Source organism: Cyclopterus lumpus, chromosome 15 (assembly GCF_009769545.1).
Source record: "Cyclopterus lumpus isolate fCycLum1 chromosome 15, fCycLum1.pri, whole genome shotgun sequence".
In the NCBI taxonomy this organism is placed as follows: domain Eukaryota; kingdom Metazoa; phylum Chordata; class Actinopteri; order Perciformes; family Cyclopteridae; genus Cyclopterus; species Cyclopterus lumpus.
In genome coordinates this window covers 9,505,163-9,793,520 of record NC_046980.1, presented here as the reverse complement: position 1 = coordinate 9,793,520, position 288,358 = coordinate 9,505,163, and the positions used below count along the sequence as shown (strand labels likewise).

At 41.1% G+C, this 288,358-nt stretch overlaps 10 protein-coding genes across 13 annotated transcripts in view; 6 read left to right on the top strand and 4 right to left on the bottom strand.

Moving 5' to 3' along the window:
* Positions 1–21,624: 21,624 nt before the first annotated feature.
* sorcs3b (sortilin related VPS10 domain containing receptor 3b) lies at positions 21,625–62,009 on the top strand. Its single transcript, XM_034552007.1, is given in 28 exon segments — positions 21,625–22,305; positions 35,762–35,829; positions 40,607–40,706; positions 40,881–41,039; positions 41,157–41,230; positions 42,044–42,108; positions 42,694–42,812; positions 44,239–44,328; positions 44,645–44,824; positions 45,505–45,651; positions 46,524–46,626; positions 46,986–47,062; positions 47,174–47,265; positions 48,314–48,421; positions 48,668–48,785; positions 48,941–49,074; positions 49,552–49,645; positions 49,647–49,666; positions 50,216–50,387; positions 51,103–51,289; positions 51,561–51,694; positions 52,037–52,160; positions 52,473–52,585; positions 52,819–52,953; positions 54,822–54,921; positions 55,819–55,924; positions 56,040–56,200; positions 61,945–62,009. Coding segments are annotated over 28 exon segments (3,726 nt in total).
* Positions 62,010–65,256: 3,247 nt separating this feature from the next.
* On the bottom strand, positions 65,257–105,525 carry LOC117743968 (VPS10 domain-containing receptor SorCS1-like). The gene is made up of 27 exons (XM_034551974.1): positions 104,577–105,525; positions 92,736–92,803; positions 91,181–91,280; positions 90,827–90,985; positions 89,365–89,438; positions 85,936–86,000; positions 85,329–85,447; positions 84,902–84,991; positions 83,910–84,089; positions 81,807–81,953; positions 80,815–80,917; positions 80,533–80,609; positions 79,926–80,017; positions 79,656–79,763; positions 78,686–78,803; positions 78,423–78,556; positions 77,325–77,438; positions 76,581–76,752; positions 76,126–76,312; positions 75,359–75,492; positions 75,152–75,275; positions 74,322–74,434; positions 73,345–73,479; positions 70,696–70,795; positions 70,107–70,215; positions 68,949–69,103; positions 65,257–67,248 (listed from the first exon to the last, which is right to left on the bottom strand). Exons 1-27 carry the CDS (start codon positions 105,285–105,287, stop codon positions 67,190–67,192), a joined length of 3,747 nt encoding a protein of 1,248 aa, XP_034407865.1. The 5' UTR covers positions 105,288–105,525; the 3' UTR covers positions 65,257–67,189.
* Positions 105,526–135,564: 30,039 nt separating this feature from the next.
* Positions 135,565–148,919, top strand: add3b (adducin 3 (gamma) b). The gene is made up of 15 exons (XM_034551878.1): positions 135,565–135,765; positions 136,554–136,791; positions 137,898–138,042; positions 138,722–138,873; positions 139,612–139,692; positions 140,318–140,467; positions 140,721–140,864; positions 141,698–141,796; positions 142,431–142,604; positions 143,841–144,101; positions 144,301–144,417; positions 145,053–145,142; positions 145,713–145,836; positions 146,988–147,083; positions 147,216–148,919. Exons 2-15 carry the CDS (start codon positions 136,591–136,593, stop codon positions 147,449–147,451), a joined length of 2,070 nt encoding a protein of 689 aa, XP_034407769.1. The 5' UTR covers positions 135,565–135,765; positions 136,554–136,590; the 3' UTR covers positions 147,452–148,919.
* A 2,276-nt stretch (positions 148,920–151,195) lies between these two features.
* On the top strand, positions 151,196–159,281 carry LOC117744006 (max-interacting protein 1-like). Its single transcript, XM_034552053.1, has 6 exons — positions 151,196–151,610; positions 152,754–152,856; positions 153,148–153,177; positions 154,787–154,901; positions 156,971–157,142; positions 157,300–159,281. Exons 1-6 carry the CDS (start codon positions 151,382–151,384, stop codon positions 157,461–157,463), a joined length of 813 nt encoding a protein of 270 aa, XP_034407944.1. The 5' UTR covers positions 151,196–151,381; the 3' UTR covers positions 157,464–159,281.
* A 198-nt stretch (positions 159,282–159,479) lies between these two features.
* Positions 159,480–163,805, bottom strand: smndc1 (survival motor neuron domain containing 1). 2 transcript variants are annotated; one of them, XM_034552697.1, is made up of 6 exons: positions 163,716–163,805; positions 163,099–163,218; positions 161,953–162,095; positions 161,225–161,386; positions 160,202–160,355; positions 159,480–160,088 (listed from the first exon to the last, which is right to left on the bottom strand). In XM_034552697.1, the coding sequence occupies exons 2-6, from the start codon at positions 163,216–163,218 to the stop codon at positions 159,951–159,953; spliced, it is 717 nt and encodes a 238-aa protein (XP_034408588.1). In that variant the 5' UTR covers positions 163,716–163,805; the 3' UTR covers positions 159,480–159,950. The 2 variants fall into 2 exon arrangements, with proteins under 2 accessions (XP_034408588.1, XP_034408587.1); XM_034552696.1 differs by having other exon boundaries at positions 163,622–163,755.
* A 1,474-nt stretch (positions 163,806–165,279) lies between these two features.
* Positions 165,280–166,452, top strand: LOC117744186 (alpha-2A adrenergic receptor-like). The gene has a single exon (XM_034552344.1). It carries the CDS (start codon positions 165,280–165,282, stop codon positions 166,450–166,452), a length of 1,173 nt encoding a protein of 390 aa, XP_034408235.1.
* A 6,919-nt stretch (positions 166,453–173,371) lies between these two features.
* bnip4 (BCL2 interacting protein 4) lies at positions 173,372–176,125 on the top strand. The gene is made up of 6 exons (XM_034551900.1): positions 173,372–173,507; positions 173,821–173,989; positions 174,069–174,126; positions 174,307–174,413; positions 174,845–174,994; positions 175,647–176,125. The coding sequence occupies exons 1-6, from the start codon at positions 173,465–173,467 to the stop codon at positions 175,687–175,689; spliced, it is 570 nt and encodes a 189-aa protein (XP_034407791.1). The 5' UTR covers positions 173,372–173,464; the 3' UTR covers positions 175,690–176,125.
* Positions 176,126–176,945: 820 nt separating this feature from the next.
* Positions 176,946–181,887, bottom strand: ppp2r2d (protein phosphatase 2, regulatory subunit B, delta). The gene is made up of 10 exons (XM_034551899.1): positions 181,703–181,887; positions 181,427–181,501; positions 180,798–180,895; positions 180,489–180,654; positions 180,250–180,362; positions 179,982–180,159; positions 179,700–179,864; positions 179,288–179,457; positions 178,062–178,153; positions 176,946–177,888 (listed from the first exon to the last, which is right to left on the bottom strand). The coding sequence occupies exons 1-10, from the start codon at positions 181,707–181,709 to the stop codon at positions 177,609–177,611; spliced, it is 1,344 nt and encodes a 447-aa protein (XP_034407790.1). The 5' UTR covers positions 181,710–181,887; the 3' UTR covers positions 176,946–177,608.
* A 12,494-nt stretch (positions 181,888–194,381) lies between these two features.
* LOC117743961 (transcription factor COE3) lies at positions 194,382–260,270 on the top strand. 2 transcript variants are annotated; one of them, XM_034551963.1, is made up of 16 exons: positions 194,382–195,054; positions 195,346–195,502; positions 195,821–195,884; positions 196,160–196,215; positions 198,097–198,170; positions 199,905–199,973; positions 234,063–234,144; positions 236,224–236,341; positions 241,019–241,152; positions 241,329–241,455; positions 252,114–252,202; positions 257,185–257,250; positions 257,479–257,650; positions 258,046–258,231; positions 258,670–258,759; positions 260,122–260,270. In XM_034551963.1, the coding sequence occupies exons 1-16, from the start codon at positions 194,924–194,926 to the stop codon at positions 260,151–260,153; spliced, it is 1,647 nt and encodes a 548-aa protein (XP_034407854.1). In that variant the 5' UTR covers positions 194,382–194,923; the 3' UTR covers positions 260,154–260,270. The 2 variants fall into 2 exon arrangements, with proteins under 2 accessions (XP_034407854.1, XP_034407853.1); XM_034551962.1 differs by having other exon boundaries at positions 258,670–258,837; positions 260,122–260,236.
* Positions 260,271–269,848: 9,578 nt separating this feature from the next.
* Positions 269,849–288,358, bottom strand: part of mgmt (O-6-methylguanine-DNA methyltransferase) — a 19,903-nt gene continuing 1,393 nt past the window's right edge. The window contains exons 2-5 of one of the 2 annotated variants that reach the window (XM_034552743.1): positions 287,193–287,341; positions 278,139–278,299; positions 273,593–273,732; positions 269,849–270,691 (exon numbers count right to left, since the gene is read on the bottom strand). In XM_034552743.1, the coding sequence (XP_034408634.1) occupies positions 270,563–270,691; positions 273,593–273,732; positions 278,139–278,299; positions 287,193–287,329 (567 nt within the window). In that variant the 5' untranslated portion in view covers positions 287,330–287,341 and the 3' untranslated portion in view covers positions 269,849–270,562. The remainder of the gene's footprint in view (positions 270,692–273,592; positions 273,733–278,138; positions 278,300–287,192; positions 287,342–288,358) is intronic. The other variant, XM_034552744.1, reaches the window with a different exon arrangement.

The window sequence follows — 288,358 nt, the reverse complement described above, 5'->3', positions numbered from 1 at the left end:
ACCACATAGGTATGCTGTTGAGCCTTTGTTGTGTCTGTGAAGTTCTGCCTTTCATGAGTACCTGGCTGTGACATTTCATCATTTTACCATAACAGTCATAACATTGGCCAACGTTGGTCAGTCTTGCATATCATCATTCTCAGGACAATGGGACTACCTACCGTACAGCATGCTAAAATCCCCACACAACAGCATGATATTGCATTTCCTCATCTGCTGCAGCAAAGCAACATACAGCATCACTGACAAAGGAACTAGAAAAAAGAAGTTCTCATTCTTCAAGGCAAGACACATTTAATTATGCAAGGTCTGAAGATGAATTACTGCAGGGTAACTATATAACTATTGTTGCTAAAGATTCTTTTCTGAAAAAACTGAGGCAGGCAGATATCAAAACAGGATAAAAGTGATCCGCACACATAACTATGATGCATTTTCTTCTTCACTTATAAAGATCAACCTCTTGGAAGACAGCCTACTTCAGGTTTCGAACAACTGTCACCTTACTGGCATGTTACAAAGCAAGGCAATCCAATTGAGGCCGAAGACCAAAATCATGTTCCCATTATTAAGAAATAATAAAGACCCTGAATGAATTGATCAGAAAAGAGTAATCGCACCTGGCATTTCTCGGATGAGGTGCGACTACTCTTCTGGAGCCCTGGTATGGAATCTTGCTGCCAAGCAACTGGTGGCAGCTGGACAGACGTGGTAAACCCTGGTAAACCCAGGTGTAGTAAGAACTGGGAACATCTGGATGAGGCCCCTGTCCATAAGGCCTTTAACTTCCACCTCCATAAGAGTTTTCCATGCATCCCAAGGAAGGCTGGGCACATGGAATCCGAATGGGGCATGTTCAAAGCCTTTATTGTGAAAGCGGCTGCTAGAAGTCGGAAGGGCATCAGTGAAGGACAGCAACCTATGAGCCCGCTGGTGGACACCAGTGCTGAAAGAGGCTGTCAAGCTGAAGAAGAAGAGCTTGGCTTGCTCAGAGCTCTCCAGAAAACAGCAGGCAGGTACCGGTTGGCCAGAAGGGAAGCATCTGCGGCGGTTACCAAAAGCAAAAGCCTGGGTGTTGCAGGAGTTCGGGGAGACTATGGAGAAGAACTTTCAGTTGGCCTCAAGGTAGTTCTGACAAACTGTTGATCTGAGGTCTTGTAAGAGTGAGGGTAAAAAGGAGTGTGAGATGGAAGGGCAGGAGAGCTTCAGCAGTGATGCAGATTAGCTTGCCATCTACAGCAATTCACCAACTGACCCTGAATATGGTCGCTATGTCACCAAACTTATACTGTAAATATTTAGCAAAGACACACAAAAAACATGGGCTGCACGGTGGTGTAGTGGCTAGCACTGTCGCCTCACAGCAACAGGGCCGTGGGTTCAATTCCCGGTCGGAGCGGTCCTTCTGTGTGGAGTTTGCATGTTCTCCCCGTGGCAGCGTGGGTTCTCTCCGGGCTCTCCGGCTTCCTCCCACAGTCCAAAGACATGCTGCAGCTTAATTGATCTCTAAATTGCCCATAGGTGTGAATGTGAGAGTGAATGGTTACATGTGCCCTCGATGGACTGGCGGCCTGTCCAGGGTGTCCCCTGCCTTCGCCCTATGTCAGCTGGGATAGGCTCCAGCGCCCCCGCGACCCTAATGAGGATAAGCGGTATTGAAAATGGATGGATGGATGGATGGACACAAAAAACATTTTGCTGAAGCGCATTCTGATGGGACCTCAATATAAATTGAAACGAATGCTTCAGAGTAGTAGTTAGTGGTAGTTAGTATGCAGCTTTCCATTTCTACCATACGTCACGAAATCTGAGATTTTAATTTTAATAATTTATTTTGGCTATATTTGTTTCAGAAAGCAGGAAATTGTGCAACATACAGTCACAGAACTTAACAGAGTGTGCATTGTTTTAAAACATTGTCTGAATGTTACATTGTAAGATTACCTTTTTGAATTTTTATAGTTTTGAAGACCGGAACACTTTTTTTTTTTTTCTTTTTTTTTTTAGACTACTGAGTGTGGTCAACATTCTCAAATGAACATGAACAACTTTTACAAAAAGGATTGTGTTGAAAAACCATAATCCCATCCTATAAGCTTTTGTTAGCCTCTATTGCATGTAATAAAGTCGGTTACAGTAGCCAGCATTTCATGGAAAAAGCATACAGTGTTTTCAGCCAGTTGTAATAATTAAAATTGTCACTGGTCCAGTTTTCCTTCCAATTGGCTGAGCATATGAACAAGATGACCAGGTTTGGTTGCAGCTACTTTTGATGAAAGGGGAGAATTCATTAATTTAACTGGTAAAGCAATTATGAAATATGTATGTGGAACACACTGCATCAGTGTGATGAAAGTCTGTCATTGTCCTGACGGCTGGTTTTAGCATTGACATTTTAATTGGTGATTTTCAGCTCTTATTCTGCACCAAAAATACACCGACGGCAGAGGAAGTTTCTAGGACATTTCAGAGAGAACGTTAGCTTCTAAGCTGGTCACATACCCAGTCATGCACACTGACACAAACACACACACTCTCACACACACACACACACACACACACACACACACCCACACATACACACACACACAGTGAAGTCATTGAAATTGAGTAGTCTGACTGAGCCTTGTGTGGGCTCAGTGACAGCGTTGATTAAACATTAAGGAAGAGATATAATGCCATTTTACCATTGTGAGTTATCCAACCTCTTTGTACTATCATTTCATCTTTGCCCTTGAACTCAAACACATTGCCGACTGACAGGATAGAAAGAATAATGCTAATGAATTATGCATAAATAAGAACTTGAATTCATCTTCATCCAACTTTGGGAAGTCGGTGCGTTTGAGTACCCCAGAGTGTTATTTGTCATGCAGCTGACAGGAAACACTGCGGTTGGTACTTGTAAAAATGGGCTCAGTGTCTGTGCCAAACAGTTTTGCTTAGCATTGTGGGCCGTGATCCTGAACCTCTTCATCTTTGGTGGGAATAAGTGGGTGAGCAATGTGAGAAAATAAACAATTTGTCTACTTGGACTTCCTTTAACCCCTTTCTTGAGTTGATGTCAGATGATATGGAAGCAAGTTGTGAACGCACTGTGTTGGATTCAGTGGTGGCAAAGTTCCTGGTCTGGTTAAATTCTGGATGTATTTTCATTTACTGGAAAACGAACAAGAAAAAAAAACTACAATGCAGGGACATATTTTTTTGTGTAGGTTATTTTAACACAGTCGGTTTTCAATCTGATACTCTAAGATGCAGTCGCGTTGAATTTCCATTTTGGCAAAACAGTAACAGCCTGTGATACCAGACAACGTGTTTACCGAGATACAGAAGTGCAGAATTACAACATCAGTGATGTCTTACTGAGAGCTGTTTTGTCTTAAGCTTGTCTGTGCCATCACGCTGTAACCATCTTTAGTAAATAGAGGTCATACATTTATTTTTCTATCCATATGAATAATGTCAAAAAGCATAAGCTTTGGACCCACTTGGACAATCAGAGGTATTGCGCCCTAACACGCTGTTTGGATGCAATATCTATATATATTCATAGCCTTGTTTCCACCTAGGTTACACACGTATCACTTTCATTTTGGCCAAGATATTGGTGTTGGGATATGTGTAATTTTCTCTGCAGGCCTTCAAATTTCCTGGATAGCTTATCATCAGCTGATGGCCTATGATATTATGAACTTTTGAGCGTTGTATGAAAGGAGGTTTTGTGCACTGTGTAATTCATAGAGTCTACAGCAGATTTGGCTTGGGATGTCTCACTACAAAATGTTTAAAGAAAATATTCACTTGTTTTTTGTGTGTGCCTGCTTCAAATGAACTGCTGAGATGTCGAATTCCCATTCCATCCACTGTTTGCAGTGTTATGGATTACATTAGGCAGAAGCTTAGCCTGAACCTGCACCATTTAATTTAAACTCCATTCAAGCATTAATTTTAGAGTGAAAATGTGCAATTATGCTGCCATACATTTTGTTTTGGAACAAAGGATGATCATTTGTTTGGATCACTTTTGTTCATACTTTCGATGATCTGAGTGTGTTTTTATTTAGGAACATGTTGAGCATCCTCATATATCTTATATAACAGGGCTACAGTATGCTTTAAAAGGTATAATAAAGACCTGAAAACGTATAACCATTATAACTTTACATGTCTTTTGATCCACTTTGCTTGACTCTGTTCTCAGCATCAGCTTCAGCCTCATCACCGTCATCACATTTTGATTTGAATATTTACAAATTGTGATGCATAGAAAGACTGAATCCAACCCACTTCAAACCAGTTTGAAGAGCAGAAACAAACACGCCTCTGTTATGTGAATAAAGCCAAACTGTTTGAACATAGGTAGAAAACTGTGTGTTTGTATTATTATTCATCGCAAGAAGCTGATTCAGAAAATCATCTTCAGGGCCTTAAATAAAAACATTACATCCATACAAATCCAGAGAGAGGTTATCGCAAAAAAAAAATAATATTCAAACAGTAGTTTTTCTCCCAAGCTGACAAAACAACAAGCAATTTCAGTGACAGTAATTAGTTATTTCTTGTGATCACATTTTTTTGTGGGACGTTTAGCTCACGTGATAATTTGACAAAATATTTGGTGGATTTTTTTAATATGAAGAGGATAATCTGAGCCGTAAAGTTAGGGACCATTTAATAGAAAAGTGTCCTTTCCTAACCTTGGGAATAATTATTCTCATAAGCGTAACCCTGCAGTGCATGACAACGTTGCATATGCAGCTATTTTAATTTACTTGTGCATAGGGAGGTCCTATGGAGCCCGGCTGTGCTTGATGAAGGTGCTATCACCCTCAATGAGAGGAACAATTATCACAACAACACATACATAAGTCCTCTATTAGATTAAGGCTTACTTTAATAGACTCCCAGCAAGAGTGGGAGTGGTGGCTTAATGTAATTGGTTACAAGACGACATGCTGAGGGAAGCATCACGAAAAATGAAGAAGATTTATGAGACCTTCTCCATCTCAGTTTTCTGAGATGGAGCAGATCCCCCCCCCCCATGTCTCCCACTGAAGCTTTATTTGACCACTCTCATCGCTCCTGTCCTGTGATCTCACAAGTGTGTCATATAAATGGATGGCGCATTCTGTTTATTTTTCCCATCCATAATACATAGGGTATCTAAATCCTGCTGGCGTGTGCAGGAAACAGAGGCGCAGAGAGAGAGAGAGAAAGAAAGAAAGGGGGAAAGAGAGGTGGCTTGCTAATGGTGTGAGGCATAAAGGCTGAGAACAAAGTGGCAGAAATACATACACATAAGCCAGGAAGAGCCGGAGAGGCCACGCACTGTGGTCTGCTGGTTGAGAAGTGGTGATTTGAGAGTTTGGAGCTCAGAAAGGCTTTAGGCAGAGTTTGATCTGCCCCTGCTCAAGCAGTATTTAGAATCAGCTGCCTAAGTATTGCCTCACGCTCACCTGACTGCAAGGTCACCTGAAATTTAAATTAATTCCTCTGGAAAGCACAAATTGCTCTCCAGTGTAACCTTTATCTTTTTTTATCCAACAGCACTGGAGTGCTATCTGTCCGGCAGAATTCTGCGGAAAGCAACATTTCCAGACTCACAGGTTAATTTGCACTGCAGATCTTCTTTTATACACATAGTATCTACTGTATGTATCACATGGAAATATACAACAGGAAGAGTATGTTGTGCTAGCTGTATTTAACTGTGATTTATAGATCGCAATCAATAAATGTGACCAGTGGTGTTGCTCATAAATTCGGGCTCTGTAAGGCTTCCCCTTTTATACCTCCTGAATAAACAAGTAAACATACACATCTGTCGCGGTTATTTGGGTAATCAATAATGAACGTATTTAAGAAGGTCTGCATGCTCTCGGGTCGGAGGGTTGATTACATACGTACAGCCAGTTACGGTTGGGGGGTTTGGGCAGGTTAATGTAATTACATATGGTATGTATTTATGGGAAACCTATGCTCCAAAAAAAGAAAGGTTTATCACAATTTCTGTCATGTTTTAAGGTAAATAACACTCCAGACATTTTAATTGTTACTTCTTTTTATTATCTTTCAAAGAACATAAAACAGCACACATTTTACATTCTTACTAATTCTTACCTACTGACAACAAATGAAAAGATGTCCTAAAAGATATGTCCTAAGAACGAAACGTATGTATTTCTCAGGCAGGTTACTAAGGTATTCTACGTATTTTCAAATAAGTCAAATAAGATAAGAACACGTTTATCCTCTTTTAACAAGATTGAATATAATTAGAGAAATATCATCAGATAATTAAACCATTTGGTTTGCAAGAAACCATCTGTCAAACTATTAAATGAGCCAACAGCAATAGTTTTCTCATAATGCTGCTAACATAAAATTAAAAAGAATTTCAGATTAAAACAAACTTTTAATTCCAGTCTTCTTTTGACCCCCCTTGGGTACCCTTATTAGTTCCTCTATTCCCCTAACTGCTCTGCCCCTCAATGTGACTAATTATTCACCAGTGCACATTATCATTATTTTTTGTATGTGTTCTGGTGGTTGCCACATTAAGTGTCAAGAGCCCGGTTGTTCTGTTGATTGCAAACACACTAGCTGCGAGCCTGTCTGACTAACTGCCCCATGGTTGACTCTTAAGCTCTTACTTCTGCACTCATATATATTCACACCTATATATATCTCTATGTATACACAACATCCAGTGAATATTTTAGCCTTGAACCCACAGCTAGACAGCATCGGGGGAACATGAATGTCATCTGTTTCAGAGAGATTATTAAAATAAATAAGAAGTTGCTATGTGCCTTCTAAATGACTCACGGCAAACACATACACATACACAATCCTATTCTATTGTTTTCTGGGCTTCTTTTGGTGAAGGATTTAAATTCTTACTTTTACATTTTGTGTCTTGCAGCAGAGCTTTATGTATAAGCTTCTGCTCAGAAAACTGGTCTCCTTCTGGTCTCCTGCTGCTATTGCAAAGCAAAGCCAGGATAAACAGGTGCCCGTTTTAAGATTATTCAGTGTAAGTGAAGTGTGTAACTGAACTGCGCACTCCTCTACCTTTCTGCAGAGTTCATGGAAAGTACAAAATATGTGTTTTTACTCAGCACACCCAATGAAAGATTGTACAATGGTATGAACCAAAAAGAAACAAGGAAACAAAAGAGTTTTGTTTTGCCTTTCTTGTCTATATCTGAGCCCAGATTTGTCCACACGCATCTGGCCTCCACCTCTGATTTGATAAAGCTGTCAAAAGTTAGATGAAAGCATGGTTAGACGATGCTAGATCAAAGGATGTCTTTCTAATATCTGTCTGTGAGTAGTGTGAGCATTTAGCTGCTCTGTTTCCTTACACTGTATGAAGGTTTCACAGACCTGGATAATTACACCAACCAAGTGTTATTCAGAAAATGTAATGCATTCCACCATTTGTTCAGCCCTCCACAACCGGCTGCATGAATGACAGCATTGCAAAAACTGTGGAAAAAATAAAAATAAGAGTGACTGAAATGGAATAGAGGTGTCGTGGAGAGAAGATGGATTCCTGTGCTCTCAGTGGAAAGCTGTCATAACAGTCCTCAGCAGCTGTTCTGGGAGCAGCTAGGAGTTGCTGGAAATATGTCACACACACCTCTAGTCCTCCATGTACAGGCCCAGGCAGGAGTCCCACCTAACTGTGTCACATTTCCATCACATTGTGGCAAAAGCTAACCAACATAGAGTGAGTGGAGTACAGCGGAACCGGGGCACAGGGGTAAGATCCTTTAATTTAGTCTCAGAGGAAAGCATTACGCCTCTATCCTTCCAGCGAGGAAGAGCACAGCGTGAAGCACTATAGTTGTATGTTGCCCTATCACATCGTTTGCTTCCATCACAGTAGCTCCATTAGACCTCCTGGGATGGCAAGTGATTTGGTATTAGATATGAACATATACCCTCTTTGTAGGCATACTTGCTCTGTAACCGTTTAACTGGTGCATTTTCTTCTCAGCACGGAGTAAAAACATGTAAAGAGTTAACAACAGTGAGTAGTCAGGGGATCCAGAGAGTAAACGTGGTGTCATTCCTTATAAGGCTCAGCCGCTGGCCCTCCAGGAGGCCGTTTAAACATTGGAAATTATGAATGCCCACCAGACTCTTATACCATGTTTTCTACGCTCAGCATTAAACACTTTACACTACCAATTATTTTTTTTGTGTGGTACATTGGTAAAACAGCAAATTAAATGTAATCTTTCATTTATTCATGATTTATGTTTTCATCTCAGCAGGCATGTTAAAGAGGCAGGCCAAGAGTATTTTAGATACAGACGGTATTTAGCATGATCCAAACACGATATAAGAACCAATTTTATTCTTTTAAAAAAGAACACTAGAATTGTCTTTGTGTCCTTCCTTTCCAGCAACATCCCCTGTTTCATCCATCCACTACTAGATGCTCTCAGACTTTCCCTCCTTTTCCCATCACCTGATTACTCCACCCATGTATGTACCTGGACAACATCAATCTGAAAACAATGAGCGCCACTGTTGCTACGGTTTCCAAGGTGAACAACAAGTTTCCTAAAAATGTTGTGCAACAAACTTCGAGGTCCAGTGATGTGCATATAAACCCCCGCCGTATATTAGAAAGGCAATGGTCACACTGGATCCAACTGCTCCACACAACAGTGTGCCCGTTGTCACTTCCCTTATCTTGCTTTGCCTTAACCGTCGACCTCACATGGGTCTCATACCCTCATCAGCCTCTCAGTGCATAGACCGGCCCAGTTCCAGTCACTCATTGTCAGTTCAAAAGGTTTTCAAAGTTCTTTTCTTGCTTTGCGTTTTCTCTTTTTAGTTTCTGCTAAGTGAATCTGAACTTTAATCTCGACTTGTACCACCCTGCCCGAAGGCACGCATACATAGCCTATACCTTCATTTTGGCAACAAGTCATTTAACTCTTCCCTTCTGAATGCATGGTCTGCGTTTTGGGTCCTATCTCACATTTGTGACAAGAATACAGCTGAATATGTCTTTTCAGTTTTTAAGTATTTCACAGGAAGATTTTATCAGCTTTTTAAACTTGCATTAATCACTTGGGGGCAGCCCAACAAGTAAACACTGATATAAGGCGTGTGAGCAAATAGTTGTTGATACAGAGCAACATTAGTATTCATTTGGAGCCATGTTTGTGTTTACCTGCAAATGTAAATTCAATATTCATTCACGTTTCCAATCAGTTTTGGCTCTTCCTCCTCCTGAGGGAAATATCTGACCCCTTAGCTGCTCGACAATGTTCACAAGTTAGTCACAGTAAGTGTACAGTATGTCTTTTAGAGCGTGTTCACAAAAACAATGCCTTGGAGGGAAAAAAAAAATAACAATGATAGATTAACCAAGATAATCCAAGTGTGTTGGGGCTATGAGCGCAACAGACCAACTTGGATTTTTCATTTTAACATTAATTCAATTAATAAAATATATTATACATAATATACATCATGAGTATAAATTGTATGCACTTTGAATGATCAAGTCCATTAGAGCCACTTGTCAGTTTTATAAATTAGAGGTAGGCTTAAATCAATCTGAAGTCAACTAAAATGTGTTTTGTCCCATACAGCATTCATATCTCATATGCTCAACTCATTATCAACTCCTGTGTTCTCATGTTGAAAATCCAAATGAAAAGGGAGACATTTATATTTGATACGGCCACATAGCTTTGCTTTAATTTTAATGCCATTCAGACACCTTCACTTGTGTAAGGCACGACTGACCAAATATTCTTCTGGAGAAAGTGCACGCAAGCATTAGTTTGAAGGCTAATTAGCAGCTCAGCCACAGCACATTTAACTGCACATAAACACACCTACCAATGTCTCTTCTCTCCAGTTAGATGTTGGTCCTGACTGTGTGTTATTAGTAATGGGTAGAATACATTAGCAAGGGGCCCAATATTTAGTGGCCAGATATAGACAGGTATTTGGTGTTGTATGAGTTGGTAAATATGTAACACTCAGAACTATCAATGTAGTATAAACAGGGAGAAAGACTACTTATAGTGGGTGGGTCAAAGTACGTAAGTTATGTTATGTTATGTTCGTGACAGTTGTGATGTGTTAATGTATTTTACTTATCATACTTTTAAGCCCACCCGTGAAGGTTTTCCTAAACCTTACTAGTTTGGTTGACTAATTTTAAAAGATGACGTGACATATGTACGATCACGTTATCGGTTACATGGTTTTCCTCTGTTTATATTGTAGTTTACGCAGCCACAGGCTAATAGTTACTGTATTTACGCAGCTAAATGTAGCTAACATTTGCATGCTGACATGTTACCTTTGTCTCCAGCAGCAAACATGTTCTTCTTCAGTGGGCTCTGTATCTGTAGGTTCTCTTTCTCACAAACGTGCTTTCTCCCCAAATTAAACAATCGAACTTTGCAGAGAGAAAACTAATGGTGCATTCCTGTGGTCCTCATAAAGTTGTAAAGGTAAAAGGTTTATCACCAGGAAGTTGCCCTAGAATGGTAAATATAAGTTAACAGGGAAGTTCCACAATACCCAGTGTAATGGTGGCAAATTAAGTACAACTTGCATTAATCCGTAATGACTTTATATTAACAACATAGTTAAATGTATGTCTGAATTCTATTATGTACTTCTTTGCAGTAGCTTTTTCATTGGACCAGTTCAAGTGATATATTCACCAGTTTTAGATCACAAGCTGGACAAAAACACATATTGTGGACTCATGATATTTCATAACGAGTGTTTGCTGTGGTCGGGGGAACTGAGGGAGGGATGTTTAACACGGAACCGGTTTGGGGCGCACCAGGAGCTGCGTCGGGAGCATCCTCCGAGAACGTGGCCGTTCCACGTACGCGAAGGATCCGGTCCTCAGCCCTCAGCCTGGCCTCGCAGAAGCCCAGCCGGTTGTCTTCCGGACGGCTTTAAGTCCGGCCGTTCAAATTCGTTGTGCCTCGTTTGCAGACGGTGTCTCCTGCTCTTCTCCATGCCGTTAAAGTAGGAGAGAGAGACAATCCAATGCAGCTGAGGCCAATTAAGCCTCTTCCTGGCACCGTTCCCTGAACCACTCCCCCCTGCAGCTGAGCCCAACCACGCCCCTCCACCACACTCTTTTGATTATGCTAGATGCAGAAACCAGAGGTAAGTTAACTGTGAATGGTTGTTGTTCCGTTTAATACCAGCAATAACACACATCCTTTAAAAGTGTGTTCATTTTACTCTATGTTTATAGTTAGGTGAAGGTGGCTTAACCAGATGGATGTGTGGTAAAAATTACTAACGTTAGGAATAGTCTTTTTTACTCAGGTATCAATGGCCATCACACAACTTCCAGCAGCTCCTTGACGATGGAGGAGATGAGAAGGATGGAGGACCACAGGACCAGATGAGAAGGATGGAGGACCACATGACCAGATGAGAAGGATGGAGGTCCACAGGACCAGATGAGAAGGATGGACGACCACAGGACCATATGAGAAGGATGGAGGACCACAGGACCATATGAGAAGGATGGAGGACCACAGGACCAGATGAGAAGGATGGAGGTCCACAGGACCAGATGAGAAGGATGGAGATCCACAGGACCAGATGAGAAGGATGGACGACCACAGGACCATATGAGAAGGATGGAGGACCACAGGACCAGATGAGAAGGATGGAGGACCACATGACCAGATGAGAAGGATGGAGGTCCACAGGACCAGATGAGAAGGATGGAGGTCCACAGGACCAGATGAGAAGGATGGAGGACCACAGGATCAGATGAGAAGGATGGAGGTCCACAGGACCAGATGAGAAGGATGGAGGTCCACAGGACCAGATGAGAAGGATGGAGGACCACAGGACCAGATGAGAAGGATGGAGGTCCACAGGACCAGATGAGAAGGATGGAGGACCACATGACCAGATGAGAAGGATGGAGGTCCACAGGACCAGATGAGAAGGATGGAGGACCACAGGACCAGATGAGAAGGATGGAGGTCCACAGGACCAGATGAGAAGGATGGAGGACCACAGGACCAGATGAGAAGGATGGAGGTCCACAGGACCAGATGAGAAGGATGGAGGACCACATGACCAGATGAGAAGGATGGAGGTCCACAGGACCAGATGAGAAGGATGGAGGACCACATGACCAGATGAGAAGGATGGAGGTCCACAGGACCATATGAGAAGGATGGAGGACCACAGGACCAGATGAGAAGGATGGAGGTCCACAGGACCAGATGAGAAGGATGGAGGACCACAGGAGCAGATGGAGTGTCTATCTTTCAGTGGGCTGAGTAAGTAATCCCTCACTAAGACTACATAAGTATCAGTAATAAGATTCCATCATTGGAGGCCAAATTCAACACAACAATGTAAAGGTTAGTTGAGTTCAAAGGTACGTAGTTTGATCCCATCTGCTTCTTCTGTGCTGGTAGGTTTGGGAAGCTCCTCACACACACAGGAAGCTGTCAGCAGCTGTTTTGTATTTGCTCAGAAATCAAGAAGCAGACTGGCGGTTCAGGCTGAATGAGAAATAATCATTCTAAAAAAAAAAAGCTTTAAAGTATTTAATTTGTCACATAGAGTACAGTATGTTCATGTAAACTGTATGTACAGTATTTTTACAGTTTATTTACTGAGTACCACAATTAAATAAATGTACAACAAACCCAAATATGTCTTTATATTAAAACAATATCATAATATTTCTGATATAATTAAAAATATATGACCCTCTATATACAATATGTAAATTATAATGTAATATATTTTTACTTTATTCTTTTGACTCAAAGGCATTACTGGTATTACTGTTAAGTATTGATACTCGTAATATTACATGTTGGTATAAATGAAATGGAGAAAGCTTTAGTTTACTGCCAGCAACGTGCAGTATAATTCTTCCCAATTTTATTAAAATCAACTTGTGAATAATTTTAATCTTTACTGATTCTGTACCAGAACAGAATAATTACATGCATGTAGGTGCAAGGGAACACAATGTGACGTTAATATATAATATGTGGGAACTTAATAAATTAATATCATTATTATAATTTATATAAAACTGCTGTAGCTTATTTCAAAATGATCAAATATAACTTACCAACACTGGAGAGGCACAGATGATAACAAAATAAAGAAATACATACACAAAAACTCCAAGATACATTTGTGTTTTTACTTTGTAAAAAACAGAGGTCCTAAAAGAGTATTGTCAAATACATACAGTCGGCCTAAATAGATAAATTAAACATTTGAGAGTCATTGCACAATATCAAAATTAAATGATGAGATGTAAAGGGCATCTCATAATTGGGTTCTGTTCTGCGACCCATCTTGGAACAATTAGAGGTGGTGTTGGAGAACAGGGTCCTGCACAAACCACCAGTGTTGCATCACTGATCCAATAGTCAAGATAGTCAAACAGACCATGGCAACTTTTTACGTTTAAAAAATATGTCAATAGAGAAAAAAAAACTATTTGATTCCATTTGAATTGTGACATGAATTTTTGTCAAATTAACAAATAATCGTTCACGTCAAGAAAGTTGCATTTTGTCATAAAACTGTTGAAGTATAAGATTGTCAAGGTATGTCATTAGAAAGACTACACACCTAAAAGCCGTGAAAGTGACGTCTCTGGCTGAAACTAAGATGCCCGTGTGCTCGTTTTTTAGATAAAAAAGAGTCGCTGGATTAAACACATCATAGAAGATAATGTTATATTTGTGCATGGATATAGCTCAGTTACCTGTCTATCTATCTACAGTGTACTAGAGAAATAGTAGAAAAATATGTGATCCTGTTTTTGAGCAATACGATAATAGTGAGAAAATGCTGTATTTTTAGAGATGATTCAGAATGTTGCATATCCATCTGCAGCACTTCTACTCCATAACTGTATCTAGTGTAGTCCTCCGGGCTCTCTCATTGTTCTTGCATTTCATTTGTCTTGATATTGTGCCCTGAATTGACCCCAGCTTTATAATTAGCTGTCTGCTATGCTCTTGTCCTCTAGGTACAGTATTCATTTGCACCATGAGAAATGAGAACGTTTAATACATCTGTCTCCCACTCTTTATTTGCCCAATTTTAGTATGATATTTACAGTGGAGCCTGTAAATGTGACAGCTTGGTATTCCAATTGAGAAGTAGAAAACAAACTATTAAGTGAGTCTCATGGCATGCAATACTCCACTGCATGAATATGAAATATGATGGAACTATGGGATAATGATGCAGATGCAACAAGCAAAGTTGTGGCTGGTGGATTAATATTTTAAAATATTTTTGCAACCTGTGATATCTTTTTGGTGATGTCCTAGTGGTAGGGATTACCTTTTTAATTTAACATTTATTAAACAGTTAGGAAAAGTAAAACTCCTTTACTTCGACAGTTAGGGGGTCAACTTGTTCAGGTTCTTACTGTGAGTTCATGGATGGTGATATCAGTTTTGCCTCAAGGGATTGTGTAGTGAGGTGGCTAATCTCTCTCTTGGACTCTCAATTATTTAAAAGTTGAATATTGTGTTTTTGTTATGCTGGCTTTTGAACAAATATACGATGTGTGGATGTTGGAGATTTGGAGTTCTTTGAAGGTACTTTGCAAAAATATGAAGTTGTAAGAATACCAAAATGATCCTTTGGAACCACCACATGTGGAGTTTGAACATTTTGTACTTTGACCCCTAAGTGATATTGTCTTAAAACAAACAAACAAAAAAAGATTTGGCAGACCATAATGCATGCTACTTCCAGGATTGTCTCATTTATCGACAAACAAAAACCTGCCATCAGAATGTCTTGAAAGATGTTACAATCTCATAAAAAGTTTAAAGAACATTGAGAGTAGATGCTCAACAACATTGTCACAGGACATAATACAGGGTTTGCAGAATGGTAAGATATGGGTGGTGAATGAGTTGCACTGAGGCATAGAAGATATAGTAGCTTGAGCATGGACATTTGGTGTGTATTTATTCTGTTTTTCAGTTTCTTTTGTCCTCTCTTACATATCTTCACGGGTGTGTATTCTGTATTGTCCTAGCAAATTTTCATTTTTCTAATTCTGCTCAGGGAACAATGTGTCCAGATTTACAGGACAATATGTCTTCATATAGGCCCGTGCATGTAACATATAGTGATTTTGACACATCGAAACCAAAATCATTTCTCACATCACGCCATGCTGGGCAGTGTAGATTTTTGATTAACAGCTGTAATCGAACTTGAGCCCATCTTTCTGAACCATTTCCCCTTGGCTGTCCAAAAAAAGAATCACATTGGATTTCGAAGCTGTCTCAGACTTCAAAAGGCGTGAGATGGGAAAGGAGCGAGGAAGTGCAAGTGGAGGCACATAGAGAGAGGGTTGGGCATGGTGGTGGGAATGTACTTGAAAGGAAGACAAACAGACCAAGTAGGAGAGGGAGACTAAAAAGGAGAAACTTGTGGTGTGATGTGCATGTGTGTGGTGGGAAGAAAAGGGTTGTCGTGGGTAAGCAATTTCCTGCCCACAAACATGAGGGCGCAGAAGACACAACACCTTTGGTCAAGTTCTGAAGTCCTCTTTTGTAAAAAAAAATATATATATTTTAAACATTGGAAAGGATTACAGTAGTGTCGACTTTCCTTTCAGTCTGTGAGGAAAGGCTACAGGAACCCGGCTGAAAGTCTGAGTTCGCCCACAAAGCAGATGTATAAATGTGGGACAAAATCCACAATGGGGAAGACGTTTCTTTCCTCTGGCTTCTCTCTTGACAGCATAAAATATAACTCGACAATAAAGAATACAACCATTACTTGTTTATGATGCTGGAGCAGGGAAAATTCTACATCAGTATCAGTTGTCATTCCAAACACGTACTGTTTCCTATTAATTTGCCATGTTATACTGTCATAAATCTGCCCCAACATCACCCTAATGCTAACAAGGAGAGAAGGGATTTGGGTGAACTCGTTGTTGTGCTGTTTTAAAAAAAAATGTGTTATCATTTTTCTGATCTAATCTATTCCTGTTGTTGTTTGCCATCCCCTCCTATTGGAACTAACTTAAATAAGACTACCACTTGATTTTTATGCATGCATATATTCCTTCCACAATATTTTCTAGGCAGGATTTGTGAACATAAAAGATGTCCTAAAGCTAGAAACCAGAGAACCAAGATTGTGTCCATAAGATGATGTCTTACTGATATTGTTCCGGTGATAACAGAGGTCACTTTGTAGATTCAGAGAATGCTTTACCTCAACTTTAACATACAAAACGATTTGATTTATATAAACTGTAAATGAGCTGCAGCAGCACTAGGCAGCACTTTTATTCAGACATAAATATCATCCTGATACTGTAACGGGCACCAGATGAGAATATTTACCATGTTTCTCACCAATCCCTTCTTAATTTCACTCTTCAATATATTGTAAACCAATTATGCATAAGTATAGCTTCACTTTCTATGGCCAGTCTCATTGTACACAAGTATCCTCTCTCCGTTTGTCTGTTTGATGTTAGAAATAGGCTCCATTGAGAAGATGGGTGTTTCCCCCATGGGAGACATCCATGCTGAAGACACAGCAGTTAGTGGCATATGCTAATAACTGGGCAAAGGTTCAAAAGAGTTGAAATGTTCATTTATGCAAGTCAAACTGCCCTTGTGCATAAATTTGCTGGTATTTCCCTTTCAGAGACAGATCTGTTATTTTCAAAGTGGGTCAAAGAATTTCTGCTGGATAACAGATGGTGTCTCCTCTCCAGTATCAATAAGCAAACACGTTCATTAGAAATGAACAGAGCAGCCTCATAATTGTGTTAATATATCTGTTGGTCATATTTTGGTGATATATTTGAGGTAATTGGATTAAAAAAACATTTGGAGCCACATATGCGCACACACACATACACTCTGAGAAGTAGTTTAATATAATAGTTCATTTATTTTGCCTTACATAATAACCCTATTTGGGGTTGACTTGCCTTTTTCAGGATACTTTTGGGACATGACGGGAAACCAGCCTGCAGAGGATGTCAGTCCATCAATTTTTTAATGTTTGTTATGTCTGTCAAGGGACTACAGATGGAAATTAGCTGTAGCTACAATCTGGTACAGTGCATTAAATGGTGACATTTATGTTTTAATTGTACATGGTCCCTTTTAAATAAAGATAGTAAAAACAAAACAAAAACAATCTCATGCTTGACAGAGACAGACTGCTTGTCGATTTTAGGTATGCATTCCACCCAACTTGCATGGAGGAGAGAACATGCAAAGGAGAAATGAGAGTGATATTCACTCAGGCACTCCTTGTGAAGGGACCATAATGTTTTTTTTACAACGTGAACCCTATTAAGTCTTTGCTAAGATCAATCCAACACAGTGACAAAACAAAAGCAGTCAGATGATCTGGTTTCAAACAAACTTTAAGTAAAGTTATTTGGCATTGAAAATGAAGGGGAACTGCGATAATTAGCACCAAAACTGTTTGTTGTAAGACGTGAGATCAAACAGCAACCCTGTCTGTTAGAAATTATGTGTGTATATTTATTATTATACAGTTTGAAAAGAAATGTAATAGCTGCATTGATTTTTGGGCCCTGCAGTGTTCATTTTGATTTGGTCATCCTTTTCACAAACATCTAAATTAGTTTTAAAAACTAAAGACATTTATAACTTTCCTTAGGGAAATTTTGTCTTCCTCTTTATCATGTTTTTTTTTAATTTATGTCTTTTATGCATTTCGAGGCTCTCGCCATTTTTGTTGTGTTTACTGTTACCAAGGTTACACGTGTAACTTTCGTCTATTGTTCTTCCCTTGTGAGTGTCTAAACATAACATATATATATATAACGTTTATCATGCTTAATTGCTAATAGTGGATTTTGTATTGCAAGAGCGCCGATTGCACTGTAGGGAAAACTAATGACATACATTGTCAGTGAACATTTTACTGATTTTCTCAATTTCACCACTTTGAGACTTAGCAGATACGTTCATTAACATAGTTTCCTCATTATATTGCTTGAAAAAATATTTGAGGTAATATCACGTTTCCTACCTTTTTGCTGTTGCTTTATAAGGTGTATATAAATGTAAATTCAAGGAGACAGGATTGCAAAGAGGGATATTCTGGGAGAGCTCACTAAGTATTTTACCTCCAGAGAATGGTATGCAATATACTGAACTGTTGTTGGTTTACAAGCTGATCCTCTGACTGCTTGTGTTTTCCCTCCCGTCATGTCTCCCTGTTCCCAGAAACCGCAGTTACTTTGATGGGTACAATATTATCATTACTGACAGACACAATAGCCAAATTATGACAATCCAAGTTGTAATAAACTTAAAATATCCTATGAAATAATATGGATCATGATAAAGACTATGGATGAAGGAACACAAATTATCACTGACCCGGAACATTTGAGAAAATCCCGCAAACTATTACTAAAGAAGAGCTGCAGCTGTGGGAGATCAAGCAAATTGTATTGATATCTCGACACAGCCTGTGTTCATGTACAGGGAAAAGGCTCAAGAACAAAGACATCAAAGAGATAATAGTAATCCACTGATTCACCAATGAGCAGCGTTGTATTTTCAGTGACAGAGACAGTTTATTATAGTGGCAAACTGTCCTAAACTACTCCCACTGTGATTTTAAAATGCCTTTGTTTCATCTAGACGATGAAGGAGGTACAAAATAAGTGTTGCCATCTGCAATAAAAGAGACTTTCTCTTTTTAATAGCATGGGTATAGCCGAGTGGAGTGTGCACCTTAGTGTTCATCTCCTGCATGCGAGTGTGAGCTGTCTGGGTGATGGCCATTATGGTTCCTGCTACTGCCAATGCGTCTGCTCCACCGGGATCACTGAAGTGTTGGAACTAACAAGCTTGCGATGCAGACAGCGGATGCACAAATGGGATTTTGTCCTGAAAGCTTTAGTTTGCTCCCTGTCTTCAGCAGAAACAGGAGAGAGGACGGTGCTGTTTGCGGGGACTGTCTAAGTTATGCGCCACCAGAATGAGATGATTGCATCTGATAATCTTGCTAATGATCTACACTGGGGAGGAGAGCACATCAAAATGACTAAGCTACATCGATGTACACAGTTTTCCGTCTCACCCTCTCATCTCTCTTTTTCTCTTATTCCCTTTCACCCTGGTTCCGATTTATGCAGAATCTGAGATGTTATCGACCCAGGAATATGCAATATTCCTTGTCATAGTTCAAGCAAACGCAGGATGTGGGCCATATAGACACGCACACTAGGACACATTACAACTCTTAACCCCCCAGATATTTCTTCACATATTAACACGGGCCTCTTTCTTTCTCTCTCTCTCACACACACGCACACACACAGACGCAAAAAGACACAAACATGCTGAAATCCGCACAATGCTCTCCCGGCCCAAGGTTAGTAGAGATTAAAAGACGTGTCATTGATGGAAGAGGCTCCTCCTCCCTCCCAGTGTGTTTGGGAACAACCCACTTCATTTTAGTAGCATAATGGGTAAACAGAGTGTGATCAGTCCAATTACCCCCTCATTGCAGAGGCGTTCTGGCGGGAATGGCTTGTAGAGAGAGGGAGCTGTCTGGCGTGCATGCGGAGTTGCAACAGTAGCACCTGCTGCCCAGAGCCCTCACTTGTGTGAATCTCAATTTGTTTGTACATCCGTGCCAAAAAACGGTGACCAAGAAGTCATCCCTCTGAGGAGAATGGCAGTACTGGCTCGCCTTCTGATAGCTGTTTTCACTGCCCTGTCTGAGGACATGTGCCAGATCAGAAGGTGCTGTTCTCAGCAATGAACTCATGTCAATGTCATTCCTTTCACTGAGTTGTTTTGTGCCTATTTCTTGCTGTGCGGCGTCCTAGGTCGGTGGATTTCTTATCCCCGACAGTACAGCATGTTGTACAGCTCGGTAGATGCATGATTTTACAGACGGCGGTACAGTAACAAGCTGTCGTCCTTAAACGTGAATTGTGAAAATATATGTGATGTATGGTTTTTACCTGTTTTCAGACATTGTGTTCACTATCAAATGAGAGTAGTAGGACAAGACAGTTGGCTACACAATAATAGTCCCCTCTTCACCTTTCTAGTTTCTCTCATGACTAACAACAGTTCTACTTGAAATTCAATTCAATTCAATTCAGTTTATTTTGTATAGCCCAATATCACAAATTACAAATTTGCCTCAGAGGGCTTTACAATCTGTGCACATATGAAATGTTTGCGCAAGTATGGAAGTTTGCGCTGAGTATGTTCAGGTCTTGGATTGGTTTAACCTTGGCATAAAGGAGTAATTGCTATCATATTATATGTAACATCCACATATACAACAACATATCTGGTTACATTCTATGTCCTGTTCTTGTAATCCAAATATGGGTTTGTCATCCTTGAAAAAGATTGAAATCCTTCCCTTACAGGTTCTCCCTTGTGCAGCTATCCACTGAAGCAAACGCATATGACGTGTGTTTCAACTCTTTATCACCAGGCATCATACATTTCTGAGGGGGAAACAAGAAAATAAGGTTTGAGGAATTAAAAAGAAAAGAAAAAAGGACTAACGTACAATTTCTGCAACAACTGAGACAGAGAGCTCTAACAGCAGGAAATATGACTTGGCTTTCTGAATTCATTTGGCTCCACTAATTGAAACTAATACATAGCAAATAGCATATTGATTTAGTTTTCAAATGTGCACAGTAAAAAAAAAAGAAGAAAAAAAAGGAATAATGCAAAATGTGAAGGTATACAATGTTGAAAACAGAGCTGTTGAAGGCTTGCTGTTGCCTGAGTGGCACCACAAGTCATGAAGATCACAGCAAACATATCACAGTGTGACTTCAAAGGTCCTCTTGTTTCTCGGGCTGTTGTGCAGTAGAAGGCCTGAGGTGCATTGAATTAGTGGCCTAATTATAAAAAGCTTATGATGTCACCAGAAATACAGGCACAGTAGAAACCCCTTCATCTCTGCAGTTATGCACATACAATAACATCAGATCACGTGTGGATCTTTGTCAGGAAGTCCAACGGAATTTGCCCAAAATCAGTGCATATGGTGCTTGCACATCGTTGACAGGTAAACCCAGACGTGATTGATGCAAGTAAATTATGTTTTTCCGTCGTATCAAATGCCATAATTCCCAAAGCGTGAACACACCACTGTTCTGCATAACCACAAATTACTTTTCCTGTCAACTGCTCCGAGTCAATAACGTGCTGTTTTTGGATAACTTTTAGAGGTTCACATAAATAGTCTTAAAAAAAAAACGTTACAAATTAAAAACGCTGCCGTCCCAGGCGAAAAATAAAATCGTGGAATAATTTAAAAAGTAATTCAAGCATTTTAAAGCCTTTTCTTCCAAAAAAATATCCGCATGAACAATGAGCTCAAATCGTGTCTGCAGTCACTCTATGCCGGCGCGTTTGCCTGATGCGCAGCGCCTCCCCAACTGGTCCTTCACTTTGACAAATTCCTGGACGTGAGCTGGTCTGCTGAATGGCTTCTTGCTCGGAAAGATGATACCCTGAATGTTTTAGAAGTTGCTTTACCTATTTTCTCCCCGCTGGTAGACTATCACTTTGGAAGAACACAATGGGACTGTGGTCATTTCTGAGTTTTTCTTTTATGGCTTTCGTGTTGCTGTACCCCAAGTTTGTGGCTCAAGCGGAAGTGAGTTCTCCAAAAGCAAGATTTTATCGCCTGGAGGTAACACCGCTGGACGCACTTGCGATCCGAAAATCAACGGAGGTTAAAGTCGACAATAGCGCAAAAGTTTTCATCGTTTCTGAATCGGAAGCAGCCGTTGCTTTGAAACCGAACAATGGCGAGGAAGAAAGGAAAGAAACACAGAGCGGACTTGGAAACGGGGCGCTGATCGGCAAAAATATGGCACCTAACTGTCACAAGCGTCTCAAAATACCAGGTAATAAGTGTGATAACATATCCGAGGACCGCCGAGGGCGATCTGCAGCGAATATACTGTTAGAAAACACATTTCCTGAGATAAAAAAGAGGGCAAAAAGGAGTGTGCGTTCAACATACAACGGAAATGTGGATAGGAGTACAAGTGGAGAAGCGCAGTCAAAAGAGAGGTTTGTGGAGACCGTCCATGGAGTTTCCAACTCCAGACCCGAGTACCGGCGCACGGTGGAGGAAGCCAAAGGGTCTAACCCGAGGCAAAGTGAGCCACAACTGGACACCTCTACTTTTGCTCTATCGGGAGACTCCGCGCACAACCAGGCGATGGTGCACTGGTCCGGACACAACAGCAGCGTGAGTTTCAGTTTTTACAAAAAAAACACGTCTTAATGGGTTTAGAGAACACGCTATTTTCCAACACACTTATTACAATGCAAATATGTATCTCTCTCTCTGAAATTCTAATTCTGAACCTTTAAAAAAAATTTGATTTACATGAATTTGTCACATTTTACGCACAGCCGTTTCTGCGCGCACGAGGGGAATTTCTACCTCTCCAAACTAATTATTTGATTCTAACATATTCTTGAATCAAACTGCATGTTCTCTATTTGCATGCTTGGTCGTGCTTTTTGTTTTGTTATTGCTACATAGAGGTTATTTGTGTAAACGGATTGCGCGCTCGGTGCATATTACTGGTCACCTGCAGGATTCCCTCTTGTGAATAATTTTTTTAACAACTTGTTTGTCTCCTGAACTTTAAATTAACAGCTAACCCCGCAGGTACATTTATATGACACTGAGCTATGTGAAGGTGCATTTATTTGGACACCAATCACAATAAATTAATTATTTATGAAATAATCAAGTATTGTCTCAGGAAGGTGCAGTAGCGAGTAATAAGGATTGTGTCCAACCAACCTTAATGCGATGTTGATGAGACACAGTTTGACCTTCTGTCAAATGAACCAGGCTTTTTGTCATTGACCTTTGACTCACACTTACATGTTGGTAGTTGTCTAATTGCCTGGATGAATACAGCATTGCAATATGTTTGTTGTTGAAAAGTTACCAAGCTTTGCACTTCAAAACAGGTCAATAGAAATATACACAGCTTAAGACATTGCAGCAACCACACAGATCACCGACCATCCTCACACAGACACACACTTACGCACACCATTTCACCATCACAAAGACAAAGCCGTGGAGATGTTTATCTCATGCAGCATGCAAAAGTGTTTGCAAGCTCCGGCATTTATCAGGTACAAGGATCTTACAATTACAAACAGCCTTGTACAAAACAAAGGGGCTCCTCTGGCTTTTTTTTTACTGCAGGTAGTTCAGATCACCTGGGCAAAAAAATGGTGTGCCAGCAACATTAATCAGAAGATTTGTGTGTCCCAGAAACTCTGTAATTATCCATACAATATCCAAAAATGTAGATATATTTACCAGTATGGCTTGTTTCAGCCTCTACATGTATTTTTTTTCCATCTGGTACATGTTCTGTTCGGTAACATATGCCATTACGTTAGAGGCATCGCAGACTTTGGCCATGTTGATGCATTGCTGCGGACCGTTTCTATGGAAATAAACCAGAAATGCACCTTGTAAAATCTGATTTGTGGGCTGTGTTGTGAAATATGTGGTTGGTTTGAGATGTCTTCACCAACAATGGCCTTTTGTACTGCAGGACGCTGTTCACTGGATCATCACTGATGGGCTTGTCACTGCAGCCAGACAACATTTGAGATTTATACAGTCTGAACGCCTGTCTGGGGTTCAAAAAGTATGAGTGGAACTGCAGAGTTTAAATTGATGGCATTTTATGACTGGGTGTTAGAGCTCAGACTATAATAGATGTAAATGACTGATAATAAATCCAATCTAAAAGGGAAATTTGAAGTAAAATTACTTCATGCCCATAGTCTAGGGTAGCTCTATCAAATATTCAATTCAAGACTTTGCCTGTAATCTGGCCACGATGTAAAATCCCACATGGAGTGAAATGAGAGAATGATGTAGAAGGTGATGGGGGGGGGGGGGGGGGGGGGGAATCTTTACAGTTCAGATTTGATAAAGAATTTCATTGTATGAAACTAAAATCTGTCCACAAATCAGCCCTACTAACGATTATTCGATTTCTGTGATTGTCTGAGACATCTGTGATTGTCTGAGACATCAAAGCCTGGAGTCATAGCTCTACGGTCTCTGACTTTAAGAGAGATAACATTGATTGGACTCGACCATGGGGATGAAACATATACTGCACACATTCCCTTTTAAATTCATGCTTCTTAACCACATGTAGTATTGATTGACTGAATGTTACATACTTTTACAAAATGCCTGTGAATGTGAATGGGGATAGAGATATAATGATTCAGGATTTGTAATGACGTGTGTCATAAATATGAGCAAAAGTGGAAATTAAACTTAATAAATATTGATGAATACGCTTCACTTGGGATGCACTATATGGTAAATCAATATTTCAGTCTTTTTGCCTCACATGAGTGATCAAGCTGTGATATGATGTTGGTTATCTTTCTAACCAGCCTTTGCAGCACATCCTACACTCAAGGGATGCAGAGTCCCCCCCTGCTACCTTCCTGAAGGCAAAAGTCTTAGTGTGCAAGCCAGCTGGTGATCGGAGAGTTATTGGCAGCCAAATCATTTTAGGCTCCTGATTGACCATTTTTGCAAGCTCCTCATAGACAGCTGACCAAACTAGGGCACTGTGTTAAAGCAGTTAATGAGCGTCTTTATTGAAATCACATTCCTTGAGCTTCTGCTGCTGAAATGATAAAATAAGGTCCACCTATAATGAGGGTATTGGTTTGATAATCTTCAGTGGTTTGTTATTAGAAACTTGTTCTGGAAGGAGCTGGACATTGATGATGCCCAACTGTTCTTCTTGGCTTAGGGGTCAATCTCATTGTTTCTTTGTAATGTTTTGTCTGAGGTGGCTAGAATCAAACCGATCCGTCAGCTCTGTGAAATCTTTTCGTCTGTTTCTGCTGCGACTGAATGGGAATCAGACAGGCCTCCTGGGCCGCGTTGTCCGCATGCTTAATCAGAACGAAGCGGTTATTGTTGCACATAATCTCAACGGTATAAATAGACAATATAAAAAAAAAGGAAATGGCACGGCCCTGGGGGAAGCTTGTGTTTAAAACCGGTTCATTAGATAGACAGCCATTCCATTTAACATGCCAGAGCTGGTTGTATAGAAACTCCTTGATCCATAAAATCAAATGGAATGGGTTTCCAATTCACACATGCATTTGACCAGAGTCTTACAGGATGATGACAAGTGCATTAAAAAGCTGACTCTGATGTCTTCAGATACAACAAAGAGAAAAGTTTCAATGTGGTTTTGTTTTTCTGATAATTCTGTATTCATCTTCTACAAACGCAACTGCACTAGTTTTACAGTTGGGTAAAATCCCTTTTTAATAAAAAGAAAAACCCCACATGATGTTCAGTCAAAGCATGTATAACTTTCTATTCATGCACTTTTCATATTCTTTTCATCTTTTCATCTTCCTCTGGCCCCCTGGTTGCTAGCTATGGGGATATTATCCATAGTACGTGGGAAAGTAAGACATTTTGAGATGTCAATACAAATGGTTTTCATTGTGCCGCACCTCAGCATTTAGACATTTTTATGTCATATAAAATTATTACACCATCTGATTCATCTGATGGTAGTCAAGTGGCTGATTTATTTTGACTAGATATGGATCTTAAAGTGGTAGCCAATGGCAAAAAATGTAATAATGGTAATTTTAGCCATTTTCATCCTCCACCTGCTTGTCCCAGTGGGCGTCAGTACCATAAGTGTGTTCATTAATTCAGCCCGTCTCAAGCCTTTAGGGGTTCACTGTCCTCTGATGTGATTGTAAGATGCTGATAGAAACGGCAGCAATCCTGCATGCTTTTTTAAGAGGTACACTGCTGGTCACAACAGCAACAATAATGTCTCAGGAGCCTAAGGTGAGAAATGTATTGCTGAAAGAAATACAAAATATTCTATGTCCTTTTACTTCAGTGTTATTTTATGGAACGCAGGATACCACTTCCCCCTTCTGTATAGAAATCATTTGGTGAGAAATACAATTTTTTACTGCCCAAATGAAATGCATGTTTGCCCCTTTTTCATGAATCATTTGTGCTTGGGGGGGCGGAATGCATCACATCAACATGGGCTCTCAGCACTTCCTCAGCACTTAGACTGTACTTGTGGCTCATAAAGTACATTTTAAACAGCAAATACAGCCTGCCACCAGTGTGTCCAAGAGCACTGTTGTTGCTTGATTCCTATCTGCCTCCCTATCAGTCTCAGCCTCGCTCTCTCTCTGTTTAACGCACACACATTCACACACTTATTTCAATTTTAATCAAAGTGACAAAGCGGGTGCAGAATTATATTCGACAGGTTTGCATGTGATTAATTACTTTAATAACTGTCGCAGTGTGGTAGACACATACTTTAGCAGTGATTAGGTTATGAAAACAAATCTATGCATTTTCTGATTGGGGAAAATCACAAATTTCAAATTCAAATTGGGTGATGACCTCTTTATTAATCATCACAAAGATAGACTTAACACAAACTGCGGCACTTTAATGAGTTTTTATGCTTAACGGACCTGATATTTAGTATTCTTGTTTATTATAAAAGAAGAACAACGTTTAGTAACATTATACCTTGAGACTTGCAGGGCCTTGCAACAGCATTTACTATAATATATTAAATATGACAGGAAATGCTCATATAAAGGTTTTTCCCTATCTAGTGGGATAAAAAAGACGCAACCTAAAGTGCTACAAACACACACGTACACACACTGAGAAATTAATGGAGATAATGGAAAGCTTCCAAACACAAAATTACACATTTACAAAATGGCATACTCACTCAATTGGTATCCTAGAACAAATTCTCTGAAATTAGTGGTTATTTTTGCCTTGAACTATACAAAAAACCCAAATCAGAATGTACATAAATTGCCAAAAGAATATAGACACAATTATGGCAGCAATTCTGAAATTATGACAACATATTCATCAGCAGAGGAAAGACTTGGCAGAAACTACACTTCATTTACACAAGTTAATGCTTGTATTGGAGCGGATGTTAATTGTCAGTGATTTAAAAACATCATGAAAATATACATTATTTCAACAATTAGATATTACATTGACAAAAAATCATATTGTATTTTGTGCTTTTCTACTTGACACACTCTTGATAGTTAAATAATGGTCTTCACACACTTTAAATGCCCATCTTTGATGACATTCTCATTCATTTCTGTTTTCTTTACTGTATACTCTTTATATTTCTTTCAATGGCTCAATCTACTGAAATGTTATCTTTTCTTTTCCCAAATATGTCTTTTTCTGATTTGGATGTAACACTTTAGAAAGTGTAGATGGCCTACTGCAGCTGTAGCCAACTAAAATTAAAACTGGGTATGACAAATATGAATTGGCCAACTGCGATCAATATGTTATAAATTGGTAGTTGTATATGTCTTCACTTTGTTAATGGTTTTGAGACAAAACCTGCAAACAAACAAAGAAACATAAATATCTTGAAATGTCACATTATAAACAATTCAGGTTTAAAGGCATCTGAGTAAAAATGATAAACAAAAACAGACAATATTGACCTATTGTGACCCACAATAACAACCCGGTCTCCTAGAAAATGTGTTTATATAGCTTGTCTCAACAAATTAATTTTGAAGCATACATAATGCAGTCAAGATCATATTTTGTATCAACATAAAATGGAAATGTTGTTAAACATAAACATATCTAGCAAGTTGCAAAATATTAATACTGGACATGTCTGCAAAATGTTTACTGATAACATTTTAAAATTTGGTTCCTACAATAGTGATCAAAGCCTGGTCCAACATTTGAATGGTTATATTTTTGCACTCAAAACAATTGATCCATGATGTTTCCTAACCTCAACCAAAGTATTGTTGTTGCTTCAACCTGACCACATGTGGGACTCAAGATGCTAGTACTGCACTTCAAATGCCCACCACTGTCTCCAGATGTAACATACTTATAATAATGGAAAAAAAATGGTTATTGTTTTACTGTCATGGAAAGGAACCTCAGAAATCTGCTAGGATTTTTTGACTGACTACAACTAGACTGGTGGTGGCAGACTGGTGGTGGCAGGCTGGTAGTGGAAGACTGGTGGTGGCAGACTGGTGGTGGTAGACTGGTGGTGGCAGACTGGTGGTGGCAGGCTGGTAGTGGAAGACTGGTGGTGGCAGGCTGGTAGTGGAAGACTGGTGGTGGCAGACTGGTGGTGGTAGACTGGTGGTGGCAGACTGGTGGTGGCAGGCTGGTAGTGGAAGACTGGTGGTGGTAGACTGGTAGTGGCAGACTGGTGGTGGTAGACTGGTAGTGGAAGACTGGTGGTGGTAAACTGGTAGTGGCAGACTGGTGGTGGTAGACTGGTAGTGGCAGACTGGTGGTGGTAGACTGGTAGTGGAAGACTGGTGGTGGTAGACTGGTAGTGGCAGACTGGTGGTGGTAGACTGGTGGTGGCAGACTGGTGGTGGCAGGCTGGTAGTGGAAGACTGGTGGTGGTAGACTGGTAGTGGCAGACTGGTGGTGGTAGACTGGTGGTGGCAGACTGGTGGTGGTAGACTGGTAGTGGAAGACTGGTGGTGGTAGACTGGTAGTGGAAGACTGGTGGTGGTAGACTGCATCTTAAAGTGTCCTTGAGCAAGACACTGAACCCCAAGTTGCTCCTGAGGGATTCACAGCAACACCAAAATGCTTAAGATGGGTTAAATGTGAATTAAAGTATGTACTTGCATGTATACAACAATTAAACATTTTCAAAGAATCTCCTGGATGGGAGAAGGGTCCGATTCAACGAACTGTACCTATAACATTTCATCAGGGGAGACTTCCCAAATGGTACAAAAAGTAGTCCAAATGATCACAAGACTCTCAAAACAAATTGGAACCAAACTGCTGGAAAATCACCCAGTTTGGCATCACTGATGCCCTCTAACTTCACCACCTTCCTGGGACTTCAATTCAGCCCAAGTATGTATAAATTATGTTTATATGTTTGTTGCCTGGAAAAGACGTTCCTACTGAGCAGAATCCTGGCAGGATGTTTCTCTTTTAAATATAGCTGGTCAAAAAATAACCGGCATATGAACTTACTTTTTACGATATATAGAAACGCAAATCTGAATTTTGACTAAAAGGGAAGGCAGTCTCTAAGTCTACGCATTATGAAAAATGCAAATCAGTGATAGGGTAGGAAGACAAAACAGGGAACTGTGGGACACATTTAGCACATAATCTCAGTCTCACTGCACTTTTTGTAGTGAAGGGGTCCTTTTAAGGTGGAGTGCCGTCTCTCTTCCAAAACCTCAATTTGGAGCTACTCCCGCCTTTGGCTCCAGCTCAGACCCCTGCTAGCAGAAGCCAGGCCATTAGGAGCCAAATCTGTGAAGGAATAGAGGAAACTGAAGGAAATGCCTGCATGTTTGTTAAGTTAAGAAAAAGCTAACTAGTGTTCAAATTGATAAAAAAAATCTGTATATTTGCCAAAGATTTTTACATTATCATATTTAGTCTTGGTAAATTTCCAATTTCTGTTGTTGTCTATGGCCTAATGAATAACAGGATGACACACACAAGGAAGTAAATGTAGTCATGCTACTTTACCTTCATCTGCTGAACAATAAATAAGAGCAAAGAAGAGGGTTACAGAACAAAACAAAACCTTTAAGAGTAAAATGCTAATGTATGTTTTTGTCTCTCCACGCCAATTACAATCATGAAATGAATTTTAAATTGCACGGGATGTGACTAAATCTTTGTCAAATGTGTCAAAACATTGAAATTACTTCAGATTTGTCCTTGAATACTGCATTCCTTGTTTTTCACCTTTTGTATTAACCACAGTGCATTGTGCTGTAACGTCAATATCAAAACACAATATATATATATATATATATATATATATGTATGTATATATATATATATATATATATATATATACATATATATATTTATTTATTTATATACTTATTAAACACATTTCATTTACTTTGTACCCTGAGCTTGTTTTAAAGAAATGAGGCAGACCAATCACATCTCTTATCCCACGAATAGCAAAAGCAGCATACTTTATTGTGTTTTATGGTTAGCAAAACATCTTCTCACAATAGAGCTGTGTTAGAACTGAATCCCTTTTCTATTCAGCCCATTTCTTAAATTTCCCCCCATCATGGACTGAATTGATTGTTGAAACTGGCATTAGGGCTATATGACCGGAGCTCAGGACTCAGGAGGATAAGCAAACCTACAGACAGCACACTAATGCCAGAGGGACATTTGGCTGGGGTTTATTTGATGAAAGCAGCGTCCCTAGAGTATATTTTCGCCAACAAAAGTACAAACAATCAATTCGGCCCACAGATAAGATGAGGACAGAGTAAGGCCTCTCTTCGACCGCTCCATTTCTCTTGAAAGACGCTTGTCTTTCCTGCTAAGTGCTCTACTTTCGAGGCATCCTCACTGAGCCACAATCAAGACGGTGTGTTTATATCCCTCCACCCACTTGCTGTGAGTCTTGATTTTGCCCTCGTCGCTGTCAAGCCTTAAAGACATTTATGCAAATGTGCAACTAATACTGTATTTCTTTTCTCTGCAGGTGTTTGCATCAGCTAATTTCTAATGGATGCATGAATATATTAATCTTTAATCTTATGAGACACAAAAGAAAGTTCCAATGCATGTCTTTGGCGTTGGATGTGTTGTGACACTTTAAGTTTGCAGCTAATTTTCATACACCAATTACTTTCTACACAGGTAGTGTATTTTTGTCTCAACAAAGGACGTACAACAATATTCTTTCTTTGCTTCTTTTCCCCTCACATCACAAGAAATTACAATTTAAAAGTGATAACATGTTCTCAGAGTGCGTAGATCTAGGACATTAATTAGCTATTCGATTTTTAAGAAAACACAGTGTTTGTCAAATTACTCAAACGACTCTTTGTTTCATTTGGTTAATGTTTAATTTCTTTCAATGATGTTGAGAATGTAATGCGCAACAGAAATGACAACTGATAACACTTGAGGCAGATATTGTGGCAGATATTTGCTCGTAAAAAACAAACAAAAAAAGATGGTAGATGTCAAAAGTTGTTTTAACATAAACACAAACACAATATAAACAACCTTTATACGGATCCATTTTATTTTTTAGATTTTTATCGCAATAATGGATATTTATGACCACATTATAATATAGAAATATGAAGAAGTTTAAAGATTAACTGGACAGTGTTTTCACACTATGTACATTTAAATGACCTCAAACCTAAGTTGACATTTCTGTAATACAATTTCATGTTACTTATCGGTCAACATATACACCTTACTGATATATCTGCATTATGCTAATATTGGCTGAAGTATCAGTCTTGCTTTGGTCTATGATACACGTTGTGTAACTTCTATGTTGTCTGTGCTGTGTGCTGCTGCTGCTATTGTTGCCAAGTTGCACCTCAAACAGAGATGTTTAGTCTCAGTGAGACACTCTTGTAATTAAATGCTATTATTCTCATAACTATAATGAATTATAAAAATAGTTTGAAAATATAAAAACACTAAATTGCATAAAAATATAAATACATGCACCTACACACAAACAAAGTAAATAAAAGAGTGTCTGCACTCAAGGCTTGTCAGATTATGTTTAATTCAATCTTTTGACTGATTAAAAAAACACCGTTACTTTGTTTTATAAATCTGTAAAAGCCACAAAAACTGACCCCCAGACAGCTGACAGAGAAAGATGGCATATTTAGGCAAAAGCGAGCTTATAAAAGCTTATATTTAAGACATGATTTAATTAGGGTTGACACGTTTCAGTGAGTTGTCAGGCATTTTTGATGTTTTGGTTAGACTCAGAGGAGATACATAGAAAAGGGTTACTCCAGTGAGACTGCTCTGTGTATGGATGTGTTTACTCCATAGTACAATATACAAAAGCGTATGTGTATTCATAAGAATGCAAATGTGTATCATTTCAGTGGTGAACTTTTCCCTACGAAAGGTAAATAAAATGGATATATGTGGCAATGCTTCTCTGAGCATGAGCCTTTAGCCATGTTATTACAAAGAGCCTTACATCACTCACTGTTATCAACTTTAGGGGTCCCTTGGAAATTAATTTAGATCAGTTGCCCCCCCCCCCCGGCTAGGTTCAAAAGCAGTACCAGATGTACATGAAAGTGACTGCATTTCTTACATTTCTAAAGATGTCTACTTCCCATTGTGTGTTACTCCTGAGAAGGAAAGTAACAACAATCTGGAGGTGTGATTTTTTGAGTACGGGTCCCTTTTTTCCCTTGACTACCCAATTAAACAGAAATGTTTTTTTCACGGGTGCTGTGTTAATGATGCTTTACTGGGGGCACTGGAGGTTACATTTGGAGCATGGTGTTGGAAAGCCCAATAAAGCTGCACTGATGTGCTGCAACAGTCTCGTTTCATTTTATTGATAGCCATATTGCAGGACGGTACACAGAGATGATTCATGGCTAAATAGCGAGCTGTGTAGCAAATCCTCTGCCCACCAACATGGTGTTGAGATGCCTCTCATGTCCCACCGGAGCACTTAAAAAATGTGAGAGGGAAAGAGTTAATACCTTTGCATGGCCAAACAGCACCTGACTGTGCCTTTAATGTTTATTTTCTGTCCCCTCCATGTGCAGGTGGAACAAAGCTGGATACAAAAAAATAAAAAAAATACACAGCAAAAGAAAGAACCTGGAGAGCCCCTTTTAAAAAGGAAGAAAAAAACAAAAACAAAGACAGAGAGATTGAAAGAATGACAGAAATAAAGCGAGAATGACAGAAAAATAGGAGAAAAGAAAGGAAAGAAAGCGACCAGAATAGAACATTAGGATAAAAGGAGGACTAAACCCAACTCCTCGGAGGAGGAGGAGGAGAGCCAATCTGAAAAATGATTGGTTGACTTTCCCGGGGCAAAGCTCTCTTTGCTCACATCAATAAAACATAAACATGAATAAATGCACTGCTTTTGGCCTTCCAGGGTCCTTACTTAATTTCATGTATGCAAGTGAGCGATGATACGCATGGAAAATTGTATTTACCTAGAAGGCTCAAAAATAATTCTAGAAGCCATTTTGTGTTTGTTTGCACCCATTATTTACATAAATGCAGGGCTGCACCATAAACTCTAAGAATTTGCTTTTTATGGGTTTTCATTTGTCAGGTCCTTATCGTTTGAAGGAATACTTCAACCACAAAATGACCATTTAAATATAATTTCCTCATAGCGGGTTATCTTGAATAAATCCGTTCATGCGTCCACTGTGAACGAGGAATAAAAATCAGAAAATTCTTCAAGAATTAAAGTAAATGGGTGTGTTTAACAACAGCAGAACTACATTAAAATATGTTTACAAACTTTACAACTAGTTGTAGTATAATCCAATTATCATGGATGCACTACTCACTTCTTCATTTCGCTTTATTATTTAAAACACTTGTCACGCTGCATAAACAGTCTCATGCTTGCGCAGGTAGCTACTCGTCCGTGCAAGTACGAAGTGTTTTAAAAGGTTTTAGGGAAGATGCATGTGTTTGGGAAGTCGTGCGTATGCGACTGGATAAATGAGACTTGGATTATACTGCATGAGTTGTAGTGAGAGTTTGTAAACAGATGTTGTTTATTTTGCTGTTGTTATATGAGGGTCCCATTTACTTCAATTCATCAAGAATGTTCTCTTTGTCTTTGATTCTTTGTTGAGGCGTGCAAGAATAACATAACAATAAATCTTCTTCAAAGATTCAAAGTATCACACGGCGCATACTTTATGTACAAATGGTCATTTTTGCGGGTGAAGTATTTCTTGAAGTCACACATTTGATGTGCTAGTCATATGCTGTCCCTCAGCATTGGCATCTATAGTAATTGCTCCCTATTGACTTTAGCCATAGATGTACAGCTATCAATAATGTTGAAGACATAGGAACACACAGTCTCCAGTGAGGTACTTTTGATGAATCTACTTAGGGACAAATCAACCAAACAGTCATCTGCCTCACTAGTCTGCTGTTCCCTGAGGTAGATCTCCAGTGACCCATTTCGATGGGTCAGCTTTTGTTAACGAGCCGACAGCACAAACACGTTGACAACATTTAAGACAGAGCTCCTAATGACAGCTTGGGTGCTGGGAGGCTTTTTGTCATCAAGCGTTACCATTTCGGGCTATTTTTAGACTCAGTTTTACGTCCTCAACTAAATTTGCGAGCATTTGATTAAATTGGATCCATGTGCAAGATGGTGCAAGTGATTGAAACCCATAAAACGGTGAGCATTTATTCGTTGTTCACTCAGTTCATTTGCCGTCCTGGATATTTGAATCCCTTTGGTTGGGAATGAATCGCCTCCAGTTTGAAGCTGATGAAATCAATTTCAGATTCAATTTACCTTGTAGTATTTATAATGTCCCATGGCACAGAGTCATTGTTGTTTCGCAAAAGAGAACTGGAGAGACTAGTAATCAACAGTTTGGCAGAGTTTTTCTCTCGTATCTATTTCTCAAAGCAGGCAATTAGGCCTAACATCACAGCCACTTAACTAAGTCTGTACTCCAAATTGATTCAGACTCCAGCGTTGGACCTCGCAGACATGGTGCATTTAGTTATGCAAATGCTTATCTCTCTGTGTGATTGGTTAATTAACCTGTAATGCAGATAGTCCCCAGCCATGCACAGTGTCCGTTGATGGCTAAATTGTGGGTCAATTGGTTTTTTAACATTTTCAAAGCAGGCTTAAAGGCATGTCTTTGTTCCTCTGAGTCTTGTGTGACTTTTCACGGTTTAATGACTCGTTCCGTGGGTCCCATAAGGTTAATGTGTTTAAACTCACTGTAATTGAGCTTTTGACATATCTTTCAGGCCTTTTTAAAATTCGTCATATTATGCCATGTTCTTGCGCCTTGATTGTTATTATCTACCATTCCTTCTTCCGCCCTCCATGCCCTGCCCTAAACTCTCTGCCGCAAGCCCCCTTTCTATTCTGAGTTATGAGCGTCCCCATGGGAAGTCATTTATAATGCCATTGGAGTGACAATAATTCGTTTGCACACCATTTCACTCTGCCCTCTACGCCTTGGCAGGCTTTTATGGGCCACATTTTTGTTTCCCCCAGAAACACATTGTCCAACCATCCTCAGAGAACACGCAAAAGCATTTAGCCAAGACTGCAACTGGACATCTTCCAATGAGTACGATACTTTTTGACATACTATCTTCCAACACCATTTGAGGTCAACATTCGTTGGTGCTTTTGCAACGGCTTTACTATTTTAAAGGTAAAAGCAAGCAGAAGGGGAGAAGGTTGTGCTGTGCAGCCGGTGACTGCATATCTTTTCATTGTTCAGTGAACAATTATGTTCAGATTTTGCTGTTATGCGGGTATCATTCCACATGAGATACAGACAAAATTTTTGACAGCCCGGATGGATTTTATTCTCCAGATCCTGCCACAAGCAGACTGACATCTCCTGACAACACAAGGATCACTTGTCATACTAGATAACATACTGTACGGCACTGATATTTATTAATAAAGGGATTTAGCAGACATGATGTATTAATTCCAAACCATTAGGTGTAGACAGGTAATGAGGAACTTATGCAAAAGCTTTTTAGTGCATACCGTGGTATTTAATGAAGCATGTCTGTTGCTGTTATGTTGTAGGTGATCCTGATATTGACTAAGCTGTATGACTTCAACCTGGGCGCTGTTACTGAGAGCTCACTCTGGAGGTAAGTTTGTTTTTAATCATTGCTATTTCCCCCCTTTTATCTAAATACAAAGGTTATGGCATCATTGCAAGGACTTCATGAAAATGCAAAAGCCTGGCCCTAAAAACAATAAGGATAATATATTCATGGAGAGTGCAGTGTAGTGTAAGTGTGATTTATAGTGTTCCCACTTGCTAGGATGTGAACAATCAAGTTACACTGGAAGCCAATATGAAGTTTGTTTTAATAAAGCAATCTAAAGTAGTAAAGAATGAAGCATCCTCCTCTTTGCTTCCTTCAGTCTCATGAATAATACTCTTTTAGAAATGGCCCAACCTATTTTCTGTCCATCATCAACAAAAAACATTTTTCAAAGGATATTTTTGAAAGATAAACTGGAAGACTTATCCGAAGGATTCTTTGTTTATGTCTCTTTTCCTCTGACCTAGAAACTTTCTGATGGAGTTTTTTGATTGATTGTTATCCATAACCTTTTGTTTCATAAGCAATTGACATGCAATTGCTGCTGTATAGCCACAGTAATTCCATTCAGTATGTATTGAGAGGTGAGTTACAGTGCCCTGTCGGATCATAAATAAGAATGGAATTCATTAAAGATTATACCACACAGGCCAATCCAGCCCTCTGATATGCCTTTTTTCTCACCTCTCCCATAGCCTGCAGAGAACTCATTTCATACTGAAATACATGTGGAAAAGAGACCATCAGTCTGCCAAGCATAGAGTTTCAAATTAATATCTATCACCAGAGGCACCGCTAAGATTTACACCCGACTTGACACATTTTGAAATCCCATATTGTGTACAGGAGGTCTTCCATCATCAAGGTGTCTGCTTAACAATAGCACCACGAGTAAATTAGAGTGTACCTCAGGGGGTGCACAAAGGCTCTTAGTATGGGTATTAGAAAAACAGAGATTTGAATGTTATGAGAAGAAACGGGAGTAAATGATTTCTTTGATAGCCCAATAAATGATTTATGACTACAGCTCCGGGCCACTGTTGGTGGCAGAAGGCAATGTGCAGATCAATGGGTGACTTGCAGAGACTTGCTAAACACACATCAAGTCCCTGTTGTGTTTTTAGATGGATAACCTTTCTGCTAAAGAAACGTCACAATGTAATAACATTATTTGAAAGGCTTTATTCCACAGCCTTAATCAAAGGCAGATATGTCACCTGATAGGAGTCCTTAAACACAAATACATGCTGTGTTTGAGGGGTAAGTCTTTATAAACAATGTCAACACCAAATAAGACGATTCAGATTAATGCACAGAAAAAGATAGCAGACACTGGGTATCTATCCAATTATGCAGTGAAATTACATTTGAAGGCACTCAGGTAGAACTGGGAGTGTGGATTGGCTGTTTTGTGGCGTGGAGAAATATGAAGATTTGGATGACAAACACATCTACCCTGGTCAGGGGATGCATGGATTGTCAGGAACAAGCAAATCTGTAATAAACAAGTACCGTCACATGATGCGACAGACCTAAATGTATAATTCAATTTAAACACGGGCCATTTAATTAATAACTGTGTCATTTATTCTCATTTATTGTTCTCTTTTTAACTTAAACTTGTATTTGTCAGCCTGGTGTGCTAGTGTGTTGCACTACAGATTCAGAAATACCACAACTACGTTTCCCACGTCTAAAAGGAAAACAAGAGGATGAAACTAAATATCTAAGTCAGTTGAAAACAGATAGAACAAAAGGCCACTAATTTAGGATAATTAAAAAGTAAATAATACAGAATGAAAGGATTCTACCACAGGTCTTTAAATTCCTTCCTCATTGTCTTCAATGTACACACATCTACAAACATTAAATAAGAGTAATGGCCTATTGTGAGATAACAATGTGTTCATCGCTCAGAATGTTGTTATATTTCCATTTAATACATACACTTACCACATGGACAATGCTTGTGTTGGATGTTCTTGGTTTTTCACTGCAATTTCCATTTAATACATACACTTACCACTCACCGGCCATTTTAAGGTCAATTTCGCTGGTACCTGGTTGAACCTCCTGTTGCCTTGTGAACTGCCTTCATTCTTCATGGCATGGATTCAAAGTGCTCTATTGGATTGAGAACTGGTGACTGTGGAGGCCGTTCAAGTACAGTATACTCTTTTTTAACTTTGTTATTGTGCTGGACGTAGCCATCCGAAGATGGGAACACTGTGGTACTTAAGGGATGGACAGAGTCAGCAACAATACTAAGGCAGGCTGTGGCATTTAAAAGATGCTTAATTGGTACTAAAGGGCCCCAAAGTGTGAAAAGAAAATACCATAACAGTCATGGTGGTGCGGGGCTGGACCTAAAAGCAAGGACACGGAGCAGGAGTAATACACAATTATATTTATATAAGGCCAGAGATGGAAGAGGTGTGGGATCCGTGATGGCGTCCTCTGCGGGCTGGTGGTCGGTTGGGGTGGCTAGGCAGTTCTCTAGGAGAGTTCTGGTGGAGCAGAGAGGCTGTGGCTGGGAAAGCACAAGTTTACAGACAAGAATATACTGAAAATACAGGAGGCCATAGGAGTCGTTCCGGGAATGTGAACTGACGATCTGGCGAGGAGTTGAGGGAGAACTGAGGTAGATATGCTGTGGGGCTTGATGAAGGAATGGGTTTCATGTGTGTGGGTTGATTGGCAGCAGGAGGGGGAAAGGAAGGCCACACCTGGGCGGACACACACATACACACACACAGGACAAACAGGGGACCATGACAATAACATCACCAACACCAGCCTGGACCGTTGATACAAGGCAGGATGGAGCCATGATTTCAAGTTGTTCATGCCAAATTCCTTTCTCCTATTGTCCAATATGGAAGGTTCAACTGTTGTGCATTTAAAGATACTTTTCTTCATACGTCGGTTGTGACAAGTGGTTATTTGAGTTTCTGTCACGTTTCTATCAGCTCAAAGCAGTCTGGCCTTTCTCCTCTGACCTCTGCCATCAGTTTTCATGTTTGTCTTGTTTGGACCCTTCTCGTTGACACATAGAGATGGTTTAGTTTTGAAAATCCAAGAAGTTTAGAATATCCTGAAATACTCAAACCAGCCCATCTGGCACCAAAAACCATGCCAAGTTCAATAACCTCTCTTCCCCATTCTGATGCTTGGTTTGAACTTCATCAGATCGTCTTGACCATATCTACATGTATAAATACATTGAGTTGCTGCCACGTGATTAGATATTTGGGTTAATAAGCAGTTGAACAGGTGTACTTAATAAAGTGGTGAGGACATGATTGTTGATCATTTCATAAAGCATACCTGAGGTCTGTAAATTGGTTTCCTACCTTGCAGGCAAACACTGGTGTCATGACATGTCATTGCATGAAATTCAGCTTGCAAACACTTGCTTGACACATGAAGTGGATAACGTGATGTTTTTGTCAGTTAGTTTGCTAAATAATGCTGTAATTGCGAGTAAGAAATGCCTCATGAATATGTCAACCTTTCTAACACAAAAAGCTACCAAACTTGCATTATTATTGTCTCGATATTCATATTCCTTGTTGGATGTCAAAAAAAGTGATTGCAGCCCTTTGTGAATTTCCTTTTAATTCACTTAGTTTTCAGATTATTATGCATTAAGTCAATAAAAAAAACAAGATGCTGAAGGTAGCCTGATGTTTTCTTGTAAACACCATCATGTAAACATTCAGTGTGTTCATTGTGTGTATCTTTGAGGTCTAACAAACCTGTTGAATGTGTTTCCTTCATAATATAATTTGATTTATTTGCACATGTTCAAACCTGAATTGTTAAATCCATTAGTTAGCAGTCTTATACTTCCTGGACAGGTCGTCACTTTTTCATCTTGTTTTTTATGTTTTTTATAGCATGCATATTCTGGATCCTCTCTATTTATGATATGTATACAACATTCTAGATATATGTACACCTTTTGAAATTAGATGTAGATTTGAATGCATGTCGGTGATGTAATAGCAGCTTAAAAAATAATAATGGCTAATGTTAAAGCTTAGCATCAGTTAACTTTAGCTTTTTTTAAAGTTGTATATATGTAAATACTTTGGTAATGACATTACATATGGTATATGCAAATTAGAATTTGAAGCAATCTTGCGATATCCAGCAAACTTTGGAGCAGACTTCCCATGATCATATTTGGCAACACGAAGCACAAGATACAAACAAAATGACCCAAAATCCGTCAAAACATGTCTCGCTCATTGTCAAAAACTCCACAGGGCTCCTTCAACTGTTATTTATTGAATCCATTTAATTTTTGTTAAATAGGACCTCTGCAACACTAAGTGACTACTTGAAAGCTCTATCTTTATTCAAGCGCCACCCTGTGTCGAAATATGTTGGTTGAATAAAGAACAGAGTTTTCCATTAGTGAGTGTGTTTATTCCATGTTATTTTTTCACATTTAGTCCCATTGGAGCACCTACAGTAGAACACTAGTGGAGTAATGACAGCATGCTTTTTCAGTATGGCACATTTCTACCAGGGAAAGTAGGAGAAGTGCTTTATAAGAGCATCAAAAACAAAAATGATACATTAGCATGAAGACAAGTTGATTTTCATTCCAAAAAGCAAAAGGATGTCTGAGAGGTAGAACATCCAACTAATGGTATGCCATGGAAATGCAGTCACGCGCAGGATACCTGATTTGCAGTTAATGGTCTGAAACATGCCAAACCACTGGTATGGTGCTTTCAAATCTGACTCAGGAAGGTCTCTAATGTGTTTTTCAAACATACAACATGTCATTTTTGTTTACGTCCAGATCCTCTGATTATGGAAGCACCTACACCAAACTCAACGACAAAGTGGGCTCAAGGACAGTTTTAAGTTACCTGTACGTCTGCCCTACCAACAAACAGAAGGTCAGCATTTCCCTGTTGATTTTATCTCTCTGATCTCTTGCAAGGTCATTACTGATATCAAATTACAGTTTTTAAAAAAAAATTTGCTGCCAAATGACGGCATCTCTGTCTCTTTCTCCTTCTCTCTCCCTCTCTTCTAATGCCATATCCCTTCTCTGGTCCTCTGTACTTTAGATAATGATGCTTAGCGACCCAGAGGTAGAGAGCGCTGTTCTCATCACTTCAGATGAGGGGGCAAGCTTTGAGAAGCATCCCATCAACTTCAATATCCTGAGCCTGCTCTTCCATCCTGCACAGGAGAACTGGATACTAGCTTACAGTCATGACAACAAGGTAGCTTCTGAGTGAATGCACAATGAAGATAATATATGGTGCTTTTTTTCTTTTATGTGACTATTTTTATATATTCCTCCTAACATGTGTGATTGGCCTAATGTTGTTGTCTTGCAGCTGTACAGTTCAATGGACTTTGGGAGAAAATGGCAGCTTATTCACGACAACGTGATGCCAGGCCGATTCTACTGGTATGATTATGTGGATCCTATTTTTCGATAATAATTGATTGTAATTTGCATAATGACAGTGTTCATGACCACGTGGTGCCAGAAGGATCCAGTGACCTCTTGTCAAAAACAGATCTTCATGGCAGTCAAGCATACAACTATTATATCCACGTCAGGTAGACCTGAAGGAATACTGTTCTTCTTTTTCCAGAGAACAAACATGGCATGCTGTTTTTGTTGTCACTGTCATTTAGTAATCTCAACTGCTCGAGCACAAGGCAGCGAATATTGATGTGAGCCCGTTTATTCCTGTCATGGTACGTGTCAAACCCAGGAGGGATTTTTAGCCGAGAAAGAAAGGACACCGGTTGGAGGACATCCTCTCCACATGCATAAACAGCACCGTTAGATAAATAAGAACAGCGCAGCAGTTATAGCGGCACCCGAAACAATGCATTATGTGACAAGCATTCCTTCATGCACATTATGTGAGATAGTTATTTTTCAAAATGGTTTTACAGTCACCTACGATTTCCTACACCTTTAACACACATTTGCAATGGTGGATATTTCTGGGAATTGCTGACGTCTGTTGTTGTTTCCTGTGTTGATGCTTTGGTGAAGTGAGATTAATTGCAGCTGGTGCTGCAGATTCTACACTGACTGATTTACAGGAGATAAAAACATCTTTCTACGGGTTTCAAAGAATAGCAATGTCCATTGACGGTTGATACACAACCTGGCCTCCCCCTCTTTTATCTAATTTTCCTTTTCCTTCCCCATCTCCCCTTCTTCCTGCTCCTCTCTATCTTCTCCTCCTCACGCTCTTTCAAGGGCGGTAATGGGGCTGGACAGAGAATCAGATGTGGTCCACATCGAGACGAGCATCGCAAAAGGCCGTGAGTGCTGCACTCTAGTCTGCCACAGTAGCAACACCCACAGGACCCCTTGGCTCTCATTTAGAGCGAGGTCACAGGGAAGATGAGACCCCTTCTGTTGTTCGGATCGGTCCCTGAAGTCTAATAAAGCAGAATCGGTGTCCCCTGACAAAAACAGAGAGTTTTAGTGGGTTGATAGATGTTTCTTCTCTTTAATCTATCCCCTGTGTCTCATAGACAAACCTCAAATACCCATTTCTAAACGACAAGGTATATTCTTTCAAACCAATTATAGGGGTTTCCTGCATTGGAAAAGATACTCACAGCCCTTCCTGTGGTGAGAAAATCTGCCTCAGAATACAAAAAAAAAAATGTAGTGTGACACACTGCAAGTATTGCATTAGTCTTGAATCTCAGCTACCTTTGGATTGCAAAAAGGTCTCACTGCTGTAGAATTAGTTGTTGAACCGTTACCCAACTTAAAGTTGTCTCAGAACTGTGAACTTATGACAATGCATACTGTATAGATGCTGCATACAAAACACAGTTTGGAGGTGTAAATGGTTGTAATTTACTTCTGATTGATTTCCTTTCACCTCTCTCCAGGCGCCCAGTATGTGAAGTGCAGAGCCCAACGATGCACAGAAGGCAATAGACTGTACCTCTTCCCTGGCCATGTAGACACCAACTCACTGGTTGTGCAGGATGAATATGTCTTCACACAGGTTTGTGCAGTAACAGATTACTTTTCTTCTTTTTACTGAAAGGCTTCATTTCGGTCTCCTTGAAGTTTGAGATTCTTGTTTTTTTATTTTTGGTCTTTTGTGCATCCAGTTCATTCTTCTCCATCAGAACCCACATAATGGCTTTTCCCAACACACCTGTTCCCACTTACCCAATGTGTGTTTTGATTACGTTTGGTTTCGTTCATGTGAAGGCACGCTCAGTGTTTGAGCTTGCGCACAGACATACTGCAAGTCTGACAAATGTGTTTGTGAACTGAGATTTCTAGAATAGACAGGTTGCTGTCCTTATTACCGTTCACCTCTGACTTGACTCCAATTAGACACCGGCAGTCAGGGTCATTATTAGAAATGTACTTTTCAAACGCCCTCCGCTGTCATTGGTTTTTATCTACAGCTAAGTCATTTTCTCTCTGCTGATCAGCCTTGATGCAAAAATCAAATGACATAGTTTTCTAGGGCTCAGTGTGTATACTAAATCACTCTGCACTCTCCCATTTTGAATAAACACCCCTATATGTTTACGGTTCACCATTTGATTTATTTATCCACAGATTTAATCTTTTTGATATGATGTGATGTTGCAGCAGCAATACTTTAGCGGTGACCCAGTTTCACTTCCAACACACTTAATCCACATACTTGATTGGAATGGCTGTGATGTAAGAATGTAAATGTACGAAAAAATATATATATCACAGCGTGATTCAGAAATGGTGATTCAATAAAATGCCCAAATTGCATTTAGCTGAGATGAGATTGACCGTCAAGGCAGAGGCAGACACGAGGAAGATGTCTGGTGAAAATACCTTGACACAGAGTGTCTGCACGGCTCTGCGGTGGAACAGATGACTTTCTTGTGACTTTCATTGCTCGGGGCAGTTGGATTTAACTTGACAAAGAGTAATGAGGTTATCGATTGGGCTACAACGAAATAAGCAGTCTTCAACACCTCCAAATTCTCTTGGGAGAGAAGGAACAGCCAAGTGCAACATCCTCAAAAATGTGGCCTGGGAAAATGCAGCTCATTGATTTTCGATAGATTATTCCATTAGAGCCCTAATGTAGTGTGTTGGGGGACAAACACCATACCTTCTAGTTGATTAGAAAATAAGCAATCAAGTAGTGTTACCCTGCCTGTTAGTGGACGGGAAAGTGCATTAAGATCGTCAAGACACACTGTAGATAAAGCCAACACAATTGTCAGTGCCTCTTAGCTTTAGACTAACTGAGATAATGATAATAGTTTCAGTTGCGCATGTGATTTTAGTCCACTTTCGACACTGTTGATTACAATTCTAAACTTCCATAGGCATTGTACTTTCACATTTGGGATACGTGTCTTGTATAACCCTCCCATTCCTATGGGATCTATTTAAAGAATGACAAAGATTTCTTGACTGCAAAGGTAACCAAGTCAGGACGAGCCAGCTACTTTGTCTCCTACATGAGAGAATCCTTCCAGCGGATGAAATTGCCTAAATATTGTCTACCAAAGGTAAGCTATAAAGACACCAAGTGACTGTCAGATTGAGAAATTGCCTAAATATTGTCTACCAAAGGTAAGCTATAAAGACACCAGTGACTGTCAGATAATAAGAACTGTATTATCATATATAAACAAGATCATTGTTTTGTTTTGGTAGAATACAAGTCGTACAATTGTTATTTTGTGAAGAAGAGTCACACTTTAATAAAAATCTCTTGTAACAGTCATGGCCTCTCTTTTAAGTCATTCTCACCCTTCCTCTCTCTCTCTCTCTCTCTCTGTTTTTCTCTCTGTCTCACTTTCTCTCACCAACACCTCCATGCAGGACATGCATATTATCAGTACGGATGAGAAGCAGGTATTTGCTGCTGTCCAGGAGTGGAATCAGAACAACACTTACAGCCTGTATATCTCAGACTCCCCCGGGGTCTACTTTACCCTTTCACTAGAGAGCCTGAGGACCAGCAGAGGACCCGGCGGGAACCTACTGGTTGACTTTTATAAGGTGCGTAGTTAGTTTTGTTCATGAGCTGCTGCTGTCACTTCGCAACTAATGCCCCTTCCAGGTATTTCACATAGTAGAACACTATTGTTACTTTACTAACCTGTGATTGTAATTTAATGTTTTCATTAACAATTAATCTGGCTATTATTTTCATTTTGTCTGTCAAATGTTGTATTGCACTTCTTTCAGATCATTAGAGACATATTTGAATATCCATTTTGTTCATCTAATCAACAGTATAAAATCCAAACATATTCATTTTAAAGTGATATACAAAATCTGAGAAAAGCAGCGAATGTTCACATATAAGAAACTCTGATGCAGAGGAGGAAGTACATTAACTCAATACATTTATTTTTACAGTTAAAGTTCCATGTTACTTTTCAGAGTAAAGAATATTTTTTACTTCTACATTTAGCTGATAATACTTTTTAACATTTTGAAAGCAAGACTTTTACTTGAAACATAGTATTTTTACACTGTGTTATTGCTTACTTTCAGTAAAGGGTCTGACTACTTCCTCCACCAATGCTCAAACAATAAATTGATTATTATTGATTCATTTTGTGTTCATCAACTAACCCAGTCATTATTTAAGCTCTAAAGTATCATGAACATGATTGTTACATCCTGAACGTATTTCAGATGCTCATCAGCATCATTGCTGTCCTCCTTTGTAGGTTGAGGGGATACATGGCATGTATCTCGCAAACAAACTGCTGGACGGTCACGTCAAGACGTTCATCTCATACAACAAGGGACAAACATGGGCCCTGTTGCCAGCTCCTGCCACTGATGTGGCTGGAAATAACCTTCACTGTATTCTGGTGAGCTTGCTCCTTTGGGCACGAGTGAATTTATGCTCTTATTTATGCAAAAGGAAATCTTATGACATATACCGTTCATCAAATGTTTCAACGTCATCAGCTGTGCTGTGGAAGTTCTTTGATTCACAGTCATATTTGCACATGGCGAGGCGCCAGCTTCAGCATGAGCCTCCTAAATGGCAGATGAGATGCTCGGCTGGAATATTCTTATTATCAGTGTAAAGTGTATAGTTTCAGGGGTCCAGACTTTCCATTAACCTCTGTGATTTCAATTTACTACCTGTAGTCACATTGGACTAATGAATGTTAGATTACACTGAATTACATTATATGGCCGTGCTGTTGTTCAGCTGTTAGGGTATTCATCTAATCCAGTCAGTATGTTCTTGAGAGTCTGTTTGAAATAATGTATATTGTTCAGTTAATAGCCGGTAACTGTATTTATCTTTGTCATACAGATGACCATTATGTTCCTCTCTACTTTCTGACCTCCCTCCAACCTCTGCTGTTTGAAAAAAAAAAATGTATTGATGTTTTTCAGTGTGCTTTATTCTGAGAGATGAGTGAAAATGATTTGAATCAATTTCTCCAGTTTTATCAGTGCATCTTGGGGAATTTTAATTACATGCCTTGTTTGCTTTAGAATGAAACAATTCAAATGCCCTCTGTGTCCTCGCAGCCATTTTCTGGCTTTCTTCCAGGCAGAGAATATGAAAGGAACAAAGTATCTTTGTTTTATAAATGGCGTCTGAGAATGTTAGCACTTTTCTCTCAACGGCAAGCATAATTTGAAGTCAAAGCAAAATCTAATTGCTTTTGTGAAGATCTGTCTGATATATATTGTCTCAACCTGTGCTCCATTTTGTTGACAGCCATTTTGTTCGCTGCATCTTCATCTGGAGATGTCAGAGAATCCATACACGTCTGGACCCATCACCAGCAAAAAGTCTGTGCCAGGAATCATTGTGGCTGCAGGTACAGTTACCTAAAGGAAGAGCATTTGATTTATTGATTAAACTGATCAGATTAGAGCTATCCCTACTTTCTCAGATAAATGCATTGTAACAAAAATACACAAAATGAATTGCACAGTGCCCTCTTTCTGTCATTGAAATCAGATACTGAAACTTCAACTTCGAAATCTCATATTATGTATGAGATGATTAGGTTGCAGTAAGTCATAGACGTGTCCTCCAGTGGAAAATGAGGGCATGCACAGATTCAAATAGATAACTCTTAACGATTTTATCAGGTGATGGTCCATATAGTTGTGTTATGGAGTCTTTGCTATGTAAATACAGACTGAGTGAAATTATTCATGTTTTTGTACTCAGGGAATATCGGAACAGAGCTGTCCTCCACTAACCTTGGGATGTTTATAACATCTGATGCAGGAAATAGCTGGAGACAGGTGGGTCTGCACACCGCATGCATTTATTTTAAACAGATTATGTATTCATATTGAAAGTGTGATGTCATAAGTGGAGACAATTTGTTTTGTTTTCAATGTGCACCATTACAGATTTTTGTTGAGGAGCACAACGTTTGGTTTCTTGACAATGGAGGGGCTTTGCTTGCAGTCTTACATGCAGTCACGCCGATTCGACACTTATGGTAGGTGTAGCTACTGTCCAACAACGGCTGACAATATAATTATTGTAGGAACCTTAGGTGTTGCACTTATAGTGGGAATTATCTGGGTATAATTGTAGTTTTCCTCTCTGTTTTTGATGCAGCATATGATTACGTTTTAAAATGCTGATGGCCCAAGTTTGCATGATTATTATATCGGCACTGCGAGTCAGAACTGTCAGAATCCTTTCCAACACAAGAGAGTATGTTACAGCTTTGTACTCTTGGTTGGATATGATGGTTTGAGTGCTTTTATGTAAATGTAGAGTGGAGCAGGGTGGAAATACGAGACTGAGAATGCCCTATAAGTCCCTCATATTGCGGGGGCTTTGTAACACTATCTACTTTGATGTCCCTGCACATTACAGTCCTGTCAAAAGTGATTAAGCTCTAGGAAAGGTGATTTGAACCCCCCCCCCCCCCCCCCCCCAAATCTATTTATAATGTTACAACCTGAGTCATATCTCTCTTTCCATTGTTTTGTCACCTTCAAAAATTTCCCTGGGCCGAGGAACATTTGTTCTATTGTTCAGCTCGGTGTCCGAGATAATTTTTCACATTGAAGAGAATCTGAGGTGATCCATTTTTCAACTGTGACAAAAGCTAAATCACCTGACATTTAAAAAAAAAAAAAAAAACATATTTCTTTGTACCTTGTTGTTGTACCTGCTTAACCTCTGTGCTTGCAATGTTAATGTTGTATGGCATAGTGGAAAACAATATATATATATATATATATATATATATATATATATATATATATATATATATATATATAATATATAGTATAATTCAACCCATTGTGGGCCTGCAATATGGGTTGGAATGGTTTATTTACATAACTTTAACAAGTTACTGCCTACCTTATAAGACTAAATTATCTAATTTAACCAGGTAATAAAAAAACGTACTTTCAGGTTACCTTACAGAGTGTCTATATTCCACTACAAAGAGATAAACATGGATGGATGGACAGAAAGACAGATTTTCATGTGTTGACAGCTGTTGTTTTTCTTCTTTTTTCTTGAAGGATCAGTCTAGACGAAGGAAAGAAATGGGACCGTCACAGTTTCTCCTTGGCCCCTCTGTATGTGGACGGAGTTTTAATGGAGCCAGAATCTGACAATCACATTATCACGTAAGCGGAGACAGGAAAGTATAGTCGAGCAGGAATAAAACTAATATTATCAGGCTTGAGGAATTTTGATCTTCTGTCAATGTAAACATAGAAAGGTCCATCTGATGTTCCTATCTTGTATGTCAGCATAAATTAATCAGATGTGCAGGTTTTATTATAATAGTACACCATCATATCAGAAACCAGTACATTTGTATCTCAAGATGGTTTCATCTGAAATTTGCATTTTGTTGAATCATCTTCCAGTTTCTTTGGACACTTCAGTCATCGGTCAGAATGGCAGCTGATAAAGATCGACTACAAAGGCCTCTTTAACAGGAGATGCATGGATGGAGATTATCAAACATGGCACCTGCACAACAAGGTTACAGGGATATTAAACACTATTGATTTATAGTCAGCTTAAAGAGATGCATGTTTGTCCGTTGTCACTGTAAACATAATGCACTCGCTTAATGCATGAACAAGTTTCTTTCAATCTTGTGGAAAAACAAAGACATATTGTTCTTTGTTGGATAGGGAGAGCTGTGTGTGATGGGCGAGAAGCAGACCTTTATGAAGCGCAGGCCAGGCAACCGCTGCATGCTGGCCCAGGACTATTCGAGGATCTATTCCTCAGAGCCATGCCTCTGCACAGCCTATGATTTTGAATGGTAAGGACTTCTTCCCTTAGCTTTCCCAACTAGGACTATACAGTAACATTGGAGAATAGTGATCAAAAACAGATCGTATCAGTTTGCAGAACTTCATCTGCCCTAATATCCATCTTACATTCCACATTTACTTGTAAAACAATATGATTTTATTCATCGAATCTAATTATAGTTTGGAAATTTTAGATGGGAGTTAGGAACTTTTCAGTATGCTACTGTAATTTGCATAATGTCGAGTGACTTATTATAATTCAATTAATAATGAATCCTTAAATTAATTTTAAATATAACTTATCCATCTGTCGAAAATTCTGTTTGATCCTGCTGGTCTGACAATCATGTCTCTGGTTGTGGTCTTAAAATATGCGATGAAGCCGCCAACTGCGAATGCATTTGCCCCACTACAAAAGCTCGTAGACGCTAGATTGTTTGAGGTGCAGTGTTTATCATTTATGAAGTGTCATGTTTTGTTGGCAGTGATTATGGGTGGGAACGCCAGGCGGACGGGAAGTGCTCCCCTGCTTTTTGGTTTAATCCAAATGGGGCGACTAAAAGCTGCAGCACCAGCCAAAAGCTTTCTTAACAGCACAGGGTAAGTGGCCCCCAGCGTTTAAATCCATCTAGAAACAATATTATTCCACTCCGGCTTGTTGTCACGTTGTCTCGAACACAAACAGAAAATAATGGTTCACTCTTTCAATGGTTCAGAAAAAAAGTCTCTGAGTAGAGCTGAAAAAAAAAGTAACCTAGACTGTGTCCCAATTTCATAATATATTATGTTGATGAGCCGGTTTTTGAGTTTGCTGCATGTTCACACTCAAAATAGGCCAGAATGCATTGTACTGTAAATGTGTGTGCTGCCGATGGACACTTTTCTCCCACATTGAATTGCAGAAATGACAACGAGGACCTGCTGAGAACTGGAGACAATCAAAATTAATTCTGAATGGTGTAGAAACGCATCCAAAAGTAAAAAAAATGTTGCCCTCTCTGTGAAGTTATATTGAAAGTAACATTCTCAAGTTTCAGTGTGATTGATATCAATTATCGTGAGTCTTCATTCATCAAAGTGCAAAGTTGGATACTATGGATAGGATGTAAACACAACACTTATCTTTTTTTTTTGCTTTATACTTCAAAGGTATCGAAAGGTTTTGTCTAATAACTGTAAGGAGGGAGGGAGGAACGTGTACTCGCCCAAGAGGCAGGCGTGTCGTCCCCGACCCCCCCGTGGCCTGCGACTGTCCACCAGTCAAGGAGAGCTCAGTGCCACTGTTGGAAGCAACGTTACTTTCATGGTCTACCTCGACGATGTGAGTCGTATCGCCATGAATCACTGTAGTGTTATCGGTAGCTGTAGTTATGGCAATATTTTTAAAGTGTCTGGTTATAAATATATTGTTCAGTATTAGGCAAATTAAGATTTTGACATGATGATGGCACTAAATAAAAGGTCAGCGGATAACTAGGTATTAGTGGGGCACTGGAGTGTGAATGAAATGGCATGACAATCAATCAATGTTCAGTTCTTGAGATATTTTACTCAAAACTACAACTGTAGAGACCTGTATTCTTTTTTAAATATTTTGAGTCGATTGAAGCCCTATTGACCTTTCAAATTAGTCTGGCAAAAATGCAGATATCTCAATTAATGGCGAAATATAAGCAACGCTATCTGCATAGCTACATGCCACAAGCCGAAAGTAAGACAGTATGTTTGAGTTGATCTGGTGTTCTGTAAAAAAAGATTAATGGGTCTATGTGTATTTATTTTGTCTGAATGTATCAGCTGGCGAGATGTCATCAGATATAAACACATCCATGGGACACTTTCAAGACCTCTGTTGCACTTTTCCTCTTCTTTCTGTCTCCTTACATTCATATCCACCTGCAAATTATTTGTGACGCAGCTTATAGGACATCTCAGCCAAAGCACTTTAGAAGCGGACTTATTTTGTATTTGATTTTGTTGGAGTATCCTGACCTAAGCTGTAGTGACAGATGCCATGTGTTACCGCCTGTCCACAGGGAGACTCGTTAAGGACCAGCATCCAGCTAGACTTCGGGGACGGCATTAAGATCACATACTCTAACCTGAGCAGGACCGATGATGGCATCAACCACGTCTACAGAACGACTGGGATTTACAGAGTGACAGCTTATGCTGAAAACAACCAGGGATCTGACAGCAGCACACTGTTTTTACACATCACTAGTATGTGAATAAATAACACCATTCCTCATCCCTTCGGCAGTGCATATAGCATGAATCTCTTACCTTTCATGGATAGTCACGTTCCCACTCTGCGGGATTTAATTTGAGTCATGGCTGTAATACTTGTATGCGTTTCAACCTTGGAAAATTGAAACACACACACACACACACAAGGAGCTAAATCTTATGTGTGTTTTACGCGTGCTTTTGTTTGCACAAGTGTATAATGTGTGAATGTATGTATGTGGTGGTGTATTTGTTGCTGCCGCAGGTCCAGTGGAGCGTGTATATCTCTCCGCTCCTATTGTAGCCATCAGGGGGAAGGAGGTTAATCTGACTGCAGTGGTATGGCCGAGTCACACCAGAACACTGACCTTCTTCTGGTGGTTTGACAACAGCTCCGAGGTGAGAAGCTCCTACTCCCACTCCAACTATTGGTCCAGTTTCTACTTTTCCGTCTGTTTACTGCAGTCTTTCCCATCTTCTCCTGATGTCCTTGTGGTGTTAACAAAGTGTGAATATTAAAAGCCTTCACACAAATCATGTTAAATGTGACTGCACATGTCTTTCTGGAAATTCCGGGATGGCTGGTCCTATTTATTAATCACGTTGATTGCGTTCGCTGCAGCACTCCCTCATTAGACAGAATGTCAAGGACTGCATGTACGTAGTATTCTATATTCGGCAGGGAGGATGCAGGCTTTTCTGGGAAATTCTCTATGTGTTTTTTTTCCTTTTGAATTCCAGCCCATTATAACCTTGGAAGGAAGCATTTCATACACATTGCAGGGAGAGGGAAAAAACAAGGTCACGGTCCAGGTTGCTTCTGGTAGCAGCGTAATGCAGGATTCCAAAGTTATAACTGTTAAAGGTGAGTGTGGGAGACGATTTTCAAAGCCCTTTAATTGGTGCAATGCACATTACATGAATATGCAATATGCTTTCTCGGGGAAAGTATGATGCCTCACGGTCCACGCTGCAAGCATCGCCACGTTGTTGTCAACATGGACTTATCTAATGAATAAAATGTCACGGACGGCGAACACGAAATCTTGAGGAGCAATTAACTTCAAGGCATATGTTGCCAAATGAGAAAAGACAAAACTGAACATCAGATTAATCTAAAACGAAACCAGAAGTAACATTTAAATTCTAACAGACATCAATTTTCTTTTTTTTTTAGATTTCTTCAGGTCGCTGCTGTTGTCATTCTCACTAGCTCTTGATGAGCACAATCCTGACATCCCAGAGTGGAGGGAGGACATAGGCCGCGTGGTGCGGACAGCTCTGTCACAGGTACATAGAGAACATATTGCTCTTTCCTGGAGCCAACATCGGCCACCAGCGGCTTTCATGGTCATCACTATTTAATATCTGTATGCAGTATTGATAAGGCAGTCACAGTCTGTTATGGTCCAAGTGTGTAATTTCATTTTTTTTTCCATTTCACCTTTGACGACAGTAACCAAACACTGTTATTTAGTCTGAATTTAAATTAAAGCTGATGTTAAGTTGTCTCGTCGTTGCAGGTGTCTGGGGTCCCTGAAGATCAGCTTCTGGTGTCTCTGTATCCTGGACTGCCATCTACAGCAGAGCTCTTCATCCTGCCCGATGAGCACACATCAAGTGAGCACAAGAGGGGGAGTGAGGAGGCTCTAGAGACGGTAAGAACCATAACGTATAGAAATATTAACGTTGTTATCATGTGAACTTCACAGTATGAAAAAAGACGGTATGAACCCTTTTTTGGCCAAATCAACAAATGATATCTTGTTTATTTATTGTGTCCACAATAGAAATGTAAACTGGCATGTTTTTGTTTTACATGTCATTTAGCTGACGCTTTTATCCAAGCGACTTACAATAAGTGCATTCAACTATGAGTACAAACTCAGAACAACAATTTCTTCAATAAAATTAAACTACAAGTGCTATCAGTAAGAGCCATTTAAGTGCTACTAATGTGCTACTACGGCGCTACCTTCCCTATTCAAGGTACAGTCCGATAAAGATGTGTTTTAGTTTGGCGATGGAAGGTGTAGAGACTGTCTGCTGTCCTGATGTCAAAGGCAGCAGAAAGATCTAGAAGGATAAGGACAGAGGAGAGAGAGGCTGCTCTAGCAGTGTGAAGCTGCTCAGACACAGCAAGGATGGCAGTCTCTGTTGAGTGGGGAGTTCGTTCCACCAATGAGGAGCCAGGACAGCAAAAACAGTCGTGACTTTGTTGAGTGTTTAGCTCGAAGTGACGGAGCTACGAGCCGATTGGCAGAAGCCGAGCGAGGTGAACGGGCTGGGGTGTACGGTTTGACCATGTCCTGGATGTAGACTGGACTGGAGCTGTAGAGGTCGAATGGCATTAGCAGGTAGACCTGCCAGGAGGGAGTTGCAATAGTCTAGCCGTGAGATTACCAGAGCCTGGACCAGGACCTGTGCTGCCTTCTGAGTGAGAATAGGTCGTATTCTCCTGATGTTGTACAGCATGTACCTACAGGAGCATGTTGTTGCGGTAATGTTGTCAGTGAGGGAGAATTGACTATCAAGTGTCACACCGAGGTTGGTGGCAGTCGGAGTCGGGGCCAACACTGAGTTGTTGAAGGTGATAGACAGGTCGTGGGTGGGAGAGCCTTTTCCTGGAAGGAGGAGAAGTTCAGTCTTGTCCGGGCTAATTTTCAGGTGGTGTGTGGACATCCACTGAGAGATGTCAGTCAGACAGGCAGGCAGAGATTCGTGCTGCTACCTGTGTTTCAGATTGGGGAAACGAGAGGATCAGTTGGGTGTCATCAGCGTAGCTGTGGTAGGTGAAGCCATGCGAGCGAATGACAGAGCCGAGAGAGTTGGTCTACAGAGAGAAGAGAAGAGGACCCAGTAGTGAGAGGACAAGGCTCAGACACAGATCCTCCTCACAGAACCTCCAGTCTTGAATCCAGACTGGTGGGGCCCAAGAAGGTTGTTATCGTGGAGAAAGGATGAGACTTGGTTAGAGATAGCTCACTCTAGAGTTTTGGAAAGGAAGGGAAGGAAAGAGACAGGACTGTAGTTATTGACTTTAGATGGGTTGAGAGTGGGTTTCTTCAGGAGAGGCTTAACTCTTGCCTCCTTCAGAGAGTTAGAGAAACAGCCAGTTGACAGAGAGGTGTTAATAAGATGGGTGAGAAAGGGAAGAAAGGTCGGAGAATGTGTTGTTGTGTAGTGTTGTTGTGTTGTGTTAATTGCTGTAACATGTGACTTAGTCAAAGGTGTTGTTAGGCTGTTTGTAGGTGAATCTTTGAACTATAAAGTGAGCCAGGCTAGCTGTTTCCCCCTAATCACAGTCATTATGGGATGCTAAACGAATCACCTCCTGTCTAAAGCTCCACTCAACATGCAGACATCAGAGTGATAGCAATGTTATTGTACAATGACTCAATGATGTAGGATTTATCAGTTCATAATATGAGGAGAAGATATTTTACCTAACAGAGATTTTATTTGTATTTATTGTTGCATATTATATCATTCTCTGTTTTTGTGCCTTACCTTAAACATAAAACAGATATCAGATACTTGTGTCACTGCCCTGAACCAAGGCCTGATCCAGTTTGAACTGAAAGCGGATATTCACATTATTGTGTACATGACTCAGCAAACTTTGGGTAAGTTTGTTTGTAACCCGCCCATTATTCCTGCACAAATGAAACAATTGTTGCATCTAAAAACCTTTTGCAGGTACATACAAAATAATTCAAATAGATATATTTTACATAATTTATGCCAATTTAGTACACTATGTCTACACTGTATTTGTGCTGTTTAAAGTAAAAAAAGAAAAAAAGAAAAGGTAAACCACATGTCTTTTTCATGATTTGAGATTGAGTTTTAGCCCCAAAAAAATAAGACAAAGACAACCAGAAACCCTGTGTGAGATTTATATGATACTGTATATCACATGATTTCTATTTACTATTTCACAGTACATCTGTTTTGCACTTCAGGCTGTGAGACAGTAGTTCCCTTTTGAAATCAGCCAATCAATCACATGATTGACAAAGAGGGCATTTGGTATGCAATGAGGAAATCGGCAGGGTCACTGGATCATTAGCATATCGCAAAAACGTGTCGATCAACCCCGCTTGGCTTTACCCTTTTCATTCACCAATGGATCTGTCTTCATTTGTGTCTGCATAGAAAGGTCTGGGTTGCCTTTAAAATGATCCAGAAAGGTCAAACACTTCATAGGCTTCTCTCTCAAGGAGGGGAAGATGGGAGGGGGAATACTTTGAATATTGCATCTCAGCATTAAGAAAGCTTTGACTATGCATAAGCTACCTGCATGACGGACCCCAGGCAGAGGGAGTAGACCTCCTAAAGATTCATTTTAATACCCTGAGGGGGAAACATGCATAGAGCAGCTCTTCAAACTGTACCTGCAGTTGTTACATGACATAAGGTGATCAAATGGGATCTCCTTCAAATAAGACATGGTTAAAGGGAAAAAGAAAGTATTTGTCTTTTTCCAAATTTGGCACTCATTTGACACGTTTGACTTTCAGCACCACTTGTGGATTCAAACTCCATCCACAGTGGGTCAGCCATGCTGATGCTGCTCACCGTGGTCTTCGTTGGTTTAGCAGCATTCTTCATCTACAAGTTCAAAAGGTGTGTTCACTTGGATAAGATTGGATAAATTGTATCGAATCCTATTTTAAATTGCATTTAAATGTGTTGTTCGTGAAGACCTTATACAGCTGCTCTGTTAATTCTTTGTCATTAGGAAAATCCCTTGGATCCACGTTCAAGCTGAGGACAGTCATGAGAAGGAACCGGAGGTGATCAGTACAGTCGGTCAGATTGACAACATGTCAAAGGTCAAGCTAAGTGAGTTTCCCTCTCCGAAAGAACTCATGGAAAAGGAGCTGGAGGCCAGGAGTAGAGGTAACTTAGCTAGACATGTATTAATTGCCACCATTAACAGTGATTAGGTGTTGTACAGAATATACTGTATTTTAAATTGTGGTGGGACAAGGATTATTTTAGTAAAATGAGCAATACCACAATTTGAAAAAAGTGGACAGTATTTGACAGGAGGGATGGCCCTTTATTTCTAAGATTAAATTAAATACAGAATATTCATATCTGCATTTTTAGTGACATATTTCTTACATGGTATGCTATGAACTTTAATATAATTTTTTCGGACATACTATACTGTATTATTTGAAAGATTTCTTTCAGACATGCCACTCACATTCTCATGACATTTTTAAGACATACTTCTCTGTGACATTTTTAAGATATGTCTCTGCCATACTGCTATGACATTTCTATGACTGACTATATATTACATTGTTTTATTTTATTTTTACAACAGACTATAGTAAGACTTTATAATAACCTTTTATGAAATACTATACGATGATTTTTGTTAGACTTTTTTAACATACTTTATTGTGACTGTACAACATATTACTTTTTAATGACTTTTGTCAAATTACCACGTTAGGCCATCTTACGAGATACTATAACTTTTTTCAACTTGCTATACTATGACTTTTGTAATTACTTTTTTCGACATACTTTACTACTCTATGAATTGGTTCAATGCTGTCTTATGCTATGACTTTTTCTACTTCCTTTGACATGCTATACTATGACATTTTAATGAATTTGTTCATGATATTATATCATGCCTTTTTATTACTTTATTTTGACATACAATAATATGACTTTTAAACATGCTATAACTTTCTCTTTCTGTTTTTTTTAACATACTCTACCAGGGGAATTAAATTAAAATTCAATAAGATCCAATTACAGAGAATTTCCTCATTTGAAGGTCTGGAACATCACAATAATGTCTAAGTTGTTATATGATTTAGTCCCATATATATATTAAAGTATCTTAAGAGTTGTATTAACGTCTGAATGAAGTCAACAACTGACAAATTGAATAAAATCCCAACAATATTTATTGAACTGGATGAATTGTAAATAATACACACCCAAATAAACGTTATTCTCTTATTTCAAGTAAAATAGGGGCTGGATTTCAAAAATACAATACATAACAGAAAGAAAACATGTACATCAAAGTACCCAATTTTAGAAAAAATAATGGAAATGAATTGTCCTGCAGCTTTAAATTCAGTTTGTCCATCCATCAATCCATTGTCTTCCACTTGTCGGATCGCGGTGGCAGCAGGCCAACTCTTTCTGGGGGATCCGAGGTGTTCCCAGGCCAGCTGGGAGATGTAATCTCTCCAGCGTGTTCTGGATCTTCCTTGGGCTCTCCTGCCAGTGGTAGGCGCCCAGAAGGCATCCTGATTAGATGCCCAAACCACCTCAGCTGAGTCCTTTTAAAGTCGAAGGAGTAGCGCCTCAACTCCAAGTTCCCTCCTGATGTCCGAGCTCCTTATCCTCTCTCTAAAGCTGAGCCCGGCTACCCTACGGAGGAAACTCCTTTCGGCCGCTTGTAGCCATGATCTCGTTCTATTGGGTCACGAGTTTGTGACCATAGGTGAAGGCCGGAACGTAGACCGATCGGTAAATTCCTGTGCCTAGACCCCGATGCTTGTCCCTGCGGGTGGTGGGTACACAGAGTGACTGCTCCATGTCGTTTCTTCGGGCCGGGCCCGACTGGGCCCCATGGGCGAGGGCCAGGCCACCATGTGCTCTCGGTGAGCTCCATTCCTGTTGCCCTGTTCCGGGCGAGGTGGCTGAAGTCCGGGGCCTGCTATACAGCAGGGTTTTTTTTAACTGTTCTTTGCCTTGGAAGACTCTACCAGGGGCTGAACAACATAGCTCCCAGGATCACTGAGCCACTCAAACTCTTCCACCACGGAAAAATTACATTTATTCAGGTGTGAAGTGACTTCACCCAAAAAAGGCACAATATTATATTCATCTTTTTCTTTAAGGAGAAATGTGTGTACTGGGACTTTATTTGAGGTTATGGAAACCACTTGCAATGTGGTTTCCATAAAACCACATCCCAGGGGGAATCCCCAGGGGGCCTGCCGGGATCACCCAGCAGGCCCCCTTGTTCGGACCATGAGGGTCTTTCATCCAGTTCAGAGACCTACTTCGAGACCCCCTCCACCCACATGGCCGTGCGTTCTGACTCTGCGGCCTCGGAGTTCAATATATGCTATATTATGACTTTTTATGGACTTTTTACAACATGCTATATCATAACTGTTTGACTTTTTTCTACATTCTTTCCCATGACTTGTTTTTTACATAGTAAACATATTATACTATGACAATTATTTACTTCCTGTTCAATGCTTTTTTTCAATTTATTTACTTTTACTTATGCCAAACAATACAAGGACTTTTTAAGACATGGGATTTTCTTTCAACATACTTTACAATGACTTTTTCTGACGTGCTGTACTAGGACTTTTTTAGGCAGACTATACTTTGAATTTCTTCAATATATTAAACTATGACTTTTGCATTTTTTTATATATTATACTTATGGTTTTTTTACATACTATACTGACTTTTTTTGACAAATTTGACTATGACATTTTGATACTATATTGAACAAACTTTTTTGACATACTATATAATATGAATTTATTCTGACTTTTTTCGACATACACTATGATTTTTTCTTCATGCTATACTAGTCGTTTCCTATTATATTTTATTAATGTATTATACTATGACATGTTTACTGATTTATACGACATACAACACTACTACTACCCACATCTATTATTATTAATATTATTATTATTTATCTTTATTTAACAAGGTAATTTAATTAGATTTAATAAATATGACAAGCTTTACTATAATATGTAAAAGATATTTTATATACATTTTTATATTTTCACAACACATTATACCATCACAGTTTCATGACATAGTATACTATAACTTGATATATTTTCACATTTTGTATTACATTTTTCTGACCTACTATATACTATGACTATTTTGTATTGCATATACTATATTATGACATTTTAATGAATTTGTATTGGTACACTAAATGCTCCGACACACTAATACAGGATTTACGAGATAACTGTCATCACACAACACATCGCTGAGCATCTGTTTTTAATTAATTGCATAGTTTAAGTTTTATTAAAACAACTGTAAATTAAAGTTCAGTCCCTCTTTATCAATGCAATGTGTCATTTATTTGCAAATTGAACGCCGCAAGCAACTGCAGCACAGTAAATAAAAATCACAAGTTAACTTTTTGATTCCCAAGGCGGACATCCACAGTGATGTCTTTTATAGATGACAACTATAAAACACGGGACTATTTAAAATACTATATATATAAAAGTAGCATTGCAGTACTCCTGACCAAGACATGTGGGCTGCAGGCGGTTTTTCTTGTTGCTCATCTGTTTGTACTTTTACAAGTCTTTGCTGATCTGAAACCAATCAACTCCTTTTTGGTTGCTTTCGAAAATGTTTATTTAGAAAAGAGCAGATCAGCATGGGACCTTTTTGATCTGTGGCTCGCTAGATCAAATTAACTTACAACCTGTTGTTTAATTAATACTCTGAAGCTTTGTTTGATGTTCATGCAGTAAGATTTTGGCTGGGGATACAAGTCTGTTGTGTCCATTTTACAAGAGCACATTATGATCAATCATCTGTTAGTTCAGGCCTCTGTCCAGTAATCGTTCATCCCTTGTGAACATTGGCTTCATTAATCACCATTACGTTGTGAATAATTCAATGTTTATTTAATTGTACTTGCAATATGCGTAGTATAAACTTCATATGCCTTTGAAATATATTTGATGAAGTACACATGTTTCCATTGCCGGCAGGTAGGCCTTGCTCCAGCCAATGAAAACATGCCCCTTACCAGAGGAAAAACATTACCAGTTTGAATTTAATTAACGTCTGGGTTCAGTGATTTAACACGTTCTTAATTTAGTCCAAATGGCTTTGGAAAGAAAAAGCAGATTCTTCTGGTCATATGTTTCACAGTGCAGCAAGAGATGTGAAGTAAAATAAAAATGTATAAAGGTAGAAATGAAGATGTTATTATTTAAAATAAGACTTTGCAAAGTGGTTGTAAAAATGATTAACTTGGCAGCTCACCTGGCCTCAAGCTGTAAAAGAAATGCAGGACAAAGCAGGAGGCTGTCAGCACAGGTTTATTTTGCATCGCAGTTCATATTTCATTATGTGAGAAACACAAACTACTTCTATGAAGACATCCCTTTTGCTCGACGACCCTGGATGCTCATCCACTGTGAAGGAGAAGTTCACTATTTTTGAATGAAGGGTGGTGTAATTCACTTAAAGTTACATTTTTACATTGAAGAGCTACCTTGGGAGTAAAAGGGTTCTTATTTGAGTGTGGAGAATAAAACACATTTAACAAGCAACGTATTCATACTTAGAACAACTCTCAAGTAATTACATGTAATAATAGCCAATCACAGAGAAGCACTAATGCATAAATCTCATTCACTGTTTATTCCTTTAAAAAATACTTATATTTTATTCAGTGATATACCCATTTGTAATTTATATTTTTAATTGTGTGAATAATTGTATTATTAGACATTATTCATTACCTGATAGCACCCAATGACAGACCCACAAAGTTAGAGACTAGCTGGTGAATATAGTGAAGCATTTAGCAGCTAAAGAAATATTTTTTCAGGAGTTAATCGAGATAGAAAATAGAGCTTAAAGAGACTGAATGTGGACTTTCATCCATCAGATGGCCAGAAGCACAACTCTAAATTAATAATAATGTTGCTCCGTAATGGCTGGATAGGTAAATAAGCAGCTGTTTTCTAGTTTTCTGTTTTCTTAAAAATTTTAAATATTTTAATGTGGACAAATATTTATGGATCTTTAGTACACATGTGGACTACTCGAACTCTCTTAAATTTGTGAACATGTTGTAATCATTTTAATAAATATCTTTTAAGTTTGTGAGTATGAGGGAACTACCCCAAGCCTCTTACAGTAACTTTGTTTAGGCATTAGCTATTTCAATCTTACATTTTAACCTTTCAGATCTTCATTTCAAACTTCTTAACTACTCTTATCATTTACTTTTCAAACTTGACTAAAGACAATATATGTTTTAGTCTTAAAATATGCTCATATTTTCTTTGGCAAATCTGAACTGACTGCTGAAGCTTTTCCTTGATGAATTTACTGCCAGGTTATTAGTTATACGGGTGAACATGATATTGGCTTCATGCAGCTTCATACAAATTACTGAATGTAAATGCCTGACAGTTTAGAGATTAAAGTACCACCTTTGAATAAACCAGTGTCTGCACAATCTGAACGACCCCACTTGCCACAGCGATCCCTTCTTATCAGCCCTCCATCACCAGCTCAGCCCTGCTTGGAGAGGCCATATTCCTTTGAGACAACAGGGGGCTTTTCAACCAATATGCATAATTAGGTACAAAAAAAAAAGCTTGTAAAAAAACATTTGAACTCCATGTAGAAAGATAAGATAGAAAGCAAGATTTAATTTTGTGTTAATTGGTTGTCAAAGGCATTCCGTGAACCCAAAATCAATGTCATGTAGGCAAAGCATGAATGTCAAAGAAGAGTCTCCTTCTTTATCATATCCTCAAAACAAGCAGCATGTGACGTGCATGTAATGTCCGAGTTGACTATCCCTGTATTTAGTCTGTTTTTATTCTGTGTTTGCATGTTTTCAGGGGGAATTGGAAGAAATATGGAGAGAATTGTAACAAGGGAATTTCCAAACTGTACTAACGTCTAAGACTCTGTTACTGAGTAAGTACAGATTGTTGTGTTACAATTGTGATAAAAATTGTTTCCTTTGTTGGCATTGTTTGCTTTTTTATATACACATTTCACTGTGATAGCTGCTATCGTTCAAAGTCATGTTTTTAACCCACACGGGTAGAGTAAGTATCTTTATAATTCTTGATGAAGATCCACCGAGCCAGACTCCAGGGCCTCTAGTTTCAGGGCGGTGAATTGGCTGATAACGTCAGCCAGTAGAAAAATTCCAATTAGCCTCAAGATTCCCAGCTCTACATCAACTCCTTATATTTTATGAATACTCAGCTGCCATTGTTTACTTTTGATGAATGCTTCACTGCCTGGGACATGTCATCGTTTTTACTAATTGGGAGGAAAAAAAGCATTGGAAAAACAGAGTTGTTGAAATAATATACCTCAGAAGCTCTAATAAACAGTTAAATGAGAGAAGTATCATTAATTTAACGCTTCAGTACAAGAGACATAATGTACAGGCTTCAGTGTATATGTATAGATCTTTGATAAAGTTACTTTCAATTCTGCATTGAATGACAGAGAATGATCATGACTCACTACAAGGACAGTTATGCCCTTAAAGAATATCATAATACAGGGCTTAAAATGATGAACACATTTAATGTAATAAAAATGAGATCTTAACAGTACTTTTTAATAATGTTTCCCTCAAACAGACAATTTGAACCAGAAGGCAATCAAATTTCTCAAGTGTAACCTTTTTATTTAGTTTTTAAATTGTTCTCTTTTCCTTATATCCAGAAAAGATAATATAACCGTGTCAGTTTTAGACATTACACATCTTACGCTGACTCCACAACACAGAAACATAATTGATGGATAATTACAGTCATAATTTTGTGTTTAATTAGCACATTAACTTTACGCTATAGATAAATATTTACATTCACCGTCCTATAACTGGAGGTCTTTGAGTTGTAAATATACACTAATGAATATTTATATAAAAAATATCAAAATCTGACTGTTGTGAATGCGTATAAGAAAGGAATATGTAGTTGGTTGTGCTTTGTAAGTTAACATGGTGCTTTAAATGACTCATGAAGGTTTATGGCACACAACAAAACATTTTTGAACATGAACGTATGGCCTTAGAAGTAGAAATATTGTAAACTTGTACATAGAGAAAGAAGGAATGTAAAGGAATCTACATTAGCATCATCCTACATTAATGTAAGGTCAACTCACTGGACAGTCAGTAGTTTTAGTATGTTTATATGTACTTCAGTCTTACAACCAACTGGATGTCCTCTTTTTTTATTTATTAATTTTTTTACAGTAGCATGCCCTAATAATCTGTGATAAAAGATGTAATACTATATTAGGGTGAGCGAGTACTGTATGTGAATATATATATATATATATATATATATATATATATATATATATATATATATATATATATACACACATACATACATACATACATATATATACACACACACACACATTCATTAATGGTTTTAAAGTTTCATTAAACAAATTAATAATGAACAGTACTGTATGTGAATATATATATATATATGTATATATATATATATATATATATATATATATATATATATATACGTGTATATATATATATACATACATACATACATACATACATACATACATACATACATACATACATACATACATACATATACACACACACACACATTCATTTATGGTTTTAAAGTTTCATTAAACAAATTAATAATTAACACCTTCTCTAATAGTCTAGTTGTGCAATTGCCAAAAGTTGTGCATGATATTGTTAATTTTTGTCTGATATATGAATTGTCTTGTTTTGAATCATATTTCTTACTGTGAACAAATTGCCATTTTTAAATTGTTCAAAATAAATGTATTTTTATATTGAATCATGTGTCTCTGTGTTTGGGTTGTAATGGAAGATGTACGATTTTTATATAGTTTCTACTCCTGGCGAAAGGATGCAAAGACAGATTTATTTGGCTGCCACTCAATGATAGATGTCTGCATTGTCATGCCATAAACCTGAAAACAAGAGCGCGTGTTATCTGAAACTCAGGTGCCATGTAGCAGCCCGCATATCAGTCTCAGCATTACAATTTTTAATGATCCCTCAGAGGCTCTGAAGTCCACTTTAATGGGCAGAAGTGGGATAACATCCATGTGAAGATTCCAATCTGACACTTTGACTGAGCTTCATTTTACCTCTATCACTCAAGGTGCCAGTTACAGATGGTTTCTATTTAATGGGAACAATTACGGAGGCAGTAGTCGAATGATGAGAAACAGACCATTTTGTAAAGAACTACTGTCGTTAGAATTGCTCATTCTCTCGCCCTCAGATAAAAAAATTTAAAAAAGAAGCCTTTCACATTAAAATGCCACAGAGACAGAAAGGTTTGGAGGAGAGAACTGTGCGGCTGATTGGCTGAAATGACTCTTCACACTCAAAAGATGCAGCAACGAGGACCTTGTTCCTCTGTTTTTGCATTTTGTTTCCCACCTTAACAGCTTCATATCGCACACCAATCTCCATCACTCCAACAGTCATCAACGCCCCGAGAGTCTTATTCTCGCTCCTGCTCTCAGTCTGAATTAACACCAAGGCCTTTCTCTAACTGCCCTGGGATGTTCAACGGTGCACAATCAAATTGAACGGTGACAATCCCTAATGGATGATTCGCTGCAGCCAGACACTAATGTAGCACTCAATGAAAGGAAACATGCTCATCCAATTTTCACACTGTGGCTAACACAATATTGCTGTGAGGTTATTGTTGGGGGACATTTTTCATTCAAGGTGCTACCCATTCTGTGAAAAAACGTCCTTGATTGCGCACGGGTGTGTGTGTTTGTGACAATTTCCTGGAGATAATAATTAATTTGTTGCACAGTAGGAGAGCCGAGGAACTAGCCCATTAGAATCACTGCAGGCTACTTGGTGCTATTCATTGTCCTCCTGCTCGGCCCCATTGTAACATGCAAATGGATGAACTGAAACTTTCAGTGTGCTGAACAACACTTGTTAGAGATAAAGCAGAACAAAATACAAATTTGATTCAGAGTGCCCGTCAATCAAAACGACAAGTTTGGGTCATATGAAATGGAATAAATCCAAAGGTTAAACATCATTCATTGCTGCAGTCAACAACTACATGGATTTTAACAGACAGCGGAAAAAAAAGAAAGCAGTTTATGCTTTTGGGAAATGACTTTTAACAATCCGCCGTACTGCATTAATGTTTCTGCTTTATTCCGCAACCATGGTTACTTCTGCGAGATCAAATGAAAAAACACAATAACAGCAAGTCACTTGTAATAAATGAGCTGTTCAGCCTTTGAGAAACAGAAAATACTACACTTCACGTTACATTTCTTCTTCTTCTTATTAAGACATTTGATTTACTATCTTGAAGAAGGAAAGAAAAATCATCATGCAAATATGTTCACAATCCTATTCACAGGTTGATTATTGGGACTCGAAAAGAAAACGCTCCGATGATCGCTTGTGGAGAGACAGCGTTCGCCCGATGACGAGAAAGAGTGTATTGATGCTTCAGGCTCAAGGAGGAAAGAAGTATGGAGAAGCCTCCAGTCCATTTGTCTTACTGACATATGATGCTGACAACACTTAAAAAATAAAAGTCGGATGAAGAAGAACTTCAGTGCTTATCCCAAAGAGACAGCAGCTGACCAAAGCTCTGTGCGTAGGCTGAGCCTTGTTGACAGGAGATACGTCTTCTCTATCTCCATGTCCCTTGCAGCAAAGGAGATGAACAAATCTGCCGAGTCCTCGAGGGCACACCTAGAACAGACTGCAGGCTCCCGAGGAAATGCCAGGTGGAGATGCTGGTAACTTCGTGGTAGATAAACAGTCCAGAATAAATTTAAAAGTGTGTGAGATGAGAACATCTTTCCATTTAGACCTGGTGTGGTTGTGGGGTTGCCGTACTTCCTGTAACCTTCGCAGTGAGCTCAGTTCAAAGAAAAAAAACATGTGAATTATGTAACTGTGTCAAGGAGCTACAAGTCTTTTAACTTCATGGTGGTATATCTCACAAACAAATAGCTAATGAGTCTTAAACAAATAAGCAATTAATTAAAATACAGATCTGGCACTTTTTACTGCACCACAGTATGTGTTTGCGGCTGTAAACCGTAGCGTCTTTGTTAACACAGGAATTATTCTGAAGACTTACATTTAGCTCTATTTATAGAAACCAGAAGGTACAAGAAATGCTCTGGGCAACAAATAAGTACGAAGCACAAAATTGAAAAGTAATTGCGTTGTTTAACAGTCAAATTTACTGTAAAACAATCAAATGTAAGAATGACGCTGCGCACATAATCCATATGCATGATTTAGGTTAGAAATTGGTGTATAATCTGTTTAAAGTAGGTTTAACATTGATCATGTTAGCGTCCATTCCACTGTCACTAAAATGACTTATTTGAGTCTCCTACACAAGAGGGATTGTTTCTCGTCTACTGTATATACCGGTCTAATATATTCCCCTTTAATCTTCTGTTGTTATTTTTGTTATGACATATATAACATTTTGAGCAGCAGAGAGACGGGCTTGATGGAATACACAGATCTGGGACAAGAAGCCCTCCCTCATCTCCTGGATATTGCAAGCTTTCATTTGATGGGAATCGGGTGATAAGATTTACTGATTGTACAGAGCTTAATGAATCTGCTTCCCTCACTGTCTTAATCAGATAAGCTTATTTCCACATAGTTCAAGTAAACTTCACAAACACAAACCCAGAGAACAGAAATAGGAACATATTTTGAGATATTATTATACATCACTTCTGCCCCGCTGCATGATATTTTCATATTTGGGCAGACTCAGCTGTAACCAGCTGAGACAAATACCTTTCACCTCTCCCATTGTGGATGTACATTATTTACATAAAAAGATCAATGTCCTTGCAAAAATACAAGTATTTTCAGTCAAAAAGTGTCCCTTTTCAAGAAGCAAGTATAAATCTGTACATTCTCCTCGGAGGGATTAGGCAGCACAGTGTGAACTGGTCCGTCCATGCATGGGTAGCAAAACACTCGAGACCATCCATTGTGACCGTGGTTTCATAGCTTGCTGGAAGTAACTGCCAAAGAAGATGTATTGCTTTCGAGTTGGTCATAGACTCCCAACATTAAAACACACGGGGCGCTTCATCAGAGAGCTTGATGGCAGTGTGAGATGGCAGGTAGCCTGACAAGGGGGGGGGGGATAAAAAAAAAAAAGAGGAAAGAAACAGAGGAGGAATTTTATGTAACCATTTGCATAGGGGTGTATTTTTGCAGGCAAACACATTTATCTCGGATGGGTCGATTGTTTAGAAGTAAATCAACTGGAAACACAGAGATATTTCTTGATGAAAATGCTTTCACCACTCCGCTACTTTCCTGATGCACTAATGCTTTTATTGGGTCAAATAATTCACCCGGACATTCTCATCACTTTAGCTTGAACTTGATTGCGCTTCACTTACCTGTGAATACTGATAGCTCACTTTGACAAACTCAGGTTGGCAAATAGATCAATATACTGCACATAATAATAACGTGTCTTGGTAACTGCTGTATGACAATACAGGGGCAGGAGGAATAGCATCAGTACTTAACAATAGGTGAATATCACGTATCGGTTTCCTCTCAGTGAGCTTCAACTTTGTGACCATTGTTCCTCTTCGGCGGTGCAGTTTTTAATATGCAACGTTTTTGACAACTTTATTTGCTTTACTTGAGAGTCAGTTGATGCAATTTAAAAAAAAACAAATAAAAATGTTCTCACATAATCCTTGAGATATGTAACTATAACCATAACTATTGAAACAACAAGGTCTTTTCAGAAACAATGTTCAGGTAAAGGTCACATTAGCCTTCTGCTTGATCGAACTGCCCCAAACTCCCCCGCTACACAGAGAGGTGGTAGTGCAATTTTGGTATGCTAATGAACATTTTCAGAGCAATAGTCAAACTGCGTGTGGTTTATGTGAGTGATTATGTAGTCTGGTAGAGTAATAGTGAACATTAAAAATGTATTGCACATTGCTAGGAAGTTTGCTGCTATATTTTTAAATATAACTACTGATTAAATCATACACAAAGCCAAAAGAAAATCATCAGTTCAAACATTATATGTACTTCTACGTACTCTCAAACAATAAATAGTTATGTTGAGCATCAAATAGCAGAGTAAAGTAAAGAAATGTTTACGAGCTTAAAAGGTTATCCTGGTTAAAGGCTTTTTTCCTTTCATCTGCCGTTTTTTCTCCAAGTAATAATAATAATAATAATGAGTAACTGGCTGACATAAATGTTTTGCCAACTCAAGTCTTTTGTACTAATTAACAAGAATAATCCCTACATTTTCAAACACGGTGCATCACAGTTTCTGCAAATTTGCAAGAAAAAACAAGTGTCCAGGACACGCAACGGAACAGGAAAAGCATCCTTGTAGTATTTTCATGCTAATGATGTGGGCTTCAACTGAAGGGATGCAGTGTAATGTCACTGTACACTTACGGCTTTACTAATCATGTGTCACTGTGAACAGTTTGTAAAGGAACAACGTTATACTAATGAAACAGTTGCATATCTCAAAAGCTTGGCAAATAAAACCACTACCACCAAATACCATTAGAGAAAATGTTCTTTTTGTCGTTAGGATGAATTAATTCTGCAGTCTTTATGACCAGAACACCAACAACTTGTGTTGCATTGAGAACAATGCAAGGGAGGATTATGTTTAGGTGTAATACCACAGACGGAATACTTACGTTGACAAGCGATAGAATAAAACACTACAATCAAGAATAGTCCAACATAAAAAATCTAAAAATAACAATGAGAAGAAACCTTGTATATTCTTGAGGAATAGCTATAGCTTAAAGGGAAACACATAATTACCTCTGCCTTTTGAGTTCAACTGTACATCGACATGATCCAGTGAGGTCAGCTTGTCCCCCTCAGGGTTTGGGACGTCTATGGAGGTCACTGTCGGGATGACCTCTTGTTCTTTGTCAGGCTGCTCTGCTGTATATGTGTTGATGCCCGGGATCTTCCTGGAGGTCATGCAGTGAGGGGGGAAGATTTAAAAAAAGGCAAGCTAATGGAAACCTGCCATCAGGTCTGTTTCACTAATGCTTCCACTAAGCATAATGTGTCACACACTATTTTTAACTGTTAAGGATGTGAGAGGATTGCTTGAAAGCTGGAAACTAGGGCATTTCACATTCCACTGGGCATTGCTCTTTCACTTCCATATTGTTCACCTCCGTTTTCAATCAATTTTTCATCCCCTCAGATGCACCCACAATTCCACTTAAAAAACTAACATCTTGCATTTCTAATTTCACAGTCTCCCCTTGTGATTTTGTGCCGCAGCTGGTGCGATGACATTTGTGGCAGCTTTAGAAACAAAAAGTTGAATTTAATGTTGTAATTAAGATCTTGGAAAGTGAAAGTTAAGTAATGCTTTACTTCATAATTAGTAACATCCTGCAAACTACAGAGGAACTGAAGCATTCCTCTATGATTGGCATGGGATTACCTGCAGCAGAGGATGCTATTTACTGTATGTCCCTCACTGTATAATATATGTTGTCTCAGGGCTTATCTCCTCAACCTTTCCTGCCATTCTGCAGAGTATGCCTCACCTTGGATGGCTGTGTTTAGCATTTTCCGAAAGGTCAACCCTCACATTGTCAGATAGATGAATATTGATAACTGCAGGACTCTGACAGCCATTCAGCACTCTAGAGGAATTGATTAGACTGTCATTCCCTGTAATATTCTGCAGATTGAGACAGAGGGGAATTGTCTTATTCCTCAAGCTATTATTGTGTCGCGGGTGTCCATAACTCAGAGATATATGGAGCCTGAATACTTCGGGAAAGTTTTTGGAGTTAGGAGCGAGATGCTCGCTAGTAGATAATGGGGCTGACTCCGAAAAGGGTTGTTATGCAAACACACAAAAAACAATAACATCTATTTTATCATTGCACCTGAAAATCTGAGGACTGATCGTCACACAAGTCCAAATATATTATGACCATTATACTGTACCTTTTAAATTTATATATTACAAAGACAGCCAAGCCCATCAGTACGACTGACACAAGCATGATGACTGCAGTTCCGCTGTGACCACTATCACTGCTGTCCACAAGAGGAGCTTTGAGGGAGAAAGACATTCAAGAAGAATTGAGTGCACATGCAGGCCAAATGAGGATAAATGCTTAAAAAAACAAAATCTCATGAATATAAATGACATAACAATGCAGATCACCGCTGTCTTATTATGCTGACAATAATCAAGAATCGTGACTGAGAAAGCTAATATCCAATCAACTTTTTGTCTTCTTTTCTTAGTATACTTCATCCAGGATAATCTCCTCACTATCAACACTTCGCTCCCGGGCGTTTACATTTATTAAAAACAACAATGCACCAATAATACAATAATACACATAAAACAGTCGAGACTTCAGATTACATTTCAAAACATGTAGACGTAGTAGTCATCTTCATCTTGAAACTAGAAGGATTGCACAAAGTCTGGCCTCACAACCACCTGAAATGCAACCCTCTCCTAAAAAAAAGGATGGGAGTTCCATTTGTTGGAGTAGGAGTGTGGCGGAGGCAGCAGACTCACCTGGAGACAGCTGCGTGGCGTACACATTCACCTGCACCCCCGGTTTGAGTGTGAACTGGATGAGGTCTTGGTTCAAAGCACTTAGCAGAACCTGAGCAAGCTATGAGGAGGAGTGATGGAGCAGAGAAGACACAGTTAGCAGCGGCTGCACAGCAATATTCCACAATCATCAATATTTCACCCGCACTCATTTCATCTAACAGCCTGAATTATGAATCAGAATTGTTGCTTCCTTCTAAAGAGGAGAAAACGTTGATATGACACAAAACCAAAACCTGCTGCATCCAAACCCGGCAAAAGTGTATATGGCGATGGAAACCCTACCGGGTAAAAGGATTTCTTACCTTTTTATTTTTTATTTTTCAGTATTTCCAGAAGATACAACTTAATAATGTAAAGTTCAGTGAGGCAACGCTATTGGAAATCAAAGTGTTCTAATATCAGAAAATTGCTCTTTTAATTGTTCTCCCTGAAGTGCCTCAAGTGCCCCTGTTTTCACACCAAGATGAAGCAGTCATTGAACAGGAGACCAAGATGCCTTCCCAGAGCCCATTGGAGTCCTTAGCCATGCCTCACTAATTCCATCTTGCTCTTTCTAAAAATCTTTCCACTGGTTAAAATTAGACTGCTCTACACAGTATGAATAATTACTTTTTGTTCTAGTGGCATATCAGGGTCAGTAAATCTATTACACATTTTAATAAGCTGTGCCACACATACACTCACCACATGCATGTGTGTAAGTGTGGGCACACGCTCACTTAATGCATCCACGTTGCAAGTCATTCACTCGAGATGAGAGCGCTGGACTGAAGATTTATTACTCTATTGTCTGTGCGGTTCTGCCAGGTAATCAGACAGGCTTTAGATAAATACATCTCCTTAATTCCCAATTTGTCCGCCTGCCCCAGTTTGTCTCCTTTCTCGATGCTGCCAATTATGATGCATCAATGTAATTAAATATCTATTAACTTCAGTTCAAGACTGACTGTGAGCCAGCAAAATGATGTTTACTTGTGATACATTGAGGTCCTATTCGTTATGAGGAATGCATCAGCTTTAGTTTAGCTGGTGCCTAAAAAACAACGCTGCGTTATTGTTTTGTTTACATATTTGATAGCGTTCATGTTTTTACATGCGAAGAGATTCCTTTTGAAGAATCATATTTTGCCGAGGGAAAAATAATAACAAACATTAAGCATCAGGACTTACAATTATTATGTTTTTTTTGTTATCGTCACAAGTTTACGGAAAGCCTCCAAACTTCTAAAAGGTAGCAGTGAGTCTACAATGTGTACCGATACTTGGATGCTGTTGTAGTCCCTTTACATGGGAAGATATTGCCCTCTAGTGTTGACATTATGTATTACTCTTTAGGAGGGATGGAAATTCAAAGTGGGTGTGTGTGTGTGTGTCCGTGTGTGTGTGGGGACGAGGGGGATCAAAAGGGGTTTACTCAAAAACTAAATGAGGAGGATGTCTCATGGAGCTATATGAGATTACCCTATGTGCCTGCATGCTAATAACAAAACATATTCCTCTTGTTCTCTGTGTGTGTTTTCACTTAATGAACCATACCAGAGTTTTTTGCATCTTTTACCCCAATTACTACAAAAAATGTTCACTCCTCATTACTGCCGACCTTTTCCAAAGAATAACATAGCGTTTTTCCTACAGCACCATGTAGCCAGGGTGTCCAATCATCTCACCATGGTATCAAAATACATTTGCAAAGACTTTAAACTTGCTTGACTCCAGTAATCCATCACAGTGAGTGTCATGTCTGCATTTATTTTGGTCAAACGGGCCATTATTGTTGCACTGTGAAGGAGTGCAGACTTGCCAAATAAAGCTGCACTTAAAGCTGTGTTACCATGCAAAAATAATGCAACTTTGACAAAAATAAATGTGGACATGATGCTCATTGTGATGTACTGCCTCAAGGAAAAACAAGTTTTAAGTATATACAAGTACCAACCAATGGCGGCCTGGAAGGTAGACACAAGTTTCAAATATTCAGCATGGAACATGTCAAACACTTTATAGCAGAACTGGAGAATAATCAGTGATTAGTGAGATAATTGAGGATGATTGCAGTAATATATGGGAAATCCATTCAAATCAACTGATATTGGCAAGTTCACAAACCCCATGATTAATAGAGGTTGATGACTCATTTTTACATTATACCAGGACGTAATCATTGATAAACATATGGCACAAGATATTCCCTAAAAGCGACGCTAAGTGCTTTGCAGCCAACAAAGGAAGACTGGACTACAACAGTTGGTGAAATACATTGCAAAGAGAAATGTACCTTTGTATTCAACCTGATTTTATTTTAACATCTAACTAGAAGGCCACGCTTCTGTACAAATATTGTGTTGCAAATGTCAACCCACTCAAACAAGATGTAACCTTCTGCTGAGAGAAATGTCCACACATTAAAATACCTCTTCAATAAAGCTCAATCTGATCACTCTATTGTGTTGTATGGCACTCCAAATAAAAAAGACATATCCTGCATGGATAACCTCTCTCGAGACGCTAGAGAGTCTTTTGACATCTTCTGCTTACTTTAATTATCACAGAAAACCACATCGTCACGAACATCTGCAGAGGGCCATTCAAATAATTTGATGACAGTACCTGATCCAGGTGTGCCCACTTTTCATCCATGTCCCCGTCTCTCGGCTTCTTTTCCGGAACGATGAAAATCTCTGCTGTTGTTGGTAAACCTGGGAGCACTGTGACCAGGAGCTGCTCCTCATTTATTCCTGTGACCTTTAATGATAACAACAAAACATCATTAAAAAAGGGTTTTATAATTGAAAGTGTTTGGAGTGATATTCTCTGCTTCGGCTCTGTATTAATGAGTGCATTCTCATGGCTCACTGCTTCATATATCATTTGCCTAAGTACCAGTCACTGTCAAGATATAATGCACGGATCAACTGAAACATGCAAGCTCAATTTGACAGTCTTTGGTAAAGGCCAAAGCTTTTAGTGCATGTATGCCGTAACCAGAGGTCTCCTGTCAGTTTCCCAGTGTAAACCATGGTAATATCTGACAAGACAGAAGGTCAAAGTGAATGTTTCATACTGAGGGGCTACTGTAGGATATATATAGATCTCAGTATCCAGGTCTTTTACATAACCTGCTGCTTTTTGACATCCCCACAGTGTCTGAGAGGGGAAGCCGGATGCACTTAACCACAGTTAAGTTCTTTACTTGAGGTTTTGGTGTTCTCTCAAGGCAATGGCATCCAGCTCTTTAGGGAGCAAATGGCAACTACCACGGTGGTGCGTTTACTGCCCCCTTTAACAAGTTCAGTTGGAAGGTTGTACTTGTTGTAATGATTTCAGGTGAAGTGCACTATCAAGGTTCACATTACTGTGAGACAGCAATTGAGGTTAAACACACTGCAGTAAGCGGAGTGCAACACTTGACACGAGACGACGTGCATACATTACAAACGCAGCATCGCAAAGAATGGAAGCGTCATTGGTTTATTAGACTTGAGTTTCAAGTTAGTGCAAAGCTGCTTATTGACAGAATCTGAATGAGGAGTTCAGTTCACTCCTGATTGATTGTGTTATAGTCTTTATAATAAAAGATAGCGGACCTGAACCATGTTGCTCTTCACCACTCGGCTGATGTCCTCTCTCCACTCAGACACGCCGGGGTTCAGCTCGTCCAAATTAGAAGAAAAGCCCAAAACGTGTGACCGAAAATAATCTGAAAAGAGATTAAATTCAGACCTCGGATACATATATTTATGTATGTATTGAATTGATTTTTAGAGGAGTCACAGAAGTTTTACTATAATTAATGTATGTGTGCGTGTGTGTGTGTGTGTGTGTGTGTGTGTGTGTGGCTGCGTATATATTTTTGGTACTACACACTTAAGAATTCTCTTTGTCACACTTCCTTTGTCCATGTTATATGTGCTATTGTTTTGATGGTTTAATGTATATGTAATTCTTCATTAAGCTAAATGTTAAATGTCCGATATGTCGGCAAAGAGAAAGAAAAATAATGTTTACAATTAATTTGATTTGTAGGTGTGAGTTATTGGCTGTTTGTAATTTCACAAGCTCCACTCAGAAGGAATGAATGCATTTTTTAAATGGCTTTAATGTTGACCTTGAAGGTTCATTCTTGACTTTGAAAAGGTCCACTTACCTCATCTCATCGCCGTAATCAGTGATTTGAGTGAGTTCGTCCACCAGTTAAGATGTGGCCAAATTCCATACTCTCAGGTCACGTGATAACAACTAAACCATAATCATGAAAACTAAGCAAACCATCCACTGATGAATGCCATTAAAGCTCTGCTAGAAAACAACTTCAAAACTTTTATTGATTCCCTCTCAATATAATTACACAAAATGGACTAGTTTATGTTCAATTCAATAATTATATTTAGAGGATCTCTGTGTGTGTTGAGTTTACCATAAACAGCCACAGTAATTTGGTCCTCATGGACAATATTGCCAACCGAAGCCTGAACAGTGACGGTGTGACTTCCCTCCTTGGAGAAAGTGAAGGACATCGCTCCGTCCAGCGTAACAACGGGCTGAAAGGCAAAGAGAGAGATGTGCTGTGACTGTGCCATTCAGTAAACGGGCTACATGAAGAGGATACAAAAGTGAAGCTGACCTCTGTTTTGTTATTAAACCACCAGTAATAACTGACTGTTCCCACATTGCTGGGCCGTAACACCGTGGAGAGGTTTACTGCTTTGTTCTTGACGACCACTGAAGGAGCCGAGAGCTGGACCTGTTCAAGTTGACCTTGAGAGGAAAAAAATGAATATATAATTATATACTATACTATATACTAACATTTTTCTAAGAATGTGGCTGATAATACATTTCTCAATGAGCGTTACAATGAGCTGAATTCAAACTGACCACAGATGCACTTCTCTTTCAAAGGAAACCACAAACCGCTGTATTGTATGCCCACGCAGGGGGAGTGACACTCAAAACTTTGGACGGAGATTTTGGCTGTAGTCTCGGTTTGATGAGCCGATATTGAAATTACAGAAGAGTTGTGAGCATGTTTGTCAAAGTGTCAATTCAGCAATTATTATTATTTTTGTTTTTTGTAACGGCTGACAAGTTCAAGTGTTTAGACCTATTTGAACAGGCTGTTGGATCCGAGAGTCTTCAATTAGCTGTGCTAAAGGATCAAAGCCATGACTTAGTCAAGTAAGACTAGGTTAGTGCCTAAAATGTTCATCTTATGTGTGCAGGTGATGAGAAGAAGTAAAGGGATATTACACAAATGATTAAAATAATGCAGACAAAGAGTATTCTGGAGGAAAAAGGGCAAGTGTTTACATTCAAAGATCAATGAAAGAATAATCCAACAAATGTTAATGTTCTAGCCTTCACTTCTAGATGACCAATTATTTAACTCACAGGAGACGTGGAGATAGAGCATCACCCTATCAGAGCCCAGAGTGTTGGTCGCTGTTGCAGAAACCTGATAGATGCCAACTTTACTGTAGATATGCTTGACCCCGTCATCGATGGAGCTGATGTTAACATACGATATCGCTGTGCCGTCGCCAAAGTCCACTGTTATACTTGTCATGGAGCCGAGACCCTTCCAAAAGAAAACACAATTCTGTCACTCACACTGCAGTCTCTTGTTTGTTCAGTGTCCTCACAGACACTTAACAGAGTGCATTTCCCCTACTATCTACAAAGAGGTCATGTGGTAAATCATGTCACTGCATATTTATTGGATGCGCTGGTGCTTCAGCCTCTCTGACAGTGTCTCAATATACAAAACATCACAGAAAAGCATAACGCATACGAGTGTCACCCTGTAATACACACTACTGTTGCTTTGATAAAGTGAAAGTCAGCACCTCTTCCAGAAAGACCAAGAAAGTGACATTCCTCTCCAGGGTTGCTACCAGTGTCCCCTCACTGGTGAAGAGTTGGAGGCCCCTGGGGGCCTGACTGGGACACTTTTGTCGCCTGGGGCTGTACTTCAACAGTGTTCCCTCAGTGCAGTTGTTAGACAAAGCCCGGCGATATCTGGAATTGATTAAAGACCCCGAAAAGTCACAGATAAGTGTATAAGCAGACATACAGTATAATGAGTGGAATTGATGGATGGACACAGGAAGACATCTGTTATAGATATACAACAGTGGTTCGTAAACTTTTTTTTGTCTACCACACTCTCATAGATGAGCTCAATTTAGCCATTAATTGTTATCAAACTTTTGTTTGATAGCTTTTATGAAAATGTTGAAATTTGAGCAATTTTGAATTTTCCACTCGCTAAGAGTTTTTTTCGAGCCCTTTTTTTTTTGCAGCACTTTGGTGTTCAGGTTTTGTCGGCTTATTGCGGCCGGTAGTTCGTAGGTTAGCCTTACATCAATTTGTAATTTTCTTTGTGTTGTGATTTTCCTCCAATCCTCCTCCTTTTTTATCTGTTCTGAAGGTTAAGAAGCTTTCTTCGATAGTCTGTAAGCCGGCACAAACTATTTCTTCCACAGAGTAGCAGGTGATTTTAAAGAAAGTTGAGCTTGAAAGTTTCCAAGGACATATTTTACACCAACTGCTGCCTTTGCTCATTGTCACCACAAAGGAATCAGGTGTACCCCGTGGTGTTGAGGAAGCTGTCCCCGGTGATGCAGTCTCTGGATGTTGGCGTAGGGACGAACCAGAAAGCCGGAGTGCAGCTCCCATCAATCTGCCTTATAAACCCATAGTCGCTGTTTCAGTTGGAACAGGAAAAAAAAGGAAAAAGAAACACTTAAATTAGTTATCGTTCATTTAAAATATTAAATGGAATTACTCAGCTCAAGAAGAATCATACACAATAAAAACATTGTCTCGGCTGAAGAAAACTTTTCACAGCACAGCAGCTCATAGAATTTGAGACTTGATGTTTTATGTATCAAACATCTAAAACATAAAAAAGGGTTGTGCGTGGTGTTTATACAAAGTATAATTATACCTCGAGAAAGTCAGAGTGATCTGTCACATTTGTTTTCATCATGTTTAGAGAGTCACAGTCTCAGAGTTAGAAAGCGTAATACGCCAGTGAGATAAAACAAAAACAATATGAGATAAAGTCAAGTGATACAGAGGTTCAAGAAGTATTACTTGAAGTGACACTTGTTGACATACAGAAGTAAATAATATAGGCTTTTGTTTAATTCATGATTCAAACCTATTCAAGTGCACTTGATATAAGTAGTAAGATGCAGAAATCTACTGCTATCACATATTTGAATGTTGGGGCTGGGCTTCAATATTTTCAGTCATCTTCTGTCAGTTAAATTGGGTTATGATGATATGGTCATTACTGTCTTATTCCATGCTAATTGTAGTTTATTAAATTGTATAACACATTTAATGTTTCATGTTTACTACATTAAACCCCTGTTTGTTTGTTTTTTTAATTTATATTGGATTATTGAATACAACCCCAATCGTTTATAAAGCTTATTCATAACTAAGTGTTAAAACAACTCATGGCATATTTTTCAATCACAGTCTAACTAGCAGCCTAAGTCGATAGAAATATAACAGAAATAAGAATAACAAGCTCTAAATCATCAAATATAACTCTTCAAACACTCCTCCTGGTGTGCCTTAGGTTTGCTTCACAGACTCTGCCTCTGGAGATTGATAAAGATTTTTGTATTGGACTTAATGAAATGAAAAGAGGAGCTGCAGAGCAGGGAACTCACCACTCAAAGTCTGCCTCTGTGCATGGGCAGGAATCTGACATCTGGGAAATATACTGATTTCTGGCCTTGACACATAGAACGTTTGCTTTCAGTTTTTGAAAGATTCTCTTCATTCCCATGATGCACACATCGCCCTGTGATGAATAATGCATCATAATCATTTCTGAGGTCCATCATCCTTTTTTTTGTCTACCATCATGCTTTTTGTTGTGTGACTGAATCAAAGAGATTCACTTGGGTTTGATCACCGAGTGGCAGCTTACCTCATTGTGTAACTGCCATGTCATGTAATCTTCAGATGTGCAGCGATGTTGAAAAATGGACCGGAAGTCAGTTTTGACAAGCTGCCACTCAGATCGATGACTGAAATGACCGAATATTCTGCACAAACAAGCCAGAAATGCATGGTCAACACATTTGGTATATGGGGGCAATTAAAATAACAAAAACTCACTAAACATCTGTATATTTTTAATACACTGACTTTAATCCATAATCCTCTGTGGGTTGAGAAACCCTCTACATATTGGGCTCATGAAACCCTTTCAAAATCACCTTGAATAGACTCCGATTTTTTTTTTTTTTTACACTTTATTTTTGTCTTTTCACCACAGATAGAATACATATATATATATATATACAGAAATGAACAACATGTAAAAATAACAACAACAAATAAAGGGGGTCTGGTTTGCTCTGTCCTCTCAAAAACTTAAATCCTGATAACCATTCAAGCATTCTTTTCTTGTGTTATCGTTGACGTGTAAACACTGTCCATTTCGCCCACTTCTCACGACATTGCTCCTCTTGAGCTCTTATTCTGTGAGTTAACACTTCCATATCATGTATATCCGTCACGATTTTCAACCATCCATCTTGTGAAGAAACATACAGGACTTAGGTCTGTCATAGCCTAGAATTTTGACAGTAACCTTATGGACATTTCTCCAAAACTGTACAATTTCCGGGCATAGACAAAATATATGGGAATGGTCTACATTTACTGCCCCACATTTCCGCCAACATTGTTGACCAATAGACAGACATTTGCTTGTAATTTGAGGAGTAATAAAGAATCTAATTATATTTTGCCAACAATGTTCTCTCAAAGTTTGCGTAGATGTTGAGGACATCTGCTCTTCTAACTTTTCATTGGGGCTATATCTAATTACTCAGAGCAATAATTAACAAACTAGGAACACAGGAGCTCCTTTTGATTCCTTGGTATCTTACGTCATTATGAGGGTGTCCTCTCCAGGCTCTCCCAGCACCCCATCGACATAGAGTGGAGAGGAGGTGAAGCTGTATTTGTCCCAGTTTCTGCCCTCATCAAAACTCAGCCTGGGGGAGAGAACAATGGTTGGATCACAGACAGACTAGCCACAAATAGAGTTGAATTCAGTACAAAAATACTCAGCAGAAAAGCAGCCTCACTCCTTGTTTGAAGAATGAATATAGTCTATAGGCTCTATATATATTGGGTGCACCCTTGGAGAGCCTTACCAAATGTGTCTAATTGGAAGAGGTGTGTGTCGGATGGCCACCAGAGATCCTCCTTGATTCAGGAAAAACACGCTGTACTCTTCCTGAAAAACCTGCAGACACAACCAGCTTCACTTCCTCACACCAGAGAACAATTAAGTGTACACAAAGTGTACACCAATGACAACATCCGGGACACGCTTGCACCTACACATTAAACAAGTATAAACCCAGCTGTTCTCTGTGTGAATGAACAAAAGCTTCAAGCGAGTGTTGCTTTTCTTGCCTCTGTAGTCTCCTTTTGGTTTATTTTGTTTTACAGATCAGAGATGCACACTTCTTCACGAGGCTGTTTGTCAAACCACAATTCTTTATTTCTTCCCCAAGAACTGAAAAGCGGGAGCTGAAAGATGGCACTGAAAGCTCACATTCCTGTTCCTAAATGAGCTAATGCCTGACTAAAGTCGTGAAAACAAAATAAATTATATTATACTGAAGGAAAGTTCAGGGGAAAGAACAACCGTTATCAAATAAGCTTTTAAGTAGTTCAGATCAAGTGATGTACAAAAGAAATGCTGTTGCAGAAACGTATGACACAGGGACCAGTCTTACAGTTATCCTACTGTACCTCTCTCCAGCTGTTTCCAGCATCAGACGTGATGAAAATACTGACATTATTACTGGTCAGCTCAGGTCCAACTACACCTGGTTACAAAAGGTAGGATAGCACTATTTTTAGTACAGTTGCTTTTTTGAATTTTAACATTTATTCAGACAAGACACACATATTTGTGTTATTCTTTGCACCAATGTAACATAAATCAGATATGCAGGAAAGATTGATTTCATTTCAGTCTGGAGAACTGAACTAAAGAACAGAATCAACTGAGAGAAACAATGATCTCCTCACCTGACGCTATTATAACCCCTGGAGCTGAGTCTTTGCTGACGATGTTTCCCGAGGTGTAAGGGTTCTCTGACACGTGAAGGTGTAGATGTAACGAACAGTAAGGCTGCAAAGCACAAACACAAGGGAATTAGTTTTCTGAAGTCAACATGGGAAATTGAAAGGCTTGATACAGACCTGGTTCACATATAACTGGCCTGAATTTATTTTGAATTCATCATTATTTTAATCCTTAAACACGAAAAGCAGTTTGTAAGAATGTGGTAAATATGTTAAAGAAGTAAATACAAAACAGGAAATATAATGATACACTACCAAGTCTCCACACATAAAACTGACTCAATATTGAAGTTTTGAAAAGAGAGTTCATCAACATGTGTATTTTCAGTTATTACGGTTGATATTACTATGGCTAAAATACAATTCAATGATAAATAAATTATTATGAGTGTTTCTTTCCTATTTTCTAAACCATGTCTTTTAGTATTATCTTCTCTTGTCACCATATGATAATGTAAAGCTTTTTTCTCTCTGCCATGTACCAAAACCTGTCTTTAGAATTAATAAAATAAAATTAACTAATGGTCCATGCACTTCCCTCTGGCACTGAGCTCAGACTGTGGTCAGAAATAGAAACACCTGCCAAAGTACTCAGAACTGCTTCTGTGGTATAGTTCTGCTACAGTAGGTGTCTCCAGGACCACCTTTTCCCATGATAACACAGAAAGAACAAATTATATATATATATATGTATATATATATATATATATATATATATATATATATATATATATATATATATATATATATATATATATAGAGAGAGAGAGAGAGAGAGAGAGAGAGAGAGAGAGAGAGAGAGAGAGAGAGAGATAGATCAAATTAGATACATAGATATATCTGTAGATGTATCTATATCTACAGTATATCTATAATTTTAGAAGATAATGGGAATCCAAATAACCAAATCTATTTATTGTCAGTGGCCCACTTACTTGTTCACAATAGACCTTGTTTCCCTGGAGATCGGTTGTTGGAGCCTGAAGAAGACGCCAGTCTCTCCCCTTGTTGTATGTGATATAAGTTTTCACCTGGTTCTCCACAACTTTATTTGACAGGAACACCCCTTTAATCCCGGCAACCTGCGATCATAAAATACGGAGAGCAGTAGGGGGGGAAATAGCAAAAAAGGGAGGGAAAAACAATAACCGTAAATTATTAAGACTTAAGTAAAGCTGAAGGCTTAGATCGGAGAGGAAAAGATGTCTTAAAGTGATAGTTTTTCTCACAGGGAGCACTATTTTGGACCATCTGTAGGACTCTGCTGAATCAAAAACAACATATGGCACAGCCCTGAGATATTTCTTCTCCTGTGCACATTGATGCAGACTCTCATGTGCGCCTATTCCCATTTCTCTTCCATTTAAAGAGCACACATCTTTGCCACAGAAAGAATCGCCATTTCATATTTTCTATTTGTCATTGAAGCTGAATATTTTTGGACAAAGGTAAGTTTAAAAAAAGACTAATATTTGCTGCTGGACACATCATCAGTGATGTTCATGGGATCATCGGGTTGTTTCGGGTTCTTTCAGCATCACGCTCCCTCCCCCATTCGACCCAGCAGAGGCCGATCAGACCCCTGCATGTGTCCAGCTGGCAACAACTACCTACTTCCAACCCGGGGCCTCTACATGGCTATGGTTCAGCCATAGCCATGTAGAGGCTCTTTATGCTGTGCAGGTGGCCTCTCAAATGACTGTCCTCTTCTTTTCTCCTTCAATTCCCAGTGAGCTAAGGGCTCTGGACAGCAAAGGTAACCTATCCTTGACATCCAACTTCTTTCGGCAGACACTTCCCCTTCCATCCTGATTCTCTGCCCTAGCTGGTAAGATCTTCATATTTAACATTACACATACAAATGTCTGTGGAGGTCAGTGAGCAGTCAGAGTAACCAATGCTGACGGCTATCTTAGGTGTGTTTTTGTAACAATGTGATGCTTTTACTGCTGGCTGCAGATGAGGATAATCAAAAGTGATGCATACATGTGCAGCCACTGCAAACTGCATAGCACATCTGTCAACACAGATATAACATGTTCAGGGCAAAGCTGCTATTTGTCCTGTATTATGACTATTACATGACACTAGTGTTTTCTTTAACTTCTGTATATGTTACCTGAAGACTGAACCTGCAAAATGTTGTTTTTTTTGTCACATGAAAAATATAATCAAAGCAGGCAGGAAGTGGATACGAGACACTACATTAAATGTACCAACATCTGTTCCATCATGGTGAGGACATCCAAGAGAGTGCAAGCTACCCTCAGAGAAAGCACGGCAGATTAACGTCAAGCAAAGTTGTAGTCTGACTGTTGGTTCTTTACTTGTCAGTCTCTTGTTATTGCTCAAGCCCCCAAACCAGGAATTTAAATGTGTTTAAAATGTAGTAAAATGTACTTTACTAAAGTGTACAACTAAGTACTAATCTCATTATTGATACATCTGTTCAATATTTGTCTGAATAATCATTTGTTCAGAACATTGTGAAAGATGCGTCCATTAATTCCTATAAAACAAAAGGGAGCTCTTCAAGTTCCTTCTCTTGTGTCAACCTGCGACAGTCGCGAGAAAATTAACTAGCAACTATATTGATAATAAATATACTAATATAGTCACTTAAAATATTCCAGCTTCTCAAATGTGACAATGTCCTGCTTTTCTTACTCTTAACACTATTGTTAACTGAACAATTTGGAGTTTCGGAACGGTAAAGCCAATCCCTTTAATAAAACAAGGCTTCTTATACCTCACCTTTGGCTCTAGGAGATTACAATGAACAACTTCCACCATTTTCTGAAATTGTACAGACCTAAAAAATAATAATAAGGTATGTCTTCATTTAAAAAAAAAAAAAAGTGAATGTATAATTGCACAAATTATCATGGAGCTGATTGTTGTGGTAGTAAACACGAAAATACACGTCCTATAAACCGCAGCAGGTATAAACCCAGGCCGGTGAGTTGAATTGGTTCAGCCCGCCTGAATATAAAACATAAAAGCATGTAAACATAAAAGCATGTAAAGGATGACTATACCTCATAGAGGTCTATCATGATGTTGCCCTCCGGTCCTCCACTGCTCACAGCGTTCTCCAGCATCAAGGTGAAGAACAGCCCTCTGGACTCAGACATGTACAGGTTGTAGGAGTCATTCTGGTGCCAGTCCTGAATCGCTGCCACCACCTGGTTGTCATCTGTGCTTATTATCTGCAAGTCCTAAATTCGTGAAATTCATGAGCACTGTAGATGCCTACAGGGTTTTGAAAGCCACCTCAAATGAGTTCTCTCAACAACAGAAAAGTGTGAGTCTGCTTTTCAGTGTGTGCATAGTGGCCACACAGCTCAAGCAGCAAGCTGGCGATGTGTCACTTCTTGACATTATTCGGTCAGGATCAGCAGCGATTAGACTTCAATTTCATGCCATGCACTAAAAATGAAGACAGGCTTCATTCAATTTTACTGAATCCATTCTCCAGAGTGAGGTGAGGTAGGGGATGTGTGTCCTGCTCAAGGAAAATGTTGACACATCCACGAATGGATGGACGGACGGACTGATCGAATCAACACTGCAGGCATCTCTGCTGTTGTTGTGACATGGTCTCTAAAACCACTGAGCCACCCTGCTGCGCTTTTAGCAAATGGGAGATACAGTGCAGAACAATGTTTTTGTGCAAATGCAAATTGACCTTTCTGCTTCAAAAATTTCCTTTAGAGTTGTTGGGAAACTGTGCACCTCGAGATATTTTCAAGTAAATATGTGTCGATTCGGACGAGAGGGGAAATGATTAAAGCTATACCTGAGTCTTGAATAAAAGCATGATCTAAAGATGTAATTATGCATAACTGAAGACAGTTTCAGGAGGATAATAATGTGGGGAAAACAACTCAAATGGATTTGTCTGACACAAAACAGCCTGAAGAAATAAATGGCGTTTTTACAGTAAAAAGTAATGCTGTATTTGTTCTGTAGCGTGTTCCTCTGCATGTGCTCAACTCACCAAACACTGCATGATTTCCATCAGTCTTACCTTTGGCAGAGTGTACTTGGGAAGCTTCATTGGGTAGAAAGCATTTCTTTTATAGGACACATAATGGACAGACTGACCACCTACTGGCACCTGCAAAAGCAATGTAGTGCAATTTGCAGTCACATGTGAGGTAAATATTCATAAACTTGACTGTGCACACTGCTTGCTCACAGCATGTATCAAACACTTTAAGCCACCATTAAAACTCTGGGTTTGCTACTAAGTCGGATATTGTGCATTGTGGTAGAGTGGAGCTGTAGTATAATACACAACATTGTGATTTCAATTTCATGCCATCCTTTCCCAGGATAATGGCCTCTTTTAGTTAATTAAAAACATGGCTGTACATTAAGATGCAATTGAAAGCAGTGTTTTTACAGCTTTTAATTGTCCTTTAATGAAGCCAGACCTTGCAATAAAAACCCACCTGGATGAAAACGTATTCATCCTGAACCACCAGGGAATTAGGGATGATAAATCCAGGGAAAGGCTTGCCCTTGTTGCCATCAGAGCAATTCTGAAGTTTACACGTGATGTACTGTGACCCTGTGGGCAAGCAAGAAGTTAGTGCTAAAAACATAACACAGGGAAAAACAAACATTCTTCTGTAGTCCACCATCAAGGTTCAAGCTTGTGCTGATGCTTTTAAGAGAGCCAGAGAGGCTAAATGTTGGAGGCCAATCTTTATTCTCACTAATAGATAAAGCAGAGCGAGAAAGCTGTCCCAGTGTGTTAGCATCAGCCAAATGAGGCAATCTCCCCTGAGACAGGGCATTAACACAGAAGGCCTTGTGGAAGTTCCCCATCTCTGCACTGTGGCCAATAAAAAGAGCCAAGTCACAGTCGGCCCTTGAAAAATGAATTAGCGTAATCGTATGAAGAGTCTCACTGCAGCCAATGCAGATGGGGCGGCATGTTTTAGTGTCGCAAAAAATAAGCTCTTTCTCGTTTTTTAATTCAAGGTTTAACAATTACAACAGATGTTTTGACATGTTTCTAGGTTTCCAAGCACATCAAATTATTGTATCACTCACGTCCATCAGAGATGCTGATCTCCAGGTGAATCATTCCTTGCTCTTTGTCTAAACCTATTCTGGACCTGTAACATTAGCACAATAAGATAAGACATTTAAGATTTCTGCTTCAAGGAAAGTGTCCGTTAACAATGACTTTGTGTGCATTAATACTGACATTGTGTTCATAAATATTGACATATATTGACATTCTGTTAATAATAACACTGTGTTCATCAAAAATGACATTGTGTCCGTTAATGATCACTTTTTGTGCATTGTTTGCATCAACAACAACATTGTGTGCATTAATATTGACATTTTCTCCGTTAATAATGACTTTGCGTGCATCAGTTCTGACATTGTGTGCATTAATAATATCGCCCTGTGTACACATTCAGGTAAGCGGCTCCAAAGCTTCTGGTTCAAACCATGAGTTTTACTGTATACATATAAATATATAAACTCTGTTACTAAATATTGACACACAGTAACTAACTGATCCCTGTAACTGTTGCATATCTGATAGAATTAACTGACATAACTAATGTTACCTTCCTAATATATTAGTCATGTAGACGTAAGAGTAATAAGACATTACAATTAAAATGTTAAACGTTAATTTAGCCAGGGATTCTAGGTTGTGAAACCCAGGTTGGGAGCCACTGGTTTAGGTTATGCAGTTTTAAATTTTAACTTTCTTGGTATATATTTTGAACATCAGGTGGCTGAATAAGGCATTGAGGCAAAAAGCATTATAACCTATTTTTCTGCTGCCCCAAGGAATATTTAATAAAGGGATGCTGTGTAAATGATTACAGTATAACAAATACAAAGAAAATTGAGAAACTCTATATAATAAATGCATTTAGGACACAGCAATAGTTTAAATGTGTCAGTTATCAGAGGCACACTATTTGTGTATATATATATATATATATATTGTGGGTGGTTTTCATTTGGAATTTGGAAGGGTGCATGGAAAATATAGCATTGTTCTCTCAGGCCCATTAATACGACCGTATCTATAAACACTGGCCTGACAGACATTTGACCTGCAGTGCTCTTTATAGCTAAGGTGCACTTAGCCATTTCATTGACAACCGAGATTCTTCAGGACGTTGAGGATGACAAGAGGCACCACTTGTTGTATTAATAGCAGCTGTTGTGACAGAAGATGGCTTTCGTCTCATTTTCTATACCGTGTCTGAACCATAATATAAAAAGCCCCTTCCTCCTTACCTCAGCACTCTGTAATTGCCTCACAACTCCATCTCTTTTAATGGACTTTCTGTCAAATACTTCATTCAAGTCTATCAGTGGACAGCAGGGCTTGCTCTTAAATAAACCCCTGCAATGTTACACAGTGTTCTCCCATAACCGGTGTGTCTGCCTAGAGAGGGTGGCTGTTAACATGTGTTTGTAAATCATGTCTGTCAGATCTTCTTTGATAAGATGAGTAGAGGAGGACGTGATGAAAGAAATTATTTCATACTTGATCTCAGAATGTTTTATTTATTTATTTATTTTTGCCTGGCACTTTTTGGTTGACTTATTTCCTCGAAGATAAAAGGAACGAGCATATGTGAACATCAAAAAATAAATTTGTGATTGATCATCTTCTAACACAACTGCAGGATGATGCCAAAGAAAACTCATTTTTCTAATAAGCATATAAACCCAAGCTTTAAATACGGTATATACCTGCCTTGTGAGTACAGCAGCTCACCACTAAGATATTGTCGCATGAGGTAAAATCTGTATTCTGTATGATACATTTTCTTTTCTTTTTTTTCCAGAAAAAGATGCAGCCTAATAGTTTGGAAGCTCAGTGCAAATTGTTCCTGATGTACAAGGAAAGATGGTTCGTTGATGTTGGTACAAACCTAATTAAGAGGACATTCTCTCATGGAAAACAACCTCAGTGTCGAGCCTTATGCAAAACAAAATTGAACTCAAAGATCTCTGTGTGCACAGCTGAGTTTAGGTACATTACCATTAGCGACAGAAATAGATGTAATTGTTTCCTTGAAGAGGAAGGGCTTTGTTTGTTATCTTATTTAGGTGGGACTGAAGATGATTGATCATGTTTTATTGCTCATTATGTGATGATTTAGGGACTACGTTTTCCTTTTTCTGTAACTCTTATAATGCTACGTGGGCTATAAAATAAATAATAAAGATAACACACACAGGTAGAGAGTCACTCACTCATGAGGAGGTGAAAGATTACTCTTCAACCCCCATAAGAGATGAGTGCCATACATCTACCTTCTCTGAGGATCAAAACATCAGCCTCATAAAACAAGATATGGTCTTTGTTTTGTCTACTTATTTGTTACCTCTTTACTAAAGTGATTTTTATTTACTGTAATATTGTTGTTAATGTGTTGGGTCATTGTGTTTCCCAGACCAATGCAAAAGCTGTAGATGTACTGGAGGTCACTCCAACTGCCTTGATTAATCGGTGGTTCTTCTTCTTTAGTTCGATGTGTGAAAGGCATTCTGGAGCCAACAACTATAAAAAAACATTATAAATTAAACATTTATCCCGGGACATAATCCCTGTGCCAGCACCTTTGTAGACCAGGTATCGTATCAAATAAACTACTGACTGATAATATTTGGATATGATTTGATTTGTAATACTGTGGTATCCAAACAATAGTTAATGAGCAGATTCCATCAGCAAACTAGACATTTAGTGTAATATCATTTTATTTTAAAGAAAGATAACTAAAAACCTAACTTTGATTGGCAATCAATGATAAAATGATTAAAATGGAATTTGGCAACTCATAGACAGATGGTCTATGAGTTGTTAGCAGTTCCATCAAATAATGAATTCATGCATTTATATTAACAATACATGAAAGTTATATATGATAATTTCAATCAAAGTGGGCAAGGACTTCAATTTGTTATATTAATACTGTGTTACTACATAATACTTAAGTACTTTTACTTAAGTCAGTTTCAATAAGGGGATTTCACTTGTTTTCATGCTTTTACCTAGAACAAGAATGTGAGTATGTAATACTCATGACTAATAACAAATGTGGCAAATTATTAGAATTTCATGACATTTCTGTGACATATTGTAAAGTATAAAACTTGTTACTCTAAACTTGTTACTCGGTTCAAATAAGATATGTATAACACAATCGGAGACAATTCTCCTGTGTACTTGTGTTTCTATCATGTCAATGAAAATATAAATAAACATATTTCATAGAGAATGTTAATATGTACAGTGAAGGCATTTCCCCTGCTACTACTGCTGTGAACAGAATGCTAAAAATGCATACATTTTAATTAATAAATGTATGATTGTTGTGTGCCTGTCTGTTATTCATAGCGTTGCTGGAAATAAATAAATATGTGGCAATAGTGCAGTATTTCTCTCTCACAAAGAAAAACCCTCGGCAAATGACTGATTGTCGATCTCACCAGTAGAATCTGTTGGGGATGACGCCGTCGTGCACGAGCTGCCATCTCTTCCCAAATTCAACAGAGACATAGAGCTGAAAAATGGGAGGAATGTATTAACCAAATGAGTTACAGCATAAAGAATAATGTTCCATGTCATAATATCCAAGAGAATTGTTTCCTGACATAATATATAACTGTATTATCAAGCAGATGTCAACATTTGTTGATTTTGTGGCATCGATGTGTTGCTGTTGTTTTGAATATAATGCATACTCTGTAAAAATGCGTCGGTGATGAGAAAATCCATCAGTTACTGTAAAAATACAGTTATAGTCTGAAGCCAGAAAAAAAACTAATTGAAAGATGCTTCGTTCTGACGCCTTGGCAAAGAGGGAAGGCGGACAGACAAATTGGTCTCTGTATTAAAATCAAAGTGTCTCCCTCATAACTCAGCAGGATTTCGGCCTAATTGGCGTTATAAAATCAGTCATTTAACTGTCACTGTAGTCTCTTTATTCCATAAAGCCATTAGCCTTCTTTTTACTACAAAGCTGGACTTATGTCAAAGCATTCAGAACGCTTGTCATCTCGCCATAATGATTGTGCTGCAAGCATCTTAAACCCGGAGCTTTACAAGGATAAGCAACATTATTTGGACTTATCTAAGAGCTTTACACTTTTAAAAGACATGACTGACAATCAATACATGTACAATGAAACCAACCTCGGATTCATTTAAAAAAGACATTACAAAGACATAAAGAACGACCTGCAGGCAAACTTCTCCAGAGCGTCTTTATTTTGACCCCGTCGATGGTTCTCAACTAAGCTTTCATCTTCCACTCTGCACCATTTATCTCACTCCTCAGACCTTGACTGTTTTTTTCTCACAAAATCAAGTCTCGCAATAGCAGGCTGGGAAGGCCGAGCTTGATGTCTGCGGTGCTGAGTAAAGCAGACAGCAGGGCTCTCACACAGAGTAATGAGGGGTGCCTGTTCACGCTCGCATTTGTGTGTTAGTGTGTGTGCTTGTGGATTGTTTAACTATGTTTTTCTTGTTAACTTTCTCCCGTGTTGTTAAGACACATCCATTCAGAGCAGCCAGACTGTATGACTTGTTTCAGGGGAGCAGGTGATCAAACACCTCTATTTTGGAAACCGCAGCATTGGCTTATTAACAAAGACCATGTCCTGAAAGCTAGCCGCTATCATCAAAAGTAATGCTTTTGACTGTTACAACAACCTGTGTGTTGTATTATCATAGAGAGATATTCCATTTTGCTGCAACAGGTTTGTGATTTATAATCGGACAGAACAAATTTCTGGCAGAACACTCAATCAGAGCTAACACGTGCATGATAAGCAGCAAGCGAACCCTCCACAACAGCCCTTATTCAGCAGCTCAAGTATTATTTTTTTCTCTGTCACATCTTCAGTTTTTATTCCAGCTACTTCCTGTCACCCGACAGCTACACGCTACCTTTTGGTCGTGGCTGTAAGCCAGGATCCAGTCCTCCTGCTCGGGGTGAAAAAGCAGGCTGAGGATATCAAAGGCTAAGCTGTGTTTCTGATAGGTCGCCCCCTCGTCAAGGCTAATGAGCAGGCTGCTCTCCACCTCCGGGTCGGTAAGTAACATGATCTGAGACAAGACAAGAAAGGAGACGGGGGGGGATCAGTGGCCCACCTTGACAGCATCCATTCCACAGGGCTTATGTGTACTTGTGTCATGCACTGCATAGGAGAAACGCATGGTACAGATTTATTTAGGGGCTGCTATGTAGTGAAAATGATGAAAAAACATTTTTTTTTTCATAAGATGCATGTGGAAACTTACCTTCCTTTTGTTGTTTGGACTCACGTACAAGTAGCTCAGGATGGTTTTCGGCCCGACTTTCTCATTAAGCTTCTCATATGTGGTCCCATAATCAGTTGACCTAAAATTCAATTAAAATGATGAAATAAATAGATTGTTGTGGATAATTAAGGAGAATGGAGAAACACCTACTAGTTAAGATGCTGATGGTATCATTAGGAATATCAGGCAAGCAGAAAATTGAAAGAGCAGACATCATGAAGCAATTTGCAAGATGAATGAAGATTCTTTTAGTTATAAAAAATAAACAAGAATATCCTGTGTGGCTAGGGGATAAATTATTATTATCATCAGTATTATTATTGATGCTTTGGGGTAAAAATGTAATTTCATGTTTGTGATTTTGATCTTTTGAAATTCACATGGAGGACATATTTGCCTGTTGGCTAAAGAAATGCTTTGACTGAACCGAAATATACAATAAAATATGAATTGCCCTCTAAAAGTGGTACTGCTTTGCTGACTTCATTATGGATCTCTTTATATGAATTGTCACATAGACATAGATGCTGGCCTCAGATGCTTTGTGACATTTCAGAAACAAACAGCCCTAAAATGTTTTATTCTAACTGAAATGAAATAAAAAAATATAGATATTTTGTTTTGAGTCTAGGCATTTGGGAAAATATAAGAAGAAATTATTTAACTCTTGTGTATTGACGGAACTGGCTTTATTTTCTCATTGTTTGGAGTCCCACAGACCCAAATGCTGTATGTGTAAATATGAATAATGAATGCAAATTAACCCCACGTTTATCTTTTGTTATGACCTCATTAAAACCCAATCTGTAGAAGTATTTAAGGGGAAACTCGTTCTTTTTCCCACAAACTGGGTTTGCAGATTTTCTGGGACATATCATGACATGTTGAGTTAATAAAGCTTGTGAGAAAGCAATTGCTTATTTACACATCCTGCAGTCATGGAGAAAAATGAGTCCAACATTTTCTCTTTCGGCTCTATTTTTGGTCTCTTAACTCCTGAAGGAAATATCTGGCTATTTGGTTTCTAAATGCTCGATATGTTCAACAGCTAGTTTATGTCTTATATTGGCCATGTATAAATATATATATATATATATATATATATATATATATATATATATATATATATATATATATATATATATATATATATATATATATATATTATTTTTGCTTGCCAAAAAGTCAGTGTCACAAGGTTATCCTTAACACAGTAATAAGATTAAATGGATGCTTAATTAGACAACTGTACATTTTTAACTTCTGATATAATTATATTAAATAAACAACAACAACAACAACAACAACAACAACTAATATAACAGAAATCCAAATTAACTTCTCTGGAATTTAGTGTTATGTTAAAAGTGCTATAAGCATCAATCACATACACACACAAGCATATACAAAGCATTGCATTAACCATGCTTTATAGGTCTCCGAGAACAACAAGATGTAATTTGTCATTCTCTGTGGCAGATTTCTGAAAACAATCAGTGTGAAATCATGTGTGTAACCACACAGAAGATCTTACCTCCATAAAGAACTCTCTGTTACTCTGCCAGAGTTGAAGTCATAGTACTTTGTCAACATGAGGATCACCTACGAAAACAGATCAAACAGATGACGAGCTTCAGGTATCATCAGTTTTGTGAACAGCAAAGTGTCAACAACAAAAGAACCGATCCATCCCTGCACATGTGTTTAATACAAATAAAACTGTGATGCCATATCAAGTTGTCAACCCATTCCTTTTTTTATCGTAATGTTATTAACTTTGTGTATAGTCTCAGAGGAAATACTGACCACATATGCATGCTGTAATAGTTTCTAGGACTTGGTAGACTAACAGAAAATGCGACCACTGGTAAACTATGACTAAATGAATAAATAATATCATACATTCCATGCGTGGTGAGACAGACCTCGTAAATATCATGGACATCTTTTTGAAGAGGGTCATAAAAAGTGTCATAGTAGTATGTGGTTTACAATACACAGGCCTTTACTTAATATACATAAAAAGCTGTAAATGTCTTGTAAATTACCCGAGATATTAATGAATGGCTCACTGTGGACATTTCTATTTGTCTATTTGCAAATATCAGAACCTAAATCAAAGCCTGAGTGTTTGTATATACAATTAACTTTGGATGCATAGAGACAAGTTTATGTACATTTGAACCTGAATTGTTTTGCTTTTTCTTTACTTTTTTTTTCAAACAGTTTTATAATGTGAGGAAATAGTTATAATAATAGAAATAACTTCCATGCATTTTTTCCACAATAGACACACATTGTGCCCTTCACCCTCTACTCCGCAGATTGCAGGGCACCGCCTGCACTGTGCAATCATAAAATCTGCAGATCATATTACTTTCTGGGGAAGACTCTGGGCATATCTTCATGGCTATCCTCTAATTATCGAGTGTTATGAGTGTTTTGGGTAACATTATGTATGACGAGTAAGTCATAACTCCATCATGTAACAAAGAAATCTGAGCTATTTAAAACCTTGCTTGCGCAATTTGTAGAAGTTTCATTTTCTTTGCTTTCTCTCATATTAAAAACAAGTCAATCATCCTCATCTAAATAGAAGCCCGCCCCTTCTTGAAACTAACTGACAGACACACACTGTGCACACATGAGGCACATCCAGGTCCCTTATGTACAGTCGACTCCAGGATTTTTAAAGCTAAATTGGTCGATACCATATGTTTACCAATATACTTTACTGGTGCAACAGTAACTCTAATTTATGAATATAAAATATTATACGAGGGCTCCATTCTAAATATAGGCTACTCACTATCCAATTATCTTAATTGATATTGTTACTTCTCATATCAATAAACAGAATCACCAAAGCCAATGAAATCTAATAAAGTACCCTCTAATTGTTTTGCTGGTACATACTGAAATTCATACTGTTATGTTATGATGTTTCTCTATTTCCCAGAGCCTAAATCAACATCTGTATATGTCTTGTTTTGTCCGATCAAACGTCCAACAAACAAATCAAAACAAACAATTACATGAAACACAGAAAAGCAGCAAATGCGAAGCCGGAAAAATATGTTTTGTATAATTCCTTTAGACATTACTTATACAATTAGTAATCGTTGCAGAATAATCTACTATTCAGCTCTTTTCAGCTCTAACATGAACTATTCAGTAATTGTCTTGAAATGTTGTTGATGTCCTGCACATTTATCATTATGCTCATTTATGTTTTCTATCATAAATATATGTGTCTGTACCGGCACAATATCTAAAAATATTATATTGTGAATATTAAATAATGTACGACAAGCGTCTGAAGAAAGTTCTTGCTGTCCATGCAGTCCTTTTAAACCTCAACGATTTGCTGTATTTCCTAATTATGTGCCCTATGTAATCTGAATAAGAAAACTCTGACTCTGCTATTACTTTGTGCTGATGTATGAAATCCTTTATATGAGCGCTAGTTCAGAGATTATCCATGTAGCTTGTTATAACTATGGTACCAAGTGTCCAGACTGGGTTGCAGAGATTTATGGTCTTCCAGTAAAATGGCCTTTATACCTTCCAAAATGCATGCCCTCATGGACACTGTCATATGCAATAAAACAACCAGCAGCAGCAGTCTGAAAATTAGGAGAAGATATATGCTCCATTCTGTATGGCAATTAACTTTATGCATTTGCTTGGAAAGGTTCCAGGATTACAGTCAGATATAATTTGCATGTCGCTATGTCGGCTAGAAAAGTTTCCTGTGTTTTGAGGGATGTTGAAAGTGAAAGGTAAAGCCCCATGGCTGCAGTTAACTCATCAATGCGGTGATACAATATTCCCTTTGTAGATATTTCTGCATGAAACAGGTGTTTGAAGTTCAGCATGTCACATAAGCCATTACATTGCTATTTGAAATCACTGGACGAAGGCTACTTCTTTTAATGCTTACACACTACACCGGATAATGGCAGAATTTACCTTCTGGATTTAAATAATGCCATATATATTAGCATATATTCCCCTTTGAATCTCAACCAAGGTGTCCCATGTGATACCAGCTACAATGCAGTGCACAGCCCATTAGACTGCAGTGGCACCAACATATCTTCAAACTGGATTACCTGACATCCTAGAGCAAGCACATTGATTTTTCAACCTCTAATCCTTTGTAAATCTTAAACCTTGGAGGTAAATGGACTGGGATGAATTTGATCATTATGTAAGAATGAATGGAGGCCTAATGGTGACTTACAGGGTTCAGGGTGTGGAGATTACGGTTGAGAAATGACGCTGTGCAGAAGAGAAGGGATGGGGGGTATCAAGAGAGGGGGGATTGTGTTATTGAAACGTGAACACTTGAGACAAATGACAGCAGCAGAATACGCATTACGATTCATTCCCAGACTCACCAACCCGTTGATCCAACCTCATCAGCTGTTGGAATTAAGTTACCTCATCAATAAAACTGTCATCATATTTACCCACTGCAATCAAACAGATGGATGATTCCATAAAAGCAATTGTTACAGCAGTTACTGACTGGAATATTAATAATAAAGAACACTATGACATCTCAAAAGCTGGTCACCTTTTGCCCAATGCATGATGGAATAAGCTCAAACAGGAATAGACATGCATGTATATATGAATGAATGCCATCAAACTTTCTTTTATTGTCTAGTTTAGACATTGTCAGTCTTAACTGAAAAATAATAGTACATTATAAAACAGTTGTGCATCAGACAGATGACTCACTCTTTAGCTACTTTCATCATTGATTTCAGTGCTTGTTTTTAATGTATGTGATACTAAGTGTAAATGAGCTGGTAAATTATATAATAACTTACTTATTGGCTCGAAAACTTGCGTACTTGCCGATACTTGATCCATATTCTTAGCCTGTATTGGAGGCAGATACTGGTAGCATCTTTACTCCACATACAAGTACATGTGATCCACTGTTGTTATAAATAACATTTATTTTAGCAGCTTTAAATATAAAGTTTTGAATTCAACATTTATATAGGAGCGAGAAAAGTGCTGGTAATCAAAATTGTGATAACTGGTGACAGAATGTCACAACTAAGACAATTGAAGGGAGATGGGTGAGAACACCTGCCTACAAGATAGTAACACTCCAGAAGTGTTAACAATGTGACAACAAATGCTTTTCAAAAGTATAAATAAAACAGACAATAACGAGCAAATTCAAAGACCCCCAAGGGCCAGTATAGCATTAAGTATAGAACTTCACTCGATAAAATCGCCACATTAAACAGCATCATTTAATTAAAAAAAGAATTGTCTGTTTCTATTACATTGTTTATTGCCCTGCAACTGACTCCGCAGCGACAACAGCCTGCAGGAAAGCACATCCTTGTATACTTCAATACAACCTCAGTGAGACATGTAATGTACTTTTGTCTGCCACTTCCAATGATACCACTTCATTAACAAAGGCAACATTTCCTCACAGACCAGATGTTGTGCTGAAGGTAGGTTGTTTGATGTCAGAGCTGTTGGCTCTCACATAGATAGCAGGTCACTGCAATCATGAATTATGAAGTGACTTCACAATATCGCTTTGCATGAAAAAAAAACAAGTATTGGTGTCCTAATAAAATATGAAAACCAAGAGGAGTAAAATCCCAGTGAATTAAAACATTTTCTGCGCTTGAATTAATGACTTGAATTGCATGACTGTCATTCTTGAGCAATAGAGTTCATCTGTAATGTGACTGATGGCAACACACAGCCAAGTTGGCAGACGGTAATACCATTGATCTGCGGACATCAAATAAGCGGCTTTTTTAAATTGATCGAGAACAGATACGCCGCGTTACAGCGACAGCTTTCAAGCAGAACAGAAAGTGTCTGACTCGTCTCGAGACAACAGCCCTGTGTGGGAAGTAGCAGCTTGGTTGACAAGTCATCTGAAACGGCTTTCCTTCTGGCTTCTCCTCTCGCATCATTTGCTTCTTCACCATAAATATAAGTCAAGGCTACTTCAGCGGCTAGGCTACGGCAGCTTGCTGAGCTTGGAAGCTTCAGTGTGCCCGAGGAGGGGGTCTGATCAATGCAGGCAAGATTTTTTTTTTTTTTTTCAACGCATCCAAAAAAGTTAGCATTTTTTCCCAAACTACTTTTATCTCTTCAGCCCTCCATTCGAGTGCGGTTGGTAGAAGAGTAGTGGCATGTTGACAAACTAAAAGCTCCATTGGACTCTTTAATGAATTACATTTTCTCATAAATAAATAAAAGTAAAACAGCTGATTAGATAAATGTGCTGGGGCCCATATGCCTCCTTATAGGCTCACCAACACTGTTTGAAACCTCCAGTTTTTACATCACTAGAAATCCAAAAGGAAACTTCAGCGTGTAAATCAAAGTTAGGGTTTTGAATATGAGGCTTCATTTTTTATTTTTTTACAGCAGCACAGATGGTCTCATACTCATACCATATGAATGAATAATGCAGGTGGCCACTGCAAAATGAAAGAGCTCTGAAACTCAAAATGAGGTGGTGACTGAGCAATGGCCAAAAGTTGTTGACAACAACAACAGAAACCAACGAGTGTTTCTGATTCAGAGATGGAGCACTGAGGCTCTGACTGTATTGGGTTTAGTTTAAACACACCGACCAGCCGAGGTCTTGAAAGTAAAATAAAACATATATATAGCTGGAATTTTAATTTGGAAAACAGTGAAACAGACAGAGCGCATACGAAAAAAAGGTGGTATGCACAATATAGGTTTGATTGAAGCAAACACAAAAAAAAGTGCAAACACAAAGGCTAAATAAATAAATAAAAAAGGTAAGATGTCATTATGCATCGTTACAGCCAAATTAACTTTATCCTGGTATTTTTTGATTTTTCGGGGGAATTTCTGCTCTTTTAGACAACGCAGTAGAGAAGACAAGAGACCCGGAGGATGGGGGATGTTTATCCATGCGATGTAGGCAATGACACATGCTGGAATTTGTGAAGAAAAATCAATGATTTGTCTTGAGTTGTGTCGTGGGGCTTACAATTCTTATCAATATGCATTTAATTAATTCATTCATTCATGTTTCTTTAGCAGGATGTGTGATGTTCCCTCCTTAAAACAATGCTCTAGAAATCCTCCCCCTTCAGCAGCCTGTCCATCACGGCCACCCAGGAGAGAGGAGAGCTGGTGGGCTTCTGAACTGACAGCAGCGGCCACAGGGTTGTCTGAGCATGTCAACATATATGCGGGAAGCTACATGCATCACAGTAACCAGGTTTTTGGGGACGTTATGCTGATGAGGCAGAGTCAATGTGGGGGAGATAAAATGATGAAAAGGGTGTTTCGGACTAAAGTAAATGAACATTGATCATATTTAGTCACCTGACCCTCTCCCTAAAGTACAACATGGAGAGCCAGAGCTGAACGGGTAGGATTACTGACAATATGAACCCCTAAATAGATTTTGCTGTAGTAGGGCAAGCTTCCTGTAAATCATTTTATACAATATTATATTTTCATTCAAAACAGTATACTGTGTGTATTCAACACATAAATAATCAAATACATAAATGTTTTTTTGACAGAGTGGAGTGTTAATTGAAAAAACATAATTAAATTACTAACTTAAAGAGAACCAAAGGGCTGCCATTCAAATTAATAGATATTTACATATATACATATATACACTTCTAAGTATATACACTTATACGTATTTAATTTGAATGGCAGCCCTTTGGTTCTCTTAAGTACTGATTAACTGTATTATTGATTAACTTGGTTAACTCTGGAGACCACTTACTGCCTTTTTTTCTGACATCCATTGAGCCCTGCTTTACATTGATTGCAGAACATACTGAGGATACAGTAATTACACTTGTGTTGCTTTTGTCAGCCATTGACAGAGTCACGGTGAATCCTTGTATTTAACCTCTCCACCACTTAACACAAGCCCCTTTTTGTCTTTTTTTAGAGGGAAGGGGGGGGGCTTTTTCAATAAAAAAAAAAAATATTAAATTGGGAATGTGGCCATGAATGATGGAAGTATTCAATGGCCACTGCTCACTTATGTCTTACAACTTTATGCAGCAATATTTAAGTTGATATCATTTGTTCCCAAAATCCCTGAAAAATAGCACATTAATATACCTTGAGGAACACCATATAAAATAATGCTGTGATTTGGTATCTAAAACGTTTGACATTTGGAGATAATTGGATAGCAAGTGCTTCTGTTCTGGAAATTGCCCAGAACCGTCCTTATTGTCACTATACCATAAGGAAGCCATACATGTGAATGCCCTATGTCCCTAGGTTGTAATGTTGTATTAAGTTAGGTCAAGTTTTAAAAAATGGTCTCACTAAGTGAAATGGCTGCTATGGGGACTAACGGTGGTGTGCGCAAGAAGTGGAAGAGCAAACTTAAATATATCTGGATGGTTACAGCAGTGAAATTATGACCGTTATCTTTTAGCCTTTTTCCACCGAAATTCGCATCGATAGACTCACGATCAGAGAGGTAGAATGTATGTTTCTGTCAATGGAGTCTTGTAGCTTTGGGGCATATAACAGTTATTTTTGATGCATATAACAGCTATTTTTCCCCATCTAACTCGGTGGATTAAGAGTTTATTTTGACTAGTTGATTGTTAGAACGGTAGAAAGATGGTTTTAATGAGTAAAATTGGTTCTGTCGAGTTTCTGTTTGATGATCAGCGTGTGTGTTGTCTGACTGGAGTCTGGTGGCTGTGAGGAGAGAATATTAATTGCAAATGTGTTATAAGAATTGTCAAGATTTTTATTTAATTTTGTATATATTCACTCCAATGCTTGTTACATAGCATCGCACTGGAAAAGTGGCGAAAATTAACGTGTTCGTTCACACGCCATGTTTCCATCACTGCCCATCAGAGCTGCAGCTGATAGATACTCGTACGGCAAAGAAGGTTTTGAGGACAGAGAAGCGGCCATTCAGCAGAGAAAGATTATGAGGCTCCCTTTTGCCAAGAAAGGGAAGGTCGCTCAGACTAAATGCTCTAACTACCGGTACTAAAACACAAGCTGAAGTTCGGGGCCAGTGAGATGTAGACACAGGCTCTCCATCAACAACTTGATTATTTTATGAAAAGAACTTCCAAGAAAGGTCGTGAGGGACTGGGGCCTCTCCCAGCATGAACTGGACTTTACCCAGGACAGTTTGACAATCTCACGTGGCTAATACAGAATGACAAACACATTCACACCTACAGGCAATTTAGACTTGCTGATTCACCTTACTTGCATGTAGCTGGACTGTGAGAGGAAACTAAAGCACCTGAACCACCAGGGTTATCACAACAACAACAAAATCTAAACTAACATGGCATTGATTCAAATTGATTTAAAAATAGCCTAATCGTAAAATGTTTGTTTTTTTATATTGTTCTGCTTATTTGCAATGCTTCCTCGGTCTCACATAATTGACAAGCGGTTACGTACTAAAGCACAAATAAACGCATCCACACCTCCTCACAAACCTGTGAGAAGGTGCCGGGATTTTGAATGAATGCAGGCCAGGGCACACCTCATCCCGCTGTGGCCTGTCTGTGTCAGGCTTGTGGGGTTTGTGAGCCTCAGGACGACGAGAGGCATGACAAAGCAGCGGTGGTTGACCTGTGAATGCGAACCGGCTGCACACCCTGTTCATTGGCTGGGGGGTTACCCGCCCAGGGGGGGGGGGGGGTCAAAGATGTCTCTTAGATGGTTTGGTGTCATGATTATAGATTCAGCACAGCATGCTAGTTTTCTCCATGTTGTGTTAGTAACAACCGACAGGGCGAAAAGGTCATGCAGCCTGCAGACAAGAGCATTTTACGAATGCACAGCACTTGAGTACAAGGCACGCCCCCAAGGCAGTTATACACTGACAATGTGGCATTTGATCAGATCAATACAGGTTGAACATTTGCATTTTAGCTAAAAATCTTACTATTTAAAACAAACTGCATGAAAAGTACTCGCACGAGAGCAATGCGCGCCGTGCACAGAGTGAGATTGTTTATGCAGAAGTGCGTTGAATGGAAAGATGGTTGCATAGACGTGTGTGTGTTTGGGAAGTGAGTTGTGAGAGAGTTTGTGAACTGCTGATTTGGAGATTGCTTTGCTGTTGTGAAAAGCCGCCCCCATTTCATTCAATGTATCAGGACATTTCTCAGTTTTTGGAATCTGTTCATCATGGAGCCATGCAAGAAAAAACTATTTTTTCTTCACAAATTCAAGGTAACATGGTACCTGATTCACAAATGATCATTCGAAGGGGTGACGTTTTCCTTTCAGCACTCACATTTTCCTGGAGTAAAACATGTTCTGTTTTTTTGCCGGATGCTCATAAAGTCCCAGAAGATCTTTGAAATTATGCATCTACCATACTGGCTCCTGTAGGGATACCATTCAAGGCTGTGGCAGCACGGATGCAAGAAAATTGTTCTGAATAAAGCAGATACATCTTCTCGGTAATACTGTAGGCCTACTTTATTATAGATTTGTATTACAATGTATTGAATTATAATCAAATCCTTGGTTTATTGCTAAAATAATCATGAATTAATGAATAGCTAATAATGAAATGATGATGTGAGAGTTATTTTGGTATTCAAATGTTGCATGTGACAGACCCCGCCCAGGTTGTCACTCATTTATCAACATACATTCAGGTCTGTTTGCCGGCGAGCTGCCATCTTTGTTTTGATTGGGAAACAGAGGCACAACTCGGGAAACAAGTGTAAAAGACCTCTATGACTCTACGACTCAAAGTCGACTTGAAAAGCACAAACTCGGGCGAGTGACGGACAATAACCACAAGAACCAGTGTGGTAGCAGCAAGGGACTGATCACATCTTGCTTTGTTTTCATGTTGATTCAAAAGCACTGCAGCTTATCAAACTGTGATAATTGGACAAATGGAAGAACGGTATACATCCAACAACTGAAGGCTTCAGCAGCAAATGGCGGGCAAAAATAACATCTGGGATTTGTCAGGGAAACTAAATATCATAGTCAATAACAAGCTCAGACAATGTGTCTCACAAACAATATGCACGAAACCAAATACAAGATTTCACAATTTAAAAAGTTGCAGCAAATATATTGCAACTGCACTGTGTCAACAACTATCAGATGTCTGAATGTTTGAGTTCAAGTGTGAAAACTTGATATCATGGTGAGAACACGTGAGAAGTGTCTGAGGTGTCAAAACATGGCAGTACTTTCCCACACAAACTGAGTCACATGAACAAGCCAAAGAGGGTATTACGTGTATGAACACTGCAAGCTTTCACCAGGACCTTTACACTTCCTTAATTGCTGGCCAATTTCACAAATTGTCGCCCTCTCTTTATTCAGCATATGGTTGATTATTGATGTGTGACCAGCTGCCAAACCTCTTTCAGATCTTCCAATACATTCAGGGAGGCTGATTGCAGCAATTATGACTGAAATGTATCTGTTAATAAATTTTTTTAAAACAACGTTTCACTAGTAAAAGGGACATTGGCCACTTTAGAAATACATTATTACTTTAAACAGATTTCTTAAAGAGTACACCAATCTGTGCATGTTAATTAGTACAATTTAGAGGTGCAGCTCGGACCATTGTGTTACCTTTGGACAGAGTGAGGCTAGCGGTTTCCCCCATGCTTCCAGTCATAATGCTTAACTGGCTATAGCTTCATTTACATATTTACTCACATGAGAGGAGAGAAAGCAAAAAGTATATGTCTCTATATGTTAAACTATTCCTTTGAGGCGGTAGTATGAAAAACATAACTTGAATTAGAATGTCGTTTTTTTCTTTTTACGACTTATTTGTATCCATTTTACAAATGAACAGTCAACTTTGATACAGCTATGAAGCATTGAGACAAAGGTTTTAAAACATGTCAGGTTCAGTTCTAGTGGGCTGCATTAGATACATTTGAATGAAATGGTTTGGTCTTGCTGAATATCTTTTAAATCATTAATAAAATGACTGAGACTTGGCCTCATATGCTTTGATGATGTCATCATATCGTGGATTTTCACAGCCACGCCAAAGACACACACATACATTATCTGCAGCGCCAAATGAAACAACTGGCTCACAGCATTTAATAAATAGATGAGTTATAAAGTCCCTAAAACTGAATGAAAGACACGCAAGACATAAATACTTTTGCTCAGCCCTGAGGCCAAAGGAGATGCACCGTGCAATAATCTTGGATGTCTGGTTCCCCACATCAAGCCTTGGCCTGCTGCCTTTAGTATTAAATCACACCTCTAAATCAGTTTCTTTCATCTCGGAAAAATTGCCACGGTGCAATTCAAGCCAGCGAGATGTCAAAAAGCTAATTAATGATGTCTACATCTCAAGCAGGCTATACTGTAGAGTAAAACACATTTCACTGGTCTTTCTGAAAAGTCTATTTATGGACTACAAATAATTCAAACTCTGCTGCATGAGTCCCGATCAAAACAAGAAAAGAGTGAGCGGGATTTTAGCTGAACTGTGCATAGCTCCAGCTATCTTTTAGAATTTAAAGTCCATTTGCTTGTAGACTGTAGTAAAGCTCTCAGCTTACATCTTGTTGTTTTGAGTGCTTCAGATTCACTCATCCTTCCACGTTGGGCTGTTAGACTTTCACAACCAAACATAAGACAATAGGACGTTCCTATTCCCAGTTAGGTAGAATTTAAAAAATATATTTTTTCATAGCTTTGAATTGTTGTCTTTTATCTATATTTCGTATTTTACTATATTACTATGATGCCATTTGGAACCTTTTGCTCCAGATTTCCCTTTATACATAGAGCACTTCCCGTTACATTCTTTGTGTAAATGTGTTATAATTTTAACCTCTGCAATGACTTTTAGCCTTCAGTGTCTGTGTTCAGTGAGCTACTTTCTTTTATTAGCATCACGCAACTCTATTTTTGAGCCGATGTCTGAATGTTTGACATCTGCAGGCTCTAGCAAGAAGACTGGTCCATGGGAAGGTTTATTGGTCTCATATAAGCACGAAATATGGCTTTAGCTCAAATCAGTGCTAGAGAGAAGAAAGCAACACAACTCTGAGCAGATCATTATAGTTATATTATGGTATATTTATCTTTTTAATTTACACTTCAGCCTACCTACCACGTTAATGAATCAATAAACAACAGTATAGATGTTTTTTTGTGTGCTGATTCCCTCAAACTCTGCAACCTCTCATCAATCACACATGTACTCCCCATTCAACTCGTATGCTCCGTAACTCTCCGTCAACACAACTGCTTTAAATCACTCAAATTACAACATTGCAACATTTGTGATTGAACGCGGACCACACTGCGTCAAAAGGGGGTCCGTGCGTAAATATGTTGCGCATCAACTACTTACGCTGCTGTTTTGTCCGGACCAGTGCACCATCGCCTGGTTATGAGCCGTGTCCCCGGTGAGTGCAAATGTTGAACTTGTGAGCTCAAACTCCTCCTTGTCTGAAAACGAAGCGTCCTCCCCGTCCTCCGGTCGGAATCCGGACCAAGTCTCTGCGCTCCTCGCGCTCCGTGTACGTCTCCAAACGGCCACATCCGTCTCCTCGTCCAGGCCCATTGTCACATCAACCTGAGCCCCATTTTCATCGTTGTTATCTTCTCCATCATCGGTTCTATTGTCGGTCACGTTACCCTCGTCGGGTGAAGGAGCACTTCCAGGAGACACTTTCGAGTCGGAAAGTTTATGCCGATCTTTCAACGCGTCCTTCTGGAGACAACTTGCGTTATTTCCCTCAGACCGCGGGTGCACTTTGGACGAACTTTCTTCACTCGCCGTTAATTCTGCAACGTTGTGCTTTTCGTCTCCTCCTCCGTCGGCGGGTTTGGTGCCCGGTGACCGATCCGTATATCCAACGAGATCTTTAGTTGGTGCCTCACCAAAATTAGCCAAATCCAGCTCCGAGAGCTCCCGGGGAAGAGCTTTGATTAGCGGCAGCTGGCACGAAGGGATGCACCTTAGCTCCGCTTTCGTTCCGCCCGGGATGGAAGTTAGGGTGAAGAGCCAAATCCACTTAGAGAAAATGATCAAAAGGCAGTAACCGAGGCGCGTCTCCATTCTACGTTGATTCCGACTTAAGGCGTGTTAAAAACATATCATGTTCACTCTTGAGCGTTGGTCTGTCATCACCTGGTAAAGTGGAGTCCGTGAATGCACTGTGGGGAGGTGCAGCAGCGCGCGGACAAGTGTTCCCAAGTACTGATGCAAACGATGCATCAGAGGAGGAGCTGGAGGCTGAATCCTGGACGAGAGGGGAGAGGGGCCCATACCCCCGCATCCTCATCTCAACCTGGATATAGAAAATGAAAAAACAGCGACTGGGCGTACTCCTAATTAAGTTATATTTATGTGGAGACACGTGGGTCCCCTGGGGTTTTTATTCAGTTTTTCATCAGCAGTGTGCCAGATACTATTCCACTGTGAAATATTTGATTGCATCATTATCCTATAGGTAATTATGGATTTGTTTAAAACAATATAACAGGTATTCCGATGATGGGGGCTCTGGGAAAAAGTCTCGAAACATTATTAGGTGTGCCTCTGTAGACCTTGCGTGGAACTGTTCCCGACTCGGGCTTTATGGGAGATATGATGAAGCTGTGCATTTTCCATTAGCAAATAGGTAATCAATTAACAGGGTTGCCTGTGTTCCTTGTCAATTATGCCACGCAGATAACGACTGTGGTGGCCAGCTTGCAAAATAGCTTGGAGATTATTTCACTATGGCTGCACTCCTGTATTATCAATTTAACACGGCTGAGTGGATAGTGCATATTCCACAAATGTTAGCCTTGGTTTCAGGGTGCCTTCAGGGTTGTCCGACATAAAATAGTGAAAAGGTTTCAAACAAAAGGTGAGTAAGTTTTCATTTTCTCCATCAAACACCTCTGGTCTCTGCTGTTGTATTTAATCATAGAGGATTATGCATGTGCCATGAAAATAACTGGAAAACCAGTTGCCATGCAATGCGGACACCCTTGAATATAATGTTATATTTCTCAATACTTTGGGCTTTGTTCCAGTCAGCTAATGCTAAACCATTAGGAGAAGAAGTGCCTGTCCAAACCCTGTGATTAGATTCTATTTCTAGGCAACATTTAGTCAATAGGATGGGGATGCTGTTGACTGGTGACTGATGCCGAAGAGACTCCTTATATTGAGCTGTGTTCTTCCCATCTCTCTGAGCTGCGACGTGATCCTGTTCAACACACGGGTCAACTGCACAGAGACGTCTTTCATTGGCAGCCATTAGTGATGCAGTGAGCAAGAGCTGTCTCAATCTGTTTCAGTTAGCCCCCACCAGACAAGGGGAAACCAGTCCATAATGCAGATTGATGGCTGACTGAGAATTTCAATCATGGGGAACATTGGCTAAAAAGCTCAAGTCTTGACTGTAATGCAAACCTAATGCACAGTCTGACTATTACAATGCGGACAACGTCTGCAAAGTCATGCTTGTTTGGGTGTGTGTGTGTGTGTGTGTGTGTGCGTGTGTGCGTGTGTGTGTGTGTGTGTGTGTGTGTGTGTGTGTGTGTGTGTGGCACCTGTAAGACGTTTTACATGTATTTCTTTACTTGCTGGGGCTTTGTGTGGGAAACATCTGCAATGCCATTGTGGAGTGATAATAATGGATTTTTGCCTGACCTGCCTGCTGAGTTTAGACACGCATGGTTGTGCACACGCTGGGTTTGTGTATGCCTTGCTTTCAGTACTTTGTCTTGTTTTGCTTGCAATACTGTATTTGTGTGCCAAAGATGGATGCAACTAACAGCTGGATGGATATCGATTAACTACAGATTATTTTCTTGATCAACCAATTCATTTTGGAAATAATGAAAGAAGGCTATCATTGTTTCCCTGGGACTACGGGGACATTTTCAAATCAGTTGCTTTATCTGAAAAACAGCCCAAAACCTAAAAGGTATTAAATGTTCAATTATCTAAGTCAGTGAACAGCTGGAAAATGTCCCATTTTAGATGCTCGAACTAAAAAACTGTTTGGCCTTTGTGCTTTAAAAGCGAACTAAACAATGACTCATCTATCAAAAATAATTGCAGACTAATCTATTTGTAGTTTAATTTCTACCTCTGCTTTTGTTTATACTGTAGATTTCTCTCTGAATTCACAGTGGAAGCTGTGTACATGTAAAAAAAAACAAGAATTGATTTTCAACAACTGAACGGAGGATAGAAGTCACATGTTAAAATATATATATATATAAAAAAGTACATGCAGACTTTGGAGGTGCACTTTAGCAATCAAACATCCACAATAATATGTTTGAATTGTTCAGACTCTAAATGTCACGGTGCAAGGTGACATATTTCTGGACTTAGATTGCTGGTTTCCCACCTGTCACACAGACTGAATACAAACTGTATTACCTACTTCTATGATGGAAACTTGTGAGCAGACAGTGTGAAAAGCACACAAAGGATCGAGGAGACAGCGATTCATGTTGTTGGATTATTCTCCGTTTCTTTAATTAAACATGAAGAAGAAAAGAGCACTGTAAAGCCCCTCTCTGAAATTAGACCTTTCCCACTATGGTGTCTGCTTTACTTTCACGGCTGTTCGAATGATTCCGGTGCTCATAAAAGTAATAAAAAAGAGGAGCAAAGACACTCAGAACATTAGTCATGCAGAGTACACTGTCCCGCCCTTCTGCTCCAACTAAAAAGCTAACATCTGTATGCAGTGCTGCATTGAATACAAGCAGCAATGTGCGTGTGTGCATGGCTAAAATCCGCACACAGTTTCCATAGAAAAAATGTCCTCTCTTTTTAGCATTCAATCATAATCTATGCACAATCATCTTCACAAAAGGTGTGAAACTTCTGTGCGGGTTTTTTCCTTCGTGCAGATGTGTAACAGAACCACTCGTGCTGAAATAGAAGGTGTGAAAGTAGCTAGAGACACCCGAGACATCCACTTCAATTAGTGCTCAATACACCTCTGGACACACCAGGAGAGAACATTCCTTTTTCAAATAATGATTTCAATTACATTATTGTGAGATATGGTGAGAGGCAATATGGACAGCAGGTTAAGTGCTCTGACCCGAGAGAAATGCTTCGGGTTTTATCTATTTGATACCACAAATCCTTTAGTTACTTTTTCTTTTTTTTATGTGATATGAGGTTTACAGTCATATATGTGGTCATTGTAGTAAAATGGTGAATTGATACTCACATATCTGTACAGATACATATAAATATACCATATGCATAATTTCTTCTTCTGTCCATTTCTACTTATTTTATTATACAGTAGACATGGCTTTAATTCATTAAACTGCAGCTCTTAAATATGCAGTCTGATCCAAAACCATCATTTATTTAACGCAAATGTTGTAATAAGTGAGACGGATTTTCCCAAAAAAGTACCTCTTCACCATTATGTTCATTTTCATTCTTCCATATGTTTTGAAGAATTTGCCTCTGTGCAGTTCAGGACAACAACAGCAGGAATCTATATGATCACAACTTTACATTAATCCACATTTAGAAGAGCAAATACTTCAAGGAAATGATAAGAAATTAATGTTTTTTTAGCAACAGGGCATATATTTCTCCTCCATTCACTCATGCCAAGAAGTCAAAATGCATTGATAGAAGGGCCTGAGCTGTTTGTAAGATTAGAAGAAATGAAACTAGCCTAGGGCACCAGGAATGAACTTGCAGTAAAACAGTGAACTATTAGGACTATGCAGTATATAATAAGCAATCTCAAAGGATTAACATACATCTGTGTTGATCATTTTATAGATGATGCACTTCCCTATTTTGCTAATAATTTTAGACATTTTACTTTCAAGATAATTTTTGATATTAAAAGTGTTCACATAATGCATCCAACAAAGAGTCAAACACTACTTTATTATGTTTTTTTAACCAGCACATATTAGAGGGAATGTGGGCCCTAATAAGCACATGGTGTTATGGTTGTGTGGTGTGGAGGACCCAAACACACGCTCACGCAGCAACTTTTAAGATTCAAAGTGAGGATCTTTATTTCCCTAACGGATCGGGGAGGAAAAAACAGCAAAGAATAAAACAAACAAAACAATGATCAGAATAGTCCAGCTGATCAGAAGCGAGTCTTCCCTCGCTGGAGCCGGGAGGGCAACTCAACCGAACTCTAGTCCTTGATACCAACGGGATCGGTAGAGACCTGGTGTTCCCAACATGCAGTAAGGAACCAGACTGGTGACCGGAATGATCTGACAACCCGCCAGGGAATGCCATGGTCCTTTAAACAGCTGGCAGCACTTAGGGCAACAAGCCCCAGCTGAGCCAAAGGAGAGGGGCGTGGTAGTGGGCGGAAACCGGAGGTGGAGACTGTAGACTGACAAAAGCAAAACATTAAGCACATAACAACAAACCAGACAGGAGGGGAACAAAGAGGGGAGCCAACACATGGCACTTAGGAACCACATTGGACCATAAGGTATTCATTATTCACTGCATCAGTACTTGGATATTGAAAATGTGTTTACATTCACATCTGCTAGTGTTGCGATCAAGCTCAAATCCATTTAGACCTAAACTATACTGTAGACACACATTTACTTAATTGTATTGTATCTGTTGTCGATCTCACAAAATATGATATAATGGATCCGTCTACTGTTCATATTCCAATGAAACTTGTTTTCAAGTACGCAGAGAACATAACGAAAAGTGTTCCCAGTGCTAAATATGAGTCTAATCGAAAAAAGTGCCATTGTGTGAAAGCTGCTCCAATGAACTCCATTGATTTAATTTTGTAGAGTAAATTGAATAGTACTAAATTAAAAATAAGTTATTTCATTTTAATTGTCCATGTGATAATAGAAACGTATTAAACAAAATTCCAAACACCAAGCCAATCCTTGCAGCATGTCTCAGCCTAATATATTGTTTCAATGGGAAAAGGGACAATTTTCAGAAATTATATGTTCTTAAAAAAAAAAGTTGTGGCCCTATTCATTAGAGTTTGATGATATATTAGTGTGTACATTGTACATTGTAAAGAGTGTGAGACAATGTGTGTGAAAATGCTTCTAAAGTCGAGGTAACATATATTTGCAAAATTCACACAGGTTTGCAAATAATGGTCCGATTCTTATTTTTCTTCATAAAAATGGACATCTTGGGAAATGATGGCGAAGTGAATCATCCCTTTATTAGATTAGCAAATTTGATTCCTGGCAGATGTCTTCTGGATGCCCCGAGAGTGCCAAATGAAAAATAACCTGTTAGAGAACCCTGGATGTAACCATTAATATCTGAGAGAAATATTGAAATATTGGAATATTGGCATAGATGGGCAAAGTTCTCCTGAAGTTGATTGTAATTAAAACTTTTAGAAGTGCATCCAGTCCACTTAAAGGCTGTGTGGTAGTGACTGAACTCCAGGCGCCCTAAAGATTTCCTCATAAACGTCTTTTTTCTTCTTGACTCTCTCGCTTCAGAGATTAATACAACCGTTTGCAACTGTACAGAGAAGTCTTTGAAATATTAGGTATAACCACACATCTGATTATTATAAATTAAATGTGTTCATGGGGAGTTACAAAGAGTTACAATTCATATCGACTCATCATTAGCTCACAACAGCATAATCATGATTGCAATTATCAATTAAAGATATCCCACATTTAAGCTGTTTACTCCTTTTGCAAATGACAAGTCATAAAACCCAGAACTGAAGCAGTTTTCTGTAGTGGAGTTGAATATAATAATATAATTTTCACTTAAAATAATAGTCTGACATTACAACAAGTGCCCCAAATTAAAACACACTATACGTTCATGCCAAATGTTGTCCATGGCCTCTCCATGCATGGAAGCGTTTTATGATCTGACGGCAACTATTGGCAGGGCGACATTTGTCTGTGCCTTCCAGAACTGTAAAAAATCCTTATTGAAAACTAAAATAAGTACCACGTTGTGGTTAAGGGACCTTTGTTGTCATGGTTACAGGCATAGTGTGCTGTAGGAATGAGTCCTAACACCCAAAAAGTATTTAGCATTTCGGCACTTGCGGTTCCTGGTACCCTCGTCTCGAAGTCAATGGGTTTTTGGTTACATGCCTGAAAAAGAGTTTTCAACTTCTTGTTCTACACCAAAATACGCCAGTAAATATCCCACACATGCATTTTAAAGCCTACTGTCTTGAAAAAGGCAGTAGCTAATAAGTGGCTAAATGAGACTGTTACACATCATTATGCATTAATTAATTAACATTATCATCCTTGAGCCGAGTGGTGGTGACGTGAAGGCATGCGACCACGGTGAAGTATGTTAGCCAACAATAGCTTCTTACTTATGCCAATGGCATTTACTCTTTAGAAATCATGAACAAAAATAATGTTCATTTGTAAAGATTATCCTGTGGAACAAAACATGTATATCATAAAGTATCATGAATGGTTGTTTTTTTTGTCACAGACCTTATTTTCAGCAAAATCCATATTCCAATTAAAAAATCCCATTTGCTTTTTGTCGAGGGAGTCAGTCCGATGCCAACTTCCAGGTTGGCCTACAAAAATACATCATCCCTGCAGCCTTCTAAAACCCTGTGGTGAAGGTTCGAGGTTGGTTTAATAATTTAAAAACAACACCCCTGCAACCAGCTGCAGCTTTATATGTACTGACCAGAGAGTGATATCATTGTTGTCATGTCACTCTCAGCCAGTGCTCCGAGTACTCGTACCTCCACATTGTATTCCCTGGCGTACAGTGACTTCTTCTTGTTCACCAGTGATCCACAATCATACGGCCAGCTTTTGTTTCGTCACTCCTCATAGCCGCATGCACATAAAAACAATGTGGAGCAGTGGGTTGAGAATGAGGGTGCAATAATTCTTCATAAAGTTTTCTGAATCTACACTTTTGATTGACAGAATAGGATTTAACAAACATTTCCAGAAGACTGTTCAGACAAAGGCACAGTATAACATGTTTTTTAGATGTGAACTCGTAGCAATAGATTGCTGATACCGATACACACGGCAACATATAAATAAGGGGGACTACTGGCACTTGTTTTTTTCACTTCAAACGGCGCTTCAAGCAATGCTCTCAGCAAGAAAGTGAACAAGCATAAATGATTTTTCTAAACCTGGCTTACACACCCTTTGGTAGCACCTTAGCTTTGGCAGCAGCATGCTGTTCTCATGTTTCTCCTTGCAAAGCAGTCGTCTTCTAGTCCCCTTTTCCCTTAACTTAATTAGTCATGGAGAGAAACGTATGAGAAAAAGAGAAGGTCATTTTTGTTGTTTAGCATATGGAGAGAAACATTCGGACACAGAACCCTAGCTCCACATGCTAACCAGTAACCACTAATGAGGTCAGCACAGACTTTGCATACTGGTCTAAAGGCCATGGCCAACTTAAAAACACTGAACTTTGCACAACAACATGGGAGCGAGAAGGGGTTGAGAACTCCCACACGGCACATCAGTAATTCACAAAGGGAAATATGTTATCCTGCAGAAGACCCCTCTTATTTTCAGGAATGTCATTTTTGAGTCATATGAAGGAACTGGAGAGAGACCTCCTTTCCAGACATCAATTATTAACCAAAGCTTATATCACAGCCTCATAGATCAAAACAGTAAGCTTGTAATATACTAGAGGGCATCTCATATATTTAGCGCTGCCAGAGAATCACTCCTAAGACAGAAAGGTTAGGCGTTTGAAATCTGACGCAAACTCACAAGTCTTTGTAATTTCCCTGACAGGTACACGATATGGCACAGGAACACTGTAGGGTATGTGAGTCTATCTTTGTACTTCTCCATCAGAGGCAGAGGATTTTGCACCACCACAGAATAGGGTTCCTGTGAAAATGAATATTTTATGATATTGCTACCAGGCTGTGATTGGTAGCATAAAAGTAGATTTGCATTCCAAACTGCCTGTTGTGCAAAAAAGTCATCATTACCAACCTAAGTCTTAATGTACCCAGCAGTCCAAAAACATGTGGCGTGGTGTTTTCTATTGTCCCCCCTGAGGTTAAAAAACACAAGGCAGGTAAAACTATTTACCTATAGGTTAAAATTCCCTGACTCATTAGAGTCATATTTAGCACTAGGAATACTAGATTTCAGCATATGCCCTATTTCATTCTGCTGCTACAAGTGATGATAAAAGGACATTTCCCATCCTTGTGCGTGCTTTTAATAATGATGAGATAGAGTTGCCATAGCACTTTTTTATTGTATATTTTCAGCTGACAAAAAATAACTATTTTTAGATTTTTTTTTTAGAGGGAACTTTTCTCTCATTTGTGGCAGCTTCCCATTGGTAGTTAGCATCTCAGAGTGAAGTTAGGGGTCCTGCTCGGTTTTAAGCACTGTTGCAAAACAAAGACAGGAGAAATGAATAATGAAGTCATTTCTCAATAAGACGTCTGGACACTTGCCTCAAGGGGGGCTGTGTCACTCTCTAAGCCCCTGTAACTTATATTTGTTTGAGTTGGTTTTAAGCGCCCATCGGGGAGCAGAGCTTTCCAATACAACAAGCCTGCAATGTTAAAATAGATGATTCATCTATGTCCTTGTGCTGCAATGCGTAAATCTGATACAGTACATTTGCCCACATAACATACCTCTGAAGTTATTTTAAATGTATTTTTATAACATGTTGTGTGCCGTCACAGATATAGAAAGTGCTCTGTAAGCGAATCCAAAGCCTATACATTCGTATCTGTTAGAAAGTCTAAAGCAAAAATAACCTCACTGCCTCTGCATAGCCGAGCCTCCTTCATTCTCATCTAAAGAACCTGTCACTCTCCACCTTGTGGTGAGACAAACAAACTGGAACTACCTCAGGTACTCGATGCTAATTTGCATTTTGTATCAAGTTCCTTGGTCCAACGCCAGCACAATATAAAGTATAAAAAGCGCTGCTCCCCAGATATGGGGGTCCTGATTGAAACTGTAGGCAGAGAGGAGGCTCTCGCTGTGTGCTCTCTATATGGAGAGCTCATTAGTTGGAGAGACCTGTGTGCATTGTTCCAAGTCTGCAGAGTCAGCGAGGGAGCCACTCACTCATCACTCCGCACAATCCAGACTCCTGCACATCTGGTCTGGCAGCTTCAGGGTGACCTGCACGCGCACACAGACACACACGCATGCACATGCAATTGTTGGCATAGAAGCAAACGTAAACATTCACCAGCGCACAAAGATGTACCAAATGGATAATCTCCTGGCTGATCATGCATGCATTGTGTAGAGCAGACAGAGCTGTGAGGATGAGCAGCGCTGAAATGTAAAAGATTGGACACATATTCTTCCCACAAGCACCGGCCTTTATCCACTGTGATTTACTGCCCATTTTACACCCAGCTGAGGTAGCCACCTCCAGCGCTAACCCTGCACTGCAGCTAAGGGACGTGTACAGCATTTGGCAGCACTTCCACCAAGAATCTCCAAGCACAGACGGCAACTCTGCTGTCAATCTCCACATATGAAGGTTTTGATTTAAAGGCTAAAATGCACAGCTCCTTTCATATAGGTCAATCTCTTCGCTGCTATTCCCAGTTCTCGATTATACGGCGAGCTGGTCTGCTCTGCAGCATGCTTTACCAAACTTTATAGCTGTAATGGTGTGTGCTCATATTTACAATGCTTTGGCATTGAGCTTCTCTGAGAGGAAGTCATCAGCATGCAGGTGACTGTCACAAACGGCATATGAATATAGAGAAAATGAAATAAATCCATTCCACAGTCAGGGAGAGGGCATGCCTCTATTGAGAGCATGTCAGTGTTCATTCTATTGACAGACCCGTTTTATCTTGGCTACGTCACTTCCAAGACACGCTGAGCTCCGGAGGAAAAAGTTGACTGAGAAAGCTGAGAACAATAAAGTCACATATTGACTCTGTATCAGTATAAAAGAAATATACTTACTGGACCCATGGATGCCATTTCAAAAGACAAAATTAAATCAATGGAGTTGATTGGAGCAGCTTTCACACAATGGTATTCACGGAGCGCTGTCATTTAAGACCAAAACCGCTATTAGAAATCAATGCTTTTTCGCTTCAATGCCAGTGGCAAGATGCCAAAGTGACTGCCTCACTAGTGACCCGGGGGGTACGATGAGATCACCTTCATGATTCAGACGTGGTTTGAGTGGAAGATAAGGCAGAGGTATATATTTAAAGAAAAACATTATCTTGGGAAATACTCATATTCTTCTTGCAGAGAGTCAGAACAGACTTTCAACACCACTCTCGCGTCTGTACGTTAGCTAAATATAAAGTTGTCCGGCTAACTTAGTTCACCTCAAAAACAGGAAACAGGAGAAACGGCAAGGTCGACTCTGTCCAAAAGATAACAAAATCCAAATGATATCTTGTTTGTTTTGTTTGTGGAATAAAAACAAGTATGATGAACATATCTCTAGGGAAGATTCAACAACAATAAGGAAATAACTCAACAACATTTTTCATCCACACACATGTTCATTGTCTCTGTCTGTCAGATAATACAAAATGGAGCCACAGCACCAATAGGAAACAGCCCCAATGTAACAATATTTAGTCTCACCATTGTCCACCTTCTTCCTGCTTTCAGCTAAGCTGTGCAGGTCTCCCACCAGCTTATAGTAGGCAGCTGTGATTTGCGACTGGTCTAAATTATCTGGCAACAGACTTCAATTTCTGGAGCAGTTTATAAGCGGCTTGGACAGGTGTGCTGTAAGGATTAGACCACCTTTTGATCCAAACATACACAATCAATCATCACAGTACTTTACTTCATATAGTTTCTTATTATTATTAAGCTTAATATGATCTTTGTGGGACAATGACAACGACTTCAGATAGGCTTTAACAACTATAAATTGTGTCACAACACCTCTTCAGAAAACTGCTAATTGGGAAGACTCAGCCTATTCTCAGAAGCCAAGGAAGTGGGGAAAAAAGAGATAAAGAAAGGAAGAAAAGTGCGAGACTTCGACGTCCCAGGCACGACTGTCACAGCACAACGTAGCGCTGTTCCTCTGAGATTTGCCTCTGTGAAAAGCAAACACAAAGGCTGGCAGACTCCTCAGTTGAGTTTTATCGGAGGTGTGAGAGGAGAGAGAGTTGTCAAGGCCATCACAATCGTATTCTCAAACCGTATGTAGGTTCAAATTAATCTGCGTGAGGAGTCGTGCGGTGACGTCAATAGACTATATTTCTGGAGGCATCAGTAGTCAGTGTTAGGGTGATGACACTGATACTTAATTTAACTGCATGACCTCATCATTATCAAGCTTCACTCCTTGCACTTTGTTGTGAAAGACTAAAATAAGAAACATGTCACAAATGAGGTACAAGCATCTCACATGGGAGACGATCAGAGTTCAGTGGCTTCTCAGAACATTTTTGATGTGACAGCATTGGAAATATTGCTGGCATCAAAGCTGCACATTTTGAGGAAAACTCTTCCTAATGATGGATTTCAATGATATCATGTTTCCGCAAATATCATGGTCCATGCATTTGAGGACACTAAAACTATGCAGAAGCACGATCCTTTAATAACAAATACATACAGATGCATTCATTTCCAAATGTAAATCTCTTCGGAAATCAACTCACCTGTTAGCTGTGAGTTTTGCCACAAATTGTAGTGTGGCTTTGAAGTAGCCATTTGCCCCTGCAGTGAAAAACACTCGTATTTTCTTTTTTTATGTGAAAGGAGATTGAAAAGTTAGTATGAAATTAGTTTCTTTACATCTGATAAACCCAAACAATAAGAAAAGCCAGTCAGATACGGTGACTAGAGACCTGCTGACCTTTCACATCTGTTTTATGAATGGAGATGGAATTTAGATGAAAACCAAGTTCACATCAGTATTATGAAAGCCTTGACAGTTGTGTTCCCCTTTTGAGATACAGTACAAGCAAGTGCTCAGCTTCAATCGCTGATGTTAAAAACCACAAACCAAGCGAGAAATCTAGGTGTAGTTATGGATTCAGACCTCAACCTGAACAGCCATATCAAGACAATTACAAAATCAGCCTATTATCACCTGAAGAATATATCAAGGATTAGAGGACTTGTGTCTCAACAGGATTTGGAGAAACTTGTCCATGCATTTATCTTCAGTAGACTTGACTACTGTAACGGTGTGTTCACAGGTCTCAAAGTCAATCAGAAAGCTGCAGCTCGAGCCCTCACTAAGACCAGGAAAGTGGATCACATCCCTCCAGTTCTGAGGTCTTTGCACTGGCTTCCTGTCCAACAAAGAATTTACTTTAAAATCCTGCTGCTGGTTTATAAAGCACCGGATGGTTTAGGGCCTAAATACATCTGTCATCTGCTGCTACCTTATGAACGACCCCTCAGGTCGTCCGGGACTGGTCTACTTTCTGTTCCAAGAGTCAGAACTAAGCAGCGTTCAGTTTTTCTGCACCACATGTCATATCCTGTGTGATTGCTGTTTTATTTTGAAGTTCTGTCTCTTGTGTCCTCTGCACTTCCTGTCCTTGTGATTGTCTGCCCGGTCTCTGATTGTTCATTCCCTTCACCTGCCCTCAGACACACCTCTGCCTCCCTGATTGTTCATGCCCTACACCTGTGTCTCGTTCGTTCTTCCTGTGCCTGATCGTTATTGTACTTCCCCTATGTTCCTCGTCCTCGTATGACTTATTGTATTTACCGTGTGCTCCTCGTATGCGTTTTTGTCCAGTAAAAGAGAGTTTTTCATGTTACCTTGACTCCTGTGTGGTCCTCTGCTCCTGAATCTCTGTCTTGCCCTTGGGAAACGTTGCAGAACATGACACCACATATCTGGAACAAAGTCCCTGAACGCTGCAGGTCTACTTGAGATCCTCAACTCCTTTAAATCCAGTTTGAAGACTTCTCTGTTGCCTTTCAATTTAACCAGATTCAAGGATATCGATCAATTTCTGCATCTCACTACTGCATTTTATTTCTTTAACTGCACTGCAACTTTGATTCTATTTCTTGCTTTTCGACTCTTTTTGTATGTTTTAATGAATGCTCTCAATAGTTTTAAATCTTGTTTTCTTTTGCATTTTGTTTTGATGCTTTTAATGGTTTTATGTGAAGCGCTTTGAATTGCCTTGTGCTATACAAATAAACTTGCCTTGCAGTAACTTGGAAAATAGGGATATGGGGCACTGAATTTAATTAATTTACTGTTCTTCAGACTTAGCCCTTTGTGGCTGCCTTTGACACGTTATCACAATTATCACTCGATCATTTCATTCGATTAGACATTTGTATGAAATAGACATAAGGAGCAGCCCACGGACTGAAGCTACCTTGCCCGGACAAGGGAAACCGGGGCACCCTCCCGGAGCCAGACCCAGGAGGGGAGCTCGTCGGCGAGCGTCTGGTGGCCGGGCTTTCGCCCATGGGGCCCGGTCGGGCTCAGCCCGAAAAAATATCATGGAGCAGCAGTCACCCTGTGGACCCACCACCCGCAGGGAGAATTATCGGGGTCGGGTGCTATGTAGACCGGGCGGCGGGCCAGGCGGGAGACCTGGGCGGGCCGATCGCCGGCGGCATAGACTAGCTCTAGGGACGTGGAACGTCACCTCACTAGCGGGGAAAGAGCCGGAGCTGGTGCAGGAGGCGGAGCGGTACCAGCTAGATATAGTTGGGCTCACCTCCACGCACAGCATGGGCTCTGGAACTAAGCTCCTGGAGAAGGGTTGGACTTTGTCCTTTTCTGGAGTTGCCCAGGGTGAGAGGCGCCGGGCGGGAGTGGGGATACTCACGAGCCCCCGGCTGAGCGCCGCTGTGTTGGAGTTTTCCCCGGGGAACGAGAGGGTCGCCTCCCTGTGCCTACGGGTTGCGGGGAGTAAGGCTCTGACTGTTGTTTGTGCTTATGCACCGAACAGCATTTCGGAGTATCCGGCCTTCTTGGAGTCGGTGGGAGGGGTCCTGGAAAGGGCGCCGCCTGCCGACTCCATAGTTCTCCTGGGAGACTTCAACGCTCACGTGGGCAATGACAGAGAAACCTGGCGGGGCGTGATTGGGAGGAACGGCTTGCCCGATCTGAACCTGAATGGTGTTTTGTTGTTGGACTTCTGTGCTAGCCACAGTTTGTCCATAACGAACACCATGTTCGAACATAAGGTGGCTCATAAGTGTACCTGGTACCAGAACATCTTAGGCCGGAGATCAATGATCGACTTTGTAATCGTATCATCTGATCTGCGGCCGTATGTCTTGGACACTCGGGTGAAGAGAGGAGCAGAGCTGTCAACTGATCACCACCTGGTGGTGAGTTGGATCAGATGGCGGGGGACTCGGCTAGAGAGACCTGGCAAGCCCAAACGTGTAGTGAGGGGGAACGTCTGGCAGAGGATCCTGTCCGGGAGGTCTTCAACCTCCGGAAGAACTTCTCACAAATCCCGAGGGAGGCTGGGCACATGGAATCCGAGTGGACCTTGTTCAAAGCCTCTATTGTGGACGCGGCTTCTCGGGGCTGTGGCCGAAAGGTCATCGGTGCCTGTCGTGGCAGCAACCCGAGAACCCGGTGGTGGACACCGGGGGTGAGGGAAGCCGTCAAACTGAAGAAGGAGGCCTTTCGGGCCTGGCTGGCCCAGGGGTCTCCTGAAGCAGCTGACGGGTACCGGCGGGCCAGAAGGGCTGCAGCGGCGATGGTCGCGGAGGCTAAAACTCGGGCATGGGAGGAGTTCGGGGAGGCCATGGAGAAGGACTTTCGGTTGGCCTCAAGGAAGTTCTGGCAAACCATCCGACGGATCAAGGAAGGGAAAGCAGGGTCTACCCCAGGCTGTTCTCAGCAGGGGGGGGGGGGGGGGGGGGAACTGCTGACCCGGACTGGGGACATCGTCGGGCGGTGGAAAGAGCACTTTGAGGAACTCCTAAACCCGGCCAACATGTCCCCCGGAGAGGGATTCACCCATATCCCTGGCAGAGGTTGCTAAGTTAGTCAAAAAGCTCCTTGGTGGCAAGGCGCCAGGGGTGGATGAGATCCGCCCTGAGATGCTGAAAGCGCTGGACATTGTTGGGCTGTCTTGGTTGACACGCCTTTTCAGTGTCGCATGGGGGTCGGGAACAGTGCCCATGGACTGGCAGACCGGGGTGGTGGTTCCCATCTTCAAGAAGGGGGGCCGGAGAGTGTGCTCGAACTATCGTGGTATCACACTGCTCAGCCTCCCGGGAAAAGCTTATGCCAGGGTGCTGGAGAGGAGGCTGGAGAGGAGGCTCCGACCGCTTGAAGAAATTTGCTCAAGGCGTTCCTGAGACAGCACAAGAATGGCACGAACATTAGGTCACAGCCTCCGACCATAGCTGTCGCTAGTGTGGAGGCGTGACAATGTATCTTCTCCGTTATGGCCAGAAGAGAAACGGAGCCCTGCTGGGGGAGTTTTACAGCATCATTTTTGGATACTGACCATCCAGCTTCTGGGTTTCTGTCTCCGGATGCAGAGTATCGTTTTCTGAAGGAACTAGCTGTCGGACAATTTAAAACTTCACCAGTAAGGATCTGTGATATTTTGTATTGTGTCCATAATAGAGAAAATATATGTATCAGTGCACTAGTGGTTGTTTTGGATTGCAGCTCGCTTTGGAAGTGTGGACATTTCGGGCGCCCGTTGCGAAGAAAAAAAGCAGTTTGACTTTGGTGCTAATTCTTGTCTCAATTGTGGTCTGATAAAATGTAAATTCAACACCTCATATTTGTATTTTCCAAGCTTCTATAACTGTCTTCTGTCTTGTTTTGTGCAACCCGTGTGAGAGATCGGTAATCGGTACGCAGCTGTTGAGGCTTGCTTCCTACAAAAGTGGGCATGGTTTCATAGGTTACAAAGGTTAAAAATAACCATATCCAGAAAGGGTTACCCTCAGAATGCACCCAGAAATATTCCTATTTTTGGATATGGAGTGAATGTTTTCAAAGTTTTAATGTAAAATGAAATAATTAAGGACAACATGTCTAAACTTTCTATTCTGAAAAGGAGATGAATTTTTTATGAGCATCATCTAGTTTTTTTAAGCCTGACGTAGGAGGCCGAGCATTCTCTGTGGCACACTTTTCAGGCTTTATAAATAAAATATGACGTTCACATGGGTGTGCTTAAGCAACAAAAAGAAACACTGTCTGGGTTGTTCTACAATGATTTCAAATAAATCTTTTGTGAATAAGAAAAAAAAGACACAAGCAAACAAAGTCATTGTCACTTTAAGTAAGTCTTTTCATGATCAGAGTGTATGTGGGAATATTGCCCAGTATTAAAGAAATCAATCAAAAGTGGGGGTTCTGATCTCATTATATCGGTAAATTAGAGTTCTAACGATGGTTTAATTGCATAGTGATACAGTCAAAATTGATTCATTTGTTTGTTGGATTCCAGGCCCATGGTGGCTCTGATTGTCATTTAAAGATGGGTAACCCATTAATTCTGCTCATAAAGGTATCGGTCACAGCAGCTGTCACACACTGTAAGTCATGACTGACAATAACGATGCTAACACAATGCTAATCCAGCGCAGTTTAAAGACCAAATTACAAAGTCAAGGTGAGTTTGCTTTTGTGTGTGACTTCTGCATGGGTAACATCGATAAAACTGCTTCATCTTTATGAATTCCTCTCTTTCATGTGATAGTGATTGCTCTGTTTAATTAAAATATTTAAAAAACACAGACCTTTTCCTTCTGCATTGTTCCGAGGATGTGGGTTCCTTTTATAGAAAATGAAGTTACGTCTGTACTACTAATTTGCAACAGTAACAACAAGCTACCATACAAGGTGTCAGTGTCTTGCCCAAGGACACTTGTCCCACAGCCTCATAGGTATTTTAGCCACATACATGACAACGCCTGGTTCTAGCTATTGTTATGCTGTTATGTTTGTAAGCCATGCAGTCTGGTCCTTGACTGATTGTCTCAATACCATTTGGATCATATACCACCACCTTGAGGTTGATATATTTATTTATATTTTTATTTTATAAATGTCGTGACAACTTGATATTGACTAAGAAAACACACATTCTTTTAGGATGTATTAAAATAGCTTTTGTGACCTCTGACTTTTCCTCTGTAGCCATCATCAGGCTACTTTGTGTTTAGTGCTAATTAGTAAATGTTCGTATGATATGCTAAATTAAGATGTGAAAATTGTAAAGTGCAGTATTAGCATTTAGTTCAAAGCACTGCTTTACTAAAATACAGCCTTACAGGGCCGTTAGCATGAACTCTTAGTCCTGTTATGGTTATATTTAGTAATGTGAAGCACTCTATTAAGATTAAGGAAAGCTCGTGGTCTTGGTTAAACATTGAAAAAGTTAACAGTGACTTGAAACACGAGACAATAAAACATTTAACAAAACCCTTTGTTTTTGTTAAATGACTTTAACCGAAGGGCTTATGCTGTCTAACCACAGACAGTACTGGATGTGAACCTGTGTTGTCATGGTGCTGCCTTTTCTACGCCTACCATCCACCCAAACACTTCCCTTGGATTTTCATCAGACTTGGATTTGGAAATATGTTGCTTGTGAACATAATCCATGCATCATTAGATTTCTAGTTGTATTGATTATTAAATGGAGACCACTGTTAATGGTACATTGTGACAAGCGCAGTATTTTCTCCACCTTTAACATATAGGGCCGTGCTGTGTTTGAGCACCACTGGAGATCCTACTGTATACAGTATGTGTGTCGCTTTTTGATTGCCTCTGAGGAGCAACAAGGAGACATGGCTCATTAAAAATTAATGTATTTGGTGGTGTGGGGGGATCGATGGATACAACAATAAAATACATTTAGTGTGGACCCTGCAGTGACATCAGGGGTATCTCAGTCAGCATTGATATGATGAACTCTTTAAAATGATTGAAGTTGGTCTTCAAAAAAATGCAGTTCAAATCCCAGGGCCGCTGGCTAACATGAATCACAGCCAAGATACTGAAGTCATGACCTTAATTCTTTCATTTAACTGTGATGCTCTTTGATAATGACAATGACAACCAAGAGCACCAGGTACTGCACCCAACCCACAGCTATATTTCATGAGCCAAACAGGATTTCAATTCAATCTATTGCATTCATTTTTGTGAATTATAGGTAAAGATGCCCTTTGGATTAGAATATTTTTGTGCAGTATGAGACTATATGTGACACTGTGTGCAAGGTTAGTTAAAGTTAAGGTGTAACCCATTTCTACATTGTCTTTTTCAGAGTCAATGAAATGAAAGGTCGAGAAAGGCAGACACACTACACACAAAGCAGCACACAACAAGACTATAAAAGTCCAGAGTTTAAAACAGGCTTTCAGATGTTGATTATGCTTACTAACTCAAATCGCTAACATCATTATAATGAATCCTCTATGAACCTTTAATAGCTCTGTTGCAATGTCATTGCAATCTATGAAATAGATATTCTGCTGTGAATCACAAACGTCCACCTCATGGTGGCGCTAGAGGTAAAGCCCTGGGGACCATGAATGTCATGGACAAAATGTCATGGCAATCTATCTGGTATTTGTTGAGATATTTCAGCCTGGAACAAAGTAGTGGACTGGCTATTGGTCATTGCCATCCCTAGTTGGCTTTCCCTCGACATGCAGCAGCAAACAGAACCATTTTGAAAGCTTTGATTTAAAGAACTGTGGGTTGGAATGGACCTCAGGTTTACTGATATGGGGATGAATGCTGCTGACAATTGAATGCTGCCTCTCCAAACTCTGGGGAGAGAAAGCCAAACCTGCCACCGACAATCTGAGAGGTCTGGATGGTTCATAACATAGCTGCAGATCCGACATGTATTTTGATCAAACCGTCCACTGCTTAAAGAAAATCAATGGCAGTATTTTAAAAAAAAAAATTTACAAGACGCCAGTGCAAAGATTTGAGAAACTGAGAGATGTGCTGTCTTGTGAGGAATCTAGCAGCAGAGTTTTGAATAAGCTGCAGCATTTCAGAGAGCGCTGTGGGCCGTTTACAAGGCTACGTTGTGTGCTTTTGCATTTGAAAGATTATCTGATGTACAGTTTGTAGTTTGTAGTTTTTAACAATTGCATGAATATTGTATTGATCAATTAGGGTAGAATGAACAGCCATCCATGTCATCCTAACCTTTCTAGGAGTGCTTTTGGCTGACAGGATTTCACTGTATGTTAAAATGCTGACAAATTATGAAAAATGAAGAAAAACAATCTTATTAAGCTTTTTTACCTGTCCCAAAGGGCAGGAAGACTTTTCTGAAAGGTGATTGAGCATTGTCTGACCACGCATCTGATAAATCTATCCAAAATGTGCAACAATTGCTTCGTGAATAATGAAAGCCTCCAGAATATTGATATTGAATCGTTTCACACTTGGTTTAACAATCCTTTCAACATGAGAAAGAAATCATTAAGCCCATTCTCTTATTTCCTCTTGAGTTTGTGCAACACTGTGGCGCCAAAGATGAATATTGTATCTGGGAATCTAAACTGTCAGCTGTGGCCAAAGTTAAGTGAAATTTTCACTCAGAAGACCGTGCTCCAGAGGATAATCCTGATGAATTTGTCATCCCTGAACCAATTTTCACTTTCCAGTAAAGTATCTAAACATCTACAAGAGGACTTAATACGTATGAACATTCATGGTTCTCAGAGGATGAATCATACTGACTTTCCCCTGACATTTCCTCCAGCACCAACACACACGCAGTGGACATTTTTTGATTTTAGCCAAATGTCTCAACAACAGATGGATTGTCTGGACATTTAGTGCAGACACTAAAGTCTCCCTCAGGATAAATTCTAATAATATTGGTGATGCCTTCACTTATCGTCCAGCACATCATCTCTCATTCTTTGGTTTATTACTAAATACCTGCAGAGGTAATGATAGTCCTATCAGCCTCGGCTTTACTTTCAGGTTTGACCTAGCAGATGGTAGCATGCGGACACACTAAACTAGCCAAAAGAACTGCTGTGGCTACGTAGCTGCTAGCATGATTGGAGACGCGTAGTCTTCCAAGGAAAAATGTAATAAAAGTAAAGTCAGCTTCAACAGATTTAATATTTCTTAATATTAACATTTGTCCATAAGTACCAGCATTAAATTAAGATTAGATAGGCCATTTATGCCTGTGCCCCCCTCCTTCTCCCCTCCCTAAATAGCAACCCTGAGCTAAATGGTTCTGCTACAGTAACATAATGTCTTCTGGCACAGTGAAAGCCCTCAAGTATTCAATGATAATAGCATCAAGAGCCACCCGGGGATCAGGTTCAGGTGCAAGTTGGACATGTACTGCCGCCACACACATTACAGCTGAATAATCGCTCTCCTCAAGGATCCTGGAGAAAATAATAAGACAAATGCGCTCAAGTTTTTTTTTGTAATTGCCTCTGCAGTTTATTCAAATCTATGTTGTTGGGAGTTCACTGTGCTGCAAACAAGTCTACAATATCCTTATTTTTCCTTCAGCTGTAACAGTTTTTGATCTCCCAGACATGAATCCAAATGACCAGGTGTGTTATGTGGAAAAACTGCGTGGTATTTCAGATCACAAATACTTTTGTTCCTTTGAAAAAAGCCCAGGAAGATCAAACACATAATTGGGCACTCTGGAGACAATAAAAAGGTAACAAACACTGTCTGCATGTGAGAAAATCTGCTTCACACATCCTAACATTAAATTCCTTCTCCACATTGTTTTACATTAGTTCTTGTATCACTCTTACTCATAAGGCATATCAAATTATTACAGCCCTCAGTGGAGTGATCATCCACACCATCATCTCAGTCATTAAAAGTCAGCGAAAGTAACTTTTAATGACATATTCCCTTGTTATTCTACTAGAAATAACTAAAAAAATAATTGTGTTTTAAAGTCCAATGTTAGAAACCATTCCCTGACCTAGAAACTACAGAAAGTTTCTCAGCATGTGTTAAATATTTATCCCAAACCGGCTCTCTTATTACCTACACTTACATGGTCATGTTGTTGCCTCCCAAATATCTCCATATGATCTTGAGCCAGAGAACCATTGATTACATTTTGGTAGTGCTCCAGATCTGTGATTTCAACCATTAGACAGTTATTGTTTTGAATCCATAACAATGAATTTACAGCAGATGAGGCTTGATTACAAATGCTGAAGACGTATCTGCAGGATTTAGGAACCAATTGGAGGTATAAATGACACGATGAGTGAAGTTGTTGTGCGGGCAGGTTTTAGCGGAGCATTGCGGTCTTAACGTCCTTCTCAGTTTGATACTATTATGCCTGATGCCCCTATGAGTCTGGGCTACGTCCAGGTTTAGAAAACTGCAGGACAAGAAAATGATGATCACATATGCTTTTAATGTTTTTCATTTTAATGAAGTTTGCTTTCCATTCTTTACCCCTGCCTCCCGATTCTTTGCAGGAGTAGTAATTGCCTTGCAGGGATTCTGGGGCAGCGCAGTAGTCAGACACTGCGTTAGATATCCATCTATGCCTCTGTTCTTGGGGTAATTAAGGTTTGGAGTCACCTCAGGATATATTGTGGCTCTTCAAACTAGCTGGCTTTAGCAATTTGTGTCGAAGAGTAGGGGGTATTTCAACGAGTGCAAGAGTTAGGAAAGTGCCTCATGTCCTCCTGAGTGAACCTGTCTAAATCCATTGGTATTGTTTGGGATGAGGCATAATTCTTTAAAGAAAGGGGCTATTTGTGTCTTTATTATGGCGCTGCAGAAGGAAATTACACTATATCTGCAACAGCTACCTAGGGTAATTTTAGGACTGAGTCCTCTACCATTCAAATATTAACGCTATGGTGCTGTCTATTGTCAAGGAAATGACTTGGAGCACAAAGATAATGGATGCCATTATAGAAGTGAAAAGCATTTCTTCCCCCCATTTTTTCAAGATATAGTGAGGCGAAACATTATTTGCACGGTAAAAATTATAGAAAATGAAGGCTTAGAATTATACTATCAGTTATTATATATCAATAAAGGATTACATCTATATAATTAAGGCAGCAGTGCATCCCAGTTGGCTCCATCACAAGCACAACAACAGTTAATTGCTTTGTGCCGGAGACAGCCTCTTCAACGACTTTGGAATAAGGTCTGACAGCAGCCTGTCCTTCCAACATAAAGTGAAACCACAGTTGGGTCTTTGCCTTTTAGATCAGAGCCATTCTTCTTTTTCTCTGTGGCGAGTAGGGCAGGCTCTAAGCTCTGGTTAGGGGGTACAGGGAGCCAAGATTGGTCCAGACAGTCAATAAGGGCAGTCTGATTACCATTTTCATCCTATCTGTGTGTTTCTATCGATGAAGAGAGCTGGTGGTAAAAATGACCAAAGCAAACGTCTTGGCGGGTGCTCGAATAACAAGAGCACAACACAAGAATGGCAAGCTGCAAAGACTCTTGAATATAAAGACCATAGCCCCGTAGCCCCAAGGGAGAAGCTGTGATCTATTTACAAAACTCTTGGGCCCTGTGATAAGTAACGGCATCAGAATCAAACACTGGTGGTGCATGCTGGTGTTGTTGCCTACATGAAAGCAGCTCAAGTAAGAACCAGAACTCTCATCTCCAGCGTGTCTTCCTGACAAGATATGTCTCAGACATCTCTGCCACTGCAGATCCAGATTCAAAGGTGCGTGTGATTGGATCCATGTTTTAAGGTGATGCTTAGGTTTGATGCCAGTGCTTCTGACAAGTCACAGTCACTCGTACAAATGCTCTCCTCCGTAAAATATCTGCTCTTTTGCTTCATAGTCGTCTCAGCTTTGTGTCCTTGATGAATACCTCACCGAAAGCCACACAACATTCTATACAAGACAACACAAAAGGGCAACAACAGTTTTCTTTTCTCATCGCTTCATACGATTCAGATCTGAGAATTAAACCCACATATTTACCGAAAATGTCATGTCTCTTTGACAAGTTCAGCTCATTGGTTTGATTTATGCTTTTCAAAGCTTATTTTTCAGGTCTATGTTCTATGAGGTCTATGGGTCTATGATAAGTTTGTGCCCTTTTTTTCATTTTGTCATCTGTTACATCAACGTACCTGACATGTTCCCTCAGGTGCTCCATGATGTTTTGCTGGAGCCAATTTTTGTGATCATGTCACCACTTTCCTCTGTGCCCTGGAGAAGATCCTTCATATAGTGATGCCATGTTTATGCTTAAATACTCATGAATCTGATATTCAGTTGAAGGTTGATGGGGGAACATAAAGCAATTGGCTTCGAACTAGTTGCAATGAAAACATTTCTTTAGAATTCCGCTGCAAATGATAGTTGAAGGATTGACTTCTTTGACCTATAATATGTATGATTTATTGTATATATTTAAATAACTTTAACAGATTCCTGTCATATTTTAATATAAACCATTGTTGACAGTTGTAGTTTTGTTTCCCCCAAATCTGAAGCACAAAACCTCCCGGCCCAAAGCTACTAACCATCCACAGAGTGACGTTCCTGCCTTCACTGCCCCAAGATTCTTATTTTCTTGATTTTCCAGATAGCTGGTTCAGCCTGTCCAGAAACCAAATGAGAGAGCGAGTGTTTGTGACAGGAGGAGACACAAGAGGAGAGGTGACATATTTGACTGCCATTATGTTTGCAGAGTCCTCACTAGATGGCAGTGTAGTGTAGGAATATTGTTTGAAAAGTTTTACCAGACAAGGCATCATTTTAGAAACTTTCTCTGAGTGTGTGTGTGTGTGTGTGTGTGTGTGTGTGTGTTTGTATGTGTGTGTGTGTGTGTCTGTGTCTGTGTGTGTGTGTTGGTATAACATAACTGCTGAATGTTATAGAGGTATAGAGGAAGTGTCTGAGTCTCACCATTTGGATGTTTATTTTAATAACCTTCATCTGACTGTGACCTTTGACCTCCCTGGGTGCACTCCTTGGCTGGGGCCGTTCTGTGGGTGTGGTTCAGTGGTTGCAGAAAACTCAGGAAATGAATGTTTTATCAGCCTGTGCAAATACAACAACAGCATAGTGGAGGAAAAGAGAAAGGTCTATATTTGACTCATCAGCTGCTGCCAACTTAAATAAAATCCTCAGAGGGCGGTTTCCTGTTGGTTTCTCCTCCAAAACATCTGGATTTTTATTAGATGGATCAAATCTATGTTTATCGAGAACAACAATATTATATTGTGGGTTTCACAGCAGAGCCTTATTGAGCTGTAATCTGAACAATTAGCTAACACATGTCACTCTCTTGGTGCTTCTTGAAGGTGTTTTAAGTGTAAGTAATATTTTGAGAAGATAAACAGCACCCAGACCCACCTATCATGGGCATGCATCCCACATATACTGCCTGGTGTATTCAGGAGGTGCAGTAAAGAGGGAGAGCAGCACATCCTACTCACTCACTGTTAGAGAGTACGTGGGAGGAGGTGATAGCGGGCAAACATTCACTGTGTGCAATGTCCTCCTCGACAGCGAAATTTAGAAACATGAAGCATGCTCAATATGCAGAGGAAAAAGATGCCTGGAAGGACATTGCTGCAGTTTTCCTCCATTTATGGTTAGATACAGATGTACTAGTAATTCCTGCTTAATAAAGTATTAGCTTTTTTTTATTATCTAGTTTTGAAGTGCTTAAAATCCTAAGATTTAGGGAAATTAGCCAGCATTACAGCAAAGAAGGATTAAGCATTTATAATAAATGTTGGGGGTGAAGGCTTGTCCCTCCCATTTTTTCAGTTCAGTCCAGTCCAATCTAAGAGCTTGGTCTCCAGAACCTCCTCTGACAAGTTCCCCTGCTTTCCTGTGAGAATAGGCAGCAGCCGTCATAGAGGAGCCGAGGGAGTTCAGGAGATCAGAGGCAAAGCAGCAGTTGCCTCTCTTCTGGGAAACCAGATGACCCTCTTCAAAGTGATAATGTAAACAGCTAGTAACTGCTGGAACCGTGGGAGTTTGAAGTAAAACCTGAGGAATTCTCCTGCAGGATAAGTTTAAAAAACGAACAACAAACAATACCGTAAGTTGTATTCTTTTTATCTTTTTACCTTATTGAAACAGATGTTTGCTGGAGCTAAGAACAAAGCGTTGCGTAGCATGGTGCAATTTTGTAATCTGTGGGGTTTGAAGCTCTGGGAGAGGAAGAGGTTAATTTCAATGCGCTGTTAGCAGATAAAGGACTCTTTACGTGATAGACACTATTTCCAATATATCAAGACATGGTGTGTATGTGTTCTGTGCATTACCTTTTCTTTGAGCATTAACATCTATTTTTACAGCTTTCTCAAGCTCAAACATTGAGGTAGCGCTTCGTTGTTAAACCGGCCCGTCTGCAGCTGCACTATCAACTCCAGCTGCAGAGGCTTTAAACAGCTGCTTTCAATTAATGTCAGCCCCTCCAAAAATGAACAGGCATTTGTTGACTTTAGATGTGGGGCTCGGGCAGAAACCGGATTTCATAACGTGTGCCTGGTGATGTGAGTTATAGAGCGCCATAAAAATGAAAAGGCAGGTCTTGACCCAAACCCTTTCAGCCGTGCAACGGATTGTTCCTGTTCACATTTTTACAGTTTTCATTTTATGAATTTTTAACGTCGGATTCCGTTTTATGATGTCATCAGCTCGTCGCTCAGTGAATTTCATAATAAAATGGCATTCTTTTACTGCACTAATTGTGGATGCTTTTCAGTTTGTCGTAAATGTCAGGTGTTTTGCATAAATGTTCGACGTTTACAGGAATTTTACAGCATCACTAAATTTAAAATCAACACTTCCCTTTTCCCAGGGTGTTGGTTTACGAGGTGACATATATGAAGGATCTGTTAGCTCGACCACAGCCTTGAGTAAAAGTGAACCGCGCACTAACCACTAGATCTCCAACATGGAGGCCATCCAAAGACAACCACTGTGGGGACTACAGCCAACTCCTCTAGTTAGGTAAACAGTCTATTTCCACACCACCGCAATGTGTGTGTATCGACATGCAGGTGTGTCTCAATGCGCTTCTACACCCAAAAGCTGTGAAGGCACCGATTCAACTGTAACAATGTAAATTGTTTCAGGTTCAAAGTGTGCTATGTTGTTGCCACCCACCCTGCTGTGGGAGTGTAACAGGGCCATTTTTAGAAAGTCGGGATATATTCTGTGTGAAGTTGTCAAAACAATGGCATTGTTTTGTAGCAGAAATACAAAGTTTGTGGTACAAGTTCTCCCCAAGGTTAATGCACAAGCATTAGTTTGAGGTTTATGCAAATGTTTATTTTAATGTACAGCGTTACTGGAAAACTACAGTAGGGCAAGCAGCTACACCTTCTTTGCTCTGTAACATTTGAATGTGTTGAAAACAATTAACCATTCCCACAAATTTGAATTATGGGCGTTTAAATAATGCTCTGATAAGTCATTCATATTGCCCAAATGTCCATCAAGTTAGACAGTGCCTCATCAGAATCAGAATCATTTATTGCCAAGCACGTTTGCACATACAAGGAATTTGACGAGGAAGGTGCATAACAATAAGCAATAAATAATAAACATAAGCAGTAATCGAGACAACATTTTAAAAGAAATATGGTAAACAAAAAAACAGATAACAGTACGTTAAAACAAGTATTTGTTATAAAATAAATGTGGCATGTGTATTTTTTAAAGAAAAGATGTGAAAGGGAGTTGAAGGAAATTGAGTCAGAGTCCCGGGTTTTGTTGATGAATCATAACAAATCATCAAACTTGTTATATTGTCTGCATGACAGAATGACTTGAGAACAGCACAGATAACTCACATGAAAACAATGACAGGTTTAGGCTTTTACAGTTACGTAGAAGGTGGTCCACAACTCTTTGTGGTCCATGATCACATTCAGGTTTTTGAGGGCGAACTATGTGCAGCTGTGTGAAGTTATATCTAAATATTTTTTAAACAATTTTAAGCTTCACAGATTACTGTGCTGCCATATGCTCAACGGGTCAGGTTGAGTTGATGAAAAAAAGTGGCCAGCAGTGGCCAAAGTATAATTACCAGAAATGGTTATGTGTAAAAGGGGTCTGGAAAAACTCTGAAAGTGCTGTGGCCAATATTTCAAAGATATCTGTAGGTAATTAATACAGAATGGCTGAAATTAATGAGGGAATACAACAGCCCTTTCCTTTGCGCTCTAAATACAAGGAAGAACAATCAGTCAAGGAGGCTGAATAACTAGTTATATTTGCTTCTCCTCATTGTATTTCCATGAACTGGTGGAGTTCTATTTTCTCTTTTCATGCATTCTTGTCTGTAAAAGTGGACGTTATCTGGCAGAGATTCAATCTTCTAATTCAGCCTCAGACAAGATACAGCGTATGCATTGGTAACCGTGGCAACCGTGCTGGGAACAGGCCTGAGACAAAGGTGTCATTTTTTCCTCTCCATGTCAATCATGATTAACATGTACATCTGTCGCTCTGGATGTTTGCAGTATACTTTCCGAGTGGTTCCCAATAAACCGTGATGGTGATTGTCTATTCATTCATCGGTCCCAATAACAAAGATCCACTGAAAGCCGACTCTATTCTGTATTATTCTCATCACGCAGTACTTTGGTGACATCTGCGGTATCTGAGAGTACAGGCTGAATTTAGACCTTCATCCGGTGTCTTGAAACAAGACTCTGCAGATTCTACAGAAAGAGAGAAACTGTTTATTTTTCATTCCACAGAATCTTACATCCGAAAAATAGGTTATATGATCTAACAAAGTCATTGTCATAATATCCAATGAACCAAACATTGTCACCTAGAGCTGGCTTTGTTGTAGTCCTGTACTTATGTAAATCATCAGCTATGAGGTGTTTTATTATCAATGACCTGAGAATAAAGAGCTATCAAAGATGTTTGTAAAAAATGAAAACCCTGTGAAACAGTTGTACAACGTTTATGTGGCTCTTAAAGAGCTTTTGTCAAATTTGAGAAAATGACCTCGATGATGTCATTATCAGCTTAGACTTGGAGGCAACACGTGTATAACATACGACATCTGTGTTACAAATTGGGGTGGGAAAGACATGCCCTGTTAACAGGCAGCGAGGGTCTAATGAAAGAATGAAACTATTGAGTTGCATCATGGGAAGTAGGGACTAGGGACTAAAAGCCAAGATATCTGGAGCTCCACTGGATTCATTGTTTTCCTTTTCTCTTTCACTCACAAGTCATTAAACTTCAGAGAGGTTCACTAAATCACTGTAATAAAATATATATCTAACCACATGATTCATATTTTTGTATGAAATAATGAATGCAATTTTATTTAATAGGGGAAATTGTCAATTGATTTTAATGGTCCAGTTTTCCACTGATGATACATTTTGGAATGCTCTACCATAGATTTCATACACTCCCATACATTATTAATAGCCTATGTTACTCTACCAATGTGTAATGTTGACAAGAGTGCAGCTCGTACTGTGAGCCTCCTCTACATTCTCCCTAAATGTACTGGACAGTCTGTAGGCTGTATCATATTAGACCCTTCAGCTTATTCCAGTTCAGAGAAAACCAAAAGACATCCACAGCCATTACCGTCATGAACTCAAACCTATGAGCAGCAGAAATGAGACTCTGCAGGCCAAAAGGTGGATTCATGCATCCCTGCGTTTTCAGTGCAACATGCTCTGCCTGCCACAGTGCCAGACTTTCTTAAGCTCAACCAAAGTTCAACATGATGCTGATTGTTATTCTTTGTGCTGATGTCTCTCTCACAGGTTTTACTGTGGATTCCAGGCAGCATTTGTGTGTCTGCATGTGGAAGTTATTTCCAGAGGAGTAGCAGGTTTGTGACAAGACAAAGGTGTGCTTTTATCTGCGGACATCATTATCCTCAAAAGTGATCTGTATGAATGAGCCGTCGACTAATAACACCTGACATTTGGTCAATGCTGTCAAGATAGACTGCCCTCGCTGAAAAGTTCAAATAGTCAGCAAGAATGCGGGGGCTGGCGGGTGGGAGGATGTTGAGTGTGTGTTTAGTGTGTGTTTGTGTGTGTGGAGACATTTAAGCTTGTATGTGGTTTCGGTGGGAGCTCTGCCAGAAACAGGGAGGCAGGGTTTCAGGGTTTGAGGGTTCACACAGCCCTGGAGTGAGGAAGTTCTGCTTTTCATTACATCAAACCCATATGTCCACATTGTTGCTCCGCCTCCCAGACTCCACTCTATGTCCTGGCATTGTTATGTCAGTCAGTCTCTCCTTGCTCCTACAATCTAGATATGTGTATGTCTGATTGTGTGGGATTAAAGGGGTAATAACTCTAGCAGGGGCAGGGTGCTGGGAAAATTAGAGATTCCTGCGTTGCCTTCACTTAAATGCATTTGAATATTGCTATACAATACTCTCTGGAGAGACCGGCGAGCACGGCAGAGAAGAGTTGTGAGGTATAAAGGCTGCACAGCTTCGCATTTGCTTTAATCTTGATCCCATTTCCCGTTTCTGTAACAAACGAGCACAAGGCTTGCTTATTATCGCTATATTCTAATTAGATGATCTTATGTGCTATTTGACTCCCAAGAAAGCAAAGACAGCGCATTTAGTGATGATCCTTTTGCTTATAAATTCATGTCTGATGTAGTGTAGTATAGTTGCACACAGCATATTACTTAGAATCATGTGTATCACTGTATTCGGCACATGAAAATTATCAGGGTACATTGTGTTTCTAGGATCACAATGTAGGGAATAAAAGAAATCCGAGATAGTGTTGTGTTTCCTCCTAGAGAGAACGGCTGTGTTTTATTGCTTTCTTAGAACCAACATCCCATACTGTAAAACACTTTTTGGTGGGAGGTGCTGACTTTTTTGAGGGAAGCACTTGTTCTGACTTTGAAGAGCTTCTGTTATTTTATGGCTGGGCCATATAGCTTTGATGAAAACCTCCACTGAGGGGCCTTGGCAACACAGGAGCCTGTTATTTATGAAATGAGGTGGTGGAAGCTAATGAATCGCGCACACACACACACACACACACACACACACACACACACACACACACACACACACACACACACACACACACACACACGAAGACCGAACAGGAAAACAGATCACAAACTTTGGCTCAAACTTTGGCAATGTAAAACAAGTTCCTTGTGGGATATTTTAGGCATGGGCTACCGCGAGAGATAAAAAAAAGACACACACACAAAAAAAAGAAGTACGGTCGCAAAAAACGACAAGTCGGTCCAGGAAAGCTTCAGTGTTGTAAAGAAGAGCCTAAAAAGCAGTCGGCTGGTCCTGAGTGGCCATTCCTTTGTCCCGCTGCATACATAAGGCCCGGTGGTGGGTGGATAAGTGAAGTCACATGGTCACTTTTCCTTTTTTTGTCCCCCCCCCCCCACACACACACACACACACACACACACACACACACACAAACACACCCACACCCTCCTCCATGCAGCCGCTCTTCACTCTTCTTCATCTCGCCACTCACCCGCAGCAGGCAGCCTGTGCTCCGTCTGGAGACTGTAGCGGCGCCAAGTTGCGCTCTTTCGCACACAATGTATCCGAGCCGGGAGTAAAACCCCCGGAGCCTCTCTCGTGCGGAAGGAAAGTCGACACCCCGCCGTCCGGAACCGGTGAACCCACGAATTGAGCACTTTGTTTTCAGGTAACTTTATCAACTTACAGTAACATTTTTTCCCCTCCTCGTGGGTTTGTGTTTGCCCCCCCCCCCACCACCACCACCCCCTCCACCCGCGGTACTTTTCGCAGTATAAAGGTGGTTTAAAGTTGTCCGTTTGACGCCGTGTACCGAGTGTTCTACCGTTCTCCTGCGAAAAAACCACCGGTAGAAGTTTACGTTTGGTTTGCAGGCCTAATGTGACGGGAGTCGTGGCCGCCCGGGTCTCCTTGTATTCATCCAGGTACCGCGGCGGCACCGGAGGTGCTAACCGCTATTCAAACGGGCTCGTTTACGTGAGGCCTACCTTTTTGTTTACTGCTTTTATAGCTGCTGGGTTAAAGGTGGAAGTGGGGAGGCTTTTATGAGTCGGCCTCCATCTGTGTAGAGAAGAAATGGACAGCGAGCTTCTTTTTTTTTTTATAGAGAACATACAAAGTGAGAGGAGACTAAACCTGTGAGAATGAGAGTTGTTGGGGCTTCACATTCACTGCTGTGTTATTGAATTGTAATTACTTGTGTGAATAATAATTGCATTAAGTTTACAGCTGCAGTGACTAACTCATCATCTTTTTTTTTTTTTGCACATCAACAGCTTTGCACTCAAAAGCAGCATCAATCATAAGACAATGTCCTCCCCGCTTTTGTCTCAATCCCTGTTATTACATGAGTCACCACAGCACTACATACAGTATCGTTCCTGGTGAATCGACAAACCCGTTGCCTTGACAGCCTCGATGTGAAGTAAGCCACGACGTTTCATCTTTTTGTTACAGATCCCAGAGGAAGAGTAGGAGGCTGCGCAGCGAAGACATGAGCCTGGTGGAGGTGAGGCATGTGGAGGGGTCCCTCACCCTGTCCCTGTCCAACAACGACCCCAAGGAGCGCTATTTCGACCATGTGGACGGCAGTGACCCAGAGTACCTCCGCAGCAAGAACATGTCGCCGGACCTGAGGCAGGACTTCAACATGATGGGGCAGAAGAAGAGGGTCACCCAGATCTTGCAGAGTCCAGTATGTAGCCCGCAGCTCCGTATAAGTGGCCTCCTACACAAAAGCTTTTAGCGTGTATGAGTAATTATCAGAGCTTTCAAAGCCGGAGAGGCACCATCACTCAAGGCCGACTTAAATGCATTGTTTATTTATTTTTATTTGAGGGTCATTTCATACACACTGATGGGTTTAGCTGTGGTTTACACTGCAGCTGGAATTAAATGTGGTACCCTCACAGATAAACATTGACATATCAGTGTTCATCTCTGCTGTTAATGTTAATACAGATTGTGGGTGCAAACAAATTGTTTTTTAAAAGGAAGAATAGACATATTTTAACACATTTCTTAAAATACACAATATCTGTATTGTAAGCTAGAGATAAACTGCTTGTCGATCAACAGCAAATTAACTCTCAACAATTTTTGGTCATCGATTAAACTTTTAAGTACGGTTTTAAGCACGTTCTCTGGTTCCAAAAATACGTTGGCTTTATTTGTCTTCCACAATATTAAGGTTCAAGATATTTGGGTTTTGGACTGAGGGTCAGGAAAAAACAAGGAATATAAACGGGCATTTTTGCTTTTTTGAACATATAATGAACATATTATCTGGTTGTCGCCCTACTTGTAGTATTCTCCTTTCATTCTGCACCCATATACTGCAGGAGATAATATCCCAGAAACAGAGCAGTACAGTCGAGTTAGATCAAATATACACATGCCAAAGAAGTGCATGAAAATAAGACACGCTCACACTCTGTGGTTGCATAACAGACCCAACAAGTGGAGCTCATCTCATCACCATGGGAACCACGGTTGGATGAAGCAGAATGCTGGAGCTTAGCTGCATAGAGAGAGAAAAGTGCTTTTTCAATACTCACAGGCTACTTCTGAAGGCAAACATTGATTGTAAGGTTTAATGCGATCCCCCTGCTTCTAGTCAAGTCCTTTTCATAGACACACAAAGAAGGTTCTAGTTGTATTTGGTGATTTGTTCACCGATTTAATAAGCATGCTGTGCTCTCTGGCATCCTGAGGTGTTGAAGTAAGATACGGTTAGGTTGTGTTTATGGTGTTGCTAGGTTAAGAGCTGTGTACAAAACTTCTTCTTTTTTTTGTCTACAGGTGTTTAAAGATGAGTTGGAAGGTCTGATTCAGGATCAGATGACGAAGGGCAACAACCCTACAGGTCTTCTGGCTCTGAGACAGATTGCTGACCTGGTCATGGCCAGCACCCTGGGAGGGGCTGGACCTCTGACTTCGCCCATCAGTGAGTAGCAGTGTGTTGTTGTGTGTAAATGTTTCCAATCTCTCCATTTATCTCCCATTTGGGGCCTGATTGTCATTCAGTGTGTCTGCGTGTGCATTATGCAGGCTGAATATCTTCATTGTCAGACTCCTGTGACACTGAACAACAACCCTAAACCAGTAGAGAAGGCAGAACGCTGTTTGCAGCATTCTTCATTGTCAGTGTTCCTATTAAGTGGCCAGCCCTCATGATCAGTCTTGGTATTATTTTGCAGCAGTTTGCAATGTGGATTATGTTAACCTAACCTATTGGTCTTATGTGTCTGTGGAGGTCACAGAGATTTGAAAAAGACAATCAAAACTGTAAATGTTCGGGAAAATTGTGACTGTTGGAAATGTCTATGGTGTTGCAGAGGCAGAGCCACTCTTTAAGTTAAAGTGGCTATACAAGATAGGGTCCTTTATCATTAAATGCCCTTTTATGGTGTTGCAGCCCAAAAATACCCGTCGGTTTCTCGGTGGGAATTCTGAGAAAGGCCCTTTTTTAAGCTTCAGCTGGAGAGACTCCCCGGGATGTTTTTACTTTATATACTGTAGGAGCAAACCATGTCATCATCTTACTAGATGTTTGAAAAAAAAAATGCAACATTTAATGTGCTTGGTGCATCTCAAGTTGCTGATGATGGTATGTCTTGTGGCAGGCATTGGGATGGTGACTCCAGTCAATGACTTGTTTGGCATGGAGTCTCCCTCCTTTGCCAAAGGGGAGAAACAGAGTCGCTGCAGGCTGGCCAGCCTCTACAGGCTTGTTGACCTCTTCACTTGGGCTCGTTTTACAACCTCCTACAATACTGTGAGTATGACTTCTTGCTGCTTCATTGCACATCTGCTGATGTATGCCACACAATGTTTGTGTAACTTTGTGTGTGCGTCATGTTTTCTGGCTACTGGGAGACTTAAAGGGGAATATCTCTTAATTTTCAGAGCCACTATATTATTTATGGTTGGGAAAAGTCAGATTTGTGAATATGTACAGCTTCCCAACAACCCAAACTTAAATATGTGATTAACACCTGCGATATCAAGATACAAAGCTCAGATTTCCCCAAAGACAAAAGCCTCGAAAGTCAGTTCTCTCAACCCACATGTGGATTTTTGAGTTTTTCAGAGTGAAGAGAGCTTTCCTTTGTGGTTCAGAGTTTCCTGTATCCTTGAATCTAGGAAATGGTTGTCCCTGCTCTGGGTAGCTGCTACACCATCTTAAAGAACTTTTTAACAGTAGATATCTGGTCTCCTGTGGCTTTGGTGCTTTTTGACCCTGACAAGAATACATTTATGAGGGAAACACTCCTGCAGAAGCATTATATGGTTCAGAAATACATATACACATGTGTGCCTACGTATACATATATGCAGTATATATACATATATACACATATACTATATGTATATATTTAAGTCTTAGATTCTCCTGCCCAAGCTTAGCCATTATACACTGTAACATCACAAACATTTCGGGAATGTCTGTCTCATGTTATTCATTTCATTGTAACCTAGATTTAATTTTAATAATACGTGCATTGTGTTTCAGGTGCGTGTGAGTAAAGAGCAGGACCATGTTCTTATCAGTCCACGAGGTCTGTCTTTCGCTGAGGTGACGGCAGCAAATTTGGTAAGCACAATGACTGTTTTGTTGTCATTTTCCAATCATGAGTGCAGACTGCTTTGTCCTGGAATTCTCGGATAATCAGCTAATTTTAATCAATATACCATGTGTACAGAAGGTACATGCTGAATTAAGTTGGCACTCTGTGGAGTTTTTGAATCGTAGTAGTGCTATGGAGCCTTACACTAGTCAGTAAACAATATTTAATAATGATACCATTGCGTATTTTCTTGTGTGGGTCCTTGTTTTATTTGTACGAATGCCCACAAGGGATACATGGCATACAAATCCCAGATAGGATCTATGCACATGAGGATAATGAGCCACATGCTGACAAACAAGCATGAAAGTGACGCAATACACATACACATAGTCATGCTCCAGCAAGAGGTAGGGAAGAATGAGTCTGCAAACAAGGACGTAAATGATGCCTGTTCCAATCTATATTGAAGGGGAAAACTGCATTGCAGCTGTTTTATGAGGAAATACATTTATTCAACACTTTGTTGGGCCTCAAGCAGCTTTGTTTGTTTACAAGAAAACTCCACAGGGTACCTTTAATAGGTTCACAGATTTAGTATTTAAAATAATGACTTGGCTCTTCTTCTTTTTTTTTTCCTGCCATGTTTAGGTGAAAGTCAACATAATTGGTGAGGTGGTGGACCAGGGTTCTACTGATCTGGGCATCGACCACTTTGGGTTTGCTCCTCATGCTGCCATTTACTCAATGCGCCCTGACGTGAGATGTATCATCCATATACATACCCCCGCTACAGCTGCTGTAAGTACACTCCAGTGCTAAATGATTATTTAGCAACCGAGGAAAAAGCGGAATTAGAAGCAGCCCCCTGCTACTTATTTTAGATGCAGGCACCCTGTAATGGGCTTTTAAAATGTCCTTTGAAGCTCGGCTGTAAAATGCAGCGCTCATGATGAACATCACTGTAAAGTTTTGTTTGTGCCTGATAGCAAAAAATGTGCTTCTATTTATATGTTGGTGCGTCACAGCTTTTGCTTTTATCCCATGTTAACAGGTGTCCTCAATGAAATGTGGAATCCTGCCCATTTCCCAGGAGGCTTTGCTTCTGGGAGATGTGAGCTGCTTTGGTTACCATGGCAGCCTGGATAATAAAGAGGAGAAGGTGGAGTTTCAGAAAGCTCTGGGCCCAACTGCCAAGGTACTGTCAAACCAAGGGACTCCATTAGTGTCAGGCTCAGTTTCTCATGGGATAGCGGGCTTTGTCATGAGTTATTATAGGAGACTGATTACACAACTGGAACTAACCGTAAACATTTTGTCACCATCTCTTTGCAATTGCATTAAGGGAACAGAACATTAGAAACACCTGTGACTCTTACTGTTTTGCATTTTGCGAAATACACTTATTTGTTTTAATTGCTGAAAGCTAGATGATAAAATTGATACTGATTGATATTTGTCTGCTGAATATGAAGCTAAAGCCAGGAGATGATTAGCTTAGAGTGGGAGAAGGCAGCTTGCCTGGCAGTGTCCAGAGATAAACACTCTGTGTACCGGTTAAACAAATCAACATGTTATTAGTGAGTAACAGAGGTGCTCATAGCTACCAGTCTTTAAAATGTGAGAGTGGCATCGAGCTTATCCAACTCCCACGAGAAAGTGAATAAGCATATTACTCGTTTGCATACATGACGGGGACAGAATATTAGAAACACCTGTCGACGACATCTATTCAGCTCCCGGTACTCATATCTTCACCCTAGGGAGACAGCTTTGTTGATTGTGAAATTAGTTCACCGTTCAAAACAACCAGAAGGGCTCAATGAGCAGTACTTTTTGATTATGGGTGGTATTTGGTTTAAGATGCAGGGATGGTATCGGCACTACGGCTTCCATGAATGTTGATACAGGAATATTTGCTAATTAGCAAACACATTGATTAATGTTATTGATGTACATTAGTATATCTGGTTTTGCTGTAGTATTATATTAGATTTGTTGAGCAGCAGGTGTTGCCCCTGTGTTTTTTAGGTGATGATCCTCAGGAACCACGGGCTGCTCGCTTTGGGAGAAACCGTAGAAGAGGCTTTTCACTACGTGTACCACTCGCAGCAAGCGTGTGAAATCCAGGTATATGTCATTTCCTATATTTTTGACAGAGCAATTTCTGAACTTGAAGGTGGCCTGGATACACTTTTACACATGTATAAGCTAACTTCATGTGTTTAAATCACTTTATCATTACTATCACCAGCATTTCACATTTCACCTGCCTCAATCTTTATAATTTCTTCTACAAATGAGTCAGACTTGGTATTCAATAGCAAAGTAATACTGCAGTTCCTGAAATGAAAGCAAAGCTGATGTCTAAACATACAGAATGAACAAAGCTAAGTCAAATATGTGACAGAGAGTCAGGGCCAGGTGGAACCCTGCAGTGTTTCAGAGAAACTCCAGCTGTTTTTTTGGGCAGGCTGTTGGTTTGTTTTTTCATCATTCTGTTGTGTCTAGACTGTATTTGTTTTTTTTCTATTGTTTTTGACACATATTTAAATCCCTTCAGTCTTATAATTATATTTCTTTGAAAATTAAAATCCTACTGTATCTTAGAAGACATATGATACGTCTTGACATTGCGGAATAAAAAATGATTAATTGGGGGAAACCATCAGTCATATAATAAGTCAATAATTATAATATGGCTTGTAACTCCAAAAGTAAAAAAAAAAGTGTATTGCAGAATAATTGCATTGTCTTTGTTTAGGTGAATGCTTTGGGGTGTTCAGGCAGTGTGGACAACCTCGTGCTCCTGGACAGAGAGAAGTTTAAACCCCTGACCCAGCGAGTGGCCGCTGCCGGGTTGGTGATGGACAACGAGGTCAAGTGGAAAGTGGGCGAGGCCGAGCTCGAGTCCCTCATGAGGATGCTGGACAACCTGGTGAGCGAACCCTGACCTGCGCCTTTTACCCATGATGCTTTGAGTTTCCTGTGTAAGGCGCTTCCTCAGGAAGTGTCTGATCAGGGAACACAATGAAGCTCGATATGTTGTTGTTAATCTAATCTCACAAAATTGCGTAATTGGATCAGCGCTTTACGTTTTTATGTCATTTTTTCAGATACTCGCGTAATTACTGTGAGACGTTAGACGTGCTGTCTGCAGGGTTAACGATTTTGGTACTGTGCAGGGCTGCCCTTCTGTCAATTAAAACCCTGCTAGACCACCACACTGCTAATGGCAGCCCTGACTTGTTCTGTGGACACAGAAAATGTCAGACTGTCTGTTTAAGTGTGAGTCTCGCTAACAAGTGTGGCTGGAGTGAGCTGCAGCTGTGTTTGCTCTGTGTGATCATAGCCCAGCCCACAATCATAGCTTCCAGATGGTGAGGCATGCTGTGGGCAGTCACAACCACAGAGACCACACAATCACTTGGTGTAAGGACTCTAGTGAATGCAATTTGGGAAATTGGATGTCTCCAAGACTTAAATATGGCACTGGGTGCAAATGCCAGTGCAGTCACTGCAACAGGCAGTCTGTCTGTCTATGCCAGAGGTGGGGGGTACCTGAAGGTGCTTTATGCTATTGTTCATAGCTATGTATAAGTTAATCACGCATATACACAAAGAAATGCTCCTAATCGCTTGGAAACTGTGCAGTGGCAGTCAACAATGCTGTGAATAAATGATGGGCTGCCCACATTGTGGCAATCAAAGCCCAAAGCAGGGGGTTTTTTTTCGGTGGCAAACTTGTCATACTGCTTGCGAGAAAATGCCAATTTTGATTCTGATTGTAGTGTTGCACTGCCAGTTTCAAACTACACTCTGCACCCACTGCGAGTTCCCATCGGTTTTCTAGTTGTCTCGCTCGTTTTTGATGTATTGCTAACAACACACTGCTTTAAACCAAAGTTTTATCTTTTCCCTCTGAAACTGGGCGCATCTGCAAAAACGCTGTTTGTATATACAGCGCTGTTCAAATATTTAGAAGCATTGTCTTAAGTGGATCGTGGGTGGCCTGTGCAACCTTTGAATTTTTGTTTCTTTTGTATTTGATAATCCTTAATTAATGGGTGTGATCTGGAGAACACAAAGAAATACAAACAAGTTCACCTCCAGAGAAGGAACATTGTTCATTTAGTATGTTAGAGTAATGTCTCCTCTTTGTGTGACCTTCTAGGGATACAGAACAGGCTACTCCTATAGGAACCCCATTGTCCGTGAAAAACCCCGCTCTAAGAACGACGTGGAGATCCCTGCCACGGTGTCAGCTGTGTCGCCGGAGGACAGTGAGCTGGGTCTGCGAAGCCCCTTCAAGTTCATGGCGCAGAAACAGCAACGAGAAAGGACTCGGTGGCTCAACTCGCCCAACAGCTACTTGAGGGTCAATGTTCCTGAACATTCACCGAGCGGGGATGTCAGCCCCAGGACCAAGACCATGGTGCGTTGATTTTCATGTCAAACTGTAACACAGAATTTAATAATCTAGCCCTTATGGTTTTTGGCCTGGAAAGGAAATAGTGAGCTGTGGAGCAGCTCATTATTTCAGTATGAGCCTGCCCTCTTGTGGTCAGTTTGAAAATTACAATTTGATCTTATTCGAGTTCTTTCCCCAATTTGTACTTATCCCTTGTTCTCAGTGGATGAAGTCGTCAGAGCCCGGCAATAACATCGGCACATCAATAAAGATCGAGGACCCCAACCAGTTTGTCCCACTCAACACTGATCCCACAGAGGTTTTGGATAAGAGGAACAGGGTCAGTTGAAACATCACATTTTTTTCACATTATAATTCTCAACACCAAAGACGCCCAAAGAATGAATCCACATTGTCTGCATTGTATCATTATTAGAGTTGGTATTTTCAAAAGGCACATCTAGTTTAAGTTCAAGCATACTATTTTAACATTGCATTCTCTGATATATGGCACAGAATTAGGTACATAATTTGTATCCGATAAATTGCAGCTGATCAATATGTTCTGGCAAGTAAGGCTGCAACTAACTATTATTTTTCGATTAATTTGCCATTTATTTCCTCCATTACTTGTTTTTTCAAATTGGTTGTTTTTTCAAATTGGTTGTCAACCAGACATTTTTTAAAAACATAAACCATTCACTTAGCTGTCATATATGACAAAGAACAGAATCAAATCTCTAGATGTGAATAGACGAGTCGATACAGCTCTACTGACATTAATCCCTATACAGTAGAATGGGAGCTGCAGTCCATACAGAATCCATCACAAAGCTGATAATTAATTGAAGAACTCTTGTCATTTTCTGTATTGTTGAGTGTTTCAAACAGAATGTGTGACACAGATATTGTATGTGTAAACTCCAATATTCCAGAACCAAGTTTAATATGATTTTGTTGCCTACATTTGTTTAGATAAAAGAACAGCACAGAGGTGACCTGATGACCTCCGGACCAAAATCTCAGTTACTATCAGGCATTGTTGTGGACACCATAAAAGGCCCAGTGAGTAAATTTAGCATTGTAAAAAGGTACAAAGTCACAGGTGAGGCCATCTGCATGAAACAGAATGTGTCACTGTGATTTGGTTTTTAATTGCTGAAGCACATTTTCTAAAACACTGCTGCAGTTTTTAAATCACTAAGCACTATCACCACGGACATTTCACACTCCAACACTACCATTCACTCAAGACATTTAACTAACGAGCCACACAAGTTAAAACAAAACATTGCATTCAACCAAAGACAATAAAAGAGAGCCCACGTCAAATTCCATCAGGTACAAAAAGTTTTACCACCCAAATCAATAAATATGCCTATTATTAAGTTATCAAAGGCACATTTTTGCACAGGGGAAGAATGCAGTTATGGCAAAGCCTTCCTTAGTGTCCTTCTGTCTCATGGTTGAGTCCTTTTAACTCATCACCAACCATGTGATTCAAACAACTGTTAGTGTTATGTATGGAAACATACATGTAAATCCAGTTGTCCTTGTTACCCATGAGCAATTGTATGCCTTCTATGCATAACATCAGGTGTCCATAATGTATTTGTATTCTCTCCTTTCAATCAGGCTTTCATCGTCGAGGACGTGGAGCAGACTCGCTCTCTTCCGCCCAACCCTTTCAATGAGCTCACGGAGAGAGTGCTGGAGGAATACAAGAGCCTGGTAGAAAGAAAGCAGCAAGGCCAAGAAGGTAGTCCAACGCTTCTTTTCCTACCACAAAGCCTTAAAGTGCTCTGGTGCTCTTCAGAGGCACAGAAAACCTCTACTTAATGTAATCCTACTTGGGTTTACACAAGCTCATATCGGACATCATCCCATTTAGATTATGGGTGTATGACGTTTTGAAGTTAATCCTCAATGTTCAAAGAGGTTATGAAATTGAGATGGAGAGACGAAGCTAATCTCAAAGTTTAACAGCAATCTCTGACTTGTCGTTCAAACTTGAGTTTAGGACCCAATAAATGCAGATTTCTGAAGAACCATGAAATCAAATTGAAGTTGTTCGTCTTTTAAATGAAGACACACACATGCATTATTGCATAGATTGCAATAACTATGTCTCGATGATTATTTGGGTGCAGTACTAATATTGTAGTTGTATATGTTCCAACGGTTTGCTATATTTCTTGCAGCCCCATGAAAGCAGTCTCACTGCTGTCGTACATGCGGTTATAATTAGTCCGCTTGGTTCCTGTCTGGAGGAAATGTTGCAACTATATTCACTGAAATGAGGATATTCCTGCAAAAATGGCCGCAGGGAAAGAATGTCAGTCCATGGTTTTACTCTTCCTCTCAGCGATGCAGTCAACTCACAGGGAGAGATGAGATGTCAAACTATTCATGTATTGGTTCTGACTGTAGACAGGGAAAATGTCTACAGCGGTGGAGCACCTTTATTTTGTCACTATCTCAATAACAATGTGTCAGTCTTGGAACACATCAGCGAATGGAGATTGATGAAACTGTAGCAATGTTGTGAAACCAGATTTTAGTTGCGATATGGCAATGCCATGTCCTGTTCTTTAGCGCCATCGTGAGGACATTCATGTCCCCTTCTGGAGGAATTGTAAATTTAAATCGTTTTACCATTAAATACCTGGGAAAAAACACTGGCATTTCCATCCGTCTCAGCTGTGCTTTGTGTTTGATGATGCCAACACTGAATTAAGGGGACAGAGCAGCTATGGCCGGAAGAATCCTAGTCCGGTTGCTTCTGGAAAGAGTGAAAAAACCCAAACTATTCTGAGCGACACGGATTTATTAATCTAATACGCCTCACTCGCTTGAACACAGAGGCATGAATGAAAGACTGACCTCTGGTGACTTTAATCCTTTTTACAGAAGACGATGATGCCACTGACGCGGAGGAGATGACAACATTTGATGGCTCGACTATCTCCCTCTCGCTCTCTCCCATGATGACGCCAGCTAAACAAGGTAATTAGCTAGCCAATAGCTATTGAAGTTATAATAATTTGAAAGTGTCAGCAGTAGCTGCTTGTTTGCTGCTGTGTTTTACATCCATCTGGTGAAATCCTTGCTCACTGACAGGGTTTCATCTTTTGACAGACCCAATACCCAATGGGAAAGACCACTTGGAAGAGACGGACGAGGATCTGAGCATCGAGGTATCCAAGCTGAGCTTGAGCACTTCAGAAACAGTCGAAATCTCCATCACATCAAATGAGAAGACGGAGGAGGCTCAGACCAAGTCCCCCAAGAAAAAGAAAAACAAGTTCCGCACACCTTCATTCTTGAAAAAAAGCAAGAAACGGAAGGACGAGAAAGAAAAAGCAGAGGCCTGAGGTCATTTACTCTAAAAACAATTAGTGTTTGGCTCGGGAAACATCTGGATTGCCTTCTTAGTTTCAATCTTGTGAAATGTAAAAAAAGACGATTGTTTAGTCAGAAGGTCTCCCAGGACCGGGTTGTCTTTAAAGCCTTCCGTCATTCACAGCTATTTAATGTGAAAGTTTTTCCAAGAGGTGCCAGCAAATGGTAATATGAAAGTTTTTTCCCCATGAGAACCTGTAATTAACCACTCCCAAAGGGCTCAGTAAAGACTAATCAAATGTGAACTGAAACTGCTAATCTGTGGTTATTACCCATATTTTAATGGGATTTAAAATCAGCGGTTATGAAAACATCAGATTGACAGTTAGGTTCTTGTGATTTTTTTTCTCCCCTTTTGCACAAGTTCATTGTTGAATGTATACTGAAAGCTAAGAAAATTGTTTTTATAATTCTTACATTTTACAATCACACTAGTTGTGTGTAACAGTGACTGAACATACTAAGATTATACAACGTTCAGCCTTATAAGAAGTACGAACATATTCATAGTACTAATACTAATACTGCCTTGTAATAATATATGTTGGTTTATATTTTAGGTATTACAATATAGTGTTTGATAGTTAAATACATGATTTGATAGTCTACATATTTACTTACTAAAACTCTTATACTAAACATGCTGTGATGGATAATTATTATTATTTTTTTAAAATACATTTTTGTCAGTGGTATTGTTCCCATGCTTGCTGCTTTATTGTTATTGTGACAAGGAATTGACTGTGACTAACAGAAAGAGCCCTGCAAAGTGATGATTATTGCATATTGAGGTTTATGAATGGCAAAGTTTGACAGAAACTCACTGCTTGTTTGGACAATGAAAGTGAATTGCCGGAATCACAGACAGTTGAAAGCGATCGATGTTACGACTCATTTTGTCAGTTGATGGCAATATGCTGTGGAAAGCCACCGTTAGAGTTTGATATAAAGTATATTAGAGGACCATCTATATATATTAACATCCCAGTCAATAATGTGAATGATTGGTTTTGACCCAGATGGAGGGAACTCTTTGCCTTTGTAAATAATTTGTTTTTGTGAAGTTCTTTTGTTACGCTGAACCAAATGTTAAACAATGAAACATAGAAATGTGACAGTACAATCTAATAACTGTATTTTAACACCTATATTATCCTTTTAATTCCACTAGATTAAGCTCCATTTAGTGAACATGCACAGCGCATAGTGTCCACAGGTTGTATCGCCCTGCATTGTTTACATTGCTATTTGTGCTCAAAATCAGTCTTTTGAAAATTGCCTTCCGCCTGATGTAATAAAAGCTTGAATATGTTTCTTTAACTGTTTTATTGCTCCCTTGCTTATTGACTATGATGTATGTGGCGTTACCATTCCTTATTTTATACTCAAATACAGTTGTGTAGAGTTTTCTTTTTTTATGTTGTTGGGTACTTTTCAGTCTGGTGTGATGTGAAACTCAAGCTAAATATCCAGTTCGAAGAGACGACAACAACTCAAGTACAAAATAAAGCTTTGTAGAAAACGGTGTACTCAGCCTGCAATTTTTGTTCTCTTTTTTTTAAAGCAGCGTCCCCCTAAAACAATGCACTCTGTTCAGTGATAATTGACCGTGTGAGGCTGTATAATCAGTCTTCAGCCATGATATGAATATCCGTTGTCATGGTAATCCACTGAGAGGGGACTGGAGACAAAGAGGGGATTTGGTGTCTCCAACAGGTGTTCATGTTGGGGGAGTGACAGGGTCTATACCTACACCCCCTCCCCCCCAGCACACACACACACACACCTCTCCTAGGAGATGAATTGCAGACAAGATCAGGTCAAAAAGCAGTGCATTTAATTGGACATAAAAATGAACACATTTAGAAAATAACATAATTTCGAAGTAAGACATACTTATAAAATAAAATAAGATAATCCTTCATTGGTCCCGCAGTGGGGACATTTACGGGATTACAGCATATTCAAGTTATATTAGGCTAACAAAAAGTCTGGTGGTTAATAAGAATATATTGCTCTTAGGAATACAACGTAACTTGTCTTCCGTTTTCTCATGTAAATTGCATGACTACTGACTTGTTATCTGAACAACCCGTTTCCATGTGTGGATGACAAAGCTTAACGCTGAGCTCTTCCGTGTTCTGAAGGAGAGCACCAAGCAGGTGACACACGTCTGGCCTGCTGGAACGTCCTTCTGCTGTGACCTCGGGGCAAAGGGCAGCCATTGTTTTAAAACAACGGGGGCTTCATCTGAGCCCGTCCTCTTGTAGACCACCAGCATGTGAGACGATCGCGTCAGATCAATAGATAGATCGACAGCTCTTCATTAAAAAAAAAAAATTCTCCCTTTCAACAACATCCCATAGGCCTTGTACTCTCCACGCCGCGTGAGACCGGTGTGGATGTATGTTCGTCACATTCTTTCATAAACAAACACACACACATATACACACGCCAGCGCCGTGTGACTTTGCCTCCTCTGTGACAGCCGAGCCAATGGTGTAATCCTCAGGCTTTTCAGATTACTCCAGTTGGGGTCACATTCTACACCGACCTGCAGCGGGTCAGCTTTCCACGTTGCCGCTATCAGCGAGCAGCTCGCACAGTCGGTCACAGCCTGCACACGAGCCTCACAGCACAGATGATCCTGTTCCTGGTGAAATGGCCATGACTCTGTCCTTTTGACACGTGGGTAACAGCCAGATACAATGATCTTCGAGTTTGTACATTTGCATTGGGGTTATGCAGCCTTAATCAAATGGGGGAGGAGTATTCCAAAAACAGGCCTGTATTTGTTGGGATTTTATAAGACGACTGCATCTTTCCACAAATTCGGCCTGTTTTTCTTTTGTTGCCACTAAAGAGTGCGTCTCTGTTCCAGTGCTCAGATGTGTCTAGTAGCATGCCTTGCCAGGCAGCTGAAATAGACTCCATGGGAGGGTGTGCTCTCTCTGAGGCGTCCGTTACAGGCCTGGCCACATCTGCAGCGGGCCAGCCATCTGCACCCATTGTCTCAGAGGCACAACACAGCCCTGCACGCATGGCTAGCCTCGTAAAGACAGGCCCTTTCCCCTCTCTCCTCCTCCGTCCCTCGTGGTGTGGGGGAAAAGAATGACTTCTTAATCAGTCACAAGGGACAACAGAAGTGGAAAAGCAAGAAGTAAACCCAATTGTGATGTAATCTGAGGAAACTTTAAAGATCAGGGTTACTTTCACTACCAGGTAAATGCTATTGAACTGAAGCAGCTCCAGCAGATGGCTCAGTCTGACAAAAAACTATACTGGTATATATATATACACTGGTTTATTATGTTCTTGTTATCTCGATGTGATCTTAGATTGATTTAGCTCTGGAGAATTATACAACACACCTGGAGAAGCGGAGGGGGAAACCAGGAACTATAGGGGGAAACTAAATGATCTCACACAAATAACCTCAAACTAACTCTGAAATCATGTAAATATGAACTTTGGGAATCAAACCAACTCAAGAGTATACCACACGAGACACCAACCCCCTTCCCCCTATGTCTCCAATATCCAGGTTTATGAAGTCTGTTCACAAAGCGAGGCGGCTCTTAGCTATAGGTCATAATTATTTACAAAGTTACAAAAAGAAAAGCAGGCATCGCGTGAGCTATTTATTCCTCTCCTGCAGTATTGATAATGAGGATTTATTATGGCAAGGTTGACAATGAATGCAATGTGCATGCGTTAGTGGGAGGGATTATCCACCAAGTAGGGCAAGTGGCTGAGGCTAAGGACTGCAATTCCATCGAGCCTAGTTCATTTCAGTCATCGGCTCAGTGCACAGACGGGACAAGGAGAGCAATTCCACCGCCGCCTATTTGTCAAAGCCCCCCCCCAACCCCAACAAAAAAAAAAGAGAGCCTAAAGTGAAAATGGTAAAGTACATGCGACAGCACAGCGAGCTGAAACCCGAAGAGGCTCCGTCGGAGTCTGACGCGTTCATGGACCAGCAAGATTTCGGAGAATTGTCCGACTATTCTCTCAGCGACGTTTTATACTCCAAATGTTCCGCAATGGACCAAATCGGCACTTTCATGAAGAACGTGCAAGTGCTGCTCGATGCCGCAAATTACATAGAAAATGTCGAGAAGAGCAACGGAAGTAAGTAAACACGGGGTATTATTAACACGTAACGCGCCGAGCAGACAACAATAGAAGGCGAAGGCGACAAAAGACGCGCAGCGGACAGATGAGCTGGCCCGAGAGCAGCCGGTGATAGTTCACCTGCTGCGGGGAAACTGGACTTTAAATCGACCTTACACTTACAGCACATCATCCATTTAAAGGAGGTCGCGTGGTTGCCTACATTTTGTTTTAATTCGGAAAGAAATTGCATCGCCAGAGACTGATTATATTGCAACAATAGCCTTGAGCTAAATTATCTTCTGCTCCCATTAACATTTTATTATTATTATTTTCTTTTGCCGACCATGGGAGCCTTCATTGAGTAAGCACGGTTCATTCATTATATATATATATATATATATTTTTAAATAGGTTTGCATATGTGCTCATGTAGGTTATTTTATATTGCCTAGATATTTATGATGTTTGAGACTTCCGATTTCCTATTTTTTCTTTAAATCTTCGTCGATCGCAGCTCCTTTCTCGCTTATATCACTTTTAAATATCGTATTCTCTTCAAAAGAATATCCCATTCGAGGAACCTCTTACATGTAGTAACTGCGATTTAGAGTTTATTTCCTCTAAACATGTTCAATTCAAAGCCCACCTCTCATTTGCAGAAGCAGCTGCTGCTTCCTTGTATGTGTTGTTCACATGGTTTCCACATGGAACAAATTGTAAAGTTTTCATTGGTCGACACGCATGTTCCCAGAGCAGGAGTCACAGGAGACAGCCAATCACACGCAGGTTCAAGCCTGGCGTCGCGTGTTACTGTGAAGCTGGGCTCATGGGAACTGTAGGCGTTTATAAGCAACCCTAAGAAAACTAGACTAGAAGTGTGTGTGTGTGTGTGTGTGTGTGTGTGTGTGTGTGTGTTAAAAAAACACAATACATGTATGTATATTAATATTTTCTAAGAAGGGTTGTCTTTCTATTTAATTATGTTCAGTTTAATTCCAGGGTGGCCACTGGCCACACATTTAAATGTAATTTGGAATTCAGGTCAAATAAGGTCACATCCATCATGCAAATCTAAGCCCTCTGAAGCCTTTTGCTTGTCGCACATTTGTAGAAACTGCTATGCTATTTTTAATCCTCTCGATCTTTTTTCATTACCAGAATGTGAGCACGGGTATGCTTCGACGTACCCTGAAACCCAGACTGCACATCATCAGAAACAGCGTAAATTCAAGAACAGGAAATTGGACAATATTAACAATAGGTAGGTCAATGTCTTGCAAACGGTCCTTGAATTAAGCTAAACACAGCAGATGTGAATGTGATGTTGTTCTTCATTTATGTATGGATGACAAAAGACATTTGAAATACTTCCTGATAAAACAATAGTGAAATCATTATGTACTTCGTATGATCACTTATCAGCATGATGGTATAGCACGATTACGGCACCATTGCAAATCGTTTACAACAATTGGATTTGGTAGAATATGTTGTATTTTGCATCATTAAGGCATGTAGAACAGTTTTGTTTATATATTTATGATTTCAACAGGTCAGCACACAATGAACTGGAAAAAAATAGGTGAGTACAACAAAATTAAAGAGGTCATGTGTATGTATGTTCATGAGAAAAGTACTGAAAAGTGAAGAGTACACTCAGAGGTATTAAGAGACATTAAACAGGAACAAAATAAAAATAGGGAAATGTTGAGACTAGGCGGTAATCTTGCATTTTCATTGCTATCTTACTTCAATAACTATATATGCATAACAAGTGACGTGCAAAAGCCATACAGAAGAAGGAGAGAAAGACCGGAGCATTTGAACTAAATGAGGCACACAGAGAGTCTATCTCCTGAGCCAGCTGTCTCAAAATGGAGCTTCAAGCTGATAGACCACACGCTTTCTCCACTCTGCCATGTTTGCATATCTTGGTGCATACCATTTAAAAATGAGATGCACCGCAGGCCCATAAATCAGCTCATTATCATCACAGGACTTCAACAACAACTTGGAAATACACCTGGTGTGTATGATGGCAGTGTGCATTGTTCAAGGCAAATAAAAGGGAGGCGTAGTACAGCCTCAGTAGCAGCACTGTCCATCCAGGACACGCAGACGTTTCCCCCAGTCAGCAAAGGGGAAACGTCTGCTTCCAGACAACAGGGCTCCTTCCTGAGAGAATCTCAGCTGCAGATTTAACAGCAGCTTGTAATGCTATGGATACAGGATAAGGCAGCCGCTCTGAGCAGGACACATTTGTCATAAAATTAAATGCCCAGTTAATCCTCAAAAGCAAGGCGTGTGTGTGTGTGTGTGTGTGTGTGTGTGTGTGTGTGTGTGTGTGTGTGTGTGTGTGTGTGTGTGTGTGTGTGTGTGTGTGTGTGTGTGTGTGTGTGTGTGTGTGTGTGTGTGTGTGTGTGTGTGTGTGTGTGTGTGTGTGTGTGTGTGTGTGTGTGTGTGTGTGTGTGTGTGTGTGTGTGTGTGTGTGTGTGTGTGTGTGTGTGTGTGTGTGTGTGTGTGTGTGTGTGTGTGTGTGTGTGTGTGTGTGAAAGTCTTGGTTTGAGAGTGTGATGCACTGAGAGCATCTTCAAGAGCAAGGATTATTTTATAATGGGCTATTTCATATCACAAAATGGTGGCCAATGCAGAGAGAAGGGCTGACATCACAACTTGACCTACATCTGACTACATTATTTGAATGGGGAGTGAGTGTCCTCTGCCAGTGTCTGCATTTGGTCTGCATCCGCAGGCCCAGAGGCCTCGGTGGATCAGAAACAGTACGAGCTGACCTCAGCAGCTTTTAAATCTGGGGCCAGACAGATCCATACGTAATTGCAAAAGAGTCAGATGGCGTGGCTAATTAGCAAAATGGATAAACAGATAAATCGAGTACCTAAATATATCTTGACGGTTACATTGTTCATCACACATGGATTCATGCTAGCCTATCAGAATTAGACTTGATCAAGACCGATCACATAGTAGTTTGCTTTAACTGTTACTGTAATCAAATTGGACAGGGAGGAAATATTATAATCTGACTTAATCACAATCTGTGTAGAGGACAATTATACATTAGTCTGGAAATTTATCTTTTTGACATGAATAATGGTTGTATAATGCACATTACGCCTTGCATGCTCACTCGAAAGAGAAATGACACGTCTTGATTACGTCTCCTCCCGCAGACGAGCACATCTCCGCCTGTGTTTGGAGAGGTTGAAGTCCCTCATCCCTCTGGGACCAGAAAGCAGTCGGCACACCACACTAGGACTGCTGAACAAGGCCAAAGCACATATCAAGGTGTGGTAGCCCTGTAGTGTTGTACCACCACGGGATTAAGGGCTGAATTCTGTACGTGTGTGTGTGTGTGTGTGTGCTCAAAAGTAATAACGTCAACATATTTACATACTGCTCCCGTTGCTTCATTGTACTCTTCTTTCACTGTTGAGTGGAACAACAGCTGATGTCCTATTGACAGCAGATATGGATCTGCAGGACTACAGAGGATGACTTTGATGTACACGGGGAGGCATCTAGCGCACACTTGATCCCTGTGTGAGTCCGAATGTGAATCCATAGCGATGGTTTACAAAAGCCTCACTAGTCAATAGGCGGATTCCTGTTTTTTGTTTTTTAAGAAGAAGAACATTGTATTTTAGTCTCTTAACTCTCCCTCTTGGTGGCCAAGATGCGGTGATACTTCACTGCCCAGCGCTATCTGTCGACACATGCTGCTCAGTATTTAGATTTAGCCTGAAATCCATTTGAACTTTGAAATTCTAACACATTTCTAGGTGCATTAGTTCAACAAAGACATAACATTTTCTACCTCTTCTTTGATCTTTTTGGCTCAGTTGCATGTCTTCTATAAAGGTTAAGAGAGCACACGCATAATGATTGGAAAGCGGATACAATATTGGTGCTAAAGTCACATTAAACGTGGTTAAATGAGATATGGCTTTGACTATGTACAGCCATAGATAAGTTAGGGGTGTCCATCCAGTCAGCACCATTAGAGGAGCTGCCCTTAAAGACACTATGGTCTCAGCAACAGCCTTATTCGAGCCTTATCGAGTGTTTGATTAGATTGTGTGTCTTTCACACTACAGGATAATGTGAATAGTGCACATACTTGATTAATCTTCAGAGCACCGGATCAGTCCTCGTGATGGAGCTGCCTGCCTGAACCGGCCACGGAGATTGTCTGGACCGCACCGATGGCCCAGTAGCCGCAGAGCATCCAAGACTATACTTTGGCTCCCTTGATGGCTTCAGTCTAAGCCAGATACGGCTCCAGCTGTGGGAAGCCTTTGAGGGATGATTGAGGGCTGCAATATGAAAGCAATCCTGGCAACAGTGTGTGGGAGTGTATTACAGCGGGGGGGTAATAGATAAAGTACCTCCAGTATGATCTCAACTATTGACTCTGGACATGCTTGTTTTAAAGTCCAGGAAATGTGGCTGTGTTGTATTTTTGGCACCAGAGGTTGTGAGAGCAAAAGGGGGTGGAGCCAGAGCCACACGAAGCTCACGGCTGCAGGCAGCAAAAACTCCCTAAATTCCATAAAAATATCCCAAATCAGTATTCATTCCACAAACATCCTATCTATTTGTCAACTTGTAATCAGTGATCATTTGTGTTGGTATATCTAGCTGAACAAATGCCACGACAGAAGCGTACGTTGTTTTTTTTTCACCAGCAGTAAATCTTGCTCAACAACTGGCTCGCATATAAATGTTAGTACTTATAAATATGCTACTATTGCAGCGTACATCCGCTTTTTTATATTTATGGCACGAAGTGGGGTGAAGTGATTGGATTACAGATGTTCATAGTGCCTCTTGAGGACTTTGTTTATTTGTTAGCTTGTTAGACATTATTTATGTAAGCCGATTGTGTGTGTTGTTGGAAATTAACCAAAATCCAGCTTGAACAAATAAATTAGAGCTGAGAAGGCAAATAATTAATATTCCTGCCAAACAACCTTTATGTTCATTTGTATACCCATGAAGCAACTCTCCAGTCATATTTCACTTATATTCACCGCACACATGATGCCAGCTACTCCTCTGGAATCCAACCGGCAACTTGCAGTCCTTGTGTTGAATATTTCATTAGAACGTCCCATTTGACGGCAAACATATTATCATCACTTCACTGAACACAAGACAAGTTCACCATCCTCTCATGCATATAGCATGTTAATCATGAAGAACATCTCGAGAGCTGGATTCATATCGGTGTGATTCAACGCTACATAATTCATGTGAACACCAAATGAGGCACTTGGGATCCGCGCACGCCGATCTTCGAGATAATCGTTACACAACAACACAATAAACTCTTCGGCATTTTCCCTCTTATTTAGAAACTTGAAGAGATGGACCGGAGGAGTCTGCACCAGCTGGAGACCTTAGAGAGGGAACAGAGGCACCTGCAGAGGCAGCTATCCCAGCTGCAGACTCATGGAGACCGGGACCGGGTCCGTACGGACAGCCAGGGCTCCCACATGGACTCTGACCACTCCGAGTCCGACAGAGGTCAGTGTCCTAATCAGAGCTTTCACCCAAGGGCACACTTTGTAGCATCATTAGGGTTTGTCACCATATACACTAAGGCAAGCACAATTTCAAGTATTTGTACTTGCATGACTCAGAAAAGTAATCTGTATTTAATTAGCTTTTTATTTGTGTGCAGAGGAGATTCAAGTTGATGTCGAAAGCACTGAGTTCTCCCATGGAGAAATGGACAGCGTAAGCACCAGTGGTGCAAGTGACCTGGATGACCACAGCAGCCGGCAGAGCTCCGCCAGTGATGAGGGCTACTCCACATGCAGTCTAAAACTGGCCTTCTCCGCTTGAAGCACCAGCCTATATGTTTACTTCTCGGCTGCAGTCCTTTATGGCTCTCACCAGTACCAGCCGGCAGCTCCATTCTCCCTTTACAGTGTAGGGTTACCTGTCTCCATAAGAAGAACCAGCCTCGATCCCATCTTTACCTGACAAATGAAATGTCTACTCCATCTCCTCTCTCCTCCCCCCCCCCCCCATGAGAACCAGCCTTAAGTTCAACACTCTCCTTCCAAAAGCCACGGGGCTCCTCCACATCAGTCTGAAACATTTTACACGACATTTTACAGCCTCCAATTTAACTTCTCTGGCAATACAGAGCTTCTTCATTTTCAGAGTTGACTTAAACCAATTACCTGAATGTCCCTTAACCCATTACCAGCTTGAATCAACCATACCTGCACTCAATACTGACCCCGTAGAGGACCCACGCACCAGTGTCCAACACTGAAGGGGGAACTCTACCTTTTTAGTGAAGTTCATCCTCCGAAACCAGCAAAAAAAAAGAAAAACACACACACTAAAAACGCAACACCAGCTAGAAGCTCAACATTGTGAACGTTTGCTCCATTTGCCTTGTAATAACATTGCCCTTTTTCTCTGGATAATATATCCAGATGGCACTTCTCGACAGTGTGCAAGCCAGTGGCAAGGGCTACAGTGTCTGCATTCCAACATGTTTCTTAAAACTCCTAGACCCTTTGCTTTAAGACGCACACCCATCACTGATCCACGTGGCGTCCCTTCTCTTGACTGAAATCCAGTTGTATCCAAACAGGTGGTGCGGTCCACCCTTGTTATTCTAATTTATTTTGCATATGATTATAGTATTTATTTTTGGTATATTTAATTTTTCTGTAGCTAGGTATTTGGTGATGCTTGAAAAGAAAGAAAGAAGAAAAAAACCTCTGCTGTTAGTTTTTCTTCACGTTGTTTTAAAAAAAATAGTTTACCAAATTACTTGACAAGAAATTTAAGCCCAACCGAAGGTTTTAATGCATCGCTTCAGGTTTTGTTGAAACAATGACATCTTTACATTTGATTTGGACAGTAACACGCTATCCCGTACTTGTCAGCAATAAAGCGTCTACTTTCATCACAACTGTAATGTTGGTTGTGTTTAACACACTATTCTGTCCGTCCAACACCAAATTGCAGTTTGCTAGTTAAACACTTGCCCAAGTAGTAATCAATTTTAATATTCAGTAGGAAAAAAAACGATTGTGATTTTTTTTAAAAGAAGAAAAAAAGAAGCTATGGTGCATGTGTATTGAATGTAGCTATCATGTTGTAATGTGCTTTGGATTGACAAGTCTTAAATGTCTGTAGCATGAACATAAACACTACAGAATACCCATTTTGATTTATACTTCAATGTTTTAACACTATCATTTATGTATCGTAGCATAAAAAGAACAAGTTCAAATCCTTGACATTTGGAGACTTCCCATTACTAATGATATGTATTTTGGACACATAATTGCACTGCTGACCTGTTAAGAGTCCATGAAACCAAATAAGACATTTCAATATGACCATTCAAATGCTTTTTTTTGGTCCAAGTTCTAAGGAGATCACCACCAAATTGTGTCTTAACATGGGTATGTCTCTTGCACAAAGTTCCTTGTTACAGGTCTCCCCCCCCAACCTGTTTGGGAATCTATAAAATGCACTATGAAAAAGACTTTTGTTCAGGAAGTATGTTAAAGCACACCCCAGAATGTTTTCTCGTGTGTTAATCAGCAATCCAAGGTGACTTTTCTGCAAAACATGCTGCTGGTCCCCTCCTAGTCAGTCTTACAGTTCCTGATAACTGTCCCTGGAATCTTAATAAACCTCTACCACCCAAACATCAATGTCTTTTTTTCCTCACTACACCTACCATCAATAATCACATTGAGTTTTCTTAACAGTTGCAAAATGCTATTAGTTATTAATAATGCTACATGTCTTTACTGCCACCTACAGGACCTGACAGCAGCAATACAATGATAATGTAAAACCAGTCAAAATGAGGTGGAAACGATCTCAAAATGAAAACAAAACAATGTTTATTTCACTGTTATATACACATATTAAAACATAAATTCAGCCATGTCAAAACAACTCCATTATTGACATTCAGACCCCCCCCCCCCCAACAATGGGTCCGTATTTAAAAACCAACTTCAAATTTACAAAACAAATCTGCTGGTGTATATTTAGACTCCTCTTCGCAGGTAATGGCCTCAGAGGAATCTGGACACACATCAAACTCTACGGCCTTTCTACAACGCCACAGCCTGTTCTTGCATAACTGGTGACCTTGTTCTAACCCCTGTTTGGATTCTTTTGTTGTTGTACCTACATGGTATATAAGAAAACTACATCAATATTTCAAACAATGGCGCACAAGCAATTCCATTCTTTACTTGAGAAACATACATTTTGTAGAAACACAATGGAAATGCACCGATACAGCTTGTACACAGTGGATTATTATACACAGAATATATCAGGTCATTGTGGCATTAGATGTCTGACGTTGTATTTTGACGTGTCGTTGTACTCGGTCATTGGCTTGTCTGCAATACCACAAGTTCCCACTCCCACCTTCCCATTGACGCTTTCTGGAGATGCAAATATACTCCTCTTTACCTAGAGAGAAAAAAAGGGGGTTTCAACATAGACAAAATATATAAAAAAATGTACTATTGAATAACCAAACACATCTATGAAAAACATTATTTAAAAAAAAAAAAAAAAAGTACCTGTCCTTTCTTGTTCTTTGAGTAGGCTTTGTTGTTGAACTGTTGCCACTTTGACTTTTGTTCCTCCCTCTCTTGCTCCAATTCCTTCATCCTCAGAACCTTCTTCTGAGCTTTCTTCTTCTTATACTCTCTCTGCTCTGCTATCTGCTCTTTCCTAGAAAGACAGACAAGGAAGAGAAATGCATATTAATTCTGTCTACGATGTACACATACAATGACAAACAAGAAATATTAAATAACACTAGCGAACCCATCATACGGTATAACTAAGAGGGAAAATGCAGTGTTGGCACCAGAACAAAAAATATGCAGCTATAGTACTGTATGAACTAAAGTATTGAATATGAGTAAATATATGCTAAAAGAGGGTACGCTAGGGGTCTCCTCACTTAGTATGTGCATATAAAGTGTCTTTCTTTGTGGAGAAAAATTAAACTGCTCATTTTGAAAATGTGTCTACACAAAAACTAAATGGAGGCACTGTTGATGTTGCGCATTAAATGTTAATTTGGGGTTCTAGGGGAAATATGTAATTTCCAACCAGCAATGGTTAATAAAGCAAGGTGTTAAGATGATTGCATGATTCTGAAACTGTATTTCAAAATTGTTAACCCAAAGTGAAAAGAAACAGATTTTGGTGGATAGTGAAAGAGATTTCTCCAGAATCCCAATTATTCCTGTTAAAATATCTTTTTCAGACGACAAATAAAAAAAATCAGCATGGGATTTATTTACTCCAGGCCTGGTTTGTTTGTCAATATGAAGTCGAAAACTGGCAATCATCTACTGTGCAAATACATCTTGAACATCAAACGGACCCATATCAACACAAGGTAATATGTGGAGGGCCCAGTAAAGCGTTTACTGAACCCCACCCCACTCACTGGTGCTAACTAAGGTCCGCCCGAGACAAAAACGGTGACTACTTTAATAAACTGGAGGCACATGTGAAGTGTAATTTGAATCCCAATATATTTTCCTTAAAATGTTAAGAAGCAGAATGAAAGCAGTGTGTGTTCATACTTTGATTTTGGCTTTAGACTCCCGTCCTCGTTGTTACGCTTGCCCTCCTCTGGTTCTTTGAGGTTCTGCAGCGGAATCACTTCAGCATTTCCATAGCCAGCGAAGGTAACGGCTGCAGTGCCGTTTTCCCGGTCTATCTCCTCAATCTCAGCCTCATACACCCTGTCAAAGAATCACGTCTGTAAGCAGGTGAGTATGAGCCAAATACTCAAGCTCTACCTAATTAGCAATGTTTAAAACAATATATAATACTAATGATGAATGAAACTGTGCAATATATTACTTTTGGATATTCTTTCTATAACAATTTACCACAGGTATATACTTCTGTACTCGCCTTAAATTCAAACATGCATGAAACTAAAATGGCAACTGCTCGTCTTGTCACTTGTTTTTGGCAATGCATTGCAGGACAAAAAACATGCTGCAAGTTTCTTCAGAAAACAAACATCGGTTCCAGAGCATCTCCTGGGCCCAGTTGTCTAGGACAAATGTGTAACATTTGCAGCATGGGATTGAATCCATACCTAGCCAGTCTCAGGCTTCTTTTATACAATAGAGAGCCAAAACTGTGCTCTACTTTTAAAAGTTGTTCCAAGTAGGTTTTTATAACAATCTTTCTGAAAAGCTGACATACGATATGAGCAGTTTGTGCATTATTTAAGATGCACGAAGAAGGCATGCATTTGCATTATTTATTTTCATCAGAAGAGGCTGGTGATACTCACTGTCCGTCCCGTTTCCAAACAGCCATACAGCTGTCCCCCACTTTCCAGCCATGCTTCTGGGGTACAGTGGCTGAGCCGTTGGTACTGGAAGAACTTTCAGTGGGCTGTGAGGTCAGGAGGTCTTTTGTCAAATCAATGACTTCCTGGAGAAGAAATGCAATCAAATGGTCATGGGAAGTGTCGGCAAGTTTCCCCCTCTGTAAAAGTCTGCTTGGAAAAGTGACAATGGTAATAGGTGGGAATGCGATATTATCAGTGTTTTGGCTATCCTTAAATAAAGCACTGTGGGGACCCTTTGCAACATGCCTCACTATCCAGAGTAAGCCATCTAGACAGGTAAGTTGTAAAATGCTCATGATACATCATATCAATACTAACAGAACACTTAAACTGTGAATATGGAGAGGAAAAAAACAAAATCCCATTTGCTCATTAATGATTACCTATATTCCAAAAATGTAAGAATATATATTTCACAATTCTAGAAAATTATCCTGCAAGGATGCAAAGAAAGGCCTTACGGATTTGATTAGTTTTGCTTTTACAGTTTTTAATGGACAAATAGTTTCAATATGTACAAAGCATCTATCACTATCAATGTACTCTACTGTGCAATATCAACATTTCATACATGCAATAATGTGAACTCATTTAGTCTGATTATGTCCTATTTTTTATTTACTTCATTCGTATAAACGTTTTTTTTTCACAAATGCCTGTTGTACTAGATATACCCTTTGCTGCTGTAATACTGCAGATGTTCCTGCTGTGGGACTAATAAAGAAAAATTGTATCTTATATAAATCCTGTATGCCGTGTATACAGTATATAGTCATCTTTAACGTTACATGTACATAATCGACCAATTGAATTAAACCCATTAAGTACATATTTATTTGCACCTCTTATATTGGTTACATGGTAATAAAAGTCCGGTTTATATTTTAACTATAAGTAATACTTAGTCCCTAGAAGTATTATATTTTCAGCATTGGGTTCAGTAGTGGTTAAAAGCAACGATCAGATGATTAGTTACTTATAAAAAACTAAAAGTATTATGGCCTTTATGTCCTTCTATACAAATCCAGCAATGACGAATACACATCTTCAATGGAAATCGTTTCAATGAAACCCATTCACACAAACCTGCAAGTCTTTCTGGAGTTTAAGGAGGTCTTCATTTTCTTGGTCGGTAGATAAAGCAACTTCTACTTGCTGTAGCTGGGCTTTGTAGCTACTCAACTGTTTCACCAAGTCGTCCGACATCTGTGTGTTGAGAAAAAAAGAAGAGCGTTTTCTCGTAAATTCGGCTAACGACAGGTCCACTTAACGTTAGCTGCATTAGCACGTCCGAGAAGCTACATAAACATATTACATTTTAAATTAGCAATAATAGAAGCCCAGAAATTGCTCGTGTAGTACAATGCATGCGAAACCGTGCACACTAAGTGGGGGAAACCGTGCCCATTCAAACCTAACGTTGAAGAAAAACCCTGACATAACGGTATGTGACAACATTAGCTTCACGCTAAGAAGGTTAGCTTAGCTGTTAGCTATATCCCTCGGCCTCTTACGTCGACGGAGATGTTACGTACGACGGCGACGTTAAAGATAGAAACAAACGGCGGAGGTTTATCACAAAACGACAGCGGGTCACTGTGAATCATACCTCGGTATAAATGCTCTTGACCGTCAAATACAGCAGGCATCCAAATCTCTTGTCGACTATTTGCCAAACCGACCGCTGAAAAGAACAACAGTACCTTTTCCTGCCGTACACAAATATCCAATCGGAAGTCCGCAATAGACTTTCTCGCGATAACACGCAAGATCACATCAAGTCGTCAAGAGATGCTCGTTAGTGTCCCCAGCGGCACCATGCATGCGCATCTCTTTAGTTTGCTTTTCATTTAACTATGCTGATATGTAACTTACTAGCTATAATTAACATGGACGTATGAGACTCTGCTGTGTCTCATGCAACTGTAGCCATACCGTATGGGTTGTGGTTGCGGTTGCTGAGTCTGACTGTGGAGCAGCATGAAGTTTCTGTGTTTACATGAAGAGAAATGCATAATCATAAGAAGAAAAAAAAGGTTGGGAACCACAGCCATGGATCACGCTGCTCTATAAATCATTGTGCCACAACAAATCATATCATACTCTGTACCTTAATCTGGATGTCAGATGACTCGGGTGTAGCATAGAGATGCTACACCCGAGCATAGAGATGCTACACCCCATATCTAGTAATGCATGCTCAATGACTTTTCTTTTGCATTTTGTCACAATCATCACACGCTACCACAAGCAAAATCCTCAGCGTATTTTATAATCTGGCACACATACAGCATTGCAAATTATACATTAAATCTTGCTTACATATGTCATACTGTGCATAGTAGTTGAGAAGAATGATTATATTTGTCTATCAAATACACAAAATGTCTCAGTGTATTCGTTTTGATTTATTCTACTTTGTTATTGGGAAAGCAAATTATGTCTAGCTGAAATCTTTATGTCAGTTAATAAACTGCTCTTTCTCTTGCACTATGAGTGATTAATCTCATCAGTAAATTGTTCCAATCCTCTAGATGCAGGATTTATTTCAAGCTATTTTTCTTTCTGGATATATCCGAACATTTTGCTCATAAAGTAGAACTGCAAAACCATCAAGAGTGTGCTCTTAATCCCCTGTAATTTAATAAACTACAGATATTACATCTATAAATCAAAAATGTTGTTAATGTCATAATCAGCCAGTGGTTATAGGGTTGGAGAGCAACACAAAATTGCTTTTAAAGCTCCAGCAGCGGATGAACTCCGCCCATTCCCGAGCTCACTGAAGAGGAGTCAGCATCACACATCCTCAGCGCCAGATCAAGCCTATAAAACAACGTGCTCTCCACTTCAGTCACAACAGATGACAAGATCTCCCTGAGCCAGGACTGTCTGCAATGTAAGTCTGTTTTATGAACATTTCTATCCTAAAATGTTGGTGGATGAAGAATAGATACATCTTTCAAATAATCTCATGCGGGAAACTGGGAATGAAACAAATGTCCCTTATTTCTTTCAATATCTTTCTCTTTTTGATCTGCAAACACATTTCTCATTGTTTTTCTCTGTTGTTGTCTCTTACAGACAAAGAGGAAAGAAGCAGAGATTTCTTCAACAAAATCTTCCAGTGGGCAAAATGAAAAGACTCAATTCTCTGATGCCGTGTTCTTGAATGGATGATATTAATAGACTGCTGGCAAGCACAGCTTCCAAACCTCCTAAAAGAGCACTCTTTGGACGTAGTCATCGGCACCACAACTCATCCTGATGGGTTGCCCTAACTTCACCAGCGGAAATGAGACCTTGCCTGACAGGAACCTTTACACAGTGCAGACCTCTGTGCCTTTAACGATCCTTGTGGGCATCCTCATCCTGCTAACTGTGTTTGGAAATGTAATGGTAGTCATCGCTGTGATCACGAGCCGAGCCCTGAGAGCACCACAGAACTTGTTCTTAGTCTCTTTGGCATGTGCAGACATTCTGGTCGCCACCTCAGTGATGCCATTCTCTTTAGCGAATGAACTGATGGGTAACTGGTACTTTGGTAAAGTGTGGTGCGAAATCTACCTGGCTTTGGATGTGCTCTTCTGCACCTCATCCATCGTTCACCTGTGTGCCATCAGCCTGGACAGATACTGGTCCGTCTCTCAAGCAATTGAGTACAACCTGAGGAGGACACCGCGCAGGATTAAACGCACGGTCTTCATAGTTTGGGTACTGGCGGCGATCATTTCATTCCCTCCGCTCCTCACAATGAAAAAGGACGAGGGTAAAGAAGATAGCCCTAAATGTAAAATCAGTGAGGAGAAATGGTACATCATATTCTCCAGCACTGCCTCTTTCTTCGCACCCTGCCTCATCATGATCATGGTGTATGTTCGGATATACCAGATTGCCAAGAAAAGAACGAGAGCCCAGCCAGGTGAAAGGCAGAGAGAATGTCGCAATCCCGAAGACACAAAGTGTGGCCACGACCCTCTGGAAAGAAAAGGTGGTCGAGATATCAATGGGCTCGACGTGGAGGAAGATCCCTCCTCGTCTGATGGGAATGAAACCATCCTTTGCTCCCTGAAGAAGATGAGGGGCGTACAGACAACTAAAGTGGCCCAGGAGAAGCCTGGAGAAACCTCTCCAAAGCCAGAGGCGCAGCCCTGCGTGAGAGTGAGCAAGTGGACAGGACGGCAGTACAGAGAGAGGCGCTTCACATTTGTTCTGGCTGTGGTGATGGGAGTGTTTGTTCTTTGCTGGTTCCCCTTTTTCTTCACATACACACTCACCGCTGTGTGTGACACCTGCTGTGTCCCAGAGACATTGTTCAAAATGTTCTTCTGGTTTGGTTACTGCAATAGCTCACTAAATCCCGTTATATACACGATATTCAATAATGACTTCAGGAGGTCGTTTCAAAAGATCCTTTGTAAAAGGGACAGAAGGGGTTAATACATAAGATTTTTTATGTATACATTTGGAAAACAGCATTTTGGCCATCAATATACAGGCTCCTTATCAGCTGTGGAAATATAACGCGAAAAGATATGAAAAGTGAAAAAATGTGGAATGTAGCATGTTTTGCTTTAGTGTTTTAACATTTAGTGTGCTTCCACATCGGTAGATGTTTGTAACATTAAATCATGCAACAGCGATCTAATGTGCACTTTGTTTAACAGCTGGTGTTACACGGTGACAACCTGTGAGTTCACATTGCACATTTGTGACAACATGGATGATACATTTTCTACACGTATGTGTTCATTTGTAACCACGGTTAAATGTATCAGATATCATCTCTCTTGGGTACTGATTCTTTAGACTTTAAAAGGCTATAAAGAATGACCGATTTAATAATAATAATATCAATGTTTGTAACATAAAGGCAGACCACTAGGGCTCACGTCTCAGACTATCACCCTTCATTGATCAACCTTTCCAATTGATAGACCATATTGTAGCACAAGAAACATTATACTCAGGTTGGTTGTGCCATCTGCTACGAATACTGCAATCCACTGAAAGGTCAATAGTTTGTAAACAAACAGGGCCAATTATTTGATTATGATGGAAAGCTCAATCATGTTCTCATGACAGTAATTATCCTGCAAGAGGAATGCCAAAATGCCAAAATGATGAATATTATTCAGAAGGAATGCCTCTCTCGCTCTGTAATTGGACATAACAATGACAAATTTAGGAAAGTAGATTAACTAACTAAATATAATAATCTTTGTTCAATAGCAAGAGCACAGGAAAAATACATTATCCACATACCCCCAACAATCTCCTTCTCTCATAACAAGCACGAGAACATGATAACTATATGACAAGGAAATTACGCCTAGGAGGTACAAGTGGCAGAACAATATTGAATGGAGTTTATCATGAATTATATAGCCCTTCATATCAGCATTAAATCATCCCCTGGAGTCAAACAAAAAAACATTCAGCAATGGAGATATGATTGGCTGCAGCAAGGTTAATTAATATCCACACAAGCTTATAAATGTGGTGTTCTTCTACACTTGGTCCGCTATCAGCATTCCCCATCTCTTTTCATTTTTAGCACACTGTTAACAGCCCTATGACCTTTTTTATATCCACTTTTCTTCAACAAACATACTTGTGGACCTCTATCAGTCTGTGAACCTGAAATAAAGTCAATGCACCGTCCATAATTGCGTTAACTTAGCAAACATTTCTACCAGCCACCTATCGTATAGACAGTAAATAACATAGTGATTCCCATGACTTGCTCTCTGGGACTCTGGTGTTTTGAGATTCCTGTGGTACACATGTTTGGGTTCAACCATGTCTCTGAGTCTTAAAATACAGCATATCCTAAATGGCAAACCACAGACTCACTGTATTGCTACTAAAGTTCCCACGAACAATCTGACACAAGAAATATTAGACAACATTGGTATTTGAGAAGCTATGCAAGATAAAGCTGTTTTGGAAAAGTTCTTCAATCAATATGAAGTTAGGACTGACGCTGACAACCGATATCATTATGTTGAAACTGTACGGAAAAAATTGTTAAAACTTAAATATATGTTTATTGTTTTGGGGATATTCTAACAGAAGTAGCAATTCACATTCAAATACTTAGCAATCCACATTATGTAACATTTAGTAGCTTAAAATATTTGCAAGACAGCCCTTAGAATATTTCTTCTTGGCTCTTATCGATGGCACATCAATATGTCTTTGGAGATTAAAGTGCAACCATTGTAATCGAAACGCATCCTTTAAAATGAGTTAAAATGACAGGATAACAGGATGCATACAGTAAATGTTTAAGGCCCATACTCTCCAAGCAATAGAGATTCAATGTCAAAATAATCATTACAGTAAAGACTAATGAAACAATGTAATCACCAGAGGCAATATCTCGTGATTAGCTTGTTTAATGGAAACCACAAAAGCATCGGCGACCTATTGAATTAATCACGTGTTACTGAATGTTTCAGTGACGTTTTGTCTCGGCCTCACTCACATCTCTTTAAATGCCGGTTGGTTACAAACTGTAAACAGTTGGTTACTATTCCCAGCGTCGCACACGTCCACTTTCGCTGTCTGCAGATAATGATTTATTTCCCCCTCTAAAGGCCACTTCAGAACATCATAATTTATGTTGCTGACACCGATGCTTGTAAAACTATGCTTTATAAGCTGCTTCTGGCTGGCGTTCCCACAACTTGCACACAGCTTCCCAGTCAGTCAATTCCTTTCTTTTATTCCGTTCTTATTTCTCCCGCCTCCAGCTCAATAGGTGCTGTTTAAAGCTGCTCGTCGTGCATCTTAAAGAGGCGAGCGGATTAAAGACCAAAGAGAACCGACTCCATCCCAGAGATAGAGATTGTCAAGTGAGGATTCCACCGAGTCAGACAGAGGCATCAAGACCAAACTGACATCTCTAAATCAAAGTGATGAACAGAGTGTTTTTAATTGAATGTTGGGTCATTCATTATGGATTGAGCCCAATGCATCATGCACTCTGGGGCATGCATTACTTCCCCTCTCCTTAAATTGATAAGGATGTGAGGTAATCAAATAATGTTGTGATGGATGTAGGCAGCTGAAAGATCCTGTTTAATTTGCCTCATGCAATCACTGTTACTTTCTCTACTCTGCTCACCATCGCATCTGCAGGGGGCATTTTACTCCAAATAAATTGTCTTGTTTTAAACCATAGTTTTTGAATGTGTGTAATGTATTTAATTAGAATATTTCTAGTCGTCCAAGTATGCAGAAGATGAAAACTGAAAGTATTGGTATTTTCTGAATGACTGGCCAGGCCTTCTTTTCTTTTCTTTATTTTCTTTTCCGGTCCTTGAGAAAGGAATTTGTGTTATGAGTGCTTAGGATTTTAAAGGTTATCTTCAGCCTATATTTTCTTAGCTCATTGAAAAAGCAAAACATCCTTGTTCGGAAGGGGCTCAAGGAGACCCCGGGGGAACGAGGACCTCGCTGGGAGTTAAGAGAGCCAAAGCGCATTGGGATGATGTGGAATTTACTAAATATATCAGATGTATCAACAAACGGAAGTTCATTCTTTGGGTCAGCCAACATACTCTTTACTCATACATAATTAGGTTTAATCATATTTTACCTTCTCTTGCGTCCACATATACAACACAAATTATCTTTTCATTTTGAGCTTATTAAAAACTATTTCTGAAGTTGTTATTTTAATAAACAACTAAATCTGTATTCCAGGTAATTCTGATCTTCCAGTAACAACGAGTGCCTTTCGGTATAAGTGTGAATGTGGGGAAGTGTGCGGGTATGTGTGAGAGAGAGAGAGAGAGAGAGAGAGAGAGAGAAGAAAAAGAATGGGCAATGGGATGAATATTAGTTAATTTATCTTGAGAGACTTTAGAAATATGACACAGTGAGTAAAAATCTAATATGATTAGACACTTCTTCTTGCTCATCACCATCAAAAGCAGAGCTCCTCTTCCCCCGTGAAACTCATGCTTTATATGCTCTGCAGCGAATGCTCATTGATACCACATTAAATTGCAAATCTCCTGCTCCGGACACCATAATTCTTCCTTAGCCATCTTGTCCTGTCTGTGCTATCGATCATATCCAATTCCAGTCTGACGTACTCTCCTCCCCGTGCACAAAATTCTGCACAGCACCCCCGCCCCCACCCACGACATTTTCTTGGATGATGTCGGCTCTACACACATAGAGTAAACGCCAACTCCTGATCAAGTTTACTCGGCTTGTACTTTATCTGTCCTCACCAGCCAGCTGTTGTGGACACGAATGCATCCCTCAGAAAGAGCAAGTAGTACCACTTCAACCAGGACATCTCTCTGGGCTCACGGCTTTTCCGTTGTCATCCACTTCAAGGGTGTCAACAATGTGTTGAGCTCTTTTTGACTGTTCTCGGGCAACAAGGCACACCTACTGACTACTGACGTGGATAAATCATAAGTTAGACAACATGATTACTATTTGAAATGAAAACATGACATGGCCACATTATGCAGATAGAGTGGAATCAATATCCAAGGTTATTACTCGCAGTATCAATTTTTTATTTCTAAGGGCGTCAGTAATGGTTGTACATTTTTTTCGCCATGTTTGCTGATGACATCAATTTTCCAGGTAAGATAATATACCATATATTAGTAAATGAAAGATTTAAAAGACAGAAGATATCGATTATGTATGGCTACATTTCTATAACAACATGAATAAAAGGCAATCTAAGCAAGATACTTTTTTGAGATGTTTTTGATTGTGCTCAGGCTTAAATATTCTGCAAAGAAATTATATTTTCAATTTAATTTTATGGGTTTAGTTTCACCTTTGGGGACAGTTAAGTGCTGTTTGGGTTCCAGCTTCACGGGTCTCTAATAGCTTTTTTAAAGCATAGGAGTGGATATTTGAGTGGTTCCACTTTGGTAACCAAATTACAAATGACCAAATTATAATTCTGAAGAGTAGTGATTATAATATGTCTAAATAGCAACTGATTCCTTCTTTTTGACATATGTATGATTGGCCTACTACTTGGCGCCTCGTGTTGTTATTGATTTGTATTAACAGGGTTCCCTTTCCTTCACTAGCGTTAGCTAGCTAGTTTTTACACATTAACGCTCACCTGCGAACGTTAGTTGTTTTCCCCAAGCTGTTTAAAAAAGATGGCAGCCGGAAGTGAAAAATGTGGCTTACACTAACGGTACTTGAGTACGAAGGGTTCGATCCCCATTGATGTATAAGGAGAGCATGCTTTACATGTAAATAAGATTAATATAAATAAAGTAAATAAAAAAAGGTATATGTTTCTTTATTTTGATTAATATTTGTATCACTTGATCCAGTATGTGTTCTCCATCTTCATCCATCACGGTGTGGTTTGGATCAGCCACCAAACAGGACAGGATTAGCTGGTGCCAGCCTGCCTCCATCCAGACTGGCAACATCACTGCATCCCTCCACACTCTGCACAACGTGTTCCAACTTCTCCCCTCTGAGGGGCTACAGAGCGCTGGACACCAACACAACGTATCTCTGACCAAAAACATCAGGTAGATGGCTCTAAACTGATATGAATATGTACATCCTGTACATATTCACCTCTTAAGTGGTGCCTTCAAGTATTCACCTGTTACTTTATTGTTGTGTGTGTGTGTGTGTGTGTGTGTGTGTGTATATATCTGTAGTTTTAATTTGTTCTTGTGTGTCATGTTGTACCATGATTACTGTACTCCTCATTCTGGCAATGGCATCATATGGTACCCATAGTATATTTCCTTTTACCTTTTGAGTTTTACTTTATTAATTATTTCTCTATCTTGAAAACAGGATGTGACTTTCTTGTGCTCTAAGACATGAAGTCTGATAATGGTAGATTATCTGTGGTGATCAGTGATAGACTTCCAGATGGTAAATTCTGGTTTAATTTAATGGCCATAAGTGGGGTCGGGGGGGGGGGGGGACTTCCTTCCTTGGGGTTTTGGGCAGCATTTGTTTTCCGTGTCTTTCCTCTATACCGTTTTGAGTTGCTTTGGCTTTTTTCTTCTAAAACTCAAACATTGTTTGTGTGAGTACAGAAATGTGGCAAAGTACGTTTTTCCTGTTTTTGTTGTTATTTAATATATTAATCAGATTATGTGTGAAATCTAAATAAAGCAAGTCATGTGGCACACTTGAAAAGGCAAATAGCTCATCCAAGCAATGGAGAGATATCATAACATTGAAAATGCATCCATTCTGGTTCATACGCCATCTGGTGAGAGGCTTTTTGTAATGAGAGCTGGGATGTGAAGCAGATCCCAACATTCATAACACTTAACAAAATTACAGCCAATATTGCATCCATCATACATTCTGACAGCACTACATGAAAATATAAACAACTTACACCAACAGAATATAATAATATTTGAGATATTACCTATGACAAATTATTTTTTGTGTATGTTTCCATAAATGTTAATTTAGTTATTATTGAGCAACATAGACGTATGCACTGTTCATTCATTCAACATCCCTGATGTTGTCATATTGTATGTTGTATATTAAACAGAGCTGAAAATAATACCCTAATAATGAATTTACTGCTCTCTCAATACATGTGACAAAATAGGAAAATGTGCTTCTGAATATACCCTGGAGATAATGATAGAAAATTAAAAAGATGAATAGCAAAACAAAACCCTGACGCCGCACCAAAAGGAATTTAATGAACAACGCTTGTTTGTGCTTCCCTGATTTTTATGTTGGATAACTACAATGCAAACTTTTTTTTCGTGATTAACCATCTCTGTGTTGAAGTGACCTATAAGCTCAAAGTATTCCAGACATGGTCTGCCAGGAAAGACAACAAAAAGCCCTCTCAGTTGTAGAAATAATTGAATTTTGCAAGATGAGTCATATCAATCTCCATGCTAGCAAACAATCAGTCCGTCAATGGAGACTCAGTATGAGGTTTTTCTTGGTGAATATCCTTCTATGTTTATCGGGTAAGGACGCAAACCAACTCTAAACCAGAAAGCGTACATTAAATCACAGATAGGGACTATTGGACACTGATCAATAGAGCACAGAGACAAATAATATAGATGTATAATGTAGTATATGTACAGATTGACCAGAGCACATTTTAACTTGCTGGCCATGTGCATGAGTGTGGAGGGGGGGCTATAATAAGTACGATTCAAACAAAATGTTAAATAAACAACCACGTGCAGTCTCTCTCGGGAGTAAACATCATGTTGTGAAACAAACCTAATATGATGAAACTTGCCACTCGTGTTTATTGAGGTCGTGGAAAGAAGCGTGTTCCGGGGCACGCGCACGCTCTCGGGTGGCAGAGCCGACCTCGGTCTGCGCGAGCCAATCACATTGTAGAAAAACATAATATTGCGTCATTGTTATTGTGGTAGCTGGAGCTCCAGCAGTTGACAAGAGATTTCACCCTCGAACGCCGCGTGCCATGTCGCTCCAAAAGAACATGTCGTCGGACGAGAGTTTGCAAGGTAAGCGACGAGAACGGCGCGTGGCTCCCCGGTGTTTAAACTACCGAGAAGCCAATAGTTCAGAAAACACACGGTGACGTTAGATCACGCTTGTTTACGTTAAGGCTGAGCTTAACAGTCGATGTATCTCGGCCTGCTCAACGTTACACTATTGGACCCCGCAGAGACCACAAAGTGGACAACCCCGGTGGCCCAGTTAGTTCACGAGGCTCCGTCGTCATCCGAAATGGTGCCTTCAAGGCCACGTCCGTGTCTGTGTATTGTGCTGTCGCTTCAATCGCCTGTGTTGAGACTACGTGTCTTTTGATTTAAGGTTCCTGGGTGGAGCTGCATTTCAGTGGCTCTCAGAGCACCGGCCATCACGGGAGCCAGGAGCGAATCTTCACGTCCGTGCAGGAGGAGGGTGACGTGGAGAAAATGCTGCTGGACGCGCAGCACGAGTCGGGCAGGAGCAGCTCCAGGGGAAGCTCTCAGTGCAACAGGTTCGTGTGTGGGGGGGGGGGAAAATCATATATGTGTGTCTGAAATGACCAAAAGAGTGTGTTGTCTTCCTCACGACAGCCCGCTGAGAGCCCAGACCCCCCTTCTACTGTGGAGAGGCTCAGAGAACAGCTCACAGGTATATTTGTTAGAACCACTTGGGACTGTATCCAAATCTATTATCCAAGTCTATTTTTCTATTTTTATTCTTTGTCTATGTTTATTGTTTTTCACCTTTCACAAATTCTTTGTAGGCCTATGCGCAATGTACTTGGCTAATAAATCATTCTGATTTCTGATTCTGAATTTGTCTTTTTAGTCAGATGAAGACTTCCAAGAAAGAAGACGTGAAGTAGAGAACGCGATGAAGAACAACGCTGACTGGATCAGGGACTTGTCCAGTCGACCTGAGAATAATCCACCAAAGTATGTATAGCCCCCACTAATTAGCGATAGGTAACTCTCAGTATTGGGTAGGATTTGTTTTGTAATTTCAGTGGTGCTGTTTTAGTCAACGTAATTATTACGAGATTTAAGACCAAAATGTGTCAGAAATAGCTGATGACTTTGCCCCACTTGGCTGCACGTGTAATCAATACCAATAGAAACACAGGGAGTAATGATTACAGAGTGGGTAGTCATTAGAGTGATGCTGGAGCTCACGGAAATAGGAAATGGTTAACTCTATTGTACTAATATTTTACACACATTAGCTTAAACGTATATTTACTTTACATCCGTGATTTGTAATTGTAAGAATGAAAAAAAGATGTCTGCGCGAGCAGTCTGACATTCGACCGGCACTCGTTGATTTTAATGTATTCAAAACGGTGAAACATTAATGTGCTCCTCCACAGGGAGTTCCTGCTGAAGTACCCTAAGCGCTCGACCTCGCTCAGCATTAGGAACACCAGCGTCATGAAGAAGGGAGGCGTTCTCTCTGCTGACTTTCTGAAGCTTTTCCTTCCTTCATTAATCATTTCTCACATACTTGCTGTTGGCTTAGGGTAAGCAACATGATTTAATCTCTAACTCTGGCAATTACAGTATCTCAAAAATAAGAATAAAAACATTCAATGAGAACCTTTGGAGGAAATTACAGAGGGATCCTTAAAAGAATGTTTAAAGCCACAGATTTGTTGACCAGATTTAATTGATGTATCTTCATATAAATAATGGAAACATTTGACATACAGATTTAATAAAAAATGCATTTGGTATTTTTCAAATGATCATACAACAATAGAAATGTTTTCCTCCTGTTTATAAACACTGCTGATGCAAAACGATCTTTAACAGCACCAACACAACGTGAATAATTTAGTGGTTATCGAGTGTTAGTCTCTGAATTAAATGGCCTGTCAATCAATTTGAGAGTGATAGATCCCAGTCCAGTTGTTTGCTGGTGAAGCAACAGTTGTATAGACATCTGTACTATGCCATTCATAAACATTGCTCTTACTTCTATGAACCTCTAACATGTAGAATCAAATAGAACATTTTACCACAACAAAATACAAAACCTAAATATCCAGAGGGCAGTGGCAACCTATACGGTTTCCTCATGTTCAGTGTCTCAGACTTAGTGGGTAAACGATAAAAGGTTGTATATTTTGATCCCAGCACCATCTTACTTCACGCGTTTGTCTCTTCCTTCAGGATATATATCGGGAAGCGTCTGACCTCCCACAACACCTACTGAGTAGGAGGATGGTGGTGTGTTGCGACACCTTGATGTGACCATCGATGCATGCCTTAAAGTGGGACCTTCTGATGACCGAAGGAGATGTGGTCATGTGACGCGGTCCACATTTAGCTCACACAAGCGTGGATCTTCCATTGCTGTGTCGTGGCGTCTGCTCCAGAACACAACAGTGACCAATCCTCTGCTCCCAGCTGTGGCGTCTGGCCTGGGGATGACCGTTCCGCTGCTTCCTGCTCCTTCAATCTGCAAGTTAGGGAACTTTAGTGCACGCCTTTTGCCTTTCTCGTTTTGCGGTGAGAAATCACTTTTTGATTTCAAATGATGTATCAAATGATTTTATTTTTTAATCAGCTTTGAAAAGTGTTTTGAGCATTATTAAGCACGGATATGGTCCACTGTGTTCATCCAATGCAAAATAAAAGTTGAAAATACACATCTGGCCCTGACTGATTCATAAGCCAGTTCACACCTAGAAACATGTAAAGAACCACATGCAGATGAACACAATTAAAATTTTATTTAACTTTGGTCAAAATAATAAACAAGTGAATACATTGCCACCATGTTAGGAATCAATGGACAAAAACAATGCATGTGTTTGTTTTAATGTCATCAGTATATGTTGTGTAGTCAACCTTCATTTCTGCATTCACAACTACGGAGATAAGATCCACATTTTAAAATACGTGGTTCAAATTTGGGTGACATCCCTAGTAAATCAATAAGGACACATGTATGAGGCCTGTCTGAATGTTCTACTATTACATGATTAGGAGGCACTCTATCATAAACTGTATGGTGTGCAATTTTCCTCCTTTGTGTTTTCATAGACAGCCACATATAGCAGCAGTATACGGAGGACATAACTCTATAAAATAGGATTTACAAATAATGCACATGAGGTTTGTAAAACGTTTGGGGACATAACTTGTAGCGGTCACTGATAGAAGTGGGTATTAAGGCTGCAGATTCCCAGTGTCTTGGGCCCCACCATGTGCCATGTAGTTTCCAGCCTGCATCCAAACACATGGTCAAAAACTAGAAAGTAATCTCGATACAAACACATCATCAGTTGCCTCCAACAGTAGTTCCCGAAACCAGTAGCCCCAAATCGTATTTCCATAACAAGCTTGCTTGAGATCTGCTCAAAGACAGTGGTGTGACTGGACATGTTTCCACCTCTCTACAACATAAAAACATGCAAAGCAATAAACATGTTTTAATACATACTTCTAAATTTAAAAACACATCTGTAGTTTTAGTTTCTTTTATTATGTGGATGACAAGGTGTACTTGAGTAGATACAGTCAGTGAAATTATGTCACCGTATTGACGGGGGGAGGAGGGGGGGGGGGTAAAGTAAGAGGAGGGAAGGGAGGAAGAAAAGAAACAAGTCCACTTTCCAAATTCATGGCCACTTCCACCAGTGGTTTGGCCTGAATACATGGCCAATGGGGGAATGTTACAGTTAGGCTTATTGGCCATCAATCCGTGCTTCAGAGCGCCCAAAATCTTTGAGATGATGTTACAACTTTGACAAGACGTCATTTTAAGGGCTTCCAATAGTTCTGTCGTGAAATCATGAAATGAAGGCTTAAAATGTCAACACAAACACCAACGTTCAAGAGTTTGACCTCTAGGGAGTGCCATTCCGTCAATTAGACCCGAATTGGGATTTCTGGGTCAGGGGGGCATGTCGATTGCCCTGGTGCCAAAGGCAAAAGCAACCTAAGCTCAGACTCAAAATAAAACAGGCCTATGGATCAACCTCCTGTGGCAAAAAAAAAGTAGACACGTGCTTTCGAAATTCTTCACCAGGAGGACAACGAGGCGGTTTCTTCTTATACAGATAGACAAGTCGTAGGCTTAACTACACAGGTACGGTAAAAGCCCTATCCTCTGGAGCCCCAAATCTTCTAGTTGATTTTGTCCTGGAAAATGTACAAGTTGTTGGTGGCTGCCACAGCTATCACGTTATCTTTGGGGTGCCAGGCAGTGTGGAGGATCTTCTTGTTGAAGTCCAGGCTGTCCACGCTGATCTCGTCCTTCTTCCTCTTGCCACCAGTGGACACTTTGCGCGGCTTGAGCGTAGCCCGTGGTTTGCTGCTCTCCCGGGACGCCTCCAGTGTGATGTCCCGCCTGGTGTTGCGGTCAAACATTCGGAAGAAGTTGTTGTAGGATCCGGTCATGATGGCACTGCAGGGAGGGAGAATTACAAAAAAAAAGATGTCTAAATTAACTAGAAGCCAAAACACAATGTCCCCAGTTGTTGATTTTTCAACTGTATGATTCAGGAACACTAAATAAAATAATATACAACAAAACAATCATCTAACAATGCTTTTCTATGCAGGAGCGAGGACACATACCTGTCACTGCCATTCCAGCAGCACTCAAACTTGTCAAAGATGCAGTCATTTTCATACAAGGAGCACAGTTTACTGCGGAGGTATTCATGGACCTGAAACAAAACACATTACTTCACATAAACATTCACTTGAGCCTCGCCATGCATAGATAGTTGAGTGGGAAAGGATTCCAGTCATAGCTTTCTGAACAGAACTGCCCTTGGATTGCTCGGCTAAACAAACACACCTGGCTGTTTTGTATTTCTTAGATTTTTCTTATTTAAAAATCACCAGCATCAAGAAAATGTTTGCTGTAAATTGGTAGATTTCAACAAAACTGAAAATGTAATCTTACAGTGGCACGTAATTGTTGGGTTTTTTTCCTTTGGGGAAAAGCCTCACATATTGTGAAAACTAGAATTACCACCTCTTCGTTTTATGAACCAGTCAAGTTCCACTTTACATCATTGTCTCTCCAAAATGTCTGTGACATTGCCCCAATTAGCACATCAGTTCTTGAGTTGGGTCACTGACCTTTGAGCACCAAATTCTTATCAATTAATTATTGAGTCCAGGTGGACATTTGTGCAAAATGTTAAGAAAATTCCCTCCAGGCGTTCTCGAGATATCGCGCTCACGTGAATGGACAGGCCGGGCGTACTTACAGACAGACATACGGATGAACAACCAAAAGAACATAATGCTGATCATTATTACACTGTTTGTAGGCCTTGATCCCAAAAAGACAATGTTTTCTCCGGCTATGGAAGAAATATCTTATGCGAGGCCGGATTTAAGCTTTCACGTGAATAAAAGGTCATTTTAAAAACTAGAACGATACTGATATTGGTCTGACACCGACTTAAAACGCTGGATCGTGTATCAATGACTGAGACAATCTGGTATCAGATACCATTATTTTTATAAATAACTTAAATACATTTAGTAATTATATATATTTGTTTGTTACAAGATATTGTATAAAGATAGGAAAGCAATGTTTAAGTCAAGCTTGATGTTGCCTTCCACACAAAAGAATGATCCCAGTCTCTCGCACACAGTGAGGCCGACAGCTTATCAATTGAACACTAGTTTCCGGTTCTCAGTATCGGCTGATTACCAAACCCAGGCACCAGGACTGAAAAAGTCGAATCAATGCGTCCCTATTTAAAACACTGCAGGCCTACTTAGTTCCCACACAGGATTAATGCTATATTTAAAGTCACACGGTAAGTACGTTTATTCACCTGATACGTCTCCACTGGCCTGTTCTCCATGTTGAGGTCCCAAACTTTGACGGAGAGGTAGTCACGTGTCATCATATAGCGTCCGCTGTGACTGAACTTCACGTCTGAGATGGAGGAGATGATCTCAGAGAAAAAAGATCGGCTGCTTGGATCCTCTGGCTCCTCAAAGACTGTAATAAAGATGATCAATTCAAAAATGATTCCCAGCATGCCTTTGCATTTCATCAACACAACAAACAGTCACAAAACAATTTTGCATTATAATAAACAAAATGGAGAAAGCAGTAAATATATCTACTGACTAACAACCCACTATTTCTTTCATAAATTACTTAATAAGTTATCAGCATTTTATTTCATCAATTAAATGTCCACTGATGGACTAATTAATTGACTGAACATTACTACTTACACTTTGAGTGCCGATCGCAGAGTGCCGCTGCTCGCATGTCACACAGGCGGATGGTGCCTTTGCTACTGCTGTACACAAATACATTGCATTGGAGTGGATGGCACTCAGCAGCTGTGATTACTTCTGTCAGTTCCTCCATGTTGGCGGGCTTGATGTCTACAATATCTGGGAACACACTGTTAAGGACCTAGCAGTCTTTTGTTTCATTCAGATACAATGCACAGATTATTGTCCGACACATAATAGAGCTACGATACGTCTTCTGGTGAAGGAAAAGGATACTAAAACTTCTGTCTGTGATTTCCAAGTGCCATAGATTTATTCTTAGGTCATCAGCGGAGAGGTACGTTTCATGATCACTATTTACAGAAATGGAATTAATGTGATAGGTGTGCGCATTTGCAAAGATCCTCCGTGGGCTTGCTTCTACCATGAGATCCATTGGCATCAGTACTGGTACCTGAAAATACGACAGACAAGATTTTAAACCAAAATTTAAAAAAAAGCTGTGTTCAAAAACGAGACAGGTCTCACATATTACTAAACATACCCGTAAAGAGGTGATTCTAAAGGGGTCTCGGAGTCGTCCATCTTCATCTTTCAGGTTGTAACCTTCTGCTCTTTTATCTCTTTCACTTATTTTCCACAATTTGATAGTTTTATCTGACAAAAACAGAGAAGAGAGTTGTCAAATCGAGAGGTGAAGAAGAATGATCTGATATTAAATCAAGTTAGGTCACAGTGTCAAATTATAGCGCCAAACAATCAAAATGGTAAGTAAACTCTTACCATTTGTCGAAAGTAGAAAGTGAGCAGCATTTTGTTGGGGTAGCCATCTTATTTTATTAATTTTTTCCTCAATTTCTAAACTTTTCAAATAGTCAAATTCTGGCTCGTGACTCTGAAAAGTGCTATAGACGTTGTACTCCCCACGCAGCTGTGGACGATTCTTAGACTGAAAGCAAACATGGCAGAAACAAAAGTCACCAGGTAAATATATATATATATATGCATTATCATTGCAACACAGTCAGCAACTAACCTTAAAAGCATTATCAACAATAAAGCTACACATGTGTCGCTCCATGTTAATCTTACCTCCTGTTCATGTTGAAATATCACTACTCTGCCTCCTTTATCTCCAGTCGCAAGCAAATCTCCAGAATAGTTGAACTCAACCGTTGAGATTATGTCAGCTGAAAATGGACAGAAAACAGAGTGAATCCCACTCACGAGCTCAGCTTCCAGGTGAGGCAAGCGGTTCTGATGACAGCCGTGATGCTTTGTTGAGACTGCACACTAAAGCTGGTGCCGGAAGACTATTTATTAAAATAAGGCATCGGGTACATTGACAGTATGACTTTTTTTTGTCATGCTGTCAATGCACGAAGCAAACACTGTACATCCACTGGGTATGAATGAATGAAAACAATAATGATGTCAGTCGACAATTTATGGACGCAGCACATTGACGTCACGGACACGGTCGCTCCCCTTTAATAGCTTAGCCACCTAGCATACAGCTAGCTGGCGACATACAGCAATTTACAGAGGAAGGGGCTTTCTGTGCCGCCGATCCACACACGGGCTCACAGCGACCACCGGGCGACCTTCTAGCTGTCGTGCATCTCACGTGAAGCCCACAGAGCATCACCACCACCGGACCACCTCTTAGCTAGCGACCCATCGTTTTAGCCCGAGCCGCCGAGCTAACGTTAGCCACGTACCTTCCGCAACATCTTCATCTATCGCTCCTTTCACTTGAGAGAAACACCACTGAAAATCATTTCCACCTGCAACTCCTGTAAGGGGAAAAAAAAGAACCGCGTGGTTAGTTTGTATCCGATTCGCGTTTCGCCTGAGAACAAAAATGACCGGACAAGTGACACCGTCTTTGACAACTTAGCTAGCCAGCGCTAACGTTGGCTAGCTAAGTTGCAGATTCAGGCCATCATCACACCAAGTGAGGTGGGTCCTTTCCTCTCCCTTCAAAAGCAGCTTACCCGCCATTGCTTCATGTAGCAGCTCTTGCTGTACACGGCTTCCAACACCTGCTCAACCAATGCGGCTTGCTCGGGGGGGAATAGATAGCATCCACAATCAGTGTGAAGACTCGGGTCCAGATCTGTCAAGACCACGGAAATTATCCGAGATTTTTTTTTTTTCTTCCAAAATGGCGCACAGTACATGGAGAGATGACGTCATGCACACATGCCACATCCTGGCTCCATCCATCCTCTCTGATCGTCATGTTGTTAAATGTGCGTTCAGTTTGTTTTCATTTTCAATGCATTACACTTTATATCGTGATCATATTGATACCTGCTTAGGCATCCCGTTAAAGCCAGTTCAGCTGTCCCGTGATCAGTGGGACATGTGACATGTACACACCAGGATGGTGGTATTATGATTCAAGTTGGAGCAAACTAAAATATAATAAACCAAAAATAGCCAGAATAAACAACATGAACATTTTTTAAAGTATTTTTCTTTGGCCAGATATGTTTCACGAGTGTGATTCGCATGAAAAGTACCATAATTGTTCATTTGCAACAAATTCACATTCATTAACAAATTAAACAATTCATGATCAAACTTTTTTTTATTCGCCAGGTCGTTGTTGACGTTAGATATGAACTGTGTCCTAACTCAAAATGTACACCTCACAAGAACCCTCGCTCGGATTGTGTGGTCAATGGGTGACATCTAGTGGCGAGAAGAGAAAGGTTCAGGTAATTGTTGTTGGGTAACTTGCGCCCATCACTATAAACAATAAACTGAATGTACTTCTCGGGCCCTATTTCACAGACAAACCTTCAATTATTTCACTTCTTGACTTACCAAACAAGTCCACTCAAAACAAACACAAATCGTGTTAAAATGGTCAAAAGTATAATTTTAGTTTCAGTGTTGGAATTATTGGCTTGACCTACAGCACTTTATTCATGTAACCATATTGGCTGTAGAGATGTGTTTATTCAATATACCTTATTACTGTAGTTACAGGGAAATTCAGAAAACCATTATTATTTTACATTGAGGAAGTCACAGGGGACGCATACTATCTATCTATCGTTATTTTTTTTCCCCCACAACAATTTCAAAGTGGAAAAGATTTATATATGTATACTTTTTGTGTGTTGATTCCGACTGTCAAACCAGCTCTTTCATTGCATGCTATCAATCATTATGTTTTGTTTCCTTCAAATGGTGCGTATTACATTAGGGAACAAACTTTTCAAACTCCACTCAACCCAATTCTGCTTAGAATCCATCAAAAAGTCTGCCCCTTATATCTTTATTTGTGTGAGCATAATATGCTCAAAATCATGGTGAAAAAAAATATATACAAAAATAGATGTTTGAGGAAGTAGTTTTAGTTTCATGCTTATTTTTTCTGTAAACAGCACTCTCTGAAGGGTTGGGGCTGTCGCGAATTGGGAGGAGAAAGAGGACACCCCATAGGGGCTGATTGTGCAATAATACAAAAAATCCCCAAAATAAAGAAATGGCAAATGCTGATGAAGTGCAAATATATGTAATATCTGGGTCACATTTCAGTTGACAAAATAAACTAAACAGAGCGGTGTTGTTTTTAGCACACCAGTTGATAAAAACACACCATCCCAATAACACTAATTCTGCAGAAATAAGGTAAGGAATAAGAAGGGTGCTCTTTTTTGCCATCTCCATAGGGCTTTGCAACTTTGTTGTTTTGCTGCATTTGCTAATTGTCCTGAAGGTGGCAAGTGAACAAACAAGGAAGCGCCCAGAAATACCTGGACCAGACCTCACCAAAACCTCTTCCTGGCATCTCCCAAGCTCCACAATCTTCTCATCACTCACACAGCACCCCTTGGGGAGAAGCACAGAATAGCAGAGGCCTAGAGGTGAGGAGGGCACACATATATTGTATACATATAAATGTATGGTCTAAGACTAGTTGTAGAAATTAAAGAGCGTGCATAGAAATATGACAAAAAGAATGTGACACACTCACAAGGAACAGACATTTCGATGTGTGTAATCAGTGGTGTGAATTATACATTTCACAGATGTTCTCTAAAATGATGCGGAAAAAAAATGCAGAATAGTGTCTTGAAACATTAAGCATTTAACACCTCCTGGCGTATTGATCCCATTTGTAGTTCGTAGATGTGGGCATGTTTCGCTGTAAATTAACAATAGATGGTTCGCCAGTGTTTTGTAAAATCATCATTATTTTAAGAACTACTTGAACCTCTTAAACATCCTTGACTGCCCTGTGTAGTTCCACACAGCACCAACTGGGGTTGCAGGGATGTGTACTTTTATAGATTCTACCTCTGACTGAATACACATATTGTGTAGCTGTGTGATGGGGCTGTGCAAACGATATTTGATTTTAAAGCATAATATGTTGTTTCTATATAAACTATACTAATGGCTGGGTCAGAGTTAGGTATATACTAAGCAGAGCTTTTTAAATTCTGAGAAATGATTAAAACAATTGTTTCAGAATTTTACTTACATTCTAAAATGTGCCTTTACGATATATACACGTAACATTTGTTTTTTTAATAGGTGCCTTGAGTCAGAGTACACTATTAAAAACACAATGAATTCTTTGTATGCACCATCCTAGTGTGAAGGAGAAACAATTGACTTAAGCCTAATTTGGAATTTAATAAACAGTACAGCTTAATTGTTGTGTACATTCCATTTTTCACATTTTTCAGTCCAAGTTCAGTGTTGTGGCTGTGGCTGTGTGTGTGTGTGTGTGTGTGTGTGTGTGTGTGTGTGTGTGTGTGTACTGCCGTGCCGTAGCTTCATCAGGTATAAGGAGAGGTGTTGACTTTATTCCGAGCCTCCAGTAACACCACTGACTCTGATAGTTCCCCATCCCTGTGGGAATTCATTATAAGACAGCTAGAGGCTGCTTGTGGATGGTTACTGTGCTGCCCGTATGTTAACTTGTCGCTATCGCGCAAGGCAAACATGTGGTGCAGCTGCTTTCTCTGGCTGTGGGCAACCTGGAGAGATTGATTGGTGAGCCTTCTGTTTTATCCAGGATCAGGGCCACATTCAGTAGACATGGTGCCTCCGGAGAAGCAGCCATTTTCCCCAGAAAATATGGCTCATTACCAGCACAGACAAAATGAAGGTATATTGACTTTTTAACATCTCACAACGCACCTATTCCTGAGCCATTTAACAACAAGCATTTGGAAAGCTGAACTTCATGTTGTGCTCATGTACCTGAATACCAAAATCGGTCCTGATTTTAACAAGAGCTCGTCAAGTCTCTTTTGACAAATCAAATGCCGATTCTATCCCCATCTATTTCAGTTTGAATTCACACTCTGAGGCATGCACGTAAATACCCATACACATGTGTTTGCACCCCGCACACACAAACAAACCCTTCCCCCCACATTTGGTCCATCAGACAGTTTTTTTTTTAACACAAATCATTGGCCAGTGGATGTGTGTGTTCTGCTCAGGGGCATACGCTCTGTCCAGACCCTCAGTCTTAACTCTCTCTCTCACACACACACACACACACACACACACACACACACACACACACACACACACACACACACACACACACACAAACAGCAAAGACAAACACAATCAATTATTCAAGACTCTTGTTTTGGCTCATGTGTTTTTTCTTTCTTATTATTTTCTGTTCTGTTGTTTCTATAGCATCCTCTGGCAACCTAACAGCCAGGAGGCCCCGATGAGTGAGATACGAGGCCTGATGACTTGAGGTCTGTGTATGTCTTTGTAATTTAGATGGCAGAGTATAATTTGCATGCGCAGCCTTCGACATTGTCTCATCGTCTGAAGGATCTATCCTCGCGGCTTTCCACAAATGAGGGTTGTTAAAGACCTGACTTGGAAGACAGACCTTTGTCTCCTTGTTTATTCCTCCCATGAGTGGACATTTTCAGCGTGGTCCTTCAGTGTGGTTAAACCTCACATTGAAGCACATCGATGATCATTGTAAATGGAGCACTGTCCTCTCGTTTGTGTTATTTTCCTATCAGTCGTATCTCTTTGTTAAGGCTCCATACCTGCGTAATGATACAGTGTACATTTTACATACGGGGTCGGTCATTGTTCAGTGTGCAAATGTGTGCACTAGATGGCACTATGGCACTTATTATTCAACGCCAACGACAATTTCCATTTTGGAGGCTAAGTGCATGCTGCTGACACAAGTGATGATCACAAACTGCTTGTTTTCCCTGAGCTGATGTTGATGATATCACGAAGAACTCCGTCGCCACTCGCAACTTATCAATTAACTGTTCTGACCTTTGAGAACAAAGCGATTGTTTTGATTTGGACCGCCGTATAGCTTCACGTGAAATATATATGAAAATACTGAATGCGAGTAGTGCAGCTCACTTAAGTTTTCATTTTCTCCCCAAGACTACTCTAACTCGACAGATTCAGAGTCTTTTTTTTTTTTTTAAAGGCTCAAGTGAACATCCAACAGAGCACTCTCCTGAATCAATGAAAACAGAAAAGAATCACATTGAGGAGAAATATTAGATGTGAATCCTTGCAGCAATGATGTCCTTGTAACAGATCATATTGTAAATACGATGGGTTAAATTGCACTTGTAGCTTCCCTTCAAACAGTCAGGCTATTCTCTCGAGGGGACAAGAGAGTGCTGCAGACTCTTCCTCTAATAACGCAAGACAATGAGATCCCAGCTCATAACATAGGCCTCCACTATATAGAACAAGTATTGGGGGCTTAGCAGCTAATAAAGTGGCAAGTCTTCAAATCCATGTCAGAAGAGCAGAGTGCCACAGGGACCTTTCATAACACGTGTATGTGCAGGTTCAACTGCAGTGTAAAGGTTACACATCCACATTGCACTGATCTAACCTGATGAGTTGCCTTAAGCCCCACAAATTCCAAGGCTGTGTTTCTTATTTAAAGAAGCAGAACTGAATAGTGATCTTCCTCTCTTACAGGATGACAAGCGTAGACGGCAGTGTGGAATGAATGTTTAAGATGCAATTCACAAAAGTCTACCGTGTATCCTCTACTCAATTAAGTGTGCGCGAAGCGGCGACATCGTTTAACGTTTGATTTACATGCATTTCTGATAAGCTTGTTTGACCACATCTTTTGTAACTAGGGTAATTTTTCTTTTTTTCTTCAAAATGAGCACAAAAAAAAGGCATAATACACATCAATTTTCTTAATTGAATCACGCTGCCCTTTGAGTTCGCCCCAACACATTCTCAGTAATTAGCCTTGATTGCCTGGTCTGCGTCTCATAAATGCTCTCTCCCGCTTTCTCTCTAGTGAACCTGTCCTTCACATGAGCACAGACACTCCTCCAGCATTTCCATTTTGTTTGTGAGTCTTTGATCCACAGTATTCCAGTTAAAGTTACACCCATGTGCTGCAAGTTGAAACTTTCAGCATTGTCGCTCAGGGGAACCTTATACCCGTGGCGCCTTCTGCTTTTGTCCTTCCCTTTAGCAACAGAACTCTCCTATGGTCCCGGACAAAAGACTACTCACGACACCCTTTTATGATCTCTGTGATGATAGCGTTTTTTCTTCTCCTGCTTGCATGTTGCCTTGGCTTGCTCATCTAATCCGAAATGTTAATGTGAGGAAGAAGAGAAAAAAAAGGAAGAAGAAAATACCCATCATTAGGGGTCCTCCCTTGAGAAAATTGTTGATTTGGAGCAACGGAAGTAAGAAAATCCTTTATCCTCAGATTTAACAAGAAAACCAATTTAAATCAGTACTTCTTCTATATGGTGCACAATAACATAAATGTGTAAGAACAGATGCCACCGAGTTGATAATTGAATCATAAAAACAAAACTCTAATTTGATTTTTTGGGTTTTTCAATTAAATTGATGTGCAATATCGGCCGGACGACACGCTCATAATGCTCATTGTGTTCAGTGGAGGATCGTGTTTGTGCACACATTTTCATAATGTGCATTTAAATTTGCACGTGTGATAGTATGCGCTAGAATTCCACATGCATGTAAAGTCTAATTGAAGCTACGATTATAACCATTTTCTAAGACAACAATATAAAAACACTTCAAGCCAGGGACAACCAATACAGTATATTAAAGTAGAGTGTGAAGTGCTGCAATGTCTTGCCTCTCCAGTCTGTCTAATCACTATGTGAGTGAAACATTCATGGTACACTAGATCAGTTCAATATTTAATTTCTCAACAAAGACTACATGATGGAACAGATGCTCAAACTTTGTATGTTTCTCAGGAGAGAGAAAGTCACTTTCATGGATGCTATTGAGTACAGAGATTGTGATCGTGTACAAGCTTTGTGTTGACTTCTTTGGGCTCTTCACCTATGCACTAAACGTACAGTCGTGGATGAAAAGATGTTCAAACAAACTAAGTGTGCATAGTGAGTCAGTGCCGAAACCACAGACTGAATACATCAAGTGTTTACATCCAGGGGCACTAAAAACTCATGTGTGGAACCACGTTAGTGATGCACCGGGGTTGGCCTTTGCCTCCATGTCACATTTCAAGTGAAGATTTGACTTGGCATGTTTACATAGGATTTCTTCATCTCCTTTTTTAAACCCCTATGGGCAAACTGAAGGTGAGGGGAACTAAGATTATTATCCCCCGTTTCTCTGAGGAGCTTTTCTTTATGCACACCCTCGCAGATGTCGACATTTGGTTAGGCGGTGTACATAGAAGCCCCAGATTATCTGGCGCTTCAGGAAAGTCTGTTTAGCTAAAGTTAGGAGTGGTTACTTTCCTGCACCTTCCTAATATACCCCTGTGTTTTGCATACCTGGAGAACCCACCGTGCCTATGCATCTGTGTTAAAGAGTGTGTAAAAAGAAGAAAAAAAATATTACTGATTGAATATTGCTGTCCATCCAAGACTACAGGTCTTAGTTGTAATAAAGTTCATGTCAATAGGATCCCGTGCAGACGTAGAGCTCGTCGCAGGAAGCGTAACAGATGGTGTACTATATGTCATAATGCTATAAAATCCAACAGGAATTGACAATTGAAATCCCACCCTGGAGTTTGCCTCTTTTAGCTTTGGCATAATCTCCTCAGGATTTCAATTGCAAAGTCAAAGAGAATAGTCTAGCACACGGGGACTAGTTATCTGGGGCAAATGCGGTCTAAGGTTGACAATGCAAAGGCTATGTTTATGTGCATCACACTTGCTATACTGAATGTTTCCCAGAGTACAAGAACATCCTCCCCTGAATTATATTCCTCTTCCCACGTCCCAGTGCTGCCGTGGAAAGTAGGCCAAGTGAGCACCAGGGCGTTGCTTTTTTAAGATGATCAGTTTGTCAGTGTGTTTTTGTGTGTGCTCAGGACGGCTATTCATGTGGCTTGACTCTGTAGAACAAAGACCAGCATTATACAATTTGCAGCACTTCCAATAGCAAGGAAAAGGGAGAGGTTGGAAAATAGGGACAGGACAAGTGTGGATGAAACAAAGACAAAAAACTGGCTTGTACTCTAATTCATTTACTTCCTCTTTTCCACCTCTTTGTTGCAGCAAAAAGGTCCCTTGCCAGTAACACTCCTCTGCAGGATCCTACTGTACTCTGGCTGGCATGGATTATTTTTAGCTATTGCTGTGCAGCTTTCACCTTGACTCTCTCCATCTTGACATCATAATTAACATTTCTGTTAATAGTAACACAGTTCAATATAAATAAGGATCTCTGAGTAAAATCAAAACTCAGTTGGAGAGTGATAATGAATTGTACCACATTTCTCATTTATAAGACACCTTGACAATTGCCATCACATTTGCATCACTTAATCCCTATGGGAGTAAATTATGTAGATTATGCAACATGTAGAAAACATACATTTTGATGTGAGCGACTTGAGAGTTATTGGACTTGTGCAGGTGGGGCAGTATCAATCTAAGTTGGCAATAGCTCCATCATATGGGTCAACAGGCAAATTAAAGTTCTCTTGAGTATTGAGGGAAACGCTGCTGCCTGTGTGGTCAAGCACACACTCTAAAAAGAAGAAGAAGAAGAAGAAAACAAGGTTAAAGCTGATGCCTCCCGTTTTGGAGGCCACTTTGCCCGATGCAACATGTGTCCTTATCTTACTGATGAGATTTTAAAATTACCTTTACAGTCAGATTTCTGCACCTTTTTTCCTGAATGTCTGGGTATCGTGATACATTGGTCCCTCTATCTTATGTTAATATGTTCCGATTTAGAGCAGAATAATCACATTTACCTCACTTCCATCAATGCCACTGAGAAATGTGAGGCGGCTTAATAACTTTTTATAAATAGAGATTTTTTTTAGACAGGCCTATAGGAGTGACGGACACAATCAAGACGGGGCTGAGTAAGAGCGACGGTATGCTGGATATTTGGTCATGTGTATTTTGGTCTAAATTTCCAGGGGATATTTTAGATGTTAATAGCCCTGAAGTGGTCTCGGTTTCTTATTTAATTTCTCTCGCCTTCTTTAAATGTAATTCGCCCACAGACTGCGCCGCGAGGCTCTAAACCGCGTAGAAACTCTCTCATCATTTCCACAGCAGAATGGAAATGCAAATTGTGCGCACGGGCAATGCCCTTGACAGAACTCACCACTGCACACAATTAACATGAGGACTCTGACAGAAGTTAGTGACGAAATGTGAGGTCACCGCAGCTGTGTGTCAGATAATGTGCTCGTGTTTAGTGGACACAGTCCTACATTAAACGCATCCAAAATATACATACGTGGATTTTGTACAAATATTACAAATAATAGTAGTAGCTAATAATAGTAGCTAATAATAATAGTAACAATAATAATAATAATAATAATAATAATAATAATAATGTGGCTTTTGTGAGAATTTATTTTTAAGACATTTTACTGCATTGAAAATAATAACACGCTTTTTTTCCCTTCTTTTTGCTATATAAATATGTATGTTATTTAATCTATTTATTTTGTCTTATGGTCAATATATATAATTTTTTGGGGGGAATTCTGTCTATTTTATTTGAGATCATTTGTCCTGAACATAATAAACAACCACTTTTTGGCCGCTCGGGGGGTCTGGGGAGGGGGAGGGGTGTTAGATAAACCTATGTTGAGATTTAGCTATCTTGTCACTGAGGAACGCAGCTGCCTCATATCGACACAATGATCTCAAGTGTAACCAACGAGGGGCGCTGTCCGTCTATCAGCTATAACTACTTGCCACGAATAGCCTACATGATTGATCTTATCACTCTTGGCCATTTGTGTGTTGCCCCTATAATTAAAAATAACGTGCACAATGTATTTTAATATGATATTTGAATATGTCACATCGAATCTCGCACGCGCATTTATGAGGCCAATAACGTTAATAGCGTCTTTAAACAAAGTTTTGCAAGGAAGCTGTCATTTTAATGGTGTGTTAAGCATTTCATTATTTAACTTTAAAAGTCGCATGATTATAAATATAATCAAATGTTCCCCACTCGCAAGAAACAAGGCACACGTATACAAGTTGATCTTTTAAAACACAGCTACAAGTGATAACAAAGGCTGGAGACCTCACAGAAATTTGGTTTTGTGCGTTGGCACGTCACATTCACCTATAGCCTAAATAAATAAATGCCATAAGTAAATAGTTCAATCACTATTAAGTTCAACCATACACAAAACATAATATTTAAATATATATATATATATGTATATATATATACTATTCTCTTTGCGATATTATATATTGTTATATATGTCTGAACATCGGAATAACATAAAGACCGGTTGAGTTGCTGTAAACAATAAGTGGGCTGACTGCCTGTTTGTTCCATATGGAGTTTGGAGTGATGCATAAATGTAGGCGTATTTCATTAATATTTAATCGACAAAAAGATCACTTTAAAAGAACCTCTGTGATAAAGCCGTGAGCGAACTTGCTTGGTGGGTGCTAACACGATTTCTTTTCATTTCCCTTCTTTCTTTTTTTTTGGTGCCAATAAATTCAGTCGGAAACAATGCAGGTGAGCATAATGAAAGTGTTGTCCCAATAAAGTGCATCGATGGACAGCTGGGCAGCGGCCGGCTGATTGACTTTGCCTTGACATCTGGGAGGCCCGCTGGCCCCTGGCACGCGTATAGGCTGATGTCGCCATTTACATGCAAATTTAAGGAGATCATGAGGGCCTCGCCCCGTAAATTCACACCCAAAAAAAAAAAAAGAAGACGTCACCCTCAATACAGAGGAGGCTCGTCCCGTCGAGACGGGAGGTCTTCGAAGTCACCGTGTACATTTTTATTGGGAGCCACGCGTCCCGAGGACTTTAGTTTTATATTGATGCTCCGGCCCAACTCTTTAGGGGTTCTTTCATTGTGTCCACTGAATAGAAGAATGAGATAACGGGCCCCCGTGTCATCAACCGGTCATTTAAACGAGCATTCATCCGGGCTCAGTGCGGCCAAGATACAGGAGGCAAACAGTTTGCACTTGTTCCCCATGCTTGTCATGCGCCACTTACCTCCAGCGTGCAGTTAAGAAACAAGCTGGGGTTTTTTCTTTTCTTTTTTTTTTTTCTTGCTTTTCTTTTTTTTTCTAGTGAGAAATTAGAAAATGTGACTAAGATCCTCTAATTCCACGCCCGTGAAAGTTCTCATGCGCGCAAACACTAAAACCAACGGGGATCAACATTTCTTTTATTTTGATGCTAACATTTCACCTAATGATGAAGAGCGCATTTTCCACGGTGTAAGCCCACCACGCAGATGATCCCACAGAATGAGCTGAGACGGATTCAGGCTCCGCGCCTCAGTGTGTGGAGCAGCTGACTCCCTCTCTCCACGTCCAGATGGCTCCTGCACACAGATTTGCATTCATTTTCCTCTAATATCTTCTGAAATAGCGGGGCAGCTGCATTTGTTGTCAAATACGGTTTAAAACTCCCATTCAGGACAGCATCGTTACCTACGTGACGGGTGTGGAGATCCATTTTCTTTCTCCAGTCAACAGTATCAGATCTAAGAGGATTTGTCTCAAAGTCCCCTAATTTGATAATCAGATTTAAATCGCCTTGGTGCGTGTAATCAGGGGTTAAGTTCTAATAAGCGACTTGAAACTGGGCGAAAAAAAAGCAGAGTGAGTTCTGTGCAAAAAAAAGAAGAAGATATTTTGCAATCTCGGTAGAACAGACAAAACATTTACAACATGCGTCTCGGTTTGTTTCATCTACGAGAAAAAGAGATAACATTTTTTTTTTCTTCCCCTTTGAGGTTTTTCTGATTTTTTTTCTCTCCACAAATTGAAACTTAGATTTCTCTTCAATATTAAAAAAAAAAAGTAAATAAATAAGAAGAAAAAAATCCACACCCTTATTTTGTGACTGGGCAATTTGGCAATAGATTGTGTAGAGGTGAAAGCAACAGCTTATAATTCACTTATCTTTGGCAGCAGCTATTAACCCTCAGCACCAGCTAGATAGATTGCTCAGGATATAGCACACATCTCTCTTCCTCGCACCCTCCCCTCTCTCCCTCCATCCTCTCCTCCTTTTCACCACTAATGAACCGAACTGCTTGCTTGCCCCTCTCGGACAGAGTCGGACATGTAGGCTCTTTAAAAATGATTAAGATGTTTCTGATTATTACTGATTTGAACGCGACGTGCATGAAATAAAGAAGACACAGAACCATGGATTTCCTGAAGTTTGTTTAATGTCAAGAGACACGCTGACTCAGATTTTTAGCTCATAAAAAGAGGTCAGAAGATCTTACTTTATCTTCTGTAAATGACACATACATGTGATTGATTTGTTTGCACATGAATAATGTGGAAGAAACGGGGTTTCAAACTTTGTTCATATTTTATGCCTACCGCCATTAATAAAGAACCCCTCTGCTCTGCGATACACAGTAAAACAATTGAAAGTCAATCATCTCTTGTTAAAAAAATGTAAAATGTAATGTAAATTAATAGATTTATAATCATGTCTGATTCTGTGAAATCATCGTTGGATTAATTACATTTTAATTACAATAAAATAACCCGCAGAGTAGAGTTAAAAGTGCACAAATATATCAGTTATCTGAAGAAACATGATCTGTCATTATTGAAACATGATTTATGGCCGGCATTCACACAGCTATTGAGATGCTTTCAATACATTAGTGAACAAGCAATCTCATCAAGTCAATTTGTAGTAATAACACATCTAATCGAATAAATATGTCAAATACTATTGATTTTAATCAAATATAATAAAACTAATCACGGAAATTGCAATCATTAGGCCGGCTAAAAATGATAAGCAATGCCATCCTGAATTCCGAGTTATTATTATATTTTGCTATTTTTATTTTTTATTTTTTTTCTCATTATGTGTGATGGTTACACACGGTTGAATTGTCCATATCATTAAAAAAATCAAACTCACCACATATAGGGCCTAAGCAAGAGGAAAAGTGGAGCGAGTGAGTGTTCTCAGGCTGCTGCATTATAGGGCTGTACCCGTTCAGAGGAGCGCCACTGCTTGACAGGAACCGTCAGAGCGCCATATTTGGGCAAAACCACGCCCCTTCAGCGTCATATTCTGACAGCGCCTCTCCCGTGGGTTTAGAGTTTTGGCTCCCGGGAAAGATTTCAGTCCTCGGGGAAAGAGGGCTTAGTTTTGCATGTTCCCATCCATCCTGCACGACGCGAAAGGGCCCCTTATCCACATCTCCTGTGTACTAGGAACACCTCCACTGGTGATCAGCCTTTGCCTGTGTTTGTCTTGTGGAGAAGCAGCAGCACCTTTTCAGGAGTGGGTTTTTTATTCAACAAGAAGTCCTGAAGGTTTTGGATGCGGTGCTTCGGGGATGTGGGCACTTTGAGAGCAGCATCACCCACAAACACAAACAACTGCCATCGATTTTTCTGTGAATAGCACAAAAAAAAAAAAAAAAGAAAAAGGAAAAAAGAAAGAGGAACAATAGCAACACAAAAAAAAAAAAAATCTGAACAATTCACTTTTCCAGTCTGTGGATACCGCTTTAACTAAGTACAGCACTTTGAGAATTGTTCACATCGGACGGACTGAAGAGGGAGGCAAGACCTGTGGACCGGGTTTTCCCTCGCAAGTCTGAATCGGCTCTCGCTACTTATCCCGTGAACAAAAAAACAAACAACCAACAACCCTAAAGGATAACGCGCTTGGACGTCTATTCCCCTAATTTCGCAGGAGGCTCTTTTTCACGCAAATTGTCCCAAATGTTTGGAATTCAGGAAACTATACCGCGAGGCGGGACGACGATGAAGGAGGAACCGCTCGGTGGACTGAACTCGGTCCGCTCCTGGATGCACACAGCTGGGGTGGTGGATGCAAACACAGCCGCCCAAAGGTACGCATGCCAAAAGCATCTGATTTTTCTCACGCATTCCCTCCTCATCATATCGACCCCTCAATCCCCTGAATACTCTGTATCAATTACAGTCTCCCAATAAATGCCCCCCCTTCGGCTTTCCCTTCTTTCATTACATCAGATTACCCATTATTGTGACAAATCAAGAAATCTCCCCTAGTATACTCGAGCGTGCTTCTGCATCTCCAATGTTTCCATCAGCTTCTCCATCATCTAGTATCCCCGGTGTCCGGTGCTTAACCGAGATGGTCTCTTGTTTTCTCCCCGCAGCGGTGTCGGCTTGGCACGGGCACATTATGAAAAGCAGCCCCCTTCCAACCTCAGAAAATCCAATTTTTTCCATTTCGTGCTGGCGCTGTATGACAGACAGGGTCAGCCCGTGGAGATCGAAAGGACAGCTTTTGTGGACTTTGTGGAGAAAGACAAAGTAAGCGGTGTATTTTGATCAAATACGTGCACCCCCCCGCCCCTGTACATAATCTGTATATGTATCCAAATGATGTTCTCTGAAATGGCAATGGGTTACTAGGGAAGTCACGTGTAATATTGATTTTAAAAAGAAAGGGGAAAAAAAATGCTCAATTCGTTGATGAAAGAGAGTCGTTTTAACTAACAGCTTCTCTTCTTTTAGCAAAGAAACTACACATATATATATTTTTAAATATTGTAAACCAACAGACATGTGGTGGTGATATAGGAAGTTGTTCTGTTGATGTTGATTTTCACAAACTGTTGTCTTCTGCAGGAACCAACCAGTGAAAAAACTAACAATGGGATACATTACAAACTACAGTTATTGTACAGCAATGGTGAGTGAAACTATCTTTAATATTTTTTTGTGCAAACACGTGCAAATGTATCACACATGAGTTTGCCTGTCTGCATAAAACCACGTGTGATAATAATAATAATAATAATGATAATAATAACAGATGCAGTCTAGTCATTTTATAAATATAATCAATATCTGAGATCTGTGTATCTTTTTCTAAACTTTTTTTTTTAGAGGGCTTACTTTTGAACAAAATATGTATTGCCCACAATTCCTCAAAACTCACAAGTGGTCTTCTTCTTGTCTCCCCAGGCGTCCGAACAGAACAGGATCTTTACATTCGGCTAATCGATTCCATGACGAAGCAGGTAAGCTGCTGTTACACTTGTTTCTCCGCACACTGCGCACACGCACCCACGGTTCACTTGTGCAAAAACCTTAACACGCCGTGCAAAATCATCACCCCTGAGATCCACACACGTTTTTTTTGTTTGTTGGTGTTTTCTTAAATCTGCTTGCCAAACAAAACAAACACAAAAGTCGTGGCACAAAATGAAATGAAATTACTGCTGCAACAAGAAGGCACAGTTTCCATATTCGAGTGTTTACGTGTGACCATATCCTGAAGTGAATTTAACTCTGCCATGTCAGGCTTCTTTGTGGGCACCCATTCAAATTTAAACACGTCTGCTCCATATGATCTGATTGGACTTTTCCTGCAAAGAGTCAGAGGTTAGGCTCTAAACATATATATATATAATAAAAAAATGTGCATAAATTATTTTAATTATAAATATCAATATTTCTGCTGAGGTTCATCTCACTTATCTTCCTCACAAATATTGAGGGTGACTTTAAACCGAGAGCCCAACGCGCAAAATGTTATTATTAAGCCTTAATGCACATCCCAAGCCAACGCAAGGATTTGTAAAGTTATTTATAATTTGGGTAATAAAATCAGACATCGTTATTTCGGCTGTGCACCTCGAGTTTTGTTATTAAATATAGGGTTTAGGGAGAGCCTTGCGAATAGAGCCGTGAAGCCCGAGCCACTGGTCACCGACAACATTCCTCTGCGAATGATCGGAGTCAATGACGCAGAACAAGCAATTTATGGATTTCTGTTTCTACAGCTGCAAACAGCGACATAAATCAAACCAATATAGATAATCGCCCGGTTCCTAGAATAAATTTAAAAAAAAAAGGAAAATAATAATAATAAACAAATACTCAGGTCAAGTGGGACAGCTTTTAAAAGCCATGAGAGTGATGCGACCTGGTTCAGATATGTCACTTTGTCAAAGTCACGCTCTCATATTGGCCTCACGCGTGCCAGAAAAAAAAAAATTATAACATCACAACATTTTGAATGGCTTCAAAGGATAAAAAAAAAAAAAACGATCACGTTGTTTATTACATATTTTTTTGTTATTATATTCTTAAAGTGTTTAAAAAAAAAATCAAAACCGTGGTGCTTTGCCTGCGTTTACACTTGGTGCCGTTTCAGTATACGAGGGAGAGAAGTGTCTATCCTTAGAAATAGAAGAAGGAGGGAGGGATCGAGGGAGGGAGAGAAGAGCGGCAGAACTGATAGCTCCACGCCATCTGTTTCAGCCAATGCTCAAAAATTACTCAACCGTACCGCCAGACACCGCTTTTTATCCACAGAAAGATCATTGTTAGCGGCTCAAAATAAACAACAGATTGCCCATTAACACTTTCCCCCAAATATCCCCAGATTATAAGCATATTGATGACACTTCTATTGGATCTCTCCTTATGAAAATCTCTCTGTCTCTCTCTTTCTCTCTGAGCCACAGGATATTATCTAGATTAATACAAAAAAAAAATACAATTTATTATTATTGTCATCCTAATCACTACTTTTTCATTTTATAATTATATTTTTTTAATTATTATTGCCACTGGAAATATTGTAGTTGGTATTGTTATTATCAGTCATAGTTATTTTTGTAATTGTTTATTTAGGTTGATATTTATATGATTTCATGTAATTTAAATAGGGGGATATTGCTGTGATTATCTTAACCATGTTTCTTACTTAGCCTTTGCACTCTTCTAATATATCCTGTTGTTTTAAAATCATGTGTATTAATGCCCAGATTTTTTTTATTAAGTGCCAAAATTGCAAATATCTTAGTCTAATTATTTGTACATTTCTGTGAATTAATAGGTGTTTATGAGATGACTGTGTTTTCACTTTATTTCCATCTCATTTCCTTTCAAAGGCCATAATTTATGAGGGTCAAGACAAGAATCCAGAAATGTGCAGAGTTCTTCTTACCCATGAAATTATGTGCAGGTAAGCATTATTTTTTTGCTCCGTCCATTTTGCAGATCCAGGCAAAAAGTAATTCCCTCCCCTTCAATAAGTTTTGACACTCATGATGTGATGCAGCAATTCAGACTGTCCTGTAGTCCTTCAGCAACCAGGGAGATAGAGAGATATATAGAAGGAGAGAGAGAGAGAGCTGCTGTCACTTCTAACTTTGATATGATGTTATTCAACTATGATGTGAATATGCCAGTGAAAATGAACTGAATGACTTCTTTTAGTGAAGGTATACTGAACGTACTCACAGTATACATTGTGTTTTTTAACCTTTAGTATATTTATCTTTATATTCTAAGAATTGTATGTCATCATTTAAGCCTGCCAGGCACAATGTGTTTCCTGTTAAGTTATGCATAGGCGTTGCATGCAATGTATCAGTTTTTTTTTCTCCTTCTTTTTAGAACAGAGTCAGTTCTCGGTTGATCCCACCTGTCAACAATGATCAGCGAGCCTTTTAGCGTCATTTAACCACATAAATCTCAACCTCTCATATTGCGCTTGCTATTCAGCGGTGTCATTGATACTAAAAGGAAAAACGCCTTTTGTTGTTATTGTTGAGCTCAGCATGAGCTTTGTGAACATTGAATTCGGATACTGTCGGTTAACCTCTCCTTTGTTGCACCGGTGCATTGTTCAAGTTACTGGTTGAGAGCAAGTGCAGCATGAGAGCTGAGAATGATTTGTCTTTTTCCATGCATAAACTCATCACTCACGCTCAATTTATACATGCATCCATCACTTATTTGTGACACATTGAATATGCTCGTACTCGAGAGGTAATATTTTTTTGTCAAGAGGAAGTGCATTTTGCTGCTGAATAAAGATCTACTTTAACTGCTGCCTATTATCAGCTAAGAATATCTACATAACAAGAACAGTTATAATAGAAATTATATTTTGATAACTTACCTTATTATATCTTAATCATTAGGGATGTCATACGTGTAGTTTTTGAATTATATTTATGCTCTAATACACTCCAGCACCGTAGCTATAAAACACATTTTTATTACTCGCTGCTGGAAAGTCATGTAAATCAGACATATTTAAATAATGTGTGGTTGACTGACAGTAGCTTTGCACAAAATCTTTGTTTTTCTTTCTGCACCATATGGCATAAATCAATCTTATTCACATATGTTTATATGTTTTCATTTCAAGTTGAGGCTAGGATGATGTATTTGTTTATTTTTGCAGTTTTGATTCAAGTCCCAATCAAAGAAGTGAAAGGCAGCTAGCTATAGACGTATAGGGGGGAGATGGCTGAAACATGTGGTGGAAGATAGATTAGTGCTTTTGAGGCCATAATTGATAAATGCCCTGCAGAAATATTGGTTGAGGGTGGCACCTTGCATCTCCCTCAGAAATAGCAGCTTGGCAATTAGAGGTAAACAAAAGCTGAAGCTGTGAAAAGTGACTCCCCTGCCTCCTGGCCCAATCCCCACTCCCCTCCCCTCCAACACTAAGCCAAACAACACAACATGTTGTTTTCACCATTTTTATCAGCCATCAGCATCAATGGAATGGATAGATTGAGTGAAGGAAAATCTCATGGCAATTTTTTTTCCCTCTCTCCCCCAATATCAAAATCACTCCGAGGCACTTAATAAATGCATGTGGTTATGTGTGCATTATTTATTTATTTTGATTTATTTAGCAAAGTAGGACTTGTTCTGAAATACACTGTCTCTGCTCCTGCAGCCGATGCTGTGACAAGAAAAGCTGTGGAAACAGGAACGAGACCCCATCAGACCCTGTGATCATTGACAGGTAAGGCCATGTGCGGCGTCTTCGCTGCTTGTGAACAGGGGGGGAAGAGTGTAAGTGAATGAGTGAGTGTCTGAGTGACTAAATGGATGAGTGACTGAGTGGATGAGCGGGCGCATGGATGGGCTCGTGAACAAATGAGTTCCTTCCCAGTGTGCCAGACGGCCCAGTTGGGCTGACTTGCATCTTAGAGCTCACAGTCTGGGAACTGTGGGTGATTCTGTGTGAGCGGCTGAGGGGCGTCTTTCCCAGGTACCTGTGCACCGAGGGGCGGTCACCACCTGGATAGGGTTTGTTCAATCACAGGTGGTTCAATCACCAGAGGATCATGCTGGGAATACACCTAATTAGCTTAGGCAACTTCGCATTTATTTGGCTGGCTTCCCTTCTTTGTTTACGACAGTGATGCTGACACTGTCAATAGTGGTTTTTTCATTGACTGTTTCCTTCTCTCAAGTTAGCTGTGAGCTAGGTGCCATTAAAGTTTTGTCTGAGAAGGCATAAACATTTTATGTTGGCTGTTTAGTTCTGCACCTTCGGGGAAGTTACGTCTGCCACATTTATATCACCTTCTAAAGAGGGAGAGTAAATGGTCTGCTTTCAGGCATTGACATCTTGCTCACACTGTGAAACTATATTGCATGTCCTGGTCAGCGTGAATATGTTAAAGGTAGTTAAATGTGTGTGTGTGTGTGCGTGGGGGTGGATATAGGGGTGAGGTAGGGGGTGTAGTTTGTGCGTCGATCTCAATGTAACTCTCACCACGTAGGGAGAGACAGCAATGCTAATGTTTGACTAGCCGGAATCACTGTTTGCTTAGTGGAGAATGCCTGGTATCTGACAGAGGGGACAACTCTCTTATTAGTAATCAAATAGGGCTGAGCAGTTGTTGCTGCCACTCCACTCCAGCGGCTTCTCATGCATCAGGAAGTAGGAGCTGGCTGCCCTGGGAGCCTGGATGGATTACCAGAGCTACTGCTGTCTGAACTCAAACTCACACAAGACACACGTAGATACACGCACACACACACACACGCACGCACGCACGCACGCACGCACGCACACACACACACACACAGGCGACACAAACTCGACACCCACGCATCCTCAGACGCTCGCATGCCGCTTGTATGTTGTTTACGCTTTCATGCTCGACTGTCACGATGCATGCAAGAAAAGTACTGAGGTGTTCAGGACACTGTCAGGAAAGAGCTGTCTTTTTTCCCATTTTCTTTTCATCTCGGACCAAGCCGAATGCTTAATTCATTAGTCAAGCGTGTTTGTACAGCAAAGAGACGACAGCGCGAACATTAAGATATAACTTGAGACGTCTACTTTGCTTAATTTCCGCTGCTTTCATGTTTGCTTTGTGTCTCTCTCTGCTGCCTTTTACTGTTTAGAGTTTCGCTCCCCATTGTTCTTCAATCTGCGGGACAAAACGTGTAACATAAGTACAATAAGCAAAATGAATGCATAGAGAATTAAAGTCAAGAAAGAGGGGTGGGAAAAAAAGAAAAAAAGAACAGGGTAAAAAGAAGCGGATGGATATTGTAAGCTCAACTGGCTCAGGGAGGGCTCGGATTTTCATTGTGACGAGTCTGAATAGGAGTAGAGTATCCCTTTCCTTGCACAATGAGCGGCTCTGTTGAAACACAAAAGCATATGTTCCTCATTAGACCCTCCCATTGTCTCCATGTCGTAACTATGAGCCCGTCAGCTCACCCTAACAGACCCACACAGGTTCCCAGTGACTGAAGGAGGCTCGCAGAGAGGGGTGCTTGTGAAAGGTTGCAGGGTTTAACGCGGCCAGAGCTCACTGAAGTAGGCTCGCCATACGCAAGACTATTTACTGCAATTACTTGACTATTCCCGCTGTGCATACGGGTAAGCTTTCAGTTAAAGCGTCCATGTTTTACAGCCATTTCTGTTACATCTGTCATTTTCTCATGCACATCATTACAGGCACCTGTGCCGCGGTCGCTGCTGGCAGAAACTGATTATATCCAATTGAGTAGAACATAGTTGAGTGACATAAACCTAGAGGAGAGGTTTGATTGTTGAATAGGGCATGTCTCATCTGTCTACAATTACAGTATGAAAACCAGCTCGCACCGCCACATTTGCTAGAGAAACAGTAGCATGGCCGAACCTTAAGAAACAGATTTGGAGTGAATCATTGATGGCGTTCATGCGCTGTAACATTTTCCCAGATGGTAAGAGGGGAAAGCGCACACAGCTAGCTGGCATCTAGCGAGACATTAACTGGCGTTCCCATGGATCTGGCATATCCAACGGAGTTTGGGAAACTTATCATTCCAAATGTGTCCTATTTTCCTGCGGTCAAGCCAGACATCTGTTTACCCTATTTTCTCTCAGAGGTTTGATACAGATTTTCACTCAGATTTCTAAAGAGGAAGGATTCTCTTAAAAAATAAAAAAGTTGGTTAGATATATAGGCCCAACAGCTGTCACAAAGTTTCAGCACTGCTTGGTCTTTAAATATTTCAGCACTTACATTTGATGCCATTGCATTATTCATACTCTCTTTTTGGATGAAGAAAGGCCCTATTTTTGATGCATTTGGGTGGGTTTTTTATGCGTAGTGACTCCAATATCAATGTATCGTTTGGGAAACGTCAGTACATAATTTGCAGTACGCAAAATAGTGTTTCGTCTTTCAATAGCGTGCGTGTACTTTTTCAAGAAAAAAAAGAGAAAAAATTCAGTTGGTGCTCACATTAAATAAAAGAAACTGTAAATTGATCTTGTTACTAATTGTAGCACTTTTGCTGTGACCGCATCCCTATGCAGTTCAGTATAATCATCTCTCCCCTTTATATATCCAGCAGTGCTACAGATGTCACATTTATAAGTTAATGGTGCCTTAAAGTAGGTGGGGGTGTAGGTTTATTCAGTCGGTAATTTGAGTCTTTAGAATTATAGTGATGAGGTACCCAATATCTGATTAGATGGTTTTCCCATTTACAGTGCATGTGTTTAGCCAAACATAACTCAATTTGCGATGACTCTCCTGGTCTGGTATCTGTCTTCACTCTCTTGCATATTGACTTTGTCTTCTCTTGTGTGAAAGATTAGATACATTGTTCGGGCTTACGCATGGATTTTGTAATAAGACGGCACATGTTGTTGAAAGAGGAGAGAAAATGACTCATTCTGCGTGTCAGGGTTCAAAGGTCACATTTTACTCTGAGAAAGCCGGAGCAATTTATGCAAGTAGAATCGAGACAGACGGAGAGAGAGAATGCGTCATCAATCTGTATTCTACCCATATGTGCATTTGGAATTTAATGTATGTTCATACAGTTTAACATCTTGTGTCAATTTACGCTGCCATTCACAAACTGATTCTAGACCAGATCTAAACATGTCAGCTCCATTTATTCCAGCAGCCACGGCACTCCCTTTCACTTCCTGTCACAAAGGTCAAGGAGCACTGACCTTTGGAGTGCAGCCCAGCCACTGAATTATTCATGACATTGACTTGTTTTTTCCCTTATTTTTCCCCTTGTCTCTTTTTTTGGTCAGCACACATGGTTGTGCTGTGGGAGGCTTTTATTCATTTAGCTCATTTATAAAGGCCTCACCGCACCTGTTCGTGTGTTAATGCGATTACATTTTGGCCTAATGTAAATTTTGCTTAGCTTTCCGTTATGTCCCTCATTAGTGAGCCTGTATTTTCTAAATGACTTTGCGTTATCGTTCATTTGTGGAACACCTACGAGGTCATTTCCCAGAGTGCACTTGACTTGTTGTCAAGTTGTTTACCAGAAACAAAAGACCGCAGCCTTAGAACGTCTCGCATGCGGTTCCCCCGTCCTTCTCAGAAATAAATCGCAAAAATTTGTGTGCTCCCATCTGTTTTTTGCAAAACCGTGATTACCTCCAAAAGCTGAACAAATGCCAGTATTTATAAGGTCAGCCCTTTATGTGGAAATGTGATGTAAATGAGAATCAGCGAAAGGGGACATTAAACAAAATTAAATTCATTGTCTCCTTTAATGTCATTTACATTTTTGGCTAAGCCCTGGACTGTCAAAGAGGATTTCTAAAACCATTTTAATTGCACATCAGCATTTGAGAAGAGGGTGTGTTTTCACTGAGCGGCTGTCTTGATAACCTGCAAAGGGAAGTCTGTTTATGAAGTACCCAAATGGCGTGTTTTCACTGCTTCTGTAGATGGGCAATTAAGATGGCACTCAGTAGGTAGTGTTAATCTAGAATTGTGCTGCCGCCATCCATAATGAAAATGATGCAGTGGACAGGGTCACTGTTGTTGTGATAGACAGTCGATTGCTGCAGGTGTTCCTTCTGGATTTTTTTTACATTATACCATTGAGCTGTGGGACATGCGTTGCAATATTTTTTTAGGCTTCCCGTGAGTCATTTAAAGCTGTTAGCGTGTGAAGGAAATGCTTTCTCCCCATATGTTTACACACGCATGCAAACACCTGCACGCACCTTGTTTTTTTTATATGTGGCTAAACAATTTATCGATTTCAGCGTTTTTTTCTTCCCGTGGCTGTGTTTTGTGTAATTCAAGTGACAGATGTGAGTTTTTTAAACGGCCATTGAGAAATTGGAGAATAAACTGCCCCCCCCCCCCCCCCCCGCCTGAATCAACGTGATGTTTGAGTGAAGCCTGTCTGCTCCCGAGCCAGAGTAGGAAGAGCAGGAAGTGTTGAGAGCGAAAGCTGTACTTGGCAGCTCGCCTTTGGCTTGCACTTGCCGAAAAATGAAACCCAGACCTTCACTGCAACCCCGGAGCCAGAACCTCCTTCCCAGTGCTCCAACATCCAGGATTGGGTAATACTGTTCACTAAGCAAAACATTACCTCAAATTATTCTCGCCCTGTTTTCTATTCCCTCCTCCCTCGTGTCGGTTTTATCGCAGTTTGTAAATGTCAAGACACGTACAAAGACGCACAGTATAAATGATATTTTCCAAATTATGCTCACATGTTTGGGTTCACATGAGTGGCGGCTGAACGTAACGTGGTGCCTGGCGTTCCCGAGGGAGACCCACCTCACTAGGGTAGGATTCCCCAGTGGCATCAGCTAATGGCAAGACTTGACAACAGCAGAGAAGCCGGGGGTGTTGTGTTTTACTAGCGCTGAGCAGGGGTGATGACTTTAACATGTGTGCAGAGAAAGACTGAGATGTTTGTGTGGGGTGTGCGTGCGCGTGTTTCATGTGCGTGCACTTGTGTGTGTGTGTGTGTGTGTGTGTGCTGTGCTGTGCTAAAGAGAGAGGTGTGCAGTACGAAAGAGTGGCGCGGGCCAACAGAGCGACGGATTCGGCTCCAGCTTGACGGCAGTGAAAGACGAAACATGGTTCCACATGTGTTGAGAAAGAGCAGTCCATCTGTCCATGGAGACAACCCCTCCCCCCTTCACCACCCCCTTCTCTTTCCCTCTTTCCTTCTCCTCTTCTCCTTCTCTCCTCTCCCCCCACTCCCCTGGTTCACTGCTGACAGAAACAAGGCCAGAGCTGGGGTGATGGGATGAATGCAGGGCCAAGAGCAACACTGGATGTTACACACACACACACACACACACACACACACACACACACACACTGAAGAGAAATAAGAAAAGGTTATCAAATATTCTTTTGGCATACATGCTGTTAAAGTTTACGGTCTTCAGTTGCATTCACTGACTTAGTTCAACGCTGCGTTAATGTGATTCACATTCAACTGTGGAGTAACGGAAGTGATTCATTTTTATATTCCGAAAGAAAACAATCTATTAAGATATATTTACTTCTCCCTGACACACTGCTACAATAAGCCACCACGGTGAAAATCCTACATTATTGAAATTAAATCTGAAGTGAATAAAACATGCCACTCTTTCTCAAATATTTAGCAGCGCTCCTTTATAATTAAACTTTCTAGCTGTTTTGAAGACGTTGTTTGGTTTCTTAAAGCATTAATGACGCAAGAGCTTTGTCAAACAGCTCCCGATTCTCTGAATCACATTTAGGTCACTCAGAGCGGTGTTTTTTTGTGGCTATTTTTTTTCTTTTGAAAAAGGGTCTCTTTTCTTTCTCTTGGCATGTTCTCACTACCATTCAATCCTTATTAGGTTTCCCCTAATTGTCAAACAAACTGTTGGGTCAACCTCAGTCGTATCTGGCCGTAAAACAGCACATTAGGCCCTGGTGAGGGATATATGCGGTATTTCATCGGAGACGGAGTAATGCTGGGGTTTTATGGTTAAGTACCAGTTCACGCCCACGCCATTTGTTTCGCATTAGAGTGGAGGTTTTGTAAATCAGATCAATATGCTCGCTGAGATGTGATTCCTTGTCGGGATCTCCCGAGTCGTTCTTTCCTGAAGTATTTTTCTTAGGGGACTGGTTGTCGATGCACAGTCCTCCGCTTCCCCCTCCCTTCCCAGCCTTCCCCTTTTCCCTACCTCTGTCAGTCCCTCCCTCCATCTCCACCTCAATCTATTTCCATTTTCTGAATGTAGCAATTTGTCGTGTGACACAGGCAAGATTAGGATGGGAAGCAGTCTGAAGATTTCATCGGACATGGTCCTGCTCCCGCTGGTGTGAGGTCACAGGACAAAGATGGGATAGGGTCATCAGTTACCTCGGGGAAACGAGCTGGTCTGCTGGCTGCTCCGTTGGCCCCAGGGGTGCCTGGGATGTATCGGAGGAGAAGCCCCAGAGAAAGAGCCCTGAACCAGCGTCATTTATTAAAAGTGACAAGTTATTTCTAACTATAGCTCTGTTTTTATTGTTTTACAACGCTGTCATTTGGAACAGTGCCCGTCTCTTCAGGAATCACAAACAAGTGATAAATGAAGGAGGCGACCTGCTTTTTAAACACACACACATGCTCGATGCACTCTGGCCACACGTGTGTGCCGTTACGTTATATTATGTATTTTGTCACGGTGCTTGAATTAAACAATTGTGCCGGTATAATAAAGATCGACCGTACGATAAGTGTAATGAAAATGTTTCACAATTCACCAGTTTTCCCCTGGACATTTGTTCAGTAAATTAATAACAGCTTACAGTCTGAATCTCAGGCTGACCTCCGCATAATCAGTACCAGAAGTTCCACAGAACATGACCACGCTGTGTGTGTGTGTGTGTGTGTGTGTGTGTGGGAGTACAGAGAGAGAGTAGTGCTTCAGCGTAGATTTTAGTGGTTCGAGTTTCTTTATAGAATTTTTAAAAAGACAACATTCATGTTAATAATGGAGTATTTATTCAATGTTTGACCGGTGGTCTTCATTTAGGGTCACCGAGGTACTCTGCTCCCCCCTTTTTTTTTTTTTTTTTTACTGCCTGCCCCAACTGCGTTAATGATATATGACAGAAATTTCCTTGAGCTGGTTCAGTGGCAAGAAAGGTCCTGGCTAGTCTATATCAATCCATCTGACTTATGTTCCCATGTCTTGAATTACCGCTTGATGGAAACCTGCTGCGGGCTTCTCTTGCCAATTGAAATCAGATCTCCTCCACAGCCTGGTGTGATATTGATCCATATTCAACACCCAGGCAGCCGATCGATCAGTATTGATTTACAATAAAAAACACTCCTCTGCTTGTTCAGCACTGCGTTCGATACTTTAAGGCAAAGGGGGGGGGGGGAATATTTAAAAAGAAGAAAAACGGGATTGTGCTTTTTACCATTCGGTGACAAGCTGGAATAAATATAAAAAATGCGAGGAGACGTTTTTATTTTCATGGTAGAGTTTGAGCTTAAGTGACCGAACCTTGACCACACTGGCAACCGGCAACCACGTCCACAGTGAACAATGATCTGCCCCGCCATGTGAGACTAACCAATAAAAATGGTTTAACGGGATGACACTTCTATAAGGACTCATTTATTGAAGGAGGTGTGTCTGTTTCTGAATTAGTGGCACATCTGCACTGCAACGGGGAGTGCTAAAACTGTCAAATCAAATCTATCTGAAAATTGAAACGGAATGCTAAAAGTGGTGGATCAAGCCTGAGCACTTTAGCTTGATTTTGGCGTGTTAACAGGATGACATGATTTCCTGTGGTTCTGATATTAATTTGTCTCATTCTCCATCCCACCTGCAAGCAAGCGCACACACACACAATGCAGGGTGGGTCTCTGCCTCCCACACGGCCGTCATTAGGGCCCGGGACAAACTGGAACAGACTAAGGCAACCCACTCAGCTCCATTCCAGATCCACTTTTCTCCCTGTCACATCTTAGTCCTAATCTCTCGGACTTCCTCTCCTCTGCCAAATAACCGTTCCCATCCAGCAGGTCCCAGCATTAGCCCGGGCTGCCAACATCTGAAAGTTATTATCCCCAATCTCTGACATCCAGGAGTTTACAGTTATATAATGATGGGGAAAACCACATGTCCCCAGAGGCAGAGAACATTTTTGAGATGCCTCCCCATCTGTTTTGGGGGAGCTGGCCATTTTGGACCAAACTCAGAATGGCAGGCAGATTTTTTGGGGTAATTTTTATTTTCTACCACTGGACCAGGCCAGGTCTGGGAATCATTATGTGGGGTGATAAAGCAAATCCAATTGGGTCAGGTTCCCCTCCACACAGCGCTGGTGGCAGCAGCTCTCCGTGCCTCACTGCTCGTCCCTGACTGTGTAAGTGGTGGTTGTTTGTTTGTCCTAGAGAGGCTGGGCTGGGGGACTAATGCAAGCCCGGGGGCCAGCCAGGTCGGAGGCAACGGTAAACCCGAGCTGCCTGGTGTAGCAGTGCTCCCTCGCTGCTGGCTCGGCCTTGTTTGGACTGCAGCTCCGGTTTGCTTTCTTAGAGGGAAGCTGAGCCTCCGTAATCATTGAGCCTTTCGCTCGGGTGGGGAGCACAGCCGAGACCAGAGGGAGTGATGACATAGGTCCGCCGAGGCCTGGCCCGGTCCACCCCTGCTGCTCTTAGCATATTTATTTTCTCTTCCCATTGTATGGTTTAAGTCACACCATATTATGTTCGGACCTTATGCACGTGCATAGGCACTCAGATGTGATGAAGTGTATGGCGTAGAGCTGTAGGCTTTGTTTTTACTAATAACGCTGGGGATTAGTAACTCGCTGACCTCAGTGTAATCTTTATTAGTCTGTTAACCATATACTCTAGTTATGGAGACTCTAGTGACACAGACACGCACTTCAGGACAACACAACAGGGGAAACTAACCAAATGGCATGCTATTATTAAATCAGTGTGTAACAGATTATGTTATGTGTAGATGAATCTATGTTTCCCGCTAAAGTGTTTCAAAATTTAGATAATTTAAAACCCCCATCGAGCCCCCTGGGCACTCCTCAAAAATGTTTTATTCAACATCACCACTCTGTTCTGTTTTGTTACGTTATTGAAATGGGTTGTCGATTCGAATAGAGTCAACCTGGTGGGCCAATCTCATTGTAGCCAGTGGAGAGTGAAAGCCATCTCTGCAGCATAACCTCACCAGAACACACACATAGATTGGAAGAGGGGGGCAGTGAGAGCGAGAGTGCCTTCTCCAGATGGAGATCCCAGATATGGGGGGAAATGTCCGGGCCATTTTCCAGGGTTTCCATAATGGGAATCTACCCCTTGCTTGCTTATTAAGTTGTGCACACAAGGAGGAGTGAGGAGAGAGATGGAGAGGAGAGGAGATAAGGGCAGGCTAGGCGAGAGATGGACAACCTGCACGCCGTCACCTCTCTGTTATAAGTGTCAAACAGACCCTGTCGGAGAAATCACAGGTCATGTGGATAGATGATTGTCAAAGCACCACATTGATATAAGGGCTTTCTTTTTCTGCTTTGAGCCGCATGATAAGATTTGTTTTTGTTTTCTGTTGGAGAGGGAGAAAGTATGACGTTCAGGTCAGCAAGGTCGCCTGGCGGGGTCACAGGGTCACAGCCTTTTTGGTACCTGAGTAACCTCACATGGCTAAGCCATTTCTCAGGCTCCCTCAAATGATGGCAGGGTGTGGAGGGGAGGGGGTAGGTTGACGGGGTGGGCATGAGAGTGATCTATCAGCGGCAGCAGCAGACATGCAGACAGAATGGCAGCTACTGCAGCTAAACAGAGTGAGACAGATAGGCAGAAGTCTCTCATACGTAACACCAGGAGCTTTAAGACGACAGCGCTGAGTGTTATGGATGCTTGACATTGACCTCTCATACAGACATGGAGTATTTATCAAGGTTGTAGGACAATGGTGTATTTGTTTCTTAAATTATTTAGTTCATTGGGTGAGATGCCACTTTCCTCACAAAACACTTCCCACTTTCGTGCGATAAGAACAATCTGTTTCCATTCTGCCTCTTGTTAGATGTTTCCTACAAGACTTAGAATTTAAGGTGATCATATTTTGAAGACTGTCAGTTCTATCAATTCAAATCTACTTTAAAAAGAGAAGAGGGAAAAAGCTCTGAAGCTTACATTTCTCTAGAAGAGAAATATTTGTGTACAGATAGGCCTGTCATTCTGCGAAACAACATTCATGATTCTTTTATTGGTGCTCAGCCATCACCCCCTCTCTTCCTCTGTGGAAAAAAGGGCTAGTCTACAAAGTGGCTTTTTGCTGTTTGAGAGAAGTAAACTTCATCAGGTCGGCGGCGAGGTGTGCTTCACATGTCACTCAGTCGAGCTCCCTCCTAATGAAATGCTGCATACAGATTTCTGCCTGCGGGCTCAGGGGGATAAGACCGTGGTAACAGAATGAAACAAACCCCTTCCCATTCCCTTCACTCACACGCACATGCAAAAACATACACAGACAAACACACATTCATACACACACATACACAGGCGTGCACGCACACACACACACACACACACACACACACACACACACACACACACACGCACACACTCTTGCTGGAGAGCATCCATGTGAAGAGATCCAAATCTGCAATTTATTCAAATATTGATATTTCTACTTGTCAGGAGAAAGGTGCCTTGAAATTTCCTCTGAGTACTCCTGTCAAAAAAATAGCAGGAAATATGTCAGATAATTCATAAATGGAGTTCACTGCCGCAAAGTCAGTTGGGAACAGCAAAATATATATATGCTTGTCAATGAAGAATAGGAGCAATATTACAGAGCCTGCTGCTCATTCTTCCATCATGTCAAGCAAACAGCTTTTGCAGGCCCATAAGTGTATGTTTCAGTCTGTGTGTATTTGTGTCTATGCGTGTATATTTGTATATGTCCCCGTGTACGTACATGTGTGTGTGTATTTATGCATGTGAATGTGTGTGTGCTTTGGCTATGTTGTGACTCCTACTTAGATGTGTTTGTTATCTTTTTCCACCGAGACACCCCACTTCCCATCTTGAGGCAGCCAATGGGAAAGTGTCCTTTTTTTTTTTTGCAGAGGTCCGTAACCGGACGCTGGCCTCCATGTGGTTTGAATTAGGGCCCCCGAAACTGTGAAGGACGCCTCGAATGACGTGAGGCACTTGCAGACCAAATTCCATTCTGCTGAATGGTGGAGAAAAGAGCTCTCCGGAATCCTCCGAGAGTTTTTGGCTCAGGCCCGCCGGCGATTAAAACAGGGCGGAAACCAATAACTCAATGAATCATGGGGCAACGTCCCATGAAATCTCTCACTGCTCTGTCACACCCTCATGCAAACCCAAATCAACTCAAACTCCGCTGATTAGTCTTTCTTTTTTTTTTCAAAGTGGAAAGAAAAGTCGTGTTCTTCGCTGCTGCAAATTGAACAGAACTTTCAACACTTTTGAGAAGAAAAGGCGCTCCCTCCTCCGCCTCCTCGCCGAGTTAGTTACCTCCATTTTGACAAAGTGTGTGCTTCCCTGATGATGCATCGCTTGACCATGTTGTGCCAAGGCAAGGCAGAATGGGACTCCGCATATCTCATGCGGTCATGTGATGCCATAGTTCATAGCAGTTGATGAGATGCAGTTTGGCACAGCTTGGGACCCATCTGGAGATGCAGATACGCAGACAGGAGAAGTATTTTACAGCAATGCATCTGTGCGCTTGAAGAGCTATTTAGCATATGCTGCTATATGAGAGAATTTGCTTTGCTGTTGCCAGCTGCAGATTAGTCTTCATTTCTCCAAAATCCGACAGAACAGCTGATCCATAGTCATAGACGGCTAGCATTGACCAAATAATATTTTATGTTAATGCAGCATGTTATTTCATATTTCACTTAATTACCTCTGCATTACATTGGAATTATTCTGGGGGGGAAAAAAAAAAAGCAAGTCTATTTCCAGTTTCTCTTGTATCAACAATAACAATGTCAAGCAGTGCAGTAATGCTGCTTCCAGCGCTGGCTGGTTTGTTTCTGTTAGCTCTAGCAGAAGTCAAAGCCCGTGCTGCTGCTCTAACTCAAGTGGCTGATATGTTGGGCCATCTAGGGCATGGCAGGCGGTTGACAGTCCATGCAGCCTGTCTACCCACAGGACAGCTCCACATAGTGTGTCCACAGTGGGGCCAGTGCTGTCATCTGGGCCCACTATGGACCACTGCTCTGCTGACAGTGAGAGGGTAAACGTTTACCACCTCAATCCCCCATTAACTCGGTGAAGGCGCTTCGATCCTCTGCGAAAATAATGATATTGATTGGAGCTCGGCTCTACAAACGAAATGGCTGCAACTAAAAGAGGGATGGGCCCTTGCATTAGAATATGGGATTTTTCGAGGATAAAAGAGTGTTTGGATCTTGTTATATTTTTCCTCTCCTCCATCTCCCCCCAGCCTCCCCCCCCCCCCCCCCCAACCTCCTTGTCGTCTCTCTGTCTGCATTTGTATGTGTGTGCATGTAGTGTGAGAGCCTGTGTGTCTCCTAAGATTACCCTCCGCTATCCCCGCAATCAAACAACAAATGACAACATCATTGCTCAAGCCTTTCAAAATACGACACAAAAAAGTGTGTTGTAGCTACATTAACTTGCAACAACCCCCTAATAGACCCTTGTGGGTTTTGTATGGCTCCCCCTCTCTCTCCTCTCTTCTCTCTGCGAGGCTGTCACATATCCACCCCCCTCACAGTGCGAGCCTCCGAGCCTCGGTGGAGATCAGGAGCTCCCTGTCGGAGGTGCTTTGTCACGTAGCCCAGGGAGCGTGGAACTCACCCAGAGCTGTTGAACAAACACAAGCACAGGGGCTGTCAATAGCAGCTCCGCAAACTAATTGCCTGTCAAATGAACCACCCTCGTTAAGCTGCCCTCACACACTCACACACTCGTGCGTGCACTGTGACATCCATACGCTCGCACACACTCACACACACACACACACACACACACACACACACACACACACACACCGAGCCGATTTGATTCAAAGAGTAGTGATACCTTGTTAGAGGAAAAGACACACGAGTGGCACTTCTCTGTTTGCTGCCTTGTTTCTGCAATCGTTACCGGCGTGTGTAGTGTAGTCACCGTGAGATTGCCATTTTGTTATTATTAAGGGGAACGGAGCATGCATGGTACAGCCGATGTAAGCCAAACACATCCCGCACGCCGCTACAGTTTATCAGCTGGCGTAATATTTCAGTTTTTAAAACCACTCATTAGATGGTAGCAGAGCTCCATACGCCAAATGTTATTGTTTTTGTGTTTGTTTTGCTTTTTTTTTTCCCTGTAGTCATTAGGCGGTAGCAGTGGAGTGCCCAGCGCCTTGTCTGGGTGCCTGTAACAGTGCTGTCGGATTGACACAGCTGGGGAGAGCAGCTTGAGGCTGCACGCTCAGGAATACACAGGGGTGTTCAAAGCCCCTCTCTGAATCCTGATCAGAGCGCTGCCCCGGCCAACTGATGGCCTATTAAATATACATGCGCAGAGGTCAGAGCTGGAGGTCCCGGCTTCCTCCCAGCCATGTGCACTTAAGCGGAAGGGCTGGGCAACAATAAAACCTCCTCTCGCTCCAGCGAGCTCTCCCCTGACACCCTCACCTCCAGTGTGTACGTCAAGTACAGTGCTCACCTAGCGCTATATTACAACTGCCTTTGTGAAAAGGCCAAATGATGCATTTTTTAAATGGTTATTATATATTTATATTCAATAACACCAAGGACCACTCTTGCGTCTGTCTGTCTCCTGTTTTCTTTTCTATTGTCACTGATAAATAGCCTTGCTCGATACGAGCGCACACACAGGGCTGGAAGTGAGTCCACATGCCTCGTCTTTGTAGTTCACCAGAGATTGAGACAGGAAGGTAGAGGGAAGAGCCCCATAATGGCCAGTCATGATTAACATATTCAGAGTGACACTCTCTCTGTGTTCGTTCGTTAAGCCCGGTCTGTCTGACTAATGAAGTGGAGCGGCAGTTTATCAATTAACCCAGCACTGAGCCATTTGTGCTGGGGATAACACTCGCGCCGGGCGTCACGGTGATCCAGTTTGCTGCCCTTTAACCTCTGCGAGTGTCCAACAAGGAAGGACTGTGTGACAATGACAGCAAGACACACAAGTCCACAACTGGAGATCCACTAAACAGGATTTGTGCCTGCTGTTCGCCGGCGAAATGCAGAGGAAAGGGAGTGAATTGATTGGGTAATAGGATCATGAAAAAAAGATCTCCACAAACTAACATTGGGGGTTTTCAGCATTCTTAGACTCGGCATAGATCATAGCAAACAACTTAGTGCTGTCTCTATTAAAACAAGCCCTCCCCTGCCATTATCTTTCCCCCCACTGCTCCTTCCTCCATTTCACATTGTTTGTGTTCATTAAGACATGGGCGACCTGCCTTATCCACACATCAGACCTAGCTCTCAAGAGTAATTGCGATGGTCTCGCAGAGGATAATGTGGTTTAAACTCAGTATAGCCTGTCTATTAGGAGAGACATGATGGCAACCACAAATAATAAAGAACTATTTATTCCTCTCTCTGTGACGCTAACTAGGTAACATATCAAGCCAGCACCGCTAAGGGTCTCTCTTACTGTCAGATATGGCACCCTTCATCCATTCCCAATGGTCCTTGCCTCGACATCTCTGCTCTTCATTTTCTACATGAGCTTGGTCATAAATGCACACACACCTCATATATATTTGATGGTTAATATTTATCCTCGCTAGGGAAGTGCACTTTACATGTGGTAACATACGATTACCTGCAATTCTTATAGCAAAGAAACAAAATCGATATGGATATATAATTCATGACGGAGGGGCTATCAGTTTTTATGGCTCTCTATCCAGGCTCATTAAAGTTTTATCGTAATTGACTGCAAGCAAGAGTTTTTAAGGCATGTTTCTCCCTCACTTTCTACCTTTAATAATTAAGTAAAGTTTAATTGGTTGCATTTTGAAGCACCTAGTGGATGATAGGAGTCTCCCAAATTCAGAACCATAAATTATAGAGTGATATGTTATGCATTAACCTGTCAGTTTGTTCATTTGTTAAGGCAGAAAAGTACGGTCCCAACCCCCCAAATCACACCCAGCAATCGAATAACTGGTCCAGGCCCTTCACAAAATTCCCTTTTATGTCTTTCATTGCTGTGTTAATGTAGTGACATGACGCTGTCACTCAGAATGCTCCCATCAACCAACCAGCCCCGAATCGACTCCGCTGATTGGTGGTCAACTTGTTCTCTTGAAGGGAGATTGACAGATGGAAAATTGCACTCTCAGATTTCACCCTTCATTCGTTGCAGTTGTTCTTCCACTCGTCAACTCTCCGCCATGCCTGAGACAGACAGAGGCTTTATCCATTAGCTGTTGGCTTGGCGGGTGGGTGGGCAGATTGAGGCGGGATGGAGGAGGAGATGGGGGTAGGAAGACAATCCTACATTTGAGCACTCTGAGGGAAAATCAATCATGTCATCATAAGTGAGAAGTATGGATGAATTTCATCAGCTGGTTCCTGTCCTGTTCACGCCGCTGGCTTTCTGACTGCCCTGTCCTTCTGATTGGCATCCTCAATGACCCTTAAATCCGAAAAAGGGAGAGGATTTTGAAAACACTTTAATAAGAGAAATCGGACTCTAGTTCCAGGGTCACAATTTCCCACTTCTCCTGCTGCTGCACTGTGGGAAACCTCTTGACAGAGTGGTAATAGATTTACCACATTATTTTGTGCCAAACCAGCATTAGGCCGTTTTGTAAGAAAATGTTTCTCAACTATTTTCCGTCCACAGCAGATATGATGAAGTGTTATAAAGGGCACCAGCACTCTGCCACTGAAAATGTATTTAATAATTTTCCCCATCATCTCACAAGGTCACCGATGAGCACTAAAAGCATCAGAGGTAGAGGGTGTGAAGCAATCAAAAATGGATGAAAGTGAAGACATGGAAATCACAGATGAGAAATTGACAGCCGTTTACAGCCTTGTTGTTGATGTGAGTGACGGAGCGAGAGAGAAAGTGAGAGGGAACGAGTGAGGAGAGGGAAAAAGGCAGAGTTAAAGTGGTGATAAATTTAATGGAAAAATCAAATACAAAACAAATTCATTCCTCTAAACTTGATGCTTCAGTCGTTCTTTTCTTGGCCTGTGCTAAGCCTTAGAATAAACTGTCACTCCTTATCGATCGCATCTGAATTGTTACCGAGATTTCTGAAAAGTAGTCTTGACACACACCCCGCGAATAGTAATCTTGGGAGATGAGAACATCCAGACTGAACAGCTAACCCCCTGACTTAAAATAAAAGAGGCTTTTCCTTCCTCTCCCTTTTAAATCCAAGCTAATACACTTTGGTGAATTACAAATTCCGTGATAAATATGTTGCGCTGAAAGATGTGCCCTTCGTCGGATTTCGCTGTCTTTGCGGGTAACCGTCAATGAATGAGTGGTGGGGTTGAGGGGGGCTCAGCATTTTGTCACGGAGGGATGTTTATAAACGGCAACCGAGCATGAAATGTTTGTACACGATTTGTTTTTGCCATTTGGTGATGGAGATGACATGATCAGAAAATCAATTCACTCCACATTTGATTTCCAGCGAGCGGTTAAATGACTGCTGTCGACGGCACCCACTGAAATTCATGTATCATGGTATGGTTCATTATATTCCGATGGTGTATTAATTATGGCTATAGATAGAGAGCTCGGCTGTGAGCGGTAGCCTAGCTGCTGTGTGCCAGGGGGAGCTAGCCTGAGGAGGAAAGCTCTGCTTGTATCCACTCATCCCTCAGCTGACAGGCTTGCTCCAGGAGAAAAGGATTTCTCCGGATTGAGTGCCATTTTCTCTTCTTTAACAAGGAAATTAGTGTGTAAAGGAGATCTGTCAGGATAAAGTGCAGCTTGACTGCTGCTGCCCTCCCCTCCTCTCTGTCTTTCTTTCCCGCCCTTCCCTCCCTTCCCTCATCCTGTGACTCGCTCTCCACCTCTCTCTTGCTTTCCTCTCCCTCTATCTGCCTCTCTCCTTCCTCTCCCTTTCTTCCCCTTCTCCCCCACTCAATGGCTCCCTCAGGGGATCTTCCTTGAGCATTAGCAGAACACATCCAATGTCCCAGCTACATGATTTCATGATATGATTTGTACCGGGGATTTGCAATAATCCGCAAATAAAGTTGATAGTGAATGACTCTCAATAAGAGACGCAGACAAGCAAAACCAAACCTTTTAAGATTTTCTTTATCTTTAATGGCATGAAAAATGAATTTGTTTTGCATTGGATCACAACAATTTAGCAATGGCCTGTGTATGTTGTTTTGTCTTTGGCTTTTATGATCATGATTAATTTCTGCACAGGAACCTCAGTGATATACATAATGTATCATTCGCTCATTTAAATGTTCAGTCCCTCTGCTTGGTAGCTCATTACACATTACCCATGTGTGTCTGGGAGTTGGAGTGCGCCAGCCTCTCACTTGTAGTCAAAGATACAGTATCTGCTGCTTTAGCAGGATGTCACAGTTTGACAGTGCGATTAAACTCAGGTGTCATCTCCACCACTCCAGCTTCATTCACCTCTTGTTAGTCCCTTTATTTGGTTCCAACATTAGTGTGAACCAACTTTTCACCTCAAGCAGATAGACAGGGATGAGACCCACTGGCACATTTTAATAAGTCTGCTTCAAAGGTGCAGGGTGAGGGAAAGAAAATAAAAAATCAAAACATCCTGGGTTAATTTGAAATGTACTCTGCATCTGTGATGGGAAACAGCCTCACAGGTGAGTAAGGGAGACAATTAGGGAATATCCGTAAGTGCAGGAGCTGCATACTAAAAAACGCAAATCACTATTTCCCCATCTGGCCCCTACTGTGCCGAGAACTGCAGCTGAGGTCCGATTTCACCCGTCAATCACGGCCGCTTCGCTGTGGGGTGTGAGTCCTGGTGAGAGAGCCTACCCCCAAGTCATTAGCACACACAGTCAAACTGTACTGAGAACTGCCCTGCGCCGCTCTGCTCTGCACCACGGTTTAAATATCCCCAGCCTGTGACAGGATCAGTTTAGCGATCTGTAGGATTGATCTCCTCTTTAAAGTTTTGCCTGAGGCGACTCTAATTGGGAACGAGGCTGCCTCCCACTCCCCTCACTCCCTTAACTGTCAGTCTTGGCTTTGTTTACTGAGGACATGCCCAAACCTATTTACTCAATAATGAGGAGACGTGGTGGGGATGCTGCTGATCACATTGAGGCCCCCAGCGGGACTTCTGCATGCTGGGAAGGGCGGGGACATCATTTTAGACTTTTAGGCTGGTGAAAGTTAGCCTATGTCGTCGCTATAACGTAGAGTGGCGAATAATTTTACCACCTTGTTTTCTCACATTCCTTGATTTGCCGAACCGCTGGGAATTTATTGTTTTTTCTCTGTCATACCGTGCAGTTAGCTAAAATAGAACAGCATTTGAAATACAAAGCACATAAGTAGTGTCATTTTCCACTTGTAAAATGCCCTCTGTATGCTTCATGCCATCTAGATAGAAAAAGCAGACTGAGGGCCCACTCCAAACATGTGAGGTATCGCCAATGTCCTGTTGTTGAGTGGTCTATTAATGACTGGAGGGCCTTGGCCCATTGGGCTATTTCCCTTTTCTCTAATAGTGAATTCCTCAGATTCTCAGCCTCATTTAGGTTGTTTTCATTTGCGCTGACTGACAAAGCCTTTGGTGTGGATAGCGAGGCTATGGAGTCCATTGATGCCCATTGGGATTATGAATGATGAAGTGGAGAAGCTGCCGCTATCAGAGGGACACAACACTGCTCTTAATAGAAAAGCATTTAGAAAGGCAGCAGGGAGGAGGTGGTGGTGCTGGGGGCTTTCTGACACTCGACTGATAAGAGGCAGCTCTTCAGAGGTGGTAGTGTGTACAATGAAACACGCTGATGGGGATACAATGACACACATGTTGCGTCTGACAGGCGGTGATTTAGACGTGGGGTGAAAAAAAAAAGAAAACCTGGACCGCACAACAGAGAGTTTCAACAATGCGATACACTCGATACAGAAATTTCTTTTGAGGCTGCTTGTGCATGTTTGTACTTATTGGTTTGATTTGCGGGAAAATGCATTGTCATTACTCATATCTGGCCGTGACAGATTGAAGAGGGGCAGGGAAAGGGAGAGCGAGGAGTTAGTAGTGTAGTGGCACGGGAGTGAAAGAGAGATATGCAGAAAGGGAGAGCTGTCAGTTTGAGGAATGAGCCTGATAAGAGGAAGGGACTCGGCAGATGGGCAGAAGAAACCGGCAGCACACTTCTCAATTAAACATGTAAATACCAAGAGCAGGCAGCGATGGAGATGAGAAAGTTAAATAAACACAGCACCGTGCTGTGATTACAAGCTCAAAACACCACCACCTTTGCCTTGTTTTTTTTCATTGTTTTTTTTGTTATAGTTCCTGCAACTACAAATAAATCTTTTATCCAGCAAATCGTCTGCTTTAACATACTAAATATTTGTAAAAAAAATTCATCATCTCCTGTGGCTGAATTGATTCACGCAATTGATTCACGAGTCCGATTCTTTGGGAAGTTGCAAACCCACCAGGAAATCTTGATACAGATCTAATTGAGCTATCCATTTACTTTGTCCTTTGTAAGAATTTCTCTATTGTAATATTGTTTTCTAATAATTGTCCATCATTTTTACATACGTGTCCCCCCCCCCCCACCCCGTCCCCCTACCCCCTTGCCCCACCACACATGTGCTCCCTGCTGTGAACTACAGGGAGTATCTTAAATACTTCTGTAGGCAGTGTCCCTGACATTAATAACAATGAGCTTGGCATAACCACAGTACATTCTTAGGGAAGATTCACAGTTTGACATTCAGCCCAGATGCTATCGCAGAGCCTCAGTGTTTAAGACCGCAGAGAAGACAGACATCTGTCACTTGTTACCTTTGAAGTGAATGAGAGAGGGACGCAGAAAAACACAGTGGACAAAAGGCCATTCTGACCACAGACCCTCAGTGTTTACAAACGGAAAGGGAGAGTGACAGGAGAAACTCAAGATGAATGGATCACTGCTGTTGATCTCTCCTTCTCATTCCATGTGCTAAGTTATTCCGTGGCTGCTACCCCAGTGGGGGGTGGAGGGAAACAGGAAGTTGAGAGAGGCAGGCAGAACGCCTCAAGGACTCTGGAGGAGCAGGAGCACTGCAGCCTGCATGGGGAAAGAAAAGTCCCTTACAACTTACTGTACACTTCTCTAACCTTAGGTACCAAACATTACAAATGTGAACATAATCCACTTTTTTAATGAGTAGATGATGCAATATTTGCAATAGTGTTGATTTGCCATGTTGAAATAACAGGATCTGTTGCATTAGCTGTTATTTTTGCAGAGTGTAGATTTAAGAATATGGGTATTTTGACATAATTATTAGAACAACGGCCATATTCATTTGTCTTCTGTCATGTCTCCTCAGACCTGTTTCTATTTCAGGTTGCACGTCAAGTGAGAGCAGCTATATCTGGCTGGCAATTAAGCTGGTCCTGCCTCCCCTTGATGCTTGATTAGTCCGATTGATGGAGGAGGCCATATGTGGCGGTGTCAAAACTTGGCAGCCAGGCTCCATCCTCTCAAATGAGAGGCAGGCAATAAAGAGGCAGGCTGCCCAGAGTGGGTGCACGTATGCAAGGCCCGCAGTGCCATGATTCGGGGCCCCTGATATGTAGCTTTTTCTCTGGGGGTCTTCGGGGGCACTGACCACTCCAGCCAAGTTCTGTTCGGGGGAGAGGTGGCCACCGGCTAGGGGTGTCACTGCACTGAGCCCTCTGGGGCACAAGCTCCAGGCAAGGCGTGGGGAGTGTGTGCGCGTGTGTGTGTGCGTGTGTGTGTGTGTGTGTGGGGGGGGAAGTTGTAGATGGGGGGTTGGGAGGTTTAGCTGAAAGATATGGCCTCTTTCCCAATCTCGCTCGGAGACAACAAAAAGGGAATGCTTGAGAAGGGGAAGCAGCGGGAGGAGAGCACAAAGACAAAGGCGCGGGCAAGGTCAGTCTAGCTAATGGGCCTGAGCCGTAGGCTGCCTGGGGCTAGGCACACTTCTGTTCTCTCTCACACACTGGGCCTTCAAAGACCCTTCAGCCAACCCCTCTCTTCCACTCCTCTTTCACTCTTTTCCCCACTTCCACTGGTGACACTTCCTTCCTTCAAAAGGTTCCGCACAGGTGCCTTAAAAAACACATTTTCTACAAAATACCTCCCAAGGTATTCACGCGTGTCCATTTCATCAACAATTGCAACGCTAATGACTGGCATTTCTCCAAACAGAAATAATTCCACTTGGAATTTCCTAAATGACGGAGAAGATATTTTTTTATTTCCTAAACTAACGGGACGTAGAATTCTTCTTGTCACCGAGCGTCATTAGGTCTAAGGTGGGTTCCCCCTGGAAGTGCTAAGAGGAACTGTTGGAAATGAGGAGGAGGTGGAGTGTTGTTGTCAGGTTGGCTGGCGTTGCTTGGCTCCACTCGAGGGCTCCTTTAATGTGCAGCGGAGTAGAATAAGTGAGTGGCTGTGGGCACCAGCTGAGCTCACTCTCGTCTTCGCCTGGTAGCTGAGGGGTGAGCCGCTGCCACCTGACACTGGGCACACGGCTCAGGGCTCCTCTTGGCAACGTGGCACAGCACACATGTCCCCTCATTTGGATGGAGATTCAGACACAACACACAAAAGCTTTACCCCCCCGGTCCTCCTCCCCCTCCTCCCCCCCCCCCTCCTCCTGTCTTCCCTCCCTCACTCACTCAGTCTCTCTTTTTCCCCTCCTGTTTTTTTTCTCCCCTTCCTTTAGTTTTTGAAGGCATCATAATAATCTGGGTATCTTCTTGATCATGCCCCGTGTTTCTTTTTTTCTTTTTTCTTCTTTTCTTCCTCATCTTCTTGGAGACGAGTTTGAAATTGCCTGCGTCAGGACTTTGCTAATTAAAGTCATACTTTCAAAAATGCCATAATAACTGTTAATTAGCTTGATGCTATTTTCAGCATAATTTGCTAATTAGTGGAAAACCTGTACAGCGTTTCTCTCTAATTACAGTATGGCTCCGCACGGCGCATCTGTGCCTTGACTCCAAATGATACCATTACAAAGTCCCGTATTACGCATTCTCTCAAAACAGTTAATTGCCTCCACAGATAGTGAGATACTTCAGTCAGCTGATTTTTATGGTAATAAATGGACAGGCACAGACACAAACCTCCCTGGTTCATGTTTATGAAATATGAAAAAGGAAAACAACCTCCTTATGAGATGCATGCGTTAGTTTGGAGTATAATCTGGTTGGCTCTGTGATGATTTTGTGTGCTCATGCGTTGAGTTGCCGAGACTTTTAATGAAGTTTGATTTATTCTATGTTATAACCTTGTGAGCATCAGCCATTACATAGTAATTAAAGCGAAAGACGCAGAAGGTAACGACATCAACCTTATAAAAAGGTAGAGGCAGAGATCTGACGGATTGTACTTTCAGAGGTGGTTGCCATGTAAATACAAGTAGCAACATAATGTGGTCATGCCACAGCTTATTACTGAGAATGAAACTACCTTGTCGCCCCGCCAGTTATTTTCATGTAGTCTAGCAAGGGAAGAGAATTATGGACATGACCACTGGTTGACCCTAATACATGTGTATACTAGACACAAATTATGACTCATTAAGTGTGGTGAGGATCGTGATTGGCACGACCTCTGACCTCAGGACGTCAGCTGTGCCCATCCTCCGCTTTGCCCTGCTTTTGACAGCCACCAGCCTGACAGGGCTAGCGTCGGCGCTGGCTAATTAATGCACCACTTCAGAGACCCTTTCATTTATGGCTTCTGAAAGGCATTATTAAATTAATTAAACCACCAAGAGTTAGTCATTATGAAATCAGGAGGTTTACATGGATGACAGCGTTTATGAATTAAACATCCCCAAAGTTCCTCGCAGGAGATACCCCGAGCTGCGTGTGGGTACCTAGCGCGACAGATGTTTGCCTCCCCCCCTTCCTCAAGCTAACCTGTATTGCAAGCGATTTAGGTCTCATTTGGGGGTTTGAAAACTGAGAGCAGTAGAGAAAGAGGTTCGGGATAGCTAATGAGCAGAGAAAGAGAGGGGAAAAGGAGGTCACTAGCTCTGTTCATCTGTAGACAGTGCAGATGGTTCTGTTTTATACAATACAACAATGGCGTACATCAATTTGTTGATCGCTAATAGATAGCTACTCTCAGATGAATTGCAGACTGGGATCAGTTGACTGTGGGTTTTAGCTGAGAACTCTACATTTATAGCCTCCAAACATTTAGAAAAGCTGTGTGCTGTTTTTAACTCATCATGTGATGTGAAAACTACAAATGGTGCACGAGATAAATCCCATAAACTTGGGCTTAGCTGGAGAGCAGAGGGCAGAGATGAGTAGCTCACTCAGGAGCCTTGACGATAGACTCCTTTTCATCTGTGGACTGAGATTCACAGATTATCTCAAGAGGCTCTCTATCTCTGTCCTCGTCTCTATTTCTCTTTTTCTGTTTCTCCACCCTCCCTCCCTCGCCCCTCGATTCAGGAAGTTTGCCAGCTACTGTCTTTGTTTACAATGCCAAGGGAAAATGTCAGAGCCGTTGAGAAAAATATCCTTAGAATCTTTTTTTTCATCTTCTTAATCTAACAGTTTACTGAACTTGATAAGTGTCCTATCAACATGCTAATCAAATTACTTCGGAACCAAAATTGACAGTTTTCATTAATTATACAAGATTATTCTAATTGCAATTCAAATTTATTCATTCCGAACAGAAGGTATTCAGTAATATTTTACAAAATTTGCATATTAAATGGAGGGAGTTGTGCATTATGCATGGTAATGTATGCAGAGTTTCTTATTTTTAACTTCACGGCCATATGTGGTGTCGTTGTAGGAGCAGGTGAAAAGTCTAAGTGTGTTTAATTTGCTTGACAAACATTCGGCTGGAGCTTGTCAAGGGGAGTATTGTGAATGCCAATCTTTATTCCCTCTTTATTGATTACCCCAAACTCTAAACATCTGGAGGTAAATGGCACTGAGAGAGATGAACTGAATCATGGGATTAGTACCTTCAATGACTGAATCACTATCAATTACTTCAATAGCATAATTCAAGTGCACCGCATAAAAGCTACAGTACCTTGGTTTGAGCCAGGATTAATATTGCAATTTAACGTAACAATGGAAGCATGGGAATGATATGGATGGCGTCCAACTTTTTCACATTGATGTCATAAAGCTAATGCCGTTATCTAAATACGAATGTATTTAATTCCTAATTTAGGCTTTGTTTGTAAAATGAAAAGGCTGAACGCATTAGGCACATGTTTTAAAAGGTAATGGATTCTGTGAGTAAAACAACCTTATTTATTCACTGAGACGCAAAACCCCCAATTTGCTCTTTGTTTTTATTTCCTAGAGCGGGCAGTGAAGTGCAAACAGCTTACTGAGAAGCTGTTTACTACAGTATATGACAAAGGGCGTGCGGGCGTGTATGCATGCGTGTGCGTGCGTGTATGTGTGTGTGTGTGTGTGTGTTTGTGGGGAAGGGGGCGGCTCTTCCAGCTCCACAGGCAAGGTCTTGTGTTGTAATGTAAGCGTAATAATTATCAAACAGCATCGGGGGCTCTGGGTATGGGCTTTAACAGGGGGAGAGCATGTTTGATATGTAGAATCAGCCCATAGTGCATCCATAGAGGGTGACTAAATCGCACGGTTCATGGATCACATTAGTATTGCTCTGCATCTACCCTCACACTATAGGTGATTTCCATTTAGACACACATTTCCACATGAAGATAAATATGACTTGAATCGTAATTTCCCTGAAGTAAATATAATACAAATACAACATAATACAGTGTCAGACCAGGCAGGCTAATAGATTACTAGCGTGTTTTCCATTTGTATGGTAAGTGGTGAACCTGGGTGGTGGTCTGGCGAGTAACAAATTGAATGTTTAATCCATCTCAGTGCAGATTGAGGGTATCAGAAAGATCGGTAGTCGTATGAGTTCTCTTGTGACTGGTAGTGTATTAGATATTTTTACTCTTCAGGGGTTTGAGGAATGTTGTTGGATTAACGAGAGGTGCAAAGTGGTAGATAAATGCAATTTCTTATCTTTTCTGAAGTCGTCTGTTATTTTTCAAATAGGTATTTGGATTTGACATGCAGTATTTCCAGTCACTCAGTGGAGTAATCTCTGATGTCAGATTACAATAGCATTGGCTCTGTTTTACTTGGATATTTTATGACTTTTAATTATAGAGTTTTATAATGTATTTTATATCATAATATTGAATTATTAACATGACTCTCTCACACCAGTTACATATGTGTACGTCTCACTCACTTCTCCTCCTCTCTCAGAGGATTCTGTGAGAGAGACCGTTTAAGGGAAACCGTGAGAAATATGCACAAGATATGCTTCTTTAATGTTACCAAACATTCTCTAAGTACATATTTAATTCTTTAATAAATGTTTGCTTTGGCATTTTGGAGAAGCAAGATTAGCGTCAACTGTACAGCACCTCGTATAAAGTGTGACAAATTGATATTTTTATATAGCCTAATCTGTTTACTATGATGTTTATGCGAGGAATTATTACAAACTAATTAAAGAAATCACTTTGATATAATTAGTCAGATTTCAGGAAGCTCATTAGTAGTAATTTGCATGAAAAATAAGCCCTGTAGTGGTGCTTAGGCCCAGCTATTCGATCTGTGTTTTATCTGGTTACACATCAACCCCCATTGTTTGTTGTTTGAGGCTGTCTGAAGTGGCCCAGAATATTTTCAGTCATTGCCCTGAGAAGCGATTGGGTATCTTTTTAAAAAATAAAAAAAATCCTCCCCTAAAGCAAGTCAACCTGTATGTGGAAGCAGACACATGCCTCTGTGTACACAAGGCAGGAGGAGTGAGCGGCAAAACACTGTCTATTTATCTGTCAGGTTTCTGACAAAGAACTGAACTGACAAGTAAGGGTTTCCCCTCAGCCGAGCAGGGGGGCTTTATTCACCGTACTTACATGCCCGGTCTATGCCCAGAGACTCATGTTATTTGCAAATCACATTCTTTGAAAACTCACAAACGGGGCGCGACGTGCCTCGGTACGGGTTTGTCAGCTGCCTTCACAACAACTAGCTATGTATCGCTAACAGTGTGCGGTTCGGTAAGGAAGCAGCTTTCTCTTAGCATTTGCCTCGCTGTCACTTTTTCCAACACATGCGATCTGTGTCTTCATGCTTGGGGTCTCTCTCCTCCCTTAGAGGGTTGCCATCTTCCCTTTGGACTGACAAATAAAACGCCCACACTCCCGCTGAAATAAAAAGAGAGAGGAAAAAAAAAAGAATAAATAAATAAATATACACCCCTGGAATTACATCATTGTCTGCTGAAGCAGCTCCTTCCAGAGCTCGATGTACAAATATAATATTCCCATTATTAGATACAAAAATAAAATAATGGTTATGATTTGAAAATAAAAAAGTTATTTTAAATGCAATATTTATTTTTTTCCCCCTCAGGATACCTCGGTCTTAGACAGAGGGGTTTAAAATGCAGGTTCAAAAAAAGGACCTGTTTATTCTCAATACCCTTTTCCCACCGTGGACGAAATCCTTCCCTAAACATCCGGACAGAGAAGCACTTGTGCGGCGCTGATGTCACAGACCTACCTGGCCTCCCTCTCACAAAAGCTAAGGTATCATTAGCTTGGTCCACACAATGGCCATTCAACCAAGCCACTGCGCTCCTCAGGACTAGGGAACAATGTTATTTTTTGTCTCAGAATTATAAAGAGAGAGTTTTGCAGGAAACCTGACAGACAAAACCCTTTAGAGGTAAATGCTCCAGGCGGCTTTTGGGTTTAATCTTTTCCATTAGCATTTTACCCCCCCCCCCCCTCCTCCTCCCTCTTGCTCACACACAAAGACCATATTTACAGGGTCAAAAGTAAAGGCTCTGAGTCTCTGGAGACTGCTTTTTGTATAGATCTTTTCTATATATCGAACACTTGCTTTTATTTTCATTTCATGCTAATATATTTCAAATGGGCCACTGAGTAGTTAAAATCATAAACAGGTATTGTGGTGGTAAATGTTTTTTCTCTCACAACAGAACAACAAATCTAACACGCTCCTTCCCCCTTTACCAAATATTGTGAGGAATCACACATGCAAGCAGATAACAAATTATTAACCCACAATGCAGAGGTTTATATGATGAAATAGTTATATTGTCAACAATACAACACAGCTAAAGGTTCATATGTGCTACCTTTGTGTGTGTGTGTGTGTTTGGGTACATGTGTGGTTACGTGTGCGTGTGCACACATTCACTTATGCTTGTGTGTGCGTGTGTGTGTATGTGTGTGTGACTCCATGTGTGTGATTCATTCCAGGGCAGTTTTAGTCCTTATAAAATATTCATTTTGGTTGTGCAGGGCCCTGTAATTGCCATCTCTCACCCTGAATTATTTATACCTCGCACAGACTGACAAAGCTTTGCCATACGGCCCCAGATGAATCAGAAAGCAGCCATCTCTGCTGCCAACAGCACTGGGCTTTCACACAAATATGGCAGCCACGTCTCTCTGCCTGGCCTCTCTTAATTTGACATTTTCTTTTTCCCCCTGCCTTTGTCCTAGGTGCACAGAAAGGTTACCTGTTAGCTTTAAGCACCGACCCGCTCTCTGTCTTTCGGTCTCTATTCCCCCCCCCCCCACCCCCCTGCCTACATGACAGTCCACAGTGGGTGTTTTTTTTCCCTTCTGAGAATGCGTTAATGTGGCTGCGATGTCAGAGTGGCTGCCTCATGTTTTATGACGACTGACCAGTCCTGACAGCCACTTTAGATGTATGTATTATACATTAGTAATAATATGGTGTAGAAATACACTCGAATACATTTGAGCATGCATGGACAGACAGCAAAACCACTGACTCACCGACCTATATGTAATACACACACACACACACACACACAAACGTACACAAGCTCATATGCAAATAGGCCCCCACTGGCCTGCTGGATCCAGCATGGCTGTCGGTAAACGGTCAAAGCCCTCCTGCTGGCCCTGCCTGTACAGCTGCGTTCCTTTGCATGTTGCCGGGGTCTGATCACTCAGAGGTGGCACAGGAGAGAGACGGCGCTGTATGGCTCTCATTGTTGGCCGGCTCTGGGGCCTTCCAGAAACCCCCCGTCCATCACCCTAAATACTACTATTCACCCCAGCCAGTTCCTCCAACATATGCTTATCTTCCATCTCACTAGTGCGCGGAGGTGCTGACTGGTATTTCCTCAAGGCCCCAAGCTCCAATGCTGACCAGTAATCAAAGCACCATATTTTTCCTCCTGCGCACAAATAACCTGGAGACACCTCTCCGCCGTCCAGCTGTTGAGACGAGTAAATGTTCCCGAGAACTGTATTGTTGATGTACGTGATTATTATTATTTTTTTTATGTCAGCAACCTCACGACCGACATTATTGAGACTGTCAAAGTCATTATCAGCAATCATCATCACGCAGGTTTTTATGGTGCCGGTGATGATCCAATAATATTTATGAATTCCAGTCGGGATGTAGATGATGCGGGCTCTATAGCGGCAACCAGTGTTTGATTCGTTGTTACAACAGGGCAGGGCAAGACAAAACAACGCAGAATTATTTATGTCTCGTGTCTTATTATATTGTTTTCAAAGTCCTTGTAGAGAAAAGGCGTATTCAGAGTAAAACAAAGAACAGCGTGCAACAGTACACAGCCTCAGCAGTATCTTGATGTGCGGGGATGGGAGAGGCAGAGAGAAAGCTCGGGGCTAAACATGCAGTATGTGGCGGGCTGGAGCTAAAAGCTGCATAAAGCACACAGCCTTAGTCCACTGTTAGCAAGTGATGGATAGTTAGCAGGAGCTCCGAGTGTTCGTCTAATCTGTTACAGTAAACCTGCGCCAAAGCCTGAAGGGAATCAGTGGGGGCTTGCTAGGAGTGGGTTTGACGTGAGACCATTTGTGAAGACGAGCGTTTCTCTTAAGTAAGAAACTAACAGTGTCCAGAGAGAGAGCGAGAGAGAGAGAGAAGGTGAGGAAAATGAGTGAGAGCACAAGAGAAAGAGAGAGGAGGAGGACGAGATACCATAATGAGTCCTGTAGCCATGGAGTAAATGAAGAGGGATTGACAGAGTGAGGGATCCTCAAGTGAAATAATGTCAATGCCACTCTGCCCATTAGAAAGTAAAGGGGGATGGTGGAGGAGAGGGTAAAGAGGGATGAATGGAGGGACACAGCTACATCTTAGGGTGCAGAGGAAGCACATAAATTATTTGTGACACCCCCGCAACACACACACACACACACACACACACAACACCAACAAAAATATGAAATATGAAACAACAACATGAACTGACAATAGCAGCTGAAAAAAAGAAAGAAAGAAAGAAAATCAAAAAAAGGCCTTGGAAATACCCAATAAATTCTCAGAGACATGTAGTTGGGATATTTGATGTCGAACAATAATAATCACAGTGACATCTGCCTTGCTGCTCTCGGAGGAGATGGGCCGAGGCCGTGAGTGGAAGGGGTTAATCTCCCAAACCCAATAAGGTTGGATAGTGAGGCACTTGTTCCCTGATAAAGAAGTGATAGGATCTGTGGGTCCGGTCCCTCGGCGCTTGTACAGGGGTAGAGCAAATATTGTTAATGTGCTGTGGTTTACTTCAGCTAAGGCGAGAAAAACAGCTCTGCTTGACGAGAGAAGACAGCAGCGAACCAGAATACGACAGGAATGGCCACGCAGCTCAGCCGGGCCTCTCAGGGACTTAACTGACGGATATATATATATATATATATATATATATATATATATATATATATATATATATATATATATATATATATATATATATCTCCATATCCAAGACCACTCAGTTGCATAAATAAGTGCTCGGGAAGATTAAGATCTATAAGTGTCTCTATTTCTCGTTTTACCTGCTCCGCCTTGTCACAACAGGAATCTGAATGCAGTTCACTGGAGTGCCTAATAACTGGAGCAGTAGGTAGGAGAGGCAGGAGGCTTGACATTAAGACCCCGGCGTTTTGGAAACCCGATACGCTATTGACCCGTGTACTACTATCTCAGCGTAGAGATCTTGTGTCAGCAGATTGTCTGACTCTTACGGATACTGTGGCCATCTGTCAGTGTATTGTGTAACGGCCTAAACAAATAAGGGGAAGAGCTTTTTGTACAATAAGGTGTACTATTGAAGAGAAAAAACATATCCCCCATGTGTGTAATTAAGAAACTAGCGAGTGAAAAATAATTTCAAATAGCAGACTTTGAACTTTGAATTTCTTACAAGTCATTAAAAATAATACTAATATGAAAATGAATAGTTAAAAAAGATGAATAAAATTGACAGGAGAGCCATAGCCTCCTTAATAATACAACATTATCCTTATTTGCCCTCTTCGCTCAAATCAAAGGGATGGACATTTATGCATGAGTGACATCAACCCTGCAATTAAGTTGGCCATTTAAATGAGAGAAGGCCTTCCTCACCCTGCCTGTTTGTTTTTTTCCCTTCTCTCTTCTTTTTTTCTTCTTCTATTTCCCCTCTGTTTGATGATGGGAGAGGGTGAGCTAGAATTAGGGCGATGGGTCTTCCTTTGAGTGTCAGCCTAAAATGATCAGAGTAAAGATAAGAGGGTCTAGCAGCCCTCAAATCAGTCAAAGTGCCAAAGTCGGCCTTTTTCTCCTCAATTACCGGGTCTGTGAAGCCAGGGAGTGGAAGGCACCGAGCCTGCTGCATTACTAAAGAGACAATCTATTTCCCCTTTGACCAGAGGGAGAGAAATCATTATGGCATGATTAGTAGCTTCGGCAGTGGGCGCGCATGGAGGTACTACAGGAGAATCCGATTAATTGCCTTAGACCAAGGCATGAGCAGGATTGTTTTAACGTTGATTTGTGGACCTGTATGACTGGCTGTCGGAGATAAAAGCTGATGTCAGGTCTTAGTTATACTGGCAGACTTCGGGCATGCAGACAGAGACAGCGCTGATGTCAAAATGAGCTTCCGTGGCTGCCCTGGAAGTCTTTCTCTATATGCCTGTCGATGTCTTCCTCTTTGTCTTTCTTCACACTTCATAGTTTTCCTTTACGCCTCCCACTATACCTCCCTCTACACCCCCCCCCCCCCCTTCCCTCCGATGGACTACACCCCACCCCTCCCCGCACTCCTTTTCTCTCCCTCCTCCAACTGATAGCTGCCTCGGCCGATTATTTCATCCAGTGCGGTCCGCTGAGAGCCTCCTCTCCCGGCTTTGGAAGAGCTTTAATTAGCCATGTTAATATCCCCTTCATTGGCCTTAATATCACTCAACACCTTCCTCCATCTCAGCGGCCACCAGGGTCCCCCTGTCCTGTCAGAACAGCTGATTATTGAGAAGGATAGCTTTAATCAAACCTAATTGCAGTTCATTCTTTCTCTCTATCCCCCTTTGCCCTCCATTGCCAACATCTAATGGCAGCGACGACTTGATATCCCATTAAAAAACAATTAAACAACCTCCTTTTGTCTCCGTGCGTGCCAAAACACCAGCACAAACTTCTGTAGATATTTAAGAAGTAAAAGAGAGAGAGTGGGGCCTCGTCTTAATTGCTCTCCTTCTCACCGAGGACCAATTTGCACTGTGCTCATGGAGAATCTTAACCAACTCAAATGTAATGGATGCTACAGCACTGCCACTGCTGTAGACTATGAAAATTAAGCTTATCTTTTTAGTAGAGAAATTGTGCTTAATTGCCTTCATAACAGTAAACATAAAGGAGCCACTTTATGATAGCGTGGGCACTGCATTTCTTATGCTTATTGTTTCTGAACTTTTGGTTTCGCTGTAGAAGGAACAGTATGTAAAAGCATTAAAGTATCCAAGACAAGAGGAAATACTAACTCTGAAAGTAATGTGTTTCTTTCGTGAAGTCAATGCATTGCCGAGGAAATGTATTCTATCTCTGACATAAATTGTCTTCCAACGGATGATGCATGCACATGCACACACACACACACACACGCACACACACACACACACACACACACACCTTACCCAATCTGTATGAGAGGCGACAGACAAATAAAAGTCGTATTTCAGGTCTGCTTTCCGCAGATGTCTGCTGCTCTACATTATGACTCTTTGGGGAAATAAAAACAGGGTCAGGGAATTAGAGTACATAATGGTCATTTTGATGATCAGCCAACAGATGCAACCCGAAAACACAGTGAACACAATCAAGCGAAATGCACTAATGACAAGTCAGGTTTTTTATGGCCTCACCACACACCGACAGGCAATCAGCATTCTGGCATGGGTTAAAACGTCTTTTATTGATGTCCAAGCCAAAGCTCCTTGGATGTGGAGTGAAAATATTTTCTCACCTCTCCTCTCCCTCCTGGGCCCTCGTCGGAGCACAAGGTATAGGAGTCTATCGAAGAACACTTCTAAATGACCAGTGCATGTGTTAATGTGGCCAGGGTTAGAAGGGTCATTTCAGACTCTGATTTATGGGCTGGCCAGGATCCCACTGGGTGAACAAGAAGTCTTAAGTGTTGTGAAAGCGTCCTCACAGGCCACACAAGCCACTGTATTTAGCGGAATGAAAAGGCCATGCAATCTATGGTGCAATCTATGGTAATCCAATGAGCCGCTGTGATTCTGTGAGCCGACGTAGTATTACAATGGAAACCACAATATTGCATATAGCAATGCAAGTGCAATGTGATGAAAAATAAATATCTCCGTGTGGTATTTATAATGAATCGGAGAAAGCAAAGGCACAATCAGTCATGATTCTTCGGGGAGAATTTACAAAAACAAGTCAATTTCATTGTTTATTCTGTGGGGTTGTGTAAAGAATTTACACAATAGGCTACATCGGAGACATTTTCTATTATTTGGCCCTGTTGTTAATCTTTTTTGTGTGGCTTTTTAACTATTCCACGTCCGTGAGGCCACATCTGATATCCAGCTCTCAACACGAGGCTTTATCAATACATTTTTGCGACACCTGAGAGAAGGCGAGGAAGGCGGCGTAGGAACTAACCAAGCCCAGATCTCACTCAGACGTGACATTTGTTCAGAGACGATTAGCCAGGTTGTAATTTGTGGCATAATTGCCTCACCCACCCACAAGTGCACGGGTGTGTGTATGCGTTGTATGTGTGTGTGTGTGTGTGTGTACGTGGCATACGGTGGTCCCAGGAGTGTCCGCCTAATTGCCTGACAGGACTATAAGTTTTGTGGCGCGCTCCCACCTTGTTAGGTCCTTTATCCCTGATGCTCTTCAAACAAGACCTGGTCACAGGTGGGCCTCATTTGCTTCCCTATTGAACAGGAGTACTTTAATTGCACAGGGGGTGTCCTGGGATTAAATAGGTGGGTGGAATATCAAGTGACTTCCTGTATGTTAGTGGCAGATGGGTGTTGGGAAAGACCCATGAACTCAGGTGAGGGGATGAGATGAGAAAGAGGCTGATGCTCTTGATTGTGAGAGAATGAAACGCTGAGACTTCCCCCCCCCCCCCCCCCCCCCCCCTGACCGAAAGGGTGCAATGTCATGTTTGTTTCTGATGAACGGGTCAGATGCGGGAGCGTTTTTGATAATCCTTCCACAACATTGTCATTTGAAAAAGGTGGTACTAATTGCCTTTGCGTTTTGTTTTGTGCTCTCTTTCAGATTCTTCCTCAAGTTCTTCCTCAAGTGCAATCAGAACTGTCTGAAGAATGCAGGGAATCCCCGAGACATGCGCAGATTCCAGGTGACTGAAGTCTCACACAGATTCCCCACAGCAGCCTGTCTGTCTCTCTCTTTGCAGACACACAGGTGGACAATGTATAGAGGCGCACTACATTAAGTCGCATCGACACACATATGAAAACAATTGTCGGCAAAACCCAGAAAGAAAGAGAGAGAGAGAGATTTTGTGTCCTGTGTGCTCAGGACAGAATATTTATTAGCGAATAGCATCTGACACAAATAAGGATATAGGATTTTAGAGTGCCATCAATCGCGTTCCTGACAGTTTTCTGAGCCTCAGCGCAGAGGGGAGGACGATCCAACCACATGTAACAACAGTGTTAACTCAGGATCTGTCTGGCAGCGGAAACGCATACCTTCTTATACACACATATGTGAAAGTGTGCACACACACACACACACACACACACGCACGCACACATGGATGGATGCCCGTGGAAGCCAGAAGTGCATATATTTGCTTTCTCTACATCCCTCTCTCATTCTTAACCACCATATGCATATACTTAAACTCACACATATGCAGTTCACTGTGTAGCCAATGAAAACCATCTGAAAACCATCATTATTGCGGGCTGACAAAATGCTACGATTTACACGAAAAGGACATCACCGCTGGGAACTTTTACTGCTTCTTTAACCCTCTCGCTTCTCATGTGTCACGTAGTTGAGCCAAGAAATGATTGTCCCCCCCCCCCTCCCCCCGCTGATCCATGTGTCCGACCGTGTATCCATTCTACCCAGACACTTTCCCCACTAGGTCAAGGAGAGAGAGTGAGGGTTTAGTGTGATATGTCCTCTCAGGATAGTGACACACTACAGGTGGGCATCCGTCACTGACAGCACTGTTCTGTGATAGACACACAAGTTAGCATCCTCCAGGAGGAAAGCTAGACATGAAACAGACAAGACAGGGTGTCCCCTCCTGATGTCACTACCATCAGACATCCCCTGCCTCCTGAAATCTTCCCTCAGGGTGAATGTGGACTGATGCATGACAGCCACCAAGGGCTTTCACCTCTTACTCCCGTGTGTCAAAAGGAATGCCAGAACTAAGTTTCTTTCTTTTTTTTTTTTGTGAAACTAAAACATGAACATTAAGTTTAAAATAACAAGATTTTTTTTTTTTTGCTGACGATCATCCCTCGACTTCAGTCCAACAGTTAGTATGCCATTTCCCCCTAAATAGGTTTCCCAGATGCTCCACCGTAGGTGTTTCTCTGGCCAAAGTTGTGTATTCTGCATGCCTTCCACTCCACTTATTACCCCCAAAAACCAGCTGGAGGCCAGAGAGGGCTCAATCCATCATCCTCAGCTTGGCCCAGCTCTGAACCTGCACACAAGAATGGAGCTCTTTCACTTCCCCTTCTCCCCCCTCCTCCCCCTTACAGCCCCCCAGCCTCCCAAACCAACCCAAAAAAGCGCCCCCCTAAATTCCACTGCTACACCGAGGTCACTTACCGGCGAAGCAAACCTGAGAGGGGCTCTCTGTTTCCGGCTCAGAAACACTTTGGCCATTCACATGCGGCTCACTGTTTGGAGATGTGGTAGCCAAAAAAACAACAACAAAAATAAGCATTATGAAATATGGAGTGCGGTTTGGAATCCGATCCTAGTAAAATGTTTGTTGAGTGATGGGATGGAGCATGGTTCAGTTGCTAATGACTCCAGTAAAAAAATTAAAAGGGAGGCCTTCCATCCTCAAATAGATGGACAAGCTGATCAATAATTCTGAGCTCGGGCTATGATGACAGTAAACGGAAATGGTATTTTAGTGATTGAAAAGTCAATTAGCTGTTCACAAATGCAAGACACTAAAAAGCTCAAACAAAATGGCTGAGAAGCAGGAGAACGGTAATGTGATATGTCCAAAGAGAACAACCACTCCAAGAGGTTTGACAATAGCAATCAATATAGCACACAGGCATGTACCTGGACACAACTGGGTTTCTAAAGCATTCGTGTATCCCCTGTACCCCACACACCATTAATGAGAATGTCTGGACAACTATATTTCTCTGTCTTCATCTTTATCTCACAATGTATTAAATTGCATGTTTCACCTTCACTTCTGTTGCAGGTTGTCGTATCGACGACCGTCAATGTGGACGGCCATGTCCTGGCTGTTTCTGACAACATGTTCGTACACAACAATTCCAAGCATGGGCGAAGGGCCCGCAGACTCGACCCTTCAGAAGGTACGCCTCACTATCTGGAGAATGGTAGGCTCATTTTTACATCCTATATTTTGCTACGCTCCCTTTTCTCTTAGTTTCTTTTAGACATCCACCCATTTCACCAATCACAGACATAGTTGCTTTTAGTCCCTTAGATTTTTTTTTTGATTCCTCCATAACTTTCATTTTCACTTTTTAAATTGCTTTCTGCCTCCATCATACCTATTGCTATGCCTTGACTGGAAACAGTGTGCATTACTCTGCGTATTTATCATGTCGATATCACTAATGATGAGGACAATACTCAGGCTAATTCACGATTTAAAAAAAAGTTATACTACTTCCAGTCTCCTAATGCACCTACATTTGTCCTAAAAGCCCTTTGTGAAACATGATCAAATTGCTTAAGAATTTGGCTGTGAGGTCAATTTCCTGTCATTGGGTTCTGCAGATTTAGTTGTGAGTGAGCTGAAACAGGGGGAGGAAAGAGAATGAGAGAAAGGAGGGGGGAAGGGGGAGGGAAGGGGGGGTCGACAATGTGTGTGTGTGTGTGTGTGCGCGGAGTGGGCGTGGGGGGTGGTGGGGGGTGGGGGCGTTCTATGAGAAAAACAGAACTTACTGTTTTTCTTCCAACTGATTCCATATGATAGACTGATTGCCTGCTCAGCCAAAAGAGAGAAAGGAAGGACCACCAAACCATGGGAAATCCAAAAAGTAAAACGCACTAAACATAACCTTATGACCCTCGTGGCCTCCGCTCGCAGATGGGAGCACATGCAGCTGAAAGATTGTGGAGAAAAAAAAGAAAAAAGAAGAGAACTGACTAGGGCCAATTGTGCAAATTGCTTATCTTCAGATTTCAAGAGCCAATTATGGCTGGGCAAACAGTTTATATACACCACTGACTAAAACAAGCTTCTCTACACATTAATGGGCATTAATGGTTCTATCACCAAAAGCAAATGTAATGTTTAATACAACAACGACTAATAAAAAGACTAGACAATTAATATATCCCAGTGCTCTCCAGTCCTAGTGGGGGGAAAAGCTAATCTATTTGTTTTTGTCTTTATTAATGACTCCTCTACTGGAGAACAAAATCAAATAATTAAAGTCCTGCCCGGAGCACCAAAGTCATTATGTTCGCTGACGTTCTGTTTGTGTGTTTCACATTTATGACACGATAGGTGTGGATCGCCTAGCAACCAGTTTCTTAATGAGGGGAGCAATTAAAGAGGTTGAGCCCTTGCCTCCATGTTCCCCCTCTCCCATGGGATCCCGTGTGTTTCGTGTGTCTGTGTGTGTGTGTGTGTGTGTGTGTGTGCTTGTGTTCTTTACAGGTTACCCCAACCCATCCCTTTCTTCCTCTCTTCACCACACTCTTCAAAGCAGCAGAGTGACGCCCCGTAAAGAAGCTATTGTCAACCGCCCAGTTGAACACGTCTTTGTCTAATAACTTTAATACACCATCCCTCTGCATAAACGCGTGTGCTCTCACAAGTTGAGATCTTTTTTTCCCTTTTCTTTCTTTTCTTTCTCCCTCCAAGGCTCAGCTCCATAACAAACTAATTTAACATGCATCAACAACAATTGCTGGCTTTGTTTGAGTCCCCTTTACCAAACAGAGACGTGAGAAAAGGAGCAGCGGTCATAAAATGTAATTCCAGCCATGTCCTCAGTGCTTGGACAACTAGCAGGCAGACAGCGTGCTTTAAATTAGCAACACATTCTTCCTCGGGAGTTCACTGGGCGAGAAGCTTTAGATATGTGCCTGGCTGGCCGACTGCCTGTGTGGCTGAAACAGAGAGGCATCCTTCCTCTCAGCCCACACTGCACTTGCACCGACTTGCTCGCATGGATCAAGAGGTGCTGCCCCCTATTGGTGCAGAGACGGGATAGCCCGTGATCTGACAGACTGAATATCACCATGTGACATTTTTGTTCACTTGTGTGTACTGTCGCACAACAAGCATATTATGCATTCAGACACAAATGTGCTTTGTGGCTGCCTGTCACTCAAACATGTATAGATTCAGGCTCAAAGGTGCATAAACACGCTCACAAATAGCAGAGTCGTTCACACACAGCATCCCCCTCCCTCACCGCCCCCCCCACCCACACACACATGAAAACACACACGAACAGCACAGCACCGACACACACACACAGACTCTTTCTCTAACTCACACCCCACACACACACACGTTCCTTAGCTCAGTTCCACCATTATAGAGCCCCAGACAATATAGGAGACTCAGCATAGAGCCTGCAGCGCCTGCCTCATTTGCATGCCAAGTGGCTGTAATGCTGTTAGGGTTTATGCAATAAAGACAAGTGAATCCAGACTGCTGGGCCTAAGAGGAAGAAAGAGAGGGAGAAAAAAAGGCAGGGGGGGGGGAAAGGAGAGTAGGAAAAGAGAAGGAGAGAGTAGGAGAGAGTGTGTGTGAGAGAGAGAGAGAGAGAGAGAGAGAGAGAGAGAGAGAGAGAGAGAGAGAGAGAGAGAGAGAGTCAAAGGGAACAGATGGCCCAGGGAGAGGTAAAAGGTATAATCCCATCAGCTGCACTATCAACCGACCATCTGGACATCCCACAGCACAATTACAACACATTTCAGCAGGCAGAACAAAGGACGGCTTCGCGGGGCCACATCAGACCTGTTTGAGTGTCACAATACTAGCGCCGAGACCTCCTCTGTTCAGATCTCGGATCAGTTTTGACGTCCTCTACGGCTAACCCTAACCGTTGAGGAAAAAGATTAGGTCGGATCACAGATCGGCAGCCTAAGGTCATTTAACAGTGGATCTTAAAATAAATTCACTCACGCATACAAAATAGATAGGGGAACAATTCAGCATCATAAAAACCCAAAACGAGCTATGACATATGAATTGAAATTGAATTGAATTTTTCCTCTACTGTAGCGCAAAGTTTGTAAAGACTTAGTGATGCAACATTCAGACCCGGCAAGCTGGCTCTTTGCATCCTCATCCGTCCACTCCTCATGATGCCTATCATCTGCTGAGGGGGCATTGTGCGTGTCTGTCATCAGATCGCCTGCGCTGACTGTGTAATCCACTTCGCCACGGTCCCCATTCAGCACATGCTCCCCTCTCTGTCTGTGCATTGAGACATATGCAAATTTTTAGGCAGAAGGGTGGACGGCTTAGGGCCTCAGTCGCTGCCTCTCCATGGGTCCTTCTGTGTGTGGGAGGGGGCACTGGGATTTCCGAGGTTGCGCGTCTGTGTGTGTGCGTGCGTGCGTGCGTGTGCCGTTCGTAGGTTTCAGGCTGCAGCTGCCCCCCAACAGTCACCGTCGCCATCAGGCCGTTTTCTTGCCTCCTCCTCCTTCCTGCACCCCCCCCCCCTCTCATCCCCAAAGTCAATTTGTTTACAGTAATTTTGAAGGGTGAATTATTTGCTGTAATCGTCCGCACTGATGAAGGTCAGGCCCTTAGAGGGGGGCCAGCATGCCCATAGAGGGTTGGTCCTCTTTCAGACGCTCCGCTTCGCAATTAAGGAAAGCAAATGTCACTCCTCCAGGCCTCACAAATGAAAATCTGTACGAGGTGATTAGCATGAAGTCAACAGCGCCTGTTAAAGTCAGATTCCCTGTAGTACCAATGTGTGTGTGTGCACTTTATGGGCAGGGAGAGAGAGCAAACATGACCTGAACAGACCCAACAGCAAGGCAAACAAAGGGAGATGTCTTGTCGGAGGTGATCCATACAACAATGGCCGACTGTGATTTACTTACTGGATGGAAAGGATAATAGAGGTTTAGAACCGAGCTTGTAAAGAAAAAAGAAACTTGCTGAAATAGTTGCTCACATTTTCGAAGACGAGGAAAAACATGCACAATTCATAGTGTATTAAAAGATATTGATGGAAATAGATTAAATTTGATATTGCTATTTTATGGCTAGCTGTCATGCTATTTCTGTTGTAAACACGGTGTTGTGCTCAACACCATATTAAGGTAATGCATCAAATGACAGTGAATGTGAGGCACCAGATCACTCAAATTAGATTATAATAGCAACCCAGACTGTTGATGAATGGCAGAGCTACATAGCAGAAGTCATGCCAGATGAAAAGCATTGTAATAAACAATATGAAATGGATTGAATCGATCACGGAGAGAAAAAAAAACAAAACACAATCTGAATAATTCACGAGTGCATTTCACGTTATGAAACCTGAAACTACACTCAGTGTGCCCGCACTGTGCTGCATATGCAGAACAAAGGTAATGAAATAATATGAACCAGCAAAGCTTTAGCTTGTCATTTCCACTTTAACAGCCAGTATCCTTGACTCATTTAAGATGTGTTCAACTTTGAAATTTTACTGTACATGCGGGTGCATGCTTAATCAATTCTGATAGCTGCATTTGCCCTGACACATAATTTGCTCCATCAAATCATTTTCCTTGCGAGCCCGGCGTTTAGCCTTTGTGAAGTGGACCATTTGAAGGGTCTGCTTAACTACACCACTCCAGCGCGCTGATAAATGATTTTGATTCTCATGCCTTAAAGGACAAATCCATCATTTTTTTTTTTTTACACGGGCAATTTACATGATATGTCTTTGTGAGAGAGACATGGAGGTGATACGGCAATATGTCTGCATGGAAAGAGACATGGAGAAGAGTGTTGAGGCTCAGGTGCTGAATTTGCTCTTCTCTTTGTCTTGGATAAGCAGCCACCCCGTGCATCAAGGCTATCAGCCCAAGTGAGGGATGGACCACTGGAGGAGCCACTGTCATCATCATAGGGGACAACTTCTTTGACGGCCTACAAGTCGTGTTCGGCACCATGCTCGTATGGAGTGAGGTATGATGTCGAGTTTCTTTTGGGAATTGTAGATTTGACTAAGATTCAGTCATATAGTGTTAGAAATTCAGCTAGTTGTATTTAACCCTCTAGCCAATAGCATTAACAATACAGACTGTGTAGTTTGTTATTACAGAGGTCTCATTATTTCTTCTTTCACTTCCTCTGTAATCCAGCTGATAACTCCACACGCCATCCGTGTCCAGACTCCACCTCGGCACATCCCCGGAGTTGTGGAAGTCACGCTGTCCTACAAGTCAAAGCAGTTCTGCAAAGGTGCCCCTGGGAGATTCGTCTATACTGGTGAGTCAAAACTGCCTCTTCCTCCCCACCCCTCCCTCTCCTCCCCTCCCTCTCCTCCCCTCCCTCTGTCTCGATGGAGCCCACAGCCCCAGGTCCAGGCACTAATAATGAACTAACCAGGGCCCTGCTTGCTGAATGTTAAAAGTGTGAGATCTGCACTGCTAGGGAAAAGGTGTTTCGTGGAGGGGCTCCTCCAAGTGCAACCCGATCCCCCTCTGACCTGTCGTCATACAACGGCGCTGCCAAGCTCTGTTAAACTCAAGCTGTCAGGATATCTCATTCTGCCAATTCTCTTTATCTGCCCTGTTGCGAGACAGATAATGCTTTCTGCTAATTTGCTTTGTTTCATTTTTTTTTTATGAATCAGATTAGAAAAGCAGTATCCAGGTTAAATGCATGAGCGAGTCAGAAGTTATTCTCATGTGTATTCAATAGGAATTCATGGCAGAGGGAGTGTGCAAAGAGACCAGAGAGACGTGAGAGAAGGGGTGTGCGTGTCACACTATAAGTAAGGGATCTGATTATCTTGGCTAACAGAGGGAAGTGGTGGTCTTATCTGTCATCATTGGTGAGGAGACAGAGGTTGTGGGGGTCAGAGCCTGTCTGACCTGGAAGCCTCTGTCTGTTCTAACTCTGATGGGCAGAATGAAACGGGGGCGCGTCAAAGCACTCTCACTTCCCCCAGCACTCCAAGGCCTACAGCACAGCCCTGGCCTTGAGCGCAGCAGAATTGCAAAGTGTGGGCCTGGGCCTGGTCCTGGACTCCCCAGCCCCCTCCCCACTCCCCCTCGGAAACCCCCATCCAGACCCCTCCATCCCGGGGCAGCTGTTTCTCATCAAGTCCCCCCTCTCTCGCTCCCCAAAACCACCGCTACCACCACCCCCAGCCATCCGTCCCCTTCTCCTCCAACCGTGCAGTCTGGCCCAGCTCTCCTGCATTTAACCTCCCTGGCAGGAGCGGAGCAGAGGCCAACAAGGCACCAGGATAATGAAACAGGAGTGTAGTGTGGCTGCGTAAGTGTATGTGCGTCTGTTTGTGTGAGAGCGAGCGTGAGGGGTTTAGAAGTGTGTGTGTGTGTGTGTGTGTGTGTGTGCGTGAGCGTGTGTGTCTGTGAGTACATGTGCTACCGCACAGCACAGAGAAGGTGTATAAGTTAAGACATTAATGGCTTCTATAGCACCCTGGTGAAAGTACCAGGTCCCTTAAGAACAGACCCCATTAGTCACAGAGGCTAAGCGGATTGGGATGATTACCATCAGGTTTTACTGGGGAAACGTGTCCCCTTCTCTCTATCTTTGTTGATTTTTCAACCCCCACTCCCCCCACACACCCATTCTTCCTCCCTGTCTTCGCTGGGTTCCTACTCACTTCCAGTTAGTATGAAGATACAATTACCCCTGGAGGCAACGGTGGTACAATTGATTAGTGTGCTGAATTAAAAGAGAAAGTCACGAATAGACAGGTCCGGCTCCTCCGCTCTGCTATTCCCTGTGTGGCTCACCCTGATTGTACAAGGGTTGACGGTTGAGAGAATGAAACCGTTAACGAGAGCAGAACGCATAACGCCACAATTAGATACCACTGGTTCCATATGTACAGTAATTGCGAGGTGAAAGGATGTTAGCTACTTCTCTCCCGACAGTAAAACGAGAATGGGCATCGTGATGCATTGAGCGCAAGACAGTGGATCATGTATTTAAGAGCGAAACTGCTCATTTCAAACTATAGCTTTTTCCTTCTGTGTTACTGCACTACACGAGCAAATAGGTTTGAAATGACCCGCGGTTACAATAGCAAATTACCTGGAACTGAACTGCATGTAGTAAGACACAGTGCTCTCTAAATGGCACACATTGTTCCGGTGTCATATTGAAGAGCGACATGTGAATATCAAAAGGTGTAGTTATCAAAGCGTAAGGCTTCAAGCCTGACTTAGACCGTTTCTTTCTTTCTTTTTTTTTTATGTTGACTCTTCTTGCACCACCACCCTAATTGTGGAGATTTAACTCGCTCAATTTAAGAAATTATCACAAATTACCAAGAGTCAACACAGAGGAGACTGCAGCCAATTCGAACAGCAGAGGGACACGTCCTCACTCGGGTTAGTACCCTGGAACGGCTCCAAAACTCACAATCCATTCTCAGAAAGAGAGCACCCTGTAATGTATATCAAATAATCCTGTTGGCATTGACTATTGAATGTTTAAAACACTAATGAGACACACAGACATACTATATAAAACTTTAGTAGGCAGTAGTTTACTGACTGCTTCTGTACCCGTTATTGGCACACTTTTAAAGGAAAGACATGCCAGCTATTTTTTGCTATATCTCAGTCTATACCTTTTACCTTCTAACAAAATGTAGTCCCTTGGAGATTTCTAGCTTGTCCTCTGTTGAATCCATGTATTGGTTATCCATTGGTCCAACTGTCCGCAAGGTTGTAGGAAATCAAGAGGAGAAACTCCTCGCTGTACGTAGTAAGGTCAATACTGTATTATACTTTACACTATATTAAGCACTGCACTACAACAGTGCATGCTGGTTTGATCAGATGATTTCTTAAAAAAAAAGAAGAAAAAAAAGTATCAATTTTCAGCCTCATTTGCAGCATCTTAACCTTTTTACTGCATTGTTACGGTGCTATATCAAAGAGTAAATCATAAATAAAAACGTTCGCAGCACAATTCATCCAATTTAAGCTCCTAATTGCATCAGAGCTTTTGGTTTTCTATCTTGGCCAAGTTTCCACGAAAGCTCCCCTCGAGGGGCACCGATGCAGGCCCTTGGTAATATGGTTCTGCAAGCAGTCCTAACACACTCAGCCACTATTTATCCTAATCAGTGACATCCACATAACCAGGATTGCTTAAAATGAACCCCTTCCGCGCCCCAGAAAACGCACATTTACCGGGACCCCATTTGTCATGGGTAAATTGAGGGTCAGTAAACTTCGCCTGTATCCTCCAGTGGGGATCCAGGACATGCATCATAACGTTAGGAGAGAATGATTGGCGAAGGCGAACTGTCACACATTTGTCAGGGGGAAGGGAACATTATTTGCTAATTTCCCAAGCTGGGCACTGACAGGGTGCTTCGTCTTCAGACCTTTGGTGACCAGCATGGCTTCCCAGCTATTAGTACAAGTCAAGTGTTTTATTTTTTTCGTTTTTTTCTTTTACTTCCCTCACTGTAAAGCATCAGTAATAGGAGCCACTCGTTCGACCTCACACGATAGCAGCATACTGGGTGAAGGATTTTGGATGGAGTAGATGCCCCATACAGTGAGCCACTCTTGCCAGGCCTTAGTTGAGGCCAGACAGCCTTGAGGGCTGATGGATCACAAACTTTCCTCGTCAAGGTGACGCTATCGACTCCACTGCACCAAAATCTGACAAAATGGGTAGGAGGCAGTCATTCATCAACATAAGGACAAAGGGGTCATGTGTGCTTCACTCAATACTGGTGGAGATCAAGAAATGTCAGCCCTGTAAGGGATGGAAAAGGAAGATGCTCATTGTGCAGGAGTATGGTCTCTTTTTAGTTAAGTTTCAACTACAATTTCTTACTTCATGAATGTCAAAAAAATAACGTAATTTCTATTTCTTTACATGCATGTCTGCGCAAACAAAACTGGCAGCAAATTATCCAGATAGTGATATTCAGTTTTTTCAAAATTAAACTCACTTCCTGTTCCACTCTCAGAACGAGGAACACAACTGTTGTGGAGCCTTCGCCTCCTCTCCCTCCAAAAATGAAATAAACAAACACAGACGTCTTTATCGGAGCACATCAGATAGGGCCTTGTGCTGTTCGGCCTGTGAATCGGGCCTATCCTTACGTCTCCTCTACGCCCTGCTGTCACTTTGAAGTTCTAGACTCAGAGGCTGATCAGATGGAGAGCTTCCTTTTCATTTCCTGTTCTACAGGGTTGGGTTTGGTACTCGGTTGGTTGCTGGTCAGTGATGGGGTGTGGCCTACAGCAAAGATATGCTATAATCAAAGTAATTCACAGCGGTATGTAAACACATCAGTTTTAGAGGAGGACTCACCAAACACGCACCAAATGCTTCATACAAGCATTGTGTATTTAAAGTAACTACACAGCATTTTGGATTTGAGTCGCTTTCAAATTCATCTGCAGATTCATTTTTTTTTTTGGGGGGTTGTAAAGTCCCCATGCAGTACGAACTTCTGCAAGTAAGGATGAAAGAGGCATTTATAAATGTCATCGCCACAGTCAAGTGGATTGTAACCAGTTGGCACAACAGTTTTAGCATGTGTCAAAGCATGTTATCCACTAGCCATATCCCCATACCGGCCTGTCTCATTACAACTCTGGTATTTAGCACCAACTCCACAGGAGTAGAGCAGACACTCGTTGCCAAGTTAGATGGGCCTGGTTTGAAGGCCTTGTGAGCTTGTGTGGAGCGCGACAAGGTTCCACGGAGGAAGGTCCTTGTGTCCAATTAGAGGGCTGACGTGACACGTGCTCGCACTCCCCCACTGTCAGGCAGCTTGTCAGGTAGGCTTTGAGAAGCACACTGTGGCATTATTCCACTGCGTGTTATCAGCAAGTGACCTGTGAAATCCAGCTCCGGGAAATTGATTGAAATAAGCACTTGCAGTTGAGCATGTATTTTCCTCCATTACACCTCTCCGTGAAATGTATTGTGGGTATATTCCAAGAGAAAAATGAAAGTATGGCTGTGTGTGTGTGTGTTTTTTTTCTCTCAGTAAGGATGGTATTCATTGATTTAATTTTAATTGGACCCACTTTTTGTCCCACAGTATCGTTAGAGGTCTGTTTTGTAATGGCTCTTAAAATGGATTGTCCTCAGTAAGTCACAGCATCAGTCCTTTGCCACAGGAAAGACAGACAGAGGAGGTAGGGAGGGGGGCTCTTGATAGACGAGGATCTTTCCCCTACTCCTCCTCCTCCTCCTCCTCCTTTCTCTACCTCCTCTCCTTGCCCCATTTTCAGTACGATCCACACCCAACGGGCTTTAAAAGTACTCCACGCACCCCTCCTCCTCCGCCGCCTTTTGATTGAAATTCATCGGCAAGTTTATTGAGAAATGAATGAGGGAGGCAGCACGGTATTGACTTTGAGAGGAAAACACAACTCATCTTGAATGAGGGGGAAAACGCGGCCGTAATTTAGCCGCCATCGATCTGTGCCCCGTCCATGTATTGATCTTCATTTTACAATATTAATTTGCGCTTGCAATCAGCTGTGAAGGGAACCCATTTGATTTCTGTTGGCCAGCAATGTGTGAAAGTCCACCGACGTCCTTAGAGAAGTGGCACACATACTTTAGATGTCATCTAAGAAGATTGAACAGGTGTCTTCAGCCCTTTCTAATAACACAGGCGATATGAAGGGAGTCTGAAATTATGGATGTGCAATCTGTAACATTGCTCCCTTTTAACCGTGTTAATTACATTTTATCTGTTGCAGGAGCAATATCTGCTGGAGACTGTTACTGTCGAGGTTTTTTTTTTTTTTCATCTGTATTGGCTCAAAGTTCATGAAATTTCAATGAACATTGATCTGTCTCCATTGATTTATCCTAACTGCAGATCTTTGAAATTGTAATTTCCTGTTCATCTTGAGACTGCTGGAGATGGAATCACTCAGTGGTAACTGGCTGCAGTGGATGGAGATGATATGGTCAGTGGTAAAACAGATGAGGTTTGCTTTGCGTGGGTTTGCTGTGGAAATTCCAATTTGGCTTGGTTTGTTTTTTTTAAGATGGTCTCTACATCTGCATGCGTGTTTTCTATTCTCTCAACACTGAAACATATCGACTGTGGAGCAGCAGCATGACCTCTGGATATCTTACCTTCTCTGTATGCACAGTATTACATGTAACTCCTTACAGTCGTGAGAAGCTATTCACTCTTTCAATGTCTCCGGGAGAACAGAGTACGAGAAGAGGTCATGTGCTAATGCCGCTGTGAACTGCATCCATTTAAGAGACCACAGGTGCCTAGAAGGCTTCAGTTGGACAAGTCACAAATGCAATAACACTTGAATGAACTTCTGCCTGTGCTGTTTATCTGTCTCCCCCTTTCCAACTCCCACTCCACCTCTAATTTGTGTTAAGGGGAAAGAAAAAAATAACTGCTCAATGGTGTAGGAGGAGTGGAGATAAGCTCGAAGCAGTTAAGTATAATTAGCGAAAGTAATAGCTGGCAAATGGCAACAAGGCTAGGTTTTTATCTCCTGGAAAGATAGAGTTATCGTAATAAGCTGTAATGGCTGGCAGGAATGCTAGTAGTCGGTGCGAGCTTCCATTCAGGCTCATAGACTTAACAAGGAACAATTTCCCTTAAATTTACTGCTTTGCTCAAACATTTCCCCATGTTTATACCCAGATACTGTAAGTCAATACACGTGTTCAATCCACTTCCATATAGACCGCGGGCACACAGTAGTGTATCGCCACGTAAGCACTTCTGGCTGCCAACGTCGGCCATGTTACACTGTTCCTGTAGAGCGGTTACTCATGTCCTATTTCTAGAGAACATGGAGAAGGGGCAGCCGACCACACTCAGATGCCATGTACACGCCATCCACTCTACATTTTAAGTGAAGTGGCTAGCTGGGGCGGCTAAAGGAGCACTCAGAGAAAATGTGTTTTAGGAGCGTGAAAGAACAGAAAGATTATGGCATCAAAATAACATTGGGGAAGTACACATTCCAGGCAGAGGAATTCTACTGAAGCCCTGCCATGGATGCATGTGCGCATGTGTGATATTGAAAATTGGAAATGATATGGTCACAGCTGCACACCGAGTCATGCATTCCTTTTCTTCATTTTCTGAAACATGATCATTTACTCTCTGGAGTGAGAAAATTACTGAAATATTCATCAAATACATTTTCTGAACCTCCATGTGGAGGGAGCAAGTCTCTTTCTTTGTCAAGAAATCAGTTTGCATGCTCTTTCTAATAATTATTTCAGTTGCCAGCCGTTAAATTTAAAACATATTTGCTGTCACTTTGTTGTCTCATTACTTCCGTTAAATGCTAATCATATCTGGAATAAATCCATGGAGAAAAATATAGGAACAATTATATCTCTGCATATGTACCGCAAGCGGGGTATAAGTGTTGTAATTGAACAAGGTATGCAACCTGTCTAAATCAGAAGCGAAAATGATAGAAAATGAAAATTCTATTAGTCCATAATGTTCCCTCGGCCCCCCTCCCCATGTGCTCTTCATCTCTCCTGCAAAGTATTCAAATGCAAGCCCTGCCTTACCTCCCTGTGTCTCTTTTTCTCTAATTATCCATGAGGTCAGTAAGCAAAATGGGGAAGAAGCCAGGAGATCAATACAAATTATCCCTGAGCAAACCAGTGCTGACAGTTTGAATTGCAGCATATGTTTACCCAAAATCAGGCAATTTATCTTAATATCAGGCGAGTAATGCAGCAGGGGTGAGAGGTCACACAATCTCTCCACCTCATAATTACCCGCCTCTAAAACAGGAAAGTGGTATTGATTGGCCGCGAGCCGGGAAGCGGGCGTGACTGGAACGTGCAACCCCCCTCCCCCCTCCCCCCACCTTCTTTCGGTCCCTCCTCCCCTTGGCTAGACTCCCCACCCAGAGCAGGATTTATGGGATGTGTGTGGAGGGTTTCATGTTTCCTTGCAGCGACTGAGACCCTTACAGGAGGGGCAAGGGAGGGGGACACGCTCCTTCCACCCCCTCACACCCCCTCCACCCCCTCCACCCCCTCCTTTCACCATATTGTGTTGGAAGGACGAGGAGGGCCAAACAAATGTTGTCATGCAAGGGCAGAACAGCTAGTTTTGCCTGTTATCGGCTTTAGAAGTGAGTAAAGTATACGACAGGGTGTGAAGTCGGAACATAATGATGAACCAAGGATTAAAAGAGATCTAGGGTGAAGAGGAGGGAGCAAAACGTGGGAAAAGGCTGCTGTCAATGTGTGTGGTATAAGAAAAAGTGAGAGCAGAAGTCCCAATGACTCTTGTAAGAGCTCAAGCAGATGAAAGGAAATCTTTGCCTGGAAGAAATAATGTGCAGAGCGATCCGCTGAATACACACATAACACATTTATTGTCCGGATTGAATATAAGTGCTCAGTATATATCATCAGCAGCTCTTACAGGATTATTGACATTGTCTGTGTCTGTCTGCACCAGTGTACATGCGATGACTACAAAACTGTCAACTCATCAACTGACAGCACCGTTTAGCGCTAATGCAAGTCTCCATCAGCTGTCAAAAACATTTGCATGAAATCAATAGCAGATGGCGGTCTGTGTCACCAATTTCATTACGCCGGGGTTGTTACAAAGATCATCTCCATGATAGATGAGATGGCGACATGTCGACATGTGGAGATCATGCCTGACGCTTGGACTGCGGCTGCAGAACATTGAGCCGTGTACTAAACCTACACAGAGACAGGTTTAAATGTAATCCTTGACACGTTGAAATTCCTCCATATGCAGGGATTTAAATTACTGTATATAAATCGTAGAAAACGCAAGAAAAGAAATGCAGTTGAAACCGCTCTATAAGAGTACAGGATACCCTACCCTCCAAATCACATGCGTAACAATTCTCAGGTCCACATTTAAAGTGGGGCATCATTATCATTGGAAAGGAACATCAAACAGAACACCTCTCCCAACCTAGGTCTCGTCCTGTACTGTACGTCTCTCCGGCTGTGTTCCCAGCATGCCTGGCGGGTTGTGTAGGCCCCAGCTGAGGCAGAGGACAGGAGAGCGTGATGTATCACCCTGAGAGAGCCCACTGACAGCCTCTGATGATGGATGGCCTGATTATGGAGTGCTTTTTACACATACACAATTTACATCACACTGAGCAGCGGGGTCTGGCAGGGCTGCCGTGCACATACACTCTCTCAGCCGGGCACGTGCACTCTCACACTCACGCACACACATATACAGGCATGCTTGTGTGTGTGTACACATGTACGGGACTGCCAGAGTGCATAGATAAGAAAGGGGGTGGAAATAACAAAAGAAAGGGGGCAAATTCCTTGCTACAGCCTTGTCATGTACGATCAATACGGCAGATCAATCCTTTATTAAGGAGAAGATGGCGTTCCCCCACATTGCGAAGCGGCCCTTTGTCGTTTCGGGACGCATGATGACATGTCAAATCAGATTTCCAGCAGTGTATGTTGTTGTGGCGTGGGGTTTATTCAGGTGTGCCTCGCCATTAGGGCTGAATACCAGCGTATTTGCAAGCTAGATCCCTGCTATCGATTAGCACCTCGTATTGTCCATGCTTGAACACATAATTGCTCCATTTGATCACGGTCGAGCTGGCAATTACTGTATTCAGGTTTTGGCAGAAGTGGTGCATGTGTTTCGATTGTATGTGTGTGTGTTAGTACATGACTGCTGCACAGTATGTATGCGTGAGTAGCTACAGTATGCGTCTGTGTGTGTGTGTGTGTGTGTGTGTGTGTGTGTGTGTGTGTGTGTGAGAGAGAGAGAGCATGCGTGCACGTGTATTTAGATGTGAGGGAACAAAAGAAAGAGACAGACACATGAATGTTCGTTTTCCTGCCGTGTCTCCCCAGCTCGTGCTTCAGTGGCCCTGCCTGCCTCTTGTGTGTGTGTGGGGGGGCGTTCGCTTGCTTTCACATTCTCTGGTGTTCAGCAGGTTCAGCGAGCTGTGCGGTGTTAATGCTGAAATTACATGCTGAGTAATGAGTGATGGGCCAAATTACAGGCTGAACAATGAATAGAGGCAGGCAGCTCTTATTAGTCTCCATAGAAAGCCATTGATTTATGAAGCGCCTTGCTCGGCGGAGTTACTCTCCTGAAAATGATATCTACATTGAGAAGTGATGTTCTCTATTAAGTCGTTCCTTCCCCCTTTACGCTGCTGCTCTCCTCCTTTCCTCCCCTCCTTCTTTCCTCTGCCCTCCCTCCCTCCCTCGCCTCGGCCTGCCTATGAGTGTGCACATGATTGTTTAGAATCAGGCGGAGCTGTAAGGAAGCCTTCAATTACCCATTAGGACTGTCAGACATAAAACGCCCTGCTCTCACCAAAGTCTGGGTTATGATTCATTTACTTTGTGCCTCTGATTCATCGCCCAATATGCCTCATGCCCCAGATTACTATTTGAGGGGTGGAAGAGATTAATGGCTCCATGGGATCTGCCGCCGTATTTCACGGGCCCAGTGTTGCAGTACAGTTGGTGCAGAAGGTTGAAATGACAGCAACTTCCACTAGATCAATGTGTGGACAGCCTTTCACAGATTATTAAAGCTCGGTTAGATTAAAAGACCCCCGCTATGTAGTTTGCTGTAGTCAATATTCGTAAGCAGATAAAAAGAGGGAGGGTCCCTCTGAAGGATTCTCAGAGTGATGTAGGTCATCATGGCTGTTAATGGAATGACACTTGGTGACACAAGTGTCAGAGGAACCCATGTCAGTCTCCATCATCTTGCCCCCCCGGATGTTTCATAAAACATCCTCTCACCCCAGAGGTCTCTTTAAAATTAGGCATTCCGAAATGACTTTTGTTCCGTAAACTCCAACAGATTTCTCAATTAGTTTCTTCCCGTCTCGGGCAAAATTAGCCCTGAAATGATTCTAATTTTTCACCTCCTCCTCCCCCACTTTTCTTTCTTTCAGCCCTAAATGAGCCGACCATCGACTATGGTTTCCAGAGGCTGCAGAAGGTCATCCCCAGACACCCCGGCGATCCCGAGAGGTTACCAAAGGTCAGTACAGTCTCTCCGCAGCACAGACACATAGGGAACATCAACGCAACTGAGCAGTCTGGGTGATAGTGCCTTAATACCCCTGAATGTGACGAGTAAACAAAACAACATCACCATCAAGGGGGAGCACTGTGACCCCAAACCGTAACAGCTTTGCTTCACATATGTGGCTTACCCACTAACCAGCGTGGTAATGGTATTGGTTTTATGTGTGGAGAGAGGCGTAAACTCTCTGTGTGGTAAAATAGCTCAATCAGGCGTTTTCCTCTCCAGTAGTCTGTGGAGATGGTAATCTGGTCAGAAACGACGTCTGCGCCCTCATTACCCCACTCATGTTTTCCTTTCATTTTCTGCAGCTCGATTTGGTTTAATCTTTTGTTTACAGAACCCTGTGCCGTAAACCCCCTCGTCTTACTGCAGCTAATAGACAAAGACTGCATGTTATTATGCTTTGGCTTCCTTATTGTTTTCTTTTGAACCTGGGTGAAGGAGTTGAAAGCCACATCAGTTTTAGACACACCACTATGGCACATAAATAGGCTGCCAGAAAGACCTGCACATGAAAAACTAAGGTGTAGATGTGTTTTTTTTCTTTTCCTCCCCTGCAGAAACTCTTTGATTCTTTTACTTTTTCATCCCTTTGATTCTCTTACTCTCTCCATTTCCTATTGATAAAATCTAACTGTGTGTTGCCACTAATTGCCACCCTGCCAGTAATCATTTCGGTGACTGACATTCCAGATGTGTCAAGTGTAATAATATAACTGATTACTACATTCAAAACCCCTTGGCATGTGGTAAAGTGGTGGCCACCTCAGAGTTTTAATAATACTGTAAAACCTTTTAAGACCTTATCTATTAAATCCCAGCATGCAACACAGCAATATCATTAACGTCCAACGCACAATTTAATAAAGAACAGACTGTGTGGTAGCCATAGACGTTTGACCAAGGCAATGTGGAGAAATGGAACATCACAGCTAGTCCCTGGTTCAGTATATGAAGTGTTTCAATTAGAGTCAGTCCCCGTGGAGACAGGAAACAACACCTAGACATGAAATGTTACTCTAATTTCAACTGTAAACGTAGACCAAAAGGTAAAGTACACTTGCCTTTAATATCCACATGGCTTTCACTATCTCCGCAGGCATCACTGGTCAATCTAGCTACACTGTTCCAATTTTATAAAGTCACAACGTCTTTGTGAAAGCCACATCTTTGAAACAAAGAGAGCAACAATGTTAAACACAGCGACTTCTTTCCTTGAATACAGAGCGTTGCGAGAACAGATTGTGACACTGAACCCAAGATTAGTTTCCTGGGTGTGCATATACTTATATAGCACGGTCTCCCGGCCTTTGCATGAAACAATCACAGAGTGAGATGAAACCCTGCACTTCCAATAAACAACATAAATATTTGATTTGCTCTCTAATGGACCCAAATATGGGGTTCAGGGGGCATGTAAATGATCCCACCAAGTGATTCGTCATTGTTAAGCTTGCCATCTGAGGGTCAGCTCACGGGGTCAAAAGCACATTCCCAATAAAACAGCCCGCGGCGAGCTGACGCTTGCATGTACATTTGGAATGAGAACAGAAACGGCATATAGAGAACAGCCATTACAGGGTGCAGGTGAGGCAGGGAGACTCTATAAAAAGAAGATAAAGCTGGAGGACGCGCGGTGTGCATTAGCAGAAAGGCAAATCGACACCAAGTCCACTCACCGCCTCTAACCCCCCCTCCCATGACTTCACCCTCCAGTTGATAATATTACTGCGCTATATTGATTTCCACCAGCCTTCTCCCTGGGACCAGTAAGACACGTGGTAATTGTAAGGAGACAGAAAGCCAATATGGGAGTGCTCATGGATAGCAAGGGATGCACGCTAATATTGTTGCTACACAGAGAAAAAAAGGGGGGAAGCTGCCTCTGATTGAAGTTTACCTCGTAATTCTAAGACAACATCGTAGATGACAGTCTGACCCTGTGGGAGGAGTGGAGATATAAAAATTCAATGCAAAGTCCAGGGTGAATATGAAAGTAATAAGTGTGAGCAGTCAAGTGATGAGAAAGGAGATTGGTTTGCGGGCATCGCGTTAAGTGAAGAGAGACTTTGGAATTCACCCTCCTTTTTAAGATCTTGTTATAAAACAATTTTCTATTCATAATATAAAAAAGACAATTTATAATACCATTTTGTGCCCTCTGGCAGTAATGGACAAATAGACTGAATATCACATTATATCACACTCAATTTCTCTCTTCTGTAACAAATTAGATTCATTATGAAATTAAAAGTGGAAACTCAATATTGTTTTATTATTAAGCTGATTGCTTTGGATTCCTTTCTTTCCTCCCAAAATGAGCATAAGCCCATTCTTTTCCAATTCTTTGCGTAATCCACAAGGAGAAAATATTACAAATGTGTTCATGTCAAGCAATTACCCATGTATTTAAATGAATCCCTCTTCCTGTGCTCTTTGAAGTACCTTCATCTAATGGCCCTATGCTTCTAAATGCATTCATTACCTCAGGCTAGAGCTAACAGAGTAATTGCCTTACAGTTTTATAATGGCATTAGCACTCCGAGCTACATAACCTAGGCCCTCTTTTATTAACTGTGATAATATAAATACAACATCCATGTTAATCTAGTGCTTGAAGAATCCGTTTTAGACCACTTCTCCCTATTGTTAGATATTCTTTAGAACACTCCATTTGTTATGGCCTCCTTTCACTTTTTTCTCGGCATTGACCAACAAAAAAAAAAAAAGAAAGAAGAAAAAAACAGCCTCTAAATCTGAGGTGATTTGTCATTTGAGCAGCCCCATTTAAACAGTTGTTGAACACGAGACCTTTATGCAAAGCAAGGCAAACAATAGCAGAAATCTGTCACGCATTTGTCACAGAACAACAGAAATCATTTGAGGCCTTTAATTGTTTCAATTTAACATGGTGCATTCTGATATGTCTCCATGACAAGAAAGCCAATTACACTTATGTTGGAGTAGTATTGAGATTTACATGGAAATGCCCTCAGAACACTATTCCGTGTTAATCGTATTCACAGCGTGAGCTGATATGCATGAAAGCGTCTCGTCACAAGGAAACAAACTTCTTCCTTGATTGGGTGCAGCACTTCTCATCATCCTCGGATATGACTAGGTTGCACTTAAGCATAGCCTTGCGAGTCAGCTTGGTTAGTTAAGACACCACGCGGTAAACGACAGATTAAGGATGAGAGGCAATATCGTTTCCTCTCCTCCTTTTTCCAAGCAGTCCTTATGTCACTGCTGCAAAGTACCATATGGACAAGGAGGGAGAGGACGTTTCACAGAGAATGAAACATGGCTTGCGAACGCGACAGTCTTAATTGCTTTAATTGTTGTTTAAAATTGAGAGCCATGTAGGAGATCTTGAAATATGATAGAATAGATTATTGGTAATTATTAACTGCAGACAAAAAGAAAGAAAACCACTTTATCTCACTCAGCAAGAGAGAGAGAGAAATCTGTTCTGCCTGATGAGAACACATCAAGACAGCTGGTCCTCTCATTTAGTCTACCTGCCTCACGACAACCATAATTCTTTATTTGTATGCAAACTAGATGCATGCAACGTTGAGCATACACACCAATTTCAGAGGTAAATGCCCATTCTAAGAGCCACCCATCCGGTAACTTGGGGTGGATTAAGCGATATGTTTCTATAAGAGAGCATGGCATACGCTGGAAGTGGCTTCTACAGTGATTCATCTTGATAAATCAAGGACTATGGTAGATATGCTCCTCAGGATGAAAGGGCCCATACACACACTCCGTAAACACTACATACGCTGTGCCTTGGAAATGCAGGCCAAGTCTTGGAGGCCGCTGTTTGAAGGCGCGAAGGCTGTGTTTACATTCATTTACGGCAGCTGCCGTCTTAATCCCACACCGCTATTGCCAAGTGATGGAACACTTCAGACAAATTACCGAGGCCCACAAAAGAAAACACGGCGAATGTGGGAAGAAAACAAGCGCCATCTGAGATGTTTCTGGTGACAGATTTGCATTGCTTTTAACCAGGGTTCTAACAGCACAGTCGACAAATCTCTGCTCTACAGCAGGTGACAACAAGCGAGCATTTTTAAAAAACACACGCAACAGTCGTGTCTGCAGTTTGCCTTTGTCAGATTAAATGCACTCTAAAAGGAGAAGAGGGTTTTCATGGAGCATATTGCCCCCTGTATTATGGAAAACAAAGGGAGCAGTCTGGTTGCTTGAGAGGGATTTAATTGTAAGTGCTGAATTCAGAGAGCAGATAAAGACACACGAACGGGCCAAACCCCACCTAGCTGGAAGCCCGAAACAGTGGGGGGAACGGGATCCGGGGCCAACTCATTTTCAGTGTTAAGAGCCAAAGCAACACAGCTAATCCGCATTGTCAAGCGGGGGCAAGCATGCAGACATGGATAAGACCACATCCTGAGCATCCGTGTCCCCAAGGCACAAGCACCCAGCTCTTGCTGGATGGGAAGTCATTTGTGAAGTCCTTTGCAACAGCCAGTCAAAGAGGTTAATTGAAAAATTCCTTAATGTCATTACAACAGAACTAGATTAACCCAGAGCTAATTCACTTTATTGTTCTGAAGAGAGGGGACTCGGCGCTGAACTCCAGAGCTAACGTGGAGCCCAGAATCAGGGTTGAGGTGTTGTTTTTAAAGGACTATGCCAGTTTAATTAAGATAGGGAACATTATTCACTGCTCTGCATGGTTGGAAGGAGCAAAGTGGTAGCGCCGTATAAACGAAGCACCGGTGCCTCTTAAATCAGGGTGGCTTTTATTTAGGCCGTCGAATATGTAAACATCTCGAAAGCGCTCCACGACCCTGCTGTGTAAAGTTTTTTTTATATCGTTTGTTACTGTACGGACCACTGGGGTCTCAAACATAATCTGTGTGGGTCTTAACATTCACTCTTCCTGTTTCCCTCGTCAGGAGGTGCTACTGAAGAGGGCGGCTGATCTCGTTGAAGCCCTGTATGGAATGCCCCACAACAATCAGGTCGGTATCCACACAGCTCGGCTAAATAAGGAACCATTGAAAACGTACTAGTATAATAGTATAACCAAAGGGTATTTGCATCACTATATCTGGAACAATACATGCATTGTGAGTTAACCATATAGCCACAAACCATGCATCAAAGCAACAGCACAGCTCTAAAAGAAAAGATATATAGAAAAAAACAATATGAACAACAACACCTCTGCCTTTCTCTTCGCTTTTCAGGAGATCATTCTGAAGAGGGCAGCTGACATCGCCGAGGCCCTGTACAGCGTTCCCCGCAACCACAACCAGATCCCCTCTCTCGCTAACACAGCCTCCCACGGCATGATGGGAGTCAACTCCTTCAGCAGCCAGCTAGCAGTCAATGTGTCTGAGTCACAAGGGAATGACCAAGGTATGTGTTTAGGGTACAGCTCCATAACTCAGTGGTTCTCAAAAGCGGGGTCCTTGAGGGGATTCCAGGTGTTTTTTCTGGCCAAAATGAGAAATAGTTACATTTTACTCATTAAAAATGAGAAACGGGAAATAAATTATGTTTTTTTTAACACCGGGTTCACTAGCCCACGCTCACCCATAATATAGGCAGTTAAAGGGTCCAATTAAGTGCCAGATTTTTTTCTTATTAAAGTTGCTTCTGCAGAATGTGCAGATATAAAAAAAAATTTGACCGCAGCAGTAAATCCCTGTTATCATCTCGTGTCATCAGCTAACGTTTCCCCGGTAAACTCTGCATACCGAAGGAAAGCAATGAATGAACTTACATTTCCCTCTGCCACCCATGTTTTTCAGTGGGCTACAGCCGGAACACCAGCAGTGTGTCCCCCCGGGGCTACATCTCCAGCAGCACCCCGCAGCAGTCGGGCTACAACTCCGTCAGCAACAGCATGAATGGCTACGGCAACGCCGGTATGAACCTGGGAGTGCCAAGCTCCCCTGGGTTCCTCAACGGATCCTCTGCCAACTCCCCATATGGAAGTGAGTAGGCTTGCCACTATCGCACGCTGTCGTAGCACTAAGCTGCTGCTGATTTAATTCCAGCTCCCACATTCGTTTTCACTTCTATGAATCACTTCTGACAGGGTTATAACATTATTGATGGTGATAATATATTACGATTCATTCACAGGGGCTTGTTTAGTTTTAGCACTTCGGAGAGAACACACAGGTAGCTCAGAGTAGTAGGGATATTCATTTTTTTACGTGTATTTCACCGTATATGCCACCTGTATTTCTTCAACCGGACAAGATGTTGATGGTAGGGGCCTGTGAGTACTGATGGTGTATCCCCCCTGGCAGTAATACTATCCTAGCCTTACCTTAACTGCCCTCTCCCTCTCCGGCACTACTCACAGCACGTTCTCACTCTCTCCCCCCCTCTCCCTCCTTCCTTTTCTCTCCCTATCGTCTCTGCAGTTAAACAAAAGAGCGCCTTCGCCCCTGTGGTCCGACCCCAGGCCTCCCCACCCCCCTCCTGCACCAGCGCCAACGGCAACGGACTGCAAGGTGAGCCCCCCTCACCCCCTCATCCCTTCCCCACGGACTACTGGTCAGATACCGCTGCTCAGGCCTCTGTCCGGTTTGGTGAGGGATTAATCATTACAAATATATGCATTTTGACAGGCCAATTTACACCTTTCAGTTCACACACACACACACACACACACACACACACACACACACACACACACACACACACACACACACACACACACACACACACACACACACACACACACACACACACACACACACACACGCGTCGTCTCAAGTCTGCGCAACGCAAACATGCATCCTTGTTGCCCTTTCATACAGATGATCCCCTCTGATGTCGCAGGAAAAGACCTTCCCAGAATTGTTTTAGTAATTATGTTTATTAGGTTTTGTGCATGTGTCATGACCAACATGATTACTTTGAAAACAAGCTTAGCCGTAGTGTGTGCCCCAAGATTAATAACATTGGGCTTAATGAAGTGGGAAATTAAAGTTCATCTTGCTACACGTTCATACTTATTAATACATGTTGTGCAGAAATTAATGAGCAATGCCTTGCCATCATCTGCGCTGGCAAACTTAAAAGCATTTCAACCATGACTCTACAAATATACTCTGAGCAATATAATAATATATCATCCCAGCACTCCACTAGTCGCCTAATTGTTAAAACGTGTGGAAGTACTGGATATATAAAGTCGCACGGTGAGGTACAGTTACTAATGATATCCTAAGCAGATGGTCTTCGTAAAATAACGGAAGCTACCTTTGATCTCGCCTAATCTCTCTTAGATAATGACGCGGCGGCACGACTTGGAGAATGTGGAAATATAGGACTAATGCGCTGTACAGTGTTAGATAGTGGGGGATGAAGAGACGAGGGGAGGAGTGGAAGCGATAGAAGCAATCTGAGGGGAGTCTGACGAGTGTCTAGTAGTGTAGCGCTGTGGCATTGTGGGAAGTGACCGTGTTGTTGCTCTGCCGTCACCGCGGCCGCGTCTCCTGGGAGTCTGGGCCACTGTTTGCCATTACCCCAACGCCAGGAGAAATATCACACATAGCAAGACTGGCATGCTGGGGGCTGAAATGTCAGAGCAGGAGGGAGGTTTTCAAACTCTCCCCGTTAGGAGGACGTGCAGCAGCCGGCTGGCGGACACGGCAAACACTCACAGGCACATACGCAAACAGGCACATTAAAGCATACATTCACGCAGTCAGATGGCTGGACTCACTCAACACACACACACACACACACACACACACACACACACACACACACACACACACACACAATGTTAATAAATGTTTTATATTTATATACAGAACTGTTTCAGGCAAATAGACTAATCTTCTTTTCCCTTTATTTTTTTTCAGCCATGTCCGGCCTGGTTGTCCCTCCAATGTAAATGCACTTTCATCATCTCAAGCACCAGTCTACACATTACCACTTCACAGGAGCACACAGCAAAAACGCTGGTGTAATGTATAGTCAAAACGCCTGTTCTGTTTTTAAAGATGAAGACAAAAAAAAAAAAAGAAATGATTATTTTTTTTTTTTTTTAAAATGACTTTCGCCACCCTGCAGAAAGAAAAGGATTTCACGAGGAACATATATTTTTTTTTCTGTGGGACTTTTCTTTTTTTTTTTCTCTTTGTTGCTTTTTTTTCCCCTTCCCATTTGATCACCCTTGAAGAGGACATGGGATGATGAAGGGTTTATTTTGTATACCTGTCGGGTTGCGCTTCGGCCTTGGATCTCTCCAATCAACCACACATTCAATACTGGAAGGGACTCTGTGGACTCACCATCTGGTTGTAAAGTAAAAACACTGATGTACAGTACATTTGCCAATGAACTTCAGAAATTGTTTTTTTTTCTGTTCCAACTCTCTTTTAATAGATTCACAACAGTTGTGTGTCTTTATAATGTGACTTTTTTGTATTTTTATGTGTGAGAAAAATACACAGGGGCCAAGACAGTTTGAATTTCAACTGGAAAAATATATGAGATATATAATGTAGAATTGATCTTAAAAGTACAACAAATACAAATAACAAGGGTGGGGCTGGGTGGGTAAGGTTGTATCATGTTTCATTCCTGCATTTTAACTTAAATTTTGTAATTTATTGTAGCTAGAAATCATCTTCAAAACAAAAAAAAAAATCCTCTTTGATTCAACAAGCACACTGACGTGTACAAAACACTGCTCTGTTGATGAATATGATGTACTTCCATGTCTAGAGCTTCCTTTTAAGCAAGTGTGTTTTGCCATGTTTTTCAACTTTTTTGCTAGCACTGTATATTAATGCATTCCTAGGCTACTGTGAAGTCTGTTTCTTGTTGATGAGGAGCAGTCTCCCCCTTCTAGCTCCAACTCCCTTATGTGTTTTATATGTGGTTAAAAAATTGTAGACTATTGTGATATTGCCAAACTTGTGCTAAATATTTATACATCTGTCTTTTTCATGTTCTTTTAGATCAACAAAAAAACATTTAAAAAACAAAATTAAAATCCATTGAGAATGTAGAAGTATAGTAGTTCATCGTCATATTTCTGTTCAAATACACACTTGCGCTCACTGAGGGAAATTTTGTAACATATCAACTATAAATAATGTATTTATCTCTGAAATTTTGTATATTGCTTTTCATTATGTATGTATTAATCGTCATGCCCTTAATATAGTGATGCAGCACAGATAATTCAGCCAAGAACTGTTGCCTTCATTTGTTTTCTTTTTGTATTTGATGAAATGCAATGTGCATATATTTCATGTATATCCTCAAAAATTTGTGTTACTCCGTCAAGACTCTCTGTCCATTTTTTTTAAAGGGGAAGTCAAACTTCATTGTTTATTTTTATATTGATTTTAAATTATCTATACAGACCATTTTGGAGAAAACTTTGTTGGTTGTATTGTCAAATAAATTGTTTGTGACCCATATGATAGTTGTTAAGATCCAATAGAGACTAATGTGCATGAGGGACAACCTTGGAGATAAAAAAAACACTCCATTTGTGGTTGTATTTTTTTCTGTTTTGTAGAATGTATAGAAGTCATTTTTACTCACCACTTATGACTCTGCCACATAGCTTACATGTGTTTACAGGGAAGAAAATTTAAAAATGTCAACATTTGGAATGGAAACAGAAATGAATAAGTGATGTTTTATTAAAATTTTCAGTAAAAACACAATAGCTCCTCAACTGTGGACTTCTTCAGTTTTAAGTACAGTTTGGCTGGCAGACAAACTGACAATCAGAACAAAGAAAAGAGACAGTAGAAACTTCTGAAGACAAACCTGTGATTCGTCTGTAAGTTGTAGTGTTTAGACTTTGCCATAGAGATAACTGTTTGAAACCTGTGGAAAAGTGTAACATCCATAAAAGATGAAAACTGCTCTTTACTCATATTCTTTCAGCAAAGCACTCTGACATTGTGACATATTCCTACTGGTCTTTGTATCAGCATATCCTGCATCTGTGGTGCTTCAAAAGGTTCATTGTAGTCATTCATAAACAGTGCAAGCTTTTTATTCAAAGCACCCCAAATGGGGCTCATTCAAATCCCTCATTTCATTGCATTAAGCCACCTAGTTAATAAAGAATCAATACATTGAAAGAGCAAGGTTATCCTTTGTCTATAAGGGCTGGTATCGTTTTGAACCTCTTATAGTTTGAGTGCTGAAAGGGGGGCCACTGTGAAATCTATACCCATCAAGTGGGTCAAACAGAAGGATAGAAGTGTATGAGGGAAGAATGGTGGTTCTCCTTAAAAACAACTGAGCATCTTATCTTGCATCCTGAGTGGTCGCGGAGAGCAGGTCACAAAATGTCAATTTCTCATCAAGGCAACATTGTCCGAGGCCACCTCTGTCTTTAATGCACAATTAAACCACGGCAAACCTGAGTGGCAATCAGCATATCACAGCTTATTATGTCAGGCAGCATGCACAGATCGCGCGGCAACCATCGGGGAGATAGTCCACGAGCTGCTGATAGCGCAAAAAAAAAAAAGGACAGATGCACTCAAAAGAGCCATTTAATTTTCAGCTGCGATCGCCTTGTGCTTCAAATCATTCCCTCGATAATCCAATGTGTCTGATAACAATTGCCACACATCTGCTTCCTGACATTGCATTATCTGTTTCAGATACACGTACACAGGTTTTTGGATCTATCGCCTTGCTCGCCGCCGTCTGCGTTATTCAATGTTGCACAAAACTCTACATTCATTCAGTCTTTTTAATTCAGCGCCACACGTGAAACCAAGGAATCGGCCTCTCATCGCAGAAACAATAACCAACAGAAGAGGGAAAAAAAAGGAGAAGAAAAGAAAGGGGATAAAAAAAAAAAGGCACAAAAAGAAAAAGTCGGAGGGTAAAAGTGCAATCAAAAAACGACAAGCTTGCTCAGTTGTTTCCAGTTTTAAGAGCTCTGAAGCCTGGCAGGCAGGCTGGAGGTACAGTATTGTCTCAGCAGGTTTCTCTGTACCCAACGACCAGCCCCTCGCTCTGCCACACCACTCAATCATTGTGAGAGCCTCTTTATTGGAGAACTCTAATGGCCACCCTCCACCATGATCTTAATGTGTGCATTAAATATTTATAAATCCTGGGTCAATAATGCCCCATAACCAGAGCCTGACAGACCCCCATCGTACCATGTGGCTGCCTCCCTCTCAAACACAGGCAAAGGTCGAGGGGTCATGCAATCAAAAGAGAGCGAGCCTCGCCGCATCCATATGTTGCCACTCTTATCAAGACTTTCCTCAGTACTGGTTATCTGTCAAAGGAAAGAAATATTGAAAGCAATATCGATCTTAACTAGCCTTGTGTTGCCGAGGGCCCCGCTTCAAACATCTGCTCGTGCATTGTTATATTTCAAAAACACCTCCTCTCAATAATATAAGCCTGCGCGGTAATATTGAACATCTCTGTTCATCGCGGGCCGCCTGAGCATGACTAATAACCACGTTATTAACAAGCATCACCGGAGGATTTTCTTTAAAAAGTTGCTAGACGGACCGAGCGTTTCTTAATTAGCGTCGGGGGTTAATTGTGCAGCCCGGCGTCTACATGGGCGACTCGGTGGCTTTGCGTGTCCACATCCCGACTGCGCTCCTGTGCTGTTCAGGTGAAAGATTGTGCTCCGGTGATAGCGCACACAAAAGAGCGGCCGGACAATGAACCAGTCAATGGAGAGCTCCAGTTGAAAGCGCCACAATGGCCGTGCATGCTGGGAATTGGGCTGGATGATATAAAGGAATGAAACCTTCATTGAGGCCATGGAGGACAAGCATTCAGAAAAGAGGTTTTGTTTGCTCTTTATCAATCTGCCGTTTCCCCATGAGAAAAAACAATTCAAACTGACCTTAAAAAGAGAATATTACCTTACGCATCCACTCCCTATATGCAACTCATTGAGGGGGGTTTATACATTCACTTTTAATGGACATTGATGGGATAATAAGTTTGTGCCCATATTTGTACAGTATACATACAGGCCGTACAAGTAAAAAGGTGGATGATAGTTTATCTGCTCGATGTGTGCAACCCGCTGAGTGATGCCTTTTGGGAGGGGGAAGAAAAGCGACTGCAACTCTCGTGAAGTTGATACCCGAGCAGGATACTGCCGAGATCATAACTTTGAGATGGCAATGAATCAAAATAAGAAGTCTGACCTTTCTTTGAACAATTCCACATTTGAATCAAAACAGAGAATCCAGTTTTTTTCTTTTTAAACAGTCCCACATTAGCGCAGTCCCCCTTCCCCCGTCTGTGAATCGCTACATCAGATAAGTCACTGATCCCCTGCTACTGTACACTGGGAGTCAGCTTTGCGAGGAAAACTCTAGATCCTCGCAAAGATTTCCACTTCACTCACTGCAGTCAAGGAGGATGAGCAAAGTATCCCAGTGCTTCAAAATCCATTAAACTTGTATTTGGGTGTCATTTGATACGTCATCAATGTTTCAGTGCATTTCAAACCCACAAATGCAGGATTTACCCCTGGTGAAAATACAGCTTTCATTATAATTTCCTTCGATAAACGTAGAACACTTAGTCCAAAAATCACACTGTTAAAATTGCCTGGTCAGGGAGTGTTAGGCTATGGTGATAAAATAATATCACTTGAACTGTATTTTCTGCTACAGTCTCCACCACATAGAGCTCCTTTCATAGTAACCCTCTGTAGTGCTTTGTCCAGTAGTTCTGGATATGATATCATCTATTAATAATGTATTGGCAATGGATTACATAAAAAGGGAGCAGAAATAACATCCAATATTCATGCCCCCTGAGCTTGACTGTGTCCAATCCGTTTGGCCCATAAAACCTTAGCCCCATTTCCATATCCGCTGTGGGTCACGACAGGTCTGCTGCACAAAGGCTCACAGAGCAGCTCAACTCAGGAAAAGGGCAGTAAAAATCGGGTGGATTTCTGAACATTTATGAAACAGCCCCCCTTTGGAAGAAAAAAAAGTGAAAAAGCCCTTTTCCGATTTCAGCGCCTGTGAAAAACCTGGTACTGTATTTCCCTCTTTAATTGTGCCACTTGAGAAATTGACGTGCCTCTGAAACATGGCATGAATCTCACAGTTATTGCAGTCCCCTTGGCAGGGAATGTTGATACAACATCTGCATGCTATAGAAAGTAATGGAAGTAGCAGAGGTGGCAGCTGCAACTCTACAGGAAGTGTGCCATTTTCAGGCAGTGCTGCTGTGAGAACCACTAACTGCCAGCCTGGTCTTGCAGGCGGCTCTGATTGCCAGGACACTATGACAAACACGCAGGGGCTGGGAGTGTTGCATCCTGGGGGATGACAGCTTCTGTTTGATTGTCAATAAGGCTCATTAGCAGAAAAAATGGAGAATGCAAAAAGAGATTAAATGGTTTGAGACAGGGTCCCCCTCATGTTTCATTACAGAGGATTTATCAGAGCCTTTATTTCATCAATTCCACAAAAAAAAAATCGTTTATTGCTTCCACCCAAAAAGTAAGTTTTTTTATTTTTTTGATCTAAACATTCTAGATATTGTAATGAACCACAAGCTATTCCATCAAAACAGACCCAGTAAGTGCTAATCAAGCCCTCTAACCACCATCCACACCTTACATAAAGCTCTCTCCTCGGGCTCGCAGCGTCTCTCATCTTAAGAACAGTGGCGGATGTTTCCCTCCATCTTAGGGAGGAACGGCCAACAAAGCAGCGTGTAAGGGTCTTTCCCTGAAGAGTCCTTGTCACGCCGCGCCAAACCTCTGTGATTATCGTTGTTTTTGCAGAGAGTGTCCATGCCTGCCAATACCGCTGTTCCATAAATGAATTTGGCCCCTCGTCAACGAATTACCTAACACGCAGAACTGTGTATGTGTCACATCCAATTCCAACTCACCGGCTTTGGTGGTGTGTGTCAGCTGGAGGACTTAATCATCAATCGTCAATCATAATAAGCGAAGCACATTGATAGGGCTTCTTTTTTTTTTTTTTTTTTCTTCTTCTTCTCTCCAACACAGTTAAATAAAGTGAAAGGGAGAAGTTAAAACTGACCTTGTTAAATTGGGACCACAATTTATATTCCTAATTTAGTGTATGGATTAATTAGTCTTGTGTGTGCGTGTGTGTGTGTGTGTGTGTGTATCAGTTTCCATGTGGCGGAGCTTAGGAGCTATATCCACACCATCAAATCACTGCTCGCTTTCATAAGGAAACTCTGGAATGATATCTGTCAGTCTAATCTTGATGTTTTTGCTCAGAACGGGCTTTGCATATTTTTTAGCTGCACACTTTTAATTAATGCCTAATTGGACGATTTATAGAGAGAACTTTTCCACTAATCAATAACCCCTATCTCACATCATACAAAATTAATCACTGTGACCTGTTATCAGGCCTCAATGCAGCCGTACACTCACAAAACATGCAAACTGGCAAAGCATGCACAAGGCAGAGGAATCTGGCTCATATTTTCCCTCTCCCTGATCCACTCCACTCCACTCCTCTCGGCCGTCATATAGATCGGATCTGCGGGGGCCAGAGGCGCTGACAGAGCCCAGATGCTCCCAGTCTGTCTGGGGGACTGGTGCCATGGGGTCCTGGAGCCTCTGAAGTGCCGCCCCTCCGTCAACATGACCAAGGCTAGACCTGCACTTTCTCCAGGCTGAGACACTCTCCTTACCACACTGACAACCACGCTGCATAGTCACAGATTGATACATGCAGGGATACGCACTCACAGGCACCCGCTCTCACGTAATGTATGGTCGTTCATCAGCCGTTCCTAATTAGAGACCCCCGGACCAACAGTTGAGTTCACAAGGTTACACCGACACACTGATACAAGGTTACTAACACACACACACTCACACGCTAATACTTTGCAGGGTTTCTTATACTTTCTCACTTAATCTGTCTCATCACCACTGTCCTAAACGTGCTCATGTGGAGTGGGGTCTCTTTGTTCTAAAGAAACAAAAAGAAATGAATAAGAAGAAAGGGAGAAAAAAAAAAAGGCACCATACGAATCCTCCATCCTCCCGCTTTCCCCCTCTCAAAACACAAAGATCATTACAAGAGCATCAAAGTATGCCATGTTTGAAATGATATTTCTCTTTGTAGTTGTGGCGTAGCGTGGAGTGTGTTGGTATTAGATGCTGCTGTGGCAGCTGTCGTGGCTGGCTGCGTGGTGCCTCCGTGTCAGGGCCTCTGAGGCCGGGCTGTCCCGGTAGACAGACAGAGGGGGAGGAAACCTGATAGTGCAGCCAAGCCCCAGTCTAATGTCTGCCTATCCAGCTATCTATTCCTGTGTCTATCTGTCGGACTGACTGCTGGACACTGCCTATCTGCATGCCGGACACCCCTCTGGCTCCAAGGCAGCAGTGCACCGCTTGCAGCCGAGTTAATACGTTCCAAAAAGTTCTCTCTTTTTTTTTTAATGCCTACAAACTTCTCGGGGAAGAATAAAAGCAGCTATTTATGAATCACTGATGTAGCTGCGGGATTCACTTCTGCAGGGTCCCCACTAAGCCTGCGACTCGTACCGAGGGGTGCAGGTTGTTATAACATTAGAATTATGAGCCGACATGTATGAGGAGCAAGAGACGGAAGCGCGGAGTGTTTGTATTTGATGTGGGGGCAGAAAATTGCTCTATAATGAGGAGGGATGCCGGGATATGAGCTGGGAAGTGGGGAGTTGGAGACAGGATATATAAGTTATGAGAAGGAAACTAATGTTAGGAAATGCAGAGGTTGTTGTTGTTGTTGTTGTTGCGACTGTATGAGCTAAAATGTATCTTGTTTCTATCGGCCATGATTAATACAGCCCGGCCAGGTCAAAACCCCGCACTAACGCTACGGATGCCACCGACCATATCGTCGCTCTTTCTGGGGCTCAAATGTGTGTGTGTGCTGTATATGGGGGAGTGTGCGTGTGTGTGTGTGTGAGGGGGTTAATAAATGTTGAATCAAACGCCGCACGAGACACTCACACTCCTTAAGGGTTGCCCATTAGCGGTGTGTGGGTGCATGGGGAGTTTATCAGTGTCTGGGTGATTTATGAAGTCAGACTCAATATCATCCACTTCACCCACACACATATGGACGTACACATGTGCACACACACACACACCAACACGCATGGTCCCACATGCTCGAACACAGACACGCGCTTACGAGCATGCGAGCACGTGCACTGGTGTAGTCTCGCTCTCTCTGAAATGGAGGCAGATATTAGGCCAAAATTAAAGGTTTCGCAGAGATTAACAGTGCGGATGATGAGATCGTCTCGGCCTCTTTTAATCCAATTCCTTTTTATCTCCGAGCCAGCATGATACGGAAGTGGTACACATGCTGAAAATACTTCCACAAAATACAGACATAATAACAATAATAATAATAATAATAATGCTACTAATGCTGATAAATATTAAATTGCCATGGAAATGTAAAAATTGAGAAAATAAAAAGGCTTGAATCATCTTGAAGAGATTCCTTGGGTAGCTAAGCAATTACATGGCCAATTACTGGCAGCATGTTTGAAGCTCTGATGCTGGACTTGTTTTTTAACAGCAGCCTCAGACCTCTACAGACATCAGTTTCTCCGGCTTCGAGATTCACAGCATTCCATAGAATTTACTTATCCACAAGAAAAAAAAAAAAAAAAAAGGAGGGTGCTTACAGTGCACTTCAGAGTGCGCCTGGCTTAAATGGGACCCCTTGTGGCTGTGTCACAGCTCCCTTCGTTAGGGGGCTGACTGTAGCCTGTAGTCACCACAGGCATCATTAGCCCTCTGTGAAACCACAGACTGAGTCTCATTCTTCATCTGCCTGTCTGCTGCCTCAACATCTACGCTGCGATGGCGCTCCACCGGCAGAGTAAGTGAGTCCAGCAGCACGGCGAGACGACCACGAGGAGCTGATCGGATAAGGAATTCAAAAATGCAGCAAAGTTCAAATGTATTCAGCGAGCGGGCCACTTGAATTGGTTCTATAAAAGGTTAGAGTCAAGGTTATTTTGGAGAGTGGATTATTAGGCTACCTGGGCTGAACGGAAAAGGAATAACTATGGGCAAGTAAGGGTCACTCTGGGGCTGCACTAGACTGTTCAAGAATTTAGGGAAAAAAATACTAAACTGTCAGTGGATTACGACGGATCATTGTGAGAAAATGTCGAAAATTAAAGTAAAGGACATATTCAATTAAAAGCAGCTTCTATTTCTAAACACACACACACACACACACACACACACACCACCACCACCGCCACTGCCCTCTCCATATGGCCGTTTTAAGAGAGAATCATTTATCCCAAAGGGATTAAACCGGGTTGTGATGAAAATAAAATAACATATAAACATTTAAGTTACAGATTAAATGTGCAGGATGAATTCAAGTTTGAAATGTTGATTTCTGTTTCCCGTTCTGTACTGCCCTCTAATGGAAAACACTACTCCGAAATGAAAAAGGAGCTCTGACATCCAAAGCTGCAGTGAGGAGAAGACATACAGCATAATTAATTATGAGCTGAACTGAGTGAACACTACATGAAATCAATTTTTAAATTAAATGCAATTAAAATGATGAAAAGTCACGATTTGTCATTTTGAGATGTATTTATTTAAACAGGTCTCACAAAAGTACGGTATATAATGCATAAGACATCTCCTTTCTAGGTGGATTATAAGGCGAGAGCAAACAATGAGATCTAAATGAAGACAAAACAAATGCTTCACTACAAAGCTTTGTAGCAGTAAAATTCAGAGCCTTTATCACTGGATGTTGAACAAAGCATTCACTTGGCAGGAAATTAAAAAACCAACGAGAGGTACAAAGACTAATTCTGCTTCGGAAAAAAAACAACAACAACAACAATGCAAGAGACATATTTTTAAGGGAATAATAATTCTTTAGAAAAACCATTCCAGCACTATCTGGCAAACGCAACGGAGACCCACGGGAGCATATGTTTGTAATTCCTACTGTTCTCTGTTTAAGTTATTTTTGTACATTCTAATTCTGCAACAACTCTGTATCACATTAACTATGCAGCATCTCTATTCTTAGATGTAAAAAAAGAAGAAGAAACTGAATATCTACAAGAAGCTCCAGTTGTTCCACCGAGTGTGCCAAGCACGCTAAACTTTATGGCCCTGTTTTGCGTTCTTACAAAAAAAAAAAAAATCCAGGCCTTGTGTGTGTGTGTGTGTGTGTGTGTGTGTGTGTGTGTGTGTGTGTGTGTGTGTGTGTGTGTGTGTGTGTGTGTGTGTGTGTGTGTGTGTGTACTGAATGAAGGACAGTTGGCCTCTGTCATGCTTTAGCCTTCGCTTCTCTGCCTCTCATGGGTGAGCAGCCATTGTTTGAGATGGTTGCCCTTGCCGCTCATGTACGGCCCACTCTGTCCACTGCTAGAAATGACTCGGTGGCAGGGGATGAGCAGAGGAACCTGGACCAGACAGACGGAGAGAGAGAGAGAGAGAGAGAGAGAGAGAGAGAAATTAAACTCGGAGGAAATAAACACGGTGAAGTTCTGCAGCTATTACACAAGAACAATTTTACATGCAAACGGGGACACTTTTAAAAATGTTTGCTTCTACTTTTTCTTTAAAATAAAAAAAAAAAAGAACGTTTTTATGATTTATAAATTCAGAAAGGAAGTTCAGAGAAACATTTTAAACTTTAAAAATCTAAATTCCATGGAGGATCAGCACTGTTACCATAAAGCTATGATGCGTTACTAAAAAAACTAATGTTTGGAGAAAAAAAAAGAACCACAGATTGGAGCTTTGCTGTTTTCCTATTCTCTGGTTGCCATTTATTGTCACAGCAACACTAGAGTTGGAGATGTTGATAGTGGATATGTATTATGTATGAAAAAAATCTCTGATTTACCACATAAACGGTGCGACTTAAAAGTAACCGACGTGCAGGAAATATGAATCTGCACTTTATTTTTGCTTTTTATGTTCATGCACTGCATGAAAACAAAGTGTCACACCGAAAGTGTCTGGTTTGATCCTGCACAAATCCACATTCAGGGTGATGGCTCAGTCTTTGGGTATAAATGTTTTTTACTCTTTAATAGTGTAAAGCAAAGAAGCAATCAAAAATTAATGGGCAAAAACACCAGCAGGATGAATATTCAATCGAGAGGGTGTCAACATTAAGATCTGATAACCCTGTGATCATTAAAAAGAGGAAGTCGGTGGAGCGTTTACTCTTGTTGCAGAAGACTGCCAGGGGGGTGCAGAGTTCTTTGTAAACTAAATGGCTGGAGAAAGATTAAACAAGCAAGCCCAAAACACTTCGATCATTGTGAATTCAGAACAAGAAGAGTGGCAATGGTTGCAATGAGTCAACGCAATTATTCCTAATAAATATTCTTCATGTTGCCCTCACTGTCTTCTCCTTACCCCAAAATACAAAAACATCCCAGCCGCAACTGAGTTGCGACTCTGATTCTCCAATTGAACAAAGTTATCCTGATTTGACGGCTGCACCTCCAGCCTTTTATAGAAAAGTTGGACATGCAGTGCGTTTCAGTTCAAATCCATCATTAAACCCGCTCCCATATCAACAGCAATAAAACTTTCCGAGCCCCAGATTAACCTAGCAGACAGAGAAATACTGCTAGAGTATTTGGATCAATACTGTTCCCCGGGTTTGGAGGGAGAGCACGGTACCCTCAAGGCCTGCGGATCTGCCTCTTCACTTGGGGGGAAAAGAGCACTACGGCGGGCTTATCAATACCTCAAATCCTAGTGAAGAAGAAGTGCCACAGAGAGGCGAGGATCGATTGAGCACACTGAGCTTTTCACAGTTGAAGCCTGAGTGGAGCAGCGCTACTGACAAGTAATTGACACTGACAATCTGACTCTGGATCTGTATCAGGAGCTGAGGGCTCAGGCTCCCAGGCTCCCAGGCTCCCTGACAAAAGGACGGAAATGTCTGTAAAACACGAGACTGCAAGCTTTTATACAGCCATTCAAAAGCAACGCCACTGGCTAATGTAAAGCCTATTAAAAAAATAAAAAAAAACTAGTGCATAATATTAAAAACTCACAAATGCTAGTTTTTTTGTTGTTGTTGTTTAGTTGCATTTATTCTGTGTTTCAAACGGTGTCAGAGGAAACGCGCGGTGCGAAGACGAGGATGTACACGAGCTATTTCACTGCACATGTGAGGGAGAGCATCTCAACCGGCTGCATTTCTGTACAAGAAGTGTTCTCCGCCTCACAGAGCACACCGGTGGTGCCCACAGCACTACATGGGCAGAGCTAAACGGGCTTTGATCAAAGGGTTTGATCAAAAGAAGACACACCACTTGCCCTCTAGCCCTCCATTTTGTACACAGTGGATTCATGGGCAAAATGATGCGGGCCAGGTTTCCTGCAAGACTCGGAGATTTGCGGCGCACATATACAGTAAAGATTTGAGAGAACAGGAACAAAAGGTGTGGGCTTAAAATTGTGCTGTAGGTAGACTTGTTCTTCTCCGGCGCTCTCAGAGGGAGGCGTTTATTCCACTGTTGCTCATATTCGAACACACCTACGGTTTAGATTACATATCCTGTGTCACAAAGATTTTTAAAAAAAGCTATTATATTTGAAAACTCAAGTGGAGTACAAAAGTACTTTGTTGTAGGCAGTGCTCGAGACATTTAAACAATTTCTCAATATTTTAGCATACCAGAATAGATTACATATATATATATTTAATAATTTGTTTCTCTATTTCCATACTTATTAATGCAGCATTATTACAACATAACATATTGATGAAAAAACCTTAAAATATATTGCAAATCATGTGTTGTTGTTACACACAATCCAAATTGTATTTATGATTATTTAATTGGAGCCGCAACTGATGATTAAGTTTCATTATCGCTTTATCAGCCGCCTATTTTCTAGATTAATCATGACGTCGATAAAACATCAGAAAGCGCTGAAAGATATCCATAACAGTTTCCATGGTGACAATTGTACAATTACCTTAAACAGAGAAAAGCACATCTTCACATTTGTAATAATGTAATAATTGCTGAAAAGTGAATCAACAGCAACCAAAATAGTTGCAAATGAATTGACTAATCATTGCAGCTCTATATTTCATACTGGAAGTGATGTCATGGTGTCTCCAGTGATACTTGTCAAATTCCTTGTTTACTACCCTTGTAAAATGACTAATTAACCTTTGACTATCGGCAGCTTACAAAATGCAGGTTGACAAAGTCATTAAAAAAAAAGAAGAAGAAGAAATTTGATTAACAATTATGAGTTTCCCCGATCTGATTAAATAACGTAAGTCAGAGAGAAGCCTGTCACTCAATGGCAGCCACACTCACCGGGTTCCTCCTCATGGCCCCTCCCACTGCCCGCACCGCTCTGGGGTTTCCCGCCATCTCAGCGAGGCGCTTGTACGAGACCGTCTCTCCGAACTTCACATCCTTCAGAAGTACCTGCAACACGCGGCTGGTGAACGCATCTTCGCCACAAAGCAGAGGACAGAGAGGTAGAGCGAGAGGCAGACGGAGAGAACAGAGGAAGAGGGAGTCCCTCATTTAATCAGAGGGCTGCCTGAGAGGCTGACTACAACAAGACAACACTTTTTAGTACAACGCTGATTTCACTCCTTTGAAACAAACTGGTGTTTTGAATTTAAATCAAAAAACCTTGAGACATCACGACATTCTTGATCAACTTAATGGTTTTTCATCATGTCAAACTGCAGGTTTTGAGGCCCGATTCTTCTTCCAAGGAGCTCTGTAGGACTTTACAATACTCATTAACAACTAAATACGTAGAAGTCCCTCAATTTGACCTTAGAACTAGTATTAACATGCTACAGAAGCTGATGTGAGAAAATTATTGCTATGGCAGAAAAATCTAGGTTATGCTTTGAAAGGTCACAGCTAAAATTAAAAAAGTTCGCTCCTTCATTTAAAAGGATTAGGAGAGGCCAAAAAGACTGCAAATCTGCTCCAGATTTTTAATAATAATAATTTGAATGTTGCACACCATTTGTGGCAGTGGGATGACTTTGAGGTTAATCAGACCAATTTGTCCTTTTAATTGCTTTCTATTCAGAGTAGATTCATTATATCATCTTCACTTAAATGGCGGAATTCTTCAAATCATCCGCAGCTTAACCGACCACATTAACGGCTTTGATTTCATTAGCACTTTAGCGGTAGCATTATCTTTTTTTTTCTGGATTACCAGGCAGTGACTGAAAAGCATGTTTGTCAAGTTCTGATAGCTGAAAAAAATTAAAGTATTTGAAGCATCTCGGAACCTTAAGACAACCTTTAGACATTGATGCAGTGAGCTTTTGTAGAAAGTGAAAAACACTTTTTTTCTTTTTTTTTTTGCACAGAGAACAAGATGGGGAACAATAGTCTCGTTATCAAGAGGGGGGGAAAATTCTTCAAGTACATACATGTACTCAGTCATGAAAATTCAATTAGTGATCTCCCATTCTCTCTCATTTATATGGTCTAAGAGAGCACATGACAAGTGATCTATGAGAAATCCCTCTAAATTGGCATTGTGTGAAAACATGTCACACCCCTGTCTCTCTTCTACAGAGTGAACATCCTTTGCTCCCCAGGCTCCCTCGCTACCTTATAGTCACTCTCCGCCACACAAAGCCACGCGAACAAGGCAATTTGCCTAAACTGGGGGGAATAAGTGTAAAACCTAAAGGGGATATATTTGATTGATGCGCACCCATGTGAGTTCTTTGTCTTGAACAAGGCCCGTAGGTACTGTTTAATAATTTTTCAGGTAATAATCACGCTGTCAACGAGATGACGGGCTCTTACGCAGACAGACTTAATGTTATGAGGAGATAAGATACACCCCTGAAATTTCTTTTATGCATTATTCTCCCTCATAAAGCTCGGATTTGGCCACATGATGTGCACGGTACATATTGATATCACTCCGTCACCGGTGGGTAGATGACAACTTGCCCGGGCTACGGCTGTGACAAATCCCCGTTGATGCAAACGTTATTGACAAACAACTAAAGTCAGTGTCAAGCCAGCAGACGCTGCTGAGCACTTTCGCCCCCCGAGCAGACCGAAGCAACAAGCAACGGGGCCGTTTATACGTCTCTAAATCCCATCTCTAAATTTTTTCCTGGAAGGTTTCACATCTCCAACAGTTCTGGAGTGTCTGCGCTTTTATCTGCCGCTACAGAGGTTAAAGAACTTTGCCCTCATCAGTGTTAGTGACAGAGACTTCATGCGGGTCACTCGAGGTGACCAGCAATGATAGGAGAGCAGTCCCCGAGCCCCATACTTCATAAAGAGCCTAATACGGTGTGTCTGGGGTCAGGACCCTCTTTAGATCGGGGTGCAGTGATGTCAATTGTTTAAATAAAAGTTGAGAGGTAGCACTTACATGTTTACAGACATCCCATAATTATGTCACAGGTCATTACCTACCTTGAGGCCAGGTGATAGGGCCACTGCAGAGGCAGACTGACCCGCAGTAAATCGAAGAGATCTAGTGGTTATGAATGTATTGACATATATGATTGATTTGCTCATCATTTGGTATATAAGAGCAATTTGAAAGAAGGCATAAACAATGAAAATAAACTGAATTCCATCAGCCCAGCTAATGATATATTTGGGGAGATGACTTTCAGCTGTCAGTCACCTCTTATATGATTGTGACAATAAGAAGACAATAGTGGAAATGCAGCTACCTCATTATCCTTTGTGTCTAATGGGAGGAAAGACTTTGACTCCCAGTCAAAGTGTCTCTTGAGTCTTGAGGGATCCATACTTTTGAAGGCTGACGGGGTGCTGATGATTCTCTGATTATTCGATATTCTGAAAACGTTCATTTCCCTAATTCCTCTCCACATCACAGGGGCGAGTCCTGGTGAGTGTCTCATCTCGCCCTGTGCCGTGCACAGGGGGAGGTTCAGCCTCCTGCAGGAACACAGTCATTTGGGCTTTGAAGAGCGCCCTTCCCCCCCTTTGCCTGGCCCCCTCCCTGCATATTCCCTGTGCCGCTTACCGAGACTAAGATCCTCTCGTCTGTTACATATGGATGTATAATTAATGAGATAAGAATATGCATCGTTTTGAGAACCCATGATGGTGTCTGCGTTTTTTCGGAGGGGGAAAATGCGAGTGCACGCGCGCGCACACACACACACACACACACACACACACACACACGCACGCCGCGCGCCTTTCCTCTAACGACCCAACTGGCGTGTGATGTTGCACATGACAATCAGACAGTATAGAAAAGTGCACCTCGCCATCTCCTTTCATGTCACCTCTGCTGCTCAGGTATATTGTGACAGCTAATATGAAAAGTGGCTTGTTTTGTCAGAAATGTGTAAATAAACATGGCAACACTTCAAGTGAAGGTCACAACTCAATATTACATGACAAGTGCTGCGAGAGCGCCGTCGCGTTCAGGTTGTCCCACAAGATAACTGAGCAAACAAAAGTTGGTTGTCACAGATTGTAATGACCTGATTAAACTTGTATTCTTTTCCCAGGCAGGCAGCGGCTGCATGACGAGATCGAGTAGGAATTTGTACAGCGGTAGGGCCAAAACGAATCCTTAATATTTGTGAATTAACAAGCAGGGGGAAGAAAAAAAAAAAAAAAGGGGAAAAAAGAAACCTTCTATTTTCCCCCCTCCAAGGACGAATACTCTTGATGCTCACATTTAACATTTTTATACTGGCATGGCCTATGGTTCCGACTACTGAGAGCAATCCAAGCCTAAACCCTGTATTTACTGAGACCCAAAACAACAGGCGAGGGAGAGAGGTGGAACACAGCACAATCACCTATTCAGATCAGGTACTAATGAAGAATTCCATCTATCCTGAAATTTAATTAAAACCCCAAAGACTTCAGATGAGATGCGATTTGAAAGAGCCTGGGGCTGGTACACAAGCACTTGGTGGCGAAGGGAATCACACTGAAAGTTGATATCGTAATTGGTCCTGATGTATTTCTGCATTGCCTTTGCGGGAGCGTGGGACTCATAGCTGTATACAGGGTCTCGATGGAGTACCTGCTCATTGAAAATGCCATCACTCAAGCACTGCAGATCTGCATGAAATTAGAGAGCAACTAAGGCCTGATTGCAAGGGAAGAGAGGCACAATTGTTAAATGCATATATTAGAGCTATTTCTTTGCCTGTGTAGGTGTGCTTCTGGGTCTAAATGAGCGTTTCTAAAAAATCTTTAGGTTAAAATGCAATGAGCGTCTAAAAAGTGACAAAGAAATAGCCTGTAATTGTTTGAAAGAACGGCACGAGTGCGATAAGTTTGCGAATTTCAAAAGTGAAGTTGTCAGGCTGCGAGAATTGTTTGTTTCCTCGAAACAAAAAAGCGCCAGGGATAATTAATTCCTAATTTTTTTCTGCGGCGCCCTCAATCATTTCAGTCACAACTACCAGTTGAAAGGACACTAATTGTCAATTTTTCGGGTTGCTTCCATTTTTACTCGTCCTAGGTGACTGGTCAAGCCAACAATAAGCTCATTCAAACTTTACTACCATTCACATGTTGTCATTGAAAAAAAAAAAAAAAAAGCTTCCTGTCTAAAAATGTCAAGAGTGGAATTCGATCAGTTTCAAAGAATGTGCCAAGAATCATAGAAAAGCTTGCCAAGACTAACACGCGTGGTAAGAGCTGCCACAGATTACTGAACCAAGTTACAGCTCTGTGTTCTGTTCGCTCTCCTCTCGCTCACCCACCCGCTCTCTTTCTCTCTCTCTCTCTCTCAGCCATAAAATACTTCATTATAACACAGTGAGCCAGTGAGTGTAAGTGATGTAACTGACAATTAAGAGTGAAAGCTTGATCCCAGTCATGGCTCTGCAAATATTTATCCATGACAGACCTCCTTGCAGGGCGGGGTGGTGAAAGGCGGGGAGTGGGAGACTCCCAGTGGTCTGCGGCTCACTGAAGTACGCCTGGAGCCATTCAACGCCGCGCTGCAACTCGGGGCTCATTTCTGCCAGGCTATCGTTGACCACACAGCTCAGGGGGGCCTCACTGCTCCTGCGAGGGATATGAGGCAGGATGGGGAGTAGAGGTGGGGATCAGAGGAGCAATCATAATACCCAGTTCTTGGTTGAATAGTGATAAAATATGTCGCAAGAGTGTAATAACATGCCAGGGGGTGACACAGATGCAAGATGGCATAATTTTCAGAGTGAAACCATAAAGTTGTTAATCAGGACGTGTTTAAAATCTAAAGTCCCACATTTTCGGGGTCGCTCCTGTCAGTGGGCTGTGACAGAAAGACAGAAAACTCTCCTCATGTAATCCAGGCCTTTGGTACGGTAGATATATACTGTATATGTATATATATATATATATATATGAAGATCAGAATGATAGAGTATGAAAGAAAACATTGTCGGGTCATAAGGAACGGCGCTAACAGTTTATTTCAAACAACTTTAAGGAAGCAGAACCACTTTCTGAATTTAAAAAAAGAAAAAAGGAAAAAAAAAAAAACTTTGCAAAAGTCTCGCAGCTCTTATGGAAAAAAAGTGAAGAACACAGCGTTAACAACAGCTTCATCTCTGCTTGGGTCTAGTTTATAGTTCATGACAAGAATAAATTGATTTTTTTTGGCCAGAGCGGTTCTGGCCAGCAAAGCACTACACTTGGACGTGCATCTTAGCATGAGTAGATGCTTGGAGGAATTTGCCGATGGTTGAGTTGGCATCACTTAACAGCTGCATTTCTCTCCGCTGCTGACCACCCCCCAGGTCAACGCAAGCAGACTGACCCATATTTGACACTTAAAGACCCTACTGGGAAGGTCCTCTCTTAGCATGTGCATTACTGCAAAGTGGACCTCAAGCTGTGTTGTGGATCTAAAGCAGGCCGCCAATTCCATTAACTGGTGTACAGGACTTATAAATAAATAATATCACCATTTAAGTGCCCCCTTTTTTTCCAAAATTGGCTTATCCTGTATGGTATTAATAATAGACATTTACTTTGTTAAACACACAGACCGTCTCTCTCCTGCCCGCCGTAACAACACGGCCCTAAAGTGTTTTTACACTTCTGCAGGTCACAGTTTGAGCAACGTTTTATATTGGACATGTGAAACTGAGGTTTACTGGAGTGTTATGAGTGAGCGGGTCAGTTTTCAGGGAACCGCTCTGCCTGCTAGTTTGTGGCTGTGTGATGAAAATCTCCTGGGTGCCGTTTAACAGTGGGTGTAAATACAGTAAAAAGGTGTAAATACTCTCATTTCTAAATAAACCACACAGCAGTTTATAGTTGAGTGGTGAAAACTCGCAAACCCACCAGCGGGTCCTGTGCTGAGACCCGCTCAAACAATGGCCAAGGCTCATGGCAATCTCTGTCGGCATGGGTGAGTGCCCAGCCAGCCCCTACTTGTCATTGTCTCTCCTTTCTATCCGCCCCCCCCCCCCCCCCCCCCCCCCCCCCCCCTCCCTGGTCTCCCTCCTCATTTCCCCCTCTCTATTTCTCTATCCTCCCACTCCAGCTCTTTTGGCTCTCCACCACCTCCACCACCTCCACCCCCAGACACCCACCCACACCCACCATCCCCCCACCTCTCTTTCTCTCTGCAAGGATCTTCAGGCCACTGTTTCCTCTCTACCCCCCCCCCCCCCCCACACACACACACACACACACCCTTTCCCTCCACCACCAGTGCACCTCCTCCCACCACCACCAGCACCAGCTCCTCCTCCTCCTCCTCCTCTACCCCACCACAGCCCCTCTTTTCTCTCTGAGAGGATGTTCCAGCCGCTGCACACTGACAGCTCGGGGATATTGTGTGTGGAAATGTTCCTGTTGGACCCGCAGGCCCTTACAATCTACCGGACAAAGGCTAGAGCACCTTTGCTTAAGGCTTGGCACCTTTGACCTCCAGCTCACACTTCAGACATGTCACCGTGGCTAATTTTCGTCTCCCCTCAGCTCTCCGTTATGGATGTGCCGGCTTCAAAGGTGTGTTGAGTGATACAACATTGACAGTAGTAAAAGTTAATGCAATGCAGTACATGTTATGGCCGGTAAACAACACCAAAATAAATAAATAAAAGTGGAACAACATCAGTCGAGCTGAAGTCTGTCACCTCTAGGTGCAAGGGGGGATTGTTTTTAAAGAGCATGTGGGCAGTGGAGATGTAGCTCCTGCGCTGGCAACATTTCCAGTCGCTTCACTGAATTACAAATCAAGCAGCATCATACGATCTTTATTGTGTCCGGACTGGCACATTAGAAACTCGGCCCTTCAAACGAGAGATTACAGATGTGTGATACATGTTGGCCTTATTACAAAGAAACTCTCAAAAAGTGAAGCGCTCTTTAAATGGTTGAAAAGTACTTGCCATCCGCTGTCTAAAAAACAATAATTATAATTAATGGTGATCGTAAACAGTATCTCAATAACTGTAAATAACAGTTCAAATTTGGTTAACGCTAAATCGTTATTTATTATCTTTTGACTAGTTAAAATCCTATTTCTTTTTCTTAGTCCTTAAGGCGTTTACTATTTCATCACAGGTAAGGAAATAAGAAACTAATTCCAAACTAGCCAGGATCTGCTGCACTAAAAAGAATATTTCCCTTGATAGAAGATTGTGATTTGAGAAAATGTCTAATATTGTGCTCCTGTCACAATCAATTTCCAATTACCATAAATCATTGCGGCGTAAAGTGGGAGTCATTTGGAGTTCTACCTATTTTCAAACTCTAATATAAAGAATGAATTGAGTATTTATATAATGTTGGAGGTTATTTCATTCATCCTAGAGGAAACAATCAAAGGAGACAAAGGAACAAAAAGAAAGAAGAAGAGCCGATATTAAATTTGTCAATTTCCTTTGGCATATTCTGTATCTGTAGTTGCACAAGACTTCACTAAGACTTTTTCTATCAGCTGCAGACGTAAGAATGAAACAGGTTAACCACAGGATCTAATTGAAAGGAATCTGGCGAAGGGTGTAATGGTATATTGCACAAAAAGGGGAAAAACTCAGAACTCATGCCTCCATCCTGTGAAGCGTGATGGCGCTCATCCTGACTCGATCGGCTGTCACTTTTGACACAGCCTGCCAGAGTTCTCCTTCACCGATCATGGGTAACATGGCGGGTCAGAGGATGAAATAGAAAAGGCCAAGAGCAGTCCAATATTTTCCTCGGCCTTATAGCTGCAGATACTTAACTCAGAGACGTCAAAGACTCAAGAGAGCATGAAAAAAGCCTAAAATGACTGTCTAAAAAGGGGGAAAAAAAATACAGCATGTCTCTATGAATGTCAAGATCCTGATGGTCTCTGAGCCAAAGGCTGTGATACAATTGTAAGCCACTTGCTCAATGCAGCTCGTTCAACCATTCGAAGATCATTCAGATGCCTATCTCGCGACTGCAGCACTAAATTGGAGAGCTTTTGGAGTGGTAAGCTGTAAGGAATGCTTCCTATTCTACTGCGGGGCGCACGTTTTGTGCTCTGCCGTTTTCAAAATAAAAACAACTCGGCCGGATAAACTGCTCTCTAGATATCCAACCGCTCTTATTAGCGAATGTCCACCAAAGAGGCCGCAACACTCAATCCAATACATAAAGGTGGTGGTAAAATACTGCAGAGTAGGCAACAAAGCACACAACAATTAGGTCTTCTCCCAACTGGCTAGCCACAGGAGTCGGTGAAGGCATGTATTACCAGAGCCTTAACTCTTACTCCATTATGTAGTGTATCCACACACCCCGACGCAGCAATGTTTATCTACAACAGACTACTGAGCAGTTTCAAATAGTGTTTTTAGCCTCTATTCTCAAGTGCCATAGTAAGAGATTCCAATTACCCGAATGGTAAGGAGCCAGTGAGGGAGGCATAAAGTACATTAGGGATCCCCTGTAACTGCAGGGACCTTTTAGAGCCTCAACTGAAGAGGGCCGAGAGACTGGAGGGACAGTGACCCTGCATGGATAGCCTCTGTCAAAATTTGACCACGTCAAGCACAAAGGCATTATGGGAATCCAGTGTCACCAAGTCCTAATTACTGTCTGTGTTCAGAGCAAATTACTGCCTTGTTCCTCTGATTAGCGAGGAGGCTAATCTTCACCTGTGTACGCCAGCACTGCTGAGGGCCCTTGAGTGTTAGCGCTTCGTCTTCTGTAATTTATTTTTAAATCAGTGCCCGCTCCCAGGAGTTTTGAGTGTTTTGTTGTGAACCGCTTACCATGATCCCCACCACCGCCCCCTCACCCCTAAATCCTTGACTAAATCCTTGTTTGGTGCCGCAGGAAGATAAGCAAGAACAACACTTGGGCATAATTGACTCGTACTCCTCTCCAAGATGTCAGAGCGGAATCATCTCTCTGCATATTGCCTCAGTATGTCACAGACTGTACACTTCTGCATGTTGCAGATATAGAATCCAATCAAGTTCTAAAACAAACCAGCGCAACCCTCGTGCCGGGGAAAAAACTTCCCGGTCGACAGCAGGGAAAAAAGAGAAAGAAAAAAAAAAGAACAGCAGGAGCCGCTTTTAGCTGCATCTCTACAGCGAAGGGTAACTCTCGCTCGGCTCCCGTCCTCACCCTGGAGGATCTGCTTTAGAAACCACAACATTTGCAGATTTTCATCTGAGTGAATGTCAGTGCCTCGTCTGCGTGGGGCGGTTTACAGGTAGTGTGTTACACAGGTGTTGGTTTACACAGGAAATGGCACATGCAGCCTGATTGGGACGGTCCCAAGAGATCGAGGCATAAACGTAGAGCACAGATGGGTCCAAGGGCCAGTGGGAGCAGCACCTTAATGAATACGCAGCTGAGTACTACACTTCACAACATGCAAAACAATATTCTAAGGCCGCAGTAAAAAAAAAAAAAAAATAGAACAGAAATGATCTGAATATCATTACACAATAAATTATTCATACCATTTCTAAAGGGACTACGTCAAAAAGTCTCCCTCCTGCTTTATTGATGATTTCATTCAATATCTCAGCAGATCACTGTTTGTATGACAACGCGTTTTAGTTACAAATGCAAGCAGTTTATTTAGCACACAGCCTCGTCCTATATATGTAGCAAAATAATATTTTTAATTAATTAAAATGATGTGTCAGACTAAACACGAGAGAGAGAGAGAGAGAAACCAGAGCCGGAGAGGAGGAGAGAGAAATTATAGAGGAAAAAAAATAAGTTGTTGATACGGTTCCCGGTGTGTGAGCACATCATGTAAACAGGCCCCAAACAGGGAACACATTTACCATAAAGCTATTCAGTGTGAACCAGGACATTGATTCACAACACTACATGAGTGTGAGAAAAACGATAAATGCATCACCTCAGATATTTCACACTAGCGTTGGTAGTGTGTAAAAGCTGTTGTGACAGCTTGGGTATTAGGGCTAGATAGATGGAAAATGTCTGGCTGCTTATGAATGCCAATGTGACTGAGGTGATGGGTTTGACACAAAAACACTCCACCTCAGAACAATTAGGCTGTTCTCAGGCCCCATCCAGTGTTGTCAGTGATAATGGAAAGCTGTGAGGATAACTGGTGATAAATAGACTTTAACACCCTCCTCAAGACCAATGCAGTCCTGCAGTCCTCTCATATGCTTAACTAATCATGAGCATGGCCGGCAAAATTCATACAAAAGACTAATTACTGTTGTACTTCACTTCAGTCTCAAAGGCCTCTTATATAAGGACTTGGGGGTTCTCTTGCCTCTTTTCTCCTCTTGATGGGTATTTTTTTACAAGTAGGCCTCATGCTAGACAAAAGCGTTTAAAAATTGGTGATTGCTTTCATCCGCTTTAATTACATTCAGAAATAGCATTTCTGCCACATAATACACTTCTATTGTTTCAGAATTATCTGGCTTGGGGAGTAAAATCTACAATATTTGACGATGCTCCCGAGCTCAATCGCCTCTTGAAATTGAAATATGCAGCCGAAATACAAAATAAAACGCCAGCCTTTGCTTCTGATATACTGGAAGCTGCTTGGCTTTCTGCAGAATGCTATTATTATGCATATCCAGGTAGAAAGTTAATTAACCCAAAGCTTAAGCTAATTATGGTAGCAGAATGCTATCAACCAAACGCTTTCAGTCAGACAGCTGTCCAGAATTGCATTTGCTAATCATTTGTCTTTTGCCGGAGCATATGGTACGTTTCCCCACTATCACAGCAACAACAAACAGATGAAAATCATTAACTAAAAACAATGTGCAATGTGAAAAATTAGACACAGATTTATAAGGCTTTGTGTCAGAGAAAAAAAGGGGGATTTATGGCCTGGGAAATATAATGATAATTTTTGGTTTTAGCCACTTAGGATTTTAGCAGACCACGTGACTCAAGTGTGCTGGGAATTCAGATGCACAAATATATTGTTTATATCTATATGCAAATGAGACTGAGAATGAGAATGTTTATCCGTGTAAAATTAATTACAATTTTCTATAGGAGCATATGCAAAGAGCTTGTTCTTAACAATTTTTAGCTTCTAGCACATTTTGTCCCTGTATTTTTTTCCCCCTGTTGTTAAAAGTAGAACTCCCTCCGCTCAGAATTAAATCAATTATTTTCCAAGAAATGCTTCATGCATTATTATTTTTTTTCCTTCTTCTTTTCATAAAACACATCATACTGGCTGTTAAAGTGTGATTGATATCGGCATTGCCTTGCGACATTATCAGGCAATAAAGGCTACTCAGGTTCTAATGCAACATGTCATACACAGGCTCCTGTAGTACATTTCTATTGAGGACCTCACAAGCTAAATTGCTTTTTCCCCGCTCCCCCACATCTCAGCCAGCTTGACAGACAAATTGATCAAAGCATTGTAAAATAATATGCTCACAAAATGTCTCGGGGCAGGAGTCCAGCCCTTTTTTTCATTTTTCACCCTAATAAAAAAGTACTCTATGATTTCCTCTGTATTATGTGTCTGTGCTCTGTGTGAAAGAGGCAAGAAGCATCATATTTCAGATAATAGTAATCTCCTGTAAACAAAATGCGTATCATTTTTCTGTGAACGCTGAGGCCATGCTAAAAACTAAAAAAGGGGGGAAAGCTGGTTAACAGGGAGGCTGGTGCGTAGGGCCCCAACAGGGGTTGTTGAGATGTAATGAATTTGTTCATCTGATGGTGCCTTCAGGGCTGTCGTTAGACTGGCAGAGGAGGTTGATTTTAGGAAATGTTCCTAAGATCAGTTAGGAAGCAAAAGGGGCTTGAGACGTTTCTATTAGAAAGAGCTGACGGTCATGGTGCGTAAGCAATACTTCAAGGGCGTTTATGTAGCTATAATGGCATTTATCAATAACTATCTATCAGTGCCACATATGCTTTTGTTGCGGCACCGGCTGTTCAACACCAACTGATATAGTGAATTTAAAAAAAAACAAACAAACAAAGAAAGCCAACAGAGTTGCATAAGCCGACAAAGCCGTGACTCGCTCACAAATATACTCCTGTAGGTTTTACTTTATGTTATGCATAGATGTTATCTATTTCCCTTATCCAAAATATGCTCTTAGAGATCATTTATCACACTGACTTCCTAAGCCTGTACCACACCACATCCAAAGCTGGAGAGAGCCTTGTTTAGTATGTCATAAATAAATCAATGGAAATGGCTGATTTGAACTATTACTGCTACAGGCAGGCTTTTGTGAGATCTACATGTAAAGCCGGTTGCAAAGATAAGCCTATATTTTGTCACTTTATCTTGCCTCCCTTAATGCCTGTTTACATTGTGTTACACCATATATCTGAGGTAGCTCTAGTTCCCCCGTCCTATGACAATAACATCGTATTCAACTGGTCCAGATAAAATCTAAACATTTAGTTTAATGATTTCTCGCTCACACCTTTGAGAACGTACAGACAGCGATGTGATCGAAGCATCGCTTATGACCGACATAGCGAATGATATTAAACTGAGAAATGATCTAGTGATGCGAATCATTAAATTAATTTGCATATTCCTACTGAACCTGAACACACAAATTAAACCCTGTTCACAAGGAGACGGAGAAAGGTGCTTGCGCATGGTTACAGGACATCTTCCATAATCAAAATTCCATATTATTAATTTTCTCACTTCAACTCATTAACAACAAGTGGAATGTTTTTACTGCTTGATGAATTTTAGGAAATAGCAGACAGTCAAGAAGGAAACACATGTTGAGGTATAATATACAAGGTCATTAATGGGTTTCCATAAATTAGAATTTAAACATACGTTTTCTTCCTAACTTCCTATCCGGCTGCATTTGAAAATGGTTTAATTTCCCAAACCATTCAAGTTTATCAAATGCGAATCTGCGATACATGGATATTTAATTTCAATCTAATCAAAACTAATCTGAGATGTAGGATGTGGACCTGTAAAATTCAGGAATAAGTACTTATTAACGCTGAGTTTAATCAGTTTCAATCGCTCCAGTAAGACTGGCAACATTCTACCAATTTTGAGGGATGGGTTGGGCATGAAATGCAATCACATATTACATTTCTGAATGCCGGTTGACACTCAGAACTACTGCATGCAACTTGGAGGGAACATAAATAAACAGGAGCGAACAGTCCATGCTCCCAATGGCCTTTGCTGACCCTACAGACATCAACTATAATCAACTCCCTTGTGGGTAATAAACAAGTTATTTTTCAGAAATTTCAAATATACTGCAGGAAGAATCACAACCACATGCCATCAGAAATCTAATTTCAAGCCCAACTGTATTCTAGTGCCCCTCATATTTCTAGTGCGTGCTCATATTTGCCCAACTTTCTCCAGGATATTTCTTGTGGGATCTACAAAAATGCCCTGCTTCCAATGAGGAATGGTGGCACTCCATCACAGGAGTGGATTCTGTCCGCCTGTAAATTTCACACCTTTGTTTATCACGTCACCAGCCCGGCTGTTGTACAGTACCTTTCAGCAGGTGCGACATCCATTAGGATCTGGATGGTGTGCACACCATTCTCACATCCACTGACTTGGATCGTCCCCAGGGGGCTCAGCAATGAGATGGTCTTCTGAGTACACTGGCTCTCCCTCTGCTTCTTCATCTCGCTGTCCTGCTAAGGAAGCACAAATTACACTCCGTTCATTGACATATTCATGTGGCAACTTTCACAATTTCCCACACATATTTGCATTGAATGATCTATTGAAAACCTAGCAGGCCACCAACGGATGATGACTTACATATTTGAACACCTAGCCTCCAAACAATGTCATGATGTGACTTGATCCCAACATTACTATCCAATATTTCTTTTGTGCATGGAAAAGAATACGCCTATCTAACCAATAAATCGCCCATTTTTTCCCCTCTTTCGGTTCTATATATCACATAAATGAGAAAAACAATGCAGTCTGTTCCCTTGTCTGGTGGGGGATTCCCAAGATAGCTCGACATTATTTTCAATCCGTCATTTTTGGTTGATGGTCGGGATGTTTTTCTAGCATTAAATTTGTTCCTCAGGGTGCAACTCCGATGGGATTCTGGTTTCCAGCCCTTAACAACAGCAAAAACGTGCAGCTTTTCTGACGACTGAGATGGATACTGGCAATAACCAGACAGCAGTTCCTTTTTTATTTTTACTTTGAGGGAAGGAGAGATGATTGACTATGTTATATGTGAGTTTTTGAGAGATGGGGGTTATAATAAATAAAGGTCACATTGATTGTAAGAGTTTCAACCAAGGAAACCTTTCCTTCCTGGAACCTTGATCTAAAAAGTGTCTAAAGGGTACAAATACAATATCTCTCTCTGTCTTTTTCATTGTTTAATAGTGCATGTTATCCACATCCATATATTTCAACTCATATGTTTGATGTGTGATGTGCCGCAACTAATGATTATTTTTATTATCCATTATTCTGCTGATTATTTTCTGGATTAATAGACACGTTGTTTAATCTATAAGGTATCAATAGAGCACAATGTCCATCGCAGGTTTACAAGTGTTGTTTTGTCCGACCAGCACTCCAAGACCGAAATATATTTAGTTGACAAATTACTAAACATTAAAAAGTAGAACATCCTCACATTTGAGAGGCTGTACCCAGATAATAAATGCAGTATTAAAATG

Coding starts and splice junctions, on each gene's coding strand:
- LOC117743968 (XM_034551974.1), bottom strand. CDS start 105,287: ATGGAGACGCGCCTCGGTTACTGCCTTTTGATCATTTTCTCTAAGTGG. Junction 80,918..81,806: donor ACAAGGTCTATTGTGAACAA/GTAAGTGGGCCA, acceptor TGTGCTTTGCAG/CCTTACTGTTCGTTACATCT. Junction 75,276..75,358: donor GGTTTAATAACAAAACAGAG/GTCAGCTTCACT, acceptor TTTGCCTTTCAG/CCCGTTGTTACGCTGGACGG.
- add3b (XM_034551878.1), top strand. CDS start 136,591: ATGAGCCTGGTGGAGGTGAGGCATGTGGAGGGGTCCCTCACCCTGTCC. Junction 145,143..145,712: donor TGGACACCATAAAAGGCCCA/GTGAGTAAATTT, acceptor CCTTTCAATCAG/GCTTTCATCGTCGAGGACGT. Junction 145,837..146,987: donor AAAGCAGCAAGGCCAAGAAG/GTAGTCCAACGC, acceptor TCCTTTTTACAG/AAGACGATGATGCCACTGAC.
- LOC117744006 (XM_034552053.1), top strand. CDS start 151,382: ATGGTAAAGTACATGCGACAGCACAGCGAGCTGAAACCCGAAGAGGCT. Junction 151,611..152,753: donor TGTCGAGAAGAGCAACGGAA/GTAAGTAAACAC, acceptor TTTCATTACCAG/AATGTGAGCACGGGTATGCT. Junction 152,857..153,147: donor TTGGACAATATTAACAATAG/GTAGGTCAATGT, acceptor TGATTTCAACAG/GTCAGCACACAATGAACTGG.
- smndc1 (XM_034552697.1), bottom strand. CDS start 163,218: ATGTCGGACGACTTGGTGAAACAGTTGAGTAGCTACAAAGCCCAGCTA. Junction 161,387..161,952: donor GTTTGGAAACGGGACGGACA/GTGAGTATCACC, acceptor ATTCTTTGACAG/GGTGTATGAGGCTGAGATTG. Junction 160,356..161,224: donor AGTCTAAAGCCAAAATCAAA/GTATGAACACAC, acceptor CTGTCTTTCTAG/GAAAGAGCAGATAGCAGAGC.
- LOC117744186 (XM_034552344.1), top strand. CDS start 165,280: ATGGGTTGCCCTAACTTCACCAGCGGAAATGAGACCTTGCCTGACAGG.
- bnip4 (XM_034551900.1), top strand. CDS start 173,465: ATGTCGCTCCAAAAGAACATGTCGTCGGACGAGAGTTTGCAAG. Junction 173,508..173,820: donor GTCGGACGAGAGTTTGCAAG/GTAAGCGACGAG, acceptor TTTTGATTTAAG/GTTCCTGGGTGGAGCTGCAT. Junction 174,995..175,646: donor ATACTTGCTGTTGGCTTAGG/GTAAGCAACATG, acceptor CTCTTCCTTCAG/GATATATATCGGGAAGCGTC.
- ppp2r2d (XM_034551899.1), bottom strand. Junction 180,160..180,249: donor TTAGAATCACCTCTTTACGG/GTATGTTTAGTA, acceptor TCGTATTTTCAG/GTACCAGTACTGATGCCAAT. Junction 177,889..178,061: donor TGCTGGAATGGCAGTGACAG/GTATGTGTCCTC, acceptor CCCTCCCTGCAG/TGCCATCATGACCGGATCCT.
- LOC117743961 (XM_034551962.1), top strand. CDS start 194,924: ATGTTTGGAATTCAGGAAACTATACCGCGAGGCGGGACGACGATGAAG. Junction 241,456..252,113: donor TGGGAGATTCGTCTATACTG/GTGAGTCAAAAC, acceptor TCTTTCTTTCAG/CCCTAAATGAGCCGACCATC. Junction 258,838..260,121: donor TCAGGCCTCTGTCCGGTTTG/GTGAGGGATTAA, acceptor ATTTTTTTTCAG/CCATGTCCGGCCTGGTTGTC.